Source organism: Myotis yumanensis, unplaced genomic scaffold, assembly GCF_028538775.1.
Source record: "Myotis yumanensis isolate MYYU_CA2020_CCGP unplaced genomic scaffold, mMyoYum1.0.hap1 SCAF_1, whole genome shotgun sequence".
Lineage (NCBI taxonomy): Eukaryota > Metazoa > Chordata > Mammalia > Chiroptera > Vespertilionidae > Myotis > Myotis yumanensis.
In genome coordinates, this window is record NW_027223752.1 from 151,328,790 (window position 1) to 151,617,147 (window position 288,358).

Below are 288,358 nucleotides of genomic sequence, written 5' to 3' on the forward strand. Positions count from 1 at the left end.
ACAGACATATAGACACAGAGCCATTACCATGTGAAGGAGACACAGGGAGAAGACAGCTGTCTATAAGCCAAGGAGAGAGGCCTTAGAAAAAAAATAACCCTGCTGATACCTCAATCTAGAATTTATATCCTCCAGAACTGTGTGAAAATAACTTTCTATTGTTTAAACTATGAGGTCTGTAGTACTTTGTTACGGAAGCTCTAGAAACCTAATACAGGCAACATTTTCTTGAACTTGTTTATTGGATAATATATTTTCTGCCATAAAGTTACAAATTCCTTGATGAAATCCAAGTGAGGGAGGCTGCTCATTTTTAATGACTCAAAGGCATATCTTGTGGTTTTGAAAATGTAATTTATTTACCTGCTTTAATGAAAGTAAATATTGATATTCTTTGATAGTAGGTGTTAAATCAATTTTTTTCCAGTACTGGAAACTCACATTCGGTGGTCTGAGGAATCAATACCACATCTCAATAGGAATTCCTCTAAATTCTAATCTAATTCATTATCGTACCATAAAAATGGTTAAAGAATATAAATGTCAAATTTGGTTATGCAAGGCAGGTACTATAATATTAAAGGAAAATGACAGTAAAAATAACATTTTAAAGGTCACTGCAATTCTAAGTGGCTAACTGGCTTCTTTTTTCATTTATTTTTCACTATAAGAAGGAAACTAGTTGAGACAAGGAATAAGCTCATAGTTTTGATCATTCACCTCTAGGATGAATAAATCAAAAGGAAATAGCTGTCTAATGTACATATAATAATGGGAGAGTAGGCTGGGGCAGGGGAAAGAAACAAGTCTAACTCTCTGGTCAGAACCTATTGATCACATCTCGCTTGAGTGTGAATGATGTTTGGAAACCAGACCTAATCCCTAAGCTTCCCTGTTTGAACTACAACTAAAAACTGAGGACCCAAAGTAATCAAGCCATATTCCAAAAGGTGCTATGGCATCACACCCATCATCATCCACAGCCTTCCCATAGTTAATGCCTCATGACAATAACAATATCGTGTTGTCTTGGGACCACAGTAAGAAAATACAGGTAAAGATTGTTTATGAATCCCTTTTATGTTCGTTGAGCCTGTATATTAAAAAAAAAATTTACTAAAGGTGTTTGTTGCATGAAGATGGATTAGACAACACTGAAGTGATTTATTTCCTTAGCATTTTGTACTTCTAGCTAACTCAGGGACTAAGTGAAACAATATCCATTCTAAATGACACGGTTTTATAAGCAGGCATGTCAAATGCCTTAGACGTTTGAATTAAATTTTCTCTCATTCCGTAATTACTTAATTATTATCAATTAAGAGTGTGGCATGAGCATATGGTGACTTCCCATCTGCTCATTTCTTCCTCTCAATTTGTTATTGCCATTAATTTAGTTGATGGTGATGGTGTTTAACTAAATCAAACTAATTAATAACAGTCTACTAGGTCAAGGCCTTTCTCTTTGCATCTCATGCTCATTCACCAGTAGCTGACTTCTATAATATTATCAGATTTGAGGAGAATAAAGTATTTTGGGAACTTAACAAACATTTTGAAAAGAAATATCTGAAGATTTCTAAATGTATGTAATTTCTTTTGCCAGAAAGTCATATTTATTTTATTTTGAATATGCTAAACATTATAAGTATTCTCTTTCTTGAGATTTTTCAGGTTTTATTTTATGAAAACAAAATTATAAATACATTTTTATGGAAATATATATATATATTATTCCTTATAAAGCAGTATACCACTAGATAAAAACATTAGCCTTCAGTACTAGCTTATCCCCAGTGAAAGCTATTGCTAGTTTTATTTGATAATGTGCTACTTCCTTCTAATGACAAAAAGCTATTGGACCAATTCCTGTACAAGAAGTTATCAGATTAAGTATCAAGGTGGAGATTGGTGGGTGTACCTATCGGAAAATATATAAAATGTTTTCTTTTATATGTTTTATGTATTTTATTAAAGACTAGAGGCCCAATGCATGAAATTCATGACTGGTGCAGCTCAGTGGTTGAGCGTCAACCTATGAACCAGGAGGTTAGGTTCAATTCCCGGTCAGGGCACATGCCCAGGTTGCGGGCTCAGTCCCCAGCTGATCAATTGATGTTCTTTCTCAAAGATGTTTCCATTTCTCTATCCTCCTTTTCTCTCTCTCTGAAATCAATGAAAATATATGTTTAAAGGTTAATAAAAGTTATTATGAAAAGTGACATACTAACAGCTGAATTTGTAACAACATGAATTTCCTTATTTAAGATGAAAATCTTAAAATCAAAAAACTAATTGGGCAGATAGAAAACTGAACTAAGCAGTCCCCAACACATCTCCTGAGTTTTATCTTTTCCCAAGGTTCTTTCATCCCTAATATAACTGTCAAATTCTCACTACAAGCAAGACTTTCAAAACTGTAGCTTTATCATAGACACTGTACTTCACCTGGAACTCATTTATTCAGCTCAAGCTTTAATCAGCTTTATAAAGGAATAAGAACAACAAAATAAATGCAAATATGAGTAAAGTAGGTTGGTGTATTTAAGGCTGAACCTAGCCAGGATTCATGGACCTCATTTCAATGCCTTGAGTTACATATATATTAGCCTCGTACTTCTCGCAATTTTTTCTTCAGACTACTTTGATTCTATAATAAATTAAAAAACAAAACAAAATAAAACAAAACCAAAAAAAATCTAAATTAAACTAAAAAAAAGTGTTGAGAGTACAAGCTTTTGATTATGTGGATTAAAAGGTCAATGGTTGTTTTACATTAAACTGGTATTTTGAAAGTATGGGAGTGGCTATGTATCAATATGTATTCCATTACTGGTAGATATAAATAACACATTTTTATGAAAAGTAACTCTATTCTCTAAAGCAAAGATAAGTGCAGTACGAAAAGTGGCATTGTCTTACATTTTTGTAAACACTTAAACATCTGGCTTAATAATATAGAATTGGTTTTTTATACCTTATTCTGCATTCCAGTTTCTTGCAATAAATCTATTGTGTTGGTTTGAATTATATGAAGGAAACCCAACCTCATACAGCTATGGAAATGGAAAGCATAGGAGATATTAGTATTTTTATATCCTTTTCAAATAATTACGAATATTCTTATTTTATTCTTTTCAAAAATACATCATGTGGATTTGGGATTCTAATATTTTTGTGTATTAATCTATAAGGGCAGAAGATTTTGACTTTAAGATCTTTTCACTTTAACTTAGAATAGGTTTTAATTTTGGAACTTCAATTTCTTCTTCAACATTTAAAATTGCAAGGAATTTTATTTCAAATATGGGACATCTTATTGATGTTTTATTTGTAGAATATCTTTATCATGTCATTTGATTTAATTGCAGGACTTCTGAGGCTGCTAGAAAATGGTGAAGGAAATAATTTATGCTGGAAATAAGATAAGGAATGAAAGGGTGTCTTCTGATCACGCAGTAACCTTGGAGTTGATTTGAATAAGACAGTTCTGGCTTTCAAAGCCTTTGGAGCCTCAATACATAATGCCTATCAGAATGTGTGGAAGAATCTATAAAGAAGCAATGTTTTGTACTTAGGGAGTTGTGCAATATAGGGAGGAACAGGACTACCTAGCATATTGTGGGCTTTCTCTGACAGATAGAGCCACCATCTGGTTAACTACAGGCTTAACATGAAGGGTTAAGAAAACAAATAGCTAGAGACTCAAGATGCTGACTTTACTACCTTGGTTTCTATGTGAACAAACATCCTATATCACAGCACTCCTTCATGCCCTGCTCTCCAGCTTATAAACAGAATTTGCTGACTAGGAAACCTATAGTGATCTAGCTGCCTGTGACAGAATGGATAAGTTTGTATAATTCTGGAGTGCAACACTGGAAAACCCACTTTTCTACAGCCCTAAGTCAGATTCTCCAATAACTTTTTTAGCCAATAAAGGAGTTGTTTTGATTTTTATCTGCTGATTCTCTCTTCCAATTAATTGATTCAGAGTCCATAAGGAAAGAGAGGGGTCTAATAGGTATCTTCCCAAAAGAATAAAGACATGAAAGACATGTGTCCACACAAAAACTTATATTCAAGTGTGCATAGGAGCCTTATTTATATTAGTCAACAAATGGTAACCTAGATGGCCATTCATTTTGAATGGATAAACAAAATGTGGTTCATCCATGGAATAGAATACTACTCAGCAATAAAAATGAACCAACATCTGATGCATACAGCATCACGAATGAATCCCAAAACCTTCACTCTAAGTATTGGGAATCTACCACAAAAGACTACTTTTGAGTCTATTCCTATGAAAGTTTAGAATACACAGGATTATAGTGACCAAAAATAGACTAGTCAAAGCCCGGGAGCAGGGAAGTTTTTGAGAAAGACTTCAAAGTGCCACAAAGAACTTTTTGAGGTGATGGAAGTTTTCCAAAACTGGATTTTAGTCATAATTACATGTTTGTATACATTTATCAAAACCCTTTTAACTGAATTTTAAATAAATTTTATTGTGTATAAGTTATACATGAATAAACTATAACTCAATGAAGCTTGAAAATAACCCAAGTTAATAATGCTTTTGATATATCAACATGTGGATTATGGATAATACTAGAGACATAGTTTCCCTTTTCAAGAAGCTAATGACAAAACCCCAAAAAGACATAATATAAATGTAGATATCAGAACAGCCATGTTATACAGATGAACTTTGAGACACTGTCCCAAATAATAATAGGCTCAGTTAGTAGGATTTTATTGCCAACACTCTATGAAATTGGTCAAACAACATTATCTGAGAAAATGTTTGAAATGTGGCTTTTACCTTGTAATTAAATGATTTAAAAATAATATTAGTGATATGTAGACTATATAATGAGACCCACAGGCCAGGTTTGAGCATATCTCTGTGAGATAAGGTATCAAAATATGCTAAAATATGCCACCACAAATAAATATAAAGTGACATAATTATTTGATTTTAAAATGTATTACAATGTTAAGTAGATGATCTGTTTCTCCACACTTGTCATATTCCCTCAAATTTTCTTCTAAAATATTATCAGAAAAATATACATCGCGTAAGCTTATGGAGAACAATTCTTTTTAGTATTTGCACCATGACATAGTTAATAAATTAATAGACTGACAGAATCTAATAATACTTGATGATAGGGAAGGCAGGGGAGAGTGGGGGGAGGTAAGAAATCAACTAAAGGACTGATATGCATGCATATGAATATAACCAATGGACACAGACAGTAGCGGGGTGAGGACATGTCCTGGGGGGTGGGAGTGGCTTGGGAGAGGTCAATGGGGGGGGGAAAAGGAGACATATGTAACACTTTAAACAATAAAGAATTTTAAAAAATACTTGATGCCTACTGAAGGAGATGAGTTACGGCTTATTTTAGTAATAGCAAAGAGGGATTTTAGTACCAATAATAATATGAAGTGAAGCTAAAATAAACTATTTAGTTTCCATCAAAGCCCAAATGACAAGTTCAAAGGGAAAATTCCACTTATTCTTTGTGATTTTAACTTAAAAATCATCTTAAGAAGGTGGTGTTTTGATCCCCAACAGGGGTCATGCAGGAGGAAGCTGATCAATGATTGTCATCATCTCTCTCTCTTTCTCTCTCTCTCTCTCTTCTCTGAAATCAATAAAAAATGTGTAAAAAAAGAAGATGGTGTGTTGAGTAGCAGATATAATTATTCTAGTCACTGATATTCTATTTTATTCTGTATTACTTTTTAATATAATGGCTTTGTGCTCTCTAAACCTTTACTAACTAACTTTTTGCTACACTAGGTTTTCATTTCAGTTTTGCTGTAGACTTTATGCATGGATTTTATTATTTCAATTTTCAGGCATCTGATCTATTCATCTAAATAACTTCATTTTTCATATTTTGAACCACCCTTTTATCCAAAGGAAATATTCTTTTCAACTGTGTCAACAAGAAAATATTAAGAATATCTAACTCAATACACATTGGTAAAAAGCAATTAGTAGAAAAGAGATTCTGACAAGACTGTTGCCCTTATTTTAGGAGCAGTGATCTTTGTTCACTAATAGAAAAGAAGTTTAACAATATACACATATACGCTATTTATTTTTTCCAATTTATGAGATGCTAAAATTAATAAATACTAATGTGGCTCCATCATTTTAAAACAGCATATAATTTTTAATTAACTCTAACTCAATAAATTGGAATCTACACTAATAAAAGAGAAACATGGTAATTGGCGTACGACCGCTACCCTTCCCATTGGCTAATCAGGGAGTATATACAAAGTAACTGTCAGCCAAGATGGCGCCGGCAGCCAGGCAGCTGATGTGAACAGGGAGGCTTGCTTCCTTCAGTGACAGAGAACTCCAACGTTCCCCGCCGGCCTCTGAGCTTCAGTTGGAAACATAGTAACATTTACAGAAGATAAACAAAAGCCCAGAAACCTCCTGTCAGTCAGCCGGGATCTCAGAGCTGGAGTCGCAACATTGTTTCAAATACAGAAAACAAAGGCCAGAAACCTGCTTTCAGCCGAGCCTCAGAGAGAAAGCCGGCTCTCAGCTCCACTGACAGGCATAGAAGGTAAATAAATGCCAGAATAAAAAAAAAGGAAAAAAGGAGAGGTTTGGAGCTCCAGTCGCCCGCCAGCCTGAAAACAGCCCTCAGCCCCTCAGCCAGACTGGCCAGGCACCCCAGTGGGGACCCCCACCCTGAAGCAACAAGATGGCGGCTAATTTGCATACTGAAGGCAGGTGGCAGCAGGCAAGGCTGTCTGCGGTCTGGGACCCGAATCTGTGACCCTGCCAGGCGGGATCAGCAGAGCCGGGAGGCCTCCCGGCACCGGGATCAGCGTGACAAGGGGCAACGCCCAAACGCCCTGATCGCTCTGCAGCTCTGTGTGTGACAGGGGGCAGCACCCCAACCCCCCCCCCCCCCACGGGCCCTGCTCTATGTGAGATGGGGTAGAGCCATACCTCCCCATCGGCCCTGCCCTGAGTGTGACAGTGGCGGCGCCCCAACCTCCTGATCGGCCCTGCTCTGTGTGTGACAGGGTGTGGCGCCCCAACTCCCCCCGCCCCATGGACCCTGCTCTGTGTGTGACAGGGGGTGGTGCCCCAACTCCCCTATTGGCCCTGCTCTGTGCGTGACAGGGGGGAGCTCCCCAAACCCCTGATGGGCCCTGCTCTGTGCGTGACAGGGGGCAGCGCCCCAACCCCCTGATGGGCCCTGCTCTGTGCATGACACGGGGGAGCTTCCCAAACCCCTGATTGACCCTGCTCTGTGTGTGACAGGGTACGGAGCCCCAACCCCCCTGATGGTCCCTGCTCTGTGTGTGACAGGGGGCAGTGCCCCAACCCCCTGATCGGCCCTGCTCTGTGTGTGACAGGGGGCAGTGCCCCAAACCCCTGATCCGCCCTGCTCTGTGTGTGACAGGGGGCAGTGCCCCAAACCCCTGATCGGCCCTGCTCTGTGTGTGACAGGGGGCAGTGCCCCAAACCCCTGATCGGCCCTGCTCTTTGCGTGGCAGGGTGTGCGCCACAACCTCCCCATCGACCCTGCCTTGAGTGTGACAGGGGTCAGTGCCCCAACCCCTCAATCGGCCCTACCCTGAACATGACTAGAGGTGGCATCGCAACCTCCCCATCCGCCCTGCTCTGTGCATGACAGGGGGCGGCGCCCCAACTCCCCAATCGCCCCTGCTCTGAGCCCGACCAGGCGCTGCACCTAGGGATTGGGCCTGCCCTCTGCCACCCGGGAGCAGGCCTAAGCCAGCAGGTCATTATCTCCCGAGGGGTCCCAGACTGTGAGAGGGCACAGGCCAGGCTGAGGGACCCCCCCCCCCCCCGAGTGCACAAATTTTTGTGCACCGGGCCTCTAGTCATTATATAAAACTAGAGGACCAATGCATGAATTCATGCATGGGTGGGGTCTCTCAGTCTAGCCAGAGATCCGGGCTGAGGGAGGTTGGCCAGCTGGGGGGAGGGGCTGCAGGAGGTCCGCCGGCCAGCCCAATGTGTGCCAATGGGGCAGGCCCGCTGTGAGGAGGGACCACGGGAGGTTGGCCAGCTGTGGGAGGTTGGCTGTGGGAATGGACTAACCACCAGGAAGCTGCTCCTGCATTGAGTGTGTATGACAGAGTGACCGGTTGACTGGTCGTTCGGTTGTTCAGTCATTCGGTTGTCCGATTGTTCGATCGCCTAGGATTATATATATATATATATATATATATAATACAAATGTATACATATATATCAACAAAGGGTTCAGTGACAGAAGAACAATGATTGATTATTGGTTTCTATGGCAATAACTACACATTCCTTGGTTGTCTTAAAAGAGCCAGTCAGATCAATCAAATTGAACCCTCTGACACAATAAGCATTACCTGCCTAGGATCCCTTTTTCTGTATGGTGTCCAATGGTGGCTCTCAGTTCTGGAGATGAGACTGGAGTGAACTGATGCCATCAACATGTCTAGGGAAGGACTACCTATCTCTGCTTATATCTAGCATGACAAAAAAGAAAAAAGAAAAAAAAGAAGCTTCTTTCACTATTCCAAAGCAGAAAGTCATTTTCTATTTTTTTGTTGTTGGTGGTGGTTTTTTGTTTTGTTTTTTTTGCCACACACCAACTGGAACAAACCTCCTACCTTGTATTCTGCCATCTACAATTTTCACCAACACAAGAGGAGCCATCATCCTGAATGGGTTTCTGAAGAGTCACATCCTTCTACTATGGAAGGTTTTAACTTTAAAAAATACATTTTGGAGGACTCAAGAATTTCATAGATCTAAACCAACTTAAAAAATAAGAATAGGCAATCCTATTGAAACAGGTCAATTAGAAAATGTAGAAAAATAACTGTAAAAGTAATGAACAATTTTAAGGAGAATAAGTACGATAGAAAATACCTTTTGGAATTCAAAAGCATGATTTTCAAATTAAAACACACAATTGGGAAATTGCATAAAAAGACATGTTGCTGTTAAAAGCCACGCTAATGTTCTCATGTGTGTATAAATTTGGAAAGATACAACACATTCACACAGTGAATATAAAGATTAAACAAAATAAAATACCTGACTCTCTCCCCTCCAAGATTTTCTGCTCACATTCCAGATTGTCTGAGACGTCCTCAATGTTTTCCTCTGGCCATAAACAGGGTGGTTAGTCTGTCATAGTTTTTTTTTTTTCAAAAGCCACTGTCATTGCAGCCCAAGATGGAAATCAAGGCACGAGAAGGAAAAACAAAAACGGAAAACAGAAAACTCACCTCTGTGAGGGTTGCTTCTCCACATTTGACTTCCTTCCACATTCACCTGCTTTAATTTTCAGATTCATCAAAGAGATTTATTTTTATATGTTATGTGCATATTTATCAAATTGCGGTTGTGGTAAGAGGGAGAGATGTACCCTGGAGACCTTACACTGCTGTAAGTGAAACCCAAACTCCTCCTATCTATTTAGGTTTAAATTAGGATATTTTGTATTTCTGCTAATGAGTTTTTTAGTGTTACAAATGCTAATTGGTTCTTTTTCAAATATTCATGGCAATCTCTGTAGTTTTCCTTTTCATATATTTTCAAAACCTTTTATTTTATTTTTTTATGTGTAGTAACTATAGTTTTATATTTTCCATAATCTATGTTCATTTATTCCAGAATCTGAAGTTCTCACCTATCTGTTTCTCCTGGCTGTCGTCTCTGTTTATTCTCAGGCATTGTTCCTGTTTTCCTCTGCACCTGTATCTTTGACTTTGTGTTGACCACTTCAAAATCTTATTTGTGTAGGGTTTGCCTAAGCACATCCACTGTGCTCCTCGGGGCTGTAGCGGTCCAGAACTCCTCTGAAGTAATTTGACAGCTTGTGCTCTTTTGAACCTTCCAGAACATACGAACACAAGTTGTAAGTTTGCATGGTGGCTGGTTTAATTCTAGTTCTTGCTTCCACGGAAGGTGTATCACTTTGCATTACTCCCTCATTTTGGGATGAAGTGAATCCCCAGTATGGGCTCCAGGCTTTTTATTTACATCCCTTCTCCCCTGAGTGGTGCTCAGAACCAGTCCCAATTTACTGAGGTTTGCTAAGTAAAAGGAGAAAGGGGTGCTTTGCTGTTTGGTTGTGTTCCACATGATCTTCAGTTTTGACCCTAGTAAATTTTGACATCATTATATATTTCAGCCTTTAAGATTTTTTTAAAGTTTATCCAGCAAGTTTAATTAATTTTAGCACTAAAATTGATCTTAATTGAGACCACCATTACCAGAAATTAGAAGCCTATGTGTAAAGCTTAAAGCTTTAACTCTTCTAAGATTTACTCTGTCTATATTATTATGCTTACATCTCCTTAAAATGAATAGACAATAATCTATACATTGCGATAACAATTGTCCATATCTTTCCTAAGTATTACATTTTTTATTTATCACGTAATATATGTCTATGTGTGCAAAGATCTTTTTCTTAAATTTATATTCTTTTAAATTGCTTTCATATTTTTTTATTTCTGTATAAGCACTGTTCTCTTCAAATTACTATCATTGTATAACATTGTAATTTATATTAATCAAGATCCTCTTATATTTTTCTTTATCAAAATTTGCTTAGGTGTACTAATTTTTTCCTATACATTTTAGAAATATTTTAGTCTCATCAATATACAATTAAATTGATTTTAGAGTAAATTAGAATATATTACCTTTGCAATAGTAAATACTTTTATAAATGTGGAGTCCCACTGTTTTTTCACACTTTAAAATTTAATTTCCTTACCTTTGTGTAAACAGGACTTGAGGCTGGAGGAAAAGGTGAAAGAATAAAATATTAGAAGAAAACTTCTAAATATTTCTAAAACCAAGTTCCAATAACTCCCTTGCCACTAGTTTATTTTTTTGTTGTGTTTTTTTAATTTTCTTCTCAAAATATGCCCTGCTTGTGTCTGCACACACACATACTGAACCTAGGGTGCCTCTCTAGTCTGAGAGTACACCCTTTTCTACAGTTCCCAGATGACTCTTGCTCTGTTTTCTTCATTCATAGGTCTGGTCTCATTTATAATTTCCAGAAATAGACATGGAACTTTTATTATTGGCACACCCCCAGTGATCTCAATATTACATGCTATCTGCTTTAACTGTTGCACCTTTTATCTTGAGAATCAAATGAAAGGACAGTGCTCACTGTGAAAGCACACATAATAAAACTTGAATGATGCAGAGATTAGTATGTACTCTGTGCAAAATCGATATGTACATGTGTTACATATCCCACATTTACAAATAGATATGTACATGTGTTACATATTCCACATTTACAAATAGATATGTACATGTGTTACATATTCCACATTTATCAAATAAAACTTATGAAAAGATGTTCAAAATCATACATCATTAGAAAACTGCAAAGTAAAATCAGATACCACTACACATACATTAGAATGACTGGAATCCAAAACATTGACAGCACCCAATGCTGGTGGGCATGTGGAGCAACAGGGAAAATATAACATGTATGCGAGTGGGAATGCAGAATGGCACAACCTCCTTGAAAGATTGTTTGGCAGTTTCTGACAAAGTTAAATATATCCCTACCATATGGTACAGCAATCACACTGCTTGGCATTTGCCCAAATGAGTAGAAAACTTATGTCCACACAAAATCCTGCACATGATGTTTATAGCAGATTTATTCATAACTGCCCAAACTTGGAGGCAACCAAGATGTCTTTTTAGTAGGTAAATGGGTAAATAAACTGTGGTTGATTCAGACAATGGGATTATTCATGCTAAAAAAAAAAAAGAACTATTATGCCATGAAAAAGAGTGGAGAAATCTTACATGCATATTACTAAAAAAGTGAGTCAACCTGAGAAGCTACAAAAGGTATGATTCCAACTATATGACATTCTAGGAAGACAGTAAAAAAAAAAAAAAAAATCAGTGGTTACCAAGGGATCAAAGGAGAAAGGGATAAATAGGTGGAGCACAGAGGATTTTTAGGGCTTTGAAACTATTCTTTATATACCACTAGGAGCTTGGTGCATGAATTAGTGCATAGGTGGGGTCCCTCGGCCTGGCCAGCAATCAAGACTTTTGGTGGGTCAGCTGGCTTGGAGGAGGGGCCATGGGAGGTTGGCTGGCCATGAGCGGTTGGCTGTGAGAGCACACTGACCACCAGGGGGCAGCTCCTGAGTTGACTGCCCCCTGGTGGTCAGTGCATGTCATAGCGAACGGTCGACCAGTCATTCCAGTCATTCGGTCATAACAGTTGCTTAGGCTTTTATATATAGAGATAATAGTGAATATATGTCATTGTACATTTATAAAAATTCATAAAGTAACAATACCAACAGTGAACCCTAATGTAAACTATGGGTTTTGAATAATAATGGTGTATTAATGTTGTTTCATTAATTATAGGATGGCGGGGAAGGCTGTGAGTGTGTGTGTATGGGGGGAGGAGGATGAAGGAACACTGTAATTCTCATTAAATTCTGCTGCTAAGACAAAACTGCTATAAAAAATGAAGTCTTTTTTAAAAAGTGTTTTTTTAAAAAGCACAGAGAAAGAAATTTTTTGAAACTGGACTTCTTGAACCAGACACAGGTATTTAAATAATACCTTCGTGCTGCAACCTTTTTCAGTGGGGATTCAGGATCTGGATAAGGGGCCATGCACAAACGAATGCACTAGACAAGAAATATGAATTTAGAAGGCATGGGGGGTCAGGCGGAAACCTTCCTCTAGTGGAGAGGCTCTCTAACTTCTGGGTCCCGTTTTCTTTCATTCACTTGAATACACATTTGCCCTTTAGGAATCTGTATGGCATATCAAAGGTAAAGTTTGGTAAACAGTAAAAGGATTATCACGTTAGGGAATTGCCTTCAGCCATTTGGCCAACAACAGGGCAATATTATGCTGCATTTTCAGCGGAATATCGCATTAATATGTTAACTACTGTTGGTCTTAGCCTCTGGTACCTTTGTATAAAGAAACCTCAAATTTGCTAAATTAAAAAGGCCTGTTTTCAAAATTGGTTTTCTATATTTTTAGAAGGATAATTTGTATATCCATTATAACCAGACGACACAAACAACATGAACATAACATGAACAGAATATATGTGCAGCTGTCAAATCAACCTATATATGATATGGAATATTTTTAACACTAGTCACATATAAAGTATGCTAAAAAATTTTAAGATGCCACAGACTACACTTGGAATGAGAAACATCATTATAAGTGAGTTATATTAAAAAATCATACATGGTAGCTAAGCCAAAAAAGTCATTGAAAAATTTATCATATGACAATAATCTACAGTAAAAATGTGTGATTCATGGACAAAATTCTGCTTGCTTATTTGTTTATGTGTTTATTACTACAGATGTAAATTTTTCAGTAAACATGAAATTTTTGACATGATACATATTCTCTAGCTCATCAACAACCCTTTCACTCTTTAGTAGCCTCCATCCAGCCTACCTTACACTTAACGAATTACCTGGCTTTTGAAAGCACTTGATTTAGTAGCATCTCCTCACCTAATATATTTTGTAATGGTCATGTTCAGAACTATTAAAAAAACCAAGGTGTTTTGTAAATCCTATCTTCTCTTCTGCAGTACATCAGTAAGGAAAGATTTTGTGACATCTACTGGCAGATATAATCTTACTCCATGTTTCTGGAGGACAGCAACAACAAAATATTAACTTTATTTTTCTAAAATCAATTGAAATCAAGTTTCTAGTTCCTATATTCGGTGTGAAATATCCAATTTCCTTCTCCTTACTTCCTCCCCACCCAAAATGTGTGCAATGGGCTTGGGATCTTTGCAGAGTCCAGAATATACTTTGAATTCTTTTTCCTTTTTGGCACCAGTGGTATTTGCTGAAGTGTTTGAGCTCATTGTCCAATCAAGAATAGTCATTTGCATATGAAAAAATGCTCAAAGTCACTAATTATCAGAGAGATGGATTAAAATGACAATGAAGTAGCACCTCACACGTGCCAGAATGGCTACCATCTACACTAATAAAAGACAAACATGTAAATTGACTGTACCTTCGCTATGCCTTAAGCCACGCCCACCAGCCAATCAGAGTGAATATATGCAAATTAACCCAACCAAGATGGTGGCCGGCAGCCACGAAGCTGGAGCAAGCAGGAAGCTTGGTTGCTCCAGTGATGGAGGAAGCCAAGCTTCCTGCCTGCTGCAGCCAGCTGTGAGCTCCACTCAAGACAAAAAAGTTTCAATTATAGAAGCTAAAAAAAACCCAGATACCTGCGTCCAGCCGGCCGTAGCCACAGAGCTGGAGAGAGCAAGAGGCTTGGGTTGCCCCTGGCGATGGAGGAAGCTAAGCTTCCCGCCTGCCCTAGCCAGCTCTGAGCTCACTCAAGGCAACAATATTTCAATTATGGAAGGTAAATAAATCCCTGAATTTAAAAAAAAGAAAAAAAAGGAGAGGCTGGGAGTTTGGCCAGCCTGAAAACGGCTCTCAGCCCCTCACCCAGGCTGGCCTAACCTCAATTGGGTGAAGGTCCCAAGGGTGGGGGGCTTGACCAGCCTGCAAACAGCCATCAGCCTCTCATCGAGGCTGGCCAGGCACCCCAGTGGGGACTCCCACCCTGAAGGGGGTGTGACCAGCCTGCAAACACCCATCAGCCCCTCACCCAGGCTGGCCAGGCACCCCAGAGGGACCCCCACCCTGATACGGGACACCCTTCAGGGCAAACCAGCCGGCCCCCACCTGTGCACCAGGCCTCTATCCTATATAATAAAAGGATACTATGCAAATTGATCCTAACAGCAGAACAACTAAGAATGACTGATCACTATGACACACACTGACCACCAGGGGGCAGACACTCAATGCAGGAGCTATCCCCTGGTGGTCAGTGCGCTCCCACAGGGGGACCTCTGCTCAGCCACAAGCCAGGCTGATGGCTGCCAGCACAGTGGGGGTGGCGGGAGCCTCTCTCGCCTACTCAGCAGCACTAAGGATGTCTGACTGCAGCTTAGGTTTGCTCCCTACTGGTAAGTGGACATTCCCTGAGGGCTTCCAGGCTGTCAGAGGGATGTCTGACTGCCAGCTTGGGCCCTATCCCCCAGGGAGCAGGCCTAAGCCAGCAGGTGGACATCCTCTAAGGTGTCCCAGACTGCAAGAGGGTGTAGGCTGAGCTGAGGGACCCCCCCCCCCACCCGAGTGCATAAATTTTTGTGCACTGGGCCTCTAGTAAATAAATAAACAAATAGCAAATGCTGGCCAGGCTGTGGAGAAGAGGGAACCCTAGTACACTGCTGGTAGAAATACAGATTGGTACAACCACTATGGAAAACAGTGTGGAGGAGTTTAAATAAAAAATAAAAAATGGAACTGCCATTTGATCCAGTGATCCCACTTCTAGGAATATATGCTAAGAAGCCTGAAACGCCAATCAAAAAGAATATGTGCACCTCTATGTTCATAGCAGCATTATTTACAATAGCTAAGATCTGGAAACAGCCCCAAGTGCCCATCAGTAGATGAATGGATTAAAAAACTGGTGCATTTACACAATGAAATGATATGCAACTGTAAAAAAGAAGGATCTCTTACCCTTTGAGACAGCATGGAGGGACCTGGAGAGTATTAAGCTAAATGAAATAAGCCAGTCAGAGAAAGACCAGTATCGCATGATCTCACTCATATGTGAAATCAAAATAGTTTCAGAGACATTGAAGCATGAAACAGACTGATGAATTTCAGAGGGAAGTGGGGATTAACCAAAGAACTTATATTTATACTAGAGGCCCAAAGCATGTAAGTCATGCAAGAGTAAGTCTTCCTTCCCCTGGCTGTTGGCACTGTCTTCCCTCTGGCACTTGGGAACTGGGCTTCCCTCCAGCTGCTAGCAGGCACACAATATCCGGGTTTCCCTCGCAGCCCTGGCTTCATCTGGAAGGTTGTCTGGAAGGTCATCCTTAAGGATGTCCGGTCTAATTAGAATATTACACTTTTATTATTATAGACTAGAGGCCTGGTGCATAAAATTCATACACTGAGAGAGGGGGTCCCTAAGCCTGGCCTGCACCCCCTCGCAATCTGGGACTCTTCGGGGGATGACCGACTGTCAGTTTAGGGATCAGGCCTCAACCAGCAATTGGACATCCCTCTCACAATCCAGGACCCCTGGCTCCTAACCATTCACCTGCCTGCCTGATCACCCCTAACCACTTGCCTGCCTGCCTGATCACCCCTAACCATTCTGCATGCCAGCCTGATCACCCCTAACCACTCGCCTGCATGCCTGATCACCCCTAACCACCCTGTCTGCCTGCCTGATAGCCCCTAACTGCCTCTGCCACAGCCCCCTCTGCCGTGGCTTGATCCAGAAGGATATCCAGAATGACGCCCAGAAGGTCATTCAGCTGTCCGGTCTAATTAGCATTTTATGCTTTTATTATTATAGGTGAACCTCTCTTGCCTAAGGGAAAAGTTCTGGTAGGAAATATCCAGATTAGTTTATTTTTAATTTGAATTAGCATGTCTATTTTCAGACAATTGTAGATTTGCATGCAGTTGCAAAATATAATGCTGAGAGATTCTATGTATCCTTTACCCAGTTTCTCCCAATGATAACTTTTTGCAGAACTATAGTCCAAATCACAACCATGGTATTAACATTGATGTGGGAAATATACCAAATATTTCCAACCAAAAGTTTCCCTTATGTGGCCCTGTTAAAGCCACATGTACTTCTCTCTTATCCACCCTCATCCCCCTGATAATCCCTGACAACCATTAACTTTATTCCCATATTTTTATAACTTATTATTTAAAGGTTATATAAAGGAAATCATATTGTATGCAATGTTTTGTGATTTAATTTTTTCATTGAGTGTAACTGCTTACAGATTCATTCAGGTTGTTGCATGTGTCAATATTTTGTTCCTTTTTTTGTAGCCAAGTAGTAATTTATGTTATTGAAGGGTCACAATTTGTTTAACCATTTACTTATTGAAGGACAGAGAGTTCTTTCAATTTTTTGGCTATTATGCATAAAGCTTCTACAGACAATCACATGCAGGTTTTTGTATGCATATAAGTGTTCACTTGTCACTGATAAAGACATAAAAGTGCAATTGTGAGGTCATCTAAATTTACATATTTAGTTTTTAAGAAAATGCCAAACTGACTTCCAGAATGGCTGTACCATTTTACATGTCCACCAGCAATGTATGAGTAATCTACTTTCTTCACATTCTTGCCACTACTTGGTGTTGTAACTATATTTTATTTTAGCCATTTGATAGGTATATAGTGATTTTAAATTGTGCTTTTATTTAGGATTTCTATAATGATTAATGATGTTGAACTTCTTTTCTTGTGCATATTTTTCATTTGTATATTGTTTTTGAAAAGATGTCTATTATTGTATTTTGCCCATTTTTTATAGCATTGTTTATGTATTCAAACACATTGGTTTTATACTACTAGCCTCCAGAACTGTGGGATAATAAATTTCTGTTGTTTAAGTCACCTCTTCTATACTTCTCTCTAATAACAGCTCTGGCAAACTAATACAGTGAGTCTTCTGTTACTGAATGATTTAATATTTCAATATTTGTAACTTAAAAATTCAAAATTTTAAGATTAGGCACAAGGTATTAAAATTTTCCCATTCTTTAATGCACTTCGGCAGTTTGTATCTTTTGAGGATTTTTTCCTTTTGCTCAACTATCAAATTTATTTTCATAATGTTTTTTGTAATATTTTAATTATTTAATATTTTTGTTATACTTTTAATATCTCTAGAATATATATAATCACTGATGCTGGTAATTTGTTTTTCTATCTTTTTTTCAGACCAGTATTGCAGAGGTTTACCAATTTTATTGTTTTTCTCAAAGAAGCAGCTCTTGGTTTCACTAATTTTCTTTCTGTTTTCTATTTCACTTATTTTCCACTATTTCCTTCCTAATGCTTTTAATAGCTTTATTTGTTCTTTAGCACCCTCATTTTTTTAGAAGGATGATGAGTTCATTGATTTTATGTGTTTCTTTATTTCTAATCCTGGTATTTAATGCTATAAAATTTTATGTAACTAATGGTTTAGCATCCCACTATTTTTGTTGTGTGGTGTTTTTATTTTTCATTCAGTTCCCAATTTGGTCTAATTTTTATTTTGGTATGTGAACACATAATGCAAACCTGATATAAGACTGGTGAGATGTTTTGCTCTTTTTTCCTTTTCATTTGGTTTATTGCAACATTCTCAGCTTATTGAGCTCTAAGAAATGCTCTCTCAAAATCTTCCTTCTAATTTCTATTTCTTTGTAAGACATGAGTGAGTTACCAAGACAGTTGTCTTTACGTACATTTTAATAACAATTTAGTGACTTATTTTGTGTGTCATACTATTTTCTCATTTAAGAAAACTGAGGAGGAGAAAAAGGGCTGATTGGGGGGTTGGGGCACCGCCCCGTCACACTCAAGGCAGGGTCGATGGGGAGGTTGCGACGCCACCCCCTGTCACGCACAGAGCAGGGCCAATCAGGGGGTTGGGGCACTGCCCCCTGTCACTCACAGAGCAGGGCCAATCAGAAGGTTGGGACACTGCCCCCTGTCATTCACAGAGCAGGGCCCATCAGGGGGGTTGGGGCTCCGTACCCTGTCACACACAGAGCAGGGTCGATCAGGGGGTTGGGGAGCTCCCCCTTGTCATGCACAGAGCAGGACCCATCAGGGGGTTGGGGAGGTCCCCCCTGTCACGAACAGAGCAGGGCAGATAGGGAGGTTGTGGCCCCACCCCTGTCACACACAGAGCCGCATGGCGATAAGGGGGTTTGGGAGCTGCCCCCTGTCACATTGATCCCGGTGCTGGGAGGCATATTACCCTTTTACTATATAGGATAGAGGCCTGGTGCACGGGTGGGGGCCAGCTGGTTTGCCCTGAAGGGTGTCCTGGATCAGGGTGGGGGTCCCGCTTGGGTGCCTGGCCAGCCTGGATGAGGGGCTGATGGCTGTTTGCACCTGGTCACACCCCCTTCAGGGTGGGGGCCCCCACTGGGGTGCCTGGCTAGCCTGGGTGAGGGGCTGAGGGCCGATTTCAGGCTGGCGGGTGACTGAAGCTCCCAACCGCTCCTTTTTTTCTTTTTTTTTTTTTTTATTCTGGGCCAGCTTTAGCTCTGAGGCTTGGCTCCAGCTCTGAGGCCTCAACTGCTGAAAGCAGGTATCTGGTTTGTTTTGGTTCTATAATCGAAATACTGTTTCAACTCCAGCTCTGAGATCCCGGCTGGCTGAAAGCAGGTTTCTAGGGTTTTGTTTAGCTTCTATTTTGTAACAATGTTTCAAACTGCAAGCTCAGAGGCCGGCAGCGGCAGGCGGGGAACGTTGGAGTCCTCCATCACTGAAGCAAGCAAGCCTCATGTTCGCTTCAAGCTGCCTGGCTGCCGGCCGCCATCTTGGCTGGCAGTTAATTTGCATATCACCCCGATTAGCCAATGGGAAGGGTAGTGGAGTGACACCAATTTGCATGTTTCTCTTTTATTAGTGTAGATGTGAATTTATAGGCTAATTCCCAACATTGTTATACATGGAATAGGGTGCCTGCTCTGCCTTGTGTCATTTTTCTAAAAAAATCGTTTTTTTACTTTTACCATTTGCAACAGCATGGATGGAACTGGATAAGATTACACTAAGTGAAATACGCCATTTGGAGAAATATAAATATCACATGACCTTACTCATATGTGGGATATAATGACTAACATAATTTGATGAACAAGGATAGATCGATCTAGAGACAAATGGTAGGGGAGGAGAGGTTAGAGAGCAACCAAAGGACTTATATGCATGCATATTAGCATAACCAATGGACACAGACACTGGGGCAGTGGGGGCCTGCCTGGGCTGGGAAGGGATGTGGGAGAGGGTCAATAGGGAAAAAGGAGACACATGTAAAAATTTAGGCAATAAAAAAAAAAGTGGAGACACAGACACAATGGAAGGATAGGGTGAGGGAGAAAGTGTGTGTGTGTGTGCACATGTGCAAGCTCATATTGTAAGAAAGGCAACTAAATCATCATTTCTACTGGTACAGAGTCAATAGATAAAGAACATTTCATATGTTAAAAATCTAGAAGTAGCAAAAACGATTAAAAGTCTTGTTAGTGGTAGCTTGTGGTGCTGGAGAGGGAACTTAGGGTTAGTAGGACTGGAGAAAGGGTTTCTCCTTTGTATTACAGACCTTTTTTTTGTACTTTCTGACCCTTTAAAACTAATTATATGCATTACCTTGAGAAAAAAAAAATGAAATAAAATAAAATAAAATAAAATAAAATAAAATAAATATATAAACTTCCAAACAAAGGAAGTTCCCTCTCTTGGCCTCACATGTGATCTCTTGGGGCTCTGGCTGCAGGGGACTGCACTGTGGCCACATGGTGCATGGCCGTGTTGGGCCCACACGTGGACTGAAGGACTTTAATCTGACCTGGATGCTGAACCACGCCCGGCTGCAATGTGGAACGGAAACCCTGGACACTGGCCCTCTTTCTGGCTCTGCTGAACTCACAGCTGCCCCTCTTTCAGGACTGGCTGTGGGCAATGAGACATTGGAACCCGAGGAATGTAACTCTATGCCAAGAAAATCTACCACCAAAAAAAAAAATTGTTCCAGGAAAATATGCCTTATCCCTCCCACCTTTCCTCCACTATGGTTCCACCTACTCACAATACCCTGCTTTGTGTCCTCAGGGAATAGCCACTGAAGGAAATTATGAGAAACATTTTTAAGGCCATCTTGCCAGTTCAGAGTGTTCTCGAAAATAGTCAGTAAACATTTTATTTAAAAAATATGATAATAGAATGAAATGATACAGATTTGTTAACTATATCTAAGATGAGATTTGTCAGACATAACAATCCTATGTAATAAAAGACAAAAAGGGTAATTAACTGTACCTCCACTACACTTCCCATTGGCTAATCCGGGCGATATGCAAATTAACTGCCAACAAATATGGTGGTTAACTTGCATATGTAGGAGCCAAGCTATGGAGAAAAGCCAGCTGGCCCCGGGCAGGAGCAGCGAGCGAAGGATGGCATGGTGAGCAAAGAGCAAAGTGGGGGCCCACCAGCCCGCCCGCTGCATGCCACGACTGCAGCCACGCCCCCGGGGCCTGCCCGCCGCCCCCTCCACCACGCTCCCAGGGCCCACGAGTGGTGGGCCAAGGGCTTAGCTAAGGCTTAGCACATACTCCCCGGTGGCCCCACAGCAGGGCATCCTGGCAACCTCCTGACAGGAGGGCGGCTGGGAGAGCCATGGAAGGGTAGAGCAGCCGGAGCCAAGTTCCCAGGGGTCTGAGGAGAGTGCTTTCCAGGGGCCTGGACTGCAAAGAAGGAAGAGGAAGCAGCCAGGGGGAGCTCTTCCAATCCCTGTGCACGGACTCCCTACCGCACCCCCCGCATCCCTAGGGGGATGGGGAGGCTGACCAGACAGGAGAAGACCCAGCCTTGGGGGTAGCTGCAGTCTGTATCTCCAACTCCCAATTTCTTCCCCTGCCACCCCCGCCAGGGGTGCCCACAACAATAGCATGCCTGTGACAACCCATCAGCGCTCCCGAGGCACCTGAGGCCCGTGGCCTGCCGCTGCTGGGAACCCCTCCACTGGGGCCAGGCACGCCTCTCTTCCCTACAACTCCAGACCCTCAGGGTCAGACTCACCCCCCCCAACACCCCCTCTCCGACAGCAGTGGCACCCTCCCTGCAGCAGAAGTGCACTGAACCTTTTGGGGGTGTGTGGCTAAACCCATCTTCCTAGCCCACTAAACCATCAGTTGGACATACCCCCAGGGCTCCCAGACTTTTAGAGGGCACAGGCCACACTGAGGGACCCCCCCCCCCCCCCCCCAGTGCACAAATTTCGTGTACCGGGCCTCTAGTCTATATCCTATCTAATAATAGAGAAACATGGTAATTAGCCGTAACTTCGCTACCCTTCCCATTGGCTAATCAGCGAGATATGCAAATTAACTGCCAACCAAGATGGCGGCCTGCGGCCAGGCAGCTGATGCGAACAGGAGGCTTGCTTGCTCCAGTGAAGGAGGAAGCCAAGGTTCCCCGCCTGCCACTGCTGGGCTCTGAGCTGCTCTCTAAGAAATATTGTTGCAAATATAGAAGCTAAACAAACCCCAGAAACCTGCTTTCAGTCAGCCGGGATCTCACAGCTGGAGTTGCAACAAAGTTTCAAATACAGAAGGTAAACAAAGCCCAGAAACCTGCTTTCGGCAGCCGAGGTCTCAGAGCTGGAGCCGAGCCTCAGAGCTAAAGCCAGCTCTCAGCTCCAGTGACAGCCATAGAAGGTAAATAAATCCCAGAATAAAAAAGAAAAAAGAAAAATAGGAGAGGTTGGGAGCTTCAGTCTCCCGCAGCCTGAAAACGGCCCTCAGCCCCTCACCCAGACTTGCCAGACCCCCCAGTGGGGACCCCCACCCTGAAGGGGGTGTGACCAGCTGTACACAGCCATCATCCCCTCAACCAGGCTGGCCAGGCACCCCAGTGGGGACCCCCACCCTAAAGGGGGTGTAACCAGCTGCAAACAGTCATCATCCCCTCACCCAGGCAGGCCAGGCACCAAGCGGGACCCCAACCCTGATCCAGGACACCCTTCAGGGCAAACCAGCCGGCCCCCACCCGTGCACCAAGTCTCTATCCTATATAGCAAAAGGGTAATATGCCTCCCAGCACCGGGATCAGCGGAGCGGCGAGACCTCCAAGCACCGGATCAGCAGAGCTGCAAGGCCTCCTGGCCTGGGATCAGTGGAGCCACAAGGCCTCCCGAACCTGGAATCAGCGGAGCCACGAGGCCTCCTAGTACCAGGATCAGCTGAGCAGTGAGGCCTCACTGCCCCTGTGTCAAGCAGAGCCACGAGGCCTCCTAGCACTGGGATCAGTGGAGCCAGAAGGTCTCCAGGCCCCTGGAGCAGCGTGACAGGGGGCAGCACCCAAAACCCCTGATCGCTCTGCGGCTCTGTGTGTGACAGGGGGTGGGGCCACAACCTCCCTATCCGCCCTGCTCTGTTCGTGAAAGGGGAAGGCGCCCAAAACCCCTGATCGGCCCTGCTCTGTGCATGATAGGGGGGAGCTCCCCAAACCCCTGATCGGCCCTGCTCTGTGTGTGACTGGGTGGAGCCGCAACCTCCCCATCAGCCCTGCCATGAGTGTGACAGGAGGAGTGCCCCAACCCCCTGATCAGCCCTGCTTTGTGGGTGACAAGGGGTGGCGCCCCAACCTCCCCATCAACCCTGCCTTCAGTGTGACAGGGGGCAGTGCCCCAATCCCCCAATCGGCCCTACCCTGAGCATGACTGAGGGTGGCATCGCAAACTCCTGATCGGCCCTGCTCTGTGCATGACAGGGGGGAGCTCCCTAAACCCCTGTACGGCCCTGCTCTGTGTGTGACAGGGTACGGAGCCCCAACCCCTCTGATGGGCCCTGCTCTGTGCGTGACAGGGGGCAGTGCCCCAACCCCCTGATCGGCCAGCTCTGTATGTGACAGGGGTAGCACCACCACCCCCTGATCCGCCCTGCTCTGTGCATGACAGGGGGTGCCGCTGAAACCTCCCCATTGACCCTTCCTTGAATGTGACAGGGGGTGGCTCCCCAACCCCCCAATTGGCCCTACCCTGAGCGTGACTGAGATTGGCATCGCAACCTCCTTATCCGCCCTGCTCTGAGCCTGACCAGGGGCTGTGGGGCAGGCACCTAGGGATTGGGCCTAAGCCAGCAGGTCATTATCTCCCGAGGGATCCCAGACTTTGAGAGGGCACAAGTGGGGCTGTGGGATACGCCCCCACCAGTGCACAAATTTTTGTGTACCAGGCCACTAGTATCTACACTAATAAAAGAGAAACATGGTAATTAGCGTACGACCGCTACCCTTTTCATTGGCTTATCAGTGAGTATATGCAAATTAACTGTCAGCCAAGATGGCGGCCAGCAGCCAGGCAGCTGGAAGCGAACATGAGGCTTGCTTGCTTCAGTGAAGGAGGACTCCAACGTTCCCTGCCTGTGCTGCCGGCCTCTGAGCTGGCAGTTTGAAACTTTGTAACAAATATAGAAGCTAAACAAAACCACAGGGATCTCAGGGCTGGAGTTATACATTGTTTTGATTATAGAACACAAAGAAACCAGCAGCGGAAGCCTCAGAGCTAGAGCCAGAGCTAAAGCTGGCCCAGAATAAAAAAAGAAAAAAAGGAGCGGTTGGGAGCTTCAGTCAATCGCCAGCCTGAAAGCAGCCCTCAGCCCCTCACCCAGACTGGCCAGGCACCCCAGTGGGGACCCCCACCCTGAAGGGTGTGTGACCAGCTGCAAACAGCCATCATCCCCTCATCCAGGCTGGCCAGGCACCCCAGTGGGAACCCCCACCCTGATCCAGGACACCCTTCAGGGTAAACCAGCCGGCCCCCAGGCCTCTATCCTATATACTAAAAGGGTAATGTGCCTCCCAGCACTGGGATCAGAGGAGCCGCGAGGCCTCCTGGCACCGGATCAGCGTGACAGGGGGCAGCACCCAAACCCCCTGATCGGCCCTGCTCTGTGTGTGACAGGGTGTGGCGCCCCAACCCCCTGATCGGCCCTGCTCTGTGGGTGATAGAAGGCGGCACCCCAACCCCCTGATTGGCCCTGCTCTGTGAGTGACAGGGGGGAGCTCCCCAACCCCCTGATGGGCCCTGCTCTGTGCGTGATAGGGGGCAGCGCCCCAACCCCTGATTGGCCCTGCTCTGTGCATGACAGGGGGTGGCGGGGCAACCTCCCCATCGACCCTGCCTTGAATATGACAGGGGGCAGTGCCCCAACCCCCCAATCGGCCCTACCCTGAGCGTGACTGAGGGTGGCATCCCAATCTCCCAATCCGCCCTGCTCTGTGCGTGACAGGGGACGGCGCCCCAACTCCCCAATCAGCCCTGCTCTGAGCCCGACCAGGGGCTGCACCTAGGGATTAGGCCTGCCCTCTGCCACCCAGGAGCAGGCCTAAGCCAGCAGGTCGTTATCTCCCAAGGGGTCCCAGACTGCGAGAGGGCACAGGCCGGGCTGAGGGACCCTCCTTCCCCCCCCCCCCCCGAGTGCACAAATTTTTGTGCACCGGGCCTCTAGTATCTACACTAATAAAAGAGAAACATGGTAATTAGCGTACGACTGCTACCCTTCCCATTGGCTAATCAGCATATCCTTATGCAAATTAACTGTCAGCCAAGATGGCGGCCGGCAGCCAGGCAGCTGGAAGCGAACATGAGGCTTGCTTGCTCCAGAAACTGCAGACTCCAACGTTCCCCGCCTGACTTGCCAGCCTCTGAGCTGGCAGTTTGAAACATTCTAACAAATATAGGCCCGGATCTCAGAGCTGGAGTTATACATTGCTTCAATTATAGAACCGAAACAAACCAGATACCTGCTCTCAGAGCTAGAGCCAGAGCTAAAGCTGGCCCAGAATAAAATAAAAAAAAGGAGTGGTTGGGAGCTTCAATCAACAACCGCCAGCCTGAAAGCAGCCCTCAGCCCCTCACCCAGACTGGCCAGGCACCCCAGTGGGGCCCCCCACCCTGAAGGGTGTGTGACCAGCTGCAAACAGCCATCATCCCCTCATCCAGGCTGGCCAGGCACCCCAGTGGGGACCCCCACCCTGATTCAGGACACCCTTCAGGGCAAACCAGCTGGCCCCCAGGCCTCTATCCTATATAGTAAAAGGGTAATATGCCTCCCAGCACCGGGATCAGCGTGACAGGGGGCAGCGCCCAAACCCCCTGATCAGCCTGTGGCTCTGTCTGTGATATGGTGCGGCGCCCCAATCCCCCCCCCCCCCGCGCCCACGGGCCCTGCTCTGTGTGTGACGGGGTAGAGCCATAACCTCCCCATTGGCCCTGCCCTGAGTGTGACAGTGGTGGCGCCCCAACCCCCTGATCTGCCCTGCTCTGTGTGTGACAGGGGGTAGTGCCCCAACTCCCCTATCGGCACTACTCTGTGAGTGACAGGGGGGAGCTCCTCAACCCCTTGATCGGCCCTGCTCTGTGCATGACAGGGGGGAGCTCCCCAACCTCCTGATTGGCTCTGCTCTGTGTGTGACAGGGTATGGAGCTCCAACTCCCCTGATGGGCCCTGCTCTGTGCGTAACAGGGGGCAGCGACCCAACCCCCTGATTGGCCCTGCTCTGTGAGTGACAGTGGGTGGTGCCGCAACCTCCCTATCAACCTTGCCTTGAGTGTGACAGGGGGCGGTGCCCCAACCTCCCAATCGGCCCTACCCTGAGCGTGACTAAGGATGGCATCGCAACCTCCCCATCTGCCCTGCTCTGTTCATGTCAGGGGGCAGCGCCCCAACTTCCCAATCGGCCCTGCTCTGAGCCCTACCAGGGGCTCCACCTAGGGATTGGGCCTGCCCTCTGCCACCAGGGAGCAAGCCTAAGCCAAGCAGGTCATTATCTCCTGAGGGGTCCCATACTGCGAGAGGGCACAGGCCAGGCTGAGGGACCCCCCTCTCCCCCCTGAGTGCACAAATTTTTGTGCACCTGGCCTCTAGTATATATATATAAATCTAAGCAACTGGCTGGCCAGCTAGTAGCTATGATATGCAGTGACCACCAGGGGGCAGACTCTCAATGCAGGAGTGGATGCAGGAGGCTGCCCATTATCTTCACTAGCAGAGAAGTGCAAACAAGGATCCCGGAAAGCTGGTGACCCTTGAACCCATGGCAAGGGCCTGAGTTATCCACCGATTGTCTAGTCCAGACAATGGTGGCTCAAGTTATATCCTGATCAAATAGTCTCAGAGTAAATCCTCCTAATATTTACTGACCTTTTAAGATAGCCTGTCTGTTACTGCAATTACCTGCCTGACTAAGGGTTTTCTGCTTAACCAAAGTGAATAAAAGGCTGGCGAGGCCTGGGCACTGGTGGAAGTCCTTCCCCTTGAGTTGGACTGGCCCTCCAATATTTCCAAATTATCTCTTGTCTCTTCTCTTTCATTTGTGTGCGGCTTCTCTTCCAGACCCTGAACCCTGAACCACGCAGTACATGGGGGAACAAACATACACAAGCAGACACCACAGACATGAAAACATGGAACAGACTGATGAATCTCAGAGGGAAGGAGGGGGAAGGTGGGAAGAGATTAACCAAAGATCTTATATGCATACTAGAGGCCTGGTACATAGATTCATGCACCAGTGGGGTCCCTTGGCCTGGCCTGTGGGTATCGGGCCGAAACTGGCTCTTTGACGTCCCCTGAGGGGTCCTGGATTGCAAGTGGGCAAATCTGTGCACCAGGCCTCTAGTCTTAAAATAATTTGAAACTTAATTTGCAACTCTACTGCTTAATTCTTTGGTCCAGAATTTATTGGCATTATGAATTTCCAAAGCTGTAAATGACAGATTTTTATACTAGGCTTAAAAAGTCTTTACGTCACTTTCATTTTTGAAAGACTTTGTTATTTAGTTTTGAAATCCAGGTTAACAGTATTTCTGTTTGTCTTGTTTTTAAATCACAGCATTATAGGATTGTTTTTACTAGTAAGAATATCTTCTGGTGTGCATTGTTTCCACCAAAAGTCTGCTCTCATGGTTATTGTGTTCTTATCTATATGCTGTGTTACTTTCCACTGGATGCCTTTAAATTTATCTCTGTTATTTTTTTTTTTAGCCCTTTGACTATCATTTGCTTTGGTTTGTCTTTATAATTTCTTCTGTCTTGGGGTTCATGAATCTGTTTAGATCTGTGGGTTTGTAGCATTTACTAAGTTTGAGTATTTTTTTCAACCATTATTTATTCAAGTCATTTTCTATTATGTTCTCCCTCCTAACCCAACAACCCATTACACATTTATTAGGCCACTTGAATTTGTTCTCAGTTTATTAATGCTATGATCAAATTTTTATTGTTTTAGTCCTTTTTCCTGCTTTTCATTTTGGACAGTTTCTAATGCTCTGTTTTCTATTTTACTAATCTGTTTCACTGCAGCATTATATCTGCTTTAAGTAATTTTTATCTCATAGTTGAGTCCTTTTGTATTCGCCATATCACTACCTAACATGCTCAATCTTTCCCCTGGCTCTTAAACATATGAAAGTGGAGTTATTATAACTTTTAAATATCATTATTTATAAGTCTTTGTCATCTCTGGGCCCTTTCCTATTGATTGATTTTCCTCCTTATGGATTTATTTTCTTCTTTGAATATTTGGTGATATTTGATTGAATACCAGACTGTGAATTTCAAGATCCAGAGTTGTTCTGGAATGCAGTTATTTAAAAATTACTTTACATTCTTTATAAGAAATTTGTAAAAAAATTTTGGCTTTCTTCTATACATATTTGCAACAAAAGTCCTCTCAGAGAAGCATTGATCAGACTGTCAAACCTCAGAGGGAAGATAGGGGATGGTGGGGGTAAGGGGGAGAGATCAACCAAAGGACTGGTATGCATGCATATAAGCCTAACCAATTTGCACAGACACCAGTTGGGGTGGGGAGTGGGGTGGTAATGGGGGAATAAGGACACATATGTAATACCTTAATCAATAAAGAAAAAAATAAAATGGGGGAAAAAATCCTCTTATAAGGAGACATAAGAGATACTATTTCAGACTGAAAAGGATATGGATTTTACCATTCAGAGATCACACTCTACACTCAACACTAAGTGCATATTTGAATGTTTTAAAATAAGCCTGTCAGGAGTGGAGGGACAGTTCATCTGACCAACATGCAGGTTGTCCTCTGAGGAGTCCATCCCTTCTGAGTGAATTTTCCAGTGTGGGATCCAGGCTCCCCCTGGTGGTCTTCTGGTAGCACTTCATGGCAGAGGCTGAAAGACACCATCTGCTAGATACCTAGTTTCCCTCTTGTGAGCTGAGGCAATTTGCTGAAATAAAAGTAAACAAACAACAACAACAACAACAACAACAACAAACATTGTCTAAACATTGAGACAATATATTTAAGTCTAAGTTCTAAGTTTTTTGGAGGTTACGGATATGATTATTACCTTTGTGGTGGTGGTAACATGGGGGCATTCATATATCAAAACTCACCAAATTTATACATCACTTATGCACAGTTTTTTTTGTAAACCAATTATAACTCAATAAGGCTGGAAAGGATCCTAAGTATTATTGTGACAAAAATTAAAAAATTGTGAAATTGCATAATTTTCATTGCTGATGCCAAGTATACAAATTTACCTTAAATGAAATGCCAAGTGTTAATGACCACAATCTACTTTCTTTTTAGCTTGAGATAAATGAATTATAATTTAAATTAAAACTGAATCTTGAGTTTTTCTGACTCAACTCCCAAACATAAATATTTTTGAAAAGTGTTATTTTCAGTTCACCAGACATTTATTAGACATCTGCTTATTTCATTTCATATTTATGCACTATAAAAGGTAGGTCTCAAATAAGCAAACAAGCAAAAAAAAATGCACCTAAAAATAACTCTAAACCAGGGGTGGGCAAACTTTTTGACTCGAGGGCCACAATGGGTTCTTAAACTGGACCTGAGGGCTGGAACAAAAGCATGGATGGAGTGTTTGTGTGAACTAATATAAATTCAAAGTAAACATCATTACATAAAAGGGTACGGTCTTTTTTTTTTTTTAGTTTTATTCATTTCAAACGGGCCGAATCCAGCCCGTGGGCTGTAGTTTGCCCACGGCTGCTCTAAACCATATTTGAAGTTGACAGTTTTTCCCTGGGTAGTAAAAGTTTATTAATACTTCCAGATTTGTTTTCATTAGTGGATACTAAAATACTTTTCTTGGTTTTGAAGAAAAATTCAGGAGTAGGCAGAAAGGCAAGTGTGTGGTACCTCACTCACTGGCAGTCTAGAAGACTGACCTTTAGCTTCTCAGAAACTTTGTTTCCAGACCAGTCTGGAATCCAAAGAAAGTTCTGTGAGCACCTGCTATGAGGACCAGAAACTATCAGGTCTTTCTGGATGGCTCATACATTAGCTTAGATCCCATGCAGGTACTAATTCAAAGTCTCCCAATCTGTAGGGATGTGGCGCAATGAACTCCACTTTCTCTCTTAGGTCATCTTCTCCCTGTACCCTCTGTAAGCTAGGAAACGTGGACAGGCTGGGTTTTGTCCTCAATGTGATGCTTGTTGTAGGAAACATCAGAGAACTAAGTCTGGTTTCAAACACGCCCTAGACTACAAGATGCGTCCCCACTAAAGCCACTGCTCATGTCTGCGCCTGGGACTGTCGTGCAGGAGCTTTTGACGAAAGTAACATGTCTGGGGTTAGTACAGCTTCTGCCTTCTAAATCAGACCTTGTGTAAACAGATATTTGATGTGTGTGACTGTTACTTTGTTGTATCTCTATTTAAGATCATCACAAAAAAGACAGTCTCTACATTTACTTTCCATGGGTCATTAACACTCCTTGAAGACTCAAGTTTAATCATTATTGTGCCTTCAGGTCCTATCAGCATGTTCCATATTTGGTGGTTTAATTAATTATTCTAGTGAACATAAAAATATAAATATAGGGCTTTACATTTAAATTTTAATAAATCTAATAACATCTGCTTAACACTTCAATTTTAAATTGAAGTTTAATTTGGATGACAAATTGGTGTTTATAAAAAACCACACACACACACACCTGAAAGGCAGGTATTAGCTAGTGTCAGAAAAACTACTTTTGTCACTTACATGCTGGTGATCTCAAATAAGCCACAGTCTAGATCCTCACATTTCTTAACCATCTAAATGGTTAAAAATACATCCTTAGCCCAAATCTCAATTGTAATAATTGTAATATCTATATTGTATGATTAAATTCAGGATTACTTTAAACTTCTAGTACAAGCCAAATGAAAAACATACATAAATATCAGGTTTATGAAAAATGTTCATATAAAATACAAATACTAAATAAATATTATTAGTCATCATCAGAATAAATTCTAACTTGAAATTGTATTTTAAGAAGGATCAGATAGCATTGCATTTTCATTTTAGCCCTTATTGTTAAAGTTATATATAAGCATATCAATTTCCTAGCAATACAACCTATATAATAAAAGGCTAATATGCAAATTGCCCCTTCGGGAGTTCGACCGCTTGCTATGACATGCACTGACCACCAGGGGGTGGTGAAGAACAAAGGAAGGCCCTGGCCAGCAGCTGGCAGGCAAGGTAAGGAAGGCCCCGATCGGCCCTGATCACTGGCCAGGCCTAGGGACCCTACCTGAGCACAAATTTTGTGCACTAGGCCTCTAGGATAGAATAAATTTAGAGAGTATAGGTTTCAGGTGGAAGAAATGGATAATAATAGGAAGCAGGTAGGGATTTTCAGGACTAACACAGGAGGCCCTGGGTGTGTTGTGGAGGAACACTGTTGATTAAGCCCGAGAAGGACGGTACCCCAAAGAGTAGGGCTCATGGTAACAGCTCAAAGAATCATTTCTTGATTGAATGTGACTATCACTGAATAGAAAAGGCAAGAGGGCCAAGTAAGAGATAGTATCAGACAGAAAAGAGGAATAGGCTGCCTAAAGAAATTGCACCTGCTTCATAAAGTCACAGGTGGTTGATGGGACCAGATCTTTGGATTACTAGATGTTATGGACATCAAACAAAACTTATAAAGACAAAGACCAAATTAAGATCAGAGGTGAAGCTCAATTTGTGTATTCATGATATAACTGGATGTATATTATTGGGAAAATATCTATTTTTGTTTGCAAGGAATTGTATGGTTACTGCTCTTTAATTTCTAATCAAATCCTGCCATCTAGTGGCAACACTACTCTTTAGCATTGCAAAAAATAGTGAACATTGGACACACCAGGCCTGACCTTTCCCTCCATTCTCAACACTTGCCATCCCCACAAAAACCCACATAATTCATTATAATTTTTCCTTAGGTCAAAGATTCATGTAGATTTTGTAACTTCTCATATTTTATGCATATGTATTTAACTGTCTGTCAGGCCTATGACATTTTATTCTACTTCTATAATATCTGGAAAAAATATTGAGACTGAAGACTGACACTAATCAGAAAGTGTAAATAAGGATTTCTACTATTTTTTAAACATTTTAATAGCAAATATATTTTCAATTTAAAAATATTTAATTTGACTCATTTGAGATTTATATAATGTAATTTTTCTACCTCTCAAAACATAATTGAAAATGGAAATAAATATATTACTTTTCTCATCTAATCATCAATTCAAAAAATCTTACCATTTAATAGCCAGAAAAAGAAAAATGAGTCCTAAATTCTTCTGTGACTTTATCCAGAGTGAGGAGGAAAGGAGTTTTGTCCTTTCACAAGGATGTGAGATTTTATGCAACTTTCAAAAGACCTTAAGTTGATGTAGGGGTACAGATTTCCTGGTGGTGGAACCAGCTCTTGAAAAAAGTTAGTGCTGGCCTGGCCTGTGAGGGTTTCCAACTGAGGAGGAAACTGGTCTTGCAAGGCATGTCAGGCCATAAAAACTGAACAATGCACTGCCCTGGGTGGCAGGCGGGGGGTGGGGGGGGCGAGGTCATTATCACTGGCCCCAGGAAGATCATCTGATATGACCTGGGAACCCCAACACCTGGGGGCCTTCCTGTAAGCCCACAAGGGGGCAGAACCATATCTGCAAGACAAAGACTCCATCTACACTAATAAAAGAGAAATATGGTAATTAGCGTACGACCACTACCCTTCCCATTGGCTAATCACTGAGTATATGCAAATTAACTGTCAGCCAAGATGGCGGCCGGCAGCCAGGCACTGAAGCGAGCAGGGAGGTTTGCTTGCTGCGGACTCCAACGTTCCCCGCCTGCCGCTGCCCGCCTCTCAGTTGCAACTCAAAGCAACTATGTACTATGTTGCAAATAAGAAGCTAAATAAAACTCCAGAAACCGGCTTTCATTCAGCTGGGCTTTAGCAACATTGTATCGATGTTTTCAGAGGCGAGGCCTCAGAGCTAAAGCTGGCCCAGAATAAAAAAAAAAAAAAGAAAACAAGGAGCGGTTGGAAGCTTCAGTCACTCGCTTCCGGAAAACAGCCAGACTGGCCAGGCACCCCAGTGGGGACCCTCACCCTGATCCAGGACACCCTTCAGGGCAAACCAGCCGGCCCCTACCCATGCACCAGGCCTCTATCCTATATAGTAAAAGGGTAATATGCCTCCCAGCACCGGGATCAGCGGAGCAGCGAGGCTCCCGGGACCAGGATCAGAGTGACAGGGTGCAGCACCCAAACCCCCTGATCGCCCTGCGGCTCTGTGTGTGACAGGGGGCGGGGCCACAACCTCCCTATCCGCCCTGCTCTGTTCATGACAGGGGAAGGCACCCCAATCCCCTGATCAGCCCTGCTCTGTGCCTGATAAGGGGGGAGCTCCCCAACCCCCTGATTGCCCTGCGGCTCTGTTTGACAGGGTGCAGCGCACCAACCCCCTGATCGGCCCTATTCTGTGTGTGACAGGGTGTGGCGCCCCAACCCCCCCGCCCCCACCCCAAGGGCCCTGCACTGTGTGTGACAGGGTAGAGCCATAACTGCTCCATCAGCCCTGCCCCAAGGGTGACAGTGGTGGTGCCCCAACCCCCTGATCGGCCCGGCTCTGTGGGTGATAGAGGGTGGCGCCCCAACCCCCCTCCACAGGCCTTGCTGTGTGTGTGACAGGGTAGAGCCATAACCTCCCCATTGGCCCTGCCCTGAGTGTGACAGGGTGCAGTGCCCCAACCCCCTGATCCACCCTGCTCTGTGTGTGACAGGGGGCGGTGCCCCAACTCCCCTATTGGCCCTACTCTGTGAGTGACAGGGGGGAGCTCCTCAACCCCCAAATCGGCCCTGCTCTGTGTATGACAGGGGGTGGAGCTGCAACCTCCCCATCAACCCTGCCTTGAGTGTGACAGGGGGCGGTGCCCCAACCCTCCAATTGGCCCTACCCTGAATGTGACTGAGGGTGGCATTGCAACTTCCCGATCCACCCTGCTCTGTGCATGACGGGGCTGCGCCCCAAATCCCCAATTGGCCCTGCTCTGAGCCTGACCAGGGGGCTGCACCTAGGGATTGGGCCTGCCCTCTGCCACCCGGAAGCAGGCCTAAGCCAGCAGGTCGTTATCTCCCGAGGGGTCCCAAAGTGCGAGAGGGCACAGGCCGAGCTGGGGACCCTCCCCCCTCCCAAGTGCACAAAAATTCTGGGCCTCTAGTAAGATTATAAAAAGCAAAGCCTCTGTATGTTACTTCACTCTCTGATTTGGAAATTACTTCCAGGAGTCCACTAGTCACTAGTGTAAATAAATGGGTCCCTCCCTTTCTCTAGGAAGTGTGCTTGGTTTTTCTTTGCTCTTCTGTAACATTTGGTTCCCTGAACCAGGAAGCTAACCGAGTTTGGCTCTTGCCTCCGGTGAGTGGACGGGGTTTGAGGTCTGGGGGCGCGGGACAGGCCTCCGGAAGGCGCCCACTGCTGATTTTAGCAGAATTGAATCTGGGGGAACTCCAGGAGCTTCTGGACCTCATCCCAGGACCCGGCCAGCATCTGGAGAAAGTAGACGGACGGACACCTCTGAACCTGTTGATAGAATCTGTAAGGTAGGGGTCCCAGTCAGTCAGGCCAACTACAAGTTAGTGGAAGGGGGAGCTTGATCACCTTCCCAGAAGTCATAGGACTTTGACAGGTATTCAGGAATCAGGACTCGGAGGTGAGTGAATTCAGATTCTATTAAGGAATTCTGGGTTCACTCTTCTGTTTGTATGCTTGTGTGGGACTAGCCAATTTGCTACTGAGAAGGGGGGATGGGGGGCTGGACGCAGCCTTAACTCCTCCGGTAGGTTCTCACCGAGACTTTGGTCGAGAATTCTGGTCTGGGTCGTGGGTGCCGGGAGAGTGCCCCCATGCCCATCTGGGGAGTTGGGGGGTAGTCTACTGAGAGAGTGTGAGTGTGGATGTATTACCTGTGATTAACTGGTCTGTGTGAAAGCGAAAGCTACTTTGATTTTCTGTTTGCTCATCTTGTTAAAATGTTTGATTTGCTGGAAGCTGAACCTGTGATGGTCTGCGAAGGTCTCGGGCAGCGCTGTTGAGTTGGTTTTCTCGGAGACATTTGCTGTCTGTCATGGGAGGAATTAGCCCAATTAGTGAGGATTTCTGTCTATGTTGTATTAGGGACTTGTTCTGTATCTGGAGGAATAGTTTCTAGATGGTATTCACTGTCTCTGGGACTTCCAGGAGACTGGCAAAGGGTTTGAGGCTGGCCTGTCTTTTAAAAAGGTAGAAGAGTCCCTAGGCAGTTTTCTACTGCCTCTGTTCAGGGACTTGTTCTGTATCTCTGCACAATTGAAACTGATTTGGTCGTATTTTGTGGTATAAATGTGGTGCGCGCCAGTGTAAAAGTGTTTTTATGTTCCTGTTTTGTTTTTGTTTTTGTTTAAAAAGAAAACATTCTAAACCTCTCTCAAGTTTCCGTGGTGATTCAAAGTTTTAATGGAGATTTCCTAGAAGTTGCAGGATATCTTCCTTTTAATTGTTCCTCAACACTCTGACTTATGTCTCTCACCTTTGCTTTCCCTCCATCCCCCACCCGCAACAGTAACTTGCTCCAGGCTCACTTCACTTGAGTGTCTAGGACAGTGATAGCAAACTTATGACACTCGTGTCAGAGGTGACACGCGAACTCATTTTTCTGGTTGATTTTTCTTTGTTAAATGGCATTTAAATATATAAAATAAATATCAAAAATATAAATGTTTTTCTTACTATGGTTGCAAATATTGAAAAATTTCTATATGTGACACGGCACCAGAGTTAAGTTAGGGTTTTTCAAAATGCTGACACACCCAGCTCAAAAGGTTCGCCATCACTGGTCTAGGAGATCACGCAACATGTCTGCCACCAGAACCACGATTCCCAGCATTCCTGGTGCTCCCCGTGCTCTTGGCTTCCACTTCCGGTCCAGGGGCTGGCACCAGAACTACAATTCCCAGCATTCCTGGTGCTGCCCATGCTCTAGGCTTCCACTTCTGGCCTGAGTACCCTTCCCTACCCTCACTCCACGCTGCCAGGGCCTCCAGCCCAAGGCCCCTTCCCTCCCCACCTTCCATTTGGCCAGGGCCCCTGCCCTCCCCTCCCTCTGTGCGGCCAGGGCGTGGATGCTGGGCTCGCATAGCCAAGAGCCCAGTGTTCCTCACCGCAGCCTCTGGCCTGAGGCTGCTCCCCGCCCCAGCCTCTGCATGGCGGGGGCACAGATGCTGGGCTCACGTTGCTGGGGTGACGCCACTAGCATCCTGCCCCAGCCACTATGGGCACCACCATCTTTGTCACAGACTGATGGTTAATTTACATATTACTCTTTTATTAGAGATGATAAGGAGATCACTTCATAGAGAAGATATAACAATTGTAAATAGGTATGCATCCAACATTGGTTCCCCTAAAAATATTGAACAAATACTAACAGAAGTAGAAATAGACAACAATACTATAATAGCAGGGGGCATCAATAACCTACTTTCAGCAATGAATAGATCAACTAGACAAAATATCAATAAGGAAATGTTAAACTTGAACCAAACATTAGACCAAATGGACATAACAACATTTAGAGAGCAGTCATACATTTTTTGTCACCACCTCAAAGAGATATCTGCATTCCCATATTCACTGCAGCATCATGCACAATAGCCAAGATATATAAACGAAGTGTTCACCAATAGATGGATAGAGAGGATGTGGTATGTATGTTTGCATGCATGTTTGTATGTATGTATTACCTATATGAATGTGCATCTGTATGTATATATACATACACATATATATATAGCATGTGTGTATACACACACACACACACACACACACACACAAGCACATACGTATCCAATGGTATTTCCTCAGGCATGAGAAATAAGTAGAATAATAGAGACTGGCTACAGTTATGAGAAATATTAATCATGTTCTCTTAACTGTGATTGATTTTTCTTATTAAAGAAAGTATAATCTGATCTGGCTGGGAGTACCTCCACCTCCTTCAGACCTTGGAGTTAACCTGAAAATGTGGCCATCCTCCTTAGCTGCCTATTTTCATCAAAAGATTAGCCACCTTCTTGGTGCAACAATGGAGTTGCAGAGGTGCCCAACCTTTGCAATCCCCTAGCTTGCATTATCTGTAAACATTATACTCATCTTTATTCCTTTTGCCTAATTCTCTATGCCAGTAATACCCATTTTTATTCCTTTTGCATACACATTCTTATTCATTTTGCCTACTTCCCCATGTAATCTTTTGTCCTTCTACCCCATACAAGCAGCTGGTTTATTGGGGTGGAGGTGTACAGAACAAATATTCTTGGATGACCTGCTGCTCTCCCATACTGCCAGCATTATTGGAATAAATGCTCATATATGACTAGAGGCCTGGTGCTCATACACTGAGGGTGGGGTTGTCCCTCAGCCCAGCCTGCACCCTCTCCAATCTGGGACCCCTTGGCAAATGTCCAATTGGCGATTTAGGTCCCACAGGAATTGGGCCTGAACTGCAGTCAGACATCCCTCTCACAATCTGGGACTGCTGGCTCCTAACTGCTCGCCTGCCTGCCTGCCAGCCTGATCTCCCCCTAGCCACTCCCCTGCCCACCTGATCAACGCCTTACTGCTCCCCTGCTGGCCCAATCACCCTCAACTGCCCTCCCCTGCAGGCCTGGTCACCCCCAACTGCCCTCCCCTGCCAACCTGGTAACCCCTAACTGCCCTCCCCTGCAGGCCTGGTCGCCCCTAACTGCCCTCCCCTCAGGCCTGGTCCCCCACAACTGCCCTCCCTCCCCTGTAAGCCTGGTTGTCCCCAACTGCCCTTCCCTGCTGGCCTGATCACCCACAACTGCCCTCCTCTGCCAGCCAATATGTGGCAGCCATCTTCTGCCCACATGGGAGTGGCCATTTTGTGCAAGGGCGTGATGGTCAACTTGCATATTACCTCTTTATTATATAGGATTCAACCCTGTCTCTGCTCAATTGGCTCAAGTAGTGACAGGCAGCCTGGACCCATTTGTTGTTAGGTTTCGCTGCCTTTTGTGCCCACATGGGTGAACCTTGACTGTATGGCATACATACATACCAGACTGAGTAAAATTAAGTCAGACAGAGAAGGATAAATACTGCATGATCTAACTTACATGTGGAATCTAAAGTAGCTGAACTCATAAAGTTAGAGAATACAGTGGTGGTAGACAGGGGCTGAGGTTATGGAGAAATTGGGGAGCTGTTAATCAAAGGTATAAGCTTTCAGTTATAAGATGATAATTTCTGGGGATCTGATGTACAGCATGGTAATTATAGTTAACAGTACTGTACTGTATACTTGAAAGTTGCTAAGGGAGTATTCTCACCACAGAAAAGATTTTTCTAATTATGTGATCTAATGGGAATGTGAACAAACACTCCCTTGCTGATCATTTAACAACAAAAAAAGTGTGCCAAATAAATACACTGTATACCTTCAACATATGCAATGTTACATATCAAATATATCTCAAGAAAGCCAGGAAAAATTAGAAATTTGAAAAAAATAAAAAACCCACATGTCATTCTATATATAATTAGAAAATGACAAGAAACCAATTAGTTATGATTTTCTTTGAAAATCAAAGTATTTGGTAACTTTTATATACGTTTAGCCTACAACCTAATCTATCTATCTATCTATCTATCTATCTATATATATATATATAAAAGCTGAATATGCAAATTGTCCACTCTGAAATTTGACTAGGAGACCAGGAGTTCAATCACTTGCTATGATTGGCACTGATCACCATGGGGCAGCACAGAACGAAGAAAGGCCCTGGCTGGCAGCCAGAAGAACCAGATCTGCTCTGATCACTGGCCAAGCCTAGGGACCCTACCCATGCATGTATTTCATGCACCTGGCCTCTACTCTTAATATAAAAATCTAGATGTACCAAGAGAAAAGTATAATTACATTTTCATGGAGTAAGTGCATGCATAAGAATATCATGATTATATATCTTCAAAAATGTAGAAAAATAACCTGTGAGGGTAGCTCAGTTGATTGAAGCATCATCCTGTATACCAATAGGTTGACAGTTTGATTCCCTATCAAGGCACATACCTGGGTTTCTGGTTAAATTCCTGGATGGGGCAAATAGCAGGAGGCAACCAATAGATATTTCCCTCTCACATCAATGTTACTCTCTCTCTCTAAAATCAATAAGAACATATCCTCGGTGAGAATTTTATATATATCCATCTTATATAATAAAAGGCTAATATGCAAATAGACTGAACAATGTAACAACTGGAACATCTAAACAACTGGTTGCTATGATGTGTGCTGACCACCAGGGGGCCTGCGTGGAACATGGCCGGCATTGGATGCTGCAGGATGGTGTAGCAGGTGAGGGGGGACCCCAGAACAAGGCAGGACCCTGGTCGCTGTCATCTGGGTAAGCCTCTGGTGTTTACTGAAAATTCTTTGCTCCTATGCAACGCAGTCCTACTCAGCAGTCTCACCTGCTGCCAGTGCCGGCACCACTCACATCTACAACCAGTGCCTGGCACTGGCCCTGACTGCTTGGCGCTGTCAGCGGGTGCAAGTGGTGGCTGCCAACCCTGATCACCCCTCAGATCTTCTCCACCTCCCCGGCTCCTGAGGAGAGATCGAGGCCAGTAACCGCCTCTTGCATCCACTGCCGGCGAGGACCCCACTAGCACCTGCTGCCAGAGCTGGAGCTGCTGCTCATGTCCACTGTTAGTGACGGCCCCACTCGCACCTGCAGCCAGCTCCAGAGCCACCTCTCACACCTGCTGCCAGGGCCCTGCACTGGTCAAGATTGCTTGGCACCATTAGCAGGTACAAGTGGTGGCTGCTGGCCCTGATTACCTGAGGGCTTCTCCACCTCCCCTTGCTCCTAAGGGGGGACTGGGGAAGCAGCTGCCGCTTGCACATGCTGACAGTGCCAGCCCTGCTCAAACCCACTGCTGGTGCCAGCCCCAATTGCTCCACACCTTCAGGTGGTGCGAGCAGGGCCGGCCACTGTCAGCACATGGGAGCAATGGCAGCAGGAGTGGGGCTCCTAGCAGACAGGGGACCAGGGGCTACAGTGGGAGGGGCCGGGCAGGGATGTGGAAGATGGGCCGAGACCCACCTCTGTGCCTTCCACAGCCTTGCAGCCCACAGTTCCTTTCTAGGTGCACTAATTCATGCACTGGGCCCCTAATCTATAATAATAAAAGCATAATATGCTAATTAGACCAGATGTCCTTCTGAATGTCCTCCCAGACGACCTTCCGGGTGAAGCCGGGGCTGCGAGTGCTGAGGCAGACACCACAGCTGCCTGGGGACGAGGCAAGCCACCCCTGCTGTGAGCACCGAGCCCCTTGCACGAATTTCACATATCAGGGCTCTAATATATCTAATCTAATAAAAGAGAAACATGGTAATTAGCATATGACCACTACCCTTCCCATTGGCTAATCAGAGCAATACGCAAATTAACTGACAGCCAAGTTGGCGGTTAACCACCCACAAAGATGGCGGCTAATTTGCATATTGAAGGCCGGGGTAGGACAGCATAAGCCACCATCCAGGCCCCCGTTTGCCATGGGGTCTGCAGGGGGCTGGGGCCAAGGCAAGCGGTGCTGATCACTGCACTGGAGCCCTCCCCCACCCACCAGAGACACAGGGCCCACCCCCGTGTGTGATCTGGGTCGGGTGGGGGCTGGGGCCAAGGCAAGTGGTGCCAATCGCTTAGCCCACCTACCAGAGACAAGACACAACACTGGTCTGGCGGGGGCTGGGGCGAAGGCAAGCGGTGCTGATCGCCTCGCCGGAGCCCTGCCTGCCCACTGCAGACATGTCCCAGTGCGATCTGGGGCGGGCGGGGGCTGGAGCAATGCAATCTGTGCAGATGCCTCGTCTGAACTCTCGCCTGCCCACCTGAAACACATCCCAATGCGATCTGGGGGCGGGCGGGCGGGGGCTGGAGCAAGGCAAGCAGTGCCCATTGCCTCGCCGGAGCCCTCACCCACCCACCGGAGACACGGGGCCCACTCTGAGAGAGAGAGAGAGAGAGAGAGAGAGAGAAGCAGAATTTTGCATCCCGTATCCCTCCGATTGACCTTCACGAGGGGCTGGCACAATGCGGGCTGCCTTCAGGATGGTGGATGGTGGCCCCGTGGAGAGCGGTTTCTCCATGCATGGTGCCCAGGGATGGCTGTGAGCTGCTGCAACCCCGCCCCATGCTTCAGGGTCGGGGAGAAGGCTGGCAGCCACCAGCAACCTAGGTTGCACCTCCTGTGCCTCAGCCTGCCAGGTTGGCAGGGTCCAGAGCAGGTGAGCTGCTCCCTTCCCCCAGTGGTAGAACAGGGAGGAGAGCGCTGGGTGCAGGGAGGGGACCTCAACTGGGATCCTCCTGGTGTGGGGAAGGGGCCAGGCCTGGGCCCAGTGGGGAGCTTAGGAAGTCTGGCTAAGCAGGCGCTGGTTCACACCAACTCTTACTCTGCCATCTTCCTCCAGCTCTTCAAGCTAGCCCCCCCGCCCCACCTGTCCGGGGCAACGGGCTCTGGGTGACCTCCCTGAGCTCAGACTGTGGACCCAGAGACCTCAAGGAAGAGTGCAGGGGCCAGTGCAGAAGTACCAGGGCAGAGTTGCTTCGGTGTCTCGGTGAAGTTTGCAACTGACCCATGGTGGAAGCCCCAGAGGGGAAAGGCCAGGAGGCATGAATTGCCAGCACGTTAGCCACTTGAAAACAGCTCCACTTGAAATGTGAGGCATTTATATGTTCAGCTGAGAAGTGAGAGGGCTGAACTCCACCATTGCTGGGCTCCTGTCAGTCTGAGGCCCAAGCATCCACCATGACAAGGAAAGAACAGAGTGAGGGGCCTGGAGGAAGGGAGGACAATTGAAGAAAATCATGTCTAGACTTTCCCCAGCCCTCTCCTTCTTTCTGCTGCCTACAAGAGCCCCAGGCCCGGCCACAGTTCTGTCTCCACCTATTAGTCCCCTATTCTCCAACCACAGAAGAAAGAAATAAGAAAGGAGTCTGTGCTGCCTTCAGAAAGTATCTATATACCTGATCGGCCAGTTGCCTTCCACAGAGGGAGGCCAGACTGTGGCTTAGGCCCACTCCCCACAGGGACATCAGTAGGACATCCTGTGAGGGCTCCCAGACTGTTAGAGGGGGCAGGATGGGCTGAGGGATGCCCCTGAGTGCACAAAATTTTGTGCACTGGGCCACTAGTATATATATATATATATATATATATATATATATATATATATATATAATTAAGTAAATAAATAAATTGGTTTCTTGTCATTTTCTAACTATCAATGCAAGTAACGTAACTCTCCTGGTTAACATTAAACATCTAAAAAAAAGGGGGGGTGGAGATTGCCTGGCTGGGGTCACACAGTGATTGAGCTTCAATCCATGAACCAAGAGGTCATCTAAACAATTCCCAGTTAGGGCACATGCCCTGGTTGCTGGCTCAATCCTCAGTAGGGGGAGTGCATGAGGTGGCCTAATGATGATTCTCTCTCATTACTGATGTTTCTATCTCTTTTTCCCACTCCCTTCTTCTCTTTCCAAACACAATGAAACCATACTGAAGAGGGGAGGAGAACTCTTCCTAAGAGCAATTATTAAAGAATTCCTCTTGACCCAAACTTCAAAAATAAGTCTCTAATTATAGAATAGGAAATAGTTTTTTATTTTTGAACATAGCTGATGGAAAGCAAAGTTTTAATAATACTTTTTATCGATTTCAGAGAAGAAGGGAGAGGGAGAGAAAAATAGAAACATCAGTGAGGAGAGAGAATCATTGATCAGCTGCCTCCTGCATGGCCCCCCATGGCAATGAACCATGACCATCTGGTTCATATGTTGACAATCAACCACTGAGCCACACTGGCAGGGCTGGGAGGCAACTGTTAAACAGCAAACATCTGGTTAGCCTGGGCTGGGTACCTCAGTTGGTTGGAGCATCGTTCCAGACACCAAAATGTGAGTTTGATTCCAAGTCAGGGCACCCAGGTTTCCTGTCTGACCTATTGGTGTGCCTGTGGGAGGCAACTGATTAATGTTTCCCTCTCACATCCATGTCTGTCTCCCTCCCTCCCTCCTGCCCTCCCTCCCTTCCTCCTCCCTCCCTCCCTTTATCTCTCTATTCCCACTATTCCAATTTGCTGAGAGTGTTTATAAAAAAATGGATGTTGGATTTTCTCAAATGATTTTTCTATGTCTATTGATATGATCATGTGATTTTTGTCTTTCAATTTGTTTATGTAATGTATGTTTATTGATTTGCAAAAATTGTACCAGAATTGCAAGAAGATGGCAAATGTAGATGTATGTTTTTGCCAAAAAATACAGTATCACTCATCCAGACCATGGACCTGGAGATAATCCTAGCAACCAAATGAATATATCTCAAAAAGCTTTTAGAGGAAGTAATGGTTGTATTGCAGGATGAAGATAATGATTACAATACAAGAGGACCATGTACCATAGAAAACTTAAATAGTTATAGATTAAAATCAGCAACTTTTAAATTTTGCTGGAGCATGAAAAGAAGTAAAAGTCCAAAAACTTTGGAAGAATTTGCTGGACCATGAAGGCAGACTTGGAATTCGAAGGGCTGGAGGTTACTGATTACTGTAGGACAACACAGAATATTGATGAAGAAGTAGTAGCTGAGGAAGGTGCTTCAGAGTGGTTAAACGAAGATGAAGGTGACCCTTGGTATCTCATTATGACTGAAAGTAAAATAGCAGATGAGGTGATGACCTTGGAAGATGAGGATGGGAGTGAAGATGAGGAGGAAGAAGAAACAATGCACCCTAAAAATAAATTTATTAGTGATTAGTCCCATCTGGATTATCTCATAGCACTTATTGACAATTCATCAGCTAATGAAAAGCAGCTTTATTACACCCATTTTTGAAATTTTATGAATTCCAAAAAAAATTGCACACTACAAAAGTTCAAACAAAACTTGACATTTTATAGTATTCAAAGCAGGATTACCTAAAGCAAGCACCTTGACATGGAACATTTTAATGTCACACTACAATAGGAGTGTCTGGATATATCATCATCCAAACACCATTAAATAGGAAAAATATTTTGTGTTCTTAAAAATTTAAATTTTGTTTTGTTTTTAACAATATTGTTTATTCATTTAGTTAAATATAATTAAAGTGGATTTTCAGAAAAAATTTTACTTAGATTTAGATTGCATATTTGTTTATTACAGTCTCAAAATTATGGTTAGTACATAAGCAATCATACATATAGAAAACTTTTCTGTGAAGTTAAACTTTTCATATATACTTCATATATACTTACATGATGTGTCTACGTATGTAAAAACAGGTAAACTAATGTGTCAATTTTAAACATACACATTTGGAAAACCTACCTCATTAAGTATAATGGACATTGCACTTTAAGGGACAACCACTCTCTCGAACTAGTCCATTACTTTGAGGTTTTATTGCATTTTGAACGTAACCTGACAAGATTTGCTGACTGATTAGATGTGAGGTTTAAGACAAAGAGACAGGATGATACCAACTTTTTGGCAGATCAATTGAAGAGCTGTCATTAACTCAAACAGGAAAGACCACTTAAAGGCAGGTATGAGAAAGACTATCAGTAGTTCAATTTTGGACATCTGAAGTCGGCAACACCCAATAACTATTTAAAAAAATATATCATGCAGGCAGTTTGATGTAAAGTATGGAATTAAGGAGAGAAATCTGGGCTGGCGATATAAATTTGAAGTTCATTAGACTATACAAGTTATTAAAGTGATGATAAAAAGATGAATGCCAGGACACTTGAATGTGTAAAAGGTCGGAAATGAGGAGGAACAGAACACTTGGATGTAGAAAAGGTGGGAGATGAGGAAAAACAAAACAGACTGAGAAGGACAGACTAAGCAGGCAAGGAGGAAACCCAGTAAACATGTTTCCTCTCTGAAAATTCAGTCCTGAAAGCCAAAAAATGAAAAAAAAAAAAGTTTTCCATCGGGTCAATTATTGCTGATAAGGCATGTAAAGCGAAGTTAAAATTATGTTTAGATTTATTAAAGGGAAAACAATTACTAACCTTAAGAAAAAACAATTTTGGAGAAGAGATGGGACTGAACATTACTTGAGTGGGTTCAAGCGTGCATGGAAGGGAAAGTAGAAACATGGAGAACAGATCGTTTCTTTAAGGACTCTGTAGCTCAATGGCATGACCTTGGATCATCTCATCTGTTTCATGTTTAGTTGTAACTTTCAATCCTTTCATAATGACTATGAAGTATATTTGTAATACTTAAATGTTTTTAATTATCTATCTGTGGCACTATGTGGTTTTAAACCTGCCATACTTGATAGTAAATAATAAATTCACACTATTATACAACTAAAAGACCTCTATGAAATTTTTCTAGATATATAATATTATGTAACCTGATTACCTTGTTTCATGTGCTTACAAAGACAATGGGAGGGCCGAAACCGGTTTGGCTCAGTGGATAGAGCGTTGGCCTGCGGACTGAAAGGTCCCAGGTTCGATTCCCGTCAAGGGCATGTACCTGGGCTGCGGGCACATCCCCAGTAGGAGATATGCAGGAGGCAGCTGATCGATGTTTCTCTCTCATCAATGTTTCTAACTCTCTATCTCTCTCCCTTCCTCTCTGTAAAAAACAAACAAACCAATAAAATATATTTAAAAAAAAAGACAATGGGAGGATTTCTTGCTAGATGAATATCATCCAACTCTAGAATATTTTACATGACTCAAGTATACAAAGTACACTGTAATTAGTAATATTAAAATTGTGTAACAGAAATAAAGGGGCAACCATTTAGGTAGTATTCTTACTTTATAAACTGAATTTTTGTAAGTTGTGTAATATGAAGTCCCTTCTGAAAAATTGGGTGGTGCATACTGAAATGTATTCTTAAAAAGGAAGGATAAAGGCATGCATGCAAGGTACTTTTCAAAAAGAAAAGTCCCTATATTAGGAACACCTTGGTCTATAATGAAAGGGTCAGCAAATGAATGCCTACAGGCTAAATCCAACCCAGAGCCTGTTTTTGTCAATAGATTTATTGGAACACAGTTACACCCATTCCTTTACCTAGTGTCTATGACAGATTTCAGAGACTCGATGGTTCACAAAGCCTACAATACTATCTGCCCTTTACAGAAAAGGCCTGTCAACCCCTGATCTAACAGATTAATACACTGATGGGTTTTAATAGGTTTTACTCAATATACTGAAATTTGTATATAAGATTTAGAACAAATTGCCTTGTGAAATCCCTCAGCTTTCAGGTTAAATTGAGGGTCCAATATTTGAGCACTCAGGTATTGGAAACAAAACACAAAAAGCTAATAACTATCAATTTCAATGGAAACAAAGTAATGTGCCAGTGTAGCATTATGCTCCTTTTATAAATGAGCAGATATTAAAAGTATTCGTACAAAATTTGCTTAAAACATGAGATTAAATCCAATGCTTTAAATACACGTCAATCGTGAGACAATCAGTATACTGTAGACTAGGCCTACAGTTTCAGTGGTTGCATACTCCATTATTTTATGGGCTTAATAAAGTATTTCCTATAGCTAGGTATTTACATTACTTCCAACATTTTGGTACGCAATGTTGCAATAAATATCGTTAACATACATATGTTTGTCAGGGAGTTCAACCAGGAGTTGACCAGGGGGCGTGAGCCAGCCAGCCAGCCAGGCAGCCAGCCGGCCAACCGCCCATGGCCCCTTCCCCCAGCTGGCCAGGCCCTATTGGCCCCAATCGGGGGCCGGCTGGCCAAACCCCACCCAAGTACAAACTCCTTCATCAGGCCTCTGGTATATACATAATACACGTAATGCTCTACTTTATGTAGTATACACATAATAATATATAATTAATGTCCTTAGACTGGGTATGTGTGTTTATATAAGTCATGTTTTCATGTAGGATCTCGTTCTGGAAGTGAAGCTATTGGGATAAAAGAATAACATACTTGAAATCTTGAAACCAGCTCAATTTCCTTTCAAAAAAGTTTTGCCAATGTCATCTACAAATAGCACATGAGAATGCCAATTTTTTTAAATGCAATATTTATCATTATAAGTTCAAAAAAATGGTATGTCATTGTTTGTTGATTTGCATTTTTCTGATTCCCAAGCAAGGTTAAATCTTGCTAGTAAAAATATTGACTTTGTTAATCATGAATATTAGCTAAAGTTGTAATATACTACTATAGGCTTACCTATCAGAATCTGCATTCTCCATAACAGGAAGCTGCTGCTTATCAGTTTGTTCACTGTTGCTTTGCTGCCTCAATCCATCACTATCACTATCATCATTAGCACAATCATACATGTTTTCTGAGACTTCCCTTTTACTACTTTTCTGCTCCTTTCTTTCTTCAACCTTTGATGAAAGTTTGAAATTAAGGATATTATTACCTTTTTCATTAAAAAGATTGTTTTTTTCATTAATTTTATCATTTGGTCGCTGGTTATCAGTTTGTTCACTGTTACTTTACTGACTCAATCCATCACTGTCAGTGTCATCATGAGCACCATCATACATGTTTCCTGACACTTCCCTTTTACTACATTTCTGTTCCTTCTTTCCTTCAACGTTTGATGAAAGTTTTATATGAAGGATATTGTTATTATCTTATTCATTTAAAAGACTGTGCCATTACCTCTAAGAACAAGAACAAGACAGGGATGCCCACTTTCACCACTCCTGTTCAACACAGTACTGGAAAGTGCTAGCCAAATCAGACAAGAAGAATAAATAAATGCATCCTAATCGAAAAGGAAAAAGTAAAACTGTCATTCACAGATGACATGATATTGGTTATAAAACCCTAAAGACTCCATCAAAAAAATTACTAGATTTAATAAATAAATTTGGCAACATAGCAGGATTCAAAATTAACACCCAGAAACCTATGGCATTTTTATACACCAATAATGAACTCACAGGAAGAGATACTATAAACAAACAAACAAACAAACAAAAAAACAATAGACAATTCCTTTTACCATGGCAACAAAAGAAACTAAAATATATAGGAATAAACTTAACTAAGGAGAAAAAAGACCTGTATTCAGAAAACTACAGGACATTGAAAAAAAGAGATAGAGGAAGATATAAACAAGTGATAGAAAATACCCTGTTCATGGATTGGTAGAATCAACATCATTAAAATGTCAATACTACCTAAAGCAATCTATAGATTCAACACAATCCCCATTAAAATATCAACGGCAGCCCTAGCTGGTTTGGCTCAGAAGATAGAGCATCAGCATGCAGACTGAAGGGCCCCGGGTTCGATTCTGGTCAAGGGCAAATGCTCGGGTTGTGGGCTCAATCCTCAGTAGGGGGCGTGCAGGACGCAGCCAATCAACTATTCTCTCTCATCATTAATGTTTCTATCTTTCCCTCCCTCTCCCTTCCTCTCTAAAATCAATAAAAATATTTTTTAAAATACCAACAGCATATTTCACAGGCCAAGAACAAACACTCCAAAAATTTATATGGAATAAAAAAGGACCCTGAAATAGCTGCAGCAATCCTGAGAACGAACAAAGTTAGAGGGATCACAGGACCAGATACCAAGTTATATTACAAAGCCACTGTTCTCAAAACTGCCTGGTACTGGCACAAGAAAAGATATATAGACCAATAGAATAGAACAGAGGACCCAGAAATCAATCCGAGCCACTATGCTCAATTAATATTTGACAAAGGAAGCAAGAGTATACAATGGAGTCAAGACAGTCTCTACAGTAAACGGTATTGGGAAAACTGGACAGATACATGCAAAAAAATGAAACTAGACCACCAATTTACACCATACATAAAAATAAACTCAAAAATGGATCAAAGACTTAAATGTAAGACAGGAAGTCATAAAAATCCAACAAGAATCCATAGGCAGCAAAATATCAGACATATTTCATTGAAATATGTTTACTAAGACAATGGAAACTGAAAATAACATAAACAAATGGGACTATATCAAAATAAAAAGCTTCTGCACAGCAAAAGAAACCATCAACAAAATAACAAGAGAGCCCACTGTCTGGGAGAACATTATTTGCCAATTTTATATCTGATAAGGTTTTAATCTACAAAAATTATAGGGAACTCATACAACTTAACGAAAGGAAGATAAACAATCCAATCAAAAAATGGGCAAAGGACCTAATAGACACTTACCAAGAGTGGACATACAGAAGGCCAAGAGGCATATGAAAACATGCTCAAAGTCACTAATCATCCGAGAGATGCAAACCAAAACGACAATGCGGTATCATCTCACACCTGTCAGAATGGCTATCATCAACAAATCAACAAGTGACCAGTGCTGGTGAGGATGCGGAGGAAAGAGAACCCTTATACACTGCTGGTGGGAATGCAGACTGGTGCAGCCACTGTGGAAAACAGTATGAAGTTTCCTCAAAAAACTAAAAATGGAACTCCTATTTGACTCAGTGATCCCACTTCTAGGACTCTATCCCAAGAAGCCAGAAACACCAATCAGAAAGAATATATGCATCCCTATGTTCATAGCAGCACAATTCACCATAGCTAAGATTTGGTAGCAGCCTAAGTGTCCATCAGCAGATGAGAGGATTAGAAAACTGTGGCACATCTACACAATGGAATATTATGCTGTTGTAAAAAAGAAGGAACTTTTACAGCAGCACGGATGGAACTGGAAAGCATTATCCTAAGTGAAACAAGCCAGTCAGTGAAAGATAAATATCACATGATCTCATTCATTTGTGGAATGTAATGAACAGTGTAAACTAATGAACAAAAATAGGCCCAGAGACACAGAAGCATGAATAGACACACTAGCCATGGAGGGAAGGCAGGGGAGGGGGGAAGTGGGGATGGGTAAGAAGTCAATCAAAGGACTTGAATGCATGCATATAAGCATAACCAATGGACACGGACAGTAGGGGGCAGGACATGTGGGGGGGAGGGCGCAGGGCAGGAATGGCCAGAGAGGGGTCAATAGGGAAGAAAGGAGACATATGTAATAATTTCAACAATAAAGAATTTAAATTTGAGAAAAAAGGCAGGAGAAAGGAGTCATAGGGTGTATTTCTACAGGCAACTACAGAATGGAATCTTCCTAAAACAATGAAACCTTCCTATGGAATTATCCTGGATCAATGCTTCCTTCTCCTTACCAGAACTGAAGCTTTTCCCACTTTATCTATTTTCTTTAAACAGAACTTTCAGAAAAATAAATGTTTGGTAATAGACACTGGAGGACTCACAACCACGGGTTCAACTGGCTGGGGAGACTGGGGAGACTCTTCATCTTCTCCTAGTATTCTTTTCCACAAGGATCTTGCACTTACACGCCAACTCATAGTTCACACCTGAAGTAGAACATTTTGGTTTCGGATAATGTACTTAAAAGAATACTACTTTCTTGGTTAAATGACTTCTTTCTTTTATTTTAACTTTGAAAGTACTTTAAAAATATGTGCGCTGGCTTTCTGGTTATACCAAGCACATGGGCTTGCAAAGACATCATGTCATGACCCTCTGGCAGGGTCATCCCCTCAAGCAGGTGACAAAGGCGAGGACTGGATCCCCGGTATGAAGACATTTAGGAAAATGCTGCTTGAGAGACACTTGCGAGATGGTTGCTCTTGCCGCCCTCCCGATGAAGAGTCCCATTTCCCCTTAAATAGAGCTCAGCTGGACCACAGACAGGCCCGAGGCTCTGCAGGCTGCCTGTGCTGTGGGCAGGGAGGGAGAGCTGGCCAGTGGGGGTGCAGTGGGGATGCCCGCCTCTCCCTTGGCTTCTGCTTGGCGCACTGCAAACCCCAGGGCGCTGCTGCGGTCCCCGGGCCTTCCCCTTTCTAGGCCTTTCCTTTACCGCCGCCCCACCCCCTGCCCAGGGCTCCAAGGACGACTCTGGATCCTGTGCTCCTCCCGTTCCTGGTGCCCACAGGATCCAGGCACCTGAAATAATACCCCAGACTCTTGCTGATCCCTGTCCACGTGGGCGCACCACCCTCCTTGTCCAGGTCATGCGGGCACTCCCAGGGCCCCCGCGGCCATGATGCCTGAGAGGAGAAAGGCGCTGACCTCGGGCCCTCCCCCTAGGAGGCCACAGAACCCGCACCTGCCCCTACGAAGCCCGGGCTCCTCCTCCCACTCTCCCATGCTCACTAGAGTCCTGGGGGCGCTGCTCTCTGCATCCACCAGTTCAGTCTTAATGGGAGAAAGGATGCGATGCAGGAAGATGGCCGCCTCCCTTCCTTCTCCTCCCAGGATGCTGGCAGCAAGGCGCATGCGCAGCAACTGAGGAGGCTCAAGTGCGCATGCCCGGCAATGTGCTTGGGTCTGCATGGGGCTTGCACAGTCACGTGGGCCATGCAGTGAGGCTTGTCATTTTCTTTTTTTTTTTTTATTTCTTAACTTTTTATAGAATTTGGCAAGTTAAAATAGAATAAGTTAACAAGTGTTTTTTTCAAAAAAATGTTTTGTACAAAAATACTGTCAAAATTTCCTAAAAAGCTTTCAATACTGAATAAAACTATTAGAACAGTGTCAAAAATGTTGAAGAGGAAAACAAAATAAAAATCTGGGGTCCTGCAGCCTGACCTGCATGCGCCATCGCCAGGGAGGCCTGGGAGACCATAGAGGAGGAGGAGGAAGAGGAGGAGGAGGAGGAGGAGGAGGAGGAGGAGGAGGAGGAGGGGGAGGAAGAGGAGGAGGAGGCAAGGCTCCAGGGAGGCCAGGGCCCCCCGCCCCACCCCCTGCCATTCACAGGCCACCTTGGCCCGGAGCCCAAAGTCATTCCTCCCGGGTAGGCAGTGGGCGCCAAGGGGAGGGACCCCTCCTGAGGGCAGGAAGCTGCGGCTTAAAAGGGCAGCCCTTGCAGGGCCCTCCCTCCCTCCCTCCCATGGTCCCGAGCCTCTCAGAGAACTTCTCCTCCGCCCCCGCCATGTCCCACTGCCTGGGCAAGGCATCGGGCTGCAGCCCTGGGCTCTGCTGCAGCTGACTTGGCTGCGCTGCTGGGCCGGCCTGGCCTGCAGGCAGCCTGCAGCCGCCACCCTGCAGCCGGAGCTCCCTCCACTTTCCTGGTGACACTACAGCCAGGCAGCGGCTGACGGCCAGGACGACCGGACTTCTTCAGGAGGGTGGAGGACTTCTTCCACTGTGCGCCAGCATCATGGAGGACAAGCTGGTGGAGGACTTCAAGACCCTGGAGGGAGAGCGAGGGAGGAGCCGAAGCGGGTGCGCGGCATCATGCGGATCATCAAGCCCTGCAACCATGTGCTGAGCCTGTCCTTCCCCATCTGGCGCCAGGACAGTTCCTGGGAGGTCATCCAGGGCTACCAGGTCCAGCATCGCCAGCACCGCATGCCCTGCCAGGGAGGTAACTATTCCTGACAGCACTGAGGTGAGTGTAGATGAAGTGAAAGCTTTGGCTTCTCTGAGGACATGTTCATGTGCCATTTGGGGGTGCCAAAGCTGGTGTTATGATCAACCCCAAGAACTATACCGATAATGAGTTGGGAAAGATCACAAGGAGGTTTACCATGGAACTGGCAAAGAAGGGCTTCATTGGTCTGGGCATTGTTGTGCCTGCCCCAGACATGAGCACGGGGAGCGAGAGATGTCCTGGATTTCGGACACCTGTGCTAGCACCATCGGGCACTATGCTATTAATGTCCTTGCCTATGGCACTGGCAAGCCCATCAGTCCAGAGGTGGATCTCTGCTACTGGCTGGAGAGTTTTCCATGGAATCAAAAACTTCATCAATGAAGCTTCTTATATGAGCATTTTAGAAATGACACCAGGGTTTGGAGATAAAACATTTGTTGTTCAGGGATTTGGTAATGTGGGCCTTCACTCTATGAGATAGTTGCATCGCTTTGGTGCTAACTGTGTTGGTGTTGGTGCATCTGATGGGAGTCTATGGAATCCAGATGGTATTGACCCAAAGGAACTGGAAGACTTCAAATTGCAGCATGGATCAATCCCGGATTTCTCTGAGGCAGAGCTTTATGAAGGGGGCATCTTAGAGGCCGACTGTGACATACTGATCCCTGCTGCCAGTGAGAAGCAGCTCGACCAAGTCCAGTACACCCAGATTCAAAGCCAAGATCATTGCTGAAGGTGCCCATGGGCCAACAACTCTAGAAGCAGATATTTTCCTGGAGAGAAACATCATGGTTATTCCATATCTCTACCTGAATGCTGGGGTGGAGGGGGGGGGGCGGGGCAGCGTTACAATATCTTACTTTGAGTGGCCGAAGAACCTAAATCATATCAGTATATCAGTTATGGCTGTTTGACCTTCATATATGAAAGGGATTCTAACTACCACTTGCTCATTAGCTTCTCCATCTGTTTGTGGATTGACTGAGCCACTGCAGAGTGGATCCACTCCTTTCATTCTTCAGCAAATTCTCTCAGCACATGTCCAAGTGAGGGTGACATATTATTCCCAGAGGGGAGCCAGACTAGGAAAGACTGTTTTCAAGTCAGCATCGAATTTATTGAAATTTGTAAAATTTTTCTTAAGTGGAAAAGCCTGCTTCCAACACAAAGAGAGCTGAGGTCTCTACAGAATGGTCCTATGTGTGTCCACATCAATGATGATTTGTTTTCCGAATGTGGACCTCTGAGCAGTCCTGCTTCCTGGCATTTCCTATGTAGGGCAGTAGATTCCATTTCCCCTGGCCTGACATTTCTGACTCTCCTTTCAGAAATGAGTTTGCTAATCCTTGAAACATTTAGGTTGCTTTTCCTGGCCCACCTACATTTTATTGACAGTTTTCTTACAGTCACTGAAATAAATCTCAGTATCCCATTAAAAGCCTCATTTATAGTAAGTAACATGAATTTAGCCTTGGGACTTCCTATTTTGAGACCATCACAGTGGTTGGTTACTCGCTTCTCAGTCTCTTAACCATGATGTTGAATTTCAGTTCCCAAATGTGTGACATCACAAACCATTTTTTAAAATATTGTTTTGGTTATTGCAGCATTGGTCTACTTCATTTTGACCATAATTGGTTCGACATGCCCTGGAAACATCACTGAAGAAACTTCAGCTGGACCCTGTAGATCTATTCATCATTCATGTGCCAATAGGTATGAAGGTCAGCTTCTGTTTTCCTTGTTATCCCGAGTATTTAAAGGTAATTTTAAGTTTTGATGTAATTTCACGTTTACAGAAATTTACCAGAATAATAGGAGGACCTTCCATATACCCTTGACAGAGATTCATCAGTTTTGTTCATTTGCCTAATTTTTTGATTGCCTCTTCCCTATTTTTCTTCTCCTCCCTTTCCCCCCTCTCCCTCTTTGTGTGTGTATATTAATGTGTGTGTACACGTCTTTGTGTGGATTTGTGTTTCATTTCTCTTAGTAGACTTCTAGGGTAAAAGTTGACGAGTCATGTGGTAATTTTTATGAACCTGAGGAATTATTTCCAAACTAACTATATAATACTGTACTCCAACCATCTGTGTTTGAGGGTTCCAGTGTCTCTGCATCTTGTACAGTAGTACTTCTTATAGTCTGTCTTTTTTTTTTAATTTGAATGTATTGCAGTGACATTGACCAGTGAAATTATATAGGTTTCTGGTATACAGTTCCACAGCAGATCATCATCTGTATATCGTACTGTGTGTTCACCACCCCAAGTCAGGTTGCCTTCCATCATCATTCATCTACTTCACCTCACCCCTTTTAGTCTGTCTTTTTGCTGAGGCCCCGTCTAGTGGATATGAAGCAGTATCACATCGTGGATTTAATTTACATTTCCCTAGCACAAGTGATAATGAGTGTTCTCTCCTATGCTGTTTACCATTTGTGTATCTTTGGAGAGATATATATTCAAATATATGACTCCCAACCCTTTTGGGGGTTGTTTGTCTTATTCATTTTAAGAAATCACATATTATGAATACAAGTCCTTTATCAGCTGAATCTTGCCTTTTAAAACCCAGTCTGGCAATCTCTTATGTTATTTGAGTTCTGGGTATGGTTCCTTCATATTTAATATTCATAAAGTTGTTTTTAATATCTGCTATTTCTCTTTGTGTTTTCTGTTTTTCCCATAGATAAAAATGTCCCTATGTTCATTTTTTTAATTTAAGTTACATTTTAGTGAAGATAATACACATCAACTTATCCTAGTATACTTCAAAATACTACAAATTTAATTCTGGTAAAATACATTACCTTTATTCTAGTAACTTCTGTTCTTCTGTTTCTGCTATTACTGTCATATGTAGTATGCGTATATGTTACAACTCAAAAATACAGTGCTATAACTGCACTTTATATAATCATTTTCAGTCTTTGTTGGGAATGTCTTTAATATGCATTTTTTAAAAGAATATTTTAGCTGGATATAGAATAATACATGGTCAGACAGCTTTTTTCTTTTTTAAAGTTTTCCTTGTTGTTTAAAAAATATATTTTTATTGATTTCAGAGAGAGGAAAGGGGAGGAAGAGGGAGATAGAAACATCAATGATGAGAGAGAATAATTGACCACCTGCCTCCTGCACACCCACTACTGAGGATTGAGCCTATAAACTGGACATGTGTTCTGACCGTGAATGGAACCATAACCTCCTGGTTCATAAGTTGATGCTCAACCATTGAGCAACACCATCCAGGCCGTTTTTTTTCTTTAATAACTTTGAATATGTTATCCCACAGATCCTTGACTTCCAGTATTTTGGTGAGAAGCCAGCAATTCATCAAAATGTTTCTCTCCTTTGGTGATAGGTTGTTTATTTCTCATTTTCAAGATGCTTTTCTCAGTTTTGACCTTTAGGTGTGTATGTCCTTGTGTGTTTCATGCTTGGATTTGTTGAGTTTCTTGGATCTGTACATTAATGTTTTTCATTAAAGATGAGAAGTTTTCTTTTTTTAAATCTTCATCTGAGGATATGTATCTATTGATGAGAGAAAGAGAGAGAGAGAGAGAGAGAGAGAGAGAGAGAGAGAGAGAGAGATTAACATCAATGTGAGAGGGAATCATCGATGGGTTGATTCCGGTGCACCCCAACCATGAGTCAAGCCTCCAACGTAGGTATGTGTCCTTACCAGGAATACAACCTACAACATTTTGAGCCACCCGGCCACAACACATTTGAGAAGTTTTTAACAATCATTTCTTCAAATATACTTATCCATCCTTTAGTGTCTCTCTGCTCCTTCTGGGATTGTCAATACTTGATGTTGATCCGGTCTCTTGAGCTTTGTTACTGTTCTTCATTGCCTTCTCTCTCCTCTTCAGACTGAATAATTTCATTTGATTTTTCAAGGTCACTGAATTCTTTCTTCTACCATCTCAAATCATTCATCCCAATGAATTTTTCATTTTAGATCATTGTATTTTTCAGCTCCAAATCCTATTTGGAATTCTATTTGGTCTATCATATACTCTCTATCTTAATTGAGATTCTCCATGCATTGCATTATTTTCATCATAATTTTCATTAATTCTTTCAACATGGCTTCCACCAGTTCTTAGAACATGTTCATAATAGCTGTTTTAAAGTCTATACGAAATCCAGCATCTGGAGGAGATAAGCAATTTCTATTTTCTTTCTTAGTACGGGTCACATTTTCTTACTTATTTTCTTTCTATTCTCATTGAATTTCAGCTAGTGTTGCAAAAATAAAAATATATTTTTATTGATTTCAGAGAGGAAAGGAGAGGAAGAGAGAGATAGAAACATCAATGATGAGAAAGAATCGATATTCTTTGTAGAGGTTGTTCTTGTTTTGTTTAGTAAGTTGCCTCCAGATGTTGTGCAATTTGTGAAGTTTGTCTCTACTGGAGTGTGCAGCCATTCATGTCTCTGTTCATTTAAAAGAATTTGAATCTTGCTTCCTAAGGGTTATTGCTGTGTTTGGATTGCTTACCATTTAGCCAGTGATTGGACCAAGGTTCTCTACACACCACATCAGTCAGGACTTCCACTCTGCTGATGGATCTGTGGGTTGACTCACAAGTACATTCAATGTTCAGAATATTTTCAAGTCTTCCCTGGTTTTGCACATCACAGAGAACAAATGAATCAGTTGTGGAAAAGTGTTCCACATCTTTCTTGGTTACTCTTACTAGGAAAAACATTAATGACAGCATTTCAACCGGATTTGGAAAACCTTTGCTAAGAGATTTGGTAAGGCAGCCATCTCTCAGTTGTTTTTCATCACAAAAGAAATATTTGTCAACACATTATGAATTCCAGTAGCATAACTTAAATGAGTGTGCAGGAAAGCTGAACCAGGGCATTATTTGAGTCTTAGATAAGCACAAGAGTTCCAAGAAATACCTTTCTACAGGGCATCTGCTCTGGGTCTACAATTAGTTTCCACAGAGATGTGGGAATGGGAAATTTTAAATTCCAGTTGCTCTTTGACCAAGGAAACACAGAAACTCAGAGCTGGCATAACCTATACTCTGAGTATCCCTGATCCATGGAGAAACACTAGGGTCAACTGACCTGGAGTCCTGGTGTGTGTTTCCGACCTCTCTGTAGCCGGGTCATGTCTTTGATCCTCATTGTAGGCTGCACAGGAAATATCAGACCCTTCTTGCCACATGTCACTACAGAGAGCCTCTCCTGTAAATTTGAGGAGCAAATAAGGGACAATAGATAACTTCTAGTTGGGCTGATGTAGGAGGCAACTGCTTGGTGATCATCGTTTACACCATTCACACACACCAAAACCAGTTGGTCTAGCTCTGCTGAGTGACACATGTTTGGCCTCAGAATTTGTTGTTGGTTTTGATAGTTGTTCCTTTCCCAATAAAGGCACTCATCCCTCAGTGGGGAATCTGTCACCAGCAGCAATGTCTGCTGAAGGCCCAGGCACTCAACTTCTGAGCTTCCATTTCCAAGCAATTTTGTGAACTACTCAAGCAACAAAGAACAAAATGGCAGTAAATGGTCACAGAAGAATAAGTTAAAACCTATGTATTTGTCTTGCTGTAAGATGTGTTTGCCAAACTTTCACATTTTTCTGGTGCATTTTGTGCAGTGTTGGTTTCTGTTACTTTTCATTTTGGTTAGCACTTGAAATCATTAACAAATGCAGTGGGAATGTGGTGAGTTCTGAGTTAGCTGGGTTTGTATTAGCTGTTGCTGTGGGGCAGCTCCTGCTCCTGTGTGTTTCACCCACCGTAGCAGGTGTAGTCCATTTGGAGTTGCTGGATCAAGAACTACACTAAAAGGAGTCTCTGTATGTACTCACATGTTTATACCAGTTTCTATGGAATATGGAGTCAACCTATTTTACCTTCCTAACACATGGTATAAAGATGGAAAGACAGAAGTTGCTGGTAGAGAAAGAAGGAAGCAAGGGGAAATGAGTATTTAGACTTTAAGTTTGTTAATCTTAAAGAATATAGAACACTTATGGAGTACAAGAGGCTTCATGATGGTGAAGATAAGGTCAGTAAATGAGTTACTGAAAAATTTGGCTAATGTGATTTGTGGGAAAAATAGCCATTTTATATAATTTTATTTTTAGCGATTATCTTATTCTTCAATAAAAACGACCCCTCTTGCTTGCATTTTACTTTATTTGTTTTTCCATCTGCATCATAACATTCCTCAATATCTTTCTGGTGAAATCTTTACCATGCAGTTTGCCTTTCCTGAAAAACTGCCATAAACTCTCAACTCCTTCACCAGTTATGAAATTACAGCTTTCTTCAGTCTGATTATCAAATGTACAGATATTAATGCAATAAACATAATGATAATGGCAAAATAGTCTGTCACAATAAAAAATGAAAAATCCCTGATATGTCTAGAAGTGGGCAAAATTTACATAAGAAAAAGAAATACCACATCCATAATAATGTCAACAACAACAAAAATAATTTCAAAAGCAAAAATAAAAATACCATTCTGGCTGGGAAGCTCAGTTGGTTAGAGCATTGTCAGGAAACGCTAAGGTTGTGGGTTGATCCCCAAGTCAGGGCTCATAGAAGAAGCATCCAAGGAAAGCATACATAAGTGGAACAAGAAATCGATGTTTCTTTCTCTCTAAATAAAAAAATAAATAAATACATAAATCTCTCTATATAAAAACCTAAGTAAATGGCTGAATGTCCAACTTTCCAACTGGTAGCTATGACAGGCACTGACAACCAGGGAGCAGACGCTCAATGCAGGAGATGCCAAGCTGCAGTGACTTGGCAGCTGTGGGTCTTGGGTGACACACCTGAGACTAGAGAGGAGGTATTCTCCATCTTTTTTTTTCAATATTATTCTGTACTAGTGGCACACTGCATGAATTTGTGAACCTTGAAAGAAACTGTGGACCTCGAGGCGGAGGTGGGCACAGGAGCAGGTCTTGGCCCATCCTCTGAGTCACTGCCCAACCCCTACTGCCATGGCCCCACCGTCCCCTGTCTGCCAGAAGCCCTGCTGCTGCCACCACCACTCCCATGTGCTGACAGCGCCAGCCCCACTTGCACCCGCTGATGGCACGGAGTGATTGGGGCTCATTCCAGCAGTGGGTGCGATCAGGGCAGGCACTATTAGTGGGTGTGAGTGGCAGCTGCTGCCCGGATCGCCCCTCAGGGGCAGGGGGAGGTGTGAACCCCTCAGGGGCAATTGGGGCCAGCAGCTTCCACACATACCCGCTGACGGCGCCAAGCAATTGGGCCAGTGCCGGGTGTCAGCAGCAGGTGTGAGTGGGGCCAGTGCCAACAGCAGTTGTGAGTGCTGGGTAGGACCACAATGTGTGGGAGCAAAGAATTTTCAATAAGTACCAGAGGCTCACCCTGATGACAGTGACCAGCACCCTGCCTTGGTCTGGTGCCCCACTAACCTGTTCCACCATCCCACCGTGGCTGACACACCCATGTTCCCAATTCTGCTGCCTGCGTCCATGCCCCCTGGTGGTGACTGCATGTCATAGTGACTGGTTGTGTGGTTGTTCTGTCAGTCAGTCTATCTGCATATTAACATTTTATTATATAGCATTAGTTTCATGTGTACAACATAGTGGTTAGACAATATTGTACTTTACATAGTTGTTCCCCTGATATTTTAAGTACCCACCCCCCCTGGACTGTACATAGCTATTACAATATTATTTTTCCCCCATTAGCTTCTCCCTGGCCACTCCCACCCCCCAGCACATGCTCTCACCCCCCCCTCCCAATGGCTGTGTATATTTGTAATGCTTCTATGCATGCATACAAGTGCTTTGGTTGCAGAGTTTTTTTTTTTAAGGGAAGTTTCCTAGGACATAATTCCTTGTGTATCCTGAAGTTTCACACCACCCTAGCTCTGTTCTTAGGCAAAGACTGCTTTTTCACTGGGTGAGTAACTGTTACAAGCCTCTGGAAATACTTGGCCAACTCCCAGGGATGTTTGAGCAGAACCCAGACCTTCCCACAGGCAATCACTGATATATTTCTTTTAATTTTTATTTTTATTAATCCTCACTGAGGATATTTTCCCCATTTTTAAAATTTTTAAATATTTATTCATTACTTTGTGGAAGGAAAGTACTGGAGGGAGCAGGTTTAGGAGAGAGGGAGGGAAAGAGAGAGAGAGAGAGAGGAGAGAGAAAGAGAGAGAGAGAGAGAGAGAGAGAGAGAGAGAGAGAGAGAGAGAGAACATACACATGAGAGAGACTTGAATTGACTGCCACTAGCATGCATGCCCCTAACTTGGGACCAGGGATCTAATCTGCAACTTTAGTTCATGCTCTTGACCACTTATGGGACCGCCACCCTCTGGTGCTGGTGTGGGAGCTTGTACCAGGGAGACACACCCACCAGGGTAGTCTCTGAGATTTCAGATATTTGGGCTTTGCACATGTGCTCTGGCTACCTTTGACCTCAAGGCTCTATGTGTAGGGGTAGTGATGTCAGAGGCCGTTGCTTGGTTACTATGATTCCGAGAGGAGATGGTTAACTGCCAAACTGCCCTGCTTGAATGCTGTGGCATAAGGTGGTTGGCTAGAGAGCTCGTGTTTGGCTCAGGAGGTTCAAAAAGCAGAGGGAAGTTGGGGCTTCTCTGAAGCCCTAGACTCTCTGCCATGCAGAACCGTTTTCCTTTTCTGAGAAGTTCCAGAGTGGGAGTCATGGATTCCCCCACCAGTCCTGGGAGCAGTGGCCTGGGAGCCAGAATGCCCCACTATGGTGATGAAGATATGGGCGCCATCCACAAAGCTGCCAGCGTGGGAAACCGTTTTCCTTTTCTGAGAAGTTCCAGAGTGGGAGTCATGGATTCCCCCACCAGTCCTGGGAGCAGTGGCCTGGGAGCCAGAATGCCCCACTATGGAGATGAAGATATGGGCGCCATCCACAAAGCTGCCAGCGTGGGAAACCTGTGGAGAGTGAGGCAAATCCTATTGTTCAGGAAAAGTAGCCTGAATGATAGGGACAGGATGAGCAGGTAATAGGGTCTGGGAGGCTGGCAGCCTGGGGTCCACTGGGAGGAGGTGGGTGGACTGGGAGAGGCACACCCTTGCAAGGCCCAGCAGCAACTCCTTGGTGGACACCGGACCTGGGGCAAGTGCTCAGACCAAATTTATGAGCAGCAAAAAATAAAAACACATGGACTCACACAGAATTCTTCTTACAGAACACTTTACTAACAATTTTTAAGTGATTTAACTACATATCAATAATGAAGCCATGCACCAGTGGAGTTCCTTGGCCTGGCCTGCAGGACTGGGCCCAAACCGGCTTTCCAACATCTCCTGAGGGGTCCTGGATGGTGAGAGGGTGCAGGCCAGGCCAAGGGCCCCTACTGATGCACATTCGGGGCCAGGGAGTGACACGAGAGGTTGGCCAGCTGCAGAGGGACCATGGGAGGGCTCCAGGGCATGTCTGGCCCATCTCGCTCAGTGCTGATCAGCTTGACCTCAGCAGTAAGCAAACCTACTGGTCCGAGTGTCTGCTCCCTGGTGGTCAGTGCACTTCATAGCGAGTGGGTAAGTGGCCTTAGCTTATCATTAACATATTACTCTTTGATTGGTTGAACAGGTAACTGATAACCGACACTTAGCATATTAGGCTTTTCTTATATAGGATTTTATACCATACACATTTTTATACCATGATGTTACATACTATAGAAAAGTGCACAATGAGAGAGATAATTCCCATAATAGATCCACTTCTGGGCTAAAAATTCCTTGGATAAAATCTAATAACCTATGTTCTTTATGGAGGGAACTCAGAAGCAACTTTGAAACGGGAAGGTGGCTGTGGTCCTGATTATGACGACTGAGTTTCTCAAAATGTGTGCTTGTCCTGTTTATTAGTTTTACCAACCAATTCAATATACTTTAAAATTTTTGAGTTACATGTTATCTCCCATCATTGGAATGAAATTAAGACAAATTTTGCATAGTAGACACAAGTTTACCCTTCTAGCTATTAATGTGTGCTATACATTTCCACAAAGTATTAGTTTACTATTAGCTGAAAAGACAGATAAATGATAAGAACAGAATGGAAAGTGCCCAAACCTCCAAATATATGTAACACTTTAGAAGTAGATACTGGTGACGTTTCATATTTGTAGGAAAAGGTCAATGAAAAATGGTGGAGGATTCTATGTTAAGTGTTTGTATAAAACTAGCTATATTTTGATTACTCCAAATAAATCTCAGATGAAAAGTTTTAAATATGCAAAATGAGAAAAGTACCAGGAGAATACACAAATGTCTGTTTATACTTTGTTGTTGTTTTTTAATGTTGACAAAGACTTGAAGCACAAGACTTCTGGAGGTTGATTGAGCAATATAAAAAGTTCAAGTCCGGCTGCATGACTTAGTGTTTGAGTGTTGACCTAAGAAAAAGGAGGTCATGGCTCGATTCCTGGTCTGGGTATACATCTGTGTTGCAGGTTCTATCCTTTGTAGGAGTGTGCAGGGGGCAGCCAATCAATGATTCTCTCTCAACATTGAATAAAATATATTTTATTCATCAATGAAAATATATTTAAAATGTTTCAAACACTCTATCAGAAAATAATTTTAGCAAAATAAAGAAAACGTTCTTGCAAAATATTTGCAGTATATGTGTATCAGAGGAAAGGTATGTCTTCCTTTTACAGAGAAGTCTTTGAGATCAACAACAAAAAACTATAACTTGAAAATGAACACAGTATTTTTTTGCATAAGTATAAGTGACCAATGGACACCTGAGAAAATATTTAGTGTCCCTGGAAAAAAGGGAATAAGGTAAAAGAGTAATATAATATTTTCCATCCATCCAGTTTTTGAAGATTGTCCTTATACTGCTGTTTAAATTTTACATTGTTTTTGACATTTGCAATAGGCAATTTGGCCCTGAGCACCACATTTAAAAATCTGCTAGTAGACTAATAAAGGGGTAATATACTAAATATACTGGATAGACCAGACATCTTCCAGACATCCTTCTGTATGACCTTTCTGACAGAGCAGGGGCCCAGGTGCCTGCAGCTGGCTAGAGGGAGGAAAGCCTGGGTACCAGGTGCCTGCAGCCAGCTGGAGGAGAAAAGCGGAGGTCCCGGGTGTGGGAGACGAGGCAGATGCAGTTTGGGGTGATCAGGCAGGCAGTCAGAGCAGGCAGGGTGGCAGGCAAGTGGTTAGGAGCCAGTGGTCTTAGAATGTGAGAGGGATATCCACTGAGGGACTGGGCCTAAACCAGCAGTCAGACATCCCTTGAGGGATTCTGGATTGCAAGAGGGTGCAATCCAGGCTGAGGGACATACCCACCCCCGGACAAATTTCTTACATTGGGCCTCTAGTATAGATATATTCCCAGTACCCATCAATTCTATTTATACTAAAATCTAATTTTTATAGTTTGTTTCACTCAGTACTTCTGAAAATAACAATGTCTTAATAAGAAAAACTCATTTTGGTTATACATACACACAAACAGACTATGATCTTAGTGAAAAATAGATGCAAAATGTGATAAAATTTATTTCTGAGCATTTGTATTAAAAATGAACATTTCCTTTTTAAAAAATCTGATTTCATGTTTGAACATGTACGGAAATTCTAGGAAATATTATTATGAATAAAAGCATCCTCAGGAAGAGCAATCATATGAATCGTGCTCACTAAAATTCATTTCTCACTTTCTGCCTTTTGGACTTCTTTTGAAAATGTTTTATTTTTATTGTTGACACTGTCAGAGATGTCTCCCATCTCAACACTTTAGTGTCTCTCCACACAGTCTTCAGGCTTCACACATTGTTGTCTGCGTCCAAGGGCTATGCATATGTGCATATATGTTCTTTGGCTAGTCACTTCCCTTTCCCCACACCCCTTCCTCTGAGATCTGTGAGTCTGGCCCAGGAATCCAGGCCTCTGGTCCTATTTTGTTTGTCAGTTTATTTTCTTCATTATATTCCATGTGTAAGTGAGATTATATGGCATTTGCCTTTCTCTGACTGGCTGATTTCATTTAGCATAACAATCTCCAGATCTGTCTATGCTGTCGCAAAGGGTATAAGAGTGCCTTCTTTTCTACAGTAGCATAGTATATCATTGTGGAAATGTACTACACATTTTTCATCTACTCATCTACTGATGGACACTTGAGCTGTTTTATAACTGTGCCTGTAAAGTATATATATATCTATACTGATAAAAAAGGAATATGGTAATTTGATTGGGAGTCCTTCCAGAGACCTTCTAGATGTCCTTCTGGACAAAGCCTGGAGCTTGGCCAGCCTGCAAACTACCCCCAAACTACAGCCCTTTGCCCAGGCCCCCTTAACTGCAGTGGGGACCCTAACCCCATGGGGATGTGGCCAGCCTGCAAAAGGCCATTAGCCCCTTGCCCAGGCCAACCCCACCCCCAGCGGAAACCCTCATCCCAATGGGGGCGTGGCCAGCCTGCAAGCAGCTATCAGCCCTCACCCAGGCTGGCCACACCCCCAGCAGGGATCCTCACCCCAAAGGGTGTGTGACTGGCCTGAAAAGAGCCCCCAGCCTCTCACCCAGGCTGGGCATGCCCCACAGCGGGGACCCCCACCCAGATGGGGGCATGGCAAGCCTGCAAACTGCCCCTGCCCCTTGCCCAGGCCAGCAATACTCCCATGGGGACCCCCACCCTGATCAGGAAACCCCTTCAGGGAAGACAAGCTGGCCCCCACCCATGCATCAGGCCTCTATCTATACTAATAAAAGGGTAATGTGCTATTTAGGCCGGGAGACCTTTGGGAGACTTTTTGGATTTTCTTCCAGACAAAGCCATGGTGTCAGGGCTGAGGCAGAGGCAGTTAGGGGTGATCAGGCCAGGAGTAGAGGGTACTTAGGGGCAATCAGGCTGGCAGAGGGGGCTGTTGGGGGCAAGAACACTGGCCGGGGGCGGGGGAAGTTGGAGGCAAATAGGCCAGCAGACAAGGTAGCTAGGGGTGATCAGGTAGTCAGGCAGGAGGTGAGCGGTTAGGTGCCAGAAGTCCCAGATTGCGGGAGAGATATCCGACTGCCATTTTATTCCTGATCCTTAAACCAGCAGTCAGACATCCCTCAAGGGGTGTAAGTTTGGAGAGGGTGCAGGCCTGGCTGAGGGACACCTCCCCCGCCCCCACCATGCACAAATTTAATTTACATGGACACTAGTCCTGTAAAATAAAAGACCAGTGACCATAATGGTGTGACGACCAGAATGATTGCTCTACCAGTCACTATGAGGTGCATCAACCACCTCTTGGACCCTCCCCGCAAGCTCGCAGGCTCTGATCATCAGCTGGTGAATGGAGAACCAGGGCGGGTCTCAGAGCTGTGGACTGGGGACTGGTGAGGTGAACAGGGTGGGAGGCAGAAGTATGGTGGGACTGGGGAATGGCGAGGGGAACTGGGTTGGTGGCGGCGGCGGGGCAGGACTAGGGACTGGTGAGCAGGCAGAAGATGGACCTGATCACAGACTAGGCGTAGGGCCCTGCCAGAAGCCAATCCCAGGATGACAGCAGGGCTGAATCTGGGAATGGCTGATGGCCTTTCCCCAAACCCCAAAAGGGATTGACTGATACTTTGCTGCCAGACAGCTCAGGGCATCTTAATCTACATGTAATTGCCTCCTACTGGCCAAACACCTGAATAGCTGTAAGTTAATTCCCCAAATCTCACAATGCCTCTGTATAGGAAACCCCGACCCTTTGAAGTATATATCTCTGCCTTGCCTCAGGACCAATTGTGTTAATCAAAAGCATGGGGTCCTGAGACAAGGAGATCTTAGTTTCCTTTAACCTAGGTTCCTCTGATCCCCAAATGCCTTTCAAAATTATGCATCATCTCTGTATTGTTATTTAATCTATGCACAGCCTTCTCCAGATTTCCTGAACCCTTCATAATACTGGAACAAGAACCCTGGCAGGGACCCTACCTGCACACAATTTAGTGCACTGGGCCGCTAATACACACACACACACACACACACACACACACACATTAGAGGTCCCGTGCACAAATATTTGTGTACTCGGGGGGGTCTCTCAGACCAGCCTATGCACTCTTGCAATTTGGGGCCCCTTGGAGGACGTCCACCTGCTAGCTTAGGCACGCTCCTTGAGGTGTTGGGCCCAAGCTGGCAGGCAGACATCCCTCTGGCAGCCTGGCAGCACTCAGGGGGATGTCCACATACCAGCAGGGAGCAGACCTAAGCTGCAGTTGGACATCCTCAGTACTGCCTGAGGTGGTGGGAGAGGCTCCCGCCACCACCACTGTGCTGGCAGCCATCAACCTGGCTTGTGGCTGAGTGGAGCACGCACTGTGGGAGTGCACTTAGCACCAAGGGGCAGCTCCTGCATTGAGTGTCTGCCCCCTGGTGGTCAGTGTGTGTCATAGTGACCAGTCATTTTCAGTTGTTCTGCTGTTAGGGTCAGTTTGCATATTATGCTTTTATTATAGAGGATAGAGGCGTGCTGCACAGGTGGGGGCTGGCTGGTTTGCCCTGAAGGGTGTCCTGGATAAGGGTAGGGCTCACGCTGGGGTGCGTGGCCAGCCTGGGTGAGGGGTTGATGGGTGTTTGCAGGCTGGCCAAGCCCTGCCAGCGACGGAAGCTCCCAGCCTCTCCTTTTTTTCTTTTCTTTTTTTATTCTGGCATTTATTTACCTTCTATAATTGAAATTATGTACCTTGATTGGACCTCAGAGCAGGTTATGGTTTCTGGGAAGCTTGGCTTCCTCCATCACCAGGGACAACCCAAGCCTCCTGCTTGCTTCAGCTCCGTGGCCATGGCCGGCTGAAAGCAGGTATCTGGGGTTTATTTATCTTCTATAATTGAAACTTTGTTGCCTTCAGTGAAGCTCAGAGTTGGCCATGGCTGGTGGGAAGCTTGGCTTCTTCCATCACTGGGGAACCAAGGTTCCTGCTTGCTCCTGTTCTGTGGCTGCCGACCACCTTCTTGGTTGGGTTAATTTGCATATACTCGCTCTGATTGGCTGGGGGGCCTGAGTTAAGGCATAGTGAAGGTTTGATCAATTTGCATGTTTGTATTTTATTACTGTAGATATATATATATATATATATATATATATAAATATATATAATTATACACATATGTGTTTTATGTTATATAGCTTTATTACATGTAATATGTAAGTTGTTATAGATTAGTCACATCTTAGTGTGCTTATGAACCTAAAAATTTCAAAATAGCACCCTGATCAGTATGGCTCAGGTGGTAGGAGCACCATCCATTAACCTTATTGTACACTGAAAGGTCTTGGGGTTTGTTCCTGGTAATAGAGACCTATCCAGGTTTCAGATTTGATCCATGGTTGGGGTGCCTATGGGAGCAAACCTATTGATGCATCTCCCTCACATCAATGTTTTTCTCTCTAACCCTCCTTTCTCTTAAAATCAATTAAAAGTACTTTTTAAAAAAATTTTTATTTTTTGTTGTTGTTTTTGACAGTATTACAGAACTCTCCCATTTTGTCCCTTTTTTGTCCTCCTCCCTTAGGTGGGGTGTGTCCACCTAAACCACACCCCATTCCACCACAGAACTTTCTCATAATATTGTCTGTGTCCATGGGTTATGCATATATGCTCTTTGTTTAATCTCTTCCTGTCCTACCACCACCATCCCTAGATCTGTTGTTCTATTCTATGCACCATTACCTCTGGATATATTTTGTTCATCAGTACATTTTGATCTTTAGATTCCACAATTAAGTGAGGTCACTTGAAATTTTTCTTTCTCTAACTGAGTTATTTTTTGAAAAAATATATAATTAAAAAATAGAAAGCACAGAAGAACTAAAATGGCTACATAAGTATACCCTGGTACTTGCCACCTCCAATAACCACATCAAAATTACAACTAAAATACAGATACAGAATAACCATCATTCAGAATCACCTGACATCCGGGTGAATGGAATTCCTACAGCTAGAGAAGTAAAGAAGAAGCACATTTTGGTGGGTAGGAAGGGCAGAGGCACTGAATGGGCTGGTCCCACAACAACATGTGGCGTCTTTTTCTAATCTTGATATATGTTGTGGTTATGGAGGCTTCCTGTGAGAAGCAAGGGTGTCCCGTTCTTACACGAGGCCCACAACCCAGGGTTCCAGAGAGGGGAAGAGAATCCCATTTAACTTCAAGCTGTGAAAATGAGCAAGCATTGTGGCTGATTGATAAGAACACACATTGTGGGAGACCCAGGTAGTTCCTTTTAAAGGGCCAGCACAAGAACTTACTAGGACTGAAACACTTTGTACTCCATCCTGGTGGTGGCAGCTTGAAAGGAACTTGTGACAATCGGGGAGTAACTGGATTGTCTGGCATCAGGGCAAGTACTCAGAGGCAGCTTTCTCAGAGACAGAGGTGCTCACGGAGGTCATTGTTCCTGTGCTGAGACTTCCCCCATCCCAGAACTGACAGGCACCCATATCTGAGTTTTCATCAGCTTGTCTCAAACTGTTTGCTCCACCCTGGTGATTCTCTGAGACCCAACCACATGCAATTTGAATACAACTCAAGCGCTTTGTACCACCGTTAACATATGAATGGCATGTCCTTGGTCAGGCTTCACACTTTGCTAAAATATCTCAAACAAAAAAAATGTATCTCCTTCACAACATCTCTTCCAATGTAGTCCCAGCTGATCCTCACACTGCATTGGCCTGGAGGTCAACTGCACCTAGTGACACCAACATCAGTCAAGGCACAGATAAATGATTCTGCACATAGCCCACACAGGGGTTCACCTAGATTGCCCAGCTCAGGTTCCTAAAGAGACTGAGCCACAGAATACCTATTATACAAGGCCACTCTACTAATTCCAGGAGACATAGAGGTTCTACCTAGTACATAGAAACAAACACAGGGAAGCAGCCAAAAATGTCATGACAAAAATACATATCACAAATGAAAGAACAGGAGAAATCATCAGAAAAAGAACTAAATGAAATGGAAGCAAGCAAATTACTAGATACAGCATTCAAAGCAATGGTTATGAGGTTGCTCAAGGATCTTTAATGAAAGCTTCAAGGGACTTAGTGAGACTTACAAGGATTTAATGACTACACCAAAGACATAAAAAAGGACCTGGATCCGTCAGAAATTAGGCACACACTAACTGAAGTCAAGAATAATTTTGGGGGATTCAGCAGTACAGTTGAAGATTCTGAGAATCAAATTAAGACTTGGAATATGAGGAAACAGAAAATAACCAGTCAGCAGAGCAAAAAGAAAAATGAATCCAAAAATATGAAGACAGTGTAAAGAGCTTCTGGGATAACTTCAAGCATACCAACAATTAGATTATGTTCCTGCCAGCAGGTGAAGGGAGAGAGCAAGATAATGAAAACCTATCTGAAGAAATAATGACAGAAAAATTTTCCTACCTGCTAAAGGAAATAGAATTACAAGTGGAGAAAACACAGAGAGTCCCAAGCAAGAGGAATGCAAAGAGGCCCACACCAAGACACATCATCATTAAAATGCCAATGGCTAAAGACAAAGAGGATTTAAAAGCAGCTAGAGAAAATCAGTTAGTTACCTACAAAGGAATACCTGTAAGACTGCCAGTTGATTTCTCAAGAGAAACTTTGCAACCCAGTAGCGAGTGACAGGGATTATACAAAGTGATGAATGGCAAGGAACTACAATCCAGATTACTCTACCCAACAAAGCTATCATTTAGAATTGAAGGTCAGATAAAGAGCTTCACAGACAAAAAAAACTAAAAGAGTTCACAATTACTAAACCAGTGTTGAATGAAATGTTGATGGGTATTCTTGAGAAAGAAAAATGAAGAAGAAGAAGAAGAAGAAGAAGGAGGAGGAGGAGGAGGAGGAGGAGGAGGAGGAGGAGGAGATGAAGAAGAAAGAGGAAGAAGAAAAAGAAGCAGAAGAAAAGAAGAAGAAGAAGAAGAAGAAGGAGAAGAAGAAGAAGAAGAAGAAGAAGAAGAAGAAGAAGAAGAAGAGTTTAAAAAATAGAAACAATAATATGTCAATACATATGTATTTACTAGACACCCAATGCACATAATTTGTGCAAGGATAGGCCTTCACAGCCATGGCAGCTACCTGGATCTCTCCCTTGCAGCTACAGGGGCTACCTGGATTCCTCCCTGGTAGTCACAGAGGCTTCCTTGATTATGTGGCTGAAGCCCTGCCTTCATCTGGAAGTCGTCCCGAAGGATATCCAGAAGGACCTCTGGTCTAATTAGCATACTATGCTTTCATTATTATAGATCATCAATTGAATGTAAAAATCAAAATAAATAATTAATCTAATGAACAACAAAAACAACAACCAATGAATAGAATAGTACCAGAGGCATGGAAACATGTAACAGACTTCTGTATCTCAGAGGCAAGGGGGAACAGAGGAGCAGGAAGAGATTAACCTAAGATTTTACCTATGGACACAGACAGTAGGATGTTGAAGGCCTGGGGTGGGGCAGGAACCAGGTGGAGGGTGACGATGAGGGAAAAATGTAAGAGATCTATAATACTCTTAATCATAAACTTTTTTAATAAAGAGAGAAAATGTAAAAGATTACTATTAATGCTGAGGTGTGTTTTTAATCTATAAAGATTTATTTAAAAATATTGAACTCTTCCACTATGTGTATGCATTCTCTCAATCCATTTTTACATGTAATATAACCTGAATACCTATTATGTAGCAGACATATTCTACTCAGGACCCTTTCCTTCCAAATCAGGCCCTTTCATCTTTATGATTTCATGTTGCCCAACATGAGCAAAATGAGAAGTTCATAATTGAAATATTAGGACATCATCAGGTTGAAACTTTTTCTACCTGTTTCCAAAAAAGTATTTCTGAAAGTAGGAAATTGTAAAAAATAACCTTAAACTGGCCTTTTGACGATGTATAATAGTGAGAAATACTAATATTGTTCATTGAAAACATCCGTTTTCCCTACAATCTATAAATCTAAATATTGAACGAAATGAGCCATCCTGAATATTTGAATCCTGACCTACCTTTGACTTAAATTTTCTTGAAAATCAAAGTCAGAATCACCTTTAAAAATTTTCTTGATTTTTTTTTTGTGTCTTCTTTACCACCATAAATATATTAAGAATTAATATGAATTTAAATGACAATCATTTGACAAAACTGCAAGATCAATGTTGGAGTTAGCAATATTTTCCTTAATGTAAGGTACCATGGATGTCCAATTGTCAGTATATTTTGTATTAATTAATTTCTTAAATGCTGCCAATAATGTTTGTAAGTCTTTCTGACTTAAAAATTGGATTCTAATATCAGCGATTTTAAATTGTGAGAAAATAAGCATTTTAGAAGCATTGAAATAGTATGTACTTTCTGATGCTTATAATAGATCTGCAAAGTAGGTATGATGATATCATTTTATTTAATTGAAATGTGGTTCCTGTAAATTGGTAGTAATATACACTAATAAAAGAGAAACGTGGTAATTAGCCTACAACCGCTACCCTTCCCAATGGCTAATCAGCATATGCTTATGCAAATTAAATGTCAGCCAAGATGGCGTCCAGCAGCCATGCACTGAAGTGAACTGGGAGGCTTGCTTGCTCCAGTGACTGCGGACTCCAACGTTCCCCTCCTCACTTGCCGGACTCTCAGCTGCAACTCTAAGCAACGATGTTGCAAATATAGAAGCTAAACAAAACCCCAGAAACCTGCGTTAGTCAGCCAGGCTTCAGCCAGCCAGACCGCAACATTGTATCAAATACAGAAGGTAAAGACCAGAAACCGAAAGCAAGGCCTCAGAGCTAAAGCTAGCCCAGAATAAAAAAAGAAAGAAGAAAAAAAGGAGCGGTTGGGAGCTTCAGTCAACCCACCAGCCTGAAAACAGCCCTCAGCCCCTCAGCCAGACTGGCCAGGCACCCCAGTGGGGACCCCCACCCTGATCCAGGACACCCTTCAGGGCAAACCAGCCAGCCCCCACCCATGCACCAGGCCTCTATCCTATATAGTAAAAGGGTAATATGCCTCCCGGCACCGGGATCAGCGGAGCAGCAAGGCCTCCTGGCACCAGGATCAGTGTGACAGGGGGCAGCGCCCAAACCCCCTGATCACCCTGCAGCTCTGTGTGTGACAGGGGGCGGGGCCACAACCTCCCTATCTGCCCTGCTCTGTTCGTGACAGGGGAAGGCACCCCAAACCCCTGATCAGCCCTGCTCTGTGGGTGATAGAGGGTGGTACCCCAACCCCCCTCCACGGGCCTTTCTCTGTGTGTAATGGGATAGTGCCATAACCTCCCCATTGGCCCTGCCCTGAGTGTGACAGGGTGCAGCGCCCCAACCCCCTGATCTTCCCTGCTCTGTGTTGATAGGGGGCGGTGCCCCAACTCCCCTATCGGCCCTACTCTGTGCATAATAGTGGGGAGCTCCTCAACCCCCTGATTGACCCTGCTCTATGTGTGACAGGGTACGGAGCCCCAACCCTCCTCATGGGCCCTGCTCTGTGAGTGACAGGGGGCAGCGCCCCAACCCCCTGATGGGTCCTGCTCTGTGAGTGACTGGGGGCAGTGCCCCAACCCCCTGATCGGCCCTGCTCTGTGCATGACAGGGGGTGGTGCCGCAACTTCCCCATCTACCCTGCCTTGATTGTGACAGGGGGCGGTGCCCCAATCCCCCAATTGGCCCTACCCTGAGCGTGACTGAGGGTGGCATCGCAACCTCCTGATCCGCCCTGCTCTGTGCATGATGGGGCGGTGCCCAAACTCCCCAGTTGGCCCTGCTCTGAGCTTGAACAGGGGCTGCACCTAGGGATTGGGCCTGCCCTCTGCCACCCGGGTACAGGCCTAAGCCAGCTGGTCATTATCTCCCGAGGGGTCCCAGACTGCGAGAGGGCACAGGCTGGGCTGAGGTACCCCCTCCTTGTCCCCCCCCCGAGTGCACAAATTTTTGTGCACCGGGCCTCTAGTAATAATAATAATGATACTGATATTTTCTAACAATTATTGAGTTATTTTTCCCTGGGCTAAGAACTGTAGTAAATACTTTGCATAGATTCTCATGAAAGCCAACAATGGTGTCCTGTGAGATACCTATTATTTTTATCCCAATTTTGTTGATGAGAAAATTGAGGAACAGAAAGGCCAAGTGATATCTAATAAGTGACAATTATGATAGGAACAGAACCAAGTTGAGCTGCATCCTCAGGTCATCCTCCCTCTATTCAAATAGGGTAAGTAACAAGACCTAATAAATATTGTACTGTCTCTAGAAGAAAACTACAGATTTAATTTGAAGGTATAGTGGGAAATGTTTACAATTACATAGACAACTGTATGCTTTCATGTAGTGTACTCTAAGTCCCTAATAAGTCCTCTCACTTTCATAGGACTGCTCTGCACGTGGCCTGTAGCAAGGGCCATCCAAGAGTGGTGAGACTGCTAGCTCGCAGACATTGCCTATTGAACCTCTGTGATATTGACAACAAAACAGCTCTAATTTACGTATGTATTAGCCAACTATGTGAACTTGAGATTGGTTTTAATTTAATTACTTAGAATAACTTGTGGAATGTTTACTTTGCATTACTAGAATTTATCATCTATTTTTTGCCATAATACTGACAGGCCATCCAAAATGAGCAAGAAGAATGTGCCGCAATTCTACTAGACCACGGTGCCGATCCAAACAAAATGGATATCCATGGAAACACTCCTCTTCACTATGCTGTCCTTGGTCAAAACACAGCAATAGTGGAAAAGCTACTTTCCTGTATGGCAAATATGGAAGCGAAAAACAAGGTATAGATCAAGTAACTTTATTTACAAAATATTTGAAATACATGTTTTTAGTTCAGTTTCAAGCCTTTTTAAAAAAAACTGTATGTTTTATTGATATTAAAGATAAAGGAAGGAAGCGTTAGATAGAAATATCAATGATGACAGAGAGTCATCCATTGGCTGCCTCCTGCACACCCCCGTTGGGGGATCCAGCTCACCAGCCCTACATTTGTCTCCTGATTCAAGGGTCAACACTCAACTGCTGAGCCACCCCTGCTTGAAACAAGCATTTTCTTTCTCACTTACATACACTGAATAAAATAAATCAGGCCCTGTCACTATGAAAACAACTCCAATGCCCAGGCAGGGAGGGCTGGAGAAATGTGGGGTCCATGGAAGGGGCAAAGCTGTGCCTCCCAGCTACCCTTCCACCCCAGAAGGAAGAACTGACTGTTAGTAACTGGGAGTGGGTGATAGGCTCAGATCCCACAGAGGACTGAAGGCCCGGAGGAGTGAAGTGATGGTGGGGACTGGTTGCCATGCTGACAGGGGCTAAGGAAAGGGCTGCTGCTGGTGATGGGTGGGGAGAGGAGACCTAATACCCAGCAAGGGGAGCAGGGTGAGTGCAAGTGAGAAGAAGAGGTCCCAGTCCACAGGCAACATAATGACGACAGTGTACCAGGGCAGATAGTAAGACAGGAACATAGAATCTTGGAACCCACACTGTAAATCTTTGAGGTGAGTTTTGGGGAATGATGTCAGAGTTAATCTGTTGAAGAGGGAGTGGAGGACATTTTAAAGGGAAGAAGCATTCAGTGACTGTTCAGAGGTGAGAAGAAAAGGGCTGCTACTATGTTTTGTTTTCATCGACATCAACACATTTTTTTCCATTGTTTTTTGAGAGGATTGAAGGGAGAGACGGAGAGAATGAGAGAGAGAAAGAGAGAGAGAGAGAGGAAAACCTATGTGTGGGTGCCTCCCCATAGGCTCAGGCCAGGGTCGGGGATCAAACCTGCTATCTGGGTATGTGCTCTTGAATGGGAATTAAACCTAGACCCTTCAATGTGCAGTCCAATGGTCTAACCAGTGAGAACATGAGCCAGGGCAAAAGGGGGTGCTGTTTATTTACTTTCTATTGTATATGTTTAAGTTCAGAGGATCTATTTAAATTCAAATATTCAGTTTGAATACATGTAATTCTATGAATTATAAATAGTTTCTTCTGCTCTACAGGATGACTTCACACCACTTTCACTTGCCAAATCTGAAAACAAGGAGAAAATGGTGGAAATTTTACTAACTAGAGGTTCAAAAGATCATCCGATGGAAGGGTACAATTGTTCATTCTTTTGTTTTTTATTAGGAGAGTACATTTGTTAAAGCTGGGGACAGTGAAACAAGGAAGGCCTTAGGATAGAAGAAACAAGTGTTAGTTGGAACCATTCTAAGCTGTCAGAGAGGTTCAAATAATGCTGCAGGAAAAGACCAGACATTCGTTCCTCCTTTGTTACCAGTTCTGTTCCCCCGGTTCGCCTTAAACCCTATAGAGCATTTTTGTTTAGATAGTGGAAGGTCCCATATTGCCTTTCCCAGTGTAGTAGGCACCAGCTTGCCTGAGATTCCAAAATTGAGGTTGGCCCCTCAAGTGATCTCTTTGCCATAACTATGAGACATTCGCAAGTGAGTTGAATTTCCTCAGGTCTCAAAATATTTTTAATTGTGTCTCACATGAAAGCCAATCAACAGAAAGCTCTGATTGAAAAGTAAATTTTCGGTCCCAACAATTACTATGGGTGCATGACCCATCAGTGTCCATGTGTGACAAGTTGAATTCTATCTTCCAAGCCAATTGGGAGTGGACAGAGAGAATAAGCATCATTCTCATGAAGATCTGCTGGTTCACAGTTTGAGGAGGTAGCGAAGGGACAGTAGTAGTCCAGGCCAGGTCCTAACTTCTATTAGTTTTCTATAATTCACATTATTCAAAACAAAACTAAGGTAACATTGTGCTATCTGACTTCATGAGATAATTTATTTGTATATATATTGAGATGCTAGTTATAAAGTAACTGACATCCTCTGAATTACAAACCACAAAGAAAGGACAGGTAATTACCAAAATTAATAGCATTTTCAGAAAACTGTGACATTTCAATGTTAGAAACTTTGAAAAACCCACATGAGGCTTTCTTTGGGATTCCAACACAGTTTCAACAAATGAAGTTGAATAAAAGATTTTTCCTTTGCCGTACTGTTTCTCTGAGCATCTCTTTTTGATGTGTTCTTTCATTCCAATCTCCTAGCAACCTTCTAAAGAAAGGTTGATAGATTCTTATTTTGTAGAGGAGGACCTCAAGCCACAGAAAAAGAGACTTGTTTGAGAACAAATAGCCCTGTTTATACAACTAGGAAGTCTGAGTTCAGAAGACTTGCCATTAAGTCAAGCTAAGTCTAATTAATTCATGGAGCTAGATTGTCTGCAAATCATGACTCTTTTATGCTACTTTTCTTCAAAGATAACATGCTTCATCATAAGTTTGTGGAACTTACAAATTTGAAGTGTGTAGTACAACTAATGTTTTAATATTAACTCTGATATTATCTAACATATGCTGAGAATTTATAATAGTTGGAAAATATTTTTTGTATGTGTATTAAGATGGTAATATCATTTATCACCATTTTTTATTCACAGCAACCAACAAGCAACCTCTGAAAAAAAAGAAAAAAGAAGACTTTTGAAATCTTTTGGAAGTAACAATCTTGGTAAGACTTCTGATAGTGAATTACTCTTGGTGCTCCTACCATAGATGAATTAAGAGTAAGGAAATTTTGATAATAAAGGAGCAAGTAAAAACAAACAATGTGTAAGTTGCACGTGAATGTTTTCTTAATCTCTTTGTTAATAGATTAGTATTCAGTATTATTTAAAAATTGATTGTAGATAATTTTAAAATCTGGATCAATATTGGTTGAAAGAAAGTTCATTTATTTATTATTGATCCCTAAAATTCTATATGATATCTTTATGTAAATAAAGATTTTAAGTTAGGGGGTTGTATGTTTTCTCTATTTTCACATGTAAACTATAGGACTTGTTATACAAAATGGACCTTTTGTTTAGTGTTTACAGGCCATGGATTACATTTTGTAAATGAGAACTTGGTTATTATAAAAATCTTTTTGTAAACATATTTTAACTTATTTGAGAGAGGAAGGGAGAAGGAGAAAGAGATAGAAACATCAACGATGAGAGAGAATCATTGATTAGCTGCCTCCTGCACGCCCACCTCCAGGGATTGAGCCTGGACCCAGGAATGTGCCCTTGGCCAGAATCAAACCCAGGAACCTTCAGTCAGCAGGCTGACACTCTACCCACTGAGCCAAACTTGCTAGGGCTGAAAACCTGTTTTACAGAGTGATTTGTCTCACTAAAAAAGTAGCTAAAAGTGAGAACTCACCAATACTTTCCTGGTACCACAAACAAATGGCAAACAATAAGAACTACACCACTTAGTGTGCAATTATCCCAATGAAATTGTGTTGCTGTTTTTCTTAAATACATTTATATTGATTTCAGAGAGGAACAGTGAGAAAGACAGAGAAACATCAAAGATGAGAGATAATCATTGACTATCTGCCTCCTGCATGCCCCACACTGGAGATCTAGTCCACAAAGGGGGCATGTGCCTTGATCACTAATGGAACCTTGACCTCCTGCTTCATAGGTCAAGTCTCAACCAATGAGCCCCACAGTCTGTGAATACTGAGGTTGTTTTTTAAGATACCTACCAATAGCACAGAAGTCATAAAGGCAATACCTGTTGAGAATCATAGTATACTTTACATATTATGCCAAAAAGGCCTCACTATAATAAACTTCATTCCTCAGAAGTCAGAACAGAAAGAGATATGTTGATGCATTAGCACAAGATGTTTCCTCCTGTTTGTTGCGTAATAGTCAGGACAGTGCAATTTTTTAGAACAGGAAGCAATATTGCCATTGATCAAAAGATAATCATAATAAATATACAAACACCCCAACTCGGGACTCAATAAATTATAATAAAATTACAAAAGTGTCTTACAGTGACAAAGATGCCACTGGACTACTCAGTTCCATTTCCAACTTTTTTGAGGAATTTCCATGCTGCATTCTACAATGACTGTACCACTTTACAATCATATGAATAGTACAGAAAGGTTTCCTTTTTCTTCATATCCTCGCCAACACTCATTATTTATTTATATTTTGATGACAGTTGTTCTGAGAGGAGTGAGCTAGCACTTCATTATGGCTTTCATTTGCATTTCCTGATTAGTGATGTTGAGATATGTGCTTCCTTCAATTTTTTTAAAAAATTTGTTTTTATTGATATTTAGTGAGAGAAGAGGGGAAAGGGAGAGAGAGAGATGGAAATGGCAAGAAAACAATCATATTGCTCGGCTGCCTCCAGACCACCCATACTGGGCATCTAGCCTAAAACCTGGGCATGTTCCCTAAATGGGAATCCTGCCAGCCATCTCCTAGTGCATGGGACGACTCTCCATCCACTGAATCACACTGGCTTGGCCTATATGTTTCTTTTAAATTGGAAGAAAACGGATTGCCTTGCAATTGACCTCCCCTATCTAACATATTATAAGATTGGGTTACATCACACGATTGTTCCTAAACCAGTTACTGTGATGAGCTCAGTATAATTTTTTCTCTTTTTGGAGCTAGGGAGATACCACAATCGTTATGTATCATGACAGTGACTGTCCAAATAGAGTTGTGGTTCTCCAGCATGTATGGAGATGGAGGTAGGGAGCCAGCATATTCACTGCAGGGATTCATTGGAGTTTTGAGCAGAAGTGTAACAAGATTGGATTTGATTAAGCCCCTCTGGTTGTGATATGAAGTAGGTATCAGCAAGATTTGCCTGTAAAGGGCTTGATTTTAGGCCAGGTGGTCTGTCATATCTACTCAAGTCTACCATTGTACTGTGAGAGCCATCCTAGACAATCTTTAATTGAACAGGCAGGACTGTGTTCCAGTGAGACATTTCTTTACTAAACCTAGTGGCAGCTTGCATTTGGCCTGTGGTCCTTCATTTGCTGAGGCCTACACCCCCCCACACCTCCACCATATAAGTGACAGATGATAGGAAAGCACATAAAGAGACTGGGAAACAAAGGAAGATTTTGCCTCCTCGGGCTAGCATTAGTCTGTTATGAAGTATCATCTATCCATAAGTCAGAAAGCTCAATTTATTGTGTCTAAAAATGTTGTTTTCTAGGTGTATGCCTTTCTCATTTTCTGCTCCCAAAATCTTATTAATTCAAGAGGGAACAAGAATGGCTGGTGGGAATTTTCCCCTGTGAGAGCCATCTCTGTTAAGAGCCTTTGTTTGCCTAGGGCAGTTGACAGTAGCAAAGTAAAGCAGAGACAGAGAAGAGGTTGAGTTCATATAATTTTATGACGGATCAATGTAAAATGTTGTTCCGGAGAGAGAAATACTAGGTGATTTGTAGGTTTCCAGGCAGTGCACTGGCATTTAGATTGGATATGAAGAATAGGACTTTGTGAGATGAGCAGGAAAGAGCAACAGTTCAAATGAAAAGACCAGTATGTTTCCATACATGTTGAGTTTGGTGGAATATCCATGGATATCCCTACATTCTGCATAATATTTCTTTGACTTTTTGACTTGTCCTCCCAACAACTGCCTTTAATGGGCAAGCCATGCTTTCAGGTTTATAGGAAATCAAGAAAAGGATTAGGAGGAAAGAGATAGAACTCTGCAAGCACTAAAACACTATTACACGACATGTGATAATTATTGTTTTTCTGTAGCTATCCCAGTTATTTGATTGACTCATAAATAATATTGCAAAAAGGAGTAAAGCGTGCTTCTTTGGAGAAAATTGTCAGTATGGGGGCAATTTTTTTAGAGGAACTTCTATGTTACGGAATATGTTGTCAATCATTTGGATTCTGTATCTTCTATTCTGAGTAAATAGGATTGCTGCTTGTTTAACATTGTTTTCTGACATTTATGTTTTATTTATCCCTTTCATTCCTTTATTTCAATAGTTACTGGTTTACAGAAATCTCTAAAACAACCTTGGAGCAAAAGAAAATCAAAGAAAGGTATTCTATGAAATCAAGTTCTGACTGTAATCATGTATCAACCAAAATTATAAAAAATTCACATAATGAAATTGTGTTAGAAGTTCCTAAACCCTCACCTAAGTTTGCTTTGCACTAGAATGATTCACGCGACTCAGCATATAGTTATGCTCCTACCTGAGATTTATTGCAGTGAAAGGACAAAAGCAAAATCAGCCAAGTGAAATGTTTGTGTGACAAAGTGTGAGGGAGACCAGGCACAAGCTTCCAAGGGTCCTCTCTCTGTAGAGTTACCAGGATGTGCTGAATTATTCCAGCGTCAAATTTTGACCACACACATGAGATATGTTATCTACAAGTCTTCTTAGACTCAGTGGCAAGGTTTTCATGGCACGCTACTCACATAACCATCTTCCCTATAGCATGTACCAAAATTCTAGATTCCCAGAAGGAAAGCAAGTGTTCAGCATGAACCTCATTGCTTGTGCCACTCTTTGGGCACTGGGGGCCACTGTTATCAGATAGGGAAAGGTGGGAACCCCCTCCCTAGATTCAAGTTTTCAGACACCAAATAAAGGGCAAGCCATTTCAGCAGGACTTTCAAAGTATAACAGTCCTAGGCCTGCTGCATGACATGTTTCAGCACAATGTATGGCCCTCACTGAATTTTTGGCATTGACGTACTTTTTTTTTTTTTCAGAGCCGGTAATATAATAATATAACATGGTACTGGTTTCTGTTGCATCATCCATAATTGCGTGCATTTCTGGTTATTTTTCTGACTCTTTTTGAGTATTTAACAGGTATTTGTACATAAATTACTAGGGTAATATTAGGCAATTATATGCTTTTTTTAACCAATTAATGTTTTAAAATAATTTTTAGATAAAATTATCGTAATGATTTCTGATTTGAAATTATAATCAAAGGTGTCTTTCAATTACATGGATGATTCAGTTTTGGTGTATGTTGCACTTAATCCCTGGTTGTAATTTTAAAGCAAGATATTCAATCATATTTATCCGTTATTTTCTTTCCCTACTATATGGTTAAAATTATTGGCTTTATTTATGTCTTTTCAAATGGCTAAACCAATTCTGAGGATAATCCCCATATTCTGATACTTGGATCTTTATGTTAATTTACAAGTTCACTGTGTCTTGAAGATAGCATAAATATATTGACAAATGTTAATAGCATGTTCCTCAGATGCTGTAAAAATTTAATAAGACAGTTTTAGAGCGGGTTTAGGTGCACAGCATAAAGGAGGGGAAAGTGTGGAGACTTCCCATAAACCCCACATCCCCTACACACAGCCTTGCTCATTTTTGTCATCCTGCAATAGAGGTACTTTGGATGAACCTGTTTTGACCCATCATTATAAACCAAAGTCTGTATTTTACATAAAGATTCACTCTTGGTGTACATTCTAGGGATTTTGACAAATGTATGATGGCACGAATCCACCATTAAGATTATCATAGAGATTCATTTCATCGCCCTAAAAAGCCTCTGTGCTCTGCTTATTTATCCTCTCCCGTCTCTCTTGGCCCTGGAAACCACTGATCTTCTTACTGTCTCCATAGTTTTGCCTTTCCTGAGTGTTGTATAGTTGGAATCATACAGTGGGTATCTTTTTGCGTGTTTAAAACATTAAAATGTCAAGGAAATTGGCTGTAGCTTTCCAAGACGTTCTTTCTCCTTTGTGGCTTGTTGTTGTTCATCAGCATAGGCTCTGATGACATAAGCCATACAAGCAGAAGGAGCTTGATTTCTACAGGCTTTTGCCACCTGCTGGGCAGGGTTGAGAAAAATGACCTCATGCACTATGCAGAGCCCTCCTGTCTGGACCCCCCTGCTCTATGAGGTGGGAACAGATACAAGCTAGCGTTGGAAGGAGACAGTCACAAGGGATTCTACTTTATACAACTGGAATCACAAAGTCTTTCCTACTTATTTTGCAATTACAAAATTTGCCAGAAAGTATTGTTTTCCTATGTTTTTCTAGGCTGAAAAGCGTAGTGCCTGACAAAGACCAAGCTTTTTTGTGATAGCGTGTTTCATCCTAAACTAGTGAGTCTTCACTGCAGAACTGGAGAAGTGAAATTGTGCTATGGAAAAATAAGTACACTCTTCTAAACCTTCTTAGTGAAAGGAGTCCAGAAAATGCATGCTGTATAAGTTTGATACTTTTAGTTTATGATTCTACTTCTACTATCCATACTATTTTATGTCAGCCTAATGGGGTTTGTTTGGGATTATGTTCATCGTAAATATCAGATCCTATTCTATCTATCTTTCATTTGATATATTTAAAAAGATAAAGTAAGTGTTCTTAATGTATTAATGGCCTACCAGTAATATGATTAATATTTCCTCTGGTATATGGTGTGTGATCCCAAAGGAATACTTTCTAACAAAGCATTACTCAGGTACTTTTAATGTCCTATATTTATATATTATTGTTTTAAAATGTATTTTACTTTTTTCCTTAATAGCACGTGAGTTAGCTGAACAAGAGGCTTTATTCAGGTAGGATTTTGTGGATTTTTAAAAACAATATATAACCTACAGGAATGCAGAGAAAGGAAACTAAATGTTCTAGAGTAGTCTACTATCCGCTAGAGACCCTATTTTATGTAACTAACCTGTGTTATATATTCATCACAATAACTTTCAAAGTAGCTGTGCTATTGTATTCATTAGGCAAATTTTTAGTAATGAGACAACTGTGGTTCAGGGAGGTGGATGAATTGAAACCTGATTCTATAGTTAGCCAGTGTCCACCTGTTTGACTGCCAAATCTATTCCGTTGTTCCTCAACATATCTGATGAATTCCTTTGTAGCATTGGCGTGAGATACAGATGTGAATCAGATCAACTCAGAAAGTAAATCTGATTGTGTGTTAATTCTGATTTAGAGTTTTTCTAAGAGTCCTAGTTAGTCCAATCACTTAACTTATTATTCTTGACAATTGTAGTGATAGCAGTTAATAGAATCTTCTTTTTCCCACTAAAGTTTTATGGCCCATATCAGTTAGCTATGGTCCGACAACCAAAGTGTTTACCTAAGCAAGGCCTGGTTATGTTAAAATGATATTTATTCTTCTTGGAATGAATTATTTATCTGTAAGTACAGAATTTCTATGTGTAAACCACGTTATCTTAATTAAATTCAGCAGGTATTTAGAGGATATCTCTAATTAATTTCTCTATTTATTGTCTTCCCAGTCTGGTTTTCTTTTCAAGCTACTACCTTTGCCTACTTGTGAGAGGTTTATTTTTCTTTGTTGCTATACTCTTTCTTTCCTCTTTCATGACTTCTTGACTTTAAAAATTTTTATTCTCTCCTTTTTTTCGGTGTTTCTTTAATTGTGTAATTTTTTTTGCAATTCTGCCAGCTATGGTGTTCTCCTTTTTTCTATAGACAGAATCAAAGGCACATAGAAGTTCAGGAATTTAAGAAAGCCTAGAAATTAATTAAACACAATTCCCTCTAGGTCTTCAACCAGTGTTTAATGTCCTGGCTAAGTGGTTGATTGCATGGAGTATTAGAAATTCAAAGAGTATAATATGACCTATTTGGTTATAGTAAATGGTGGAATTCATTTATAAATTCAGGTTGATGAGTGTAATAGTCTTCCTTCTTTATTTTTCTGCGTCTGAGTTTCATAATACAAATATGGGGAGTGGGTAAGAAGATGAAGAAGAAAAGTAAAAAAATATAAAATATAATATGTCTATAAATATATATCTACTAGAGGTCCAATGCTCGAAATTTGTGCAAGAGTAGGCCTTCGCAGCCATGGCAGCTTCCTGGATCGCTCCCTTGCAGCCTTGGAGGCTGCCTGGATCCTGTGGCTACAGCCCGTCTTCGTCTGGAAGGTTTTCCGGAAGGATGTCCAGAAGGATGTTTTGCCTAATTAGCATATTATGCTTTTATTATTATAAGTCGTCAATTGAATCCAAAAATCAAAATAAATCAACAAGAAATCTAATGAACAACAACAACAGCAAAACAATGAATAAAATAGTACCAGAGTCATGGAAACATGGAATAGACTTTTGTATCACAGAGGCAAGGGGAACAGAGGGGCAGGAAGTGATTAACCTAAGATTTTACCTATGGACCCAGACAATAGGTTGTTAAAGGCCAGGGGTAGGGCAGGAACCAGGTGGAGGGTGACGATGAGGGAAAAATGTAGGACATCTGTAATACTCTCAACCATAAACTTTTTTAATAAATAGAGAAAATGTAAAAGATTCTTATTAATGCTGAAGTCTTTTTTTAACCTGTAAAGATTTATTTAAAAATATTGAACTCTTCCACTATGTGTATGCATTCCCTCAACCCCTGTTTACATGAAATATATCCTGAATACCTATAATTATGTAGCAGACATATTCTTCTCTGGGCCCTTTCCCTCCAAATCTCAGGCCCTTTCATCCTTACAATTTCATGTTGCCCAATATGAGCCAAAGGAGAATTTCATAATTGAAATATTAGGGCATCATCAGGTTGAAGCTTTTTCTTCCTGCTTCTAAACCAAAGTAATTCTGAAAGTAAGAAACTGTAAAATGTAACCTTTGACTGGCCTTTTGATGACGTATAATAGTTATGAATACTAATATTGCTCATTGGGAATGTCCGTTTTCCCTACAATCTAAAAATCTAAATATTGAACAAATTAAGCCACCTTAAATATTTGAATTCTGACCTTCCTTTGAGTTAAATTTTCTTGAAAATCAAAGTAAGAATTACCTTTAAAATTTTTCTTGATTTCCTTTTGTGCCCTCTTTACCCACATAAAGCTATTAATAATTAATATGTATTTCAATGCCAAACATTTGACAAAACTGCAAGAGGAATGTTATAGTTAGCAATATTTCACTTAATGTAAGGTACCATGGATGTCAGATTGTTAGTATTTTTTGTATTAATTAATTTTTTAAATGCTGCCAATAATGGTTGTAAGGCATTCTGAATTAAAAATTGGATTCTAATGTCAGAGATGTTAAATTCTTTGTAAATAAGCATTTTAGAAGCATTGAAATACTATGTTCTTTCTGATGCTTATAATAAGTTCTCAAAGTAGGTATGATGATATCATTTTACTTCATTGAAATGTTGTTTTTGTAAATTGGGAGTAATAATAATAATGATGATACTGATATTATCTAACAATTATTGAGTTATTTTTTTCTGGGCTAAGAACTGTACTAAACACTTTGCATAGATTCTGGTGTCCCGTGCGATACCTATTATTTTTATCCCCATTCTGTTGATGAGAAAATTGAGGCACAGAGAGGCCAAGTGATATCTGATATGTGACAGTTAAAATAGGATCAGAACCAAGTTGAGCTGAATCCCCAGGTCATCCTCTCTCCATTCAAATAGGCTTCTCCTTCACTAATGTGGTGAGTAACAAGAACTAATAAACACTGTACTGCCTCCTGAAGAAAATTAAATATTTGTTTTGAAGGCATAGGGAGAATGTTTACAAGAACATGGACAAGTGTATGCTTTCATCTAGTGCACTCTAAGTTCCTAAGGATCCTCTCCCTTTCATAGGCATACTCTGAAAGTGGCCTGTTACCAGGGCCATAAACGAGTGGTGAGTCAGCTAGCACGCAGACGTCGCCTATTGGATCTCTGTGATACTGACAATAAAACAGCTCTAATTCACGTATGTATTAGCCAATCATGTCAACATGAGATGGGTTTGAATTTAATTACTTAGAATAACAATGTGTTTATCTCATTTAACTAGAAGCCATTGGTTTAAGTTGTGGAATGTTACGTTGCATTCCTAGAACTTATCTATTTTTTGCCATAATACTGACAGGCTATTGAATATGAGCAAGAAGAATGTGCTGCTATTCTACTAGAGCACGGTGCCGATCCAAATGTAGTGGACATCCACGGCAACACTGCTCTTCACTATGCTGTCCTTAGTCAAAACACAACTATAGCGGAAAAGCTAGTTTCCTGTATGGCAAATCTGGAAGTGAGAAACAAGGTATAGATCAAGTAACTTTATTTACAAAATGTTTGAAATACATGTTTTTACTTCAGTTTCAAGCTTTTTTAAAAAACAACTATGTTTTACTGACTTTAAGGAGAAAGCATGGGAGGGTTAGATAGAAATATCAATGATGACAGAGAGTCATCCATTGGTTGCTTCCCGCACATCCCCGTTGGGGGATCCAGCTCACAAGCCCCACATGTGCCTCCTGGTTCAAGAGTCAACACTCAACTGCTGAGCCACCCCAGCTGGGAACAAGCATTTTCTTTCTCACATACATACACTGAATACAATAGATCAGGCCATGTCACTATGGAAACAACTGGAAAACCCAGGCAGGGAGGGCTGGAGAAATGTAGTGTCCATGGAAGGGGCAAAGCTCTGCCTCCCAGCTACCCTTCCACCCCAGAAGGAAGAACTGACTGTTAGTATCTGGGAGTGGTTGATAGGCTCAGATCCCACAAAGGACTGAAGGCCCGGAGGAGTGAAGTGATGGTGGGGACTGGTTGCCATGCTGACAGGGGCTAAGGAAAGGGCTGCTGCTGGCGATGGGTGGGGAGAGGAGACCTAATACCCAGCAAGGGGAGCAGGGTGAGTGCAAGTGAGAAGAAGAGGTCCCAGTCCACAGGCAACATAATGACGACAGTGTACCAGGGCAGATAGTAAGACAGGAACATAGAATCTTGGAACCCACACTGTAAATCATTGAGGTGAGTTTTGGGGAATGATGTCAGAGTTAATCTGTTGAAGAGGGAGTGGAGGACATTTTAAAGGGAAGAAGCATTCAGTGACTGTTCAGAGGTGAGAAGAAAAGGGCTGCTACTATGTTTTGTTTTCATCGACATCAACACATTTTTTTCCATTGTTTTTTGAGAGGATTGAAGGGAGAGACGGAGAGAATGAGAGAGAGAAAGAGAGAGAGAAAGAGAGAGAGAGAGAGAGGAAAACCTATGTGTGGGTGCCTCCCCATAAGCTCAGGCCAGGGTGGGGGATCAAACCTGCTATCTGGGTATGTGCTCTTGAATGGGAATTAAACCTAGACCCTTCAATGTGCAGTCCAATGGTCTAACCAGTGAGAACATGAGCCAGGGCAAAAGGGGGTGCTGTTTATTTACTTTCTATTGTATATGTTTCAGTTCAGAGAATCTATTTAAATTCGAATATTCAGTTTGGATACATGTAATTCTATGAATTATAAATAGTTTCTTCTGCTCTACAGGATGACTTCACACCACTTTCACTTGCCAAATCTGAAAACAAGGAGAAAATGGTGGAATTTTTACTAGCTAAAGGTTCAAAGGATCATCCGATGGAAGGGTACAATTGTTCATTCTTTTGTTTTTTATTAGGAGAGTACATTTGTTAAAGCTGGGGACAGTGAAACAAGGAAGGCCTTAGGATAGAAGAAACAAGTGTTAGTTGGAACCATTCTAAGCTGTCAGAGAGGTTCAAATAATGCTGCAGGAAAAGACCAGACATTCCTTCCTCTTTTGTTACCAGTTCTGTTCCCCCGGTTTGCCTTAAACCCTATAGAGCATTTTTGTTTAGATAGTGGAAGGTCCCATATTGCCTTTCCCAGTGTAGTAGGCACCAGCTTGCCTGAGATTCCAAAATTGAGGTTGGCCCCTCAAGTGATCTCTTTGCCATAACTATGAGACATTCCCAAGAGAGTTGAATTTCCTCAGGTCTCAAAATATTTTAAATTGTGTCTCACATTGAAACCATACAGCAAAAAGCTATGATTCAAAAGTAGGTTATTCATCCTTACAATGCTATGGGTTCATGACCCATCAGTGTCCATGTTGACAAGTAGGATTCTATCTTCCAAGCCAATGGGGAGAGCACAGGGAGATTGAGCATCATTTTCATATCATAAAGATATGCTGGTTCACTCTTTGAGGAAGAAGAGAAGGGATAGTAGTAGTCCAGGCCAGGTTCTAACTTCAATTAGTTTTCTACAATTCACATGATTCAAAACAAAACTTAGGGAGCATTTTGCTATCTGAGTTCATGAGATAATATATATTTGTACATGGATTTAGTTGCAAGTTATACAGTAACTGAGACATCCCGAATTAAAAACCACAAAGAAAGGACAGATAATAACCAAAATTAATAGTATTTTGTGAAAACGGCGACATTTGAATTTTAGAAACTATGAAAAACCTGTATTAGTGTTTCTTTGGGATTCCAGCACAGTTTCAACATATCTAGTTCCATAACTGATTTTTCCTTTGCCCTACTGTTTCCTGAGCATCTCCTTTTAACGTGTTCTTTCATTTCATTCTCCTAGCAACCTTCTAAAGTAAGGCAGTTAGGTTTTTATTTTGTAGAGGAGGACCTTGAGTCACAGAAAAGTGACTTGTTTGAGAACAAAAAGCCATGTTTATAGAGCTGGGAAGTCTGAGTTCAAGAGACTTGCCATTATTTTAAGCTAACTCTAATTAATTCACCAAACTAGATTCCCTTTACATCAGCACTCTTTTATGCTACATTTCTTTAAAAATTACATGTTCATAAGAAGTTTGTACAACTTACAAATTTGAAGTGTGTTGTATAATTAATGTTTTACTATTAACTCTGATATTCTCTGAAATATGCTAAGAATTTACAATATTTGGGAAATATTTTTATATTTGTATTTCGATGGGAATATCATTTAGCACCATTTTTTTATTCACAGCAACCAACAATCAACTTCTGAAAAAAAAGAAGAAATAAGACCTATGAAATCTGCTGACAGTGACAATCTTGGTAAGACTTCTGATAGTGAATTACTCTTGGTGCTCCTACCATAAATGAATTAAGAGTATGGAAATTTTGATAACGAAGGTGCAATAAAAACAAACAATGTGTAAGTTGCATGTGAATGTTTATTGTATTCAATATTATTTAAAAATTAATTGTAGGTAATTTTAAAATCTGGGTCAATATTGTTTGAAAAGAAGTTCATTTATTTAGTATTGATCCTTCAAATCCTATATGATATCTTTATGTAAAAAGAAAAAAAGATTTTAAGTTAGGATGTTGTATGTTTTCTCTATTTTCACATTGTAAAAGATTGGACTTGTTATACAAAATGGACATTTTGTTTAGTTTTTACAGACAATGGATTACATTTAGTGCATGAAAACCTGTAGTTTATTTTCATCTTTTAAAAAATATTTTTATTTATTTGAGAGAGGAAGAGAGCGGGAGAGAGAGGTAGAAACATCAATGATGAGAGAGAATCATTGATCAGCTGCCTCCTGCATGCCTCCCACCTTGGACTGAGCAGTCAACTGAGGCATGTGACCTTGAACAGAATCGAACCCAGGACCCTTCAGTTCACAGGCTGACGCTTTCACTGAGCCAAACTGGCTAGAGCTGAAAACCTGCTTTTACAGAGTGATTTGTCTCACTAAAAAAGTAGTTAAAAGTGGGAACTCAACAATCCCTTCCTGGTACCAAAAACAAATGGCAAACAATAAGAACTATAACACCTGGTGTGCAACTATCCCAATGAAATAATTTTTTTAAATAATACTTTTATTGATTTCAGAGAGAAAGGGCGAGGGAGAGAGAGAAACATCAAAGATGAGAGGTAATCATTGATTATCTGCTTCCTGCATTCCCCACACTAGGGACCTAGCCCATTAAGGGGGCATGTGCTTTAATTGCTAATGGAACCTTGACCTCCTGATTCAAAGGTCTACCCTCAATCAATGAACAGCACTGCCTGGGACCTTTGAGGTGTTTTTTTTTTTTTTTTTTTTTTTTTTTTTTAAGATACCTACCAATAGCACAGAAGTCAGAAGGGCAATACCTGTTGAGAATCATAGGATACTTTACATATTATGCCAAAAAGGCCTCACTATTATCAACTTCATTCCTCAGAAGTCAGATAAGAATGAGATATGTTGATGCATTAGAACAAAATGTTTCCTCCTGTTTGTTGGGAAATTGTCAGGACACTGCAATTTCCTTAGAACAAGAAGCTCTCTTGGCATTGATCAAAAGATAATCATAATAAATACTGTATATAAATACCCCAACTCGGGACTCAATATATTATAATAAAGTGCAAAAGTGTTTCACAGTGACAAAGATGCCTATGTGCTGCCCAGATGTGCCACCACTGCATTTTGCAATCTTAACCGGAACTGTATGAGGACAGCTTAGTAGACTTCAACCAGAGGATTTGTGTATGTTGATTTTGTAACTTATAGAAAATACAAGATGAAATGTCATTTTGACCTTGGTCTCATAATATGTGAGCTGTCACTCTTTTATTTTTTGTTTATCTCATCAGAATTTTCAAAGAAAATGTCAAAATTCAGTTATTAATTTGTCTGCTTACTGGTGTACTATTTAACTCTCAGGTGCCATTTACGTACTGAATGCTATTCTGATGTTGCAGAATTGAAATGTTTTAAAAACACAGTCTCTGCTCTCCAAGAGCTTGTTACTGCCAGTTTTATTAGTTACTATACTTTATTCAGTGCTTGCTGGGTGGTAGAACATACTAGGAGCTCATTATTATCATTATTTATTCTTTTTTATTGGTGTGTAGCATGTGCCAGCAACTTTAAGTCCATGATGAGAATTAGAGTTTTAAAAATAAGGTGAAGGTTTGGCCGGTAGGTCACTTGCTTAAAGTATTGTACCAATAGGCCAAGGTTGTGGGTTTGATCCCTGGTCATCGTCCATACCAGAATCAACCAATGAATACTTAAATAAGTGGAACAAAAAAGCAATGTTCTCTCAACCTCTCTTTTTCTTAAATCCATGTTTAAAAGGTGCTAAAAATTAAAGAAAAATAAAGACATGCTTGCACACCCAAGACTTCCCCATTTTCTTTCCCCACAGGGATGAGTCACCTAAACTCTAAGGTACCCCAGGAGGCTTACAACCAGAGCAACAATGGTCAGTAGCAATTCATCCTGGGCAAACCCTCTAAACCTGACTTCTTAGTAAACCTGGGCTCATTTTCCCAGCTCTTTCTTGTTTCACTATCCCCACCTTTAATAATAAATGTCTTCTAAAATTCACCTACACACAAATAAAATAAAGAATATAAAATAAAAATGTGGGTGAGATTTAAATTAAGCCTGCAGATGGAGAAGTTTGCCAGGTTAAAGGGGCAGAAGGGTGATGTTTGGCAAGAGGAACATCGTTCCAAGGGCTATGATGTGCACTGTAACTTTGGAGGATTTTTGAGCTGTACCGTTCAATGTGCAAAATGTTTGCTGTGGGAATGGGTGGGAATGAGGTGAGTGCCTAGCTATAAAGCAAGCTTATGAAAGTCTTTAGTACTACAGAGAGGACTAGATCTTAGCCTGTGGCCTTGGGAAATTCATCAGACAGAATGCTTTTAGCTTCAGGTTATAATGGGTGGCCTAATTAAGAGGCTGAAACAATAGGAACCAGGATTGTTTTGGTGGTTCAGTGATGGCATTAGGATCCCAGGTGTTGTCCCTTATTCAGCTGTGAGGTTGTCAGTGCTTATGACTGATTTCCTGGTGAGCTAATTAGTGATGGCTGCAAAGCATCCTATTCTCACGTGACAGTATGAGAAGGCCAAAGGACTGCTTTGGTCAATTTTAAATTTTTTATTAAAGTCTAGTTGGCACAGAGTATATTACTTTCATGTGTATGACACAGCGGTTTGACATTTACATATGTTATAATGCATCCACCATGATAAGTCTAGTAACCATCTATCACCATACCATGTTATTACAATACTTGAGGCCGGGTGCATGAAATTCCTGCACAGGGGGAGGGGGCATGTCCCTCAACCCAGCCTGCACTCTCTCCAATCTGGGATACCTCAAGAGACTACTGACTGCCCGTTTAGGCCCGATCCCAGGAGCATCGGGCCTCCTGGGATGGGGCCTAAATGGGCAGTTGTACATCCCTCTCACAATCCAGGACTGCTGGTTCCCAATTGCTTGCCTGCCGGCCTGCTTCATTGCCCCAAACCACTCCTGTGCCAGCCTGTTCGATGCCTAACTGTTCCTTTGCTGGCCTGGTGACTCCTAACTGCTTTACCCTGCCATCCTGGTCGCCCTTATGTCCTCCTGTGCAAGACAGGTCGCCTCCAACTGCCCTCCCCTTCTGGCTTGGGTCCCCCACAACTGCCCTTCCCTGCTTGCCTGGATCTCCCCCAACTGCCCTCACTTTCAGGCCTGGTACCGCCCAACTGCCCTCTCATGCTGGCCTGATAGCCAACAGCTGCCCTCCCCTGCTGGCCATCTTGTGTCCACATGGGTGCAGCCATTTTGTGTGTTGGAGTGATGGTCAATTTGCATATTGCTCTTTTATTAAATAGGATTGACACATTCCCCTTGCTGTACAGTAGATGTCTGTTGCTTATATATTTTATCACTAGAATTCTGCACTTCTCATTCATATTCTTCTATTTCAGCCATCTCCTCAACTCACTACCCTCTGGCAAACATCAGTTTGTTCTTTGTAGCTATGGGTGTGTTTTTGTTTTGTTTGCTTTGTGGTTTTAGATTCCACATGTAAGTGAGATTAGGTATTTGTATTTCTAAGTCTTATTTCACTTAGCATAACCTCCACTCAGTCCATGGATGTTGCACTAAGTGGCAAAATTTTGTTCTTTTTTACGTCTGAGTAATATTATATATATTGTATCTTCTTTATTCATTTCTCTATGTAAGGTCACATAGAGTGCTTATATATCTTGGCTATTGTAAATAATGGTGCAGTGAAGATAGGGGTGTGGATATCTTTTCAAATTCCTGTTCATGTATTTGTTGTATAAATATGCAGAAGTGGAATGGCAGTTCTATTTCCAAATTTTTGAGAAAACTCCATGTTGTTTTCTACAATGACTCTAGTAATTTACAATCATATGAATAGTACACAAAAGTTTTCTTTTTCTTCATATCCACACCTGTCGTGTAAGACTCGCTCCACGTCCCGCATGGAGTAAGGATTCAGTATCTGAAAGAGGGGCCACACACAAAAGAGAAAAAAGACATGAGATAATTTTGCAATATTGGAGGACCAGGTGGGCAAGTCCAACTCAAGGAGAGGGACTTCCACTGATGCTCATGCTGCCCCAATCTTTTATTGAGCTTGGAGTAGCCTTAGGTAAGGAGATTTCAATGACACACAGATCAGCAGACAGTTTCTGGGAATAGACAGAGTATCTGATTAGCTCTCAGTAAACAATTTCCAAGAATAGGCAGGGTATCTGATCAACAATAATAAACAAGGATCTACACAAGTATCTAAGGAATTCAGTGAGCTAAGGTGTGGATAATGCTTTACCAACCATCATCTATATTAACTGGGTGGTGTCTAAATTAACTGGGTGGTGAACAGCCCTGACCTTTGCTAGGACTTTCAAGGGTTACTAGCTTTTGGGGGGTCTCTGTCTATACTCAGCTAGTGAAGACAGTAAATGGTTGCCTGCACTCACCAACACTTTTTATATATTTACTAGAGACCTGATGCATGAAATTACTGCACTGGGGTGGGGGTGGGGGGTCCCTCAGCACAGTCTGCCCCCTCTCACAGTCCAGGAGCCTGCAGTGGATGTCCTACTGATGGCTTAGGGGAGTGAGTCTAAGCCACAGTCTGGCAACAGAGGTTTGGAGCCAGTGTCATGTGTGTGTGTGTGTGTGTGTGTGTGTGTGTGTGTGTGTATGTGTTTGTCCCCGCTGGGGACCTGCCCCCAGCCGCATCGGAGACTCGGAGAAGGCACCCCATATGTGTGTGTGTGTGTGTATGTGTTTGTCCCCGCTGGGGACCTGCCCCCAGCCACATCAGAGGCTCGGAGAAGGCACCCCATATGTGTGTGTGTGTGTTTGTGTCCTCTGGGGACCTTCCCCCATCTGCACCGTGGAGGCTCAGAGCAGGCACCTCGTGTGTGTGTGTTTTTGTGTGTGTGTGTGTGTCTGTGTGTGTGTGTGTGTGTGTGTGTGTGTCCACTGAGGGCCTGCCCCCAGCCACACCATGGAAACTTGCAGCACGGGCCCCCCTGTGTTGACCTCTCAAACTCCTGGCCATGGGTGCATGTTGTTCTCTCCCTTGAGCAAAGGCCAGGGCCAGCTGGAAGCTTGGCTTCCTCTATATCCTGGTGCAACCCAAGCCTCCAGCTTCATGGCCACCATTTAAGGTTTTCCTCCGGCACCCGGAATCCTTGCCTTTGGTTCGACTGCAGCAAGCCTTGGCTTCTCCGCTGCCAAGCCTCTTCAGTCTTCAGTCTTCAGTCTTCACAGTCTTCAGGCTTCACTTTGGCCAGAGCCTTCATTCTCTGCTCGGTGCCTGAGTATGCAAATTAAACACAATCTTTGTTGGATTAATTTGCGTACTTATCCGTTTGGCTGTTGGGCATAGTGGAGTGACACCAATTTGAATGTTTCCTTTTATTAGTGTAGATATTTTGATGACAGAATTTCTGAGAGTAGTGAGCTGGCACTTCATTATGGCTTTCATTTGCATTTCCTGATTAGTGATATTGAGATACGTCCTTCCTTTAATCTTTTAAAAAAATAAGTTTTTATATTTATTGAGTGAGAGAAGAGGGGAAAGGGAGAGAGAGACGGAAATAGCAAGGAAACAATCACATTGCTCGGCTACCTCTTGCCCACCAATACTGGGTATCAAGCCTGTAACCTGGGCATATGCCCTAAATGGGAATCCTACCGGCCATCTCTTGGTGCATGGGATGACTCTCAATCCTCTGAATCACACTGGTGTGACCTATGTGTTCCTTTTAAATGGAAAGAAACTGGTTGCCTTGCATTTGACTTTGCCTAACATATTATAGGTGTGGGTTACATCACATAATCGTTCCTAAACCAGTTAGTGGTAAATTAGTCACTGTGATGAGCTCAGTATAATTATTTCTCTTCATAATTATTTCTCTTCTTGGAGCATGGGAGATAACACCTTCATTGTGTTTCATACCAGTGAATGTCCAAACAGAGTTTTGGTTCTCCAGCAAGAGTGGAGACTGGGGTAGGGAGCCAGCAATATTTACCACAGGGACTCAAGAGTTTTGAGCAGAAGTGGAACAAGATTGGGTTTGCTTACTGCCTTCTGGTTGTGATATGAAGGAGGTATCAGCAAGATTTGCCTGTAAAGGGCCTGGTTTTAGGCCGTGTGGTCTGTCATATCTACTCAAGTCTGCCATTGTACTGTGAGAGCCATCCTAGACAACCTTTAATTGAACAGGCAGGACTGTGTTCCAGTCAGACATTTCTTTACAAAACCTGATGACAGCTTGTATTTGGCCTGTAGTTTCTCATTTCCTAGTGAACCCCCTGCCCCCCCCCCCCTATAAATGACAGATGATAGGAAAACACATAAAGAGACTGGGAAACAAAGGAAGATTTTTCCTCCTTGGGCTAGCATTTGTCTATTATGTAGTTTCACCTATTCATGCAGAGATGAATAAGAAAGCTCAATTTATTCCATTTAAAATGTCATTGTTTTTCTAGGTCTATGTCTTTCTCATTTTTTTTTGCTCCAAAAATCTTATTTATTTAAGAGGAAACAATAATAGTTGGTGGGATTTTCCCCCTGTGAGAGCCATCTGTTCAGAGCCATTGTTTGACTAGGGCAGTTGACAGTAACAGAACAAAGCAGATACAATGAAGAGGTCTAGTTCATATAATTTTGTGAAAAATCAATGTAAAACATTGGCGGTGAGAGAGAAATGCAAGGTGTTTTGTAGGTCTCCAGGCAGTGCACTAGCATTTAGATTGGACATGAAGAATAGGACTTTGTGAGATGAGCAGGAAAGAGCAACAGTACAACTGAAAAGACCAGTATGTTTCCATACATGTTGAGTTTGGTGGAATATCCATGGATATCCCCACATTCTGGGTAATATTTCTTTGACTTTTCGACTTGCCAACAACTGTCTTTAGTGGGCAAGCCATGCTTTCAGGTTTATAAGAAATTAAGAAAAGGATTATGAGGAAATAGGAAGAACTCTGTAAGCACTAGAACACTATTACATGACATGTGATAATTATTGTGGCTTGTTGTTCATCAGCATAGGCTCTGATGACATAAGCCATACAAGCAGAAAGAGCTTGATTTCTACAGTCTTTTGCCACCTGCTGGGCAGGATTGAGAAAAATGACCTCATGCACTACTACAGAGCCCTCCCTGTCTGGACACCCCTGCTCTATGAGGTGGGAACAGATACAAGCTAGCGTTGGAAGGAGACAGTATCAGGGGATTCTACTTTATACAACTGGAATCACAAAGTCTTTTCTACTTATGATGCAATTGGAAATGTTGCTAGAAAGAGTCTGTCTCCTATGTTATGCTATGCTGCAAAGTGTAGTGCTTGGCGACCAACCTTTTTTGTGATAGAGTGTTTTATCCTAAACTAGCGAGTCTTCAATAAAGAACTGGAGAAGTTGTATTATGTTATGGAAAAATAAGTACAGTCTTCTAAACTTTCTTAGTGAAAAGAGTCCAGAAAATTCATGCTATATAAGTTTGATATTGTTAGTTTATGATTCTGCTTTTACTATCCATACCATTTTCTGTCAGTCTAATGGTTTTTGTTTGAGTTTATGTCCATTGTACATATCAGATCCCTTCTTTTCGTTCTTTCATTTGATATATTTAAAAAGTAAAGTAAGAATTCTTAATGTATTAATGGCCTACCAACACTATGATTAATATTTACCCTGGTATGCGGTGTGTGGTCCCAAAGGAATACTTTCTAACTAAGAATTACTCAGGTAATTTTAATGTCCTGTATTTTTATATTATTGTTTTAAAATGTATTTTACTTTTTTCCTTAATAGTACGTGAGATATCTGAAGAAGAGTCTTTATCCAGGTAGGATTCTGTGGATTTTTAGAAACAATATATTACCTACAGGAATATTAAGAAAAGAAACTAACAGTTCTAGAGTAGTCTACTATTGGCTAGAGTACACCCTATATTATGTAACTAACCTGTGTTATTTAGTCATCACAATAACTTTCAAAGTAGCTGTGCTATTGTATTCATTTGGCAACTTTTTAGTAATGAGACAACTGTAGTTCAAGGAGGTGGAAGAATTGACACCTGATTCTATAGTTAATGAGTGTCCACCTGTTTGACTTGCAAATCTATTCCATTTTCCTCAACTTCTCTGATAAATTCCTGTGTAGCACTGGCTTGAGATACAGAAGCGAATCAGATCAACTCAGAAAGTAAATATTATTGTGTGTTAACTCTGATTTAGAGTTTCTCTAAGAGGCCTAGTTAGTATAAGCACTTACCTTACTATTCTTTTTTTAATATGTTTTATTGATTTTTTTTTTACAGAGAGGAAGGGAGAGAGATAGAGAGTTAGAAACAACGATGTGAGAGAAACATCAATCAGCTGCCTCCTGCACACTTCCTACTGGGGATGTGCCCTTAACCAAGGTACATTCCCTTGACCGGAATCGAACATGGCACCTTGAGTCCACAGGATGACGCTCTATCCACTGAGCCACATCGGCTAGGGCTTACCTTACTATTCTTGACAATTGTAGTGGTACCAGTAAATAGAACCTTTTTTTCCCGCCAAAGCTATTAGGGTTTATAGCAGTTAGCTATGGCCACAGACCCAAAAGGTTTACCTAAGCAAGGCCTGCTTAGGTTAAAATGATATTTATACATCTTGGAATGAATTATTTATCTGTAAGTAGAGAATGTCTATGTATAAAGCCTGTTATCTTAATTAAATTCAGCGGGTACTTAGAGAATATCTTTAATTGATTTCTTTATTTATTGTCTTCCCAGTCTGGTTTTCTTTTCAGGCTACTACATTTGTCTAGTTGTATGAGGTTTTCTTCTTTGTTCCCATACTCTTATTTAATTCTCACATGACTTCTTGACTTTAAAATATTTTATTCTCTACTTTTTTGGGCGTTTCTTTCATTGTGTAATTTTTTTTGCCAATTCTGCCAGCTATGGTGTTCTCCATTTTTTATAGACAGAACCAAGGGCACATAGAATTTCAGGAATTTAAGAAAGCCTAGAAATTAATTAAACACAATTCCCTCTAGCTCTTCAACCAGTGTTTAATGTCCTGGCCAAGTGGTTGTATGCATGGAGTTCTGGAAATTCAAAGATTTTAAACTGACTTATTGGGGTATAGTAAAGGGTGGAACTGACTTGTAAATTCACGTTGATGAGTGTAATACTCTTCCTTCTTTATCATTCTGCAGGTGAGGTTCATAATACAAATATGGGGAGTGGGGAACAAATGCAGTCAATAGAAGATAAGAATGGATTTAGAAGGGGAATTCCAGGTTTCGAGAGGAACAACACTGGGTTGGGATTGGAATAGAGTTTTAGAAAACACATGGAGATATTGGGGTTTAAGACAAGTTAAAGATACATTTTAAGAAGGAAGGCCACAAGATTTGGCAGATTAAGATATTGGGCTCAAGGATGTCCTGAAGAGGTTGCTGTTTTTCTGTTATTTGTTTAATTGGAGGAACTAGGAACATTCAAGGTTTCTTTAGAAAGATATTTAAAAAATATTTGGAGGCACTGGAAAGATTCTTTTGATCACAAATACAACTATGGTCTCATCAACCTGAACTCTGACTCACAGAGTGGAGCTTAGGTTCCCTGGAGTCCTAGGGGATGGGAGATTGCTGAACTACATAGATCTATGGCCCAAGGCAGGTGTCTTCTGCCCTCTACCTGTTTTCCATTTAGCTGATGTGACTCCCATGTACACAGAGGGTTGAGTAGGAGTAAGACTAGATGTCAAATCACTAATGGAGTCGGGTGACACACCTGTGTTATGAGTTGATCACTCAGACTCCATTTATTTTGTTTTCTAAGAGCAGGGGAAACATGAGCTCCTATTCTTGGTCATTTGAGCCCTGGCTTGTTTCATGAGTCTGTGCCTTCATAAGCTGAAGATTTAAATGTTGGAGACTGCATGGAGCCTGCCAAAGTGTGATGTGGGAGTGGGAAGGCTAACAGCATATATAAACATTTGAATATTTAACTTCCCACCATTTCAGAACGTCCTGTATGGTTTAAGGGTAAATGGAAGGAATGGGATCTCCTTAATAAGTGGTTCCCATTCTAAAGAAGCAAGAATGCATTTTTGACTGACATCGCTTAGTCTTTGAACCAGGGACAGATGATGAGGAAGGAAAAATGTATCTTCCTGCCTTAATTTGGGTCATCAGATGTGTTCCAGTTCAGGGAATAAAAGTTATGTCATCCAGTAAGTGGTCAAAGCAAATTAATCCTAGGCAGAGTGTGTCCATTAAATAGTTCATAGGCTGGGAGAGGTGACAGCAGAAATAGATAACTAAAAGGTTTTTTAAACATTGGCCCAGTGTTAATTATATAAAGAATCTTTATTTAATATACAAAAAGCTGATCTTTCACTTAAAATTTTGTTGTTGTTTTTTAAAATGAATTTCTTCATTGGTGCTGTGGATTTTACAGCAAACATCGCATTGCTGTTTCATGTCCTACATCAGACAATGTAGTCTTCAAGGTAAAGTGCTCTCTTGTGAAATTGATTTCCTACCTGTAATTGTTTTATGCTTTAAGTTTGTAATGCAAAATTAGTCTTTTTGTAGTTAAATCCTCAAGCAAAGAAATATTTGTTTGTTTTATTGATTTTAGAGAGAGTGGAAGGGGTTCGAGAGAGAAAGATAGAGAGAGAGAGAGAGAGAGAGAGAGAGAGACTTTGATGTGAGAAACAAACATTGATTAGCTGCCTCCTGCATGGTCCACAATAGGGGTTGAACTGGTAACTTGGGAATATTGAAATGGGAATTGCTTCTTTGAAGTCAATGGAGTATTAAATATTTTAACAATGATTTTATCAATATTTGCTTTATAGATTGAAGTGCTCATGTTCATAAAAGTTATTTCTTCTTGTTGGATTGATCCCATGTCATTATGTAATGGCCTCCTTTGTCTCTTTCTGTAGTCTCAGATTTAACTTCTATTTCGTCTGAAATAAGTATTGCTATCCCAGCTTTTGTTGTTGTTTGCTCTTTTATTTTTTAAATACATTTTTACTGTTTTCAGGGAGAGGAAGCTAGAGGGATAAAGAGGTATAAACATCAATAAGAGAGAAACACCCATCCTCTGCCTTCTGCATGCCCCCCTCTGAGATTTTGGCCTGTATCCTGGCCATGTGCTCTGACCAGGCTGGTGACCTCTTGTTTCTTAGGTAGACACCTGACTGTTGAGCAACACTGGCCATGGGAATATTTTTTAAGTGAATTTTTATTTATTGATTTGAGAGAGAGAGAAAAGGATAGACAGAAAAAGAAAGACACATTGATTTGTTGCTCCACTTATTTATGCATTCATTGGTTGCTTCTTGTATATCCCTGATGAGAGATTAAACCCACAAAGTTGGCATATTTGGTCAACACTCTAACCACGTGTGACACCAGAATAAGGCCCTTTTTGTTTGTATTTTCAGGAAATATCATTTTCCTTCTTTTTTACTTTCAGTATGTGTGTATCTTTTTCTGAATCTGTTCTTTTGTAGATGGCACATATAAGGATCTGGTTTTCTTAGCCATCCATTTAACTCTTTTTTTGGAGCTTTTAAGACATATATGCCCCCTGCTGGGCATTAACAGGGATTACTGATAGGTACTGGATTATTGCTATTTTAATCTTTAAAATTATGTCCCCTGCCTTTTTTCTTTTTATATAGAAGCCACTTTAATATTTCCCATAACACTGTCTCTTTTTGTGTGTGTGTGATGAACTTCTTTAGGTTACCTAGGATGCTCTTTATTTCCTCCTCAATTATAAATGATACCTTTGATGAGTAGAGTAGTCTTGGTTGTAGGTCCTTCTGTTTTATCACTTTGAATATTTTGTACCAGTAACTATCAGACTGAAATGTTTCTGTTGAGAAAGCATCTAATAGACTTACGGAGACTCTGTTATTTGGTGCTATCCAGTTTTCCCTGTCTGCTTCTAAGATCTCCTTTTCTTTAAGCTTTTCCATCCTAATTATAAAGTGTCTTGTTTGGGACTCTCGTTGCACCCTGCACTTGTGTGTCTTCTTCCTTCACCAGGCTAAGGAAGTTTTCAGTCATTATTTCCTCAAGTAGGTTCTTAATTTTTGCTCTTCTTCTCTTCCTTCTGGTGCTCCTATGGACACTGCTATGTTTTCTGTTACCCAAGAAAATTTTTAAACTAGTCTCATTAAGAACAAATATATATATATACTAGAGTCCCAGGGCACAAAATTCACGCACTGGAGGGGGTTCCTATAGCCTGGCCTGCACCCTCTCCAATCCGGGACCGCTCAGGGGATGTCTTGCTGCCAGTTTAGGCCTGATTCTGCAATTGGACTTTCCTCTCACAATCCAGGACAGCTGACTCCTAACCACTCACCTGCTTGCCTGCATGATTACCCCTAAACACTCTGCCTCCCTGATCATTTCTAACCCCTTTGCCTTCCTGCCTGATGCCCCTAACTTCACTCCCCTGCCATCCTGATCGCCCCAAACTACTCTCTCCCATTTGCCTAATAACCCCCTCTGTCTTGGCCCCCACCACTGTGGTTTTGTCCAGAAGATGTCCAGTCTATCCGGTCTAATTACCATATTATTCTTTTATTAGTATAGATACTTTTATAAAAGTATCTCTTCTTTATATATACTTTTATAAAAGGATGTGTACTTTTATAAAAGTATATATATTGCTGCTCTAATTGGTTACATCCTGCTATATTCTCTTCTAAGTCAAAGATTCTATTCTATGCTTCATCTTCTCTGCTATGATTCTTTCTTATGTATTCTTCATTTCAGGTATTATTTTTTCATTTCTGAGTGGATATTTCATATGATTTATTTATCCTTTTTCATACATACTGTCTCTTTGTTGAAGTTCTCACTATGTTCCTTGAGAATTTTTGTACCCATGTTTTTGAACTCTGTATCTGGTGCTTATCTTGCCTCTATTTCATTTATTTGTGCGTGTTTTTTTCTGGAGATTTTACCTGTTTCTTAATTTAGAGCATATTTATTTTTCTCCCCATTTAAGCTTTCCTTCTATATTTGTTTCCTTGAATATGGGTAGATGTATGTTGCCTCCAAGTCTTGGAAAAATGGCCTTCTGTATTTGGTGTTTGTCAGGCTCATTGGAACATACTTTCTGATCACCAGAGCTAAGTGCTCCAGGAATGTCACTTGTGTATGATGTGAGCCCTCTTTTTGTAGACTGTTGATGTTTATCTATTAGTGGACGGTGTTGCTGCTCAGGATGGCTGACCACAGTATACAAGCTGCTGTGTGATGGCTGACCCCATGTCGAGTAATTCACACCAGTGTGGTATGGTTCTTGCCAAGATCTTCCTTTCAGTGTTTGGCTTGTGGAGATAAAGGTTCATGCTCTGTAGCTCCCACTGGAGCCTTGTTGAGATGGGGGTGGTGGGCACTCTGTTGTAAGTCAATGTCAGTCTTTGCCTGTGATTTTTCCTGAGCGACCTGTGTGGAGATACAAAGTGATGCAGTGTTTGTGACAGCCTCTGCTAGGCCTAGGTGTGCAAGGGAGGTGCCAAGCTGCACAGCAATGCCTGCTTCTACCAGCACCAAGCCCTCATGACAACTGAGAACAAAGCCCAGGTCACTCTGAGTTCCTCTTCTGCCTACGAGCTTTCTGTTGGGGTCAATCACTGAAAGAACTCCCATTGGTATATGAGTCCCAAGAGATAAGTGAGTCAACAGGTAGGTGTGAATGGTACTTACCATGTTGACAGTTTGAAACTCAATTTAATTTCTGAGTGTGAGGCCACTCAGGAAAAGTCCCAGCATACATAAATACCAGCCATCACTCACTGGGTACCCATGGACTTGATGGTTTGATGGCCCCCAAGAGACTCTTTGGGGTAAGGCCAGCAGAATTCATCAGGCCCAAAATACCAAGATTTGGTCTGAAGTTAGGGGAACATTACTCACTTTCCAAAATAGTACTTTAGCTAACAATTCATTGGCTTCACTCTGATCCAATGTTGTAATATATTGGTTGATATTTTTTTAAATACCACCACTTTTGAAACATTTAAAGATCTTGAAAAAATTGTAAAAGCCAATGTGGGAAACAATAGCTTCATGAAGAAAGACAAAGTTTCCTATTTGTTACTGAGGCACAAATTCACATCTTCTAAATCAATCTGTGCAATGCAACACTCAGGTAGGAAAGACAAAAGGGGGAAATTTTGCATCTTTGTCTTCTTATCTCATTGTCTCTGGTAGATAAATGGGATGAGGGTGAGAAGGGGAAATGTCAGGTAGCAAAGAGTGGATGTAATGTGAATAGGAGCACAAAATTAAGAAAGCCTTTTAGAAATCTTGGACTATCCGGCTCCTATACAGAAACAGATACGAAACAGTGTTTACAATTTCAATGACCTGTTATGATAAAATTAAACATTCAAAATATATTTATTGATTCAAGTTATAGCAATTTCATTTCTGTAATAAAATTAATGAAAATATAACTTTTGAATGAATAAGGTAATAACAATAACCATAATATCAAACTTTCATCAAAGGTTGAAGAAGAGGTGGAAGAGAAAAGTAGTAAAAGGGAAGTGTCAGAAAATGTGCATGATGGTGCTAACGATGACAGTGAAAGAAGTGGATTGCAACAGCAAATCATCAGTGAACAAACTGATTCCCAGCAGCCAAATGTTAAAATTAATGAAAACGCAGCCTTCTTAGTGGATAAGGTAATAACAAACACAACTGATAAATCCAAATGACAAAATTAATGAATAAACACTCCTTTTAAAGAATAAGTTAATAACAGTATCAAACTTTCATCAAAGGTTGAAGAAGAGGTGGAAGAGAAAAGAAGTAAAAGGGAAGTGTCAGAAAATGTGCATGATGGTGCTAACGATGACAGTGACAGAAGTGGATTGCAACAGCAAATCAACAGTGAACAAACTGATTCCCAGCAGCCAAATGATACAATTAATGAAAACAAAGCCTTCTTAGTGGATAAGGTAGTAACAAACACAACTGATAAATCCAAATGACTAAATTAATGAATAAACACTCCTTTTTAAAGAATAAGTTAATAACAGTATCATACTTTCATCAAAGGTTGAAGAACAACAGAAGAAGACAAGCAGTAAAAGGGAAGTCTCAGGTAACATGCATGATGGCGCTGAAGACAACAGTGACAGTGTTGGTGTGAGGCCGAAAGGCAACCTGGAACAAAGTGAGAAGCAGCAGGTTCCTATTAAGGAGAATGTAAATACTGATAGGTAAGCCTATAGTAGTACTTAGCAGTAGGTAATTATTCTTTTCCTATAAAACAAATTCCAATTTGAGCTAATATTCATGATTAGCAAATTTACATTTTTACTAGATAGAAACTTCCTTGCTGATCAGAAACAAATGCATATCAACAAATAATGAGATACCATTTTTTTAAGTTATATTGATAATTATTGTCTGTAAAAAATAAAAACCAGGATTGTCCCATGAGAGGAAAAGGGCATTCTCCTGCACTATTGGTAGATGAAATTAGCACATCTTCTTAGAGGGGTAATTGAGCTTTTTTCAAAAATTCAAGTATGTCATTCCTTTCCCAATAGCTTCACTTCCAGAACTAGATCCTACATGAAAACATGACTTGTATAAACATAAACATATGCAGTCTAAGGACATTTACTTTGTGTTATTATGTGTATAAAACATACAGTAGGTCAGTATATATATATATATTATTACATCGGCTAACAACATATACATTTTGTTCTTTGACGTTTGGACATTTAACTTTGCACCATTTCAGGGCAATTACCTTGTGGTTTGAGAACAAAAGAAAGGAGTGGGATCTCCCTAATAAGTGGTTTGCATGCAAAAAAAGCAAGAAAGCCTTTTTTGACTGAAATCAATTAGTCTTTGAACCAGTGACAGGTGATGAAGAAGGAACAAGGTATCTTCCTGCCTTGATTTAGGTCATCTGATGAGTTCTAGTTCGGGGAATAAAAGTTATGTCAGCCAGGAAGTAGTGAAAACAAATTAATCCTAATCAGATTGTGTTCATTGGATACCATACACATTTTTATAGCATGATGTTACATACTATAGAAAAGTGCACAATGAGAGAGATAATTCCCATAATAGATCCACTTCTGGGCTAAAAATTCCTTGGATAAAATCTAATAACCTATGTTCTTTATGGAGGGAACTCAGAAGCAACTTTGAAACGGGAAGGTGGCTGTGGTCCTGATTATGATGACTGAGTTTCTCAAAATGTGTGCTTGTCCTGTTTATTAGTTTTACCAACCAATTCAATACACTTTAAAAGTTTTTGAGTTACATGTTATCTCCCATCATTGGAATGAAATGAAGACAAATTTTGCATAGTAGACACAGGTTTACCCTTCTAGCTATTAATGTTTGCTATAAATTTCCACAAAGTATCAGTTTACTAATAGCTGAAAGGACAGATAAATGATTGGAACAGAATGGAAAGTGCCCAAACCTCCAAAAATATGTAACACTTTAGAACTAGATACTGGTGACATTTCATATTTGTAGGAAAAGGTCAGTGAAAAATGGTGGAGGATTCCATGTTAAGTGTTTGTATAAAACTAGCTAGATTTTTATTACTCCAAATAAATCTCAGATGAAAAGTTTTAAATATGCAAAATGAGAAACGTACCAGGAGAATACACAAATGTCTCTTTATACTTTGTTGTTGTTTTTTAATGTTGACAAAGACTTGAAGCACAAGATTTCTGGAGGTTGATTGAGCAATATAAAAAGTTCTATTCCTGCTGCATGACTTAGTGGTTGAGTGCCGACCTAAGAACTAGGAGGTCATGGTTCGATTCCTAGTCTGGGTATATGTCTGTGTTGTGGGTTCTATCCTTTGTAGGAGTGTGCAGGGGGCAGCCAATCAATGATTCTCTCTCAACATTGAATAAAATATATTTTATTCATCAATGAAAATATATTTAAAATGTTTCAAACACTCTGTCTATCAGAAAATAATTTTAGCAAAATAAAGAAAACGTTCTTGCAAAATATTTGCAGTATATGTGTATCAGAGGAAAGGTATGTCTTCCTTTTACAGAGAAGTCTTTGAGATCAACAACAAAAAACTATAACTTGAAAATGAACACAGTATTTTTTGGCATAAATATAAGTGACCAATGGACAAATGAGAATATATTTAGTGTCCCTGGGAAAAAGGGAATAAGGTAAAAGAGTAAAATAATATTTTCCATCCATCCAGTTTTTGAAGATTGTCCTTATGCTGCTGTTTCAAATTTAGGTTGTTTTTGACACTTGCAATAAGAAATTTGGCCCTGAGCAGCACATTTAAAACTCTGCTAGTATACTAATAAAGGGGTAATATACTAAGTAGACTGGATAGACCAGACATCTTCCAGACATCCTTCTGGATGACCTTTCTGACAGAGCAGGGGCCCAGGTGAAGCCTTTCAGGCCCAGGGTGCCTGTGGCCAGCTTGGGCGAAGCTGCTGGGGTTCTGGGTGCCTGAGGCCAGCCCACGTGTGAGCTGTGAGGGGTCCCAGGTGCCTGCAGCTGGCCAAAGGGAGGAAAGCCTGGGTACCAGGTGCCTGCAGCCAGCTGGAGGAGAAAAGCGGAGGTCCCGGGTGTGGGAGACGAGGCAGATGCAGTTTGGGGTGATCAGGCAGGCAGTCAGAGCAGGCAGGGTGGCAGGCAAGTGGTTAGGAGCCAGTGGTCTTAGAATGTGAGAGGGATATCCACTGAGGGACCAGGCCTAAACCAGCAGTCGGACATTCCTCGAGGGATCCTGGATTTCAAGAGGGTGCAATCCAGGCTGAGGGACATACCCACCCCCCGGACAAATTTTTTACGTTGAGCCTCTAGTATAGATATATTCCCAGTACCCATCAATTCTATTTATACTAAAATCTAAGTTTTATAGTTTGTTTCACTCAGTACTTCTGAAAATAACAATGTCTTAATAAGAAAAACTCATTTTGGTTATACATACACACAAACAGACTATGATCTTAATTAGTGAAAAATAGATGCAAAATGTGATAAAATTTATTTCTGAGCATTTGTATTAAAAATGAATATTTCCTTTTTAAAAAATCTGATTTCATGTTTGAACATGTACGGAAATTCTAGGAAATATTATTATGATAAAAGCATCCTCAGGAAGGGCAATCATATGAATCGCGCTCACTAGATGTCCTTCTGGACAAAGCCAGGAGCTTGGCCAGCCTGCAAAGTACCCCCAAACGGCCCTCAGCCCTTTGCCCAGGCCCCCTTAGCCTCAGTGGGGACCCTCACCCCATGGGGTTGTGGCCAGCCTGCAAAAGACCATTAGCCCCTTGCCCAGGCCAACCCCGCCCCCAGCAGAAAACCTCATCCCAATGTGGTCATGGCCAGCCTGCAAGCAGCTACTAGCCCCTCACCCAGGCTGGCCACAGCCCCAGCAGGGACCCCCACACCAAAGGGTGTGTGACTGGCCTGAAAAGAGCCCTCAACTCTCACCTAGGCTGGGCATGCCCCGCAGCGGTTACCCCCACCTTGATGGGAGCATGGCCAGCTTGCAATCTGCCCGAGTCCCTTGTCCAGGTCAGCAATGCCCCCAGTGGGGACCCCCTTCCTGATCAGGAAACCCCTTCAGGGAATATGAGCTTGGCCCCAGCCATGCACCAGGCCTCTATCTATACTAATAAAAGGGTAATATACTATTTAGGCCGGGAGACCTTTGGGAAGCCTTGTGGATTTTCTTCCAGACAAAGCCATTGTGTCAGGGCTGAGGCAGAGGCAGTTAGGGGTGATCAAGCCAGGAGGAGAGGGTACTTGGGGGTGAGCAGGCTGTCAAGGGGGATAGTTGGGGCAATCAGGCTGGCAGGAAGGCAGTTGGGGGCAAGAACGCTGGCCGGGGCGGGGTGCAGTTGGGGGCAAATAGGCCAGCAGACAGGGTAGCCTGGGGTGATCAGGCAGTCAGGCAGGTGATCGGTTAGGTGCCAGAAGTCCCAGATTGTGAGAGAGATATCCGGCTGCCATTTTATGCCTGATCTTTAAACCAGCAGTTGGACATCCCTCAAGGGGTCCAAGATTGGATAGGGCGGAGGCGGGGCTGAGGGACACCCACCCCTCATGCACAAATTTAAGTTACTGGGACACTAGCCCTGTAAAATAAAAGCCCAGTGACCATAATGGCGTAACAACCAGAATGATTGCTCTACCAGTCGCTGTGAGGTGCATCAACGACCGCTTGGACCCTTCCCCCAAGCTCGCAGGCTCTGATCATCAGATGGTGAATGGGGAACCAGGGTGGGTATCAGTTCTGCCGGACTGGGGACTCCTCAGGTTACTGGGTGGGTGGCGGCAGTATAGTAGGACTGGGGAATGGCGAGGGGAACTGGGTTGGTCGCGGTGGCGGGGCAGGACTGGGGACTGGTGAGCAGGCAGAAGATGGACCTGATCACAGACTAGGCGTAGGACCCTGCCAGAAGCCAATCCCAGCACGACAGCAGGGCTGAGTCTGGGAATGGCTGATGGCCTTTCCCCAAACCCCAAAAGGGACTGTCTGATAGTTTGCTGCCAGACAGCTCAGGGCATCTTAATCTACATGTAATTGCCTCCTACTGGCCAAACACCTGAATAGCTGTAGTTTAATTCCCCCAAATCTGACAATGCCTCTGTATAGGAAACCCTGACCCTTGGAAGTATATATCTCTGCCTTGCCTCAGGACCAATTGTGTTAATCAAAAGCATGGGGTCCTGAGACAAGGAGATCTTAGTTTCCTTTAACCTAGGTTCCACTGACCCCCAAATGCCTTTCAAAATCATGCTGCATCTCTGGACTGCTATATAATGTGTGCAAAGCCTTCTCCAGATTTCCTGAAGCCTTCATAATACTGGAACAAGAACACAGGCAGGGATCCTACCTGCGCACAATTTTGAGCACTGGGCCGCTAATATATATATATATATACACACACACATACATATATATATACACACACACACAACAGAGGTCCAGTGCAAAAAAATTAGTGCACTCGGGGGGGTCTCTCAGCTGGGCCTATGCCCTCTTGCAATTTGGGACCCCTTGGAGGATGTCCACCTGCTAGCTTAGGAATGCTCCCTGGGGTGTTGGGCCCAAGCTGGCAGGCAGACATCCCTCTGGCAGCCTGGCAGCACTCAGGGGATGTCCACTTACCAGCAGAGAGCAGACCTAAGTTGCAGTTGGACATCCTCGGTACTTCCTGAGGTGGTGGGAGAGGCTCCTGCCAACACCACTGTGCTGGCAGCCATCTACGTTGCTTGTGGCTGAGCAGAGCTCCCACTGTGGTAGTGCACTTACCACCAGGGGGCAGCTCCTGCATTGAGTGTCTGCCCCCTGGTGGTCAGTGTGTGTCATAGTGACCAGTCATACCCAGTCGTTCTGCTGTTAGGGTTAGTCTGCATATTACCTTTTTATTAAAGAGGATAGAGGCATGTTGCACAGGTGGGGGCTGGCTGGCTTGCCCTGAACGGTGTCCTGGATAAGGGTGGGGCTCCCACTGGGGTGCCTGGCCAGCCTGGGTGAGGAAATCATGTGTGTTTGCCGGCTGCTCACATGCTCTTCAGGGTGGGGGTCCCCACTAGGGTGCGTGGACAGCCTGGGTGAGGGACTGATGGCTGTTAAAAGCTGGTCACACCCCCTTCAGGGTCGGGGTCCCCACTTTGGTGTCTGGACAGTTTGGGCAATGGGCTAAGGGCCGTTTTCAGGCTGGCCAAGCCCTGCCAGCGATGGAAGCTCCCAGCCTCTTTTTTTTCCTGGGATTTATTTACCTTCTATAATTGAAACTTTGTAGCCTTGAATGGAACTCAGAGCAGGCCATGATGGCCAGGAAGCTTGGCTTCCTCCAACACTAGGAGCAACCCAAGACTCCTGCTCGCTCCAGCTCCCTGGCCAGGGCTGGCTGAAAGCAGGTATCTGGGGTTTATTTATCTTCTATAATTGAAACTTTGTTGCCTTCAGTGGAGCTTAGAGTTGGCCATAGCTGGTGGGAAGCTTGGCTTCTTCCATCACTGGGGAATGAATTTTCCTGTTTGCTCCAGCCCTGTGGCTGCCAGCTGCCATATTGGTTGGATTAATTTGCATATAGTCACTCTGATTGGATGGTGGGCATGACTTAAGGCATGGCAAAGGTTTGGTCAATTTGCATGTTTGTCTTTTATTACTGTATATATATATATATATATATATATATATATATATATATGCACTTATGTATATATAATTATACACATATGTGTTTTATGTTATATAGCTTTATTACATATAATATGAAAGTTATTATAGATTAGTCATATCTTAACGTGCTTATGAACCTAAAAATTTCAAAATAGCACCCTGATCAGTATGGCTCAGGTGGTAGGAGCATCATCCATTAACCTTATTGTACACTGAAAGGTCTTGGGGTTTGTCCCTGGTAATAGAGACCTATCCAGGTTTCAGATTTGATCCATGATTGAGGTGCTTATGGAAGCAAACCTATTGATGCATCTCCCTCACATCAATGTTTTTCTCTCTCACCCTCCTCTCTCTTTAAAATCAATTAAAAATATATTTTTTAAAAAAGTATAATTTTTTTTTTGTTTTTACAGTATTACAGAACTCTCCCATTTTGTCCCTTTTTTGTCCTTCTTCCACCTAAACCACACCCCATTCCACCACAGGAAATTTCTCATAATATTGTTTGTGTCCATGGGTTATACATATATGCTCTTTGTTTAATCTCTTCCTGTCCTATCACCACCATCCCTAGATCTGTTGTTCTAGTCTATCCATCATTACCTCTGGACGTATTTTGTTCATCAGTATATTTTGATCTTTAGAATCCACAATTAAGTGAGGTCCCTTGAAATTTTTCTTTCTTTAACTGAGTTATTTCTTTAAAAAATATAATTAAAAAATAGAAAGCACAGAAGAACTAAAATGGCTACATAAGCATACCCTGGTACTTGCCACCTCCAATAACCACATCAAAATTACAACTAAAATACAGATACAGAATAACCATCATTCAGAATCACCTGACATCCGGGTGAATGGAATTCCTACAGCTAGAGAAGTAAAGAAGAAGCACATTTTGGTGGATAGGAAGGGCAGAGGCACTGAATGGGCTGGTCCCACAACAACATTTGACTTTTTTTTCTAATCTTGATATATGTTGTGTTTATGGAGACTTCCTGTGAGAAGCAAGGGTGTCCCAGTCTTACATGAGGCCCACAACCCAAGGTTCCAGAGCAGGAGAGAGAATTCCCTTTAACTTCAAGCTGTGAAAATGAGCAAGCATTGTGGCTGATTGACAAGAACACACATTGTGGGAGACCCAGGTAGTTCCTTTTAAAGTGCCAGCACAAGAACTTACTAGGACTGAAACACTTTGTGCTCTAGCCTGGTGGTGGCAGCTTGAAAGGAACTTGTGACAATTGGGGAGTAACTGGATTGTCTGGCATCAGGGCAAGTACTCAGAGGCAGCTTTCTCAAAGACAGAGGTGCTCACAGAGGTCATTGTTCCTGTGCTGAGACTTCCCCCATCCCAGAACTGACAGGCACCCATATCTGAGTTTTCATCAGCTTGTCTCAAACTGTTTGCTCTACCCTGGTGATTCTCTGAGACCCCACCACATGCAATTTGAACACCACTCAAGCGCTTTGTACCACCGTTAACATATGAATGGCATGTCCTGGGTCAGGCTTCACACTTTGCTAAAATATCTCAAACAAGAAAAATGTATCTCCTGCATAACATCTCTTCCAATGTAGTCCCAGCTGATCCTCACACCGATTTGGCCTGGAGGTCTACTGCACCTAGTGACACCAACAGCAGTCAAGGCACAGAAAAAGATTCTGCACATAGCCCACACAGGGGTTCACCTAGATTGCCCAGCTCAGGTTCCTAAAGAGACTGAGCCACAGGATACCTATTATACAAGGCCACTCTACTAATTCCAGGAGACATAGAGGTTCTACCTAGTACATAGAAACAAACACAGGGAAGCAGCCAAAAATTTGGCAACAAAGAAACCTTTCAAAAATGAAAGAACAGGAGAAATCATCAGAAAAAGAACTAAATGAAATGGAAGCAAGCGAATTACTAGATACAGAGTTCAAAGCAATGGTTATGAGGTTGCTCAAGGATCTTTAATGAGAGCTTCAAAGGACTTAGTGAGACTTTCAAGGATTTAATGACTACACCAAAGACATAAAAAAGGACCTGGATCCGTCAGAAATTAGGCACACACTAACTGAATTCAAGAATAATTTTGAGGGATTCAGCAGTAGAGTTGAAGATCCTGAGAATCAAATTAAGACTTTGAATATGAGGAAACAGAAAATGCCTAGTTAGCAGAGCAAAAAGAAAAATGAATCCAAAAATATGAAGACAGTGTAGAGACCTTCTGGGATAACTTCAAGCATACCAACAATTAGATTATGTTCCTGCCAGCAGGTGAAGGGAGAGAGCAAGATATTGAAAACCTATCTGAAGAAATATTGACAGAAAAAATTTTCCTACCTGCTAAAGGAAATAGACTTACAAGTGTAGAAAACACAGTGAGTCCCAAACAAGAGGAAGGCAAAGAGGCCCACACCAAGACACATCATCATTAAAATGCTAATGGTTAAAGACAACGAGAGAATTTAAAAGCAGCTAGAGAAAATTAGTTAGTTACCTACAAAGGAATACCTGTAAGACTGCCAGTTGATTTTTCAAGGAAAACTTTGCAGCCCAGTAGCGAGTGGCAGGAATTATAAAAAGTGATGGATGGCAAGGACCTACAATCCAGATTAATCTACCCAACAAAGATATCATTTAGAATTGAAAGTCAGACAAAGAGCTTCACAGACAAAAAAAACCAAAACAAAACAAACAAAAAAAACTAAAAGACTTCACAATTACTAAACCAGTGTTGAATGAAATGTTGATGGGTATTCTTGAGAAAGAAAAATGAAGAAGAAGGAGAAGAAGAAGAAGAAGAAGAAGAAGAAGAAGAAGAAGAAGAAGAAGAAGAAGGAGGAGAAGAAGAAGAAGGAGAAGAAGAAGGAGAAGAAGAAGAAGAAGGCAAAAATTTAAAAATAGAAACAGTAATATGTCAATATATATGTATCTACTAGAGACCCAATGCACGAAATTTGTGCAAGGATAAGCCTTCACAGCCATGGCAGCTACATGGATCCCTTCCTTGCAGCTGCAGGGGCAGCCTGGATTCCTACCTGGTAGTCATGGAGGCTTCCTTGATCCTGTGGCTGCAGCCCTGGCTTCATCTCGAACTCTTCTGAAGGATATCCAGAAAGACCTCTGGTCTAATTAGCATATTATGCTTTCCTTATTATAGATCATCAATTGAATGTAAAAATCAAAATAAATAAACAATAAATCTAATGAAAAAAACAACAACCAATTAATGGAATAGAACCAGAGGCATGGAAACATGTAACAGACTTCTGTATCTCAGAGGCAAGGGGGAACAGAGGAGCAGGAGATTAACCTAAGATTTTACCTATGGACACAGACAATAGGGTGTTAAAGGACTGGGGTGAGGCAGGAACCAGGTGGAGGGTGACGATAAGGGAAAAATGTAGGAGATCTGTAATGCTCTTAACCATAAACTTTTTTAATAAAGAGAGAAAATGTAAAAGATTATATTAATGCTGATGTGTTTTTTTTAATCTATAAAGATTTATTTAAAAATACTGAACTCTTCCTCTATGTGTATGCATTCTCTCAATCCATTTTTACATGAAATATAACCTGAGTACCTATTATGTAGCAGACATAGTCTACTCAGAACCCTTTCCCTCCAAATCAGGCCCTTTCATCCTTACAATTTCATGTTGCCCAACATGAGCAAAATGAGAAGTTCATAATTGAAATATTAGGACATCATCAGGTTGAAGATTTTTCTATCTGTTTCCAAACAAAAGTATTTCTGAAAGTAGGAAACTCTAAAAGATAACCTTTAACTGGCCTTTTGACGATGTATAATAGTAAGAAATACTAGTATTGTTCATTGGGAACATCTGATTTACCTACAATCTATAAATCTAAATATTGAACAAAATGAGCCATCCTAAATATTTGAATCCTGACCTACCTTTGACTTAAATTTTCTTGAAAATCAAAGTCAGAAATACCTTTGAAAATATTCTTGATTTCCTTTTGTGTCCTCTTTACCACCATAAAGATATTAGGAATTAATATGAATTTAAATGCCAACCATTTGACAAAACTGCAAGATGAATGTTATAGTTAGCAATATTTCCCTTAAGGTAAGGTACCATGGATGTACAATTGACACTATATTCTGTATTAATTAAATTTTTAAATGCTGCCAATAATGGTTGTAAGACTTTCTGAGTTAAAAATTGGATTCCAATATCAGAGATTTTAAATTGTGAGAAAATAAGCATTTTAGAAGCATTGAAATACTATGTTCTTTCTGATGCTTATAATAGATCTGCAAAGTAGGTATGATGATATCATTTTATTTAATTGAAATGTGGTTCCTGTAAATTGGTAGTCATAATAATGATACTGATATTTTCTAACAATTATTGAGTTATTTTTCCCTGGGCTAAGAACTGTAGTAAATACTTTGCATAGATTCTCATGAAAGCCAACAATGGTGTCCTATGAGATACCTATTATTTTTATCCCTATTTTGTTGATGAGAAAATTGAGGAACAGAAAGGCCGAGTGATATCTAATAAGTGACAGTTAAAATAGGAACAGAACCGAGTTGAGCTGCATCCTCAGGTCATCCTCTCTCTATTCAAATAGGGTAAGTAACAATACCTAATAAATATTGTACTGTCTCCAGAAGAAAACCCAAGATTTAATTTGAAGGTATAGAGAGAAATGTTTACAATTACGTGGACAATTGTATGCTTGCATGTAGTGCACTCTAAGTTCCTAAGGAGTCCTCTCACTTTCATAGGACTGCTCTGCACATGGACTGTGGCAAGGGCCATCGAAGAGTGGTGAGAAGGATAGCTCGCAGACATTGCCCATTGGATCTCTGTGATATTGACACTAAAACAGCTCTAATTTATGTATGTATTAGCCAACTATGTGAATTTGAGATTGGTTTTAATTTAATTACTTAGAATAATTTGTGCAATGTTTACTTTGCATTACTAGAATTTATCACCTATTTTTTTCCATAATACTGACAGGCCATTCAAAATGAGCAAGAAGAATTTGCCATTACTCTACTAGACCATGGTGCCGATCCCAACGTAATGGACATCCACGGAAACACTCCTCTTCACTATGCTGTCCTTGGTCAAAACACAGCAATAGTGGAAAAGCTACTTTCCTGTATGGCAAATCTGGAAGTGAGAAATGAGGTATAGATCAAGTAACTTTATTTACAAAATATTTGAAATACATGTTTTTACTTCAGTTTCAAGCCTTTTCAAAAAAACTGTAATTTTATTGTTATTAAAGACAAAGGAAGGGAGCGTTAGATAGAAATATCAATGATGTCAGAGAATCATCCATTGGCTGCCTCCTGCAGACCCCCGTTGGACGATCCAGCATACAAGCCCTACATTGGGCTCCTGGTTCAAGAGTCAGCACTCAACTGCTGAGCCACCCCAGCTGGGAACAAGCATTTTCTTTCTCACTTACATACACTGAATACAATAAATCAGGCCCTGTCACCATGGAAACAACTCCAAAGCCCAGGCAGGGAGGGCTGGAGAAATGTGGGGTCCATGGAAGGGGCAAAGCTCTGCCTCCCAGCTACCCTTCCACCCCAGAAGGAAAAACTGACTGTTAGTATCTGGAGTGGGTGATAGGCTCAAATCCCACAAAGGTCTGAAGGCCGGGGGGAGTGAAGTGATGGTGGGGACTGGTTGCCATGCTGACAGGGGCCAAGGAAATGGCTGCTGCTGGGGATGGGTGGGGAGAGGAGACCTAAACCCAGCAAGGGGAGCAGGGTGAGTGCAAGTGAGAAGAGGTCCCAGTCCACAGGCAACATAATGACGACAGTGTACCAGGGCAGATAGTAAGACAGGAACATAGAATCTTGGAACCCACACTGTAAATCTTTGAGGTGAGTTTTGGGGAATGATGTCAGAGTTAATCTGTTGAAGAGGGAGTGGAGGACATTTTAAAGGGAAGAAGCATTCAGTGACTGTTCAGAGGTGAGGAGAGAAGGGCTGCTACTATTTTTTTTTTTCATCGACATCAACGCATATTTTTATCCATTGTTTTTGAGAGAATTGAAGGGAGAGTTGAGAAAGAGAGAGAGAGTGAGAGAGAGAGAGAGAGTGAGAGAGAGAGAAACACCTATATGTGGGTCCTTCCCCATAGGCCCAGACCAGGGTTGGGGATCAAGGCTGCAACCTGGGTATATGTTCTTGAATGAGAATCAAACATAGACCCTTCAATGTGCAGTCCAATGCTCAACCAGTAAGAACAGGAGTCAGGGCAAAAGGGACTGCTTTTTATTTACTTTCTATATATTGTATGTTTAAGTTCAGATGATCTTTATAAGTTCTTATATTCAGTTTGGATATATATAATTTTATAAATTACAAATTGTTTCTTCTGCTCTACAGGATAAATTCACACCACTTTCACTTGCCAAATACGTAAACAATGAAAAAATGGTGGAATTTTTGGTAACAAGAGTTTCGAAAGTTCATCAGACGGAAGGGTACAATTGTTCATTCTTTGTTTTTCTTTCGGAGAGCACATTTGTTAAAGCTGGGGACAGTGAAACAAGGAAGGCCTTAGGATAGAAGAAACAAGTGTTAGTTGGAACCATTCGAAGCTGTCAGAGAGGATCAAATAATGCTGCAGGAAAAGACCAGACATTCTTTCCTCCTTTGTCACCAGTTCTGTTCCCCGGGTTCCCCTTAAATCCTATAGAGCATCTTTGTTTAGATATTGGAAGGTTCCACATTGCCTTTCCCAGTGTAGTCGGCACCAGCTTGCCTGAGATTCTAAAATTGAGGTTGGCCCCTCAGGTGATCTCTTTGCCATAACAATAAAACATTCGCAAGTGAGTTGAATTTCCTTTGGTTTCAAAATATTTTAAATTGTGTCTCACATGGAATCCAATCAACAGGAAGCTCTGATTCAAAAGTAAATTATCGGCCCTAACAATTGCTATGGGTGCATGCCCCATCAGTGTCCATGTGTGACAAGTAGGATTCTACCTTCCAAGCCAATTGGGAGTGGACAGAGAGAATAAGCATCATCCTCATGAAGATCTGCTGGTTCACAGTTAGAGGAGGTAGCGAAGGGATAGTAGTAGTCCCTTCTCTTAGTTTTCTATAATTCTTTAAAACTTCTATTAGTTTTCTATAATTCACACTATTCAAAACAAAACTAAGGTAACATTGTGCTATCTGATTTCATGAGATAATATATTTGCATATAAATTTAGTTGCAAGTTATAAAGTAACGGACATCCCCTGAATTACAAACCACAAAGAAAGGACAGGTAATTACCAAAATTAATGACATTTCAATGTTAGAAACTATCAAAAACCCACATGAGGCTTTCTTTGGGATTCCAACACAGTTTCAACAAATAAAGTTCAAGAAAAGATTTTTCCTTTGCCGTACTGTTTCTCTGAGCATCTCTTTTTGATGTGTTCTTTCATTCCAATCTCCTAGCAACCTTCTAAAGTAATGCCGTTAGATTCTTATTTTGTAGAGGAGGACCTCAAGCCACAGAAAAAGAGACTTGTTTGGAAACAAATAGCCGTGTTCATACAACTAAGAAGTCTGTGTTCAAAAGACTTGCCATTAAGTCAAGGTAAGTCTAATTAATTCACGGAGCTAGATTGCCTGCAAAGCCTGACTCTTTTATGCTGCTTTTCTTTAAAGATAACATGCTTCATCAGAAGTTTGTGGAACTTACAAATTTGAAGTGTGTAGTACAACTAATGTTTTAATATTAACTCTGATATTATCTGACATATGGTGAGAATTTATAACAGTTGGAAATAATTTTTGTGTTTGTATTAAGATGGTAATATCATTTATTACCATTTTTTATTCACAGCAAGCAACAAGCAACCTCTGAAAAAAAAGAAAAAAGAAGACTTTTGAAATATTCTGGAATTAACAATCTTGGTAAGACTTCTGATAGTAAATTACTCTTGATGCTCCTACCATAGATGAATGAAGAGTAAGGAAGTTTTGCTAATGGAGGAGCAATAAAAAACAAACAATGTGTAAGTTGCACGTGAAGGTTTTCTTAACCTCTTTGTTAATAGATTAGTATTCAGTATTATTTAAAAAATTAATTGTAGGTAATTTTAAAATCTGGGTCAATATTGGTTGAAAAGAAGTTCATTTATTTACTATTAATTCCTAAAATTCTATATGATATCTTTATGTAAAAAACAAGATATTAAGTTAGGATGTTGTATCTTTTCTCTATTTGCACATGTAAACTATACGACTTGATATACAAAATGGACCTTTTGTTTAGTGTTTCCAGGCAATGGATTATATTTAGTACATGAAAACTTGGTTATTTTAAAAATCTTTTTTTAAAATATATTTTTACTTATTTCAGAGAGGAAGGGAGAAGGAGAAAGAGATAGAAACATCAATGATGAGAGAGAATCATTGATCAGCTGCTTCCTGCATGCCCACCACCAGGGATTGAGCCCGCAACCCGGGCATGTGCCGTTGGCCAGAATCAAACCCAGGACCCTTCAGTCAGCAGGCCGATGCTCTACCCACTGAGCCAAACTTGGTAGGGCTGAAAACCTGTTTTTACATAGTGATTTGTCTCACTAAAAAAGTAGCTAAAAGTGAGAACTCACCAATACTTTCCTGGTACCACATACAAATGGCAAACAATAAGAACTATACCACTTAGTGTGCAACTATCCCAATGAAATTGTGTTGTTGTTTTTCTTAAATACATTTATATTGATTTCAGAGAGGAACAGTGAGAAAGACAGAGAAACATCAAAGATGAGAGATAATCATTGACTATCTGCCTCCTGCATGCCCCACACTGGAGATCTAGTCCACAAAGGGGGCATGTGCCTTCATCACTAATGGAACCTTGACCTCCTGCTTCATAGGTCAAGCCTCAACCAATGAGCCCCACAGTCTGTGTATACTGAGGTTGTTTTTTGAGGACCTACCAATAGCACAGAAGTCATAAAGGCAATACCTGTTGAGAATCATAGGATTATTTACATATTATGCCAAAAAGGCCTCACTATAATCAACTTCATTCCTCAGAAGTCAGATCAGAATGAGATATGTTGTTGCATTAGAACAAGATGTTTCCTCCTGTTTGTTGGGTAATAGTCAGGACACTGCAATTTCTTTAGAACAGGAAGCTCTATTGCCATTGATCAAAAGATAATCATAATAAATATACAAATACCCCAACTTGGGAATCAATAAGTAATAATAAAAGTACAAAAGTGTTTAACAGTGACAAAAATGCCAGTGGACTACCCAGGTGTGGCACCTACTTCAGTGTGCAATCTGAACCTGAACTGTGTGAGGACACCTCAGTAGACTTTTACCTGGAGGACTTGTGTATGTTGATTTTGCAACTTATAGGAAATACAAAGATGAAATATCATTTTGCCCTTGAGCTCATAATATGAGAGCTGTCTCTGATTTCTGTGTTTATCACATCAGAATTCTCAAAGAAAATGTCAAAATTCAGTTATTAATTTGTCTGCTTGCTGGTGTACTATTTAACTGCCAGGTGCCTTTTCAGTACTGAATGCTATTCTGATGTTGCAGAATTGAAATGTTTTAAAACACTGTCTTTGGCCTCCAGGAGCTTGTTATTGCCATTTCTATTAGTTACTATACTTTATTCAGTGCTTGCTGGGTGGTAGAACACACTAGGAGCTTATCATTATTCTTTTTTATTGGTGTGTAGCATGTGCCAGCAACTTTAAGTCCATGATGAGAATTAGAGTTTTAAAAATGTGGTGAAGCCGTGGCCAGTAGGTCAGTTGCTTAAAGAGTTTTACCAATAGGCCAAGGTTGTGGGTTTGATCCCTGGTCATCGTCCATACCAGAATCAAACAATGAATACTTAAATAAGTGGAACAAAAAAACCAATGTTCTCTCACTCTCTTTTTCTTAAATCAATGTTTAAAAGGTGTTAACAATTAAAGAAAAATAAAGACATTCCTGCACACCCAAGACTTCCTCAATTTCTTTCCTCAAAGGGAGGATGCACCTAAACTCATATGGTCCCCAGGAGGCTTACAAACAGAGCAACAAAAGTCACTAGCAATTCAGCCTGGACAAACCCTCTAAACCTGATTCCTTAGTGAGCTTAAGCTCATTTCTCCAGGCTTTTCTTGTTGCACTACCCCCAACTTTAATAATAAATGTCCTCTAAAATTCACCTACACACAAATAAAGTAAATAAAAAAAATGAAAATGTGGGTGGGATTTAAATTAAGCCTGCAGATAAAAAAGTTTTACAGGTTAAAGGGGCAGAAGGGTGATGTTTGGCAACAGGAACATGAGTCCAAGCGCTATGATGTGCACCTTAACTTTGGAGGGTTTTTGAGCTGTACCGTTCAATGTGCAAAATGTGTGCTGTGGGAATGGTTTGGAATGAGGTCAGTGCCTAGCTAAGGTAAGCTTATGAAAGTCTTTAGGACTGCAGAGAGCACTAGATCTTATCCTATGACCTTGGGAAATTTATCAGACAGAATGCTTTTAGCTTCAGGTTATAATGGGTGGCCTAATTAAGAGGCTGAAACAATAGGAGCCAGGATTGTTTTGGTGGTTCAGTGATGTCATCAGGATCCCAGGTGCTGTCCCTTATTCAGCTATGAGGTTGTCAGTGCTTATGTCTGCTTTCCTGGTGAGCTAATTAGCGATGGCTCCAAAGCATCCTATTTTCACCTGACAATATGTGAAGGCCAAAGGACTGCTTTGTTCAATTTCAATTATTTTGTTAAAGTCTAGTTGGCAAAGAATATATTACTTTCAGGTGTATGACATAATGGTTTGACATTCACATATCTTACAATGTGTTCATCCTGATAAGTCTAGTAACCATCTATCACCATGCCATGATATTAAGATATTGACACATTCCCTTTGCTCTACAGTAGATGTCTGTGGCCTACATATTTTATTTTACTTTTTAATTGAATTTTTATTGTTCAGATTATTACAGTTGTTCCTCTTTTTCCCCCCATAGCTCCCCTCCACCCGATTCCTCCCCCCACACTCTGCCCTTATCGGCCCTCCCCGCCGCCATTGTCCTCATCCATAGGTGTATGTTTCTTGTCCAGTTTCTTCCCTCAACCCCCACATTCCTTCCCCCTGAGAATTGTCAGTCCACTCCCTTTCCATGCCCCTGATTCTATTATATTCACCAGTTTATTCTGTTCATCAAATTATTTATTCACTTGGTTTTTAGATTCACTTGCTGATAGATATGTATTTGTTGTTCATAATTTTTATCTTTACCTTTTTCTTCTTCTTCTTCTTCTTCAAGGATACCTTTCAGCATTTCATATAATGCTGGTTTGGTGGTGATGAACTCTTTTAGCTTTTTCTTATCTGTGAAGCTCTTTATCTGACCTTCAATTCTGAATGATAGCTTTGCTGGATAAAGTAATCTTGGTTGTAGGTTCTTGCTATTCATCACTTTGAATATTTCTTGCCACTCCCTTCTGGCCTGCATAGTTTCTATTGAGGAATCAGTTCACAGTCGTATGGGTACTCCCTTGTAGGTAACTAACTGTTTTCCTCTAGCTGCTTTTAAGATTCTCTCTTTATCTTTTGCTCTTGGCATATAATTATGATGTGTTTTAGTGTGGTCCCCTTTGGATTCCTTTTGTTTGGTGTTCCATGAGCATAATGGACTTGTAAGTCTATTTCTCTCACCAGGTAGGGGAAGTTTTCTGTCATTATTTCTTCAAAGAGGTTTTCAATATCTTGCTCTCTCTCTCCTTCTGGCACCTCTATAATTTGGATGTTGGTATGCTTGAAGTTGTCCCAGAGGCTCCTTACTCTATCTTTATATTTTTGGATTCTTTTTTCTTTTTGTTCTCCTGTTTGGGCATTTTTTGCTTCTTCGTATTTTAAATCTTTGACTTGATTGTTGGGATCCTCTAGTCTGCTATTGGGTCTCTGTATAATATTTTTTATTTCAGTCAGTGTATGCTTAATTTCTAGTTGGTCCTTTTTTAAGTCCTTGAGGGTCTCACTAAATTTATTGGCAGTTTCTAAAAAACTCTTGAAAAACCTTATAACCATGGTTCTGAACTCTATATCTAGTAGTTTGCTTTCCTCCATTTCTGCCATTTGTGACCTGTTACTTTGTCTTCGCATTTTGGCTGCTTCCCTGTGTTGATAGAGTGGCTTTGTGTGCTAGGTGTCCTATAGGGCCCAGTGCCTCCTCCTCCCCAATTACCTGAGGTGGACACTCTTGGTGCACCCCTTTGTGGGCTGTGTGCACAGTCTTGTTGTAGTTAAGCCTTGATTGTTGTAGGTATCACAGGGAGGAATTGAACTCCAGGCCAATGGGCTGTGAGAAGCAGCTATTTCTGCAGTGGGAGAATTTTTTGCTGGAGACACCCTTATGGGGCAAGACTTGCTTCAGTGGGGCTTTGGTGCTCACTGAATCTGCCCCCTGAGTTTGTCTCTTATGGATCTGAAGAGTCGTAATCTGGATGGTGCCACTCTGACCACTGAGTACACTGGCTCTAGGATCTCTAAGGTGGTGCTCATTTAGCCTCTGCCTGAGGCTACACAGCAGGAGCTACTGAGAGATCTGCAGATTCCTTTTCTTTCTTTGGGGTTTGGAGCTGCCCAGATGTGGCTTAGCTGTGAAGTAATGCAAGCTGCTGTGGGGCCTTGGGCCTTCCTTTGGATGTTCAGTGTCTCTCTGACCCAGCTGCAGTTAGTTAGGTAATTTTAGATTACAAAGGGCCTCGGCTTTCATATACAAACCTTTGCACACAGTTTAGGTGAGGCAGGGTCTCAGGGAATAAACCGGCGGAGCAAACAGCTATGGCTGATCCTCAGCCCTGTTCTAGAAGTTTCTGTTTTCACAATTCTGCAGTCATTGCTGAAAGCACCTTTGAGAGAAAGCTGTCCTCGAGTTCTGCCCGATGCCAGAGAGTGCAGTTTCTCCCAGTATGAGTCTGGATCCCCAGAGACTCACCCAGAACTGGTGTTCAGAGAAGTTGCTAGCTTTTGTCTACATCCCAATTGAAAAAGAGAACCGTGTCCTCAGTTGCCAGCCCTTTCCATGTGCGCCTCCATTTCTCTGCACTTTACTTCCACACTGCACCTCCTCTGAGTCTCAGTGTGCTTTTCTCTTTCCTTCTAGTTGTAGAATTTCCAGTCGGCCAGTCTTCCTGTGGTTCTGGATGAGGTGCATTTTGTCTTTAGTTGTATTTTTGAAGTGGTTGTACGAGGCAGCAATTTCCAGTGTTTACCTATGCCGCCATCTTGGTTTCTCCTGCACTATGTATTTTATAACTAGAATTTTGCACTTCTTATTCATATTCTTCTATTTCATCCATCTCCTCAACTCTGTAACCTCTGGCAAATATCACTTTGTTCTTTGTAGCTATGGAGTGTGCTTTTCTTTTATTTGCTTTGTGGTTTTAGATTGCACATGTCAGTGAGATGATTAGGTATTTGTCTTTCTCAGTCTTATTTCACTTAGCATAACCCTCCTCTGGGTCCATGGGTGTTACTCTAAATAGGAAGGCTTCATTCTTTTTATGTCGAAGTAATATTATATATAGCATCTTCTTTATTCATTTATCTATATAAGGACACATAGTTTGCTTATATATCTTGGCTATTGTAAATAATGATGCAGTGAACAAAGGGGTGTGGATATCTTCTCAAATTCCTGTGGATGTATTTGTTGGGTGAATATACAGAAGTGGAATAGCAGTTCCAATTCCAACTTTTTTGAGGAATTTCCATGCTGCATTCTACAATGACTGAACCACTTTACAATCATATGAAAGGTAGAGAAAGGTTTCCTTTTTCTTCATATCCTCGCCAACACTCGTTATTTATTTTTATTTTGATGACAGCCATTCTGAGAGGACTGAGCTGGCACTTCATTATGGCTTTCATTTGCATTTCCTGATTAGTGATTTTGAGATATGTGCTTCCTTTAATTTTTTTAAAAAATTTGTTTTTATTGATATTTAGTGAGAGAAGAGGGGAAAGGGAGAGAGAGAGATGGAAATGGCAAGGAAACAATCATACTGCTCAGTTGCCTCCAGACCACCCATACTGGGCATCCAGCCTACAACCTGGGCATGTGCCCAAAAGGGAATCCTAAAACCAGCCATCTCTTGGTGCATGGGACAACTCTCCATCCACTGAATCACACTGGCTTGGCCTATATGTTTCTTTTAAATCGGAAGAAAACGGATTGCCTTGCATTTGACTTACCCTTTCTAACATATTATAAGATTGGGTTACATCACATGATTGTTCCTAAACCAGTTACTGTGATGAGCTCAGTATAATTTTTTCTCTTTTTGGAGCTTGGGAGATACCACCTTTGTTATGTATCATGACAGTGAATGTCCAAACAGAGTTGTGGTTCTCCAGCAAGTGTGGAGCCTGAGGTAGGGAGCCAGCATATTCACTGCAGGGATTCATTGGAGTTTTGAGCAGAAGTGTAACAAGATTGGATTTGATTAAGGCCCTCTGGTTGTGATATGAAGTAGGTATCAGCAAGGCTTGCCTGTAAAGAGCCTGATTTTAGGCCAGGTGGTCTGTCATATCTACTCAAGTCTGCCATTGTACTGAGAGAGCCATCCTAGACAATCTTTAATTGAACAGGCAGGACTGTGTTCCAGTGAGACATTTCTTTACTAAACCTAATAGTAGCTTGTATTTGGCCTGTGGTCCTTCATTTGCTGAGGCCCACCGCCTCCCGCACTCCTACGACCACCATGTAAATGACAGATGATAGGAAAGCACATAAAGATACTGGGAAACAAAGGGAGATTTTGCCTCCTTGGGCTAGCATTAGTCTATTATGAAGTATCACCTATCCATAAGTCATAAAGCTCAATTTATTGTGTTTAAAAATGTTGTTGCTTTCTAGGTGTATGCCTTTCTCATTTTTTCTGCTCAAAAAAATCTTATAAATTCAAGAGGAAACAATAATAGTTGTTTGGAATTTTCCCCTGTGAGAGCCATCTCTGTTAAGAGCCTTTGTTTGATTAGAGCAGTTGACAGTATCAAAATAAAGCAGAGACAGAGAAGAGGTCAAGTTCATATAATTTTGTGATGAATCAATGTAAAATGTTGGTCGGGAGAGAGAAATACAAGGTGATTTGTAGGTTTCCAGGCAGTGCACTGGCATTTAGATTGGACGTGAAGAATAGGAATTTGTGAGACGAGCAGGAAAGAGCCACAGTTCATCTGGAAAAAACAGTATGTTCCCATACATGTTGAGTTTGGTGGAATATCCATGGATATCACTACATTGCATAATATTTCTTTGACTTTTTGACTTGTCCTCCCAACAACTGCCTTTAATGGGCGAGCCATGCTTGCAGGTTTATAAGAAATTAAGAAAAGGATTAGGAGGAAATAGAAAGAACTCTGCAAGCACTAAAACACTATTACACGACGTGTCATAATTATTGTTTTTCTGTAGCTATCCCAGTTATTTGATTGACTCATAACTACTATTGCAGAAAGGATTAAAGCCTGCTTAGTTGGAGGAAATTGTCAGTATGGGGGCAATTTTTTTACAGGAACATCTATATTATGGAATATGTTGTCAATCATTTGGATTCTGTATCTTCTATTCTGAGTAAATAGGATTGCTGCTTGTTTAACATTGTTTTCTGACATTAATGTTTTATTTATCCCTTTTATGCCTCTATTTCAATAGTTACTGGTCTACAGAAATCTCTAAAACAACCTTGGAGCAAAAGAAAATCAAAGAAAGGTATTCTATGAAATCAAGTTCTGACTGTAATCATGTATCAACCAAAATTATAAAAAATTCACATAATGAAATTGTGTTAGAAGTTCCTAAACCCTCACCTAAGTTTGCTTTGCACTAGAATGATTCATGGGACTCAGCATATAGTTATGCACCTACCTGAGATTTATTGCAGTGAAAGGACAAAAGCAAAATCAGCCAAGTGAAAGGTTTGTGTGACAAAGTGTGAGGGAGGCCAGGCACAAGCTACCAAGAGTCCTTTCTCTGTGTTGTTACCAGGATGTGCTGAATTATTCCAGCGTCAAATTTTGACCACACACATGAAATATGTCATCGACAAGTCTTCTTAGATTCAGTGGCAAGGTTTTCATAGCACGCTACTCACATAACCATCTTCCCTATAGCATGTACCAAAATTCTAGATTCCCAGAAAAAAAGCAAGTGTTCAGCATGACCCTCATTGCTTGTGCCACTCTTTGGGCACTGGGGCCACTCTTATCAGATAGGGAAAGGTGGGAGCCCCTCCCCAGATTCAAGTTTTCAGACCCCAAATAAAGGGTAGCTTTTTTAAGCAGGACTTTCTAAAAATAACAATCTTAGGCCTGCTGCATGACATGTTTCAGCACAATGTATGGCCCTCGCTGAGTTTTTGGCATTGTCGTACTTGTTTTTTTAGAGCCGGTAATATAATAATATAACATGGTACTGGTTTCTGTCGCATCATCCATAATTGCTTGTATTGCTGGTTATTTTTCTGACTCTTGTTGAGTATTTAACAGGTATTTGTACATAAATTACTAGGCCAATATTAGGGAATTATATGCTTTTTTAAAACCAATTAATGTTTCAAAATAATTTTTAGATAAAATTATCATAATGATTGCTGATTTGAAATTATAATAAAACGTGTCTTTCAATTACATGGATGATTCAGTTTTGGTGCATGTTGCACTTAATCCCTGTTTGTAAATATAAAGCAAGTTATTCAATCATATTTATCCATTATTTTCTTTCCTACTATATGGTTAAAATTATTGGCTTTATTTATGTCTTTTCAAATGGCTAAATCAATTCTGAGGATAATCCCCATATTCTGATACTTGGGTCTTTATATTAATTTACAAGGTGAGTGTGTCTTGAAGATAGCATAAATATGTTGACAAATGTTAATAGCATGTTCCTCAGAAGCTGTAAAAATTAAAAGGACAGTTTTAGAGCAGGTTTAGGTGCACAGCATAAAGGAAGGCAACGTGTGGAGACTTCCCACGAACCCCACATCCCCTACACACAGCCCTGCTCATTTTTGTCATCCTGCAATAGAGGTACTTTGGATGAACCTGCATTGACCCATCATTATCATCCAAAGTCCGTAGTTTACAGTAAGATTCACTCTTGGTGTACATTCTAGGGATTTTGACTAATGTATGATGGCACGAATCCACCATTAAGATTATCATAGAGATTCATTTCATCGCCCTAAAGAGCCTCTGTGCTCTGCTTATTTATCCTCTCCCGTCTCTCTTGGCCTGGAACCCACCGATCTTCTTACTGTCTCCGTAGTTTTGCCTTTCCTGTGTGTTGTATAGTTGGAATCATACAGTGGGTATCTTTTTAGGTGTTTAAAACATTAAAATGTCAAGGAAATTGGCTGTAGCTTTCCAAGTCGTTCTTTCTCCTTTGTGGCTTGTTGTTGTTCATCAGCATAGGCTCTGATGACATAAGCCATACAAGCAGAAGGAGCTTGATTTCTACAGGATTTTGCCACCTGCTGGGCAGGGTTGAGAAAAATGACCTCATGCACTACTGCAGAGCCCTCCCTGTCTGGACCCCCCTGCTCTATGAGGTGGGAACAGATACAATAGCATTGGAAGGAGACAGTCTCAAGGGATTCTACTTTATACAACTGGAATCACAAAGTCTTTTCTACTTATTTTGCAATAACAAAATCTGCCACAAAGTATTGGTTTCCTATGTTTTGCTAGGCTGGATAGTGTAGTGCCTGGCAAAGACCAAGCTTTTTTGTGATAGCGTGTTTCATCCTAAACTAGTGAGTCTTCACTGAAGAACTGGAGAAGTTTAATTGTGCTATGGAAAAATAAGTACACTCTCTTCTAAACCTTCTTAATGAAAGGAGTCCAGAAAATTTATACTATATAAGTTTGATACTTTTAGTTTATGATTCTGCTTCTACTATCCATACCATTTTCTGTCAGCCGAATGCGGTTTGTTTGGGATTATGTTCATCGTAAATATCAGATTCTATTCTTTCTATCTTGCATTTGATATATTTAAAAAGATAAAGTAAGAATTATTAATGTATTAATGGCCTACCAACACTATGATTAATATTTATCCTGGTATGTGATGTGTGGTCCCAAAGGAATACTTTCTAAGAATTACTCAGGTAATTTTAATGTCCTGTATTTTTATATTATTGTTTTAAAATGTATTTTACTTTTTTCCTTAATAGTACATGAGATCTCTGAAGAAGAGCCTTCACACAGGTAGGATTTTGTGGATTTTTAGAAACAATATATTACCTACAGGAATATTAAGAAAAGAAACTAACAGTTCTAGAGTAGTCTACTATTGGCTAGAGTAGACCCTATATTACGTAACTAACCTGTGTTATTTAGTCATCACAATAACTTTCAAAGTAGCTGTGCTATTGTATTCATTCAGCAACTTTTTAGTAATGAGACAACTGTGGTTCAGGGAGGTGGAGGAATTGACACCTGATTCTATAGTTAGCGAGTGTCCACCTGTTTGACTTCCAAATCTATTCTGTTGTTCCTCAACATCCCTGATAAATTCCTGTGTAGCACTGGCTTCAGATACAGATGCGAATCAGATCAACTCAGAAAGTAAATCTGATTGTGTGTTAACTCTGATTTAGAGTTTTTCTAAAAGACCTAGTTAGTACAAGCACTTACCTTACTATTCTTTTTTTTAAATTTATTTTCTTGATCTTTTTTTAAAGAGAGGAAGGGAGAGAGATAGAGAGTTAGAAACATTGATGTGAGAGAAACATCGATCAGCTCCCTCCTGCACACTCCCTACTGGGGATATGCCTGCAACCAAGGTACATTCCCTTGACCGGAATTGAACATGGAACCTTGAGTCCACAGGATGACGCTCTATCCACTGAGCCACATCGGCTAGGGCTTACCTTACTATTCTTGACAATTGTAGTGGTACCAGTAAATAGAACCTTTATTTTTCCCGCCAAAGCTATTAGGGTTTATAGCAGTTAGCTATGGCCACAGAACCAAAAGGTTTACCTAAGCAAGGCCTGCTTAGGTTAAAATGATATTTATACATCTTGGAATGAATTACTTATCTGTAAGTAGAGAATGTCTACGTATAAAGCCTGTTGTCTTAATTAAATTCAGCAGGTACTTAGAGGATATCTCTAATTGATTTCTTTATTTATTGTCTTCCCAGTCTGGTTTTCTTTTCAGGCTACTACATTTGCCTAGTTGTATGAGGTTTTCTTCTTTGTTCCCATATTCTTACTTAATTCTCACATGACTTCTTGACTTTAAAATTTTTTATTCTCTACTTTTTTGGGCGTTTCTTTCATTGTGTAATTTTTTTTTCCCAATTCTGCCAGCTGTGGTGTTCTCCATTTTTCTATAGACAGAATCAAAGGCACATAGAATTTCAGGAATTTAAGACAGCCTAGAAATTAATTAAACACAATTCCCTCCAGCTCTTCAACCAGTGTTTAATGTCCTGGCCAAGCGGTTGTATGCATGGAGTTCTGGAAATTCAAAGATTTTAAACTGACTTATTGGGGTATAGTAAAGGTTGGAACTGACTTGTAAATTCACGTTGATGAGTGTAATACTCTTCCTTCTTTATCATTCTGCAGGTGAGGTTCATAATACAAATATGGGGAGTGGGCAACAAATGCAGTCAATAGAAGATAAGAATGGATTTAGAAGGGGAATCCCAGGTTTCGAGAGGAACAACACTGGGTTGAGATTGGAATAGAGTTTTAGAAAACAGATGGAGATATTGGGGTTTAAGACAAGTTAAAGATACATTTTAAGAAGGAAGGCCACAAGATTTGGCAGATTAAGACATTGGGCTCAAGGATGTCCTGAAGAGGTTGCTGTTTTTCTGTTATTTGTTTAATTGGAGGAAGTAGGAACATTCAAGGTTCCTTTAGAAAGATATTTAAAAAAAATTTGGAGGCACTGGAAAGATTCCTTTGATCACAAATACAACTATGGTCTCATCAACCTGAACTCTGACTCACAGAGTGGAGCTTAGGTTCCCTGGAGTCCTAGGGGATGGGAGATTGCTGAACTACATAGATCTATGGTCCAAGGCAGGTGTCTTCTGCCCTCTACCTGTTTTCCAATTAGCTGATGTGACTCCCATGTACACAGAGGGTTGAGTAGGAGTAAGACTAGATGTCAAATCACTAATGGAGTCGGGTGACACACCTGTGTTATGAGTTGATCACTCAGACTCCATTTATTTTGTTTTCCAAGAGCAAGAGAAACATGAGCTCCTATTCTTGGTCATTTGAGCCCATGCTTGTTTCATGAGTCTGTGCCTTCATAAGCTGAAGATTTAAATGTTGGAGACTGCATGGAGCCTAGAAATGTGTGATGTGGGAGTGGGAAGGCTACCAGCACATATATATATACATTTGAATATTTAACTTCCCACCATTTCAGAGAAAGTCCTATATGGTTTAAGGTTAAATGGAAGGAATGGGATCTCCTTAATAAGTGGTTTCCATGCCAAAGAAGCAAGGCTGCATTTTTGACTGATATCACTTAGTCTTTGAACCAGGGACAGATGATGAGGAAGCAACAACCTATCTTCCTGCCTTAATTTGGGTCATCAGATGTGTTCCAGTTCAGGGAATAAAAGTTATGTCATTCAGTAAGTGGTGGAAGCAAATTAATCCTAGGCAGAGTATGTCCATTAAATAGTTCATAGGCTGGGAGAGGTGACAACAGAAATAAAAAACTAAAAGCTTTTTTTAAACATAGGCCTAGAGTTAATTATATCAAGAATCTTTATTTGATATACAGAAAGCTGATATTTCACTGAAAATTTTGTTGCCTTTTTAAAGACATGGATTCCCTCATTGGAGCTGTGGATTGTACAGCAAACGTCGCATTGCTGTTGCATGTCCTACATCAGACAATGTAGTCTTCAAGGTAAAGTGCTCTCTTATGAAATTGATTTTCTTGCTCTCAATTGAATTTTGTGTAACACTTACTCTTAAAATTTCCTAGTGGCCTACCTATCTTTGTTTTATGTTTGTAATGCAAAATTAGTCTTTTTGTAGTTAAATCCTCAAGTAAGGAAATATTTGTTTGTTTTATTGATTTTAGAAAGAGTAGAAGGGGTAGGGTGGAGAGAAAGAGAAAGAGAGAGAGAGAGAGAGAGAGAGAGAGAGAGAGAGATTGACAGAGAGACAGAGAGAGAAACAGAGAGAGAGAGATTTTATGTGAGAAACAAACATTGATTAGCTGCCTCCTGCATCTTCCACAATAGGGATTGAACTGATAACATGGGAATATTGAAATGCAAATTGAACCCATGACCCTTCGGTGTATGGGTGGACGCTCCAACCACTGTGACCCACAGGCCACAGTGCAAAATATATTTACCTTATTGTATGATTCCTTTTACATGCTATTGCCCCAATAAGTGAGTCCATTGAGACAGACATCAGACAAGTGTTTGCCAGAGACCGGGTAGGGGAATGGAGATTTCCTATTTCATGAGAATGAGGTTCCCTTCTGGAGTGATGAAAGGTTTTGGAACTAAATAGAGGTGATCATTGCACAACATGGAACATGTGTCAAATGCTTCTGAATTTTTCACTTTAAAATGGTTGATGTTCGTTGAAGTTGAATCACTAAGAAAAGAATACTGTCATAATCAATCACTAGAATTAAGATCATGTTACACACCTTTTAAAACAATCCAATAGGCACTTTGGCGGCAAACGGTGGTTCGCGAGCTACATGCTGCTCTTTGGACCCTTGAGTGTGGGTCTTCCACAAAATACCGCCACACTCAAGGGGCCAAAGAGCCACATATGGCTCATGAGCTGCGGTTTGCTGAGCCACAAGTTTGCTGACCACTTCAATAGGCTCATTTAATACATGTCTTTTGGTAAAGGTTACATTGTTAATTTGAGATTTTTCTTATTTCTTGAGATCGGCCTGTATTGCTGTGAGTTTCCCTCTCAGAACTGCTTTCATGAGGTCCCACAGAGTTTTAGTTGTCATGTTCTCATTTCATTTGTGTCAAGGTATCTTTTGATTTCTTCCTTGATCTCATTGTTAACCCCTTCACTGCTCTGTACTCTCCAAGGGTTTGTGTGTTTGTAGGGTTTTCTTTTTTCTTATTTTCCTCCAATTGATTTCTTGTTGGATACCATTGTGGTTGGAGAAGATGTGTAAAATGATTTCAATCTCTTTAAATTTACTGCGGCTTGTTTTATGGCTTTACTCCTGGTCTAGTTTGGAAATTATTCCTTGTGCACTTCAACAAAATTTATACCCTGAATTTTAGGGTAATAATACTCTGAAAATAAAAATGAAATGCATCAGGTAAAATGTGTCCTTTAAGGGTGCTGTTATCTTCATGATTATTTTTGTAAGATCTATTCTCTGATGTCAATGGAGTATTTAATATTTTAGTTGTGATTGTATCAATATTTGCTTTATGGATTAAAGTGCTCCTGTTCATAAATGTTATTTCTTCTTGTTGGATTGATCCCATATCATTATGTCATGGCCTCCTTTGTCTCTTTCCATAGTCTTAGATTTAACTTCTATTTTGTCTGAAATAAGTATTGCTATCCCAGCTTTTGTGGTTTGCATTTAAAAATATTTAAGAAATGTATTTTATTTTATTTTTTAAATACATTTTTATTGATTTCAGGGAGAGGAAGGGAGAGGGATAAAGAGGTATAAACATCAATAAGAGAGAAACATCCATCCTCTGCCTTCTGAATGCCACCCTCTGAGGATTTGGCCTGTATCCTGGGCATGTGCCCTGACCCGGCTGGTGATCTCTTGTTTCTTAGGCAGACACTTGACTATTGAGCAACACTGGCCATGGGAATATTTTTTAAGTGAATTTTTATTTATTGATTTGAGAGAGAGAGAAAAGGATAGACAGAAAAAGAAAGACACATCGATTTGTTGCTCCACTTATTTATGCATTCATTGGTTGCTTCTTGTATATCCCAGGAAGTTGGCATATGGGGCCAACACTCTAATCAAGTGTGACACCAGACTAGGGCCCTTTTTGTTTGTATTATCAGGAAATATCGTTTTCCTTCTTTTTACTTTCAGTATGTGTGTATCTTTTTCTGAAGCTGTTCTTTTGTAGATAGCAGATATAAGGATCTAGATTTCTTAGCCATCCATTTAACGCTGTCTTTTGATTGGAGCTTTTAAGACATATATGCCCCCTGCTGGGCATTTATAGGGATTATTGATGGGTACAGGATTATTGCTATTTTATTCTTTTTTAAAAAATATATTTTATTGATTTTTTACAGAGGGGAAGGATAGAGATAGGGAGTTAGAAACATCGATGAGAGAGAAACATCCATTAGCTGCCTCCTGCACATCTCCTACTGGAGATGTGCCTGCAACCCAGGTACATGCCCTTGACCGGAACCGAACCCGGCACCTTTCAGTCCGCAGGCCGACGCTCTATCCACTGAGCCAAACTGGTTTTAGCGCTATTTTATTCTTTAAAATTATGTCCCCTGCCTTTTGCTTTTGCTTTTTATATAGAAGCCACTTTAATATTTCCCATTACACTGTTTCTTTGTGTGAGTGTGTGATGAACTTCTTTAGGTTACCTAGGAAGCTCTTTATCTCCTCCTCAATTATAAATAATACTTTTGATGAGTAGAGTAGTCTTGGTTTTAGGTCCTTCTGTTTTATCATGTTGAATATTTTGTACCAATAACTCTAGTCTGAAATGTTTCTGTTGAGGAAGCATCTAATAGACTTATGGGGATTCCCTTATTGGGTGCTATCTGGTTTTCCCTCTCTGCTTCTAAGATCTCCTTTTCTTTAAGCTTTTCCATCTTAATTATATAGTTTCTTGTTTGGGACTCTCTTTGCATCCTGCACTTGTGTGTCTTTTTCTTCACCAGGCTAAGGAAGTTTTCAATCATTATTTCCTCAAGTAGGTTCTTAATGTTTGCTCTTGTTCTTTTCCTTCTGGTGTGCCTAAGGACATTGCTATGTTTTCTGTTATCCAAGAAATTTCTTAACTAGTCTTATTAAGAAAAATTATATATATACTAGAGTCCCAGTGCACAAAATTAACGCACTGGAGGTGGTTCCTTCATCCTGACCTGCACCCTCTCCTATCCGGGACCCCTCAGGGGATGTCTTACTGCCAGTTTAGGTCCGATTCTGCAGGTGGACTTTCCTCTCGCAATCCAGGACAGCTGACTCCTAACCACTAACCAGCCTGCCTACCTGATTGCCCCTAACCACTCTGCCTGCCTGCCTGCCTGATCATTTCTAACCCCTTTGCCTTCCTGCCTGGTGCCCCTAACCTCACTCCCCTGCCATCCTGATCGCCCCAAACTACTCTCTCCCGCTTGCCTAATAACCCCCTCTGCCCTGGCCCCCACCACTGAGGCTTTGTCCAGAAGGACATCCAAAAGGATTTCCGGAAGATGTCCAGTCTATCCAGTCTCATTACCATATTATCCTTTTATTAGTATAGACACTTTTATAAAAGTATCTCTTCTTTACATATACTTTTATAAAAGTATGTGTACTTTTATAAAAGTACTAGAGGCCCGGTACACAAAAATTTGTGCACTAGGGAGGGAGAGGGGGGTCCCTCAGCCCAGCCTGTGCCCTCTCGCAGTCTGGGAGCCCTCGGGAGATAATGACCTGCTGGCTTAGGCCTGCTCCCGGGTGGCAGAGGGCAGGCCCAATCCCTAGGTGCAGCCCCTGGTCGGGCTCAGAGCAGGGCCAATTGGGGAGTTGGGGCACCGCCCCCTGTCATGCACAGAGCAGGGCGAATCTGGAGGTTGCGATGCCACCCCTAGTCACGCTCAGGGTAGGGCCGATTGGGGTGTTGGGGCACCGCCCCCTGTCACACTCAAGGCAGGGTCTATGGGGAAGATGTGGCACCAGCCCCTGTCACGCACAGAGCAGGGCCGATCAAGGGGTTGAGGAGCTCCCTCCTATCACGGACAGAGCAGGGCCCATCAGGGGGTTCGGGAGTTCCCCCCTGTCATGCACAGAGCAGGGCTGATAGGGGAGTTGAGGCCTCGCCCCCCCTCACACACGGAGCAGGGTGGATCAGGGGGTTGGGGTGCCAACCTCTATCACCCACAGAGCAGGGCCGATCAGGGGGTCGGGGCACCGCCACTGTCACACTCATGGCAAGGCCGATGGGGAGGTTATGGCTCTACAGAGCAGGGTCCATGGCGGGGGGGGGGGGGGGGGGGGGCGGGGGGGGTTGGGGTGCCGCACCCTGTCACACACAGAGCAGGGCCAATCAGGGCGTTGGGGCACTGCACCCTGTCACACACAGAGCCACAGGGCAATCAGGGGTTTGGGGAGCTTTCCCCTATCAGGCACAGAGCAGGGATGATCAGGGGGTTGGGGCGCCTTCCACTGTCACAAACAGAGCAAGGCGGATAGGGAGGTTGTGGCCCCTCCTCCTTTCACACACAGAGCAGCAAGGCCATCAGGGGTTTTGGTCACTGCCCCCTGTCATGATGATCCTGGTGCTGGGAGGTCTTGCTGCTCTGCTGATCCCGGTGCTGGGAGGCATATTACCCTTTTACTATATAGGATAGAGGCCTGGTACATGGGTGGGGGCCGGCTGGTTTGCCCTGAAGGATGTCCTGGATCAGGGTGAGGGTCCCCACTGGGGTGCCTGGCCAGCCTGAATGAGAGGATGATGGCTCTTTGCAGCTGGTCACACCCTCTTCAAAGTGGGGTTCCCCACTGGGGTGCCTGGCAAGTCTGGGTGAGGGGCTGAGGGCCATTTTCAGGCTGGCGGGTGACTGAAGCTCCCAACCTGTCCTTTTTTTTCTTTTTTTTTATTCTGGGCCAGCTTTTGCTCTGAGACTTGCCTCCAGCTCTGAGGCCTCAGCTGCTGAAAGCAGGTATCTGGTTTGTTTGGGTTCTATAATTGTAACACTGTTGTGGTCCTGCTCACTCCCGCTCTAAGATCCCGGCTGGCTGAAAGCAGGGATCTGCTTTTGTTCTATAATTGAAACAATGTTGTGGTCCTTCTGGCTGAAGCCCGGCTGGCTGAAAGCAGGTTTCTGGGGTTTTGTTTAGCTTCTATACTTGTAACCATGTTTCTTAAACTGCAAGTTCAGAGGCCGGAAAGGCAGCCGAGGAACGTTGGCTTCCTCTGTCACTGAAGCAAGCAACTCTCATGTTTGCTTCAAGCTGCCTGGCTCCCAGCCACCATCTTGGCTGGCAGTTAATTGGTATATCGCCCTGATTAGCCAATGGGAAGGGTAGCGGAGGTATGGCTTATTACCATGTTTCTCTATTATTAGATAGGATATATGTTGCTCCTCTGATTGGTTGCTTCCTGCTATATTCTCTTCTAAGTCAAAGATTCTATTCTATGCTTCATCTTCTCTGCTATGATTCTTTCTTGTGTATTCTTCATTTCAGGTATTATTTCTTCATTTCTGACTGGGTATTTTATATGATTTATTTATCCTTTTTCATACATACTGTCTCTTTGTTGAAGTTCTCACTATGTTCCTTGATCATCTTTGTACCCATGCTTTTGAACTTTGTATCTGGTGCGTATCTTGCCTCTATTTCATTTATTTGCTTTTTCTGGGGATTTTTTCCTGTTTCTTAGTTAGAGCACATTTCTTTTTCTTCCCATTTAAGCTTTCCTTCTATATTTGTTTCCTTGAATATGGGTAGACGTAAGTTGCCTCCAAGTCTTGGAAAAATGGCCTTCTGTATTAAGTGTTTGTCAGGCTCATTGGAACATTCTTTCTGATCACCAGAGCTAAGTGCTCCAGGAATGTCACTTGTGTGTGATGTGAGCCCTCTTTTTGTAGACTGTTGATGTTTATCTATTAGTGGACGGTGTTGCTGCTCAGGATGGCTGACCACAGTATACAAGCTGCTGTGTGATGGCTGACCCCATGTCGAGTAATTCACACCAGTGTGGTATGGTGCCTGCCTAGATCTTCCTTTCAGTGTTTGGCTTGTGGAGATAATGGTTCATGCTCTGTAGCTGCCCACTGGAGCCTTTTGAGATAGGGGTGGTGGGCACTCTGTTGTAAGTCAATGTCAGTCTTTGCCTGTGATTTTTCCTGAGCGACCTGTGTGGAGATACAAAGTGATGCAGTGTTTGTGACAGCCTCTGCTAGGCCTAGGTTCACCAGGGAGGGGCCAAGCTGCACAGTAATGCCTCCTTCTACCAGCACCAAGCCCTCCTGACAACTGAGAACAAAGCCCAAGTCACTCTGAGTTCCTCTTCTGCCTACCAGTTTTCTGTTGTGGTCAATCACTGAAAGAACCCCCATTGGTATATGAGTCCTAAGACATAAGTGAGTCACCAGGTAGGTGTGAATGGTACTTACCATGTTGACAGTTTGAAACTCAATTTCATTTCTGAGTGTGAGGCCACTCAGCAAAAGTCCCAACATACACAAATACCAGCCATCACCCACTGGGTACCCATGGACTTGATGGTTTGTTGGCACCTAAGAGACTCTTTGGGGTAAGGCCAGCAGAATTCATCAGGTCCAAAATACCAATATTTGGTCTGAAATTAGGGGAACATTACTCACTTTCCAAAATTGCACTTTAACTAACAATTCATTGGCTTCACTCTGCTCCAATGCTGTAGTATATTGGTTCATATATTTTTAACTTCTACCACTTTTGATACATTTAAAGATCTTGAAAAAATCGTAAAAGGCAATATGGGAAACAATAGCTTCATGAAGAAAAACAAAGTTTCCTATTTGTTACTGAGGCACAAATTCACATCTTCTAAACCAATCTGTGTAATGCAAGACCCAGGTAGGAAAGACCAAAGTGGGAAATTTTGCATCTTTGTCTTTTTATTTCATTGTCTGTGGTAGATAAATGGGATGATGGTGAGAAGGGGAAATGTCATGTTGCAAAGAGTGGATGTAATGTGAATAGGAGCACAAAACTAAGAAAGCCCTTTTAGAAATCTTGGAAAATCCCTCTCCTATACAGAAAAAGACAGGAAACCGAATTTACAATTGCAATGACCTGTTATGATAAAATTAAACATTCAAAGTATTTTTATTGATTCAAGTCATAGCAATTTCATTACGGTAATAAAATTAATGAAAATATAACTTTTGAATGAATAAGGTAATAACAATAACCATAATATCAAACTTTCACCAAAGGTTGAAGAAGAGGAGGAAGAGAAAAGTAGTAAAAGGGAAGTGTCAAGAGGCATGTATGATGGTGCTGATGATGACAGTGACGATGATGGATTGAGTCAGCACAGCAACAGGGAACAAACTGATAACCAGCAGCCAAAAGATGACATTAATGAAGACGCAGTCATTTTAATGAATACGGTAATGACAAACCCAAATGATAAAAGCCAAATGACAGAACTAATGACAACACACTCCTTTTAACGAATAAGGTAATAACAATATCCTCAATATCCAACTTTCATCAAAGATTGAAGAACAAGAGAAGATGACAAGTAGTAAAAGGGAAGTGTCAGGTAACATGCATGATGGTGCTGAAGACAACAGTGACAGTGTTGGTGTGAGGCAGAAAGGCAACATGGAACAAAGTGAGAAGCAGCAGGTTCCTATTAAGGAGAAAGAAAATTCTCATAGGTAAGCCTATAGCAGTACTTAGCAGTAGGTAATTATTCTTTTCCTATAAAACAAATTCCAATTTGAGCTAATATTCATGATTAGCAAATTTACATTTTTACTAGATAGAACCTTGCTTGCTAATCAGAAAAAAAGCATATCAACAAACAAATGAGATACCATTTTTTGAACTTATAATGATAACTATTATCTGTAAAAAATAAAAAACAGAATGGCCATGAGAGGAAAAGGGCATTCTCCTGCACTATTGGTAGATGAAATTAGCACATCTTTTTAGAAGGGTAATTGAGCTTGTTTCAAAAATTCAAGTATGTCATTCCTTTCCCAATAGCTTCACTTCCAGAACTAGATCCTACATGAAAACATGACTTGTATATACATACACATATGCCGTCTAAGGACATTTATTTTATGTTATTATGTGTATAAACCATACAGTAGGTCAGTACATATGTATATATATATATATATATATATATATATATATATATATATAATATTACAGAGTCTAACAACATATACTTTTGTTCTTTGACATTTGGACATTTAACTTTCCACCATTTCAGGGAAATTACTGTGTGTTTGATGGCAAAAGGAAGGAGTGGGATCTCCCTAATAAGTGGTTTGCATGCCAAAAAAGCAAGAAAGCCTTTTTTGACTGAAATCAACTAACCTTTTAACCAGTGACAGGTGATGAGGAAGGAACAATGTATCTTCCTGCCTTGATTTAGGTCATCAGATGTGTTCTAGTTCAGGGAATAATAGTTATGTCAGCCAGTAAGTAGTGAAAACAAATTAATCCTAATCAGAGTGTTTTCATTAAATACTTCATAGGCTGGGAGAGGTGACAGCAGAAGTATACAACGAAAAGCTTTTTTAAAACATAGGCCCTTGCTCTAAGCGGTTTGGCTCATTGGATAGAGCGTCAGCCTACGGGGTCAAGGGTCCCAGTTTCGAGTCCAGTCAAGGGCATGTATTTTGTTTGTGGGCACATCCCCCGTAGGGCGTGTGCAGTAGGCAGCCGATAAATGTTTCTCTCTCATCATTGTGTCTAAAATATGCCCAATGTTAATTATATAAGGATCTTTATTTGATACACAGAAAGCTGATATTTCACTGAAAATTTTGTTGCCTTTTTTAAAGACATGGATTCCCTCATTGGAGCTGTGGATTGTACAGCAAACGTCGCATTGCTGTTGCATGTCCTACATCAGACAATGTAGTCTTCAAGGTAAAGTGCTCTCTTGTGAAATTAACTTTCTTGCTCTCAATTGAATTTTGTATAACACCCTTAAATTTCCTAGTGGCCCACCTATCATTGTTTTATGTTTATAATGCAAAATTAGTCTTTTTATCGTTAAATCCTCAAGGTGGAAAATGTTTTATTTTTGTTATATTGATTTTAGAGAGAGTAGAGGGATGGGGAGAGAGAGAGAGAGAGAGAGAGAGAGAGAGAGGGAGAGAAACATTGATGTGAGGGAAAGACATTGATTGGCTGCTGACTGCAAGGAAGATGGTCCCCGACAGAGATTGATCTGACAACCTCTATATATGCCCTGACTGGCAATTGAACCTATGACCCTCAGTGCATGGGATGATGCTCCATCCACTGAGCCCCACAGTTCAAAGGCGAAAATATGTTTACTTTATTGCATTGTTCCTTTTATATGCCATTTCCACAATAAGTGAGTCAATAGAGAGAGAAATCAGACAAGTGTTTGCCAGAGACTGGGTAGGGGAATGGGAGTTCCTATTTAATGGGAATAAGGTTCCCTTCTGGATTGGTGAAAGGTTTTGGAACTAAATAGAGGTGATCATTGCACAACATGGTACATGTGCCAAATGATACTGAATTTTATACTTTAAAATGGTATATTTTATATTTGGTGAAGCTTAATCACTAAGAAAAGAATACTGTCATAATCAATCAATCAAATTAAGATCATGTTACACACCTTTTAAAGCAATCCAATAGGTTCATTTAAAACATGTCTTCTGGTAAAACTTACATTGTTCATTTGAGGCTTTTCTTATTTCTTGAGGTAGGCCTGTATTGCTGTGAATTTCCCTCTTAGGACAGCTTCCATGTTGTTCCATAGATTTTGAATTATCATGTTCTCATTTCATTCGTCTCAAGGTATTTTTTGATTTTTTTCCTTGATCTCATTGTTAATTCATTCACTTTTTAGTAACAGGTCATTTACCCTTCATGTGTTCGTGTGTAATTGATTTCTAGTTTGACACCACTGTGGTTGGAGCAGATGTGAGGAATGATTGCAGTCTTCTGAAATTTACTGAGGCTTGCTTTATAGCCTTACCAGTTCCATGGCCTACCTAGGAACTGTTCCATGTGCACTTGAAGAAAATTTATACCCTGCATTTTTAGGTTAATAATGCTCTGAACATATCAATAAAATTCATTGGAGTTTTGGTTGGAACTTTTAAGATATATACATTTACCTTATTGATTTTTTTGGAAAGATCTATCTACTAATGTCAATGGGGTATTGAACTCCCTAACTATGATGATATGGATATTTGCTTTATATATTAAAGTGCTCCTCTGGTTGGTGGATATATATTGATAAGGTTTATTTCTTCTTGTTGGATTGATCCCATATCATTATGTATTGACCTTCTTTGTCTCTTTTTATAGCCTAACATTTAACTTCTATTTTTTCCCAACATAAGTATTACTTTCCCAGCTTTTTTTGTGGTTTGCATTTTATTAATTTATTTATTTAATTAAATTTTATTGGCGTGACATTAGTCTACATGAACATATAGGTTCCATGTGTGGATTACTAATTTACCAAATCTGTGAATAGGACCATGTGCCCACCACCCAAATTCAACTCTTCTCCTGTCACCTCATATTAGGACCCCTTTCTTCCCACAACCCCTCGTTGTTTGCATTTTAAGTTTTTTAAAAATATGTTTTATTGATTTCATTTTTATATTTTTATTTATTTCAGGGAGAGGAAGGGAGAGGGATATACAGATAAAAACATTGATGAGAGAGAAATATCCATCCTTTGCTTTCTGCATGCCCCCATGTGCCCTTACCAGATATCAGACTGTCACCTCTTGTTTCCTTTGTAAACACTTGACCAGTGAGCAACACTGGCCGGGTGAACATCTTTTCAGTTGAATTTTTACTAATTGATTTTTAGAGAGAAAAAGAGAAAGAGACAGACAGAGAGAGAGATAGAAAGAGAGACAACCATTGATTTGTTGTTCCACTTACTTATGCATTCATTGCTTGCTTCTTGTATATGTCCTAATGAGAGTTTGAACCAGCAAACTTGCTGTCTAGGGACAACACTAGCCAGTTGAGCCACCAGATCGGGCCTTTTTGGTTTGTATTTTCAGAAAATATCTTTTTCTATCCTTTTACTATCAGTATGTATGTATGTTTTGCTGATGTTGTTCTCTGGAAGACCGCACATGTGGGGAATTTGTTTTCTTATCCACCTATCTACTCTATGTCTTTTGATTGGAGCTTTTAAGATATATACATTTGCCATAACCAGTTTGGTTCAGTGGAGAGAGCATCGGCCTGCAGACTGAAAGGTCCCAGGTTCAATTCCGGTCAAGGGCATGTACCTTGGTTGCGGGCAAATTCCCAGTAAGAGGTGTGCAGGAGGTGGCTGATATATGTTTCTCTCTCATCGCAGTTTCTAACTCTCTATCTCTCTCCTTTCCTCTCTGTAAAAAATCAATAAAATCTATATTTAAAAAAGATATGTACATTTAGAGGGATTATTGATAGCTACTTGCTTATTGCTATTTTGTTCTTTATAATTAAGTCTACTGCCTCTTAGTTTTACTTTTTATATAAATCTCTTTAATAATTCCTCTAATACTGTCTTCTTTTTGTGTTATCAACTCCTTTAGGTTACCTAGAAAGTTCTTTATCTCTTTTTCAATATTAAATGACAGCTTTGCCATGTGGAGTAGTCTTGGATGCAGGTCCTTCTTTTTCATCACTTTGAATATTTTGTACTAATCCTTACCAGTCTGAAATGTGTCTGTTGAAAAAGCATCTAACAGACTTATTGGGTCTCCCTTGTAGGTAACTATTTGTTTTTTATTTCTGCTTCTAAGATCCTCTCTTTGTGTTTAACTTTTGCCATTTTAATTATGAAGTGGCTTGGTCTACGCCTCTTTCAGTTCATCTTGTTTGAGACTCCCTTTTTGTGCACTTCTATGTATTTTTCTTGCCCAGGTCAGGGATGTCTCAGTCATTTTATTTCTTTAAATAGATTCTTAATTTTTGCTCTCAAACTTCTCCTTCTGGTACCCCTCTAATGTGGATGTGGCTATGATTTCTGTTATCCCAGAAGTCCCTTAAACTACTCTCATTAAAGAAAGTGTATATATATATACTACTGATAGGCAAGCCTTTGCTTGCAAATATATATATATTTGCTCTAATTCGGTGTTTCCTGCTACCTGTCTTATAAGTGAAAGATTCGAATATATACTTCATCTTATCTGCTGTTGATTCCTTCTTTTGTATTGTTCATTTCAAGTATTGTACTCTTCATTTCTGAGTGGATATTTTATGATTCATTTATCCTTTTTTACTTGTTTTGACATTGTCGAAGTTCTCAGTATATTCCTTTAGCATCTTTGTAACCGTATTCTTCAACCTTGAATCTGGTGCATTTCTCCCCTCCATTTCATTTAGCTCTTTTTTCAGGGGATTTATGCTATGGTTTTTTGTTTGTTTGTTTGTTTGTTTGTTTGTTTTGTGTGTGTGTGTGTGTGTGTGTGTGTGTGTGTGTGTGTGTTTCATTTGGGGCATCTCTTGTATTCTTCTCATTTAAGCTTTTTCTCTGTATTTCTTTCTAGGAATATGGGTAGATCTACTATGCCTTCCAGTCTTAGAACAATGGACTTATGTGTTAGTTGTCTTGTCAAGCTCATTGGCACAATCTTTCTGACCATCAGAGTGGGTGCTCCAGGAATGTCACTTGTGTGTGTTATGTGAGCTCTCCTTTTGTAGAGTCTTGATGCTGGCCTATTTGTGGATGGGGTTGATGCTCACGCTGGCTGACCCCAGTGTATGAGATGCTATGTGAAGGCTGACACCATGTCAAGTAATACACTCCAGTATGTTGTGGTGCCTTTTGCGATCTTCATTTGGGTGTACTGATTGTGGAGTAATTGCTTCATGTTCTGTAACTCCCCACTGGAACCCCTTGAGATGGTGGTGGTGGGCACTCTGTTGTAAATCAATGTCAGTCTTTGTCTGTGATTTTCCCTGGGAGACCTGTGTGGAGCTACAAAGCAATGCAGTGTTTGTGACTGCCTCTGCTAGGCCTAGGTGCACCAGGGAGGGGCCACGCTGTACAGCAATGCCTCCTTCCACCAGCACCAAGCCCTGGAGGCAGCTAAGAACAAAGCCCAAATCTCTCTGAGATCCACCTCTGCCTACTAGCTTTCTATTGGGGTCAATCACTGAAAGAGCTCCCATTGGTATGTGAGTCCCATGAGGTAAGTGAGTCACCAGGTAGGTGTGAATGGTGTTTACTATGTTGATACAGATTAAACCTCAGCTTCATTTCTGGCTCTGGGGCCACCCAGCAAAAGTCCCAGGCTATGCAAATAGCAGCTGTCACAAACTGGGTACCCAAGGACCTTATGGTTGGGAGGCACATCAAAAAGTCAATACTGCAAGGCCAGCAGAATTCAGTAGGCCCCAAAGACCAAGACTAGCTTTGTGAATTAGGAGAGCATTACTAACTTTCCAAAATTGTATTTTAAGTAAAAATTCATTGGCATCACTCTGCTGGATTGTTGACATATGTTGATACATATATTTTATAAATGCCATCACTTTTGATACCTTTAAAGACCTTGAAATAAATGTAAGGCAATGTGGGAAACAATAGCTTCTTGAAAAAAGAGGAAACCTTCCTATTTGTTACTGTGGCACAATGTCACATGCTCTAAATCTATCTGTGTCAGGCAAGAACAGCTAGGAAAGACAAAAGTGGGAAATTTTGCATGCTTGTCTTTTTATTTCATTGTCTCTGATAGATAAATGGGATGGGGATGAGGAGCGAAAATGTTAGGCAGCAAAGAGTGGATATAATGTGAATAGGAGCACAAAATTAAGAAAGCTCCTTTAGAAATCTTGGAAAATCGGGCTCCTATACAGAAACAGAAATGAAGCAGAATTTATAATTTCAATGACCTGTTATGATAAAATTAAACATTCAAAATGTTTTTATTGATTCGAGTCATAGCAATTTAGTTACTGTAATAAAATTAATGAAAATATAACTTTTGAATGAATAAGGTAATAATGATAACCATAATATCAAACTTCAAGGTTGAAGAAAAAAATAAGCAGGCAAACAGTAAAAGGGACGTGTCAGAAAACATGTATGATGGTGCTAATGATGACAATGACAGAAGTGGATTGAGACAGCAAATCAACAGTGAACAAACTGATTCCCAGCTTCCAAATGATAAAATTAATGAAAACACAGCCTTCTTAGTGGATAAGGTAATAACAAACACAACTGATAAATCCAAATGACAAAATCAATAAAAACAGACTTGTTTTAATGAATAAGGTGACAACAATATCCTTAATATCAAATATTCATTAAAGGTTAAAGAAAAAAAGAAAACGAAAAGTAGAAAAAGGGAAGAGTCAGCAAACATGTATGATGGTGCTGGTGGTGATAGTAACAATGATGGATTGAGTCAGCACAGCAACAGGGAACAAACTGATAACCAGCAGCCAAATGATACCATTAATGAAAATGCAGTCATTTTAATGAATAAGGTAATAACAAACTGAAATGATAAAAGCCAAATGACAAAATTAATGAAAACTCACTCCTTTATTGAATAAGGTAATAACAATATCAAACTTTCATCAAAGGTTGAAGAACAAGAGAAGAAGACAAGTAGTAAAAGGGAAGTGTCAGGTAACATGCATGATGGCGCTGAAGACAACAGTGACAGTGTTGGTGTGAGGAAGAAAGGCAACATGGAACAAAGTGAGAAGAAGCAGGTTCCTATTAAGGAGAATGTAAATACTGATAGGTAAGCCTATAGCAGTATTTAGCAGTAGGTAATTATTCTTTTCCTATAAAACCAATTCCAATTTGAGCTAATATTCATGATTAGCAAATTTACATTTTTACTAGATAGAACCTTGCTTGCGGATCAGAAACAAATGCATATCAACAATGAGATACCATTTTTTCAAGTTATAATGATAATTATTGTCTGTAAAAAATAAAAGCCAGAATTGTCCCATGAGAGGAAAAAGGCATTTTCCTGCACTATTGGTAGATGAAATTAGCACATCTTTTTAGAAGGGTAATTGAACTTGTTTCAAAAATTCAAGTATGTCATTCATTTCACAATAGCTTCAGTTCCAGAACTAGATTCTACATGAAAACATGACTTGTATAAAAATACACATATGGAGTTTAAGGACATTTATTTTATGTTAATATGTGTATAAAACATACAGTAGGTCAGCACATGTCAATAAATATATATATAGTTATATGTATATAACTATATATATACATGTATATATATATATACACATATATGTAGTTACATAGGGTAATAAAATATGCATTTGTTCTTTGACATTTGGACATTTAACTTCCCAGAATTTCAGGGAAATTACTGTGTGTTTTGAGGACAAAAGGAAGGAGTGGGATCTCCTTAATAAGTGGTTTGCATGTAAAAAAAGCAAGACTGTCATTTTTGACAGAAATCAATTAGTCTTTGAACCAGGGACAGATGATGAGGAAGGAACAATGTATCTTCCTGCCTTGATTTACGTCATCATATGTGTTCCAGTTCAGGAAATAAAAATTATGTCAACCAGTAAGTGGTGAAAACAAATTAATCCTAGTCAGAGTGTGTTCATGAAATAGTTCATAGGCTGGGAGAGGTGACAACAGAAATAAAAAACTAAAAGCTTTTTTTAAACATAGGTCTAGAGTTAATTATATCAAGAATCTTTATTTGATATACAGAAAGCTGATATTTCACTGAAAATTTTGTTGCCTTTTTTAAAGACATGGATTCCCTCTTTGGAGCTGTGGATTGTACAGCAAACGTCGCATTGCTGTTGCATGTCCTACATCAGACAATGTAGTCTTCAAGGTAAAGTGGTCTCCTGTAACATTAACTTTCTTGTACTCAATTGAATTTTGTGTAACACTTGCTCATAAAATTTCCTAGTGGCCTACTTATCATTGTTTTATGTTTGTAATTCAAAATTAGTCTTTTTATAGTTAAATCCTCAAATTGGGAAATGTTTTATTTTTGAATAAAAATATATATATATATATATATATAGAGAGAGAGAGAGAGAGAGAGAGAGAGAGAGAGACATTGATGAGAGAGAAAGACATTGATTGGAAGCCACCTGCAAGGAGGATGGTCTCTGACAGGGATTGATCTGACCACCTCTATATATGCCCTGACTGGAAATTGAACCTATGACCCTTCAGTGGATGGGACGATGCTCCATCCACTGAGCCCCACTGTCCAAAGGAGAAAATGTATTTACTTTATTGCATTGTTCCTTTTATATGCAATTTCCACAATAAGTGAGTCAATAGAGACAGAAATCAGACAAGTGTTTGCCAGAGACTGGGTAGGGGGAATGGGAGTTCCTATTTCATGGGAATAAGGTTCCCTTCTGGATTGGTGAAAGGTTTTGGAACTAAATAGAGGCGATCACTGCACAACATGGTACATGTGCCAAATGATACAGAATTTTATACTTTAAAATGGTATATTTTATGTTTGGTGAAGTCTAATCACTAAGATAAGAATACTGTCATTATCAATCAACAAAATTAAGATCATATTACACACCTTTTAAAGCAATCCAATAGGCTCATTTAAAACATGTCTTCTGGTAAAGGTTACATTGTTCATTTGTGACTTTTTTTCGTTCTTGAGGTAGGCCTGTGAATTTCCCTCTTAGGACAGCTTCCACGTTGTCCCATAGATTTTGAATTATCGTGTTCCCATTTCATTTGTTTCAAGGTATTTTTTGATTTTTGCCTTGATCTCATTGTTAACCCATTCACTGTTTAGTAGCAGCTTATTTACCCTTCATGTGTTTGTGTGTAATTGATTTCTAGTTTGACACCACTGTGGTTGGAGAAGATGTGAGGAATGATTGGAGTCTTCTGAAATTTACTGAGACTTATTTTATAGCCTTACATGTGGCCTACCTAGAAAACTTTTCCATGTGCACTTTAAGAAAATTTATACCCTGCATTTTTAGGTTAATAATGCTCTGAACGTATCAACGAAATTCATTTGAGTTTTGTTTGGAGCTTTAAAAATATATACATTTACCTTCTTGCTTTTTTTTTTTTTTTGAAAGATCTATCAATGTCAAAGGGGTACTGTACTTCCTAACTATGATTGTATAGATATTTGCTTTATATATTGTAGTGCTCCTCTTGTGAGTGCATATATGTTCATAAAGGTTATTTCTTCTTGTTGGATTGGTTCCATATCGTTATGTAATGACCTTCTTTGTCTCTTTTTATAGCCTTACATTTAACTTCTATTTTGTCTGACATAAATATAGCTTTCCCAGCTTTTTTGTGGTTTGCATTTTATTTATTTATTCATTCATTCATTTATTTATTTATTTAAATTTCATTGGGGTGACATTAGACAATATGAGCACATAGGTTTCTTGTGTGTGGATTTCTAATTTACGAAATCTGCATATAGGACCATGTGCCCACCACCCAAAGTCAAATCTTCTCCTGTCTCCTCATATTAGTGTGGAGGGGTCTCTCTTTTCTGTGTGCAGCTTGGAAAGAGAGTGGTCTGGTTATTTGAGTAGAGGCTGCTGGGGATTTGAGAAATGAAAGAAAGAGACAAGACTCAAAGCTGGAAGGAAAAAGCTGGGACCGGGTGGGACCACCGTCCTCTTCTGAGGGACAGACAGGGACCCAGCACCAAAGCAGTGTGTTTATTTTATACCCCAAATACCAGTAGGTTTCACTAAAATTCAAGATAAAGGGGCTTGGGTGGGCCAGAGTCCTATTCATTCCTGGTGTTAGACTGGATTTACATAACAAAACCCACTCCCAGACACCTGGGCAAAGATGAAAGTCAAGCTAACACTTGTGCCTTTTTGGTAAGATGTGTATCCAGGACCTGGCTCTGCCTGTCACCTTGGGTTCAGCTGGCAGTTATTAAGTATAAATGCCCATGTGCCTTCCCAGGGGCCCTCTACATCTCCCCCATTTTTATTTTTAAATGTATCTTGTGGACATCTACTTGGAGACTTCAGACTTGAGATCACAGGAGCTTGCTGATGACTGAAAAAAGGCAGGATAAGATTAGTAGTACACAAAGGAATCCAATTAGGTACCAGGTCGTGTTTTTTAACATATTCCATAGATTAAATTCTTTTAAATCATCCAGCAATTCTTTTGCTAGTTTTGCTGGAGATATAATATCATCATGACTATTTTGAATGATTTGCACATGTTTGGCTTGCCGCACTAGGTCTATACTGATATTATTATGAGACCATATTCACTGTAGGTGCATCTTGATTTTATTTGAATCCCATAGAGAACTGTTATAGCGGGCTGAAGTCACACAAATATATGTAAAAGCAGCAAGACATTGAAGCTGCTATCTAATCTCGATACTTTCTAATTGATTACCTAGTCCTATTACTACAGCTCAGCTTCCAAAGCATTTAGGTTTGTTTCTGGCCTTGTTTCTATATCTTCTTGATCCTGAAATGTAGTTGAGGTGTTCTGAGCCAATTCATTGACAGCTTCGCATTCTGGATGCTTTGGGTCAATGCAAGAGAAGCAGTTATAGCAGATGCAATAACAGTAACTAGGGTAACAATATCAAAAATAATAAGTCCCAAAGCATGCTTTTCCTGGGACAATAGTGTAATTCCTGCAATGCCTGAGGGCCCGCATCATGATACCATTTTCCTGTTGGTAGGAAACGTAATAAAAGAAGTCTGCTTTAAAATTAATATGTCCTCCTTCAGGTTATGCCTAGAAACACAGCTGGTAATGTTACAGTGATGGCATTGGACAGCATAATGTGTGTCCAATCTGTTGATGTTCACATTTCCAGTTACCAATACATATGGGGGCTGGCCACAAGCTCATAGCCATAGCAAGGGCTCGATGAACAGCTCCTTTAGTATTAGCGAAGAAAGAGCCAGTAAAATTAAGAAAGTCAAGGGCAGCAGCTAAAAGCCACAGATCTTTCTGTAAATTTCCTGTTTTCATGGTCAGGTCATTACTTACAAAACCTCCTGGTGACATAGGCTCATGATGGGGATACTTAGCATCAAGCCTGTGGGACCAATCCAATACATACAAGCCAGAGCCAGAAATAATATGTCTCAGTGGTACAGGACTGGCACAATCTTGCCATTGAGGACATGCTCCGAACTCAGTAGTGGTGCTATTAGGGCAGGAGGGGGGCAGGGGGTGCTTATCAGACAGCCATCGTGTGGCCTTAGGAAATCCAAGTTTAGTAACTGTCTGAATATATTTTGCCATATCCCAAGAGCCTGCAATGTTAGCAATGTTTGTGCATCCATAAGACATCTTATTTTCTTGGCCAAGCTGCAAACATCCTGAAGTCCCCCTTTTAGATAAATAAATAGGGAGCTCCCCACTAAAACCATTATAAGTATAATCACCTTGGGAAGAAGGAGTTATATGCTTGTTGGAGATACCCCGGACCATATTAGTGTTGTCAGTAAATGCTGGCACTGATTCTCCGGTCCAGGAGGCTGGATTGACCATAGGGGTGTCTGGAACATAAGTCCAGTAAGTGTCAGCTGCAGCCATACCTACCTGACAGCTGACAAGCGCCAGCATAGCAACAAAAAGGTTGGAGGGTGTTACCTGAACCTCCTCTTCTTTCACCACTTGCTGAGTATCGGTGGTCAGCTTCTTCAGTTGACCCAATGTAGGGACACTAGCTTCTTGGGTGGCCTTAGCAAGCTGCCTTCTGCTATTCTCCTTCTTTGGGGCCTGTGGCTGAGCTGGCATCATCACCAGAGGTGTGATCTTCAGCTTCTTGAATGGTGGGATGAGTTGTTCTCCCAGGATCCATGGTCGTGACACACCGCTTGCTCTGGCACCCAGATGGAGTTAGAAGCACCTGCTGGAAAGATACAAACATGGCCTCTTCCCCATATTATTACTGGGTCTGGCTCTCTCCACTGCCCGGTTTGTAAATCCTTCCATCGTGCCATATCGGCAGATGCCACGGGACCAGGAGGTTGATGCCTCCTCTCGGCTGCTGTGTGACCCTATCGTCAAAATTTAAAGTGTAAAGGGCATGATTTAACTGATTCTGTGAAGTAGGATAATACCCCTCTCCCCCTTTCTGTTTTTGTAACTGAGTTTTTAAGGTTTGATTAGCTCTTTCTACAATTGCCTTTCCCTGAGGATTAAAGGGAATTCCTGTATTATGTATTATTTGGTATTGCTTGCAAAACTGCTGAAAGGAGAAGCTAGTATAGGCAGGCCCATTATCTGTTTTTACCTCTAGGGGCCGTCCCATGACTGAAAAAGCCTCTAGGCCAGTGGTACTCAACACGTGGGTCGCCAACCTGTCAGTTGCGACCGCTTTGGGGGTCAAACGCCCCTTTCACAGGAATCACCTAAGACCATCGGATAACACACATATAATTACATATTGTTTTTGTGATTAATCACTACGCTTTAATTATGTTAAATTTGTAACCCTGAAAATACATCCTGCATGTCAGATATTTATATTACACTTTAGAACAGTAGCAAATTACAGTTATGAAGTATAAACAAAAATAATTTAATGGTTGGGGGTCACCACAACATGAGGAACTGTTTTAAGGAGTCGCAGCATGACATTTAGCTCTTTATTTTTGGGGATTTATCCTGTATTGTTTTGTTTTGTATTGTTTTTGTGTGTGTTTTCATTTTGGCATCGTTCTTCTTCTCCCCATTTAAGCTGCCTCTTTGTATTTGTTTCTATGAATTGGATTGATCTACTATGTCTCCCAGTCTTAGTAAAATGGACTTATGTGTTCGGTGTTTTGTCAGGCTCATTGGCATCATTCTTTCAGATCACCAGAGCTGGGTACTCCAGGAATGTCACTTGTGTGTGTGCCCTCCTTTGTAGAGTCTTAATGCTGACGTATTTGTGGATGGGGTTGATGCTCACGCTGGCTGACCGCAGTGTATGAGATGCTATGTGAAGGCTGACCCCATGTCAATTAATACACTCCAGTATGCTGTGGTACCTGTCGAGATCTTCATTTGGGTGTCTGATTGTGGAGTCATTGATTCATGTTCTGTAGCTCCCCACTGGAGCCTCTTGCTAGAGCACTCTGTTATAAGTCAATGTCAGTCTCTGCCTGTGACTTCCGCTGGGTAACCTGTGTGGAGCTACAACGAGATGCAGTGTTTGTGACTGCCTCTGCTAGGCCTAGGTGCACCAGCGAGGGGCCAAGCTGCACAGCAATGCCTCCTTCCAGCAGCACCGAGCCTGTGAGGCAGCTAAGAACAAGCCCAAGTCACTCTGAGTCTCACCTCTGCCTACCAGCTTTGTGTTGGGGTCAATCACTGAAAGAGCTCCCTTTGGTATGTGAGTCCCATGAGGTAAGTGAGTCACCAGGTAGGTGTGAATGGTGCTTCCCATGTTGATACAGACTCCAACTCAGCTTCAGTTCTGGGTGTGAGGCCACTCAGCAAAAGTCACAGGCTATGCAAATAGCAGTGATCACCCACTGGGTACCCATGAACCTTATGGTTGGGGGGCATCTCAGAGAGTCATTAATGTAAGGCCAGCAGAATTCATCAGGCCCTAAAGACGAAGACTTGGCAGTGTGACATTAGGGGAGCATTACACACTTTCTCAAATTGTACTTTAACTAACAATTCATTGGCTTCACAATGCTCCTATATTGTAGTAAACTTAGGCTCATATATTTTATAAATGCCACACTTTTTGGTACCTTTAAAGACCTTGGAAAATGTAAAAGGCAATATAGGAAACAATAGCTTCGTGAAGAAAGAGGAAAGCTTCCTATTTGTTACTGAGGCACACTGTCACATCCTCTAAGTCTGTGTAATGCAAGTCAGAGGTGGGAAAGAAAAAGAAGGATATTTGCATTTTTTTGTCATTGATTTTATTGTCTCTGTGAGATAAATGGGATGGGGTGAGTATGGGGAATATTAGGTAGCAAAGGGTGGATTTTGTGTGAATAGGAGCACAAAATTAAGAAATCACTCTTAGAAGTCTTGGAAAATTTGGCTTCTATATAGAAGCAGAAACAAAGCAGAATTAGCGCAATTTCAATGACCTTTTATGATCAAATAAAACACTCAAAATATTTTCATTGATTCAAGTCATAGCAGTTTCATTAATATCATTAAATTAATGAAAACACTATCTTTTGATGAATAAGGTAATAACAATATCTTTACTATCAAACATGCATCAAAGGTTGAAGGAGAAAAGAAGCAGAGAAGCAGTATAAAGGAAGTATCAGGAAACATATCGGATGGTGCTGATGATGACAGTGACAGAAATGGATTGAGACATCAAGGCAACAGTCAAGAAACTGATACCCAGCAGTCAAATGATAAAATTAATGAAAACACAGTCTATTTAATGAATAAGGTAACAGCAAAACTAAGTCATAAAGCCACATGAAAAAGGTAATGAAAACACAGTGTTCTTAATGAATAAGGTAATAGCAATATCCTTAATATCAAACTTTCATCAAAGGTTGAAGAAAAGAAGGAGCAGAAAAATAGTAAAAGGGAAGAGTCAGGAAACATGTGTGACGGGGCTAATGATGACACTGACCGTGCTGGAGGGAGACAGATAAGCAAGAGTGAACAAAGTCATAAGCACCAGTTTCCTATTGTGGAGAATGATGATTCTGAGAGGTAAGCCTATAGCAGTATTTAACAGTAGGTAATTATTCTTTTCCTATCAAACAAATTCCAAGTTGAGCTAATATTCATGATTAAAAATTTTGAATTTATACCAGATTGACCCTTGCTTTCTAATTAGAAAATGCTAATCAACAAAAAATGAGATACCATTTTTTTGAACTTATAATAACTAATTATTGTATTTAACAAATAAAACCAGAATTTTCCCATTGGAGGAAAAGGCATCCACATGCACTATTGGTAGGTGAAATTAGCACATCTTTTTCAAAGGGTAATTGAGCTTTTTTCAAAATGTCATGTATGTCATTCCTTTATCCCAATAACTTCACTTCCAGGGCTAGATCTTTCATAAAAACATAACTAGTATAAACACACACATACACAGTCTAAGGGCATTTATTATATGTTATTATGTATACAAAACATACAGTAGGTCATTATGTATATAATACTAGAGGCCTAGTGTATGAAATTCATGCTCTGGGGCAGGGGGGTGGGTTTCCCTCAGTCTGGCTTGCATCCTCTCACAGTCTGGGACTCCTAGCTCCTTACTGCCCGTGTGCTGGCTGCTCCTTACTGCTTGGCTCTCTGCTCCTTAGCACTGCTGCACAGGCTGGAGAGGCTCCAGCCACTGCCTCTCTGCTCACCAGCTGTGAGCCTGGCTTCTCACTGAGCAATGCTCTCCCTGTGGGAAGGCACTGACCACCAGGGGGAAGCTCCTGCATTGAGCATCAGCCTAATGGTGGTCACTGTGCATCATAGCAACCAGTTATTCTCGAATTTGGTCAATTTGCATATTAGGCTTTGATTATATAGGACTAGATCCTACACTAGAGTATACAAAAGTTACCAAATATTTTACTTCCTAAGAAAATCATAAGTAATTGGTTTGCTGCCATTTTCTAGATATATCTCTATATATTAATGCATATATATATATATATATATATATACACTAGAGGCCAGTTTCATGAAGATTCACACAATAGGCCTTCCTTTCCCTGACTGCCAGCACCACTTTTCCCTCAGCACCTGGGACCCAGGCCTTTGGTCTGGCTGCAGCAGAGAAGCCAAGCCTTGAGGCTAGGCTTCTCCACTCTGGCCACAGCGGAGAAGCCAAGCCTCTTCAGGCTTCAGTCTTCAGTTGTCCTCAATCTACACTCAGGCCTGAGCCTTCTGTTTTCGCTCTGCACCTGCATATGCAAATTAACGTGGAATCTTTGTTGGGTTAATTTGCATACTCATCCTGATTGGTGAGTGGGCATGACAGAGTGACAACCAATTTACTTATTTCTCTTTAATTAGTGTAGATTGCCATGTGGATAGTTTACTTTTTCAAATTTCAAATTTCTATTTTTCCCCGAACTTTATTGAGTCATAATTGACATGTAACCTTGCATATTTTGAAGGTATATAGTGTGTTCATTTGATACGCTTTTATGGTGGTAAGTGATCAGCACAGGAGGGTTTGTTCACATTTCCATTACAGCACATAATTACCAATTCTCTTTTAGTGATGAGAACATTTAGATCTAATCATTTAGCAACCATCGAGCACATAGTACAGTATTGTTAACTATAATCACCATGCTGTACATCAGACCCCCACAAGTGATCGACTTATAACTGAAGTTTGTACCTTTGACCAAAATCTCCTCGCCTTTACTCATACCCTCAGCCTCTGGCTACCACCACTGTACTCTCTGATTTTGTGAGTTTAGGTACTTTAGATTCCACATGCAAGAGAGATCATGCAGTATTTGTCATTGTCTGACTTATGTTTACTAGTCTAATGCTCTCAAGGTTCACCTATGTGGGCACGATTGGTAGTGAAACCTGACAACAAGGAAGTCCAGTCTGCCTGTCACTACTTGAGCCAATGAAGCAGAGACAGGTTTGATTCCTGTATGAGCATTGATTCCAACAATGCTGGCAGTATGGGAGAGCAGCAAGTCATCCAAGAATATTTGCTCTGCACACCATCCACCCCCGACCCCAATAAAGTGGCTGCTTAGATGGGGTAGAATGATAAAGATGACATGGGGAAGTAGGCAAATGAAATAAGAATGGTTATGTAAAAGTAACAAAAACGGGTATTACAGGCATGGGAAAATAGGCAAAAGGAAATAGACGGGTATATTGTTTACAGATCACAGGCAATGCAAGCTGAGAGGTTGCAAAGTGTGGGCACCTCTGGGACTCCAGTGTTGCTCCAACAAGGTAATTAATCTTTCCATGATATTAGGGAGTTAAGGAAGATGGACCACATTTCCAGGTAAACTTCCATGTCCCAGAGGTGTGGGGAGAGCACCCAGCCAGATCAGAACATTCTTTCTTTAATCAGAACAAAATAATCATGGTTAATAGAGCGTGATTAACATTTCTTATAACAATAGCCAGTCTCTATCATTCTATTTCTTTCTCATGCAAGAGAAAAATCTATTGTCTATGTATGTATGTGTGTGTGTGTGTGTATACATAGACACACGTAATTATATGCATAGTATACACATACCTACAAACATTCATACATACCACATATCTTTATCTGTTCATCTATTGGTGAACACTTAGTTCATATATCTTGGCTATTGTGAATAAGGCTGCCATATACATGGGAGTATAGCTATCTCTTTGAGGTGGTGTAAAAAATGTATGATTATGCAGAGTGGAATAAGCCAGATAACTATCACATGATCTCACTCATTTGTGGAATATAATGAACAACATAAACTAATGAACAAAAACAGATCCAGAGACAGAGAAGCATCAATCAGACCGTCAAAACTCAAAGGGAAGGTAGGGGAGGGTGGGGGTAAGGGGGAGAGATCAACCAAAGGATTATATGCTAGCATATAGGCCTAAGCAATGGATACAGACAACAGGGGGGTGAGGGCATGAGTGGGGGGATGGGGGGTAATGTAGGGATAAGGACACACCTGTAATACCTTAATGAATTAAAAAAACAAATAAAAAGCATCCCACTATTTCTCAAAAAAAATGTATGACTGCTCTCTAAATGTCCATTAGGTCCACTTGTTCTAATGTTTGGTTCAAGTTTAACATATCCTTGTTGATAGTGTGTCTAGATGATCAAATCATTGCTGAAAGTGGGGTATTGATGCTCCCTGCTATTATTGTGTTGTTGGATATTTAAACCTTTTAGTTCTGTTAAAATTTGTTTAATATTTTTAGGGGAACAAATGTTGGGTGCATACCTATTTACAATTGTTATATATGTTATGAAGTGATCCCCTTATTGTTATGTGAAGGCCTTGCTTGTGCCTTGTTACAGTTTGTGGCTTAAATTCTGTTTTGTCTAATATAAGTATATCTACGAATTCTCTTTGGTTTGCCCTTGCAAGGGATATCTTTTCTCTCTCTTAGCTTTTAGTCTTTAATAATGACTTGAATCCTGGCTAGTGTGGCTTTCTTGGTTGGAGCACCATCCAATATACCGAAAGGTTGTAGGTTTGATTCCAGGTTAAGGCATATACCTAGATTGTGGATTCCATCTCTGGTTTGGGTACATAGGAGAAGAAACCAACTGATGTTCTCTCTCACATTGATGTTTCTCTATCTGTCTGTCTGTATCTCTATCCATTCCCCTCTCTCTAAAATCCTTGAGCACATCCCCTGGTGAGGATTTTTTTTTTTGAAAGTTAAGAAAATGATTGGAGTCTCTTGAAGGCAACAAGTAGTGGGGTCTTATTACTTAATCCATCAAACACTGTATGCCTCTTTTCCTTTTCATTGAATTTATTGAGGTGACTCTGGTTATCAAAAGACTACAGGTTTCAGGTGCACATTTCTACAACACAGCGTCTGCCTGCCATATTGTGTGTTCTCCACCCCTGGTCGTTCCAGGCCTTTTGATTGGAAAATTCAATCCATTTACAAAGAAATTATTGACAGGTAAAGGATTACTAATGCTATCTTGTTGTTCTCTGGCTGTTTTGTAGTTCCATTGTTACATTCTTTATCTCTTGCTGCCTTCCTTTTTGAATTGTAGATTTTCCGTAATGGGCTTTGGATTCCTGCTCTTTATCTTTTGTGAATCTGCTGGAGATTTATGTTTTGTGGTTACCATGAGGTTTACATAAGATATCATATAAATATAACAGTACATTTTATGTTGATCAGAGCTTTGATTGTGTTTAACTGCAGATTGATCTCACTAGAAGAAGAAGAGAAGAGACAAAAAGCTGATCTGTTAAGTAAAAAGAATACAGGGCAGACAAGGAAAAAAGAAAAGCAATCTATTAAAAATGTTGAAATGAGCCCCAAAGTTGAAAACACCACTAGAACACAAGTGATGGCATTGAAGACAGTAAGAAGGAATAAGGTAAATTTATCTTTGGTAAAAATTTCCTATATCTAACAGTATTTTATCAATAATTGTATCTTTTTTATTTAATGTACATTAAGACATTTTAAACAAGCCCAAAATGTTATCTCATTCAAAAAATGAACTGTGACATTTATGACTAAAATTATTAATTTATTACTATCCTTGGCAGGTAGTAGATACTCTGTATATGTTTTCTAAATGAAGAAAGGGACAATAAATTAAGTTTAACCATTCACATCAATGTTAATTTTGGGTTTAAAAAATGTTAACATACAGGATAAATTGCTTTGACACTGTGATGGAATTACTCAAAAGTTCATAAATAAATTCTCTTTCACAATACTGCATTTTTGCTCTATGACAAATTTAGCTATCCCTTAAGTTAAAATTTGAGTTTTTCATGAAGATGAAAGATCCTTATGCTTAAAAATGCTACTTCTTTTTAACAGTTTTTTAAGGAGCTGTTCTTAAGCTTTGAACTTTTTGTTAAAGGTATGAGATCAAAAACTCAATGAAACATGTCCCTAGGTTGTTGAAGAACTAAATTACACTCAGAGACGACTTTCTCAAGAACAGAATGCCACTATATTACAAGATGGAATTCTGACCAAACACCTTTGCAAGCCAAAGGGGATAGAAAGAGCTCATAAGAGCAACAATTTTTGAGTCTGGAGACCTGGGGAAAATCCAGAAGTTGCTTATCTTTTTAACCCCTCCATTCCAGATTGTGTTAACGAATGGGTTCATTGATGGATGTAGAAGAGTTTAGGACAATGCCTAGATGATCAGTTATTAGTAGAGGTAATTTTTATGACTGAAAGTACTAAAAAAGTAGACTATCTATGAGATAATCTTTGAAAAATATTTTTTAGGAAATTTAGTTTCTCCCAGTATATGCAGGGTTAATACTCTCACTGTGAGGTAGCTGTAAGTTCAGTCTATAAGCTCAATTTTTAAGTGTAGTTAGAGTTATTCATCTTTTACTTAATGTATCCTGGGTTGGTAGTGATTCAGAAAAAGCCCTTTCCAATTCTGAGATTCTTAGAAAGTACCTTGTGGTTTGCATTTCATTTTAAAAAATCCATCAACTTACATTAAATTTTTGAACTTTGGAGAATGTAGGCTTGTACCAAGTTAGAGGTTTGGTGCAATTCTATATTTTTATGAGGGATATCCACCTATTGGAACCTTTTTATAAGGTAAAAGATGAATAACTCTAGCTACACTTAAAAACATAAAGTTTTCTTTATTTCAGAGGCTATCATGATATAGCATTTCAATGAGTTCGCTAAAGTCTCCTTGGTTTTACTTAGGTTTCTGATAGTGATGAAAAAGAACAACGACTGTTACGTGAAAATCGCAGGTTGAAGAATAAAATTGCCAAGCTAACACTGGAACTAGACACAGTGAAAAATCAGAACCCGGAAATGGAGGGAAAAAATGATTCAGTGGACATTGTGACTGTCAAAGAAAAGATTGACCATCTTCAGAAGACAATAACAGAAACACTATTTCAACCCAATGCACAGCTTGAAGTTCTGAGAGCTGAGCTTACAATGCTAAGCTCTAAACTGGAGGATGAACAACAAAACAGAAGAAGACTGGAAGCAGAAGGGGACTCACACAGGTCTAGACGGGCTACTGTTGTACAGGATCATGAGCACTGTCAGACTTCAAAAGGAGATCTACAAGTTGATTTCAAGAAAGAAAAAGAAGAACTGATTTGTTCCCAGGACAAAAATAAATCTGATATGTCTAATCTAAAACGTGACATAATGGAGATTTTTTCTCAAGAATTTTCTATATTGAAAAATAAAGTCAATCGCCTAGAAATTGAGTTGCATCACACAAGAGATGCTCTCAGAGAAAGGGCAGTAGTTTTAGAAGATGGAGAAAGAGACCAAAGCCAAACGCAGTGTCAAAAGAAGGAAATTGAAAATGTGTCTCAAAAGGAACAAGGGAAAGTGAATGCAGACATTGGAAAGCAGGAATCTTTACAGGAGAGGCTATCTCACCTGCAGCGTGAAAATAAGTTGCTTCAACAGCAACTGGAACGGGCTCACTACAAATCTGAGAAGAAAGGAGAGACAGTCATTAGAATTCAAGATCAGATTGTGGATACCATAAAAATATTGCCAGCCAACAGTAAAAAGCAAGGTCTTAGGCTGAATGAAACATGTGAGGAATTAATCCACGAATGCCATCTTTTAAAAGAAAGCAGACTTCAGTATGAAAATGATAAAGCAGAAAGTGATGTAAGTATCCAGACAGATAAATATTTTCAAATTTCCTCAAAGAGAATTCATAGCAATATTTGAGGATGGCTAAATGTTGAATCCAGGTGAATATTAAAAATGTATAGATTATAAAGCAGTTTGTTCTATCATCTTAGAAGTAGACATTCTATCCATCAAATGAACATTAGACCTGAGAAGTGCTTTGTTTGAGTAGAGACATTGTGTTGCCCATGAAATTTTAAGAGGTTAAGTTCCAGATTGGTAATAGATGTAGGTTGATAATACTGAAGTCTTATATTGATAGAATAATAATTTTAGTCTTTCTGTCACCGAATTTTAATATTGTTAGGAAGCAGGTAAATGGAAATGTTCTTGCCTCAAATGAGTATTTTTAAATTAAGATTTAATTAAGTGGGTTTTCTTGACAATCAAGTTCAGATTTCCCATATGAACTGAAGTGTAGATGTCGTATGTCATAGTACCTTTCCTCCCCTGGCTCCTTGTCCATTTAGGTTGACATGCTAGTTTTATTCATGCCAATTTGAATTAAATTTGGAAATATTTAGTCTCAAGTAATATGTTCATATGACCTCTTGATCTTTTAAAGGCATCTAATTTTCATTCAATCATAACTTGAAACAAATGTGATGAGTTTTAGCAAATGCATACCTGAATACACTTTCAAATACGATTTACAATTTTGTTTGAATATTTTTACAAATAATGTGGTCTTATTTCTCAAGTTAAGGCCTAATTACTATCATTTGGAGCTGTTTGTCCAAGACAGAGAGCATTGTAGGTCTCTGTGATTTACTAATTTGGCATTGGATCTCCATTTCAGACTACTGAGGGGTGGCAGGATTTATGTGTAGCAGGGAGGGAGGTCAAGGCCAGGCTACCTAGGGTCTTAAAGACCCTTGGAATGACTTCACTTTTCTTTTCAGATAGGAACCTATTGGAAGGATTTGAGCAGGGGATTGAAAGTTCCAGGAACTCTGAAATTAATTGAAACCTCTGGTTAGAAAGAAATAAAGAGAGAAAATGTTTCATAATATTGAAGTTACTACCACTGGATCCACTTACATACCCATTTTTCTTTGCGATGTCAGTAGATTGTAAAGCTTTGAGATTCATGAGGGGTGGAGGAGGGATTGAGAGTGGGGCTGAGTCAGCTGTCTAAGCAACCTAATACTGATTAGGCAGGAGGATTACATTTTCTGTGACTTTTACCTGATTTAGCAAACAAGAACCTGTCCATATGAGGAAAAGAAGGTGAATTGAGTCAGGTAATGATACTTTGAAAGTTACATTTTATGTTAATAATATATGACTCTAGCAAAATACATCTAGGGTGGGCAAAAGTAAATTTATAGTTGTTTCATATGGAGAGGAATATTCTAAGTAGTAAGTAACCTTCTCAAAACTGTAAACCTCCTTTTGCCCAATCCTGTATGTGGATTTATCTATCATTAACATAATTTAATAATAATGTGATTTATAAAATCAGTGACAGAAATATCTTACTTACTAGGCAGTCGTGAGACAGCTTCAAGGAGAACTGGCTGATACCCAAAGAAAACTGAGACAACTTCAAGGAGAACTGGTTGATACCCAAAGAAAACTGAGACAACTTCAAGGAGAACTGGCTGATACCCAAAGGAAACTATCTATGACAGAGGATTCACTGAAGGTTGAACCACATCATTGTATGTGTTCAGAATATCAAATACAAGAGTTGCAGAAGGAATTAGATGAAAGCAGAAGTCAAGTATGTATGAAATTTAACATGTCATCGTTCATCTATAGCTGGTTAAATAATATGAAGTGTTTTAGGATACAACTATTCATGGGCAGCTTTCTTTTGTATTTTCATTGTGATTAATTTATTATAATTTTATTATCTTTATAGTGCACTTATTTCTTAAACCCTGGCTTTTATTCTGCCATTTGTATTTTATGCTCTTTTATTATAATATTTACCCTTAGGAATATTCACAATTATGCATCATTCTTCATAGAAGGCAAAAGGCTTTTCTTCCCCTACAAAACAATATTTTCAGTGATATTTCCATTATCTTGATGAGGCAGCCAGATCAAATAAGAGGATAGTGCTGAAGGAAATGTTCCAGAAAATTGTTTTATGTCTTATCTTCACTTTGGTGAATCCATATTCCATAGATTTCAGAATAAGTTGTACAGGAGGTCGTTATAGTAACCAATAGAAGTAGGCGTGTCCTTCATTCTCACTCACTTAGAAATGAAAGCTTGGATATATTCAGATCATTGTAATATGTATAACCACAACAGTCAATTAAGAACATTAAATCTAGATCTCCTACTAATATTTAAAAAAAACTGTATCGATACAATTCACATAGCCACATATAATTGGCAAATTTAAATTGTATGATTTAATATTTTGAAACATATATATTTGTGCATCTGTCACCTCAATCAATTATAGAATATTTTTATCTCTCCAAACACCAACTATACACCTCTTAGCAGTTGCCACCAGCTTATCATCTTGCCCTGCACCAGGCAACAATCAGCCGAATTTCTGTCTCCATTGATTTGCTTATTCTGAATATTATATGTATATGTATATATATATATATATATATATGTAATCACATATGTATATATTTCATATATATATATGTAATCACACAAATTGCAGTTCTTTGTGATGGGCTCTTTTCATTTGATGTCACATTTTAAAGGTTCATCCACATTATAACATATATAAATATTTTATTCATTTATTTTTATTGCTGAACAATATTTCATTGTGCTGCTCAATCCTTTATCCATTCATCAGTTGAGGCACCTTTGTGTTGCTTTCACTTTTAGGCTATTCATAATTGTACTATGATCCTGAGTATACAAGTCATTGTGTGAACATAGGTTTTCGTATCCTGTCCATTGGATTTTAACTCTGGCCAATAACTGGGATGATTTCAGCAACTCTCCACCTTTACTCTTGCTGTCTATTCTGTCTTTTCAGGTTCTGTTCCCGGTGACTAATGCTTCATCTATTCAGACCTGGCTCCCAATCTTTCCTTCTCCATGAAGCGTACGCTCACTGTTGGAACTCTCACTGAACTCATTTTCTTCCAGAACTTGTCATCTAATCTGTGATAATATGTTAGCACCTAATTTCACATGGTTTTGATTTTCTTCATGAAGGAGAATCTTGTCTTTCTGAATATAATTAGTCTGTGGAGGCTATTATTTGATATGATGGTGCCTGTGTTTGTGTACATTGAAAATATTTCAGGTTAACTATTGTTAGGATACAATTAAATGCTTTTATATCACTGGTGGTCTTGGGATTCAAACCCACATACTTGAACAACACAATGATGAGCTGAGGAGTCAAAATTAGCAAGAAGATAGCTCTAGATTTTTCAAGACTTCAAAGTATATAGTTGAGTAAGCCAGTGAAAAGAACTTCCGGAGACTTCCATAGGTTAGGTCTCTATGGAATAGGAAACTATTATTATTTTTTAAAGGCCAATAATTGATAAACTATTGCTTGTAAAAAGCATTTGCATTATAAGAGAAAAACAAGACACAGAAAGTTGGTCAACATCCAAAGGGTAAAGGCGCCCCCAAATTCAGAACATAACGGTCATACACTCAATGTAGCACCAATAAGAATCAACATAAAATGTACCAGACCAGCTATCTCCAAAGGTGGTCCGTATCACTCATGGCTTATGAGTATATGGCTGAAGATATTGTCTATGAAAGCAAGAAGGGAGAAAGAAATAAAAAGTACAGGTGACCTTAGTACAGGGGTCAAGGCTTGAAACATTGATTAAGGAACCTGGTTTGATCTGCTGAGGTTTATGGATCTCTGATAGGATTTTTTTTTTTAATATATTTTATTGATTTTTTACAGAGAGGAAGGGAGAGAGATAGAGAGTTAGAAACATCGATGAGAGAGAAACATCGATCAGCTGCCTCCTGCACATCTCCCACTGGGGATGTGCCCGCAACCAAGGTACATGCCCTTGACCAGAATCGAACCTGGGACCTTTCAGTCCGCAGGCCGATGCTCTATCCACTGAGCCAAACTGGTTTTGGCGTCTGATAGGATTTTTAAAAAGAAATAGACTGATCTCTATAATTCTGTCTCTATTTTGCTTGGTAGTTCAGCTTGTTCATTAAATGCCACATCTGAGGGAAATCATATGGTACTTGTCTGTTGGTTGTGTTGATGGTGTTGGGTGTGGTGCAGGGGTGAAGTGAAAAAGGAAAAAATAATAGAGAAAACCCATGAACATTGACAACATTGTGGTGATTTGTGTAATGTGAGAGTTTGTGTGGCAATGGAAGAGACCATAGAGGGGATACAGGTGGATAGAAAGAAAAAAAAAAAAGAGTAGTGATATAGGAAAAAAAAGAAAATTGTGAGCCTGGATGATGAACTATGGAGGATCAATACAATATTCTATCTTCTGCTTCTGGTTAGATAATCTCTATAATAAAAGGTTAAAAGGATCCTCTTAGATTAACACTGTCTGTGTCTGCTGCTAGACTGGAGCTCCCCTAATTCATGTTTGCATAGTATTCCTCTTCTACATCTGTCTGAATTTGATATTATCAGTTTTGATCTTATCAGCTTTCTGAAGTTTAGGGATTCTTAGGTTGATGCTATTATCTTCCTGTCATTAGAAAGTCCTCATAATTTCTGTTGTATTGATTATATACTTATGTTCATATGACAAGTATATAATCTCTAGCCATATCTTTAACTTAAATATTCAAAACATCAGATTTAAGTTATTAACTTAAATATTCAAAGACAATCTACACTAATAAAAAAGAAACATGGTGCCGAAACCGGTTTGGCTCAGTGAATAGAGCATCGGCCTGCAGACTGAAAGGTCCCAGGTTGGATTCCGGTCAAGGGCATGTACCTTGGTTGCGGGCACATCCCCAGTAGGAGATGTGCAGGAAGCAGCTGATCGATGTTTCTCCCTCATCGCTGTTTCTAACTCTCTATCTCTCTCCCTTCCTCTCTGTAAAAAATCAATAAAATATATATTTAAAAAAAAAGAGAAACATGGTAATTAGCATAGGACAGCTACCCTTCCCATTGCCTAATCAGCATATCCTTATGCAAATTAACTGTCAGCCAAGATGGCGGCCAGCAGCCAGGCAGCTGGAAGAAAACATGAGGCTTGCTTGCTCCAGCGACTGCAGACTCCAACATTCCCCGCCTTACTTGCCGGCCTCTGAGCTGCAACTCTAAGCATCTATGTTGCAAATATAGAAGCTAAACAAAACCCCAGAAACCGGCTTTCAGTCAGCGGACATCAGGCAGCCGACCGCAACATTGTATCAAATACAGAAGGTATAGGCTAGAAACCTGCTTTCAGCAGCCGAAGCCTCAGAGCTAAAGCTGGCCCAGAATATAAAAAAAGAAAAGAAAAAAGGAGTGGTTGGGAGCTTCAGTCACCCACCAGCCGGAAAACGGCCCTCAGCCCGTCACCCAGGCTGGGCAGGCACCCCAGTGGGGACGCCCACCCTGATCCAGGACACCTCTCATGGTAAACCAGTCGGCCCCCACCCATGCACCAGGCCTCTATTCTATATAGTAAAAGGGTAATATGCCTCCCGGCACCAGGATCAGCAGAGCAGCAAGGCTCCCGTCACTGGGATCAGTGTGACAGGGGGCAGCGCCCAAAGCCCCTGATCTCCCTGTGGCTCTGTGAGTGACAGGGGGCAGGGCCACATCCTCCCTATCCACCCTGCTCTGTTCATAACAGGGGAAGGCGCCCCAACCCCCTGATCAGCCCTGCTCTGTGCCTGATAGGGGGGAGCTCCCCAATCCCCTGATCGCCCTGCAGCTCTGTGTTTGACAGGGTGAGGCGCACCAACCCCCTGATCGGCCCTGCTCTGTGCATGACAGGGTGTGGCGCCCCCCCCCCCCCCACCTTAGGCCCTGCTCTGTGTGTGACAGGGTAGAGCCATAACCTCTCCATAGGCCCTGCCCTGGGGGTGACAGTGGCGGCGCCCCAACACCCTGATCGGCCCTGCTCTGTGGGTGATAGAGGGTGGCGCCCCAACCCCCCTCCACGGGCCATGCTCTGTGTGTGACAGGGTAGAGCCATAACCTCCCCATTGGCCCTGCCCTGAGTGTGACAGGGTGCAGCACCCCAACACCCTGATCCGCCCTGCTCTGTGTGTCACAGGGGGCGGTGCCCCAACTCGCCTATCAGCCCTACTCTGTGAGTGACAGGGTGGAGCTCCTTAACACCCTGATTGGCACTGCTCTTTGTGTAACAGGGGGTGGCGCCTCAACTCCCCAATAGGCCCTGCTCTGAGCCTGACCAGGAGCTGCACCTAGGGATTGGACGTGCCCTCTGCCACCTGGGAGCAGGCCTAAGCCAGCAGGTCGTTATCTCCCAAGGGGTCCCAGATTGCGAGAGGGCACAGGCCGGGCTGGGGGACCCCCCCAGTGCACAAATTTTTGTGCACCAGGCCTCTAGTCAGATTATAAAACAAGGTATGGAGTATCTTAAACTTGTTACTTCTTATCCTCAACTGCAATGTAGTTCTAGTCTATGGCTTTCAACAGGTGAAGAAAAATAGCCAAATAACCATGCTACCACTTCATATCCCTCAAAACAAGCAAAAATAAAGATAAAGATAAATAAAAATGGAATTGAAAGAGTTGAGGACTGTACATCATCGTCACTGTTTAGAAATGCACTGTGGTTGCACAACCAGACCGAGAGAGTGTATGTGGTCATTGTTATCAGTTTCTGCTGAGAAGTCAAGCATTAAAGGACTACAAAAGATGATCCTCAAATTTTTTTAGTGCAATTATAGGATTGAAATTCTGATTCTAATACAAAAGAAAAGAATGAGTGGTTAAAATATGAATATGCGGATGAGACCTCGTAGTAAAAATGTTAGAATTTAATGGAAGGGGACAATAGGACGATAGAAAAGGCTACACAAGTCAAGTAAAAGTTATGTTTACTATATACTATAGAAAAGACGCTTTATTGAAAGAGAAAAGTGTGTAATAGAAAAGGAGAAACTGAAACCTATGGAAGAAAACTTACAGAGAATGAGAGTCTTTATCTCATTCTAAGTCAGATTATCATCATAAGGTAATGGGAAGTGATGGGAATTTTTCAAAGATGACCTTAGTAAGATGTGATTGAATACAACCTGGAATATCTTGACCTATTGATGAAAATGTATCTAGGGCACCTTTAGAAACTGAAAGGTCAACGTAGCCTTAAAGAGTATTTTAGCACTTACTATTTTATATATCAAACATCTGTTTTAACAAATTTTGACAATTTTATTTCCAGAAAGAAAGTTGTGGAAATGTAAAGTCAATTTAAGCTGCTGTAAGAAGTCATTTTTCTTGAAATCTGTACTGATTGGCATCTAGTTTATAAACCCGTCTACTACATTTCCTAAACTTGTGCACACATATTATTCCTGAACCCAGGAGAAATCACATTTTTAAGAAAGAACAGTAAATCTCTAGATTCCCACAAATAATTTTCTTTAATTTTTTTTTCAAAGTGTCAGCGTCAAAAGGAAGAATTAAAGAAATACATTGATTTAAATATATCTCTGCAACAGAGCTTACATGAAGAAATCAAGAAAAAGAGGGATCTAGAAAAACCAATGGCCAGGTAAAATTATAGCTCAGATCATTTCTACCACGAATTAAGATTTATCAGTCACTTACTTTATTAAAACCAAAATAAAAGATTATTTTCTATCTGTAATTTTCATAATTAAACAAATTGTCCTAATTAAAAATTGTCTGCAGAAACAGCACAATATGAAACTGTTTTGATGGCTATAATATTATACTTTTAATTTAATGATTCCTTAAACCATAATGAGGATGCCTTTTGCATATCCTGTCAAGTGCAAGTTCCACGTCTATCTTGAATGTTTATTTCTGCAAAATATCTTCTCTGTCTGCTGATCTTCTTTCCTAGTGTGCGTCCCTTCAGCATTCAAATAGGCTAATATCTTGGTTTGGCTTATCTTTCTCTCTCTCTTTTTTTAGTTATAAAAGATATCATACATACAAAAATGTCCGTATGACCTAAAGAAGAAGTGGGGTAATCCTGTTTTTACCACTCATAGAAACACAACAGCATCTTTCCCATATCTTGGAAGACCCACGTGGTTTCCTTTCAGTTTATTGGCTGAGTTCTGAAGTTTGTTCTCTGATTCTCATCATCAGTGCTTTTCTTCTCACTTAACTGTTTTTTTTTATTTCATAGTCCTTTCATTTTGTTAACTTTGTGCCAGCAAAGATCTCTTCTTAAAGCAGACTTGAGGACACTGTTACACAACATCTCTCTGACTTCCCTTCTTCTAAAGCCCTTCTCCTTCCCCATTTCCCCTTACACTCAGACTTCAAAGAGTTTTTTTTCCTGCTTCTTCTCCTATTTTGTATGATCTGGTTGATGTTCCTCCTTTTCTTTCCTTCTTGTAGATTGTTGTCAGTAGGTACCAAAAGGTATTTTGTGTCTTTTCAAAATTTCACATATCATTATGCTTTACTTCTTCCCCTTGGATACTTTATCTCTGGGTTTTAGTTGATATTAGGTAAAAGGTTCATGTTTTATATTAACATAGTAAAATGAATATTAATAATAACTTACTTATAAGAGCTCTATACAGTTACTATATTAACTCTATTTCACACAAGTCATGACTTGTCTTTCATCTTATTCATATAAGATTATAATTTAGCTAGTATGTTTTCAAACAAATTAGACTGGGACAAATAAGAGGATCATAATTTATAGATTTGTTTATTTTATATGAAGGAACATAATATCTGTTTAATTCATAAATATTTACTCTGAAAAAATTTGACACTTTTTTTGTACATTTCTGCAGATTTCAGGAACCTTTAAACATTTCAAAAAGGAATCTCAACAAAGAGTTCAGTTTTGACAGAGATTTAAATCCAAGTTTAATAGAAATGAAAATGAAGACTGACAGGTTAATACAGGAGGTAATTATAATTCATTGTTGGGGCCCCAAAATACCTAATTTGGGGAAATAGATATCATTCAATGTTTTGAACAGTGAAATATATATTTTTCTATTTATTTTAAAGACTTGTCATCAGGGAAAAAGGCAGCATTTTCTTTACCACTTTTCCATAAAAAGGGCCTACTGTTAACTCTCCATGTCTTAAGCCCTGCCACCGGCACCAAATCACAAAGCTTTTGGAAGCAGCTTTATTGAGACATAATGAACATACCATGCAGGTCACTCATTTAACTGTACAATTCAGTGGTGTTTTCTGCATTCAAAGAGTTCCACAGTCATCATCACAATCACCTTGAGGACATTTTCATCCCCCTAAAAAGTAGCCCTGTGCCCTTTAGCAACCACCCTGTGCCAGCTTCCACTTCCTCACTCTTTCTAGCCCTAGGGGACCACTACTGTCCTCTCATTCTCCCTAGAGTTGTCTATTCTGCACATATTTATCAGTGGAATGATATGTGCTCCATCAGGACTGCTATTTTATGAAGCATAATGTTGTCAAGGTACTGCTGTCTGTAGCATGTATCACCGGTACTTCATTTCTGTTTATCGCTGAACAACATTTCATTGTATGAAGTGATTACATATTTTTAAATTTACTCATCATTTGATGAACCTTTGGGTTATTTCCACTTCTGGTTTGTTAAAAATGCTGCAATGAGCATCCATGTCAAGTTTTTATGTGCACATATGTTTTCATTCTCTTGGAATCCTATCTAATAAAAGAGAAACATGGTAATTAGCCGTACAGCCACTACCCTCCCCATTGGCTAATCAGGGAGATATGCAAATTAACTGCCAGTCAAGATGGCGGTCGGCAGCCAGGCAGCTTAAAGCTAACAGGAGGCTTGCTTGCTTCAGTGACAAAGGACTCCAACGTTCCCCACCTGACTTGCCGGCCTCTCACCTGCAACTCTAAGCAACTATGTTGCAAATATAGAAGCTAAACAAAACTTCAGAAACCTGCTTTATTCAGCCGGGCTTCAGCCAGCTGGACCACAACATTGTATCAAATACAGAAGCTAAACAAAAGCCCGAAACCTGCTCTCAGTAGCCGAAGCCTCAGAGCTAAAGCTGGCCCAGAATAAAAAAGAAAAAAGGAAAAAAGGAGCGGTAGGGAGCTTCAGTCACCCACCAGCCTGAAAACAACCTTCAGCCCCTCACCCAGGCTGGCCAGGGACCCCAGTGGGGACTCCCACCCTGATCTAGGACACCCTTCAGGGCAAACTAGCCAGCCCCCACCCATGCACAAGGCCTTTATTCCATATAGTAAATGGATAATATGCCTCCCAGCAACGGGATCAGCGGAGCCACGAGACCTCCCGGCATCGGGATCAGCGTGACAGGGGGCAGCGCCCAAACCCCCGTTCCTGCCCCAGGCTACTTGCCCCCCCCCTCTAGGGCTCGCCTCCACTGCCCCAGTGTCTTTGTCAGTTGGTTATGCTAATATGCATGGATACAAATCCTTTGGTTTATCTCTAACCCTACCTTCTTGTCCCTTGTTTCTGGATCTATTTTTGTGCATCAGTTTCTGTTGATCATTATGCCGTACATCTGAGTGATATCATATCATAGTCATCATTCTGGGACTGGCTTGTGTCACTTAGCATAATGCTCTCCGGTTGCATCCATACTGTTGCAAATGGTAAAAGTTCCTTCTTTTTTATAGCAGTGTAGTTTTCCATTGAGTAGATGTACCACGATTTTCAATTCATTCATGTGTTTATCAGCACTTAGGCTGTGTCTAAATCTTAGCTATTGTAAATTGTGCTGCTCTGAACATAGGAGTCCATATATCCTTTCTGGTTGGTGTTTCTGGTTTATTGGAATATATTCCTAGAAGTGGGATTACTGGGGTAAATAGGAGTTCCATTTTAACTATTTGAGGCAGCTCCATACTGTTTTCCACACTGGCTGCACCAGTCTGCATTCCCACCAGCAGTGCAGGAGGGTTCTTTTTAGTCAAGACAGTCTCTTCAATAAATGGTGCTGGGACATTTGGTCAGATACATGCAAAAAATGAAACTATATCACCAGCTTACACCATACACAAAAACAAACTCAAAATGGTTAAAGGTCTTAAATGTAAACCATTAAAATCTTAGAAGACTCCAGAGGCAGCAAAATATCAGACATATGTTGTAGTAATATCTTTACCAATACATCTCCTAGGACAATATACACTTTGCTCTGTCCTTTTCATAAGAAATGACCTGTGCTTACAGCTCTTGTCTCAGCCTGCTTCCTCCCTGTAGAACATCTGAAACCCTCAGGCCTCCTTTAATTGTGTACTGTGTTGGTCTCCCTTCAGGAGCTAGCAGGCAGAATTTGTGCTACTACAATTCTCTTAGGAGCTTTGAGTTTCCTGTGAATTTAATTGGGGTTCATGGCATTAGAAAAGCCACCTTACAAATAGTTTTCTGATAAGCTCTTCACCTGGGGCTTCCTGGAGGTGTTGTAGGACAGTGCCCTTAAAATTCTGAAAATCCTTGATGGAATTTGAGGCACCACGTTAATGTTTCTGAGATCTTAAGGACTTTCATATGCCATGGCTTCATCCTTAGAGCCTGTTTTACTGGATTTGAAGTTAGCCCAGAAAGCCATTTCTTTGCTTTCATATTATTTGACAAATGGACATGAAGGAACAGCTATAAGTGGGAAGTGAGTACTTGAAAGCCATAAATCCAGGTTCTTTTATAGTTAACTAGAGGCCCGTTGCACAAAAATTTGTGCACTAGGGGGGAAAAGGCGGTTCCTCAGCCCAGCCTGTGCCCTCTCGCAGTCTGGGAGCCTTCGGGAGATAACGACCTGCTGGCTTAGGCCTGCTCCTGGGTGGCAGAGGGCAGGCCCAATCCCTAGGTTCAGCCCCTGGTCGGGCGCAGAGCAGGGCCGATTGGGGAGTTGGGACGCCACCCCCTGTCATGCACAGAGCAGGGCGGATCAGGAGGTTGCGATGCCACCCTCAGTCACGCTCAGTGTAGAGCCGTTTGGGAGGTTGGGGTGCTGCCCCCTGTCACACTCAAGGCAGGGTCGATGGGGAGGTTGCGACACCACCCCCTGTCATGCACAGAACAGGGAGGATCAGGTGGTTGGGGCACCACACCCTGTCACACTCAGGGCAGGGCCGATGGGGAGGTTTTGGCTCTACCCCTTCACACACAGAGCAGGGCCTATGGGGGTGGGGGGAGGTTGGGGTGCCTTCCCCTGTCTCGAACAGAGCAGGGCGGATAAGGAGGTTGCGGCCCCGTCCCCTGTCACACACAGAGCCACAGGGCGATCAGGGGGTTTGGGCACTGCCCCCTGTCACGCTGATAATGGTGTGGGGAGGCCTCGTGGCTCCGCTGATCGCGGTGCTAGGAGGCATATTACCCTTTACCTATATAGGTTAGAGGCCTGGTGCACGGGTGGGGGCCGGCTGGTTAGCCCTGAAGGGTGTCCTGGATCAGGCTGGGAGTCCTGACTGGAGTGCCTGGCCAGTCTGGGTGAAGGACTGAGGGCTGTTTTCAGGCTGGCGGGTGACTGAAGCCCCCAATCACTCTTTTTTTTCTTTTAGTTTTTATTCTGGGCCAGCTTTAGCTCTGAGGCTTGGCTCCAACTCTTAGGCCACAGCTGCTGAAAGCAGGTATCTGGTTTGTTTGGGTTCTATAATCAAAACACTGTTTCAACTCCAGCTCTGAGTTCCTGCCTGGCAGAAAGCAGGTTTCTGGTGTTTTGTTTAGCTTCTATATATGTAACAATGTTTCAAACTGCAAGCTTAGAGGCCAGCAGAGACGGCGAACGTTGGCTTCCTCCATCACTGAAGCAAGCAAACCTCATGTTCCCTTCAAGCTGCCTGGCTGCTTGCTGCCATCTTGGCTGGCAGTTAATCTGCATATCGCCCTGATTAGCCAATGGGAAGGGTAGCGGTGTGACGCCAATTTGCATGTTTCTTTTTTATTAGTGTAGATTGTCTTTCTTTAGCTTATCTTTCTCATTGATTTCAATTTCAGCAGCTTCCTAGAGAGAATCCCTGTCATCTTCATTCAGTGTCACTTTTTTCACTTGCCCAGAAACCCTTGCTGTCAGCCTCCTCAGGAGCCATGAGGGCTTTTCTCAGTGTTTCTTGGAGGCCCTCTTGGCATTCATTTTCACACTTCAATACATTATGTCGGGTTCCACCTACCTCCTGTTCAGAGGCATTCCCATGAGTGTGTGTTTCTTTCTTAGCATCAGCACTCTATTGTTCTATCAATATCTGTGCCAGTTATTTATTTCAGTTTAATAAAACATTTCCAAACCTCCTATCTTAACTTAGCATTTCCTTTGTTCACAAATCTGCAGTGAGGCCACCTCATTTCCTTTCCACCAGCTGGTATGACATGAAGCTGAGAAATGGAATCATCTTGAGGCTGGTTCACTCTCTGGTTAGACAGTTGCAGAAGGCTTTTGGCTGGGACATTCACTGGGGCAGTCTCAGTTGGATACCTGTGTGAGGACTGGCCATATAGCCTGGGCTGTTTTGTTCTGCTCAACATGGCGGCTAGATTCCCAGGGTGAGCTCCCCTAGGGAGAAAGTCAGATGGCACCCCGACATAGCAGTCACACAACAGTTACCATATCCTATTCACCACAACCCAGTGAGCACTCAGGCCAGCACCTATTTCATGGACAAGTGCCAAACAATCTGGAGACATGCTTCAAAAACTCGGCATCACTCACCTTGTCTTACCAAAGAATCATTGTATGCAAAGGAAAGTAGTTCTTCCCAAGTTGTTGTCATTGACATTCCAGCAAGTTTGTTGTTATTGATGGCCGTTGTTTTTGTTTAGTCTGCTCCCTTATCTTGTGGGATGTAACAAAGAATTTCAAGATAGCACTATTGAATCAAGCCCCCTCCCCCATTTCATTGGTTCTGAAAAATGTAGGGCTCATCTTGCTAAAGTTGTACAGGGAGAGATGCAATTTCTCAGTAAACCAGGCAATCATCTCATCATGGAATGCAATTCAAATTAGCATCAAAAGTTTGTAGTTCGTAAAAGAATTATGGCACTAGAGTCCAAATATATAAGATTCATTAATTAATCTATTTTGGAAGTGCAATTTTTGGAGGCATTTAGTGAATCAGTCCTGAATACTTCAATATGATATCCCTAAAAATGTTTTTTAAATTGTGAAGTGTTAAGATGGGGGAAGAGGAATTGGACTTTCTACTAAGAGGCAATGTATATTCATTTTGTGGAGGAGAGACATGAAAAAGTCATAGAAAAGAAAGAGTCTAAAATCAAGTGCAGACGTTATGTGGCAAAGACAAGGATAGTAAATCTATTTCTGGGCTTCCTGGTCATTTTCACTTTGGCCTTGATTCTGAGTAACTCAAGGTTTCCACATTTTAAGACTCTACCAAAGTGCAGATAAAATTTATTGCTATTGGATTTGTTTCAGAATTTTGTGTTGTTAAACTATAAAGAACTTAAATAAAAAAAATTTCAGACCGGTGTCCATATCTTCATAACCAAACTCTATTCTTTTATTCATGCAGACTGAGGAGTTTATAGCCGCTTCAACATGTAATCATAGCCCTGAAGATAATACTGATCAGTTGGAGGAAGAAATGAAAGAACTTCAAAAGAAGTGTGATCAAATGACGTCTAGAAGAGCGTCGTGGAAACAAGAAATAATAAGAGTCCAAAGACAAAGGGAAATTAATAGGGCAAAACACCTTCAAGAATTACAGCGGCTAGACAAAATTGGAGAATGTGCAAGACCTGACATAGCATACAGAAGAGAACAAGTCAGGCAATTTTACCAGGATTTTTTCCCCCTTTAATATGCTTTACTTCATTTTACTGCAAATTAAACACTGGATACAGGCAGTGTATGTGTTTTCCATTCTTCCCCTAATAGCAGCTTGTTCTTTAGATTTCAGGAAGAAAGGTGGCAAATTTCGCCTTTCAGTATGTTAGTTTCCATCATTCCCATCACTGAGTTGAGCTTATAGAATGATTTTTACTAGGGGATCTTTTTATTTTCAAGGTCATTGATGAAAAACAAGACTAGTAGGAAAATATAAAAGCCATGATTAAAATACTATACAACTAGAGGCCTGGTGAACAAAAATTTGTGCACTCGGGTGGGTCCCTCAGCCCGGCCTGTGCCCTCCCTCCATCTGAGGCCCCTTGGGGACCCCTTCCTCTGGCTAATAGCTTTTTGATGGAGTCTTTAGGGTTTTTCATGTATAATCTCATGTCATCAGCAAATACAGACAGTTTTATTTTTTTCCAATTTGGATGTCTTTTATTTCTTCTTCTTGTCTAATTGCAGTGGCTAATACTTCCAGTACTATGTCGAACAGAATAGCGAGAGTGGGCATCCCTGTCTTGTTACTGTTCATAGGGGAAATGATTTTAGTTTATGTCCATTGAGTATGATGTTGGCTGTGGGTTTGTCATATATGGCTTATATTATGTTGAGGAATGATCCTTCTATTCCCACCTTGCTGAGAGTTTTTATCAAAAATGGGTGTTGAATTCTGTCAAATGCTTTTTCTGCATCAATTGATATGACTATGTGGTTTTTTTCCTTCAATTTGTTTATGTGATGTATCACGTTAATTGATTTGTGGATATTGTATCATCCTTGCATTTCTGGGATAAATCCTACTTGGTCATGCTGTATGATCTTTCTGATGTACTGCTGGATCCAATTTGCTAAGATTTTGTTGAGGATTTTGGCATCTATGTTCATGAGGGATATTGGCCTGTAATTCTCTTTCATTGTGTTGTCTTTGCCTGGTTTTGGTATTAGGGTGATGCTGGCTTCATAGAATGAGCTTGGAAGTGTTCCTTCCTCTTGAATTTTTTGTAGTAGTCTGAGGAGGATAGGTTTTAGTTCTTTCTTGAATGTTTGGTAAAACTCCCCTGTGAAGCCGTCTGGTCCTGGGCTTTTGTTTGCTGGAAGCTTTTTGATGACTGCTTTAATTTCTTCCATAGTTATTGGCCTATTGAGATTTTTAGATTCTTCCTGATTGAGTTTTGGAATATTGTATTTTTCTAGGAATTTGTCCATTTCCTCCAGGTTGTCAAGTTTGTTGGAGTAGAATTGTCCATAGTATTTTTTAACAATCATTTGTATTTCTGTGGGGTTTTGTTGTTATTTCACCTCTATCATTTCTGATTTTGTTTATTTGAGTACTCTCTCTTTGCTTCTTGGTGAGCCTGGCTAGAGGTTCATCAATCTTGTTTATCCTTTGAAAGAACCAGCTCTTGTTTTCATTGATTTTCTGTATTGTTTTTTTTTTTTTGGTCTCTATGTCATTTATTTCTGCTCTGATCTTTTTTATCTCTTTCCTTGTGCTCACTCTGGGCTTTAATTGTTGCTCTCTTTCTAATTCTTTGAGATGTAGAGTTAGATGATTTACTACCATTTTTTCTGGTTTGTTGAGGTAGGCCTGTAGGGTTATAAACTTCCCTCTCAGGACTGCTTTCATTGTGTCCCATAGGTTTTGGATTGTTGTGTTCTCATTGTCATTACTTTCCAGGGTGTTTTTAATTTCTTCTTTGATCTCATTGGTAACCCAATCAATATTTAATAACATGCTATTTGGCTTCCAAGTGTTTGAGTGATTTGGGTTGTTTTTATTGTAGTTTATTTCTAATATTCTGTCATTGTGGTCTGAGAAGATGCTCGGTATGATTTCAATCTTCTTAAGTTTGGGGAGACTTTGCTTGTGACCCAATATGTGTTTTATTTTTGAAAATGTCCCATGAGCACTTGAGAAGAATGTATATTCCGTTGCTTTGAGGTGAAATATTCTGAAGATGTCAATTAAGTCCATCTGATCTAGTGAGTCATTTAGGATTGCTGTTTCTTTGCTGAATTTTTGTCTAGATGATTTATCCAGTGATGTCAGTGGTGTATTAAAGTCCCCTACTGTGATTGTATTGTTGTCGATCTCTCCCTTGATATCTTCCAGGAGTTTTTTTTTACATATTTGGGTGTCCCTGCACTGGGTGCATACATGTTTATCAGGGTTATATTTTCTTGTGGTATGGATCCCTTTAGTATTATGAAGTGGCCTTCCTTATCTCTTGTGATGGCCTTCACTTTGAGGTCTATTTTGTCTAAGTATTGCTACCGCAGCTTTTTTTTCATTTCCATTTGCCTGAAAGTTATTTTTCCATCCCTTCACTTTCAGTCTGTGTGAGTCTCATCTTCTGAGGTGGGTCTCTTTGTAGACAGCAAATATATGGATCATGTTGTTTTATCCATTCAGCCACTGGATGTCTTTTGATTGGAGCATTTAGTGCATTTACTTTTAAAGTCATTATTGAAAGGTATATGTTTGTAGCCATTTCTATTTTTTGTGGCTGTTTTCTTTCTTAGCTTTTTCTTTCCTCTTTTTACACCATTCCCTTTAGCATTTCTTGCATGGCTGGCTTGGTGGTGATGAACTCCCTTAGCCTTTTTTTTTTGTCTGTGAAGCTTCTTATTTCCCCTTCAATTTTGAATGATAGCCTTGCTGGATAGAGTATTCTTGGATGCAGTCCTTTGCTTTGCATCTCTTTGTTAGTTTCCGTCCATTCTTTTCTGGCCTGATGTGTTTCTGTTGAGAAATCATTTGATATTCTAATGGGAGATTCCCTGTATGGAACTTTCCGTCTCTCTCTTGGAGCCTTTAACATTCTCTTTTTGTCCTGAACATTTGCCATGGTAATTATGATGTGTCTTGGCGTGGGTCTTTTCGGGTTCATCTTGTTTGTGTGACTTTTTTCTTCCCCATCTCAGGGAAGTTTTCTGATATTATTTCTTCCAATAGATTTTCTAAACCTTGCTCCTTTTTCTGTTCTTCTGACACCCCTATTATCCATATGTTGTTTCATTTCATGTTGTTCCATGGCTCACTAGGCTCTCCTCCTGTCTTTTAATTTTTTTCTCCAATTGCAGTTCAGTTTGGGTGTGTTTTTTTCCCCTGTCTTCTAATTTGCTAATTCGGCTCTCTGCTTCTCCTAGGCTACTGGTGAAACTTTCAATGGTCTTTTTTATTGCAGCTATACAACTCTTCATTTCTTCTTGGTTCTTACATAAGTTAGTGATTTTTTTCCATCCATTTCTTCTTTATTCTTACATAAGTTGTTGATTTTTTTCCTCCATCCGGTTTATGCACTCTAGGACCCTTAATCTGAAATCTTTTTCTGACATTTTGTATGCCTCTGTTTCACTTAGCTGCTTTTCTTTCCTTTGGGGGTTACTTTGTCTACCCATAGTTGATCTCATCTACATACCTAGATGTTGAGTCATTCAGGGGCTACTCCTTGGATGGCTGTGGCTCCTCGTGCTACGGTTGCTCCTTGGGCAGTTGTGGTAGCAGTTGCTCCACAGTTGGCAGCAGCTCCTCTGTTGAGTGCTGTTCACAGCCGTGGTGGCTCCTTTGGTGGTGGGGGGAAGCTTCTCATACAGCTGCTGGTCCTCAGATAGAGCGTGTGCTGATCACGAAGCTGCTGTTCCTTGGATCGTGGCGGGCTACACATGTAGCTGCTACTCCTTGAACTGGGGCAGATTGCTCATGTGGTTGCTCTTCCTTGTATGTGGGCTGGCTGCACGCTGCTATTGCTCCTCTGATGTGGTGGGCTGCTTGTGGGGCTACTGCTCTTTGGACTTGGACAGGTTGATTGCAAGTCTACTGCTCCTTGGATGGAGGGGGGCTACTTGCACGGCTGCTGCTCTTTGGATAGGATTGAGCTGCACCCGTCGCTGCTATTCCTCTCCAGGTGTCTGGTTATGTGTCTTGCTCTCTAGCACTTTAGCCAGACAGGATAAAATTCACCTTAGCACGAGATGACTCAAGGGGAACAAAGCATAAATGTACTCATGACACCAATAACCCCAATATAAGTGACCACCTGAGAAAAGAGAATTCGGGGAGAGAAAAGAGTACAAATGATATCTAAGAGAGAGAGAAAGAGAGAGAGGGAGAGAGAGAGAGAGAGGGAGAGAGAGAGAGAACACCACAGAACCAGTAGATAAATCAAACAAATACCACTGGCTTCTTTTTTCATTTGCTTTTCACTATATGAAGAAAACTAGTTGAGACAAGGAATAAGCTCATATTTTTAATCATAGACCTCTAGGATGAATAAATCAAAAGGAAATAGCTGTCTAATGTACATATAATAATGGGAGAGTAGGCTGGGGCAGGGGAAAGAAACAAGTCTAACCTCTGGTCAGAACCTATTGTTCACATCTCGCTTGAGTGTGAATGATGTTTGGAAACCAGACCTAATCCCTAAGCTTCCCTGTTTGAACTACAACTAAAAACTGAGGACCCAAAGTAATCAAGCCATATTCCAAAAGGTGCTATGGCATCACACCCATCATCATCCACAGCCTTCCCATAGTTAATGCCTCATGACAATAACAATATCGTGTTGTCTTGGGACCACAGTAAGAAAATACAGGTAAAGTTTGTTTATGAATCCCTGTTATGTTCGTTGAGCCTATATATCAAAAAAAATTTAATAAAGGTGTTTGTTGCATGAAGATGGATTAGACAACACTGAAGTGATTTCTTTCCTTAGCATTTTATACTTCTAGCTAACTCAGGGACTAAGTGAAACAATATCCATTCTAAATGACACGGAGTTATAAGCAGGCATGTCAAATGCCTTAGACCAGCCATGGGCAAACTACAGCCCGCGGGCCCGATCCGGCCCATTTGAAATGAATAAAACTAAAAAAAATAAAGACTGTACCCTTTTATGTAATGATGTTTACTTTGAATTTATATTAGTTCACACAGACACTCCATCCATGCTTTTGTTCCGGCCCTCCGGTCCAGTTTAAGAACCCATTGTGGCCCTCGAGTTAAAAGTTTTGCCCACCCCTGCCTTAGACGTTTGAATTTAATTTCCTCTCATTCTATAATTACTTAATTATTATCAATTAAGAGTGTGGCATGGGCAGATGGTGACTTCCTATCTACTCATTTCTTTCTCTCAATTTGTTATTGCCATTAATTTAGTTGATGGTGATGGTGTTCAACTAAATCAAACTAATTAATAACAGTCTACTATGTCAAGGCCTTTCTCTTTGCATCTCATGCTCATTCATAAGTTCCTGATTTCTATAATATTATCAGATTTGAGGAGAATAAAGTATTTTGGGAACTTAACAAACATTTTGAAAATAAATATCTGAAGATTTCTAAATTTATGTAATTTCTTTTGCCAGAAAGTCATATTTATTTTATTTTGAATATGCTAAACATTCTAAGTATTCTCTTCCTTGAGATTTTTCAGGTTTTACTTTATGCAAAAAAAACTATATATTTTCATGGAAAAATATATATGTTATCCAATAATAGACAAACATGGTAATTAACCATACCTACGCTATACCTCCCATTGGCTAATCAGCATGATATGCAAATTAACCCAACCAAGATGGCGGCCAGCAGCCACACAGATGAAGCAAGCAGGAGGCTTGCTTTCTCCAGTAATGGAGGAAGCCAAAGTTTCCTGACTGCAACGGCCTGGTTCTGACCTCCGAAAGCAACAATGTTTTAATTATAGAACCTAAACTAACCCCAGATACCTGCATTCAGCCAGCCCTGGCCATGGAGCTGGAACGAGTAGGAGCCGGCTCCCAGCTCCAGTGACAGCCAAAAAGTTTCGATTATAGAAGCTAAAAAACACCCAGATGCCTGCTTTCTAGCAGGCCATGGCCTCAGAGCTGAAGTGAGTAGGAGCCTGCTCTCAGCTCTAGTGACAGCAACAAAGTTTCAATTAAGGAAGGTAAATAAATCCCAGAAAAAAGAAAAGAAAAAAAGGAGAGGCTGGGAGCTTCAGTACCAGGCCAGCCTAAAAAAAGCCCTCAGCCCCTCACCCAGACTGGTCAGGCACCCCTTTGGGGACCCCCACACTAAAGGGGGTGTGGCCAGCCTGAAAACAGCCATCAGCCCCTCATCCAGGCAAGGGGGTGTGACCAGCTGCAGCCAGCCATCAGCCCCTCCTCCAGGCTTTCCAGGCACCCAAGCGGCACCCCCACCCTGATCCAGGGAACCCTTCAGGGCAAACCAGCAGGCCCCCACTCGTGCTACAGGCCTCTATCCTATATAATAAAAGGGTAATATGCAAACTGACCCTAACAGCAGAACGACTTGGAATGACTGGACACTAAGACACACACACTGACCACCAGGGGGCAGATACTCAATGCAGGAGCTGCCCTCCATGGTCAATGCTCTCCTACATGGGGGAGCTCTGCTCAGCTACAAACCAGGCTGATGGCTGCCATTACAGCGGTGGTGGTGGGACCCTCTCCTGCTTCCTCAGAAGTGCTAAGGATGTCTAACTGCAGCTTAGGTCTTCTCCCTCCTGGCAAGTGGACATCCCCTGAGGGCTGCCAGGCTGCCAGAAGAATGTCTGATTTCCAGCTTAGGCCAAATCCCCCTGAGAAGGAGGCCTAAGCCAGCAGGTGGTCATCCCCCAAGGGTTCCAAGACTGCGAGAGGGTACAGGCTGGGCTGAGGGACCCTCCCCCCCAATGAGTGCACAAATTTTTGTGCACCAGGACTATAACATATATATTTATTTCCTTATAAAGCAGTACACCACTAGATAAAAACATTAGCCTTGAGTACTAGCTTACCCCCAGTGAAAGCTATTGTTACATTTTTATTTGATAATGTGCTACTTCCTTCTAATGACAAAAAGCTATTGGACCAATTCCTGTACAAGCAGTTATCAGATTAAGTATCAAGGTGGAGATTGGTGGGTGTCCCTCACAGAAAAATATATGAAATGTTTTCTTTTATATACTTTATGTATTTTATTAAGGACTAGAGGCCCAGTGGATAAAATTCATGCAATGGGGGGGAGGGACGGGGTCCCTCAGCCCAGCCTGCACCCTCTCTAATCCAGGACCTCTCGGGGGATATCAAACTGCTTCTCACAATCCAGGACTGCTGGCTTTTGACCTCTGCCTGCCTGCCTGATCACCTCTAACCACCTCTGCCTGCCTGATAACCCCTAACCATCTCTGCCTGCCTGCCTGATGGCCCCTAACTGCTCCCCTACTGGCGTGATTGCTCCTAACTGCTCCCCTGCTGGCCTGATCACCTTTAACTGCCTCTGCCTCACCCAGCACCTGGGACCTGGGCTTCCCTCCCTCTGGACTGCTACAGGCACCCAGGACCCAGGCTGGCTCCACCCAAGCTGGCTTCAGCTGCAGGGAACCATGGGTAGGTGACTTGGCCTGGGCCACAGCCGCAGGAACCCTAGACTGGGTGGTGGGTAGCTTGACCCTCTCCCAGGCCTCAGGCACAGGCACAGCTACTGGTGCCCAGGACTGCAGGGCGGGCAGCTTGTTCCTCTCCTGGACCGCAGCCTGGCTAGTCCCTATTCCTCTCTCATGAGCTCATTTGTGCCTGGATGGTCCCCATTCCTCTCTCCCCAGTGTTAAGTGTCTGAGCCATTACAGCATGATGGTGTGAAGGCATGACGACCATTTGCATATTAGCTCTTTATTATATAGGATTAATAACAGTTATGCCTGGTGTGTGTGGCTCAGTGGTTGAGCATCAAATATGAACCAAGAGGTCTCCATTTTATTCCCAGTCAGGACACATATCCAGGTTATGAGCTCAATCCCCAGCTGATCGATTGATGGTTCTTTCTCAACGATGTTTCTATCTATCCTCCTTTCCTCTCTCTCTGAAATTAATGAAAATATATTTTTAAAGGTTAATAAAAGTTATTACGAAAAGTGACATACTAACAGCTGAATTTGTAGCAACATGAATTCCTTATTTAAGATCAAAATCTTAAAATCAAAAAACTAATTGGGCAGATGGAAATCTGAACTAAGCAGTCCCCAACACATCTCCTGAGTTTTATCTTTTCCCAAGGCTCTTTCATCCCAAATATAACTGTCAAACTCTCACTACAAGGAAGACTTTCAAAACTGTAGCTTTATCATAGACACTGTACTTCACCTGGAACTCATTTATTCAGCTCAAGCTTTAACCAGCTTTATAAAGGAATAAGAACAACAAAATAAATGCAAAATATAAGAGTAAAGCAGATTGGTTTTTTTAAGGCTGAACCTAGCCAGGATTCATGGACCTCATTTCAATGTTTTGAGTTACATATATATTAGCCTCGTAGTTCTTGCAATTTTTTCTTCAGACTACTTTGATTCTATAATTAATTAAAAAACAAAATAAAACACAACCAAAAATAATCCAAATTAAACTAAAAATGTATTAAGAGTACAAGCATTTGATTATGTGGTTTAAAAGGTCAATGGTTATTTTACATTAAACTGGTATTTTGAAAGTATGGGAGTGGCTATGTCTCAATATGTATTCCTTCACTGATAGTCATAAATAACACATTTTTATGAAAAGTAACTCTATTCCCTAAAGCAAAGATAAGTGCAGTACAAAAAGTGGCATTGCCTACATTTTTGTAAACACTTAAACATATGGCTTAATAATATAGAATTGTTTTCTTGTACCTGATTCTGCATTTCAATTTCTTGCAATAAATCTATTGTGTTGGTTTGAATTATATGAAGGAAACCCAAGCTCACACAGTTATGGAAATGGAAAGCATAGGAGATATTAGTATTTTTATATTTTTTCAAATAATTACTAATATTCTTATTTTATTCTTTACAAAGATACATCATGTGGATTTGGGATTCTAATATTTTTGTGTTTTAATCTATAAGGGCAGAAGATTTTGACTTTAAGATCTTTGCACTTGAACTTAAAATACATTTTAATTTTGGAACTTTAATTTCTTCTTCAACATTTTAAATTGCAAGGGATTTTATTTCAAATATGGGACATCTTATTGATGTTTTATTTGTTGAATATCTTTATCACGTCATTTGATTTAATTGCAGGACTTCTGAGGCTGCTAGAAAATAGTGAAGGAAATAATTTATGGTTGGAAATAAGATAAGGAATGAAAGGGTCCCTTCTGAGCACGCAGTAACCTTGGAGTTGATTTGAATAAGACAGTTCTGGCTTTCAATATAGGGAGGAACAGGACTACCTAGCATATTGTGGGCTTTCTCTGACAGATAGAGCCACCATCTGGTTAACTAAAGGCTTAACATGAGGGGTTAAGAAAACAAATAGCTAGAGATTCAAGATGCTGACTTTACTACCTTGATTTCTAGGTGAACAAACATCCTATATCATAGCACTCCTTCATGCCCTGTTCTCCATCTTATAAACATGCTGTAGACCAATTCCAGCATGTCATAATTTTAAGAGTTTCATCAAAAGGTTGATGAGACTTGGGGACTCCACAGGGCTGAGTCACACATGTAGTCACCTGTTGGGAATGGCTAAAGGCATTTCCCCAAACCTGAATAGGAAACTGATTGTGGCTGCCAGACAGTTAAAGGGCATCTTAATCTACATGTTATTGCCTCCTACTGGCCAAACACCTGAAGAGCAGTAGGCTATTCCCCAAACTGACAATGCTTCTGTACCTTTTGAAACCTTACCCTTTGAAGTGTATTATCTCCACCTTGCCTTAGGACAAATTGTGTTAATAAAAGCAAAGGTGCTAGACAAGGAGGGCATCTTCAGCTCCTTTAGCTGAAGGTCCTCTGACCCCCAATGCCTTTCAAAATTATATCTCGTCTTCGGACTCTTTATTAGTCTCTGGATTCCTATGTCATCTGCGCACAGCCTTTTCCAGATTCCTGAACCCTTCTTGATGCTGGGACAAGAACCCCGGCATGTAAACAGAATTTGCTGACTAGGAAACCTATAGTGATCTAGCTGCCTGTGACAGAATGGATAAGTTTGTATAATTCTGGAGTGCAACACTGGAAAACCCGGTTTTCTACAGCCCTAAGTCAGATTCTCCAATAACTTTTTTAGCCAATAAAGGGGTTGTTTTGATTTTTATCTGCTATTTCTCTCTTCCACTCAATGGATTCAGAGTCCATAAGGAAAGAGAGGGGTCTAATAGGTACCTTTCCAAAAGAATAAAGACATGAAAGACGTGTGTCCACACAAAAACTTATATTCAAGTGTGCATTGGAGCCTTATTTATATTAGTCAACAAATGGTAACCTAGATGGCCATTCATTTTGAATGGGTAAACAAAATGTGGTTCATCCATGGAATAGAATACTACTCAGCAATAAAAACGAACCAACATCTGATGCATACAACATCAGGAAAAATCCCAAAACCTTCACTCAAAGGAATGGGAGTCTACCACAAAAGACTACTTTTGAGTCTATTCCTATGAAAGTTTAGAATACACAAGATTATAGTGACCAAAAATACATTAGTCAAAGCCCGGGAGCAGGGAAGTTTTTGAGAAAAACTTCAAAGGGCCACAAAGAACTTTTTGAGGTGATGGAAGTTTTCCAAAACTGGATTTTTGTCATAATTACATGTTTGTATACATTTATCAAAACCCTTTTAACTGTGAATTTTAAATAGATATATTTTATTGTGTATAAGTTATACATGAATAAGCTATAACTCAATGAAGCTTGAAAATAGCCCAAGTTAGTAATGCTTTTGATCTATCAGGATGTGAATTATGGATAATACTAGAGACATAGTTTCCCTTTTCAAGAAGCTAATGACAAAACCCAAAAAAGACATAATAGAAATGCAGATATCAGAACAGCCATGTTATACAGATGAACTTTGAGACACTGTTCCAAATAATAAGAATAAGCACAATCAGTTAGGATTTTATCAACACTCTATTAAATTGGTCAAACAACATTATCGTAGAGAAAAGTTTGAAATGTGGCTTTTACCTTCTAATTAAATAATTTAAAAATAAGATTAGTGATATGTAGACTATATAATGAGACCCACAGGCCAGGGTTGAGCATATCTCTGTGAGATAAGGTATCAAAATATGTTAAAATATGCCACCACAAATAAATATAAAGTGATATAATTATTTGATTTTAAAATGTATTGCAATGTTAAGTAGATGATCTGTTTCTCCAAACTTGTCATGTTCCCTCAAATTTTCTTTTAAAATATTATCAGAAAAATATACATCATGTAAGCTTATGGAGAACAATGTTTTAGTATTTGCACCATGACATAGTTAATAAATTAATAGATTAACAGAATCTAATAATACTTGATGATAGGGAAGGCAGGGGAGACTTGTGGGTGGGAGTGGCTGGGGAGAGGTCAATGGGGGATAAAAGGAGACATATGTAATACTTTAAACAATAAAGAATTTTATTGTATTTTTTATTTTTTTAACAATAAATAATTTTTAAAAAAATACTTGATGATACCTGTTGAAGGAGATGAGTTATGGTTTATTTTAGTAAGAGCAAAGAGATATTTTAGTACCAATAATAATATGAAGTGAAGCTAAAATAAACTACTTAGTTTTCTTCAAAGCCAAATGACAATTTCAAAGGGAAAATTTCACTTATTCTTTGTGATTTTAACTTAAAAATCATCTTAAGCAGGTGGTGTGTTGATCCCCAATAGGGGGCATGCAGGAGGCAGCCAATAAATTATTCTCATCATTGATGTCTCTCTCTCTCTCTCTCTCTGTCTCTCTTTCCTCTCTGAAATCAATAAAAATACTTAAAAAAAGAAGGTGGTGTTTTGAGTAGCAGATATAATTATTCTAGTCACTGATACTCTATTTTATTCTGTATTACTTTTTAATATCATGGCTTTGTTCTCTCTAAACCTTTGCTAACTAACTTTTCGTTACACTAGGTTTTCATTTCAGTTTTGCTGTAGGCTTTATGCATGGATTTTATAATTTCAACTTTCAGGCATCTGATCTACTCACCTAAATAACTTTATTTTGCATATTTTGAACCATCCTTTATCCAAAGGAAATACTCTCTTCAACTTTATCAACAAGAAAATATTAAGATTATCTAGCTCAACACACATTGGTAAAAAGCAATTAGTAGAAAAGAGATTCTGACAAGACTGTGGCCCTTATTTTAGAAGCAGTGATCTTTGTTCACTAATAGAAAAGAAGTTTAACAATATACACATACTAGAGGCCCCTTGCATGAAGAGATTCATGCAATAGGCCATCCTTCCCTTGGCTGCCAGCACCAGTTTTCCTCTGGCTCCAGGACCCAGGCCTTTGCTCCAGCCGCAGCAGAGAAGCCAAGCCTCTTCAGTCATTTTCAGCCTTCAGTCTTTGCTGCACCAGAGACTTCCGTCTTTGCTTCGAACCCGTGTATGCAAATTAACTTCCATCTTTGTTGGGTTAATTTGCATACTTGCCTGATTGGCTGGTGGGCATAGCGGAGTGATACCAATTTGCATGTTTCTGTTTTATTAGTGTAGATATGCTGATAATTATGTTTTCAATTTTTTTTCTTTTTTTTCTTTTTTTAATAATTTTTATTTCTTAAAGTATTACAAAGAGTATTACATATGTTTCCTTTTTTCCCCCCATTGACATTCCCCTGGCCCCTACCCACCGCCCCCCCCCCACCCCGTGTCTTGTGTCTATTGGTTAATCTTATATGCATGCATATAAGTCCTTCAGTTGATCTCTTAATCCCCCCGCCCCAAACCCTCCCCAGGCTTCCCACTGTAGTTTGACATTCTGTTCAATGTTGCTCTGCCTCTGTATCTACCCCTGTTCATCAGTCTATACTGGTCCCCTTTATTTGTCCCAACCTCACTGGAGTAGTCTCAACCTCACCAGGGACGTCTGAGCCTCACCAGGGCTGTCCCTACCTCACGGGGGCCATTTCACCCTCACCAGGGCCGTCTGAGCCTCACTGGGGCCGTCCCTACCTCACGGGGGCTGTTTCAACCTCACCGGGGCCGAATTGTTCTCACCGGGGCTGTCCCGACCTCACCAGGGCCGTCCCTACCTCACCGAGGCCCTTTCAACCTCACCGGGGCCGAATTGTTCTCACCAGGGCTGTCCTGACCTCACCAGGGCCGTCCCTACCTCACCGGGGCCGTTTCAACCTCACCAGGGCCGAATTGTTCTCACCGGGGCTGTCCCGACCTCACCAGGGCCGTCCCTACCTCACCGGGGACGTTTCAACCTCACCGGGGCCGTCCCGACCTCACAGGGGCCATCGCAGCCTTACCGGGGAAACAGGAAGTTTGGCCCTCTGTCCCCTGCCGATGGCTCCCCACCAGACAAAATCTCTAGGCGTTCCTGGTGGCTGAACATCCAGCACTCCTGCTCGGATCATGCCCTCCACCAAGTGCACAGACTGTCTGTCTGCCATCCCCCAGCGTTCGACGCGAGACTGGAACTGGTGGGCATATTTGTGCGCCTGCTGGTACAGCGGTTCCACAGCACCGGCCCAGCCGGGCCCAGCCCCGGCCTGTCCCGGACCCGATTCCGCCCCCCGATTGCGTCCCTCCCAGATGCAAGGAGCTGAAATCTGCAGCCTGCTGGGATGGACTCTGTACTTGGTGCCTCTGCACATCCTACTCAGTCTTAATGCGCTTCTTTCTATGCGAGGAGTTGAAATCTGCAGTTTGTTGGGTTGGGCTCTGTACTTGGTGTCTCTGCACATCCTACTCAGTCTCAATGTTCTTTCTCTCCTTCCAGTTGTAGAACTTTCACTGGGCTAACTTTCCCATGGTTCTGTATGATCGGTGTTTGTCTGATAGTTGGTAATTTCAATGTTGTTGTGTGAGGCAGCAAGCACAGGTCTCTTCCTTAGGCTGCCATCTTGGTTCTCCTGGGTCTGCTTCTTGACTGTGTCTTCCATGGCTGCGAGCAGTTGAAGTCTGTAATTTGTTGGGTTAGGCTGCAAAAGCACAGGTGGGTCTTTTTGTGCACCTGGCACAGCTTGGATGGGGATGTAAATTGATTAGGGCTGGGTCTCAGGGAGTCACCATGGCAGAGCAAATAGCACTGGCTGAGTCTCTGCGGCCCCTTGCCTCTCCGCCGGGGCTTTGTGTCCCCCAGTGCTGGCGAGCAGCTGTGCGACAGAGCCTCCCTCGCTTTCCGATGGCTGCAAGGCCGTGCTGCCTCTCCCCATAGGGTCTGGTGCCTCATGATCCCACCCAAACCAGCTCAGTGGATTTGAAAGTTTGCAAAAGCAAAGGCGTTTCTACTTGTGAGTCTGGCACAGCCCAGATGGGAATGTAAATTGTGTAGGGCGGGGTCACAGGGAGTCGCCGGGGCGGAGACTCAGCAGCCCCTTGCCTATCCAGGACACCAGGACTTTGCGTCCCCCAGTGCTGGCGAGCAGCTGCGAGCCAGAGCCTCCCTTGCTTTCTGACCCATGGAAGGCCGTGCCTTCTCTTGCCTTTGGGCCTGGGGCCTCAGAGACCTGCCCGAACCAGCTCAGTGGATTTGAGAGTTTGTAAAAGCACAGTCATTCCCTCTTGTGCCTCTGGCATAGCCCGGATGATAGGGCAGGGTCTCAGGGAGTCGCCAGGGGGGAGGAAATAGCGATGGCAGCATCTCCGAACCCCTCGCCCCCCTGGGACACCAGGACTTCTTGTCCCTCGGTGCCTGCAAGCAGCCGCGACTCAGAGCTTCCCTTGCTCTCTGACCACTGCAAGGCCATGGCCGCCTCTCCCTGTGGGATCTGGGTCCTCAGAGACCCACCCCGAGCAAGCCCAGAGGATTCGAGGGTTTGTAACAGCTTCCGATTGAAAAAAAACCACGAATCCATTTGCAGCCCACCTGGCCTGTGACTGCGTTCCTCTGGTTTTGGTGCACCGTAGCTCCCACTCAGTCTCACTGCGCTTCTTTCTTTTCTTCCAGTTGTAGATCTCCCACTGGGCCAACTTCCCCATGGATCTGAGTGGTGGTTGTTTGCCTCATAGTTGGTAGTTTCAATGATGCTGTGAGAGAGCAGCACGCACAGGTCCACTCCCTTCGCCGCCATCTTGGTTCTCCTGTTTTTTCAATTTATGAGTTGCCAAAGTTCATAAATATTAATGTGGCTCCATCCTTTTAAAACAGCATATAATTTTTAATTAACTCTAACTCAATAAATTGGAATCATTATATAAAACTAGAGACACAGTGCATGAATTCATGCATGGGTGGGGTCCCTCAGTCTGGCTGGCGATCGGGACTGAGGGAGGGTGGCCGGCTGGGGGGATGGGCTGTGGGAGGTTGGCCAGCCAGCCCAATTTGGGCCAATGGGGCAGGCCTGCTGGGGGGAGGGACCACAGGAGGTTTGGTCAGCCAGGACGAGGGACCACGGGAGGTTGGCCAGCCATGAGAGGTTGGCTGTGCGAGTACACTGACCATCAGGAAGCTGCTCCTGCATTGAGTGTGTACATCATAGTGACCAGTTGACCAGTCATTCAGTTGTTTGGTCATTTGGTTGTCCAATTGTTCGGTTGCCTAGGATATATACACACTAGAGGCCCAATGCATGAAATTTGTGCAAGGGGCTCAGCCCTTGCAACCCCAGCTGCCTCGGCCCTTGCAGCCTGGCTTTGTCCAGAGGTCATCCCACTGTTTGGTCATCTGGTCTAATCAGCATATCATGCTTTTATTATTATATACTAGGGGCCCAGGGCACAAACTTGTGCACCTTGAAAGGAATTGTGGGCCATGAGGTTGCAGTGGGCACAGGGGTGGGTCTTAGCCCATCGTCCGTCCCCCTACCCAACCACTCCTGCCATGGCCTGTCAGTCCCCTGTCTGATGGCAGCCTCACTCCTGCTGCTGTCGCTCTCATGCGCTGATGGCCCTGGCCCCTCTCGCACCCACTGACAGCGCAGAGCAATTGGGTCTGGCGCCAGTAGCGGGTGGAAGCAGGGCTGGCGCTGACAGCGGGTGGGGGTGTAGGCTGCTGCCCCAGTCACCCCTCAGAAGCAGGGGGAGATAGAGAAGCCCTCAGGGGCAATCAGGGTCAGCAGCCACTGACTGGCACTGGATGATGGCAACTGGTACAAGTGGGGCCGGTGCCAGCAGCAAGCGTGAGTGCTGGGCAGGACTGCAGCATGTGGTAGCAAAGAATTTTCAGTAACCACCAGAGTCTTGCCCCAATGCCAGTGACCGGTGCCCTGCCTTTGTCTGGCACCCCTGCTCCACCATCCCACCGTGGCCAACGCCCACCATGTTTTGCGTACACCCCCTGGTAGTCAGCGCACGTCATAATGACCAGTTGTTAGGTTGTTCCACCATTTGGTCTATTTGCATATTAGGTTTTATATAGATAGACAGATTATTTACTTCTGGGGGAAAAAGAGGGGTACAGTAGTAATACTTTCAACAATAATCCTAAAAACAAAACAAAAATAAAGTTATTTACTTCTAAATTTCAGATTCAGATGTTACCACCATTTAATTTATCTAAATATATAATAACTAGAGGCCTGGTGCATAAAATTCATCCACTCACGGCCGGGAGGGGGGGCACCCTCAGCCCGCCTGCACCCTTTCACAGTCTGGGTGCCTCGGGGTATGTCCGACTGATGTCTTAGGCCCACTCCCTTGATGGAGTGGGCCATCAGTCAGACATCCTTAGCGCTGCCATGGAGGCAGGAGAGGCTCCCGCCACCACCGCTGTGCTTGCCAACCTTCTGCCTGGCTTCTGGCTAATCGGTGCTCCCACTGTGGCAGCACACTGACCACCAGGGGGCAGCTCCTGCATTGAGCATCTGCCCCCTGGTGGTCAGTGCACGTCATAGCCAACGGTCATTCTGCCATCAGGCTGTAATCAGCTCTCCAACATCCCCCAAGGGGTCCCAGGTTACAAGAGGGTGCAGGCCAGGCTGAGGAACCCCACCAGTGCATGATAAGAACCTAGAAGGAGTGCAGGAGGTTGGCCAGCTAGGGAATGACTGCAGTAGGGCTCCAGGGCATGTGCAGCCTTTCTCACTCAGTCCCGATAGCTCGAACCCCAGCAGCAAGCTAACCTTCTGGTAGGAGCATCTACCCCCTGGTGGTCAGTGCATGTCATAGTGAGAGGTTGAGTGGCCTTGGCATATCGTTAGCATATTATGTTTTGAGTGGTTGAATGGACGACCGGACTACCGAACACTTAGTATATTAGGCTTTTATTATATAGGATGATGCTTCACAGCTTGGCTCATTACAGAGCATGTTGAATTTGAGAATATTTTATAAAATACAGATTCTTTTCAAATATTAATTTTATTTTCTCCTTCTTATCATTAATAATGGTGATCTTAATATACTCATAGACTTTGATTTTGTGAGGATTCACTGTGGCTCTTTACAGAGTGAGCTCTCTGCTTGTATTCACAGAGCTGCACCCAGTTATCCTGACCTGACTGAATGATGAAGAAATGTCCCCAAGTGAGTTAAGGCTAACTGCACTTTCTCACTGAAATCTAACTTTCATATTATCTTTGAAACTTAATCAGAAATTTGGATTAGATTAAGATGGGCACTAGCTTGGAAAGAACTGAAAAGCCTAGGAGAGCCCAGACATAGTAAAGGGAAATAATTGAATTTGAAAATTAAACTGAAACTTTTGCTGCTACTGAATGCATTTTTATCTCTTATAGAAACTTATACCTGCAGAACACATTCTTGTATCTTTAGAGAACTATTTCTAATGGCAGTAATAAACATGAAAAAAATATTTTGCATGGGCACTATGCTAAAGACATAGCAAAATGTTGGCTTACAATGACCTTTAATTCAAATGGTGCCTCTTACCACTTATTTCCCATCCTATATAATAAAAGCCTAGGTTGTGTCGCCTGATGCCCTCGCATGACATCATCACAAGATGACCACTGCAACGTGTCACAAGATGGCCTCCACAAGATGGCCACCACAAAATGGCAGTCAGGGGAGGGAAGTTCTGGGTGACCAGGCCTGCAGGGGAGGACAGTTGGGGGTGATCGGGCCAGCAGGGAAAGCAGTTGGGGGTGATCTAGTAGGCAGGGGATGGCAGTTGGGAGCAATCAGGCAGGCATTCAGGCCAGTGGTTAGGAGCCAGCAGTCCAGGATTGTGAGAGGGATGTCTGACTGCCACAGGGATCGGCCCTAAACTGGCCGTCGGACATCCCCAGAGGGGTTTCAGATTGGAGAGAGTGCAGGCCAGGCTGAGGGACACCCCCCATGCATGAATTTCATGCACTGGGCCTCTAGTCATAGTAATAATATACTAGTTCATTAAATAATTGTTACTTTTATCTGGTAAGCAGTACTCCTACTCTTTTTTCTTTTTTAAAAATTTTATTTTTTTATTTTTATTTAATTTATTGGGGTGACACTGGTTAACAAAATTATATATGTTTCAGGTGCACAAGTCCAAAACACATCATCTATACACTGTATTGTGTGTTCACCATCCCATCAAGTCTTCACTGGTTTTTCCATATGCTTTATACTAATCAATTCATTATATAATCAGCCTATGGATAGGAAAACATTTTAAAGATTCAACAATGAAATCCAAGACAATTGAGAATGCATACTTTAGCAAGAATTAACTATTAATCAGTAATTTCGCCTGACAAGAAACTTCTGACCTTTTTAAACTGTGACATAAAATGTACGCATTTATACAGTGCACATGTATCGTAATCATGCATTTCAATAATTGCCTCTATCAATAGCAGATACTGATTTTGTTTTTGAGTGAACCATCACTTACTCATTTTCTTTCTTTTTCCTAAGGTGAAAGTTAATGATAATATAGGAAAGATTAGATTGTTATACATTCCCTGTGAATTAGTAATTTGGAGCATGAGTCAGTAAGCCTAACATAATGGTACCCTCTTGCTATTATTGATTTATTGTGAAGTGGATTTGACACATCTGTATGAATTATGTTTTGATGGTTATGCTGACTAGATAAATATTTATCAGTTTTCCAGTTCTTTAATTCCCCACACATGCAATAGTAAATATTTTTTTTATAAATGTGGAGTCCCACTGTTTTTTCATACTTTAAAATTTAATTTCCTTACCTTTGTATAAACAGGACTTAAAGCTGGAGAAAAAGGTGAAAGAATAAAATATTAGAAGAAAACTTCTAAGTATTTCTAAAACCAAGTTCCAATAACTCCTTTGCCACTAGTTTATTTTTTTTGGTTGTTTTTAAAATTTTTTCTCTCAAAATATGCCCTGCTTGTGTCTGCCTCTAGTCTATACTAATGAGTTTAATATGCTAATTAGACCTTCCAGACAAACTTCCAGGTGAAGCCAGGGCTGCAAGGGAAGCCCAGGTCCTGTGTGCCTGCCGGCAGCCAGAGGAAAGCCTGGGTCCTGGATGCTGGTGGCTGGAGGGAACCCCGGGTCCCAGGTATCAGAGGGAAGACAGTGCCTGCAGCCAGGGGAAGGAAGGCTTACTCTTGCATGAATTTCATGCGTCCGGCCTTTAGTATACATATAAGTTCTTTGATAAATCCCCCCTTCCCTCTGAAATTCATCAGTCTGTTTCATGCTTCAATGTCTCCAAAACAATTTTGATTTCATATATGAGTGAGATCATGTGATACTGGTCTTTCTCTGACTGGCTTATTTCACTTAACTTAATACTTTCCAGGTTCCTCCATGCTGGATTAATGAGGCTCCTAAATCCAGTGACTGGTGTAGTTATAATGAAACAGGAATTTTGCGGGATGAGAAAGACAGGTTTTAGGAAATTTTAGAAATTAAGGGGACTGTGGAAGAAGCACAGGGCTGCAGAGCAGCAGAAGATATATTTGTTATGCCCAGATCTCAAGATCCCCAAAAGTCCACACTAGGAGCCAGTTCGATGCAAAAGCAGAAGGTCCTTTTATTGGGCTAGCCGGCCGACTCCTGCTTCAGGCCAACGCAGTGACCTGAAGCAGAGTGAAACCACCTGGGAAAAACAGGGTCTTAATAGGGGGTGGAGTGAGGGGACTGTGGGCCCTGCCAATTGGCCAGGCGCAAGCCGGGTCCTGTTACATAGGATGTGGTCATTTCTATGGTGCGCATGTCCCTGGATTGTCATTGGTTAGTTTAAAATCCCGGGCGTGGCCAGCAGAGGCCTGGGCTTCTGGGAAGAAAGGGGTCTGAGCACGTGGCTCCTACCCCAACATGGAGGATACGGGCAAGATGGAGGGCATAGCCCTCGCCCTTTCAATATTTCTATAGAATAGGAGAGCTGAAAAGCTGCAACAGGTCCATTACCATAGAATGAGGAAGCTGGGAACAGCAAAAGGTCTCTATTTACAAAATGAAGGGAAGGAAGCCTAGCATCCAGAAGAGAAGAGGAAAGCCTAAAAGGAATAGGAAAACAATAAGGAAGTGGGTGCGGGGTGGAGGGGGCTGCTGAGACCTCATATGTCCCATGTGAGGTTTGACCTTTGAGCTCAGGAGTTACCATAGTAACCAGTCTAAGGGAATAGTGACCAATCAGAGGGGATATCAGGGCACCAAGATCTGCAGCCTATATAAGCCATAGGAGAAAGGAACTCAGTGGGACCCTTTCCCTCTCCATTCTATGGGACTCTTCCCCCTCCCTACGTGGGAGTCTGTACTTGTTCTTTAATAAATTTCCACCTTTGCAATACGATCTTCTGTCCATGGATTCATTCTTCTCCGGCGGACAAAGAATCCAGGTTCCAGTCCAAAAATTCCACATCAATAAGAAGAGGAGAGTAATACACAGTCGCACAGGAAGAAGGCCATGTGAAGACAGAGGCAGAGATTAAAGGGGGTGCAGCTACAAGCCAGGGAACAGCAAGGATTGCTTGGAGCCACGAGAAGCTGGAAAGAGGAAGGGAAGAATTCTCCCCTAGAACTTTCAGAGGGAATTTTGCCCTGATGGCTCCTGAATTTTAAGTTGTAGCTTACAGACTGTGATAGAATGAATGTCTATTGTTTCATATCACTCATTTTTTGGTAATTTTTTAAGCCAGCCCTATGAAACTAATACAAAAGTAAATCCTCAGCAACTTTTACTGGATGAGAAAATGGTTGGATGTTTGGTTTGATTCAGGACATTCACTTCTGTTCCCCATAGAATATCTTGATTTTTCTGGTGTTTTAAGGAATAGCCAAGTGGTACTGCAGTTACTTTATGGCTGAATAAAAGAGAAGACATTATACTAGATAAACTGTATTTATAAATGCTACAGTGCCCTTCCTATTAGAAAGGAAAATTGATTTCTTCCACTCTGAACTGCAGCAAGTAGTCACTGCTATCCATTAGGGGGGAAAAAAAGACCATGGTAGTAGAAAAAGACACAATCAGCTGAGAACTGGATGGAGATCTAACTTTAGCTCCAGTCCCATCTTATTTTCTAGAAATGTGTTCACCTAATTCTTTGGGAAATTAGTAATTTTGGCATTTAAAAAATATTCTGGTATAATGTTTATATTTACCAATTTTCTTATGTTTCTGTGGGAGGGATAAAAAGGAAACAGCCAACATATTAAAATATTTGTTTTACCAGGAATGATAACATTTTATCATGATATCCTAAAAATAATCTTAAAATATAAATAAGATGAACATAGGAATAAAAATGAAAAGGAGACTTTGAGAAAAGGTAGAAGTGAAATTGGAACTAAGAAGGCTCATTCTTATCTACATAATTTTTTCTGTGTGTGTGTGTGTGTTTTGTTTTTTATGTAAGTCAATTTATCTTGGCTGAGAATGAAGGCGGGCGATTGAATATTCTTAGCCCTAACCATTAAGAAAGTGAGTCTGGCACATAAGACTGTTTCTCCCCTGGGAGAAGAGTTGGGGAGCATCATAGCAATTATGTTCAACCTTTAAGGTCACTCCGAAGTGGAAATGGCAGGTAGTTCTCAACTTATAGGTCTATCTCTTCATGAAAGGAAAGTGGAGAAAAAAACAGGGTTTCTTGACTCCCTCATCACCATCTTTTCTAATTGCTGCTCACAGCCGTCTCCTCAGGCTGGGGCTTAACACTCTGCCCCAAAAGAACATAGTATCAGCATAGATCAGGAAAACATTTTCAGGTCAGTCTGCTAAAATGGTGAGATTTTTGCAATTTTTTTTTCAAGATTTCTGACATGTTTCAATACACAATTTATAATTGGCCTCCAAAATATTCATTAAAAAACACAAAAGCACAAAAGTTAGAACATAGATTATTATACTTATCATGATAATAATTCACACTGCTAAGAAATTAAACATTTATTGATTTTGCTGGCATAATAGTTCATATACATATTTTCACAAATGACAAATATCTTAAAGTTTATCCCTTCAAGAACACGATGAAATTTAATGACATTGTAATGTTAAAGAAATTATACCAATAATATTTTTATCTATGACTTTATAAATTGTAGTTTACACGTTCAAAGTTGGAACAAGTCACAGAAAATAGTCCACCAATTCACCTTCTCAGTTCATATGCTCCTGTTCATTCATCCATCTACACTAATAAAAGACAAACATGCAAATTGACTATATATTCGCTATGCCTTAAGCCATGCCCACCAGCCAATCAGAGCGACTATAAGCAAATTAACCCAACCAAGATGACAACCAGCAGACATGGAGCTGGAGCAAGCAGGAGGCTTGGTTGCCCCAATGATGGAGGAAGTCAAGCTTTGCTCCTGCCATGGCCAGCTCTGAGCTTCACTCAAAGGAACAAAGTTTCAAGTATAGAAGGTAAATAAACCCCAGATACCTGCTTTCAGCCAGCTGTGGCCATAGAGCTGGAGCAAGAAGGAGGCTGGGTTGCCCCTGCGATGGAGGAAGCAAAGCTTGCCCCACCCCACCCCCGCCCACCCTGTCCAGCTCTGAGCTCCTCTTAAGGCTAGCTACAAAGTTTCAATTATAGAAGGTAAATAATTCCAATAAAAGAAAAAAAAAAGGGAGAGGCCTGGAGCTTCCATCACCGGCGGGCTTGGCCAGCCTGAAAACAGCCCTCAACCCCTCACCCAGACTGACCGAGCACCCCAGTAGGGACACCCCCACCCTAAAGAGGGTGTGGACAGCCTGAAAACAGCCATCAGCCCCTCACCCAGGCTGGCCAAACCTCCATGGGGCAAGGGTCCCCACTGGGGAGACTTGACCAGCCTGCAAACAGCCATTATCCCCTCACCCAGGCTGGCCCAGCACCCCAGCGGCTCCCCACGCTGATCCGGGACACCCTTCAGGGGATACCAGCCGGACCCCACCAGTGCACCAGGCCTCTATCCTATATAATAAAAGGGTAATATGCAAATTGACCCTAACAGCAGAACGACTGGGAATGACTCGTCACTATGACACACACTGACCACCAGAGGGCAGGTGCTCAATGCAGGAGCTGCCCCCTGGTGGTCAGTGCACTCCCACACAGGGAGTTCTGCTCAGCCACAAGCCAGGCTGACGGCTGCAAGTACAGTGGTGGTGGTGGGAGCCTCTCCGGCCTCCTCAGCAGCGCTAAGGATGTCCCAATGCAGCTTAGGCCTGCTTTCCGGTGGCAAGTACACATCCCCCGGGGGCTCCTGGGCTGCCAGATGTATTTCTGATTTCCAGCTTAGGCCCAATCCCTCGGGGAGTGGGCCTAAGCCAGCAGGTGGTCATCCCCCAAGGGGTCCCAGACTGTGAGTGGGCAAAGATCAGGCTCCCTGAGTGCACAAATTTTTGTGCACTGGGCCTCTAGTTACAAAATATTTGTGTTTCCAAGAAGGAATGCACTCCAAAGAATCTCAAGGGAAAATAAGTCACTTAGGACAGAATTACCCATGGCATAAAGGAGCACAGGTTGTGTCCCTAGATATCATTATTTTTCTGGGATAAATCAACCAGAATGTGATGCCTATCGGAAGGCCTGTTAATATATGCATGCTTGTGTGTTTGTTCTCTTGTGTGTTTGTGTGCATGCATTTGTGTGTGTGCAAAGAAGAGAGAGAATAAGAAAAAAATATTGGTATAAAAAGGAAAAATAAAATACACCTTATGCACATAATTTAATTTTTTATTACATTTTTATTGATTTATTGATTTTCTTCTCCCTTTAGGATCCAAAGTCCATGAAGAGAGGACTCAGTATATGTCACTGCTGTAATCCCATTAAATAGAATGGTAGCTGTCAAATAAAAGGTACTTCCTAAGTATCTGTTTATTAATGAAATAAATGAATAAGGGACAGTCTATATTAAAAGGCAATTTAAGATAAGTATAGGGGAACAAATGACATGTAGCTTCTAAAGAAAAGATTGTAACAATTATATTTTCCAAGATTTAAAAAATCACATTCTCTTATTATAGTACTAGAGGCCCAGTGCATAAAATTTGTGCATTGATTGGGTCCCCAGCCAGCCCTGCCCCCTGGTCAAACTCCTGGATGAACTCCCAAGCAAGGGGATAATTTTCATACTATGCTTTTATTGTATAGGATATGTGCTGCTGAAGCAAGCACACGTTCTCTTATTGAGATGGCACTCACATAACATAAAAATGATCATCTTAACCACCTTCAGGCATACAATTCAGTGGCTTTTAGTACACTCAAAATGTTGTGCAACTATCACTACTACTTAATTCCAGAACATTTTCACCTGTGTTTATAAAATTGCCTATTTTGGGCATTTAATATAAATGTAATTGAACAATATATGTTTTCTGTGCAGAAACTAATAGTTTACACTAACCAGATGAGTGCTAACCAAAGGGAAAAAAAGCCTAAATTTCAGTAGGAGAGGTTTGTGATGTATTTACTACCTTACCCTGACTAACCCCCCACACCCAAGCTCTGCAGAGATCTTGAAGACTGCAGCTCACATTCCCACTATAGGTTTCTAGCACCTTAAGGAGCAGAACAGGCCATATTCTCAGAGAACTGTGACTGTTTCTTTTGCCCTGTCTGGAATATCCTTGAAAAACTGTCCATGCTGTAACAGGCACCAGTACATTAATTTTGAGGACTGGTAAGTTGATTTGGACAGTTTTTCCAGTTTCTTCATACCTTTTATAGAAAGATAGTATTTGGAGTTTCCCATGCCACATGTCATTCACTAAAAAAATGTAATTGTTTTTATTTTTAATTGACTTTGGTTTCCAAAGATTTAGAACACCTTGTTTTTTTTAATAGTTCTGAACATGACCATTACAAAATATATTAGGTGAGGAGATGCTACTAAATCAAGTTCTTTCAAAAGCCAGGTAATTCGGTAAGTACAAGGTAGGCTGGATGGAGGATGGTAAGGAGTGAAAGGGTTGTTGATGAGCTAGAGAACATGTCTCATGTCAAAAATTTGAAGTTTACTGAAAAAAATATATCTGTAGAAATAAACAAACAAACAAATAAGCAAGCAGAATTTTGTCCATGAATCACACATTTTTTACTGTAGATTATTGTCTTGTGATAAATTTTTCAATGACCTTTGTGGCTTAGCTGCAATGTATGATCTTTTAATATAAATCACTTATAATGATGTTTCTCATTCTAAGTGTAGGTTGTGGCATCTTAAATTTTTTTAGCATACTTTATATGTGACTAGTGTTAAAAATGCTCCATATTATATATAGGTTGATTTGACAGCTGCACATATATTCTGTTTATGTTGTGTTCATGTTGTTTGTGTCGTCTGGTTATAATGGATATACAAATTATTCTTCTAAAAATATAGAAAACCAATTTTGAAAGCAGACCTTTTTAATTTAGCAAATTTGAGGTTTCTTTATACAAAGGTACCAGAGGCTAAGACCAACAGTAGTTAATATATTAATGTGATATTCCGCTGAAAATGCAGCATACTATTACCCTGCTGTTGGCCAAATGACTGAAGGCAATTCCCTAATGTGATAATCCTTTTACTGTTTACCAAACTTTACCTTTGATATGCCCATACAGATTCCTAAAGGGCAAATGTGTATTCAAGTGAATGAAAGAAAACGGGACCCAGAAGTCAGAGAGCCTCTCCACTAGAGGAAGGTTTCCGCCTGACCCCCCCATGCCTTCTAAATTCATATTTCTTGTCTAGTGCATTCGTTTGTGCATGGCCCCTTATCCAGATCCTGAATCCTCGATGAAAAAGATTGTGGCACAAAGGTATTATTTAAAGGTACTATCATCAAACTGTGTCTGGTTCAAGAAGTCCAATTTAAAAAATTTATTTCTCTGTGCTTTTTTAAAAAATACTTTTTAAAAAAGACTTACATTTTTTTAGAGCAGTTTTGTCTTAGCAGCAGAATTTAATGAGAAGTACAGTGTTCCTCTATCCTCCCTCCCCACACACACACACTCACAGCCTTCCCCGCCATCCTATAATTAATGAAACAACATTAATACACTATTATTATTCAAAACCCATAGTTTACACTAGGGTTCACTGTTGGTGTTGTGTACTCTACGGGTTTTTATAAATGGACAATGACATTTATCTACTATTGTCTATATATTTAAAAGCCTAAGCAACCGTTATGACCGAATGACTGAAATGACTGGAACTACCAGTCAACCAGTTGCTATGACATGCACTGACCACCAGGGAGCAGACAGTCAACTCAGGAGCTGCCCCCTGGTGGTCAGTGCACTCCCACAGCCAACCTTCCAGGGCCGGCCAACCAGCCATGGCCAGCCAATCTCCCATGGCCCTCGGATAGGCCTTGATCGCTGGCCCGGCCGAGGGAGCCCACCTGTGCAGGAATTCGTGCACCAGGCCTCTAGTGGTATATAAAGAATAGTTTCAAAGCCCTAAAAATCCTCTGTGCTCCACCTATTTATCCCTTTCCCCTCTGATACTTTGGTAACAACTGATTTTTTTTTTTTTTTTTTTTTTTTACTGTCTTCCTAGAATGTCACATAGTTGGAATCAAACCTTTTGTAGCTTCTCAGGTTGGCTCACTTTTTTTAGTAATATCCATGTAAGATTTCTCCACTCTTTTTCATGGCATAATAGTTCTCTCTCTCTTTTTTCTTTTTTAGCATGTATAATACTCCATTGTCTGAGTGAACCACAGTTTATTTACCCATTTACCTACTAAAGACACATCTTGGTTGCCTCCAAGTTTGGGCAGTTATGAATAAATCTGCTATAAACATCATGTGCAGGATTTTGTGTGGACATAAGTTTTCTACTCATTTGGGCAAATACCAAGCAGTGTGATTGCTGTACCATATGGTAGGGATATATTTAACTTTGTCAGAAACTGCCAAACAATCTTTCAAGGAGGTTGTGCCATTCTGCATTCCCACTCGCATACATGTTGCATTTTCCCTGTTGCTCCACATGCCCACCAGCATTGGATGCTGTCAATGGTTTGGATTCCAGTCATTCTAATGTATGTGTAGTGGTATCTGATTTTACTTTGCAGTTTTCTAATGATGTATGATGTTGAACATCTTTTCATAAGTTTATTGATAAATGTGAAATATGTAACACATGTACATATTGATTTGTAAATGTGGAATATGTAAAACATGTACATATCAATTTTGCACAGAGTACATATGAATCTCTGCATCATTCAAGTTTTATTATATGTGTTTTCAAAGGGAACACTGTCCTTTCATATGATTCTCAAGATAAAGGGTGCAACAGTTAAAGCAGATAAGATGTACTATTGAGATCACTGGGGGTGTGCCAATAATAAAAGTTCCATGTATATTTCTGGAAATTATAAATGAGATCAGACTGTGAATGAAGAAAACAGAGCAAGAGGCATCTGGGAACACAGGAGAAAAAGTACTGTAGAAAGAGGGTGTACTCTCAGACTACAGAGGCACCCTAGGTTCAGTGTGTGTGTGTGTGTGTGTGTGTGTGTGTGTGTGTGCATTTCGTTTTTAAGAAAATGCCAAACCAACTTCCAGAATGGCTGTACCATTTTAATGCCCACCGTAGTGATTTTAAATTGTGGTTTTATTTAGCATTTCTACAATGACTAATGATGTTGAACTTCTTTTCTTGTGCATATTTTTCATTTGTATATTGCTTTTGAAAAAAATGTCTGTTATTGTATTTTGCCCATTTTTTATTGCATTTTTTATCTATTCAAACACCTTGGTTTTGTACTACTAGCATCCAGAACTGCGAGATAACAAATTTTTGTTGTTTAAGTCACCCCTTCTGTATTACTTTGTAATAACAACCCTAGCAAACTAATACAGTGAGGCAGCTGTTACCGAATGATTTAATATTTTAATATTTGTAACTTAAAAATTCAAAATTTTAAGACTAGGTACAAGGTATTCAAATTCTCCACTTCTTTAATGCACTTTGGCAGTTTGTATCTTTTGAGGATTTTTTCCTTTTCCTCAACTACCAAATTTATTGGCATAATGTCTTTTTGTAATATTTTAATTATTTAATATTTTTGTTATCATTTTGATATCTCTAGTATATTTAGGATCACTGATGCTGGTAATTTGTTTTTCTATCTTTTTTCCAGAGCAGCATTGCAGAGGTTTACCAATTTTATTGTTTTTTCTCAGAGAAGCAGCTCTTGGTTTCACTAATTTTCTTTCTGTCTTCTCTTTCACTGATTTTCCACTTTTTCCTTTCTAATGCTTTTAATAGCTTTATTTGTTCTTTAGCACCCTCATTTTTTTAGAAGGATGATGAGTTCATTGATTTTATATGTTTTTTTATTTCTAATCCTGGTATTTAATGCTATAAAATTTTATGTAACTAATGGTTTAGCATCCCACTATTTTTGTTGTGTGGTGTTTTTATTTTCATTCAGTTCCCAATTTGGTCTAATTTTTATTTTGGTACGTGAACACATAATGCAAGCCTGATATAAGACTGGTGAGATGTTATGTTCTTTTTTCCTTTTCATTTGGATTGTTGCAACATTCTCAGCTTATTGAGCTCTAAGAAATGCTCTCTCTAAATCTTCCTTCTAATTTCTATTTCTTTGTAAGACATGAGGAGTTACCAAGTCTTTAGATACATTTTAATAACAATTTAGTGACTTATTTTGTGTATTTTCTCATTTAAGAAATGAGGTGGCTGAGAAGTAAAAATGCTGAATGACTTGAGCAGGATTATTTAACACCAGAGGCCCAGTGCACGAATTCGTGCATGGGTGGGGTCCAGCCAGCCCAGCCCCGATTGGGGCAGATCAGGGCTGGGCCTACTGGGAGGAGGAAACCGCAGGAGTTTGGCCAGCAGCCCACATCGATCAGGGCCCAATTAGAGCTGGGATGGGAGGGAGGGCCATAGGTGATTGGCTTGCAGGGGAGACTATTGGGGGCGGGACCAACTGGGGGGAGGGGCCATGGGCTGTAACCACTGGACTTGCCCCTGATCAGAGTGTGGGGGGCCAATTGGGGGTGGAGCTGGGTCAATCAGAGTGGTGGGGGCTGATTGGGGGTGGACCCAGCTGTGGGGAGGGGCTGTGGGCAGTGGGCCAGCCGACCCTATCCCTGATGGGATGGGGGAGACCGATTGGGGGCCGGGGGAAGGGCCTGTGGGTAGTTGGCTGGCTTGCCCCACCCCCGATTGGTGTGGGGAGGGCAGTGGCTGGGGGTAGGTGCCCGGGCAGTTGGCCAGCCAGCCCTGCCCCTGACCAGAGGTTGGAGGGCTGATCGAGGGAGGAGTTGGCTGGAGGAGGGGCTACAGGAGGTTGGCTGGCCAGTTCTACCCCCTATTGGGGTGGGGGGCCGATTGGGGGAGGGGATGGCCTGGGGAAGGGGCTGTGGGAGGTTGGCCACTGGCCCCACCCACATTCGGGCCAGTTTGCTGGCCACAGAGGGTGTCATAGTGACCAGTCGTTCCAGTTGTTACAGCATTCTGGTCGCTGGCTTTTTATATATATTGATACCTGGATATGCGGATATATTATACCATTATGTACAAAATGCCGTTAATGCAGGTATTTTCTATGAACTTTTTCATTGAGGTGCATCCTGAGGCAAAGTGTGAGTTCTTAGTGGGGATGGAGGAGGGGTTGATGAGAAGGTTGAGGAGAGGTGGAAAGGCACCATTAGTGAAACTTATCTATCTTGTGTATTCTTAAAAAGTAATGTGAATTTATAAGCTACTTCCTGACATTGTTATACATAGAATAGGGTGCCTGCTCTGTCTTGTCTCAGTTTTCTAAAAAAAAATTTCTTTACTTTTACCATTTGCAACAGCATGGATGGAACTGGAGAACATTACACTAAGTGAAATAAGCCAATTGGAGAAAAATAAATATCACATGATCTCACTCATATGTGAGATATAATGATCATCATAGTCTGATGAACAAAGATAGATTGATCTAGAGCAGTGGTTCTCAACCTTCCTAATGCCGCGACCCTTTAATAGAGTTCCTCATGTTGTGGTGACCCCAAACCATAAAATTATTTTTGTTGCTACTTCATAATTGTAATTTTAGTATTGTTATGAATTGTAATGTAAATATCTGATATGCAGGATGTATATTCATTGTTACAAATTGAACATAATTAAAGCATAGTGATTAATCACAAAAACAATATGTAATTATATATGTGTTTTCCAATGGTCTTAGGCAACCCCTGTGAAAGGGTTGTTCAACCCCCAAAGGGGTCGAGACCCACAGGTTGAGAACCACTGATCTAGAGACAAATGGTAGGGGAGGGGGGTTAGAGAGCAACCAAAGGACTTATATGCATGCATACTAGCATTACCAATGGACATAGACACTGGGGCAGTGGGGGCTTGTCCTGGCTGGGAAGGGATGGGGGAGAGGGTCAATTGGGGAAAAAGAAGACAAATGTAAAACTTTAGGCAATAAAAAAAAAGTGGAGACATAGACATAATGGAAAAATAGGGTGAGGGAGAGAGGTGTGTGCGTGAGCACATGTGCAAGCTCATATTGTAAGAAAGCCAACTAAATCATCGTTTCTACTGGTACAGAGTCCACAGATAAAGATTCCATATGCTAAAAATCTAGAAATAGCAAAAACAATTAAAAGTCTTGTTAGTGGTAGCTTGTGGTGCTGGAGAGGGAACTTAGGGTTTAGTAGGACTGGAGAAAGGGTTTCTCCTTTGTATTACAGACCTTTTTTGGTACTTTCTGGCCCTTTAAAATTAATTATATGTATTATCTTGAGAATATAAATAAGTAAATAAATAAATGAATAAATAAATAATAAATAAATAAATAAATAAACAAACTTCCAAACAAACGAAGTTCCCTCTCTGGGCCTCACGCGTGACCTCTTGGGGCTCCGGCTGCAGGGGACTGCACTGTGGCCGCATGGTGCATGGCCGTGTTGGGCCCACACGTGGACTGAAGGACTTGAATCTGGCCTGGATTCTGAACCACGCCCGGCTGCAATGTGGAACGGAAACCCTGGACACTGGTCCTCTTTCTGGCTCTGCTGAACTCCCAGCTGCCCCTCTTTCAGGACTGGCTGTGGGAAATGAGACATTGGAACCCGAGGAATGTAACTCTATGCCAAGAAAATATACCACCAAAAACAAAAAATTTGTTCCAGGAAAATATGCCTTATCCCTCCCACCTTTCCTCCACTAGGGCTCCACCTACTCACAATACCCTGCTTTGTGTCCTCAGGGAATAGCCACTGAAGGAAATATGAGAAACATTTTTTAAGGCCATCTTGCAGTTCAGAATGTTCTTGAAAATAGTCAGCAAACTTTTTATTTAAAAAATATGGTAATAGAATGAAATGATACAGATTTGTTAACTATATCTAAGACAAGATTTGTCAGACATAACAATATATATATCTATGTGACTCACTGGCCAGCTAGTAGCTATAACATGCACTGACCACCAGGAGGCAGACGCTCAATGCAGGAGCAGACACCACAGACATGGAAGCATGGAACAAACTGATGAATCTCAGAGGGAAGGAGGGGGAAGGTGGGAAGAGATTAACCAAAGATCTTATATGCATACTAGAGGCCTGGTGCATAGATTCATGCACCAGTGGGGTCCCTCGGCCTGGCCTATGGGTATCAGGCCAAAACTGGCTCTTTGACATCCCCTGAGGGGTCCTGGATTGCAAAAGGGCGCATCTGTGCACCAGGCCTCTAGTCTTAAGATAATTTGAAATTTATTTTGCAACTCTACTGCTTAATTCTTTGGTCAAGAATTTATTGGCATTATGAATTTTTAAAGCTGTAAATGACAGATTTTTATATTAGGCTTAAAAAAGCTTTACTTCACTTTCATTTTTGAAAAACTTTGTTATTTAGTTTAGAAATCCATGTTAACTGTACTTTTGTTTGTCTTGTTTTTAAAATACAGCATTATAGGATTTTTTTTTTTTTTTTTTTTTTTTTTTTTTTTTTTTTTACTGGTAAGAATATCTTCTGGTGTGCATTGTTTCCACCAAAAAGGCTGCTGTAATGGTTATTGTGTTCTTATCTATATGCTGTGTTATTTTCCACTGGATGCTTTTAAATTTATCTCTGTTATTTATTTATTTTTTTTTAGCCCTTTGACTATCATTTGCTTTGGTTTGTCTTTATAATTTCTTCTGTCTTGGGGTTCATTAATCTGTTTAGATCTGTGGGTTTGTAGCAATTACAAAGTTTGAGTATTTTTTTCAACCATTATTTATTCAAATCATTTTCTATTATGTTCTCCCTCCTAACCCAACAACCCATTACACATTTATTAGGCCACTTGAATTTGTCTTCAGTTTATTAATGCTATGATCAAATTTTTATTGTTTTAGTCCTCTTTCCTGCTTTTCATTTTGAACAGTTCCTAATGCTCTGTTTTCTATTTTACTAATCTGTTTCACTGCAGCATTATATCTGCTTTAAGTAATTTTTATCTCATAGTTGAGTCCTTTTGTATTCGCCATATCACTACCTAACATGCTCAATCTTTCCCCTGGCTCTTAAACATATGGAAGTGGAGTTATTGTAACTTTTAAATATCATTATTTATAAGACTTTGTCATTTCAGGGCCTTTTCCTATTGATTGATTTTCCTCCTTATGAAATTATTTTCTTCTTTGAATACTTGGTGATATTTGATTGAATACCAGACTTTGTAAATTTTAAGGTCCAGAGTTGTTCTGGAATGCAGTTATTTAAAAATCATTTTACATTCTGTATAAGAAATTTGTAAAAAAATTTTTGGTTTTCTTCTATACATATTTGCAACAAAAGTCCTCTCGGAGAAGCATCGATCAGAATGTCAAAACTCAGAGGGAAGATAGGGGAGGGTGGGGGTAAGGGGGCGAGATCAACCAAAGGACTGGTATGCATGCATATAAGCCTAACCATTGTACACAGACACCAGTTGGGGTGGGGAGTGGGGTGGTAATGGGGGGATAAGGAGACATATGTAATACCTTAACCAATAAAGAAAAAAATAAAATGGGGGAAAAAAAAAGTCCTCTCATTAGGAGACATAAGAGATACTATTTCAGACTGAAAAGGATATGGATTTTACCATTCAGAGATTACACTCTACACTCAACACTAAGTGCATATTTGAACGCTTTGAAATAAGCCTGTCAGGAATGGAGGGACAGTTCATCTGACCAACATGCAGGTTGTCCTCTGAGGAGTCCATCCCTTCTGAGTGAATTTTCCAGTGTGGGATCCAGGCTCCCCCTGGTGGTCTTCTGGTAGCACTTCATGGCAGAGGCCGAAAGACACCATCCAATAGATGCCTAGTTTCCCTCTTGTGGTGAGCTGAGGCAATTTGCTGAAATAAAAGTAAACAAACAACAACAAACATTGTCTAAACATTGAGACAATATATTTAAGTCTAAGTTCTAAGTTTTTTGGAGGTTACGGATATCTTTATTACCTTTGTGGTGGTGCTAACATGGGGGCATTCATATATCAAAACTCACCAAATTCATACATCACTTATGTACAGTTTTATTGTAAACAAATTATAACTCAATAAGGCTGGAAAGGATCCTAAGTATTATTGTGAGAAAAATTAAAAAATTAAAAAATTGTGAAATAGTGTAATTTTCATTGCTGATGCCAAGTATACAAATTTACCTTAAATGAAATGCCAAGTGTTAATGACCACAATCTACTTTCTTCTTAGCTTGAGATAAATGAATTATAATTAAAATTAAAACTGAATCTTGAGTTTTTCTGACTCAAATCCCAAATATCAATATTTTTGAAAAAGTGTTATTTTCAGTTCACCAGACATTTATTAGACATCTGCTTATTTCATTTCATATTTATGCACTATAAAAGGTAGGTCTCAAATAAGCAAACAAGCAAAAAAAGTGCACCTAAAAATAACTTTGAACCACATTTGAAGTTGACAGTTGTTCCCTGGGTAGTAAAAGTTTATTAATACTTCCAGATTTGTTTTCATTAGTGAATATTAAAATACTTTTCTAGGTTTTGAAGAAAAATTCAGGAGTAGGCAGAAAGGCAAGTGTGTGGTACCTCACTCACGGGCAGTCTAGAAGACTGACCTTTAGCTTCTCAGAAACTTTGTTTCCAGACCAGTCTGGAATCCAAAGAAACTTCTGTGAGCACCTGATATGAGGACCAGAAACTATCAGGTCTTTCTGGATGGCTCATACATTAGCTTAGATCCCACGAGGTACTAATTCAAAGTCTCCTAACCTGTAGGGATGTGGCGCAATGAACTCCACTTGCTCTCTTAGGTCATCTTCTCACTGTACCCTCTGTAAGCTAGGACATGTGGACAGGCTGGGTTGTGTCCTCAATGTGATGCTTGTTGTAGGAAACACCAGAGAACTAAGTCTGATTTCAAACACGCCCTAGACTACACGATGCGTCCCCACTATAGCCACTGCTCATGTCTGCGCCTGGGACTGTCCTGCCTGGGCTTTTGAATTCTATCTAGAAAGTAACATGTCTGGGGTTAGTACAACTTCTGCCTTCTAAATCAGCACTTGTGTAAACAGGTATTCGATGTGTGTGACTGTTACTTTGTTTTATCTCTATTTAAGATCATCACAAAAAAGCGGTCGAACTCCTGAGGGGGTAATTTGCATATTAGCCTTTTATTATATAGGTTGTATTGCTAGGAAATTGATATGCTTACATATAACTTTAACAATAAGGGCTAAAATGAAAATGTAATGCTATCTGATCCTTCTTAAAATACAATTTCAAGTTAGAATTTATTCTGATGATGACTAATAATATTTATTTAGTATTTGTGTTTTATATGACCATTTGTCATTAACCTGATATTTATATATGTTTTTCATATGGCTTGTACTATAAGTTCAAAGTAATTCTGAATTTAATCATACAATATAGGCATTACAATTATTACAATTGAGATATGGGCTAAGGATGTATTTTTAACCATTTAGATGGTTAAAAATTTGATTACATTTACTTTCCATGGGTCATTAACACTCCTTGATGAGTCAAGTTTAATCATTATTGTGCCTTTAGGTCCTATCAGCATGTTCCATATTTGGTGGGTTAATTAATTATTCTAGTGAATATAAGAATATAAATATAGGGCTTTACATTTAAATTTTAATAAATCTAATAATACCTGCTTAGCACTTCAATTTTAATTTGATGTTTAATTTGGATGACAAATTGGTGTTTATAAAACACACACACACACACACACACACACACACACACACACACCTGAGAGGCAGGTATTAGCTAGTGTCAGAAAAACTACTTTTTTCACTTACATGCTGGTGATCTCAAATGAGCCACAGTCTAGATCCTCACATTTCTTAAACATCTAAATGGTTAAAAATACATCCTTAGCCCAAATCTTAATTGTAATAATTGTAATGCCTATATTGTATGATTAAATTCAGGATTACTTTAAACTTATAGTACAAGCCATATGAAAAACATATATAAATATCAGGTTAATGACAAATGGTCATATAAAATACAAATACTAAATAAATATTATTAGTCATCATCAGAATAAATTCTAACTTGAAATTGTATTTTAAGAAGGATCAGATAGCATTGCATTTTCATTTTAGCCCTTATTGTTAAAGTTATATGTAAGCATATCAATTTCCTAGCAATACAATCTATATAATAAAAGGCTAATATGCAAATTACCCCCTCAGGAGTTCGACCGCTTGCTATGACATGCAATGACCACCAGGGGGCGATGCAGAACAAAGGAGGGCCCTGGCTGGCAGCTGACAGCCAGGGTAAGGAAGGCCCTGATCGGCCCTGATCACTGGCCAGGCCTAGGGACCCTACCTGTGCACAAATTTTGTGCACTAGGCCTCTAGCATAGAATAAACTTAGAGAATATAGGTTTCAGGTGGAAGAAATGGATAATAATAGGAAGCAGGTAGGGATTTTCAGGACTAACACAGGAGGCCCTGGGTGTGTTGTGGAGGAACACTGTTGATTAAGCCCGAGAAGGACGGTACCCTAAAGTGTAGGGCTCATGGTAACAGCTCAAAGAATCATTTCTTGATTGAATGTGACTATCACTGAATAGAAAAGGCAAGAGGGCCAAGTACGAGATAGTATCAGACAGAAAAGAGGAATAGGCTGCCTAAAGAAATTGCACCTGCTTCATAAAGTCACAGGTGGTTGATGGGACCAGATCTTTGGATTACTAGATGTTATGGACATCAAACAAAACTTATAAAGATAAAGACAAAATTAAGATCAGAGGTGAAGCTCAATTTGTGTATTAATGATATAACTGGATGTATATTATTGGGAAAATATCCATTTTTGTTTGCAAGGAATTGTATGGTTACTGCTCTTTAATTTCTAATCAAATCCTGCCATCTAGTGGCAACACTACTCTTTAGCATTGCAAAAAATAGTGAACATTGGACACACCAGGCCTGACCTTTCCCTCCATTCTCAACCCGTCCCATCCCCACAAAAACCCACATAATTCACTGTGATTTTTCCTTAGGTCAAAGATTCATGTGGATTTTGTAGCTTCTCATATTTTATGCATATGTATTTAACTGTCGGTCAGGCCTACGATATTTTATTCTACTTCTATAATATCTGGAAAAAATATTGAGACTGAAGACTGACACATATCAGAAATTGTAAATAAGGATTTCTACTATTTTTTAAACATTTTAATACCAAATATATTTTCAATTTAAAAATATTGAATTTGACTCATTTAAGATTTATATAATGTAATTTTTCTACCTCTCAATACATAATTGAAGATGGAAATAAATATATTACTTTTCTTATCTAATCATCACTTCAAAAAATCTTACCACTTAATATCCAGAAAGAAAAAATGAGTCCTAAATTCTTCTGTGACTTTATCCAGAGTGAGGAGGAAAAAGGATGTGAGATTTTATGCAATAAAATTGTATGAGTTCCCAATCTGACAAGGATGTGAGATTTTATGCAACTTTCAAAAGACCTTGAGTTGATCTAAGGGTCCAGATTTCCTGGTGGTGGAACCAGCTCTTGAATAAAGCCTCACCTGTGAGGGCTTTCAACCAGCAGGTAGCCTTGGGCAGGAGAGTTTTGCTAATTCTGTCATTAAACAACCTCTAGGCACATAGTAGAGTGTCAGTGTTAACAGTATAATGATCCAGTCTTATTTTAAAAATAACATTTTTATTGTTATTAGAGAATTGACACAGGCAAGTTACCCCGAATGTTTGCATTAAATTATAAATACAATGTATCTAGTTCTAGAGAGTGGGGGAGTGGGGTGATTAACAAGATATAGCACTTTACAGAAAGTAACGTCTATTCCAAAAACTCAAAGAAACTGGTACGATCATATTTTAATAATTTGTATTAATAAGTAAAGAGTTCCATTAATATGAAGTACATTAAAAACACACACACATACATAAAGAAACTAGGCTAAGGTAGATGGAAAGTTGGTGATGATAGCGGTAGTGCTATTTTCTCAAATTCTTTCCTAGTTTTTTTTTAGGAGTAAGAATACAGTGAAATGCTGATGCAAATATCCAGTCTTATTATACACTTTAGCAATATAGCTGGCCAATTCATACAGAGGAATCAGACCATTTTGCACTGGTGCCTATGGAAAAACCCGTGTTGTAGCTGGATAGGCCCTTGTGGTTCTTATGATTGCAAGATGCCCAGCAGCAATAACCATCAGGAAACTGTGAACAGATACATATTTATTACTTGCAAGACCTGGTTAATACTCAGCACACCTGGGGCCGCACAGCGAGAATGCAGGGGGAGAGAGTGTGCTGTGCCCACTGGCCTGGAGCTCTGTGACAGGCACCTCTCACAGCCACCAAGACGTCCTGAGGGAGGGGCTGTCCCGACCTCCATTCTTGTCTTCTCATATAAATGAATTCAAATGAAAGACTTCAGATGATGGTGTTGTGTTTAAGCCAATTTATTAAAAATTAAAGCGTGCACATTTACTAAAGAAGCAAGGCAAGCAAACCTCTACATCTGGCTTATGATGCACAGATGGGCTCTCAGCTAACCTGAAGAAAGAATGGGATGGGGGGTTTCTACCTTATACACCCTCCTGTCTATACGTTTTTTAAAAATTCCTCTGCTAGATGTACTGGTACAGGTTATCTGAAGGTATCTCACTGTCTTTGTTATGGTTTTTCCACAACAAAGAGAAGCACCTGGCAACTTTATCTTGACAAACCCAAGACTGCTGGCTTCCCTGTTTCCCCCTCCTCCCTGCTGTTTTTTTTATTTTATTTTTTTTTTTATTGCTTAAAATCTTACAAAGAGTGATACATACATCTCCTTTTTTTTCCCCTTGACCTTCCCCCAGCCTCCCCTACCGCCCAGTGTCTGTGCCCATTGGTTATGCTTATATGCATGCATACAAATCCTTTGGTTGATCTCTTACCTCCTCCTTCCCCACCACCCTCCCTGGCCTTCCCACTGTAGTTTGACAGTCTGTTTGATGCTGCTCTGCCTCTGTATCTATTTTTGTTCATCAGTTTATAATGGTCTTTATTATCCATAAATAAGTGAGATCATGTGGTATTTTTTTTTTCATTTGACTGGCTTATTTCACTTAGGATAATGCTCTCCAGTTCCATCTGTCAGGGGAAGCCTGACAGGTTGAGCCGGGCTAAGGTAGGGAGGTGGGAATTGAGAAAAGAAAGAAAGACAGGAAAGCGGGATCGGGAGGACTACAGCTCTCAAGGAACTGCAGCAAGTTTATTAGCCACACAATGCTATTTATACACAAGACACTGAATAGGAGGCCTGTCAAGAGGAATGTATTCTTGGTTCCTCTTAATCTCTAAGGGAGAAACAGAGCAGAAGGACAAATTCTCGGTACAGCAAATCTCAGTAAATAGTTACAGACTTCTTGGTAAGCCATGAAAGGCTGTTCTCATTCTACATAGGTTGCTCTCATTCTACTGATAATCGCCATCCAAACAAGTCTGGGAAAACTGTGTGGGTAAGGGTCCCAGCCTTGCGAGCCCCTTCAGGTGCAAGGACCTTGTCAGCTTACACCTGGTCCCCAACATCCGTCCATGCTGCTGCAAATGGTAAGAATTCCTTCTTTTTTTACAGCAGCATAGTATTCCACTGTGTAGATGTACCACAGTTTTCTAATTCATCCATCTGCTGATGGGCACTTAGGCTGTTTCCAAACCTTAGCTACTGTAAATTGTGCTGCTATGAACATAGGGATGCATATATCCTTTCTGATTGGTGATTCTGGTTTCTTGGGATATATTCCTAGAAGTGGGATCACTGGATCAAATGGGAGTTCCATTTTTAACTTTTTGAGGAAACTCCATACTGTCTTCCATAGTGGCTGCACCAGTCTGCATTCCCACCAGCAGTGCAGGAGTGATCCTTTTTCTCCGCATCCTCGCCAGCACTTGTCATTTGTTGATTTGTTGATGATAGTCATTCTGACAGGTGTGAAATGGTACCTCATTGTTGTTTTGATTTGCATCTCTTGGGTTATTAGTGACTTTATGCATGTTTTCATATGTCTCTTGGCTTTCTGAATGTTCTCTTTTGAAAAGTGTCTATTTAGGTCCTTTGCCCATTTTTTGATTGGATTGTTTATCTTCCCTTTGTTAAGTTGTATGAGTTCCCTATAAATGTTGGAGATTTAACCCATATATTTTATTGATTTTTTACAGAGAGGAAGGGAGAGAGATAGCAAGTTAGAAACATTGATGAGAGAGAAACATCGATCAGCTGCCTCCTGCACACCTCCTACTGGGGATGTGCCCACAACCAAGGTACATGCTCTTGACTGGAATTGAACTTGAGACCTTTCAGTTCACAGGCTGACACTCTATCCACTTAGCAAACTGGTTAGGGCCTCCGTGCTGTGTTAACAGCATGTATCTGATTCGTTTAAATTAGGATACCTTTGTTACCGAAAACCCCCGGGGCGGGTCGGGCTGCCTGTTCCAATGTCTAATAACGAAGGCAGAGTTGAGTTATATAAGGCATTTATTGAGAAGGCCAGCCAACCAAGAAGACAGGGAGCTTAGAAGCATCCAAAACCTGTCTTACGGCAAGGTGCAGGGGACAGCCTGATCATGCTTAACTGCACTGCTTGCTTGCTGGGTACATGGTACGTTGTCTGCAACTGAATCACCTCCCCAATCACTTTACTCAGGATCAGAGGGAGTATGCAGGTGCCCCGGCCTGAGAAATGAAACTTAGAAATGAGGAAAACTTAATCCTCTGCTCCCATATAAGAAACTTAACCTTCTATTCCTGTAAGTGTGTGTATTTCAGATTTTCAAAATAACATGATTATCTTTCAGATTAATGCAGGTGCTCTATCTATCAGATTTTAAATCCCCGCTATCACAACTGAAAATGGCCCTAGTGATATAATTATCTGATCCATATTCAATGGTTAATTTCTCTGTATAGAGATTCCTATAAATATCTGTCTCTTTTAAACTTAAGTGGACTCATTCAGCTTCTCTGAGGCCGATCAACCTAATACATCGAAGACTGACCCAAGCATAGGAGTCGGATTGTTTTCCTGAGCAGGATGCAAGGGGGATTTCTTGCTTGGGTCTTGTCCAGATGGATTCAAAGAATGAAGCCAGGGACAAAAAGTGGTAGGTGAAAAGGTGGAAATTTATTGGAAACAAGTACAGACTCCCACATGGGGGGGTCCCAAGGGGGTAACGCACTAAGCTCCTTTTTGCTAAGGCTTATAGATAAAGGCTGCAGCTCTTTGTTTCTTTTTTAAAAAATATATTTTATTGATTTTTTACAGAGAGAAAGGGAGAGGGATGGAGAGTCAGAAACATCGATGAAAGAGAAACATCGCTCAGCTGCCTCCTGCACACCCACTACTGGGGATGTGCCTGCAACCAGGGTACATGCCCTTGACTGGAATTGAACCCGGGACCCTTCAGTCCCTAGGCCAACACTCTATCCACTGAGCCAAACAGGTTAGGGCAGCTCTTTGTTTCTTGATGCTGCCTTCCAATTGGTAGCATGTCAGCTTCAAAGCCCAAAACCCACATGGTGCCTCCCTCTTTCTCTCCCCCTTCAGTAGTAGAATTCTGTATCTCCTGTGAAAATCTGTTTTCCTTTTTCTCCCATTTGTCAGCATTTTTCTATCCTCTGTGAAAGTTTGTTGCCTCTTTCTCCCCATACCCCGTGGCTTTCCCCTATCTTCTGTGAATGGATGGCTTCCTCTCCCCTTATCCTGTGGCATCTTTTTTATTTTCTCTGTGAATGTATGCCTTTTGGCAGCTCCAAGCCCTCACCCATGCAGTCCTTCCCCATGGGCCCTCTTTGTTCCTAAATCTCCCTAAACCTGCCTATCTCATCCCTAAAGCTGCTTTCACGTAGATCCAGGAAACTTATTTACAGAATACACCTTATGAAATCAGCTGATGGGCAGTCAGTCAGCAGTCTCTTTTATGGTGACATTTAGTGCTCACTGGGCATTAACCCTGTGGATAAAGAGGGGCCATATGCTAACCTGACAAGCTCAGGGAAGGCAGGCATGGTTGGCCTTGAGATCTTAGAGACCTACAGTAACCACAAAGGATGGTCGGAAATGAAAACTTTTTAACTAAAAGCAGTTTATGGCAGGTAGTCATGTCCTAGGCTAGACCCTTCCCTGTTAAAGTCTATCTTGACCTTAACTGAGCCTGTCTATTGTCATTTGCATCTACCAAAACATACCTCTGGGAATGTCAGGGTAACTCCCCCTTTTCCATATCCCCAAGGGCACAATGATGCAGCAGGGAGGAGACCATAAATCCTCTCATTGTTATGGTCATGATATTATTTATTGACTGTTAACTATCCAATAACCACCTATGTAAAAGAGGTATGTGTCTATCATTTTATTTTCCACTCAATTCCAAGGGTTTCTCTGCTTTGCTTTCTCCCACCTCCCTAATCTATCACCAGTGGATTTCATGTAACCCTCTTGCATCTTCTCTTTTGATTCTAATGTATAAAATAAGGTGCAAAACTCCCATTCTCTGGAAAGTTATCTGAACCCTATGGACGAAAGGAGCCACATGCTAACCTGACAAGCCCAGGGGAGGCCTGCATGGCAGTCTTGCAAACTCAGAGACCTAAAGTAACCACAAAAGATGGTCTGAATGAAAGGGCAAGGGCTATGCCCTCCATCTTGCCCCAGGGTGAGTGCTACGCCCGCTTTCTTGCCCGGAATCCTCCATTTTGGGTAGCAGCCATGTGCTCAGCAAGGAGCTTCTTCCCGGAAGCCCGAACCTCTGCTAGCCATGCCTAGGATTTCTTTAAACTAACCAATGATAATCAAGGGAAGTGCACGCCATAGATACAACCACATCCTGTGTAACAAGACACCGACTTGCGCCTGGCCAATCAGCAGGGCCCACAGTCCTCTCTCCTCCCCTTACTATAAAACCCCTTTCCCCACAGAGCTGTCTCTCTCTCTGCTTCCTGCCGCTGTGTCGGCGAGGTGGGGGAGCCGAGCTAGCTTGAATAAAGATTCTTTTGCTTTTGCATCGGACTTGGCTGGCTCCCTGGTGGTCTTTTGGGGATCCTGAAATCTGGGCATAACACTGAAAATTAAATATCTAACTACAAACAGGTTATAGTGGGTAGTCATGGCCTAAGCCGATATTTTCCCTGACAAAGATCAACTTTGATCCTTACTGAGTCCATTTGCCTTTTTGCCTCTAAGATAACATATCTTCTGAGATGTCTGGGTAACTTGTAACTTCCTTTTTACCCCTGGACCCCTCAGGGCACAACAAATGGCACCAGGACATTCCCTCATTGTCATTGTTATCAAGTTCATTGTCAACTGTTAATTATGTTAAGCTATCCTGTACCCATCTGTGTAAGAGAAGCACATGTCCATCATTTCACTTTTTATCCTATCCCAGAGGCTTCCCCGATTTGCTTCCTTCCACCTCCTTAATCTATCACCAATGAATTTCATGTAACCCACTTACATCCCTTTCCTTTGATTGCAATGTATAAATACAGATGTAAGCCGCCATTCTCCAAAGCATTATCTCAATTCCTTGAGATTCTGCTTCCCGGCATATGTCGACAGTTTGGCTCAAATAAACTCACAAAAATTCTTTACAGGTTTCAATAGTTTTTTTGGGGTTTTTTTTTTATGTTAACAACCCCTTGAGATTTTGCTTCTCGACAATTGTTGACAGTTTGGCTCTCAAACTCGCAAAAATTCTCTAGAGGTTTGAATGTTTCTTATGTTGACGTCCTCATCATCCCTACCCTCCAAAAATTGTTCCTTTTTTAATTACTAAGAGCTTAGTGTCTATATTTGGTATTTACTTGCACTCTATATAGTTTAGAGAAAAAATAGATAAGTGCATGTGAACCCAATGGTCCTGATTTAACGTATGATTTTGATGTAACATGTAGCCCCAGTATTCCATTCAGTTTTTTTCACAGCATGTCCCGTAAGCCTGGGTCCTTTCCCTTATTAGCTTCCAGAGGCAGTAAGAAACAATGACCAGGTCCTGACTAGTGGTCAGGTATAGGTTTTGTTAAGCTAAAGATAACATCATGCCCTACAAGTGTTTCAGCTTCTGAGCCCTGAGCAGAAAGATCCCCTGCCACATCCCCATGAAACCAGACTGAGGGACAGGGAAGCTGACCTCCAGACCTGAAATCATGATTTGCTGTCTTTACCTAACTCTTGACCAATCAGTTTCACTCACGACTCCAAATCTCGTCCTCATTCTGATTTATGATTCTGCTCTATGAAGCCTCTCATATGCAAATCATCAACGAGCTGGTATTTTGGAGCTTGAGCCCATTCTCCTGATTGGCACCAATCCTAATGAGTTAATTATTTTCTCCACTGCAAACTCCTGCTTGTACGTTTCTTTTGGTGGGTGTGCAAGGGGATAAACTCTTGTTCAGTTCTGATTAAGGGAAATTCTAAGAAGTTTAAAGAATTAGAATAAAGTGATGAATCTACATCGTCATAAAAGAAGACCCCAAAGAAGTAATCAATAAACTTATAAGAAATGCAATTTCGCTGAAACCGGTTTGGCTCTGGATAGAGCATTGGCCTGTGGACTGGAGGGTCCCCGGTTCGATTCTGGTCAAGGGCATGTACCTTGGTTGCAGGCACATCCCCAGTGGGAAATGTGTAGGAGGCAGCTGATCGATGTTTCTCTCTCATCAATGTTTCTGACTCTCTATCTCTCTCCCTTCCTCTCTGTATAAAATCAATAAAATATATTTTTTAAAAAAAGAAATGCAATTTCTCCTCCTCCTCCTCTTCCTTATTCAATTGCCTGAAGAATATGCTAAATGTATAAGGGCAACTTTATTGTAAAGAGTTGATTTTGTGTTTATTTTTATAAGAAGAGCACTGGTAGAGGGGGAGGTGTTATTGGAAAATTGTTGTACAAGGTCAGAGGTCAGTGAAAACCTTTCAATGTGAATTTTGTTTTTTGGTAGGAACTATATTTATTATCTCCATTTTACAGATGAAAGAACTGAGGTTCAGAGAGATGAAGTAATTCATCCAAAGTCATCCCAGAGGTCTGTCCAAGGGAGTCCCAGTTCAGGGCTCTTTCCTCTGCTGCGCTGCCTCTTGAACATAAGGTGCTACTTTTTAGTAAGACTAACCTCAAATAATAATAAAAGAAGCTACTACTTATTGAACAGTCGGTATGTTCTAAGTGCTTTAACATGTCTTTTTTTCACAGCAATCCTATGAGGTAAGTGCTAGTATTATTATCCCATCTTCAAGATGAGAATGTTAAGGCACAGAGAGGTTGAGAAACCTGCTTAAAGTAACAAGTAGTAGAGCCCGTTTTCAAACCCAGGTTGTCTGCCCCAGAGCCCCAATGGCTATCCACGCTGCAGGTTAACAGGACTGAGTAGTGTGCAGGCCCCAGGTTCAGCACTTTCTGCTGGTTTTCTTTTCAGATCAATCTCATGAGGTAGGTGATATCAATGTGAATCTTAATGTTCCTAAATTCTTCATAAAACCTGGCAAAGTGGCATCTAGTGAATCATTCAATTTTGGAATTTAAAAACACTGTGATGACAAGAAAAAAATTATGAGATGTTCTAAATTAAAAGTGCAGCCATCGAAGAGTGAGGGGAAGAACGGACAGCTTGTTAATAACTGTGGACCAGCTTTGACAAGACTGCTGATATTCCTGTATATCTGTTGAATTTTGGATTAACATCCAGGTGGATATTTCTGAGATTATTCAAAAGAGAAAATAGCCAGGCACCGTATAACCCAGATGCCTCTGTCACCTGACTATAGGCTCCCTAGGCTGTTGAAACCTTGTATATTATTTTTTCATGTTAGTTACAGGAAAAACACAAAAGGATGAGGGCTAGGATAGCAAAAATTGACTAGAGTTGGCCTAAACCAACATGGCACTGAACCTGACCTCCAGGAGACCCCAAATCTTATTATACCCTGATTGTAACACTTAGCATGCTAACTGACACACCACCTGCATCCTCACAGATCTGACTCCATGCATATAAGGGAAGGAAAGGGGTGGTGTCCCCTGTATTTTCTGGGGAGCTGTCTCCTATGCTCTCTTCCCTGAATACCGAAAGGGTTCCCTAAGACCAAGAGATAACGCTCTTTCACAAGTGAGGTGGAAAGGTAAAAAAGGACATTGTGATCTTTCTGTTGTTTTCACTGATCCTGTCGCTGCAGACTTGCTATTGAAACTGGTCCCACTTGTCTTCAGGATTGACTTTGCTCTCAGGTTGCCCTGGCTGATCCAGGTTGCTGCGTTTTCCTGTTAATTTACACTTGGATTTGAACGTTACATTTTTTGTTTGTTTGTTTGTTTGTTTAGATACATGTGCTTGAATACTCAGCCACCATTCCAATTATGAGCACCCTGTACTGGCAGCGGGGCCTCCTGGATTTAGTCACCGCAGCCTTCCCCTCACACTGGAAAACCCTTGCATTGTAGCCCAGACCTTTGCAGGAGAGTTACCCTTTGAGCAGCTTTGTTGTTTTTGTTTGTCTGTTCCGTTTTGTTTTCTGATAGCAGGTGTTAGTGGGAACCATTCTAAGCTGTTAGGTCCAAAGAATGCTGCAGGGAAAGCCGGGCTTTCCTTTCTCCTTTGTTATCAGACGTGCCCCCCAGACCGCTTTAGACAGGGCATCTTTGGGCACCTTGGCCTGTGGGCATCTGTGCGCAGGCTCAGCGAGGGCAGCAGTTGGGCAGCGGCGTTTGGTGACTCCGATTCTGGACCCAGAGGTTCTAAACAGTTGAACGGTCCTTCTGAACGGCTGTGGCCCAGGCAGTTGTCTTGTCTTGAGAGGTAGTGTAGGGTTGTAGGCGCGGAAAGCGGAGGGGCCTAAGCTCTGCCATGAAGAAGGTGCTCACCTTTGACAGGAGGCCCGAGGTGGTGTCTTCTGGCTCCTCCACGGACAATGGGAGGAGCAGCGTGGGAGACAGAGAGCCCGGGTACCTCATCCAAAACAGAGACCTGGGCAAGATCCACGACGCCGCCAGTGGGGGCGACCAAGCAAAAGTGAAGGACATTCTGTTGCCCCAGATACAAGACGTGGAGGACAGAGACAAGATGAACAGGTAATTGGGCCCTCGAGGCCTGCAGCCCTGGGTCAGCCCCCAGGAGGCACGCACCTGGGAGAGGCACGCACCTGGGAGAGGCACGCACCTGGGAGAAGCACTCACCTGGGAGAGGCACTCACCAGCCTGCTCAGCGGGTGCACAGCCCTCCTGTCCACTAGGCGCTGGGCTATTGTCCCTGCTGGCCTGTGGTGGGGACCTTAAGTTGGTTCTAACCCTCAGGCCAACTTTAGGAACAGCAAAAACAAAAAACAAAAACTTTAGGGCCCACTCTTAATTCCCCCAGTAGAACACTCTATTGACAATTGTAAAGCGATGTAACTAAATATCAAAGTAGAAACAAAACTAAGTATATACACAGCATTTTATTTCTGATGTTCACTTTTTATACCATAATGTTATATACTATAGCAAAGTGCATAATGAGAGAAATAATTCCCATCACAGGTCAACTTCTGGGCTAAAAGTTCTTTGGATAAAATCCGATAACCATTGTACGCTTATATTCTTTATGGATGGAACTCAAAAGCAACTTTGAAGTGGGCAGATGGCTGTGGTCCTGATTAAGAGGTTTCAGTTTCTCAAAATGTGTGCTCTTCCTATGTTTATCAATTTCACAACCCAATTAAATATGGTTTTAAAATTTTTGAGTTACACAGGTTATCTTTTATTGTTGTGATGACATTAAGAACAGTTTTGTATAGTAGACATCAACATGTGCTATAATTTCCCACAAATTGTTAACTAATAACTGAAAAGACAGTAAGTGACTGGAACAGAATCAAAAATGACCAAACACCCAAATATATGTAAGATTTTAGAACTTGACACTGGTGATATGTTTGTAGGAAAAGGTGAATTGCATACAAATGGTAGAGAAACACCTATTAAGTATTTGGAGAAACTAACTAGATTTCTATCTCCCCCAAAAAGTTCCAGATTGAAAGTTTTGAATATACAAAATGAGAAAAGTGCCATAAGAAAACACAAATGCCTATTTACACATTTTTTTTTATGTTGACAAAGTCTTCAAAAGCAAGGTTTCTGGAAGTTGATGGAGCAATATAAAAAACTCTCTGTCAGAAAATAATATTAAGAAAATGTACTTTTAAAAACCTATATAATAAAGATGTAAAATGCAAATTGACCATCACTCCAACACATAAGATGGCCACCCCCATGTGGACACAAGATGGCCAGCAGGGGAGGGCCGTTGTGGGTTATCAGGCCAGCAGGAGAGGGCAGTTGGGGGGACCAGGCCTGCAGGGAAGGGCAGTTAGGGGCAATCGAGCCAGCAGGAGAGGGCAGTAAGGGGCAATCGGGCTGTCAGGAGAGCAGTTAGGCATCAATCCGGCTGATAGAGGAGTGGTTAGGGGGTGATCAGGCTAGCAGAAAGAAGCGGTTAGGGCCAATCAGGCAGGCAGGCAGGCAAGCAGTTGGGAGCCAGCAGTCCTGGATTGTGAGAGGGATGTCCGACTGCCCATTTAGGCCCAATCCCACCATCGGGCCTAAATGGGCAGTCAGACATCCCTTGAGGGGTCCCAGATTGGAGAGGGTGCAGGCTGGCCTGAGGGACACACACACCCCATGCACGAATTTCATGCATTGGGCCTCTAGTATATATATATGAAAAATATGACTTCTTTTACAGAGAAGTCTTTGAAATCAACAAGAAAAAACTCTAATTTGAAAGTGGAAAGGATACCTTTTGCATATCTACAGGTGACCAATGGACAAAGGAAAAAATATTTAGTGTCCCTGGTAAGAAAAGGAATTTAAATTAAAAAAGGAGTGAAATAATGTTTTCCATGCACAAAGTTTGTGAAGATGACCAACAATGGTCCTTATATGGCTGTTTAAAGTTTAACTTGCTTTTTACTTTGGAAATAGGCAGTTTGGTGCTAAATAAATATATCCCCTATACCCAACAATTCCGTTTATACTAAAATGTGTTTATAAAATAATTAGATAAATTATACACACTGTTTTTCTCAGCACTGCTTAAAGCAGCAATGAATTAGGAAGAAAAAATCAGTTTCATTATACAAATACCCTATGTATATTATACTATGGTCTTATATTAGCTAAACATATGTGTAAAATGTGATGTTTATTTCTGAGCATTTGTATTATAAGTGAAATTTTCTTAAAACAAAAAACAAAGACTGATTTCTGCCCTGGCCCATGTGGCTCAGTTGGGTGGAACATTGCCCTATGCACCAAAGGGTGGTGGGTTTGATTCCTGGTCAGGGCATATACCCAGATTTCAAGTTCAATACTCAGTTGGGGCATAATTGATTATTCTCTCTCACTTCAATGTTCTCTCTCACATCAATGTTTCTCTCTCGCTCTCTCCTTCTCTCCCTCTCAAACCAATAAAAACATCCTCAGGTGAGGATAACAAATAAGGCACTAATGCAGTGCAAGCAAAAAAAATCTGATTTCTACAATGAACATGGATAGAAATTCTAGCAAATGTAATATTATGAGTGAAATAATCCTGGGGAAGAGCGTTAATATGAACCTTGCACAGATAAAAATAATTTCTCACTTTCTGTTTTTGAGGGTTGATATCTTCTGACAACTTTTAGCTTCTTTAGAAATAAAGGGAATCTTTTTATCTGTGCCTGTAAAGTGTATGTATAAATCTAATCACGTACATATGATTTTTACTTTATATAGCTTTCTTACATAGAATATTTAAACTAATAGAGGCCTGATGCATGAAATTCGTGAAAGAGTGGACCTTCCTTCCCCCGGCTGCTGGCACCGGCTTCCCTCTGACACCTGGAACCCCAGCAGCCCTGGCTTGATCTTGAAGGTCATCAGGAAGGACGTCCAGAAGGATTTCTGGTCCAATTAGCATATTACGCTTTTATTATTATAGATTATAGATTAATCATTGTAGTTGTGTACTTGTGAAAATAAAAAATAGAAAATATAAGTGATTATTACTATTGCAGAAGTATCACATTGCTTTATAAAACTTTTCTTTAAAAAATACTGAAGTCTCCCACTATGTTTATCCATTCTTTCAATTCATTTGTACATGAAATATAACCTGAATACCTATTATGTATCAGACATATTCTACTCAGTATCCTTTCAATCTGTCTTTAAGGCCTCTTTCACCCTTAAAATTTTCATGTTGTGTCCTGACCAGTTTGGATCAGTGGATAGAGCATTGGCCTGTGGACTGAAGGGTCCCGGGTTTGATTCCAGTGAAGGGCATGCACCTTGGTTGCAGGCACGTCTCCAATAGTGGGTGTGCAGGAGGCAGATGATCGATGTTTCTTTCTCATCGATGTTTCTCACTATAGTAACAGAGCTATGATGGTTAGGCATACTCTTTTCTAACAGAGAAGCCTGCTCTTATATATGGTTTTTGGAGAAGTGGGGTTTAAAGACTAGTAGACTTTCAGAGGACTAAGTGGGTTGACATCATCTGAAGCAGCATGATTAATTAGGTGAGATGGGTTTTGATTGGCTGGCACTCTGAGTCATGTTCATTCAAATAAGATTGTCTGTAATTGGCTTTCTTTCAGAAGGAAGAAGCTGACATTGCTTGATTGGCAATTGAGGTTCATGATCACTGATTAAACACATTTAAAATTGATTCTGTTGGCTCCTTGTTCCCATAGGTACTTGTTAATCTTTTTCTAAATTTGAGAAGGTTTTAACGAAATATTTTCTGTTTAAAAGTTGCCTTCAATCAAATATGTTCAAGATAAAAACTATTTTATATTCTATAATTAGAGACTTATTTTTGAGGATTGGGTCAAGAGGAATTGTTTAATAATTGCTCTCAGGAAAATTCTTCTTTTCTTTAGATGCAGCGTTAACCAGAAAAGTTTTTTGCATAACTGTATTTTTAAAAATAATTGTTAGTATTGTTTTTGTTTTTGGTAGTCTTAGAGGCTCAGGCTCAACTCCTAAAATAATAATCTCTCAGGGGAAATTTAAGTTTTTCATACACTTTTGAAAGTATGTAATAATGATATTCTTATAAATGCATTTACTCTCTCTCTCTACTTTTCTGTTAGTAAATCTAGCTTTTTATATTAAGACTAGAGGCCCAGTGCACAAAAATTTGTGCACTCGGTTGGGGGGGTGTCCCTCAGCCCGGCCTGTGCCCTCTCACAGTCTGGGACCCCTGGGGGTTGTCCATCTGCTGGCTTAGGCCTGCTCCCAAAGGGGTTGGGCCTAAGCTGGCAGTCAGACATCCCTCTGGCAGCCTGGCAGCCCTCGGGGGATGTCCACTTACCAGCAGGGAGCAGGCCTAAGCTGCAGTCGGACATCCTTAGCACTGCTGAGGAGGCGGGAGAGGCTCCCACCACCACCACTGTACTGGCAGCCATTAGCCTGGCTTGTGGCTGAGCAGAGCTCCTCGTGTGGGCGCTCCCTGACCATCAGGGGGTAGCTCCTGCATTGAGCGTCTGCCCCCTGGTGGTCAGTGTGTGTCATAGTGACCAGTCATTCCCAGTCATTCTGCTGTTATGGTCAATTTGCATATTACCCTTTTATTATATAGGATAGAGGCCTGGTGCCTGGGTGGGGGCCGGCTGGTTTGCCCTGAAGGGTGTCCCGGATCAGGGTGGGGGTCCCGCTGGTGTGCCTGGCCAGCCTGGGTGAGGGGCTAATGGCTGTTTGCAGGCTGGTCAAGTCCCCCAGTGGGGACCTTCACCCCATGGGGGTGTGGCCAGCCTGGGTGAGGGGCTGAGGGCTGTTTTCAGGCTGGACACCCCTCCTTCAGGGTGGGGGTCCCTACTGGGGTGCCTTGTCAGCCTGGGTGAGGGGCTGAGGGCCGTTTTCAGGCTGTCCAAAGCCCCTGCAGGGTGGGGGAGTCTCACGGAGGTGCCTGGATAGCCTGGGTGAGGGGCTAGCCATTTTCAGGCTGGCCACTCCCCCCAGCGACCCAAAATCCCAGCCTCTCCTTTTTTTTTCTAGGATTTATTTATCTTCTATAATTGAAACTTTGTAGCCTTCAGCGGAGCCCAGGTCTGGCCAGGCCAGGCAGGAAGCTTGGCTTCCTCCATTGCTGGGGGTAACCAAGCCTTCTGCTTGCTCCAGCTCCATGGCCTCAGCCATCTTAGTTGGGTTAATTTGCATACTCGCTCCTGATTGGATAATGGGCGTGGCTGATGAGCATGGCTTGAGTGTAGAGGAGGGATGGTTAATTCGCATGTTTCTCTTTTATTATATAGGATTAAATTATACAAACGTCATCAATTTTATTCTCAAAGAAAATCATAACTAATTGGGTTAGTGCCATTTTTGAGCTATGTTTATTCTTTTAAATTTCTCAATATTTTCCAACTTTATTAAGATATAGTTGACGTATAACATATTATATGTTAAAGGCCTACTGTGTGCTCATTTGATACAATTTTATGCTATTAAATGATTACCAAAGGAACATTTGTTTACATTTCCAGCACCTCACATAATTACTACCATTTCTTTGTTATGGTGAGAACATTTAGATCTACTCTCATAACAACTTTCAAATATGTAATACAGTATTGCTAACTATAATCACCAAGTCTACTTCAAGTGAATGATAGCAGTTTAAGTGAAATAGATCAGGATGGAAGAGGGTGAAATCTTTGTTTTTTACCTCTAGGTCAGTGATGGGGAACCTTTTGAGCTCGGCGTGTCAGCATTTTGAAAAACCCTAACTTAACTCTGGTGCTGTGTCACATATAGAAATTTTTTGATATTTGCAACCATAGTAAAACAAAGACTTATATTTTTGATATTTATTTTATATATTTAAATGCCATTTAACAAAGAAAAATCAACCAAAAAAAATGAGTTCGCCATCACTGCTCTAGGTAATGGAATATTAGCAGTGGTTACTTTTACTGGAAATAAAATAGCATAATGTAGTGTACAGGCCAAGTTAAAATAATTCTCAACTATCTTATCTAATAATAGACAAACATGGTAATTGACCATACCTTCGCTATGCCTCCCATTGGCTAATCAGTGTGATATGCAAATTAACCGCCAACAAAGATGTGGGCTAATTTGCATACTGCAGGCAGGGCAGGACAGCTCCATCCTGCCTTCCCTGCCACCATCCGGGCCTGCTATCTGTGACCTGGGGTGGCAGGTGTCCGTGTGTGACCAGACCTGGGGTGGCTGCGCGGTGCAGCAGTGATCAGCCACCCCACCCTGCCGCCTTCAGGGCTTCCTGTGTGCGACCTGACCTGGGGCGGCCGGGCGAGGCAGCAGCGATCGGCTGGTCTGCCCGGGCGTCCCGTGTGCAACCCCCCCGGGGCATCCTTTGTGCGACCCGACCTGGGGTGTCCCGTGTGCAACCTGACCTGGGGCGGCGCCCCAACCCCCGGATCGGCCCTGCCGTGTGCGTGACCCAGGGCAGTGCCCCAACCCCCAGATTGACCCTGCCTTGTATGTGAACTGGGGAGGCGGGGCAGGCACCGAGGTATCGGGCCTGCCATCTGTCACCCTGGGAGTGGGCCTAAGCCAGCAGGTGGTTATCTCCTGAGGGGTCCCAGACTGTGAGAGGGCACAAGTGGGGCTGAGGGACACCCCCCACCCGCCCTCCTCCCCTCCTCCACCAGTGCACAAATTTTTGTGCACCGGGCCTCTAGTATTGAATAATGTTGAAAGGTTAATATGAGGACAAGTGACTGAAAAAGAGCATTTTTAATAAATAAATAGCTTCCATGGAAGGCAGACTTTAGCAAAGAAGTGTAAACAGCTCCTTAGAGAATTTTTACTGTGAAAGGCAATAGAAAAATGGATGATGATGGAAAACAAGTGTGGAGTTCAAGGGAGTTTTTTTTCTTTTCTTAGTTTAAGATGGGAACTTTACAGTAGGTCTGTGTATTGCTGGAAAAGATCCAGTAGAGGATGATATATTTATTGAATTTAAGTTTATTTGCATTTTCAAGTATTAGAAAGCTATTGATTGTATTACATTATATTTTAAAGATTAAAGTAAATTATCATGTCCTGGATATGCAGATAATTACTTAAAAATTATACTATCCTAAACAGATTTTAAAAATTATATAATCATAAATATGCGAACATGGAGACCATACTGAATAGAATTTAATCATTCCTTAATAATTCTAGATATTACAGTGCTTTTGACAGTATTGTCATGAATTGCTATGATTTTGTCAGGTACCCTAAAGTATTAGGTTATATTAACTTAATAGTTTCATAGATTCTAGGGAAAAGTGGAAGATTTTATTTTTGTGCAATAGAGAAATAAACTGATAACAATCTATCACAGACTTTTACTTTTAGATTATACATTTCTAAAGTACAAAAACCATGCCTTCTTTTTCAAAGGTGTCATTGACACATACTGTGTGCTCAATAAATATATGTCCAATGCATAAATAGTTAAATAGATGAATGAATGCCTATTGATGAATTTGCTTAGAAAAAGAAAATCTTCATTGAAAGAATATTTCTAATATTGCCTAGGTATAAAGTTTTTATTTTTTTAAATGATAATTTTCAGAAATTATTATTTATAACTAGTAATGGGATAATACTAATATAAATTTATTTGCTATCATAATATTTAAAAACATTTAAAATAAATATTACCTTTAACGCATATTGTGAAACACATGTTTTGAGGCATGATTTCCTGGGTTTAGATTCTGGACAGCTGTATGGGCTTAGGCAAGTTATTTAGCCTTTTTTTGTGGCTCATTTTTTTGCTTTGTAAAATACTGAAAATAGTGCCTACCTCCCAGAATTTGTATGAGGATTTAAAAGCCCTTAATATCTGTAAAGTGCTTATAATAATACACAATACTTGCATGGTAAGTCCTCAGAAAATGATGATCATGGTTATTTAAAAGGGATTTTCTTTATTTTAGGACTTAAGTCGTATTTTCCAAACAGTTCTTAATGCTGGTAAAAGTTTATTTGGATTGAGAAATACAAAACAAACAAACAAACAAAAACCTGGTGCATTAATTTTTCCTAACAAATAATGCAAATGATAGACATATTTTTCCTTTTTCTTTCTCAGTTTGATCTAAATTTAAAACTTAATATTATTAGTAATATATCTTATTTGTGCCATAATATTACTTATTGTTTAATTTTCCTTATAAAAATTAATTATAAATGCAGAGATTTTATCTAAGAAATAATAGCTTTGATATTCTTTGTATTTAATGTTTGCCTGAAAAGAATTGTTTGATTTTTTTTTTAGATCTTCAAAGAAAATATCTCACAAAGAGTGCAAGGTATTGTAAAAAATATATTACCAAAAATATTATCCGTAGTAAAAAATACATTAGAAAAGATATAGTGAAAAAAATAGGAATCTTCTTTTGTTGTAGAGACATTTTAGTTGAAAAAGTAATTTGGAAAACAGTAGTTATTCATAAAAGTACTGTTTTGATAAAAATAAATTCTTTTAAGAATAGCTATGAATTTGCTTTTATTTTAAGGTGGATATTGATCACCTCTGTACACTTAGTGTATATTATAAATATTTGTGGACTGTCTTGAAAAACAGTATTCTTTACTTTTAGGTCAAAGAGATAATGAACTCCATGGATGATCTTGATTGCTTAACTCAGTCAACTGAAGCAATTTCAGAGCATTGCCTGTCACCTCACTCCAATCATGAAAATTTCACATTGCTAACTAAACAACTTTGCAAGGATTGTAAAGGTAGCACCATTATCTACATTAATAAAAGAGAAAGATGCAAATTGCCTGTACCTTCACAACACCCACCAGCCAATCAGGATTGTGTATGCAAATTAACCCAACAAAGATGGCGGGTTACTTTGCATACACAGGTGCCCAGTGGCTGGGGCAGGACGCAGGTCTTCTGCACCACTCCAGCTGCTTCGGACCTCTGGGCAGCATGGAAAGGTGGAAAGGTGGCTCTGGCCAGAGAAAAGGCCATGCCAACAGCCAGGGGAAGGAAGGCCCATTCTTGCATGAATCTTCGTTCATCAGAGGGTGGGGCGGGAACTGGAAGGAGGGGAGTTATGGGGGGGGGGGGAAGAGGAACAAATGTAATCTGAACAATAAAAATTTAATTTAAAAAAAAAAAAAAAAAGTATTACATAGCAGCACAATTTACAATAGCTAAGATTTGGAAACAGCCTAAGTGCCCATCAGCAGATGAGTGGATTAAAAAACTGTGGTACATCTAAAAAAAAAAAAAAATCTTCGTGCATCAGGCCTCTAGTAAAAATATAAAGCATTTTTTTATAAACTGTGGTAATATATGGCATTTTGTCTAGTTCTGCACTACAGAGAATGTATTCTTGAGCTATTTATCTGGGAAATATTCTTCATCCTATATAATAAAGAGCTAATATGCAAAGAGTCATTATGCCCTCACATCATCACGTTGTAATAGCTCAGACACTCAACACTGGGGAGAGAGGAATGGGGACCAGCCAGGCACAAATGAGCTCGTGCGAGAGGAATGGGGACCAGCCAGCCTACAGCCCAGGAGAGGGACAAACTGCTTGCCCCATGGTTCTGGGCGCCAGCGGCTACGCCTGCGCCTGCGGCCTGGGAGAAAAGCAAGCTGCCTGTGCCGCAGTTCCCAGCGCCTGTGGAACTCAGAGAAACTGCCCACCCATGGTCCCCTGTGGCTGTGGCCGGCCCAGGCGAAACCGACCCAGGTCCTGGGTGCCTTCAGCCAGCCAGATGGAGGAAAGCCTAGGTCCCAGGTGCCTGCAACCAGCTGGAGGAAGAAATCCTGGGTCCCAGGTGTGGGGCAAGGCAGAGGCTGTTAGGAGCGATCAGGCTGGTAGGGGAGTAGTTAGGGGCAATCAAGCAGGCAGGCAGAGGGGTTAGGGGCAATCAGGCAGGCAGGCAGACAAGCAGTTAGGAGCCAGCAGGCCCAGATTGTGAGAGGCAGTTGAACATCCCCCAAGGGGTCCCGGATTGGAGAGGGTGCAGTCCAGGCTGACGGACCCCCCTCCATGCACAAATTTCATGCACCAAGCCTCTAGTATTAAAATAAAATGAGAGCGATTATATGCACTCAGCCAAAGAACTATGGTGATTTCTACTGTATTTTTGTCAGTCAGAATAGCAACATCTAGCGTGTTTCTTGATCCTGCTTCTCTCTGATACCTTCCCCTAAAGCATTAAAGAGTTCCCTCCTAGAATACTGGAATAAACTCAGAACTGTTTTTCCTACTGTTTCACTTTCTGGAATCTTGGTCTACATTGCAACCATAATTAGTATATACTAGAGGCCCAGTGGACAAAAATTTGTGCACTCAGGGAGGTGGGGAGGGGGGACCCCCAGCCTGGCCTGTGCCCTCTAGCAATCTGGGACCCCTCGGGAGATAACGACCTGCTGGCTTAGGCCTGCTCCCGGGTGGCAGAGAGCACATCCAATCCCTAGGTGCAGCTCCTGATCTGGCTCAGAGCAGGGCGGATTGGGAGGTTGCGATGCCACCCTCAGTCACACTCAGGGTAGGGCCGACTAGGGGGATGGGGAACCGCTCCCTGTACCACTCAAGGCAGGGTCGATGGGGAGGTTGCGGCGCCACCCCCGTCACGCACAGAGCAGGGCCGATCAGGGGGTTGGGGCACTGCCCCCTGTCACTCACAGAGCAGGGCCGATCAGGGAGTTGAGGAGCTCCCCCCTGTCACTCACAGAGTAGGGCCGATAGGGGAGTAGGGGCACCGCCCCCTGTCACACACAGAGCAGGGCGGATCAGGGGGTTGGTGTGCTGCACCCTGTCACACTCAGGGCAGGGCCAATGGGGAGGTTATGGCTCTACCCTGTCACACACAGAGCAGGACCGATCAGGGGGTTGGTGCGCTGCACCCTGTCAAAAACAAAGCCGCAGGGCAATCAGGGGCTTGGGGAGCTCCCCCCATCAGGCACAGAGCAGGGCAGATAGGGAGGTTGTGGCCCCGCCCCCTGTCACACACAGAGCCGCAGGGCAATCAGGGGGTTTGGGCGCTGCCCCTTGTCACGCTGATCTCGGTGACGGGAGGCATATTAACCTTTTACTATATAGAATAGAGGCCTGGTGCATGGGTAGGGGCTGGCTGGTTTGCCCTGAAGGGTGTCCTGGATCAGTGTGGGGGTCCCCACTGGAGTGCCTGGCCAGTCTGGGTGAGGGGATGAGGGCTTTTTTCCAGCTGGCGAGTGACTGAAGCACCCAACCGCTCCTTGTTTTCTTTCTTTTTTTTTTTTTTATTCTGGGCCAGCTTTAGCTCTGAGGCCTTGCTGCTGAAAACATCGATACAATGTTGTGGTCCGGCTGGCTTTCAGTCCGGCTGGTTTCTGGGGTTTTGTTTAGCTTCTTATTTGCAACATAGTACATAGTTGCTTAGAGTTGCAGCTGAGAGGCCGGCAGCGGCAGGTGGGGAACATTGGAGTCAGCAGTCACTGGAGCAAGCAAGCCTCCCTGCTCGCTTCAGTGCATGGCTGCCAGCCGCCCCATCTTGGCTGACAGTTAATTTGCATAAGGATATGCTGATTAACCAATGGGAAGGGTAGCGGTCATATGCTAATCACCATGTTTCTCTTTTATTAGTGTAGATTTTAAAAATTTGGATCTCATCATGTTTAAAACTCAGCTATTACTTCTCTTTACTCCATGGGTATTGGAGAGAATGGTGGTGTTCAAGTCTACTATATGCTGGGTGATTTTCTGGCTACTTGTTCTGTCACTTACTGATTGAAATCTCAGACCTTCATTGTGAATTTGCCTATTTCTCTTTGAAGTTCTATCAATTATTGCTTGATGTATTTTGAAGCTGCTATTAGATTGCATGATCATTTAGGATTGCTTTGCTGCTTATCAATTTAAAATTATGCAGTGACCTTGCTAATTGCTGGCACTATTTTTTACTCTGAAATCTTCTTTATTTGGTATTAATATAGCCACTGTAACTCAGCTTTCTTTTGTCAGGTGTTAGTGTTTGTATATCTTATTTCTATGCTTTAAAAAAATTTGTCTTTACTGTTTTTTAAAAAAAATTTAAATGATTTCAGAGAGGAAGGGAGAGGGAGAGATGGATACATCAATGATGAGAGAGAATCATTGATCAGCTGCCTCCCGTACACCCCACACTGGGGATCGAGCCCACAACCCAGGCATATACCCTGGAATGGAATCAAACCTGGGACCCCTCAGTCCGCAGGCCGATGCTCTACCCACCAAGCCAAACCAGCCAGGGCTGTCTTTACTTTTTAAAAATAGGTTTTTGATTTCAGAGAGGAAAGAGGAGGGAGAGAGAGATAGAAACATCAATGATGAGAATCATTGATTGGCTGCCTCCTGCATGCCCCCTACTTGGGTTAGATCCTGCAACCTGGGCATGTGCCCTGACAAGTAATGAAACTGTGACCTCCTTTTAAAGTTCATTCCTAACAGGTAGCACATAGTTATGTGTTGCTTTTTTATCAAGTTGGACGAATTGTCCTTTACTTGAGGTTTTTATACCATTTTCATTTGATGTGATTATTATTAGTTGTTTCGAATCTGTCATCATGCTGTTAGATTTCTCTTTGTCCCATCTACTTTGTTCCCTTCTTTTTTTCTATCTTGTTTTGAATTAATCAAGTACTTTTTATGATTTGGTTGCATTTTTTGGCTTATTAGCTACAACCATTTTGCTATATTAGTGTTTGCTTCTGTGTTGGTTAAAGGTAAACGACTTCAAGTTATCACAGTGCACCTTCAAGTAATTTTATATCACATCATATATAATTTAACAAATTCACAATAGTTTACTTCCATTTCTTCTCTCCCAGCAGATCCTTCTTAGATCTGTGGGATTATAGTTTCAGTAAGTTATAGAAAATTTGTGGCCATTGTTTCTTCAAATATTTTTTTCTCGTCCCTTATTTCTGCTTCTTCAAGAATTTATATATTAACCATTTGAAGTTTTCTCACAAGTCACTGATATCCAATTTACCAATTTCTTTATTTTGTGATGTCTAATACGCATGTATTCCCATCCAGTGTATTTTTCATGTCTGACATAATGCATCTCTATAAGTGCTATTTGGTTTAAAAAAAAGTAACTTTGATGCCTCTAGGTATCTTTTTGAGCTTTATTTTGGGATATAGTTGAGTTACTTATAGTTTGATCCTCCTCAGTCTTGCTCGTATGATTTGTTAGGTTAATCCAAAGCAGTGCTCACAGAGGGCTAATTCTCCCCCACTACGGAGGCAAGACTTTCTGCCTACTCTGTTTATTGTCCTGTAAGTTCTGAAGTTTTACAGTCTGGCTAATGGGAAGAGACAGTATTCCTGGTGCTAGATGAGCACCAGGCACTGTTTCCTTCCCTTTTCAAATGTGTTTTCCCCCTGGTCTTCAGTGATTTCCTCCCCTGTATGCAGTCACTGCTAATTACTCAGCTGAATGCCCTCTGTAGATCTCCAGGTTCTTTTTCTGTTCCACCCCCTCCTCTCCAGTTTTCCAACCTGTGATCTCTACCTGGCTTGGTTTCACCAGACCCTCAGAGTCCTCAACTAACTCAAGGAGTCTGGTGGACTCTATCTCAGTTTCCTTCTCCATGTTGTGGCCTGGAAATTCTCTCAAGGAAGTGAACTGGGACATACCAGTGGTTCTCAACCTGACTAATGGTGTGACCCTTTAATACAGTTCCTCATGTTGTGGTGACCCCCAACTTCATTGTTACAAATTGAACATAATTAAAGCATAGTGATTAATCACAAAAACAATATGTAATTATATATGTGCTTTCTGATGGTCTTAGGAGAACCCTGTGAAAGGGTTGTTCGACCTCCAAAGGGGTCGCGACCCACAGGTTGAGAACCTCTGCATTAAACCAACTTCATTTGTGTCAGGAATCATTGTCCTTCATTGCCTGAAGTCTGTTGTCTTGAAAATATGTTTTTAATGTTTTCATCTGTTTTGTTTTTGCGTGTTTTAGGTAGGAAGGAAATCAGAACCTGTTACTCTTTCTTGCTAGAAGCAAATTTCAATAGAATATTGTTTGGCACATGATGGTGGTTTAGAATGCTCTCCTTCCTTTGTCTAATTGCTTCCTGCTCATTCTGTTTTTGACATTGTAGCCATCTCTTCTTCATGGAAATCTTCCCTGGGCCTAGTGTTGATCGAGTTCTGTTATGTGATCACATAACTGTTTTCTTATAGTATCCATTGGAATTCATAATTATCTTTTTGTCTTGCTCTTCTACAAGACTTTAAGCCAAATTAGAGCCAGGTGTTTTATCTACAGTGCTTAGTGTAATGTCTTCCACACTATAGGTACTCAGTATGTGTTTGTTCAATGTGTGAAAGTGTGTGAGAATGCAGTCCTCTTTATACACAAAAAATTACTCATATATTTCATTTGTATCTTTGTTTCCTCTTTGATGCAGATTCACATAGCTTATATAAAATCCAGAATGCATTTCTTTCATATGAAAGATCAATAGAACTTGGGAAAAATGAATGTGAATTACTTACAGAAAAAGTGAAAACAATGGAAAATAGGGTTAGTGGACTACACAAGAAGCTATCAGAAGCAAGAGCAATGAAATCACAGTTAGAGCATCAAAAAGTGGAATTAGAAGGAAAACTCTGCAATTTGAGGTATTGAACAATTTGGTTGTAAAGAAATATTTGAATATTCTTATTCTACAGATATGTAGAAGTTTTATAATTGCTAACATATTTGGGGATTTTATAGGGAAGAACACTTCATTAGTATTGTGAAGTATAAAATTCTTGGAAATAATGTACCAAGTTCTTAACAGTGCATACTTCCAGTAATGTAAATGTAATTTTTTCAATCATCATTTGAATGGTTATATAGCAGCCCACCATATGAAAACTCATCTATTTACTTAAAAAATTGAATTTTGGTTGTTTTTCATTCTGTATTATATTTAAGGATTCCAGGAATGTCTTTTATATAAATCTGTTCCTATATTTCTGATTATATAGTCTGAATTAATTATTTTCTTTTTTTCAATTACAATTTGCATTCAATATTATTTTGTATTAGTTGCAGCTGTACAGTATAGTGGTTAGAGAATCATATACTTTACAAAGGATTCCTCCTGATATTCCCAGTACCCACCTGGCACCATACGTAGTCATTACAATATTATTGACTATATTTGTTCTGCTGTACTTTATGAATAAATTATTTGATAGAGTATTATTTGATTAAAGTATGAGAACTTTTTGAAAAGGCCTTTAATCTATATTTCTAAATTGTTCTCAAGAAAGTTCACATTAATCTAAATTCCTACCAATAAGAGTATGAAATAGCCATGTTTTTAAAAGATGGAAATAAAAAAAATTATGCTGCTTTAATCTTATAGAATGAAAAGTAAAACCAAAAGTGGTAACCGATTAGTTTATTCCGCATCTCTGTTATAGATAAAATTAATTCCAAGGTCTGATTTATTATTGACTTAATAAATATGGACTTCATGTTGTTCCAAAAAACATTTTTTAAATTGGACTTATTGGCGTAACATTGGATAGTAAAATTATATAGGTTTCCAGTATATAACTCCATAATACATCAACCATATATTATATTGTATGTTCATCACACCAAGTTTTTTCCCATCACCATTTATTTCCCCTATGCATAAATGTTTGTCTATGAGGATTTGTTTTTTGCTTAATCCCTTCACCTTTTTCACAAAGCCCTCCAACTCCCCTTCCCTTTGACATCTGTCAGTCTGTTCTCTACGAATCTGTTTCTATTTTATTGTTAGTTTATTTTGTTCATTAAATTCCACATATGAGTGGAATCCCCCTGCAAGGGATTTTAAAGTGACTTATAAAATAGATAATAATGAACAAGATAAGGTGAGGTGTTACAAAAGAAGAAATATAAAAAGTGTAGGGTAACAGATATTGGACTCCTTAGACTAGTCCTGGATTACAGTAGTCAATGGGTATGTCCTGTGTAAAAGACATCTGCAGATGCTGACTTACACTGTAAATCATTTTTAGGAGTACCTGTAATATTTGTGAAGCTAAAACTTTATTTCTAGTAAATTTATAAACTTGTTTATAAACAACAATTTCTTTTTCTAATTAGTAACTAAACCCTCTGTCCTAATGGAGGAATAATTACGACTAGAAAAAAGAAAATTTCAACTCTATCTTTATTGAATAATTTCAAAATTCCTTTCTAACAATATTTATCAGAGTTATTATTAAGTAGAATTTATTTAAGTAGCAGCATGTTTTTTTCATTGCTGCCATTCAGGTATAGAGATTGAAGTGAGAAATAAAAAAAATGAGACCTAGAAAGGAAAAAAAACCAGAGAACATAAAATTTTTTATAAGGATAATAAACCAACGTATGTAGAAGATCATAAAATGGATTCTTCGTTTTCTAACCAAATGAATTTTAAGATAAGTGTATTTAACTGCAGATTTACCTTAAAGGAAGAAAAACAGAAAAGACAAAAAGCTGATCAATTATATGAAAAATATAGGGAACAGTTAATAAAAAAAGAAGAGCAATATATTAAAGAGACTGAAATTAACAGAGAACTTGAAACCACTCTGAGAACACTAGAGATGGAATTGCAGATTGTAAGGAAGAATTTAAGTCAGGTAAATTTACCTTTGTTAAAAATTTTTATTTCAAACAGTATTTTATCAATATTTGTAATATTCCCTTGATTTAATGTACATTGCTAGGTTTAAAGCAAACCAAAAATGTAATCTCACTCAAAATATGCAATAAAAAATATGAACTGTGACATGTATAACTATTCTTGGCATCTAGTAGATGCTCTGTATACATTTTCTAAATGGAAAAATAGAAAATAAACTAACATTACCATTAACATAAATGTTAATTTTTTCTTTTAATTGTATTTAATATTTTCTATTGATAGTATTACAGATGTCTCCCACTAATCCTCCTTTCACCCCCCCCTACTCCCAGTCCCTCCCTGCCACCCAGATCTTCACCACCCTATTGCCCGTGTCCATGGGCTATACATATAAGTATATAAGTTCTTTGGTCTATTTCTTCTCATACTCTAAACCCCACATCAAGGTACATCAGTCTGTTCTGTGCCTCTATGTTTTGGGTCTTATTTTAATGGTCAATTCATTTTGTTTATTAGATGCCACAAATAAGTTAAATCATGTGATATTTATCTTTCTCAGATTGGTTTATTTCACTTAGCATAATATTCTCCAGGTCCATCCATGATGGACATTTTGTGCGGTTTTTTTAATGTTAATGTAGAAGCTAAATTGCCTTGAGACTGTGATGAAACTAGTCAAATGTTTATAAAGAAATTTTATTTCGCTATACTGTATTTGTGCTCAAAGAATAAGTTTAGCTATCACTTAAATTACAATTTGAGTTTTTCATGGAAAATAAAGATTCTTGTGCCTACTTTCTTTAACAGTTTTTATTAAGGTTCTGTTCTTAAGCTTTGGACTTTTTTTTATTGATATGACATAAAAAACTAAATGAAATGTGTCTCTAGGTTGTAGGAGAGCGAAATGACATTCTGAGGCAACTTTCTCAGGAACAGAATGCCAGAAAATTACAGGATGAAAATCTGGCCAAGCTCCTTTGCAAACAAAAAGAGATAGAAAGAACTTATAAGGAAGTGAATTCTGAGGTATTGTACTTAGTCATTTTCAAATGCGCATGTGTTTATATATTTGTGTGTGTATATATTTGTGTGTGTACATATTAAAAACCAGTACTATACATATGAAAAGTACAAAGGATTTTAAAAGCACATCTATATATGTATATATATAGAGGTGGCATTTTTGGTCCATTGGATAAAATGATATTCTTAATTCAAATCCATTTGTCTCCAACAGTTAAATAGTGACATTCACAATGGCCTCATTCAAAGTGAAGGCTTTCAATATTTTCCATAGGAATCAATGAACTTTCCATGATCTCAAAAGTATTGCTACTAACAACAGATGCTCCAGTTTGGGGCAGTGATTTCATTTCCTTGGTAAAATATTAATAGAGAGGTTAGTTTCTTTTTCCACTGATGGTAAGGAAGAAAGTATAGCCTGTTCAGAGATCATATTTTAGATGTCATTCTTCTACTTTTGAGAAAAGTAACAGTTTGTTCTAAGTAGTATCCCATTTTAATATAAGGAGCCTATAAAGACAATAAGATGCCATAATATATACTTAGTGGTAACTTATTGATAAATATTTTATTCCTAGTATTTCTCCCATTTCACATTTATTACACTGTAAACATCATGAAGAGAAGATAAAAGTTATTGCAGAAAAAAATAGTCTCATGATTTTCTAAGAAGAGCTCTATAAATTTTATCTTGGTCATCATTTGTTTTTTGAAACATAAGACTTCTTTTGTGTTTATATACTCACATGGAGAAGTAGTTATGGATTGGTGCAAGAGCACGAATTGTGGAGTCAGAAGACCTGTGGGAAACCCTAAAATTGCTTATCTTTTTAACCTCTCCATTCCAGACTGTGAAAACTGAAAGAGTTCATTGATGTATATAGAAGTGCTTTGGACAATGCTTAGATTTTCAGTTATTAGTAGATTTAGTTTTTATAACTGACTCTGAAAATATTAGAAAAGTAGAATATGTCTGGACTATTCTCAGGAGAAAAGAATAGGAAACTTAATCTATCTTACCTAATAATAGACAAACATGTAAATTGACTGTACCTTTGCTATGCTAACCAGCCAATCAGAAAAGTATGCAAATTGGGGAGAAACCAAGATGGCGGCATAGGTAAACACGGGAGTTTGCTGCCTCGAACAACCACTTCAAAAATACAACTAAAAGACGGAACGGACATCATCCAGAACCACAGGAAAGCTGGCTGAGTGGATGTTCTACAACTAGGAGGAAAGAGAAAAGCATACCGAGGCTCAGAGGAGGCGCAGTGCTGAAGTAAAATACTAAGGTTCGGAGTGCATGTGGAGCGGGCTGGAGGCTGAGGGCGCGGTTGTTTTCAATCGGGAGGGAGTCTCAGGCTCTGAGCTCCAGTTCCGGGCGAGTCTCTAAGGACCCAGACTCATACGGGAGAAGCGGGACTGTCTGGCATCGCTCAGAACCCTAGGGCAGCTTTCTCTCCGTGGGGCTTGCAGCGACTACTGGGACACTGAGAAGCAGAGCCTCTGAGGGCAAGACTGAGAGCAGCCATAATTGCTAATCCCGCCCTGTTGATCCCGTGGGACCCGCCCCGCCCAAGCCCTGCAGGGAGGCTTTTGCTGGATAGCCTCAGGCAAAGGCTAGATTAGCACCTCCCTAGAGATCCAGGAGCCAGGAAGCCCAGAGGTCAGAGTGGGACCATCCAGCTTGCAGCTCCGTGGAACCATAAAAGACACACTCAGGAGGCAGACTCAGTGAGCACCAAAGCCCCATCGAAGCAAGTCTAGCCCCAGAGGGGTGTCTCCAGCACAGAAGCTCTCCCACCGCAGACACAGATGATTCTCACAGCCAATTGACCTGGAGGTCAATTCCTCACAGTGATAACTACAACAATCAAGGCTTAACCACAACAAGACTGTGCACAAAGCCCACAAGGGGGTGCACCAAGAGTGTCTACCTTAGGTAATTGGGACACTTAGCACAGAAAGGCACTCTATCGACACAGCGAAGCATAAAAAAATGCCGAGACAAAGAAACAGGACACAAACGACAGAATTGGAGGAAAGCAAACTGTTGGATATAGAGTTCAAAACCACACTTTTAAGGTCTTTAAAGAACTGTTTAGAAGCCCTCGAAAAGACTGGTAAGACCGCCGATAAATGTAGTGAGATCCTCAAGAAATCTAATGAGACCCTCGATGTTGTGATAAAGGACCAACTAGAAATTAAGCATACACTGACTGAAATAAAGAATATTATACAGACTCCCAACAGCAGACCAGAGGGTTGCAAGGATCAAGTCAAAGATTTGAAATACGAAGAAGCAAAAAACACCCAACCGGAAAAGCAAAATGAAAAAAGAATCCGAAAATATGAAGATAGTGTAAGGAGCCTCTGGGACAGCTTCAAGCGTACCAACATCCGAATTATAGGGGTGCCAGAAGATGAGAGAGAGCAAGATATTGAAAACCTATTTGAAGAAATAATGACAGAAAACTTCCCCTACCTGGTGAAAGGAATAGACTTCCAAGTCCAGGAAGCGCAGAGAACCCCAAACAAAAGGAATTCAAAGAGGACCACACCAAGACACATCATAATTAAAATGCCAAGAGCAAAAGACAAAGAGAGAATCCTAAAAGCAGCAAGAGAAAGAAAATCAGTTACCTACAAGGGAGTACCCATACGACTGTCAGCTGATTTCTCAACAGAAACTTTGCAGGCCAGAAGGGAATGGCAAGAAATATTCAAAGTGATGAATACCAAGAACCTACAACCAAGACTACTTTATCCAGCAAAGCTATCATTCAGAAGTGAAGGCCAGATAAAGAGCTTCACAGATAAGAAAAAGCTAAAGGAGTTCATCACCACCAAACCAGTATTATATGAAATGCTGAAAGGTATCCTGTAAGAAGAGGAAGAAGAAGAAAAAGGTAAAGATACAAATTATGAACAACAAATACACATCTATCAACAAGTGAATCTAAAAATCAAGTGAATAAATAATCTGATGAACTGGTGATTGTAATAGAATCAGGGACATAGAAAGGGAATGGACTGACTATTCTTGGGGGGGGGAGAAAGGGGTGTGGGGGTGAGTGAAGAGATTAGACAACAATCGTGCACCTATGGATGAGGACAGTGGGTGGGGAGTGAGGGCAGAGGGTGGGGTTGGAACTGGGTGGAGGGGAGTTATGGTGGGAAAAAAGAGTAACTAATGTAATAATCTGAACAATAAAGATTTAATTAAAAAAAAAAAAGAAAAAAAAAAGAAAAGTATGCAAATTAACCCAACAAAGATAGCAGTTAATTTGCATATGTAGACACCAAGCAGTGGAGCCCCCTGATGGCCAGGGGGCTGGCTCCAGCCGGCGCCCAGCCAGAGCGAAGGCCTGGGTCCCGGGTGCCGGAGGCAAACTGGTGCCAGCAGCCAGGGGAAAGGAAGGCCTATTGTATGAATCTCTTCATGCAACAGGCCTCTAGTCCTAATATAAGCAGGGTTAATACTCTTACTGTGGAATAGTTATATATTCAGATGGTAAACTCAATTTTTAAGTATATTTAGAGTTAATATTTTATTTAATGCATTATGGTTTGGGGGTAGTTCAGAGAAAGGCCTTTTCAATTCTGAAACTCTCAAAAATTCATTCACTTGTGGCTTCTTTTTACTTTCAAGAATTTATCATCTTATATTAAGTTTTTGAACTTTTGGGCATTTATGCTTATACAAAGTTAGAGGTTTGGATCCAACTTTATTTTTTCAGAAGGATATCCACTTATTGCAAGACTTTTGTTATATAAACATATAGATTATTATTTAATGCTGGAGGATATCATGATATGCCATTTCATTGAGTGCCAGCTACAAGTGTTTATTTCTTCTTCTTCTTTTTACTTAGTTTCTTTTAATTTGTTTTTAACTTTTATTTAAAAACTGTTTTTCAATTACAGTATATATTCAATATTATTTTGTATTAGTTTCAGGTGTACAGATAGTGTTTAAACAATCATAAACTTTGCAAATTGTCTCCCCCCAATATTTCCAATATGCACCTGGCACCACACATAATTATGACAATATTATTGACTATATTCCCTATGCTGTATTTTAGATCCCCATGACTATTTTGTAACTACAGTCTGTACTTCTCAATCCCTTCACCTTCACCTTTTTCACCCAGTGCACCAACCTTACTTTCCTTGGCAACCATCAGTATGTTCTCTGTATATATGAGTCTGCTTCTGTGTGTGTGTGTGTGTGTGTGTGTGTGTGTTTGGGGGGGGGTTCTTCTATATTGTTCTTTATATTTCACATATAAGTTAAATCACATGGTGCTTGTCTTTCTCTGACTGACTAATTTCATTTAGCATAATACCTTCTAGGTCTGTTCATATTGCTGCAAATGGTATTATTTCATTCTTGTTTACGGCTGAGTAATATGTAATTTTATCCACTTGTCTATTGATGGGCACTTGAGCTGCTTCCATAGCGTGGCTATTGTAAATAACACTGCAATGAATATAGGGGTGCATATGTTCTTTAAAATCTGTGTTTTGAGTTTCTGTGACTATATATCCAGAAGTGAAAATTCTGGGTCATAAGGCAATTCCATTTTTAATTCTTTCTTTAACCTCCATTTTGTTTTTCATTCCCATCAACATTGCATGAGGGTTTCCTTTTCTTCACATCCTCACCAACACTTGTCTGTTGATTTATTGATGATAGCCATTCTGACAGGTGTGAGGTGATTTCTCATTGTGGTTTTAATTTGCATTTTTCTGATGATGAGTGATGTTGAGCATCTTTGCCATCTGTATGTCCTCTTTGCAGAAGTGTGTATTCATATGCTCTGCTCATTTTTAAGTTAGATTTTTTGGTGTTGAGTAGTATCAGTTCTTTATAAACTTTGGATATTAACCCCTTATCAGATGTATGATTGATGAATATTCTCTCTTGTTTAGTAGGCTGTCTCCTCCTTTTGTTGATGGTTGGTTTCCTTTGCTGTGCAAGAACTTTTTGGTGTGATATAATATCATTTATTTTTTTCTTTTGCTTCCCTTCCCTGGGGAGATATATCAAATACAAATATAAGTATAAAGTTTTTAGCACTTGGTCATAAATGTGCGGGTTAATGTTTGGATTCTCCCTTCTAATTCATTGATATATATGTCTGTCCTTATGCCAGTAATCAAATTTTATGGGACGTCTTTCCCAGTCATCTTGCATACTGCAAGATTTTTTATGTAATAATAGAAAGTCAGTGTAGTGGAATTTCTTTATCTTTACATCTGTGGATACATTTTGCTTCTTATAGGATCCTGTGGCCAACTTATATTTTACTGACTCCATGAAAGGAGAGGAAAGTAGGCTTACAAAGATAATGTACATCCCCCACCCCATTCAAACTTTTAAATTCAAACCCAGTGTCTCCACCTCACTTCCATTTCCAGCAAATCATGGTTGCTGACTTAATCAGCCTTTTACTTCATTAAGTTTAACTCATATTTCATAGACTTGCCAATAGATTTTACTGTCTAGGAAGAAGATAAAATCTGGACTGTCAGCTTTCCTCTTGGGCAATCTCTCTAATCCATCATCTTGCCATTTACAAGTAGATCCTCTTTTGACCTTGTTCTTTTGTATGACACTGGTGCCAATCTTGTTCCTTGCATAGATCCTATATTTTTAGAAGCCACAGTTCCCTGTATCTGCTTCTTTTACTTAAGCTCTACTTTGTAGCTTAACACATAATTAATGGGATATATGTTTTATCCCATCCAAAGAAAAAAGGTCAAGGTTAGAGCTATTAAAAACCAGGTAGTATTCAACTTATCAGAGACAAATAATAGATTGGTCATTTGAATTTCAAAATTTCAAAGCCAAAGTGTGTGCTGTAGAGAAACATTGAAGTGTAACATAAAGATGAGATGGTTTTACCTTCCCATACTAACAAGCCTGAGGGAAAGGGAAAGGAGAAGTTATATTTAAATAGTGCCGAAGGGCACTACTACATTTGTTTCATTACTGAGATTAAAAATGATTCCATAATGTTTTCTATTTCCTCACTGAAGAAAGGAAGATGAAGATGGAGTACTAGGTTGATTAATAAAGATTTAAAGCTGACTGTCTCTTTTAGAATTTCAGTTAATTAAAATAAGGTAAAAGGTATGATATTGGTTATTTTTTAGAAGAGTTCTTTTGTTTAATATATTTTATTGATTTTTTACAGAGAGGAAGGGAGAAGGATAGAGAGTTAGAAACATCGATGAGAGAGAAACATCGATCAGCTGCCTCCTGCACACCCCCTACTGGGGATGTGCCCATAACCAAGGTACATGCCCTTGACCGGAATCGAACCTGGGACCTTTCAGTCTGCAGGCTGACACTGAGCCAAACCGGTTAGGGCGATATTGGTTATTAAACTGACTATTTCTAGTTGTTTTTCCACTATTTCCCGTCAAGTCTTTGCCTCCTTGCTAGTCTTCCTTAATCCTGGAAGTTATAGGAAAACTTCAAAGATATGCACCTGCATATTTGTAATTGAAGGAGAACCCTAGAAAAACTGCTGTCTCTTCGAGTTATCCACTTCTCTCATTAGTTCTGTCATTAATAAATTAATAAATTAATCTCAATATTCATCAGATCCTACTTCAAAGGAGACTACAGGCAGACCTTGGAAACAACGCAGGTTTGGTTCCAGACTACTACAATAAAGCAAGTGTCGTAATACAGGGAGCCACACAAATTTTTGGTTTCCCAGTGCATATAAAAGTTATGTTTACACGATACTGTAGTCTATTAAGTATGCAACAGCATTATGTCTAAGGGAACAATGTAGATACCGTAATTAAAAATGCTTTATTGCTAAGAAATGCTAACCATCATCTGAGCCTGTTGGGAAATGACACCTATGACTTGTTAGAAGCACAGTTGCCACAACCTTCCACTTGTGAAAGAACTCAATATCTTGAAAATACAGTAAAACATGGTATGCCTATAATTTCTACTGTATATGTTATGTTTCTTATTATCTTTCTTTTTTTTAAATCCAAAAAGGTTATTTGTTTCTCCCTAACAAACTTCCTGAAATATCGTGGTTTCAGTAAGTAACATTTATTTTGTTCACAAACCTACACTGAGGAAAGGTGTGGTCAGGACAGCTTGTCTCTGTCCCTCCGGCTTCAATCTGGACAGTTCAATGGTTGGTGGCTGGAATCATTTGAATGGTGGTTCACTAACATGTCTGGTTGCTGATGCTGATGGTTGGTTGGGATGACAGTGCGGAGAGACGGCTGGAACATCTATCCTGGAACCGCCTAGGCACTCACTGTTGCTGAGCTTCTTCACAACATCCCAGGCACCCCACCTCCATCTGCACTTCGTTAAGATGGTAAAATCTTGGACTGCAGCTGGTGCCTGATGCCATAGCAATGGAGACTTGTGGGGGTCAGCCTGAGATAGTGAGCCAGGCAGAAGCGGTGTCGCCTTTTCGAACCCAGCCTTGAAATTCACACAGCATCACTTTCACCATATTTTGTTTATTAGGAGCAAGTCACTAAGGTTGACCCATATTCTACCTTTTTTCATGGAATGAATATTTTAAAATGTAAAGCACATTGAAAAACCAGCATAATCTATGCACCGGCCACATTTTAAAATACTCCTTTCACATGAAAAATACTTTCATCCCTACCCATCCCTGTCCCCCACAAGTCTCAATTACTAGGGCATCAGGCCCAGGCTGCAGTCCAAGATTTTACCATCTGAATGAAGTGCAGATGGGGACGAGGTGCCTGGGATGTGGGTTTTTAAAAAATATATACGTTTTTATTGATTTTTAGAGAGAGAGAGATGGAGAAACATCAACCAGCTGCCTTCCATACAGCCCCTACCAGGGGTCGCGCTCACAATCTTGGCATGTGCCCTGATCAAGTATCTAATTGGCAAACTCAGGACCAACTGAGCCACATCAGCCAGGGATGGGCTGTGTTTTTTTGAATAAAGCCCCTTTGAATATAATTTTTTTCAATATGCAGACTTGAGAACCAAAGAGACAAGTAATTTATCACCCACACACCAACATTCGCTAAATTGCTAAAGACGGCTATTTGGAAGTAGAAGATGGGAGTCACATTAGTCCACAGAAATTCTGATATATTCCTGTATGTTTCCGTTTCTTTGAGTAGGATTTAGTCCTAACTATGTTGGAACGCTTCTCCACAACCTTTTTCTGTACCCTCTGAGCTCTGCATTCTGTCCTCTTCATAAAAAATGTCCTGTGTTAGCCTGCTCTTCCCTGTAGAACATCTAAGACCCACAGGCCTCTGTGGTATACTGTTTAGTCTTCTTTAGTCCAAGTTAGCAAGAAGGGTTTATGCTACTACAAGTCTCTTAAGGCTTTGAGTTTCTTGTGAATTTTATTGGGGTTTATGCCACTAGAAAAACTACCCTCACAAATCATTTTGAGATGAGCTCTTCACCTTGGGCTTCCTGGAGCAACACCTCTAAAATCTTTCTTTCTTTCTTTCTTTCTTTCTTTCTTTCTTTCTTTCTTTCTTTCTTTCTTTCTTTCTTTCTTTCTTTCTTTCTTCTTTCCTTCCTTCCTTCCTTCCTTCCTTCCTTCCTTCCTTCCTTCCTTCCATCCTTCCTTCCTTCCTTCCTTCCTTCTTCCTTCCTTCATTCCTTTCCTTTTTAAAATTTATTTTTCAATTATACTTTACATTCAACATGATCAACTATGCTATATGCCTTTAAATTTCTTATATTCTGACTAGAGGCCCCAGTGCACGAAATTCATGCACTCAGGGATGTGGGGGGAGAGGGCCCCTCAGCCCAGCCTGCGCCCTCTCGCAGTCTAAGAGACCTCGAAGGATATCTGACTGATGGCTTAGGCTCACTCCCCATGGCATTTGGACATCCTTAGTGCTGCCAAGGAAGAGGGAGAGGCTCCCGCCACCACCGCTCTGCTGGCCAGCTGTGAGCCCATCTTCTGGCTGAGCTACCAGGGGGCAGCTCCTGCATTGAGTATCTGCTCCCTGGTGGTCAGTGTGCATCATAGTGACTGGTTGTTCCACCATTTGGTCAATTTGCATATTAGCCTTTTATTATATAGGATGATCCTTAAAGGAATTTGAGGCACCGCCTTAAATCTTTCTGAGATCTTAAGGGTTTTATAGTATGGGCTTCATCCTTAGACCATGTTTTCCTGGAAAAACCATAGATTTGATCTTAGCCCAGAAGCCATTTCTTTATTTTAGCATTATTTGACAATTGGCCATGTGGGGGAGGCTATAAATGAGAAACCAATAAATCCTGGATTTTTATATTTAATAATCTTTCTTTAGCTTATGTTTCTAACAGATTTTTATTTTAGCTGCTTCATGTGAGCATCCTCTTTCATCCTCGTTTCAGTGTCTTTTTATTCACTTGCCCAGAAGCCCTTGCTGGCAGCCTCCTCAGGGGCCATCAGGCCTCCACTCACCATTTCTTGGAGGCCCTTTTGGTTGTCATTCTCTCACTACTCTGCATTATGTTAGGTTCCAGTTATCTATCTCCTATTTCATAAGGCACTCCTATATGTTCATGGTTTTTTTTTAGTGAGAAGGTGTGGAGGGGCGGCAGCACTCTTTTTAGCATCAGTATTTATGCCAGGTATTTATTGCTTCATAATAAACCACTTCCAAACCCTTTGGCCCAGAGCAGCATTTCTTTTGTTCACAGATCTGCAGTTAGGCCAGGCTCACTTCTTTTCCACTTGCCATGAGCTGTGATGACTAGAAGCTGGGGACTAGAATCATCTAAAGCAGCAGTTCTCAATCTATGGGTCGAGACCCCTTTGGGTGTTGAACGACCCTTTCACAGGGGTCATCTAAGACCATCGGAAAACACATATATAATTACATATTGTTTTTGTGATTAATCACTATGCTTTAATTATGTTCAATTTGTAACAATGAAAATACATCCTGCATATCAGATATTTACATTATGATTCATAACAGTAGCAAAATTACAGTTATGAAGTAGCAACGAAAATAATTTTATGGTTGGGGGTCACCACAACATGAGGAACTGTATTAAAGGGAGGAAGGTTGAGAACCACTGATCTAAAGGCTTGTTCATTCATATGTTTGTCAGTTGCAACAGGCTTTTGACTGGGATGTTAGCTGGGCAGGCTCAGCTCTCTGTGACCTGGCTGCTTCATTCTTCACAACACAATGGCTGAGTTCTCAGGGTGAGCTTTCCTAGAGAGAGAAAGGCAGATTGAAGCTGTATCACCAGGCATGGAAGTGACATAGCAGTTCCACCACATGTATTCACTAGAAACCAGTTACTTACCAAAGCCATCACCTATTCCATGCAGCAGTGCCAAAGAATTTGTAGACATGTTTTAAAAACTCCACGCTACTTACTTTGTGTTACCAAATAATCACATCTAAAAGAAATAGTTCTTCCTAAGTCATTACCACTGAAATTCCAGCTAGTTTGTTGTTTTTGTTGTTTAATATGTTCTCTTATTTTCTGGGAAATAACAAAGAGTTACAAGATAGCACTATTGAATTAAGCTGTGGTTTTTGCTTGTTTGTTTGTTTATAAAAAATGTAGGGCTCATCTCCCTAAACTTTCACAGTGAGAGATGTGATTTCTCCTTAATCCTGGGAATCATTTCTTCTTGGAATGCAATTCAAATTGAAATCAAACATTTGTAGTTAAGTAAAAGGCTTGTGTCATTAGAATCCATATTTATAAGATTCGTTAACTAGAGCCTGATTTGAAAGTCTTCTTTTGGGAGGCATATGTTGACTAAGGCCTAAATACCTCAATATGATATCCCTAAAACTTGATTAAAATTATGAAGACTTAGTGGGGGAAAAGGTAGGAGACTTTCTACTAAAAGGTGACATAATCATCTTGAGGAAGCAGACATGACACAATCATAGAGAAAAGATTATAAAATTAAGTACAGATGTTGTGTGGCAAAGGCAACAATGGTAAAAATATATTTTGTGTGACTCCTGGGGGGTTTAACTTTGTTCTTAATTCTGAAAAATTTGATACTCCACATTCTAGGATTCTTCTATAGTACAGATAACATATTATTTAACTAAATTCATTCCAAAATTTTATACTGACATTGTTAGACTATTCTCAGTCTAATTCCTTCAAAAATGAAACTATATTATTTTATTCATGCAGAATGATGATCTTACAGCAAAACTGAAAACTGCATCTTCAAAATGTACATGTCTGGATGGAAAAAATAAACTTCTTCAACAGGAGTTATTATCTATGAAAGCAATAGAAAAGAAATGTGAAAAACTAGAGAACAAAAAACAGAAGTTGAAACAAGAAATAGTAAACCTCAAAAGACATACGGAAATGAACATGGTAGAACTCAGTGAAGTATTACTGTATAAACAGAAAATTGAAGAAAGAGCAAAACAAGATGTAGAAGACAAATTAGAAGAAGCCAATCAAATTTTACAGGTTAATTTATTGATCTTTAATGTGCTCTAATTCATTTCACTGCAAATTACATTTTGGATATATACAGTGTTTTTGCATTTTATTTCTGGAAAGAAGGTGGCATTTGTTTTTCCTGCTTAGTATTTCAATTTCCAACATTATTATCACTAAATTTTGATCTTTCCAAATGATTCTTACTAGAGGATCATTTTATTTTTGAGACTAGTTTATGTAAAACGAGACTATTAGGAAAGAAAAGGGAAAAAAACTAATTTAAAAAATTATTCCATACTCTTGAATTAAGTTATGTTGTTTAACTTATAAAATTTTAAACTGATATGAGTACTAATAGAAGAATGATTAACTTTATAAGTCAGATTTAATTGACTCAAAACTAAAGGAAACAAATATACTATACTTGTTTAGGTTATACTTACTTTAAAAATGTATCCTTTTAATTTGTTTTAGACACAAATAGCATCTAAAGAACTCTCTGAGCAGTTAATAGAATATCGTAATGCTTCAATGAGAAGTCATTTGGAACTCAGAAATAAAGATCTGGAATCACAACTCTCCAAAGTGCAAATTTCTTTAAATGATAGCAGAAGCGAATTGGAAAAATATGAGCGACTCTACTTAGAAGAATTGAAAGGCAGAAAGTTATTGGAAAATGAACTAATTGAGTAAGCCAAATGCAGAATGAGAGAAAATAAATGTAACTCATTAGTTAGCCTCTAAACTTAAAGCATAATTTTTATCATTTCAGGTTCATGAGATTAGTAGGGCGTGAAAGCCAACTAAATGGTATAACCTTGGAAAATGATGTTAGTAAATAAACTTACCCTTTGAATGTTCTTGCAGGACAGTGTCATCTTTCCCCTTTTTTTTGCTTTTACGTGCCTTAATTTTCCTCTTAATATTTCCATGTAGTTAACTGGGTCTACTACCAGTCTTTAAGCTGAGTGTCTTGAAGCTCTAAAATTTAGAAGGTGATATTATTACAAAACTGCTTGTCACAACGCCCCTAAATAGAAATATTAAGATAACAACTTAAACACAAAGGGTTAAGTTACTCCAACACATTCTGGTACTTGGTAATTTTACTTTCTTGATGTGATATTTTTTATGATCACTAGAGGGCGCCTTTAGACAAACTATCCGTTATAGTTTTTCTACTCTATATAAAGACATACATGTTAAATAGGGAAAGATTAACATATGGGTGAGGGGCAGTATAATTGACAAAGTGGCTAAAAATAATGGAAGATGGAAAGGGCAGATCCCACCTCCAATGCCTTGGTAACAATGTTATAAGCTGATGGACTGGAGCTGTTTTAGTTCATTTTGATCACTAGCCAGGTTATCTTGTTCTTCCTTAGAGGATGTTGCTCAAAATTATGCCTTGGTGTGAAATGCTTAATATCTCCTTGTACTACCTGTATTGCACAAGGACGGTGAAAGCAAATGCTTGACAATGTTTTTAAGGGATTTTTTTTTCTTTTTAAATTTCTAAACTTGTTTACTAAACATGTCCAAGGGCATCCTCAAAAATCCTGGAAGTACCACCTTTCCAGAGGCAGAAAGTATTCCCTGATAAGTCCTCTACATCATTTTTTTTTTTATATATTTTATTGATTTTTTACAGAGAGGAAGGGAGGGAGATAGAGTCAGAAACATCGGTGAGAGAGAAACATCGATCAGCTGCCTCCTGCGCATCTCCTACTGGGGATGTGCCCACAACCCAGGTACATGCCCTTGACTGGGATCGAACCCGGGACCCTTCAGTCCGCAGGCCGACGCTCTATCCACTGAGCCAAACCGGTTTCTGCCCTCTACATCATTGAGAGCCATTTCTCTCCCTGCCCTACTTTGAATTACTTTTAGTTAGGAATCCCTTCCCCCCACTCCCTGGAAACATAAGTAGTTCTTTAGAACAATTTAGAAGCTATACTTGCATATAATAGGTTTGCTTTGACACATTTTCGATGTTAAAATGCTGTTTAATAGGAAATTCCATTTACTATTATGACAAGTTAAAAAAATGCAAGTCATTTTGGGAAAAATAAAATACTGAGCATTTTTTGTTTATAATCTTCATAGGACTCAGGAGAGGCTAACAGAGGTCAGAACCGAACTTCTGCTACAGAAAGGGGAGAACCGATTTTTGCATAGCACTCTTAATGTGAGGCCAGTCCTGGAGACACCATGTGCTGGACAGCTTAGTAGTTTTGTGCCCAGTAGATATTCTGCTCCAAGAGAAACCTCAAGGCCATGCACTTCAACTTATGTAATTAAGGTTAGTTGTATTATCATCTTTTCCCTTGGGTTTCAGATTTCTGATATAATTCTCGTGTTTAATTTGGTGAAATTCTGAGTCCTTAATTGGCTAGGGCACACTAATAAAAAGTCTTAATTATTTGTGCACATATAGATTGGAGACAGAAAATTGCAATCTTTTTTTAAGTCACTGGATCTCTCATTTTCAAGATATCCCTATTATTAACGTTATTCAATAAATATGACTAAAGTAACACATTTTAAATTTCTTGAAAAGCTGCATTTAAATTGCATTTTAGAAATTAAATATTATTGTCTAGTAACTAATGGTATACTTGGTGATGCTTTGGGTTACTTTCTAATGGATTTTAGTTTGGTGATGGTTCACAATAATTTTTAAGTTTTTTTGAACCCCAACTTTTCCACTCTAAAGCATAAGTGAATGATTAACATCTAAATACATAACCATATATGGATGTTTGCTATTTAAATGAAATGGACATAAATCCTTTTTATGAGTTAAATGAACTTGTAGCACTGAAAAAATTATTTTCTGTCTTTAGGTGAAAATGTCAACTTCTTAGAACATTTTTAATTTCTATTTACTTTGGCATTTTAAGTTCAATTTTTATAAAATGTCTTGTTGAGCAACTGTACATTTCCTAAATAGTTAAATTTAGTACATATTTGAATTTTATTTTTAAATTTATTTTTAATATTTAAATTTTTAAAATGAAGTTTACGTATATCTGCATATCTTGACAGCACTTGAGTGATTGATGGCAATGAGAGGGAGTCTTGAAATAGCAACAAGCTTTCATTGTGTATTATTGTTATTAAAATACTAGAGGCCTGGTGCATGAAAATTTGTACACTCGGCGGTCCCTCAGGCCCGCCTGCACCCTCTCACAATACAGGACCCCTCGGGTAGGGTTCCTAGGCCTGGCCTGAGATCAGGGCCTATCAGGGCTTTCCTTCCGCTGGCTTTGGCAGCTGGCCCCGCCCATGCCGCTGCCACTGCTTGCCATCTGTGCAGCACTGTTCCCTCCCTTCCCCCGCCGCTGGTTGCTTCCCTCTGCAGGCCACAGGCTTAGGGTGCGATGGCTTGGCTGACCTGAGCCCCCCTCTGCGGAGCGATCGATGACCAGCCGCACACCTGCCACAGTGTCGCTGGCCGGTGGCCTGGGCCTCCCTCTTTCTTTTCTTAAGTAAGAGTAATGTTTACTGAGCAATACTGAACTGAGTACTATGACGGGTTTACCAGGATGGAAATGCACCGCAACCCGCCTCTGCCACCCCCAACACCCAGAGACTCAGAAGTTACACGCAGGAGCCATAACTGCTGAATATCTGTTCCTAACAAACAAACCATAGCATATTTACACTGTATCACATCGGGTGATTATAGAAATCCAGTTATATATTGCTTGTATAATTTTTTTTTTTTTTTTTGGTAAAAAGTATTTTTTAAAAAAGGAAGTATAAAAAACATGTGAAAGTCCTATCAGGACAGCCAGTCTGTAAGCATTCAGTGAACATGTACTTTGGAAGGGCTTCCATGCCTCCTGCCCACAGCAACTCCAGCAGGGCCGGTGAGGGTGCTCCCCGCTGCCACTCCGGGCAGGACTGAGCTGGACCACGGTGGGTGGGTACAGCAGGGCCTGGCACTGTGCTCTTCTCCAGCCTTACATCAGGATCAGGGTCAGGGTCAGTGTCAGGGCTGGGGGGCAGGCAGATTGCAGTTTCACTCTGAGTTCCATCCTCAGCCTAATTTTGGTTGCAACTCATGGCTTTTCCTGGCTGCTCGGAGGTCCTTTGGGTGGGTGCCCTGGTGGAGAGGCCGGAGAAGTGCCCACAGCTGCCTGGTTGGGTGTCTCTCCGGCCCAGAGCCTCTGTCCTGCCTCCTGCAAGCCTGGCCCAAGGCAGAACAGCCCCGCTTCTCCCCCCTCAGGACTACTTTAGTCACAGCGCTTGGTCCTGGGTTTCATCAGCCTGGGTTCCTTCCCCTGGGATGGCTGATCTGAGTTTCACAAAAAAGCCTGGCCAATGCTGGCTGTGCTGAGCCTCATTGAAGAGTTTTTCATGCAGCAGGGAAGAGCCCTCTGGGACCCTCCTCTTCCTCCCTCTCCTCAAGTCCTTCTCCTCCTCTTCCTCCTCCCAGCCCATGGTCACTTCTTCTCCAGCTGCTCCCGCAGTGGGTTGCCTTCTGAGCCGGGGGTCTTAACGCTGTCGGTCCTGACGACGCCGGTTGAGCATCAGGGTGAGCTGCTGTCGCTCCTGCTTCAGCTCCTCCATCTGGGTTTTCAGCTCCGCATTCATGAGCTCCAGCCACTCAGATTCCCGCTGCAGAAACTCCTTCCGTTCCTTCTGGTTTCTGCATGGGTCTGCCGCCACTTCGTTCTTTTCCTGGCACCTTTTCCTCCGCTCCTCTTCCTCATCTAGCTCACTTTTCACAGGTGGAGGCTTCTTGCCCAGTTTCACCTCCAGGAAGTGCAAAGGGGTGACCATGGCCCCAATGTTGTGGATGTCAGCGTATTTCAGCTCAAATGCAGTCAGGGCCGAGCTGGGGGAATCCGGTCAGGGGACCGAGCCCTGGCAGAGAGCCCGCAGTCATGGAAGGGTCTGGGATATGCCCAGGCTTCATAGCAGGAGGAGTGGCAGTCCAGCCCTGCAGAAGCTGCAGGCGGGGGGGTGAAGGTGGGGGCTTGGGCTAGGCTGCAGGCACCATGCGGCATCCACCGCTGCCAGCAGCGCCTCCCTTCCCAGCCGCTGAGCATGTCTCCCGCAGGCTGTGGCCTGGGACTCCCTCTTTGAGGTGATTGATCGCCCCTAACCACTCTGCCTGCCTGCCTGATCACCCCTAACCACTCTGCCTGCCTGCCTCATCGCCCCTAACCACCTGGGTCTGGGTTCTGGTCATTATGCTTTTTTGGTCCTTAGGCTTTAATTACATAGGATTCCTTCTTCATTTTATTATTGAGTTCATCAGATCCAGAATTTGTTTGTTTCTTTTTGTAGTTCTCATCTGTTTGGCAAAGTACTCCTGTTCATTAATTTTATTCCTGAGCTCATTGGACTGACTTTTGAGTTTTCTTGTATCTTGCTGAGTTTCTCCATGACTGCTGTTTTGATTTTTCTGTTCATTTAGATCACAATCATCCATTATTTGAAGTTTCTTTCTAGAGAATTGTCATTTTCTTTCTGTGTTAGCGTTACCATGGTGGTCCAGGCTGCTTCATGGGTTGTTCCTCTGCTGGCACATTTGAAGTGATGAATACTTTTCTTACTTAGGAATGTTGTGATTTTCACAATTCAGCAGGTTGATAATTTGAGGTCTTTCTTTTGTTTACCAGTAGATGGTGCTATAGCACAGATTTTGTTTTTTCTTACCTGTACTACTTATGCTTGGGGAAGGGGAGGTGGTGAGTCATGGTGTGGGAGGCTTAGCCCTGTACATGGGGGAGACCAAGGGTGGTGGGTGCCAATGCCGTATCCGGGTCTCAGGGCACCACCACGATGGTAGGGGGGATGTGGCCAGTTGAGGGGAACCAGTTTGTGAGCCCACTGAGCTGCTACCTCATTCCCTTTGGCCACGGGCAGCACTGTGCTGTGGCCTGGAGGCTGGAGGCTTGGCTCTGCTGCTGCTACTGGTCTGTGGAGGTGTGAGCACAGCTGCAGCTGGGGAGGGATCTGGATTTGGGGAGGGGGAGGGAGTGCTACTGGGCAGTGGTGTGGGCACTGCACCCTGCCTCCCCCACCAGTACTGTGTTTGCTGAGGCTGTAAGTTCAGCCTTGTCCTTGGAGAACTGCAGTAGGGGCCTGTCCCTACTCCTCTCTCCATCCTGCCTCTCCTGCACATCCCAAGACGCCCACTTCCCAGGTGAGCAGAGGAACCTTTGTTGGGTTCCAGATGTCCACTTGTAGATTTAAGAGGAGACACACTTTGTCATGATGCTGATGTCACACGCTGAAATACCCATTTCAATCAATGCATGTTGGTTTGTCATTTTGATTATGTTTTTATGGTCTAATTAATGCAGAGAAAGGTAGCACAGGCCTGTGCTAAATGAGGCTTCAACCTTTTTTTTTTCATTTGGCTTTTTCATAACACATCATAGAAGAGCAAAGCTAAGGATTTTTAGACAGCCAAATAGAGTGTAAGTACTTCCAAATTTGTGAAACCGGAATACCGAAAGAAAATGCTAAATGCTTCTACAAATTGTTAAGCAAGTTATGATGCAAACTTAAAATGTTATCATTAGTTCTCACCAGAAAAATCAGATAATGTCTTATTTTATAAGATGAAGATTAAAGAGTATGTAAATGCAGAAGCAATGCAAGAGAATATTTTTGGGAAGAAAGAGGTGTTTACTTTTAGTATCTATACTAATAAAAAGGTAATATGCTAATTAGACCAGATGTCTTCTGAACATCCATCCAGACGTCCTTCTGGACAAAGCCACAGTGGCGGGGGCCGAGGCGGAGGCGGTTAGTGTGACCAGCCTGGCAGGGGAGGGTGGTTAGGGATGACCAGGCCAGCAGGCGAGCAGTTAGGAGCTATCAGGCTGGCAGGCAGGGGCGGTTAGGGTGATCAGGCCAGCAGGCAGAGAGGTTAGAGGCCATCAGGCAGGCAGGCAGAGAGGTTAGGAGTGATCAGGCAGTCAAGGGAACAGTTAGGAGCCAGTGGTCCCCGATTGTGAGAGGGATATCCGACTGCCGGTAGGGATTGGGCCTAAACTGGCAGTCGGACTTCCCACGAGGCGTCCCCAATCGGAGAGGTCGCAGGCCAGGATGAGGAACCCTGTGTACAAATTTTGCGCACCAGGTCTCTAGTCCTATATAATAAAGAGGTAATATGCCAATTGACCATCACACCCTCACATCACAAGATGACCACCCTCCACATCATCACAAAATGGCTACTCCTACATCATCACAAGATGGCCATCCTCCTGTTGTCACAAGGTGGCCAGCAGGGGAGGGCAGTTGAGGGGGGACCAGGCCTGCAGGAGGGCAGTTGGGGGCGATTGGGCCGGCAGGGGAGCAGTTAGGTGTCAATCAGTCCAGCAGGGGAGCAGGAAGGGGGTGTTAAGGCAGGTAGAAGTGGTTAGGGGCAATCAGGCAGGCAGGCAGATGAGTTGTTAGGAGCCAGCAATCCCAGGTTGTGACAGGGATGTCTGACCACAGGTTTAGGCCCGATCCCTGTGGGGCCTAAACCGGAAGTCAGCCATTCCCCAAGGGGGCCCAGATTGGAGAGGGTGCAGGCTGGGCTGAAGGACACCCCCCTCCACTGCACGAATTTCATGCACCGAGCCTCTAGTTTCTATATAAATTGAAAAGAAATAGTTGATTTTAAACTTAAAGTTGTAGTTTTAAGGTATACATAGTTAATTTCCTTGTGGGGCATTGGTTCACCAAATCACACTAGACTTAATAAGAGAAAGTAAGAAACATAAACTTATTGTCTCTAGCACACACCCCAACTGGGGTCCAGGAGCAAACCCACAACCCACACCAGGAATCAAACCTGTGACCCTTTGGTCAAAGGGCTGATGCTCTATCTCAAGCATGTCAAACTCAAAGGCTAACATGGGTTAAATAAACAAGATTTAAGTGTATATGGGCTGCAAAAAAAACCAAATGCTTCAATTTTCGTAGAAACGTAGGTTTATTTCAATAGAGACATGCTAAATAGAAAGGGCTGAAATAAGTGAGTAATCATTAACTTAAAATAATAGAACATTTTAATAAAAATTAATACTTTTTCTTGAATATGAACTTACCAAGACACTGAATAACTGCACAAATTAATAAGCATAATGCAAATAAACTTATTTTTTTTTTTTGCTCTCCGAAAGTGAAATATTTCCTGTTACACACACCAAACAAGTCAGTACAAGACTAATGACATGGCAATTGGCTGCTAAAATATTCGCTGCTAGTATTAGTGGAGAGAAATGGTGTGCCTACTTATAAGGCATGTAAGGGAAATGAATGCAACATGATTATAGTAATCAGTCATTAGCAAATGTTTTAGTTATTAGTAATTATGTATAACAGGATATAGTAAAAATTAAGTTACAAAATTTTTATTAAAACATTTCTTACATATCGTTATGTTGGCTGGGTTGCAAAAATATCCATTGTGGGCTGCATACGGCCCACGGGCCATGAGTTTGACATGCTTGTTCTAGTCACTAAAAGTAGTATTTAAAGGATACATATCATAAGCTAGATATCACTCCTACAAAACTGTCTCTTATTTAACTTAAATACTAAAAATAATATTTGACCTATTTCAGATGTGGCAGGAGTTTGAAGAAACACTCACTAGAGGACTAAAAGAAGGTATGTTGCCAAAATTTATTAATAATTTTAGATATTGATTTTTTAAATAAACTGAAAGTAGTAAATGGCATCTGTTTCCATGTTTGGATAATATATACTGCATTAAATATTTCCTTATCCGTAGTGAATGAAAAATGTGAAAGCGTAAACATAAGGAAGGATATACTTATTCCGCATGCAATCATCACATTCCACAGCTGTTTAAAAATCTCAGAAGTTCATGAATCTCTTGTCATGTCTAGCTATTCCCTTCTTTTTCTCTGCTGTGCCTATGCACTGTTGACATACACACCGAAACTATGGCCAGAAAACTGGGCTTCATACGCTTCCCATGTGATATAAGGCCAAATAACCAGACTCATCTAGTAATATTTAGTTAAGCATTACAGTTCAAATGATTGTCACCAGAGGGGTGATACTTCAAACTCCAGTCATTGACTTTGTCATTCTTTTATCTTTACCCTCATGAAAAACTCCAAATCACTTTGCATGGAGTAAAAACACTAAAATCCACTTAGTTCTTGCCAAATAATTCAGCTTTCTATTTACCCTACTCTGCCCTTTTGCTCTAGCCTCTAGCTAAACAAGACATTTCTAGTTCCACAAATGTTCTTCCTTACTTCTAGTCCTGGCATCTGCTTCATTTCTCTTTCTGGCATACTTTTTTTTGCCCTTCAGGTATCACAACTCCACCAAAAAGACGACAATACTGACACAAAACTGGTATGTCTCTTCTGTGTGCTCCAATAGTGCCCTGTGTTACATTGGTTGGTGGAAATTGCCTGTTCATTTGTTGTTGTTTTTTTTTGGTTTATAGTACACTAGAGGCCCAGTGCACGGATTCATGCACCAGTGGGGTCCCTCAGCCTGGCCTGCACTCTCTTGCAATCTGGGACCCCTTCGGGGATGTTGGACAGCTGGTTTTAGCCCAATCCCTGCAGGCTTGATCCAAACAGGAGGGAGCCTGATTCTGTGTATTGAGCATCTGCCCCCTGGTGGTCAGTGAGCATCATAGTGACCAGTCAACAGGTCGTTTGATCATTAGGTCGCTTAGGCTTTTATATATATAGATTAGAGGCCCGGTGCACAAAAATCGTACACTGGGGGGGGGGGGGGGGCTCCCTCAGCCTGGCCTGCACCCTCTCCAATCCAGGACCCCTTGGGGGATGTCCAACTGCCTGCCTTTCTGATTGCCCTTAACCCCTCTGCCTACCTGCCCCATCACCCCTAACCACCTCTGGCTGTCTGCTTGATCACCTGTAACTGCTCCCCTGCTGGCCTAATTGCCCGTAATTGCCTCTGCCTCACTCTGCACCTTGGACCCAGGATTCCCTCCCTCTGGCCAGCCATAGGCACCCAGGACCCAGGCCAGCTTCGCCTGGGCCACCTGCAGCTGCAGGAGACCGTGGGCAGGTGGCTTGTTCCTCTCCTGGGCTGCAGGCGCAAGCACTGGCACTCAGGACTGCGGGGTGGGCGGCTTGTCCCTCTCCCAGGCCGTAGGCGCAGCTGCTGGTGCCAGGGACTGCTGGGTGGGAAGCTTGTCCCTCTCCCAGGTCACAGCCTGGCTGGTCCCAATTCCTCTCTCTCAAGCTCATTTGTGCCTGGCTGGTCCCCATTCCTCTCTCCCCATTGTTGAGTGTCTGAGCAGTTTCAGCACGAGGGTGCAAGGGCACAAGGGCATGAGGGCACGACGACCATTTGTATATTAGCTCTTTATTATATAGGATGATTATTCAGGGATGGACAATCATCCTATATAATAACTACCTTAGTGCATTGTGTTGAATAAATGAATGAAGAATGAGAAAACCAGAAGCTCTGATACTTAGCCATGATACTAATTAATTCAGTGTGCAACCACTGAATTAATATTTATATTTTATAGTATTCTTGTGTTATATACAGTAGTCAGATATAGGTGTTTTTTATTCTTCTTAACACTTACGCTTAGTTGTAGTTTAGATAAAAAATATAATTTTCTTCCTTTCCAGATGCTGCTGAGTTTGAATCGGAACCCTATAGAGCTTCTCCTCTAGGAGCAATTGATCAGTCAAATTCATGTCAGGACCTACTTTTGAAAACGTCACGAAAATATACAGAGATCTTGAAGAAAAATTACAGGGTCTGAAACATACACAGGAAAAAATTATTTACTGAACTCACATTTTGTTTTCCATTACACAAGTGATGTGAAATCTTTATTAAAGAAATTTTTGACCATATGTGCATGATGAAAATGTACGTAGTATTTGAAACTGTTTTTTTATGGGCATCTAACTAAATTTTAAGCAGATTTTGTAAATGAAAACCAGCACTATTAGTTATACATACTCAAACTGACCAAATACCATTTGTTTAAATGACATCTAAACAACCAACTTGTCATTCATACTTTAGTGATACTAGTTATAGATTTTTTATATATTCCAATTTTATCACAATATTTGACCCTAAAGATTTAGACAGAAATAATTTTGATATCTGCTGCTGTGACTACTAATTGGATGTATTAAAATTGTTATAATGCCACTAGACTTACAATAATTAATTTTAAACACTGATTCAAAAATCTTTCTCCATGGGAAATAAAGTTTGCTTAAGGCTTTTCCACTTTCCTATTGATTTATTTATTTTTGATTTATTTTTTAGAAACAGTCCTAAAATTACAGAAAGTTCCTACTTTTAATACAAAGAATTCCTTTGCCCTGAACCACTTGAAAGTAAATTGCTGACATTGTGCCACCACCCCTTATTTCTTTAGTACATTCCACTTGCCTGTCATACCGCCTCCACAATCAGAAAATTAACACTAATGCGTTCTATTAGTTAATCCTCATATTTTTTTAAAATATATTTTTATTGATTTCAGAGAGGAAGGGAGAGGGAGAGAGAGATAGAAACATCAATGATGAGAGAGAATCATTGATTGGCTGCCTTCTGCATGCCTCCTTCTGGGAATCGACACTACAACCCAGCATGTGCCCTTGACTGGAATTGAACCTGGGCCCTTCAGTCCACAGGTTGATGCTCTATCCCCTGAACCAAACCAGCAAGGGCAATCCTCATATTCTTTTCAAGTTTTTTCACTTGTCTATAGAATCTGTTATAGTAAAAGTATCCTGTTCATATCCATGGGTTACATTTAGCTATAGTGTTGATTCATCTCCTTTAGTCTGGAACAGGTCCTTAGTCTTTCCTTGACTTTCATGACCTTGGATCTTTTGAAGAGTAAGTTCCAGTAATGTAGAATGTCCTTCAATGTGGATTTTTTTGATGTTTCCTTATGATAATATTTAGATCATACATTTTTAGCAAAAGCATTATAGAAGTGGTCCTATACTCTTCTCATTGCATCCTGTGATGTGACCTACGATTTAGATTTGCCATTCTTGGTGATGTTAATGTTGATCAGTGAAAGTAGTACCTGCTGGGTTTCTCCTCTGGAATGTTTCCTTTTTCACTTCACCATTATTGTTTTACTAGTGGCCTGGTGCATGGATTTGTGCACATTAAAAGGAAATCAATTAGAAGAAATATTTTGATATCTCTATTTGCCCTTTCTCTATAATAGAAATGTCAACCAAATTCAAAATCAACAATGACAGCTTGAAACACATGCGTGCGATTGGCACCAGTGAGAGCTTTATATGTATCATGCATGTGAAAATGAACTTAGCATTTTGTAGATATAGAATAAACTTGATTAGACCTGCTTTTGATTTAGCTAAACTTTTTCCAGCCCAGTGATGCACCCCAACTTCTCTTTCAGGTAATTGTCAGCAACACAGCAGTAAATATCAACACGAAGCACATTATTATTGTAGATCACACAGGGAAAACAAAGGGTAAAATATTTAACTGCAGCAGTGTTTGACTATGTTCTGTGCAGTGAGAAAACCTGAAGTCATTTTCAAGGTCCACCATTTCTTCTTTTCAGTCAGGTCAAGTTTCTAAATTTTCTAAATCTCCATTTTCCAGCTAATGAAAAGAAAATAGGATTCTGCTGCGTCTTGTATCTCCCTACTCCAGGACCTCTGTGAAGATCAAATGAGATTAGGCATGGGAAAACACTTCAGAGACATTTAGTTAAAGTGCAAAATGTTTGCACCTAGCTATAAAGCAAGTCGTGTTCCAGGGCTGAAGAAACTGCAAGGATGCTAGTCGCTAGGGAGCCAAAACTGCAAGGAAACCGGGAGTTGCTACATGACATCATTACCTGGTGCCCACAGCAACCATTTCCTGGCTGGGCTGGGCTATGGGCTGCGTTTTGCACCATGAAGTCTCGGCAGCATTGGCTGTGATTTGGTGGGCTATTGCTCCAGGGTGGGGGCAGGCCTATCTCCCACTTGGGGGAAGCTGAGTGTTGCTTTGTGGGCACCAGATCCGTGGTGCCATTTCTTTGTAAATGGCCAGTGTGTGTCACAGCAGCTCCTGTGTTGTCTGCCTCCTGGTGGTCAGTGCACGTCATAGCTACCAGTCAGATGGTTGGAGGGACACGTAACATATTAGCCTTTTATATATATAGATGTTCTTGCTTACAAGTATTTACCTGAGGCAGAACCCATATTAGAATACATTTTAGGGTTCTGTATAAATTTTCTAGCAATAAAATTATTTGAACAATACTAATTTTTTTTCAAAAATGTTGTACTCCAAGTTCAATTTTTTTCTATAGCAAATAATGGCAGATTGAGCTTTCAGACTATTTCAAAATTGTCTGACCTTTTGCATATGATAAAACTTACACCAAATATTAGAAAAATGTATGATAAAATCTGGAAAATCTGTTTTTTTAAAATACACTGTAAACTATTTTCCACTCAAAATACCTTTCAAATAAGATGTAAATTACTCATAGAGTGTTTACATGGTTGTCTAAGTTTTTCTAATTTAGTCCTTCACTATTAAATGAATAGAAAATTTAGGAAATTGGGCATTTTGCTGCCAGTAATGCCCAAATATGTCTAAGGATTGGGTTCATATAAGGAAATTTTTTGACATACAGATTCTGTAGCTTCACTATAAACCTATTGAGTTAGAATCTGCAGATCCAGGTTCCAGAAATTCTAAAATTTTATGATTCTCCTCGGTCATTCTGATAAACTAATGAAGCCAAACTCCTATATTGTTCCACATTCAAATCTATCCTTCCATTGTCTACTGAAATTTAAAATAAAGGGCATTAAAAGAAAGTCAATATAGCAACTAGTCAAAATCTCTATACCAATAATATATTTCACTCCCTCCAGCCTCTGAAAAATTTATACCAATGAATCCAGACGTTTGGAAGAGGGAATGGCAATAAACATGTCATATGTAACATTTATCTTGATTAATCTTTCTGGTTTTAATGTTTGTTTTTGTTACTTATCTTAAGCTCCTATAAAGCAATATTTTTAAGAAAGCATTCATTGTGATTAAAATTTACTGTAACAAAACAATTTATTTTTGCACTGGGATTTGTTTGCTTGGGGCTCTGGATTTAACTCACAGCACATGGCAAAAATTATTTGGGATGACCTCTGTGCAAGTTGGGGAAGAGGCAAGTCCAAGAGCTCGTTTCACCAAAGAACTTAAATAAAAACAGCCAAAATCAACTGCGACAGAACTCTAGAGAACAATCTAAACTTTTTGGCAACCAAGTGAACAGTAAATCTGAAAAAAGGCAACTTAAAAATAATAGAATAATGTGTGACATTTTAATTTTTCCTTGTTTTAATGCACTTCCTGGCAGTCATGGTGGTGGTCTTAAAAAAGACAATGTGAGACTCTAGTTCCAATTCTAGAGGGAGCAAAAGAGACCTTCTTCACAAAGTTGTTCTTTCTAATCAGTCTGAAAACTACGAGAAGACTGACACAAAACATTACCCTTGTTTTGTCTACTTCAGACCTCACTCGTTAAAGCGCCAGGCATCCCATAAAATACTGTGAAGCAAACTAACAACCCACAGCCACTGTGGATAAAATGTTATAGATCGAGGCACACAATAGAGAAGTAAAAGCCATGAATGAAAAGTTAAGCGAGTTTCTTTGTAAATTAAGGTATTCAAAGGCACTCTTGTATGGTGAGAATTTAAACACACAAACGTCTGCTTAGAAAACACTTGAGAAACTGTAATCTTTCACCACTGTTTGATGACTGGGCTCAAAGTTAGCAGGAACAGAAAGCCAAGGAAGAGTTCTAAATAGCCTGACTAAGCATTGAAGGAGTGTCCCAGCCCAGAGCTAATTTGGAAAGACTGGAAAGGTTAGGTTTTTCTTTAATTTTTTTTTCTCTTTCTCTCACATGTTTCCTCTCTCACTCCTAACAGAGACTTTACAGAGACTCAAAGTTCTCTCATACAAATATTTGTTAAATACAAAAGGGGAACAGTAAGGTTTGGCCACTGTAAAATTACTTTTAAAAGTCAACAAAGTTAACATGATCAAAGTCAACATGGCCAGTAGTGGAGCCCAGCACATGCCTCCAGAGTTGTTGCACGGGAAGAACTCAGTACTGCTTGTGTGCCATTCCTGCCCAAATGATATAACCTGCAGCTACATGAGGAAACTTCAGATAAAACTAAACTGAGAGAAAGCCCACAAAATAACTTACACTTGCCGTAACTGGTTTGGCTCAGTGGATAGAGCATTGGCCTGTGGACTGAGAGGTCCCAGGTTCAATTCCGGTCAAGGGCATGTACCTTGGTTGTGGGCACATCCCCAGTAGAGGGCGTGCAGGAGGCAGCTGATCAATGTTTCTCTCTCATCGATGTTTCTAACTCTCTGTCCCTTTCCCTTCCTTTCTGTAAAAAATCAATAAAATATATATTGTTTAAAAAATAAATAACTTATACTTTTCAAAATGTAACTGTCACGTAAAACAAAGGAAATCTAAAGAACTGTTCCAGATTAAAAGATACTAAAGAAATAAGACAACTGGACATAACACATCATCTTGGATTTTCTTTTACTATAAAGGATAGTATTGAAACAATAGCAAAAAATCTGAATAAGGTCCAAGATTAAATATTAATACTGAATCATTTTTAATTCCCTGATTTTTATAAGTATACTACAGCTATGTAAGATAATTCCTGTTTCTTAGGAAATGCACACTAAAGTATTTAAGAGTAAAGAGGAATCATGTCTACAACTTAGAAATGGTTCATATGTTAAATATAATAAACATATTTATATTTATTTAGGTAATTGAAAATAAGGGAGAAAGGATAAAGCAAATATAGTAAAACATTAACATTTGGGGAATGGTTTCCTGGGAATTTTTTCTACTATTCTTGAAACTTTTCTATAAGATTTAAACTCCCAATACAGAATATTTCTAAAAGGAAAATAAATTTTTAAATGATTTTAACAAATTATAACCCATTGACTAAAATAAACCATGAATTCATGTTGATGAATAAATCAAAAGTTCAATGAAGAAGATATATTTACAAGGTCTCTATAAAACTTCCCTATCTTATCTAATAAAGAGGGAATATGCAAATTGACCGTCACACCATAATGGTCAAGATGGCTATGCCCAGAGCAGAGGCAGGGATTTCATAACACAAGATGGCTGTGCCCACAGTGGAGGCCGAGTTCCCATAATGAGCCTTAATGAGCAATCAGCAGGGACCTGAGGCTGTGTGGTGCTGGGCCAAGAACTTGAGGCTGTACCCTCCACCTGGTGGGGCTTGACAGGGGACCTCAGGCCACACTCCCTGCCCTGGTACCAGGCCAAGCAACCTGAGGCTGTGCCCCCCACCTGGTTGGGGCTTGATGGGGATGGGGCCAGCCAGGTCTGGATCTAGCCCAATGAGGGTGAGGCTGGCCAGGTCTGGCTCTCCCATGATTTTGAGGTGCATGTGGGTGGATGGGGACTTGACTCTGGTTCCTTTGGTGCTCCCCAGACTCTGACAGGAGGAAGATTTTCATATACATTTTACTAATTTTCATTTCTGACACTTCTATTATAGAAAAAGGGCAAATGGCAATATTAAAATAGTTCCTCTAATTAATTCCCTTTTAATGTGAATGAATTTCATGCACCAGGTGACTAGTCCATATATAAGTGTGTGTGAGACAGGTGAAATGGGGACATCTTAAGTACAGTCTAGGAGACTCCACCCAGAAAAGAGTTGATATTCTCAGTGATAATAGAGAAGTAGGAGTCCAAAGAACTTGCAAGAGCACTCAACGGAGAATCAGTTTTATATTTAAGCTCAGAGAAGGCATGTATTGGACCATCATGGCAGTATCTGTGACATAAGAACTTTTCTGTTCCCTTTGTGCTTCTCTTTGGGTATACTCTAATCCAGAAACCAGCATAACAAGATAGAGAAAAGGAGGATATATGATTGGGGAAAACTGGCATTTCAAAATATGGTTTATTCTATTAACTTTCACACTTTTAATTCTTTCAATTATTCTCACTCCCTCCACCCTTTTTAGGTAGTTGTTTTCTAAGAGATGTGGTTTTTCTCTCCAGAGTAACAAATTGTGAGGTAATTCATTAGAGTTATCCACTGTGGTTAAGTTCCTTTACCTTCTGGGCCAAATCTCTCACTCTTAAATCTATGTCCAGAACAGAGTATTCATAAGGAACAGGGATGACACTCTGCTTGGCTTGGGTTCAGCCTGTGCTCTGACAACCAGAATGCTGGTGTCCGTATTCCAGCGGAATGGTCTATGGAAGCTCAGTCAGGTATTGTGCCTACTGGAAGACAACACTGTAAAGTTGGTGCCAGTGTGGTACAGGGCCAAGGAAGACAGAATTCTACCTATTTCTGTGCAATGATGAATGCCATTTCATTTGGCATCTCACACACATGCAGCTGTGAGGACAGCCTGGAAACAACACCTATGATCCACATATTCATTCAGGGCTGGTACTAGATGGCTAAGGCAGAAGAGATGAGTGATGATAAATCATGTGAGACACTCTAAATTTTCTAAAAGCATCTAAAAGAGGTCCAGAGATCTGGCAGAACACAATAGAAGAATGAACCAGAATGATCTAAAAATAGTTTAATTAATATGCACCATACATACAATGCTTGGGAGGGCATCAGTTAATGTTTATTTGTCTTCCTTCACTTTATTGAGGATTATTTCAGGACTTTTTCTTTAAAGTCCCAGGACCTAGCACCATCCCAACCATATAATGTGTGTAACACAAATATTCATTGAATTAGACTGTGAGATTTGAAGATCAAGATTATTGTAACTCAGAAATTTCACACTTGGATCTCTATAAAGGCAAAGGATATGGCACCCATGAAGTGGGGAAAATAAAAGAGCTGCTTTCTTCCCCCACCACCCCCCATGATTTTTAATAATCCTTTTAATTCTTTTTATTACCTTTTATATACCTCCTCCTCCTTTCTGTTCTTTTTCTTTTGTTGTAAAATACTTCTCTTATCTAGAGTCTTTAGAAATTGCATACTTTATCTTCCCTTTATTACAGATGAAGAAATTTCTTTGACTAGATTATGAGGTTTCTGGTAAAATCAAAGATCTAGAAAGTCAGTGGAGAAGTTGAGGTAATGAAAAGTGTAAAACAAACCTTTAATTTGTATAATATTTGTCAATGTTGGCTCACCTATGCCAGTCATGCTGGCCAGTAAATAACAGATGTTCTAACAGCAGGATTTTTTATTTGGTGTTTTCAAAACTGCAGAAAGATCTTCCAAAAAGTTACAGTGATACTGTGGAATTTCAGACTGCAGACTCCAAATTTTAAATAAGACTATTGTTTCCTAAAGTCTTCAGGAGAGAGGGAACTGGTCAATAGTCCAAATCTTGGAGTCCCTGATGTCTAAGTCCTTAAGGCTTAAAACTTTTATTTTTACTTTTTACAGAGACATAACCAAATAATGTCTTTGAGAGCTGCCTTTGGGCCTAAGCAGGCAGTCGGACATCCCCCAAGGGGTCCCAGATTGGAGAGGGTGCAGGCCGGGCTGAGAGACACCATCCCCCCACCCCCACCTTCCATGCACTAATTTCATGCACGGGGCCACTAGTCCTATGTAATAATAGATAAACATGGTAATTGACAGTACCTTCGCTACGCCTCCCATTGGCTAATCAGCGTGATGTGCAAATTAACCACCAACAAAGATGGAGGCTAATTTGCATACTGCAGGCAGGGTGGGACAGCGCCATCCTGCCTGCCCCGCTGCCATCCGGGCCCGCTATCTGCGACCCGGGGCAGCAGGCATCCTGTGTGCGACCCAACCTGGGGCAGACGGGCATGGCAGCAGTGATCAGCTGGCCCACCCGGGCATCCCATGTGCAACCCGACCCGGGGCAGCCGGGAGGGGCAGCAAAGGCTTGAAGGTGGCTCTAGCCGGAGCGAAGACCTGGGTCCCGGGTGCCAGAGGAAAATCGGTGCCGGCAGCCAGGGGAAGGGAAGTCCTATTGCATGAATCTTTTCATGCAACAGGCCTCTAGTCTACACTAATAAAAGAGAAACATGGTAATTAGCGTACGACCGCTACTCTTCCCATTGGCTAATCAGCATATCCTTATGCAAATTAACTGTCAGCCAAGATGGCGGCCGGCAGCCAGGCAGCTGGAAGTGAACATGAGGCTTGCTTGCTCCAGTGACTGCAGACTCCAACGTTCCCTGCCTGACTTGCCGGCCTCTGAGCTGGCAGTTTGAAACATTCTAACAAAAATATATAGAAGCTAAACAAAATCCCAGAAGATCTCAGAGCTGGACTTATACATTGTTTCGATTATAGAATGCAAACAAACCAGCGGAAGCCTCAGAGGTAGAGCCAGAGCTAAAGCTGGCCCAGAATAAAAAAAAGAAAGAGAAAAAAAAGGAGCGGTTGGGAGCTTCAGTCAACAACCACCAGCCTGAAAGCAGCCCTCAGCCCCTCACCCAGACTGGCCAGGCACCCCAGTGGGGACCCCCACCCTGAAGGGTGTGTGACCAGCTGCAAACAACCATCATCCCTCATCCAGGCTGGCCAGGCACCCCAGTGGGGACCCCACCCTGATCCAGGACACCCTTCAGGGCAAACCAGCCAGCCCCCAGGCCTCTATTCTATATAGTAAAAGGGTAATATGTCTCCCAGCACCGGGATCAGGGGAGCCACGAGGCCTCCTGGCACCCGGATCAGTGTGACAGGGGGCAGCGCCCAAACCCCCTGATCGCCCTGCGGCTCTGTGTGTGACAGGGTGCGGCGTCCCAACCCCCTGATCGGCCCTGCTCTGTGTGTGACAGGGTAGAGCCATAACCTCTCCATTGGCCCTGCCCTGAGTGTGGCAGTGGCGGCGCCCCAACCCCCTGATCCGCCCTGCTCTGTGTGTGACAGGGGGCGGTGCCCTAACTCCCCTATCGGCCCTACTCTGTGCGTGACAGGGGGGAGCTCTCCACCCCTCTGATGGGCCCTGCTCTGTGCATGACAGGGGGGAGCGCCCCACCCCCCTGATCGGCCCTGCTCTGTGAGTGACAGGGGGTGGTGCCACAACCTCCCCATCGACCCTGCCTTGAGTGTAACAGGGGGTGGTGCCCCAACCCCCCAATCGGCCCCACCCTGAGCGTGACTGAGGGTGGCATCGCAACCTCCCAATCCCCTCTGCTCTGTGCATGATAGGGGGCGGCGCCCCAACTCCCCAATCGGCCCTGCTCTGAGCCTGACCAGGGGCTGCACCTAGGGATTGGGCCTGCCCTCTGCCTCCCAGGAGCAAGCCTAAGCCAACAGGTTATTATCTCCCAAGGGGTCCCAGAATGCGAGAGGGTACAGGCCCGGCTGAGGGAGCCCCCCTTCCCCCCGAGTGCACAAATTTTTGTGCACTGGGCCTCTAGTCTTTAAATAAAAGAATAAGTGTGAAGGATTCACACTCTCATTCAATATTTACCATAATGCTATAATAATCAAGTTAGTATAGTATTGGCCTAACACACACAAATAGTTCAATGGAACACAAGAGAGAGGCCAAAAAGGGACACACATCTAAATGAACAATAGATTTTAACAAAGATAACCTAGAAATTCAATGGGATTTTGAAAGTCTTTCCAACAATTAGTGCTAAAGTACCTATAGGTAAAGAGAAAAATAGTAATCTAATTATAATCTCACACTTTACACAAAATCAAATCAAAATGTGTCCCAAACTTACATGCAAGAGTTAGAACTCTAATGTCTCTAAAACAAAAAAAGAATAAATTAATATCTGATTGACCATAGGGGTGGGCAAGGATTTTGCGATTAATACATAAAAGACATAAGTCACACAAAAATTAAAGAGAATTTAGAAGTAAATTCAGGACTAAAATTAAAAACTAAAACTCCTACTCACCAAAGATACTATCAACAGATTTAAAAGGAAGAAAATATTTCTAATATTTTCATCTGACAAAGACCTTGTACCAAGAATATGCATAGAACTTCCACAGATCAATATTACAAAGATAAACAATTCCATTAAAAAGGGGGGAAAGGCTTCAGAAGACACTGTAATGAAAATAATGAGTGATTAAAAAATGTGAAAATATGCTGAACATTATTAATCATCAGGGAACTGAAAATTAATACCTCAATGGCATGTGAATTCACACCTATAAGAATGACTAAATGGAAAAGACTGACAAAACCGAACAGGGGCAAGGATTTGGAGCACCTAGAACTTTCAAGGATCTCATATATTGATGATTGGAGTGTGAAGTGGTCGAACCTACTTAGAAAACTCTTTTGCAGTTTCTTACAAAGTTAGATATATATTTTTGATACAGAAATTCTATTCCCTAAGTTGTTATACAAGAAAATTAAAGCATTTGTTTACAAAATGACTTGTACAAGAACATTTACAGAACCTTATTCATAATCTCTAAGCCAGGAAGAACCCAAATGACTACAACAGATGAATGGAGTATGTATAAAACATACTTATGAATGGAGCACTACTGAGTAGTAAAAGGAATGGATAAATGATGTGTACAACATCATGGGTGAGTCTCCAATTATCATGCAGAACAAAAAGATATCCAGATATAAAAGAGAATACACTTTATGTTTTAATTAATGGCATTTTGGAATAAGTAAAACTAACCTATGGTAAAAACAATTTTTTTTGAAAGTGCTCTCAGAAGATGTAGATTGTTTTGAAGGATGTAGGCAGGGACTTTTTCAGGTAATGGAAAGGTTCTATATCTTGATTATACAATGATTGCACAGGCATGTATATTTGTAAAACTCATAGAATTATACATTTAAGAACTTTACATTTCACTCTTTGTGAATCGCACATTGATTAAAATACATACACACATTTTGTGGTACCACTACATTAATCTGAATAACTAAAATGAAAAAAAAAATAAAAGCAGATACTATTAAATGCTGGTGATAATGTGTGATAATTGGAGCTCACTGATGTTTGGGGTGTTATTTGTGATAACACCTTAGGTAACTTCACACTACTTGTTGAACATGAATATTTATACATGTAATGATCAAAATTTGCCCTAGTCAGTTTGGTTCAGTGGACAGAAGGGTCCTAGGTTTGATTCCAGTCAAGGGCACATACCCAGGGTTGTGAACCCAATCCCCAGTGTGGGGTGTGCAGGAGGCAGCCAGTAAATGGTTCTTTCTCATCATTGATGTCTCTATCTCTCCCTCTCCCTCTCCCTCTCCCTTCCTTTCTGAAATCAATAAAAATATATTTTAAAAATTATATTTCTATGTAATAATACCACTTAAAAACATCTATCTTAACAAAAAGGTGTATATGATAATTTTTATACTGGCACTATTCATAGTAGCTAAAAGTGGGAAAATCTAAAATTTTCATGAAAATAAAATGGATAAATAAATTGTAGTTATATGTGTATAATAAAATTTATTTCTATAATGAGCATGAACAAACCAAAACTATATGCAAATAAATGGCTGTACTTTATACTATAATGTTGAATAAAATAAACCAAACCAAAGAGAATGCATAGAATTTAATTCCATTTTTATTAAACTCAAAAACAGACAAAACTAATTCATGTTGGTAAAAATCAAATTAGTGGTTATTGGGGTGACATAATGAATAGACTGAGATATAAGAAAGGTTACCTATGATAGTATTATTTTATTTCTTGATATATGTACTAGTTATGTTAGCTTTGTGAAAACTCACTGCATTGTATTTTTATTGGCTCTACACTTTGTGGATGTATATTATTCTTCAAAAAGTTTACTTAAGAAACCCTCACATTTTCAGTTAATTGTGTTTTCTCCCCTTCCTTTGCTATTTATAGAACATTGTCCCAAAGATCCTTCAGTTGGCTCCAGAAGTGTGCCAAGTTATTAACACACAAGATACAAAGGAAACAACAATACTGCTTAGATTAAAATGGCATGCTCATTTAAAGCTTTGGTAGCAATTTCTTCTATAACCTTATTTAAATAATGGATATCTATACTAATAAAAGGGTAATATGCTAATTATACCAGATCAACTGGACATCTTCCAGTCATCTGGTCCTCCTTCCAGACAAAGCCATGGTGGTGGAGGCTGAGGCAGAGGTGGTTAGGGGCGATCAGGCCAGCAGGGGAGGGCAGTTAGGGGCTATCAGGCCAGCAGGCAGAGGTGGTTAGGGTCAATCAGGCAGGCAGGCAGAAGGGTTAGGGGCATATCCCCATGCAACAATAATACCCAGATTAAATCAGCAGTAGGACATCCCCCAAAGGGTCCCAGATTGGAGAGGGTACAGGCCAGACTGAGGGACCCCCCTATGCATGAATTTTGTGCACTGGGCGTCTAGTATATTATAAAGAGACTAAAACAAACATTACAGCCAGATTCAATCTATATATATACAAAAGCCTAATATGCAAAGTGTCCCCTCAGGAGTTTAACCTACCAGGAGTTCGATCGCTTGCTATGATGTGCGCTGACCACCCGGGGTTGGAGTGGAATGAAGAAAGGCCCTAGCCAGCAGCTGGCAGCCAGGAAAAGAAGGCTCCGGCTGGTACCTGGCAGCTGGCAGCTGGCAGCGGCTAGGATTCCTACCCGTGCATGAATTTTGTGCACTGGGCCTCTAATAATAATATAAGAACATCTCTGTGAACCAGAAACTAAGTAGAAACAGAATTGTATGTGGATCTAAAGCTACAGGCCTGCTGATACCTGTGTCTAGAAGCAAATAATGAGCTGCCACAGTTTAGTTATTGTGGGTTAAAAGTAACCAATTCAGTTAGTGTGAATCTGGGAAACAGGGCTGTGTTTAATTCAAAAGGGTGTAGCTCTCTCCACACGTACAAAGAATCTGAGAGAGTGCCGAACCGGTTTGGCTCAGTGGCTAGAGCGTCGGCCTGCGGACTGAAAGGTCCCAGGTTCGATTCCGGTCAAGGGCATGTACCTGGGTTGCGGGCACATCCCCAGTAGGGGATGTGCAGGAGGCAGCTGGTCGATGTTTCTCTCTCATCGATGTTTCTAACTCTCTATCTCTCTCTCTTCCTCTCTGTAAAAAATCAATAAAATATATTAAAAAAAAAAAAAAAAGAATCTGAGAGAATAGATTTGACCACCAGTAAGAGTTCTATCTTTATCAAAAGCTATGACTGGAGAGGCATTGACCAGACACCAGGACATTAGGAAATGAGTCAATTGCCTAGTGGTTCTGTAATTGGATTTGCCACATCCCCATGCAACAATAATACCCAGGAATAATGTTTAGAGCTGATCTGACTCAGGAATCTAGAGGCCTGGAAAGAGGTAATCACAGAACATTTAGACAAGATGATCTTTAAGAGAGGGAGTGACCAAAAATAAATCTTTTGCTCAAAATGAGCCTGCAATACAAATTTCCATGAAAATAACAACAAAATCAAACCCTCCTTCTTAAGACAGCCAGTAAAATCAGCATTTTGAATAATTATTCCATATACAATTTATTTTATGCAATGCATTTCACAAATGTTGTTTAGAGAATGTTTAGAAGGATAAATATAGGTAAAATTTCTTTTAAAAAGGATTATGAAACAAAACCAGTCAAAAATGAAGAAAGGTTAGGTGTTTATCCTAATTATCAATTAAAATCTCAGATATAACATGTAGTCATTTAACTGGAAAGTCCAATAATTAAATGCATTCTGTAATGACTACAGTCTTACACCTAAAATTAAAACAAAATAATATTGAATTTAAACTGTAATTGAACAACAACAAAAAACATAACTCAGTCAGGGGGCAGATTTATGAACTAAGAATATACAGTGGAGAAATTTACACAGGATAATTAAGAGATATGGATAGATTGAGAGATTTCAAAATATTGCCAAAAGAAGAAAATGTACAAAAAGTACTCGAGATAAGTTTCCAAATTTGAAGATGGTCATTCTTTTTCAGATTAAAAATGTGCCCTGACTATGAAGTTGGTTTAATAAAATATAAATGAATGTTCACTCAGACAGTGTAGTGAAATGTTATATCATCAAAGGTTAAAAAATACTAAATTATAATCTATAAAAATAAGATTGCTTTCTAATAAATATATATATATATATGACTCTTAGGAAAAGACTTCTAATTAATAGTAATAGAAGGTAGCAAACAATTGTACACTATCTTAAAATTTAAAGGCAGGGTGGAGTGAAACTGTCAAAGAATAATTTTGTCCCCAGCTTCAAAATTTTTCAGAGTGAAATTAAAATAAAGATATTTTCAAATATATAAAGACTAATAAATCTATAACACAGAGACCTTCAGTAAAACCTATTATAATAGAAAAATGAATATAGAGATATGTAATTAGATAGCAATAGAAATTATTATTCTAATCACAGGAAAAGTCAACGCTATAATGTACCTAGATGTAAAAATGAAACAAATTTGATTTATAAACAAAGGTAACAGAAGAATATTAGATCTATTGATAAATTAATGACCCCAATGTTTTGCCGCTGCCTGTTTACATTCTTCACCAGGTGACTTTTTTGTGGTCCCTTTTATTAAAGAGATAATGCTGATTTTCACACCCATTTGAAATCAACTTGGTCCCGAGCCTTGCTCTGGTCAACAGGAGAAGGCAGAAATGACAGTATGGTGATTCCAAACCTAGGCTTCAAGAGGATTTGCATATTTCAAGATTTTCTCTTGAATGTCTGCTTTTAACCATTAGAAAAATATACTAGTAACTAGGCAAGATTGCTGGTCCCTGAAGGAGAATAGGATATATATCAGGCAGATGCTCTGATTAAGCAGAACCCTCAGCCCTGTGGTATACATTATCATACAAATATACACCAATTTATTTATCCATTCTTCTGTTGATAGGCATTTGGGGATAGTCACCCCTTACCCCTCACCACGGGGTCCCTCCCATTATGGCTATTAGAAATAAAGCCTCTATGACGTTTTGTATATAACTTTTGTGTGGATATATTTTCCAAAGTATCTCATTTGGGTTTTCGTTATTATTTTCCTGATGGCTTTAAATGGTGAGCACATTTTTGTGTATCTTTTTGTGTGAAGTCTTTGTATAAAATTTGGTAATTTCTATTGAGTTGTTTGGTGTTTGGCTTTGTTTTTGTTGTTTTATTTTTTTTAATCCTCACCTGAGGATATTTTTTTATTAATTTTTTAGAGAGAGTGGAAGTGGGGGTGGTGGTGGGAGAGACAGAGAGAGACAAACAAAAACCAGAGACATTGATATGAGAGAGAGACATCAATTGGTTGCCTCCCTCAAAGACTCCTGATCTGCAACAGGGATTGCACCTGCAACCCAGGCATGTGTTCTTGACTGGGAATTAAACCTCAGTGTCACCCTAAGGTGCTTGGGCTGAGGCTCTAACCATTGAGTGACACCAGTCAGGGCAAGTTGCTTATCTTTTTATTAGATAGTTGTAAGCTTTCTTTAAGCCTGTGTAAGATATATGGATTCTGAATATTTTCTTACAGAATTTCATTTTGCATTTAAATGTTAATGATTTTTGCAAAGTGAAAATGTTGAGCCCTGGCCGGTTTGGTTCACTGGATAGAGTGTCGGCCTGGGGACTGGAAGGTCCCGGGTTCGAATACGGTCAAGGGCATGTACCTTGGTTGCGGGCTCATCCCCAGTGGGGGGTGTGCAGGAGGCAGTTGATCGATGCTTCTCTCTCATCGATGTGTCTAGCTCTCTATCCCTCTCCCTTCCTCTCTGTGAAAAATCAATTATATATATATATATATATATATATATAAAGATCTCTAAGATAAAAAAAGAAAATGTTGATTTTCATGAAGTACAATATCTGAATTATTTTCTTTTATGATTTTTGTTTTTTTGTGTACTGCTAAGAAAATTTTGCTTTCCAAAGTTGATTTTATTTATATTTTCTTCTAGAAATTTATAATTGTACCTGCTACATTTAGATCCAAACAAGTCCTATTTGGATTCTCTCTCCCTGTTTATGCATTTAGAGTTGCTTCCAGACACATAACTGGGGTTACTGAAAGGCTCATATTATTTGTTTCATTTTTCTTGGGGATCACAAACTTATTCTGGTTGTTGTTGACAAGAGAAAACTTCTGAGATGTCCTAAATTAAAAGACAATGGCAGGAGAGTGAGAGAAAGAGACAAGAATAATCAACCAGTTAATAGCTATGAGCCAACTAACAATAACCTGCTCACATTCCTGAATGTGTGTTGGAGAATCACTGTCCAGGTGGCTATCTAAAAAGAAGATCCAATTTCCAGAAACCACCACATTCTACTTATACAAGAGCTTTCAGGACTGTGGCACATGACCAATCAAAAACAGTCAATTCTTCTACCTATGGACTGTGCACCTATCCTAGAACTGCCTCCAAAGCTTCTGTCCATGCCCCTAATCTGTAGCCAATGTAAATTGTTTTAGAACAACTTACATCTTTCTTCCTAAAAACATCCTATATAATAAAAGCATAATATGCAGAACGACAGGTTGGTGGTGGTGGGGGGGGGGCGGGGGGGGGACTGGAGAGCAGGTGGAGCCAGGCCAGCCAAGGCATGTGTCAGTGGGCAGAGGAAGGGGACAGCGATGGGGTGGGGGGTGGCAGTGACCAGCAGTGGGGCAATGGGGGCTGACGCCATCTTCTCATTGCCCCGCCTGGCCTGGTCACCTCCCACAGAGGGAGGCCACTGGCGACCCTGCAGGGCGATTCAGGGTGGAGTTGGCTGCTAACCATCCCCAGATAGGCTCACCAGGGTAGCCTCCTGCAGAGGGAGGCCACCAGCAAGGGTGGTGAATGGGGGGCGGGGCCAGCCAGCCACCCACACAGTCCCCTGATTGGCCTGCTGGCTACTTTCCACAGAGGGAGGCCAGACTGCTGCTGGGACATCCTGTAAGTTGGACATCCTCTGAGGGCTCCCGGACTGCAAGAGGGCGCAGGTGGGCTGAGGGACCCCCACACCCCAGTGCATGAATTTTTGTGCACTGGGCCTCTAGTAATGTATAAAAGAGTCATTCAACTCCAGGGCATCAGGCCTTTGTTTTCCCCATCAGCCCTGTTGCTGGTGGTTCCCACTGTACCCCGGAACCTGGGCTATAGTTATCTCTAGTGATCCCAGGGCTCAGAAAACCCCTGTTTTAGAAGAGCTTTCAGCTGTGAAAACTTTTGTTTAACGTTGTCTAATGTCTAGACACATTTGTCAAACATATAGATTTTTTTGAGAGAGGATAAGTCTGGATCTTTTTACTCTGACTTGGTTGGAGATGGAAGTCTATATATTTTAAATGTATCTTTCTCACTTCTCTCTGCTTAATAATTATCTAGTTCAGTTAATATTTTTAATATTCCCTTCCCCCCATTGTTAAGTATCATCATGAATATGATTTATTCTTCTTAAATAATATTAGAGCTATTCCATTTTTTGCATGTTCTCATTAGCTTGTTTATGTCATTAAATGATACAACAAATAGAATAATAAAATCAATGCTCCTTTAGCACACAAGTATGGATTATTAGAATATACGCCAACATCCCATGGAGCAAAGTAGATCTGCAAATCTTCAATAACTTAGTCTCATTAACCTCTCTAATTTTTCTTTTGTCAATCCACTATGCTATCAGTCGCCCCGAGGATGGATTTCTCATTGACTCCATTCCCATAATAACAACATTAACTCAAATTATTTCTGTCTTTGGGTTGAAAGAGGATAAAATCATAATGCTTTACATTTTTACACAACTATAAGTCATCCTCATTCATTACCAGCTTGCATAACACTATAGTTGTCTATCATATGTTTAAATTAAACCTCATCAAAAATTCTTTGAGGTACAAAGTAATGACTCCATTGTACAAATGAAGACAAGATTTTTAGAAATTAAGTGGCTTGCTCAAGTTCACACAGTTATTCAATAATTGAGGTAGAATTTATCCAAAGGATTCTAATTCCCAGTCTTGACCCATAATAACAATTTTTAAAAAGGCTTTTAGTCAAACAGGTCTAATTTAAAATGTCTCTTCTACCATTCAGTAGAATATGATTCTGAACAAAATAATTTATTTAAGTCACAGTTTCCACTTCTGAAAAAATAAAAAAGGCAGTAATAGTATTTAGCATTGCTGGGTTGTTTCAAGGATTAAGGTATCATTAAATGAAAGTGTCTAACGATATGTCTAGCATACTGTAGGCAGTGGATAAACAGTATTGTACTGGATGTCTTTTATTTGTTTCTTAAATTGACTCTCCATTCCTCTGCTCTCAAGTCTGGAGCCTGATGTCTCTTTAAAAACAACAACCATTGCTTGAGTTTGGCTAATGTTGGGAAGTTTAGGAGATCAGAGGGAAATTAGTAAGTGAGCCTGGGTATTTATTCTATTTTCTTGTTTCTCTTCCTGAAAGTATCATGATTCCTCAAAATAGCTTCTATTTATGGATCAAGACTATTCGTTTAATAATCAGATCCCTGACTTGTAAATTAAGAGTGATTAAAATCCTAGTTCCAAGAATTATTGTGAGGACCAAAAGATATAATGTAGGTAAAGTATATGTTTTTTAGTAAAAAGTTGGAATAATTTTATTTTAGGGGAGGAATCTAAAAAATTATGTCTTAGTAACAATATTCAATTTAGAAAAAGATACACATGCTTACACACACGTGTATATATACATACATATTTATACATGCATGTATTTATACACGTGTATATGTATGTATACATCTAACTATGCATAAAACAGAGAGACAGAATCTTTGGAAAATGTTCTTGAGGTACATCAATGCAAAAGAATACCACTTAGCCATACGAAAAGATGAAATGCTGTCATTTGTGACAACATGGATGGACCTTGAGAATATCATGTTAAGTGAAATAAGAGATAGAAATTCAAGAACCATATAACTCCACTCATATGTGGTATATAAAACTGAAAGCAACAACTGAACAGAGACTCTCAGACACAGATAATAGTATGGAGGATAACAGAGAGAAAGGAGAATGGGGGGAGTTAGTAAAAAGGGTCAGAAACATGGTTATGGAAAGAGATTTGACTTTGGGTGGTGGGTACAGATGATGTATTATAGAATTGTACACTTTTTTTAAAAAGTCATAAAAGCCAAAGTTAGAGGCAATAAGCATTTATTTGATATCAATAAGAATTGCAACCTGGGAAGCACTGATTCAGGCAAAAACCCAAACAGAGTTCTGATTATGAAATGAAGGCAAAGAAATTTATGAGAAAGGGAAGGGAAACAATTGCATAGATGGAAGGAATTTCTATTGGTGCTAATAATCCAAGAAAGGCATTTTTATGCAAGTAAGTTAGCTATATATGATGGTATTAATTCTAGAGAATTTCCTTAACATTCAGTCTTCATCACAGGGCATCTGCTTTCCTATTAGCTTTTCAAATAGTTGTTTGGAATACAATGTTGGTTTGGCCCAGTCCAAAGGTTATATTTCCCCAGTTGAAACTTTCTGAAGATTCAAAGAGTAAGATATGCAAGACAGTTCTTCTGGGATGGCAGCTCTAATTTTATTTTTAAACTAGAGGCCTGGTGCACGAAATTCATGCACGGGTAGGGTCCCTAGGCCTGGCCAGCAATCAGGGTCAATCGGGGCCTTCTGGCTTCCAGCTGGGGCCTCCCTTCCCTGGATGCTAGCTGCTGGTCAGGGCCTTCCTTCATTCCTCATCCCCCCCTGGTGGTCAGCGTATGTCATAGCGAGCGATAGAACTCCCGGTCTCCTGGTCAAACTCCCTCAGGAACACCTTGCACATTAGCCTTTTATATATATAGATGGCTTCATTTATATCACTTTTTACATCCTAAAAACTATCTTTAGTTAAATTGTTTACTTTGCTTGTCAACTTTGAAAATTAATTACAGCTTTTCTTTTATTCTTAATCAAATGAGAAAACAATAAATACAAAACAATTATGTCACTTCTATATGCTTAATTCAATATAAATATATAGAAAAGGCTAGTAATTTATTTTAAAAATAATTAATTTAATGTCTTAAGCTATTACGAAAATAATAAAAATGGAATTGTACATTTTTGGGTTTTATTTGATACTAGAGGCCTGGTGCACAAAATTCGTACACAGGTAGGGTCCCTAGGCCTAGCTGGTAATCAGGGCTTATCATGGCCTTCCTTTCCCTGGCTGCTGGCTGCCGGCTGCTGGCCAGGGCCTTCCTTCGTACAGCACCACTCCCTGGTGGTCATCGCACATCATAGTGTGCGGTTGAACTCCCGTTCATTTGAACTCCCTAGGGGACAATTTGCATATTAGCCTTTTATTATATAGGATTATAAAATCATCAGTTCTTTCTCTCTCTTTCCCTTCCTTCCTTCCTTTCTTCCTTCCTTCCTTCCTTTCTCTCTTTTGTTAATTGTCACCAAGGATATTTTTCCCATTGCTTTTTAGAGAGAGTGGGAGTGAAAGGGAGGGAGGGAGATGGAGAGAGAGAGAGAGAGAGAAAGAGAGAGAGAGAAAGAGAAACATTGATGTGAGAGAGACACATCAATTGGTTTCCTCCTGTATGCAACCTGACCAGGGCCAGGGATCTAACCTGCAACCCAGGTAAGTGTCCTTGACCAGGAATTGAACAGGCAACCCTTTGGTATTTGGACTGGTGCTCTAACCCTGAAAAACACTGGCCAGGGCTCATCATTTATTTTTAAAATATGCTGGATAATTCTATTATTATGATACATTAGAAATTAGTTTCTTGTTTTCATTTATTTGAAGAAACAGCCAATCAATTGTCATTTCTATTTAGAGTTTGCTGTCATTTGTAGGAGATGAGTGCCCTCTTCTGGTTTTGTAATAAAACTGTTCATCAAATAATGCTTTATTTAGCTGATTGTTTTCCCCTTTATATCACATTTAGTTTCTCTTTGTAGTCAGAGGCATTTAATAAAATTATGCACATTTTTCTTTGTTTTATCCTTTGCCAGAGCAGCATAATAGATCGCTTTTACTTCTAAACAATTTCCACTTCTTGTTCTTAATCTTGTTAGTCTTTCTCCAAGGGCACAGTACAAAAGTTTGTCTCTAATGTTTTTATTCCTTGGCTTAGGGAAACATGGTTCAAGCATCAGGTTATGAGCAAGAATGTGATATTCTTTTTCAATTAGTTTGAAAGAAAAAAAGAAGAGGAGGAAAAGATGGCACAGGAGGAAAGATTGCTAAACCTAACAACTTAAGATAGATTTTTTTTTCTATTTTATTGATTTCTTACAGAGAGGAAGGGAGAGGGATAGAGAGCTAGAAACATCGATGAGAGAGAAACATCGATCAGCTGCCTCCTGCACATCTCCCACTGGGGATGTGTCTGCAACCCAGGTACATGCCCTTGACCAGAATCGCACCTGGGACCTTTCAGTCCGCAGGCCGACGCTCTATCCACTGAGCCAAACCAGTTTCGGCGAGATAGTTTTGATTACTTGGAAAATATAATGGAAGGATACTAAGAACATGCCTTCTCATTACTCTCTCTCTCTTTCTTTCTCTCTCTCTCTCTCTCTCTCTCTCTCTCACACACACACACACACACACACACACACACACACGAAAACCAAGCATATAGATGGTGAGAGAATAATATTTTTTTAATAAGGAAGCCTTTTACTTCTCTTGTAATTTTTAGAATTGCCATGAATTCCTCCTCAGTCGCTTGCAGTTGATCAGCAGAATCACCGCCAGTTTTGACATGATTGGGATACATTATCAAAACATTGCCAAATAGGAGGTAAGAATTACAATTTTAGCAACACGTCTTTTGTATACACGCATTCTACATGGGAGTCTCACTTTATTTTAATCTTTAGTTAGCCGGTTAAGCCAGAAAGTAAATAAAATTTCCATGTTTAGCTCTAATATCTAGAATTTAAATTTGTAAATCAATGGTTTCTGGGTCTGTGCAGATAAATTTATCTTATAGTTCAAAATAGAAAATATTATCTCACTATGGTGGGCTGGGGTTTCTTGCCCAGCAAAATAATCAACCACAGCAATCAAAGCCATCAGGTGGTTTCTTATTTCTAATTTTCTCTTCTCTCACATAAAGACAATATTAGTTCTAGCAGAACCAGTATAGTCAAGAAGGAAGAGAGGAACTTATTTGCATTCAATTTTAGGCAATATTTGTTAAAAATTCAATTTTAAGTAACAAACAAGAAACTACGATTTCCATATTTTCTCTCATCAATGTTCTTTGAGCCCATCTTGATGAAGTTATTACATATTGATTTACTGATATTCTCTCAGGTTAGAACAATTGAGATAATTATCCTGATAACTCAGATGTGAAGGGAGGACTTTTCAGAAATAAAATAGAACAGACTGGGATTACCTCCCAGTTGCACTAGAAACCAAGATCATAAGTTAGGTATTATTTCCTTCATTTAATTAACAGAAAAGCATTGGGGAAAGTCACTATATATGAAATGAGAATTCAACAGCTTCTGTGCTCTTTAATATTTTAATCAATCAAGATGAAGAGTTCTGAACTGCTTAGGCTTTTAAAAGAATGTCTATGAACGTCAGCAGTAAGAGCAGCAGTAGGTGGCACTCGAAGACCGTAAGTCTGTGAGGCAAATTCATGATTTTCCTCCTTGTCTTTCCTCCTTCAATCCCCACAATACTTGTGAAGGGAGGACTGTCAGGGAGTTGAAGAGAGGAAATGAGAATCACCGCGGCCGTGGCACTGACTCCTTGCCTATGTTTTCTGGAATGAATCCTGGAATATGTCCAAGGGGAAAGCACATGGCCAATTTACTACCAAGATTCTGCTCAAGCCACATTAACTGTCCCAACAGTTTGAATAAAAAATAAGGAAGTTTCACCCTGACTTCTGCCAGGGGTTCCTGCTGCTTCTTTGCTGCTACTGGTAATTAAGCTCTTGCTGTTTAGAGAGAGCTTAATGAACGTATTTGTCATTAAGATAATTATTACAATTTTTTTCACAGACAACACAAAATCACTTAAGAAATACACATTTTTCTCTTTTTTTTTTTCCTCAACAAAGCTGACACGAAGACATTGAAACATTTTCTTTTATTTCTTTAAATCTGAAATGGAGTCTATTTTACAGCAACTGATTTATTTTGTATTCCTTAGACCCTTCAAGGCTGATCTTGCCTCCACAGAACTCGCACTGCCCCAGCCAGACTAAGCCCATAGCCATGACTCACCCATAACAGTTGCAACTTTAAAGCACATCCCAGCCCTGCTTTTTCCCACAGCTCTCCTAATCCTCTTTCACATGACCAGGAAGACTGCCTTTAAATCTAACGGAGGATGTTTCTGACATTTTTTTCAAGGCTGTAAAAACTATTTCCGGATCCAGGAGTAGAAAATGATATGTGGGTGTTTGGACAAATCAGTGGTTATCATTTCTCCTTCCAGCTAGCTACTAAGAGGGGTCTTAAAAAAATCCAACTCAGTATTTTGTAAAAAATATACCTAAAGAAGCATTGCATTTCCAAATCTATATTCAGAAATGATAAGAAATTAAAAAAAAAATCAGTTCTAAAGATAAATTGTTATTGAATCTGGAATCAGATATTATATTTTAAAATGTTTAATGACAAAGAAATAGTGTAGAATATTTCAGCTTTATTTTCTCACTTATAAAATTTGTTTTATCTTATTTTATTTTTGATGTATAATTTATCACAAGAGTTGTGTGAAGCAAGAGCAATGAAATGATGGTTCAACTGAGAATTAAATTCAATGCAGAGGACACTGCACCATGGTTTCAGAGCCATTCCTGCAGCAGATTGATGCCAAAAAAAAGTCCTATGTAAGTGAATTGAAACAGGTGTGTCTTTCAAGAACTGTGACTTTAGAAGCCCACACCAACTCTGGCATTCATTTCCCAGGGATAGCATTACATTGAAGAGGAAGGATCCTCTGTAGTTTATGTCATCCCTGGGAAATGAATGCCAACGTTGGTCTGGGAGCCTGCAGAATCAACTTAGCTTCAGAAGCTTTAAAACAGTGGTCCTCAACCTTCCTAATGCCGCAGCCCTTTCATACAGTTCCTCATGTTGTGGTGACCCCCAACCATAAAATTATTTTCGTTGCTACTTCATAACTGTAATTTTGCTACTGTTATGAATCGTAATGTAAATATCTGATATGCAAGATGTATTTTCATTGTTACAAATTGAACATAATTAAAGCATAGTGATTAATCACAAAAACAATATGTAATTATATATGTGCTTTTCGATGGTCTTAGGTGATTCCTGTGAAAGGGGCGTTCGACCCCCAAAGGGGCTGCCACCCACAGGTTGAGAACCGCTGCTTTAAAAGCTGCTCTTGCAATGTTAAAACAATATTTTGGATAAGTCAACAAGTGTGGCAAATGGGGACTTCCTGAGGAATTTCCACATTATTCTGCTAAGATATCTGCTAAGGCAAGAGTAAATGAGATCTTTGGGCTTGGGTAAGAAGTATTCATGGGCATATTAGTCAAGATTTTCTTAGTTGCAAATTCCTAAACTCAAATCAAATCAATTAAGTCAATATATAATACTTCCTATTGTATGTAACAGCCTGTGGCTCTGACATAAAAGACCTTTGGACTCCAAGTCTTAAAAATTACCAGGGTCCATAGATTTACATGTCTCTGACTGTTTTATTCTTCAGACAAAATAGAACAACCACCCCCTGCCTCCCCCACCCCCAACTCCATAGAAGTCCCAAGAATGCCTCTGATTGTCCTGGTTTAGATAATGTTTTTCCTAAACCAACTACTATATCTGGGGGATCACATGTTGTTTGTGCAGGTCTGGGTCATAAGTGTACCCTTTCAACTTGGGGACAGATAGAAAGAGAGATTATTTATTTGAAAGGAAAAAAGACTCTCTGGACAGACAGAAATAATTTATGTCTATCACACTGGCATCCTTACTATACATTCCGCCCCAGTCTGGGGCATTCTTACTGACCACCCTTCTCTTCCACTCCTCTCCAGCATTCTTGCTGCTCCTTGACCACTAAAGGTTATTTCAGGTCCAGGCCTTTAGAGTGCTGTTACTTTTTGCTTCTCTTTCCCAGATCTTCTCACAGTTGATTTCTCTTGAATTTCAAGTCTTTCCACCTATGATTATTATGATAAAAAATGTCACCTTGTCATTAGGGTTTTAAAAATATATATTTATATGGACCAGATAATAAAATAGTGTGCACTTTATTTGAAACCAAGTAAGCCCTGACAAAAATATATATCACGGCCGCTGTGATTCCACATCAAACCTTAACAGTAAGAATCGGGCATTTATTCTTTGCATCATTTGCCAGCCCTGGTAGAGGAAGGCACCCACCTCCAGCAGAGAATCAAATGAATAAGTGTTTCCTTATTTTAAGAATAAGAGCCCTGGTAGAAAGGGTTCAGCTGGCAGGCTCCCTCTGCTCCCCACAGAGCCTGAGAATGCAACGGGCCTCTGGTGGGCATTTCTACTGTGTCTGCTCTGTGTGCCTACTAGGCAGCTGATGGTGATGCATCATCAGCACCAAATCATTATCCTCTTATCCTTAAGTATTTTCAAGAATTAATACTATGAAAAATAGTTATTAGTTTATTTGTATGCTCTCTGTTTCCTTCCTTTAAAATACTTAATTCATGAAAATAAAGTCTGTCTAACTTAATTCTGTTTCTAGCACATATATTAGTATCTGCCATAAGTTGATAAACGTTTGTTTGGTTAATGAATATGAATGGTTCATCAAAACATTCAGTTTTCAACACCTTTATTT

General features: G+C 40.9%; 1 protein-coding gene and 2 pseudogenes across 1 annotated transcript; 2 read left to right on the top strand and 1 right to left on the bottom strand.

Moving 5' to 3' along the window:
- The first annotated feature begins 49,390 nt into the window (after positions 1-49,390).
- LOC139020137 (glutamate dehydrogenase 1, mitochondrial-like) lies at positions 49,391-53,464 on the top strand (annotated as a pseudogene).
- A 7,762-nt stretch (positions 53,465-61,226) lies between these two features.
- On the top strand, positions 61,227-175,609 carry LOC139020176 (ankyrin repeat domain-containing protein 26-like). Its single transcript, XM_070429947.1, has 26 exons — positions 61,227-61,436; positions 69,915-70,076; positions 74,108-74,281; positions 75,494-75,591; positions 85,948-86,062; positions 86,222-86,395; positions 103,929-104,105; positions 104,205-104,381; positions 104,482-104,645; positions 118,078-118,179; positions 136,998-137,022; positions 138,737-138,913; positions 139,023-139,186; positions 144,044-144,143; positions 145,530-145,706; positions 145,815-145,991; positions 146,091-146,254; positions 147,253-147,340; positions 153,698-153,874; positions 153,983-154,146; positions 158,323-158,500; positions 159,820-160,761; positions 162,275-162,511; positions 168,304-168,416; positions 169,648-169,765; positions 175,322-175,609. Exons 1-26 carry the CDS (start codon positions 61,227-61,229, stop codon positions 175,607-175,609), a joined length of 4,842 nt encoding a protein of 1,613 aa, XP_070286048.1.
- Positions 175,610-256,003: 80,394 nt separating this feature from the next.
- On the bottom strand, positions 256,004-256,506 carry LOC139006039 (jun dimerization protein 2 pseudogene; annotated as a pseudogene).
- Between the last annotated feature and the right edge of the window lie 31,852 nt (positions 256,507-288,358).

Coding starts and splice junctions, on each gene's coding strand:
- LOC139020176 (XM_070429947.1), top strand. CDS start 61,227: ATGCCCCACTATGGTGATGAAGATATGGGCGCCATCCACAAAGCTGCC. Junction 144,144..145,529: donor CAATCTTTCTGACCATCAGA/GTGGGTGCTCCA, acceptor TCAAACTTCAAG/GTTGAAGAAAAAAATAAGCA. Junction 162,512..168,303: donor TAGATGAAAGCAGAAGTCAA/GTATGTATGAAA, acceptor TTTTTTTCAAAG/TGTCAGCGTCAAAAGGAAGA.